Below are 228,797 nucleotides of genomic sequence, written 5' to 3' on the forward strand. Positions count from 1 at the left end.
CGTACGTCATCTTAGCGCATTGGCGGCGGACGGTCGCGAGCGGGCCACAAAAAAACCTCACGCGGGGACCGGGCGGAGAGCGGAGGAGCTGCCCGAGACGTCGCCAAGACCCTACGGCTCGCCGCGCCCTTGATCCGATCGCAAAATATTTCAAGTGTGCGCACGTATGCGCTCGGACGGCCGGGGTGTACAGTAGTGCAATTGAAAAAAATGTTTCGCGGCGTCCTGGGAAAAACCTGCGGAACCTCGTCTGCCGTACGAGAGGTGGACTTTTCAAACGGCCCGTCCGAGGACGCTTTCCTGTTTTTTCTTCCATTTTGCACCGAGGCTCCTTTGGCTTCATCCCCCAGCTAACGTTTCCCCCAATGACTTTTCTCCGCGGCTTAACTTTCTTCTCTCTTTCTCTCTTCAGCTTTGTCTAACCCCGCCCCCTCCCTTGCGTCCTCCTTCAGATGGACGTGGTGTACACCTTCCAGACGGGCCAGGCGGCGGTGCCCGGCGCCCTGCGCCGCCAGCCCTCGGTGGTCAGCCAGCACAACGACGCCGCCGCCAAAACGCTCTCTAGTCCCACTCACTTAGGCCTTAGCGCCTCCTCCTCTCTCGGCAACTCGGCCGGGGCGGCCGCCGCCCCCGCCGCTTCTTCCTCCTGCGCCGCAGGCAGTGAGTCGGCCCGAGCCCAGCTCGGCTCTCGCTCGTCTTTCCCGGCGCCGCCGGCGGGTTGTCTGCGCGTGGCGTCGCCCTGACCGCTAAACCGGCCGCCCGCCAAACGCGGGCTCCGGAAAAAGGGACCCGTATCTATGCGCGATCCACGTCTCGGATCGTATCGGCGGGATAAACACATGGATGGCAGTTAGCGTGCGAACTAGCGAGCTAGACGTTAGCTACGTCCTTAACTAGTGGCCATATTGGCAGACGCCGTGAATGCGGTAGCTAGCTCGGGAACTAGCAAGCTAGACATCGGCTACCTGGTTAACTAGTGGCTTCGTGGACGTACTGTAAATACGCAAGCTAGACTCTAGCCACGTAGTTATTTAGTGGCTTTGTAGACAGCTACTGTAAATACCCTAGCTCTGGCTAGCGAGACGCTAGCTACGAATAGAACAAGAAGTCATCCACAAGGTTAAAAAAAAAAAAAAAAATCCGCTGCACGCATGGATTCACGTGCACAAGTTACGATGTTAGCCATGATATTTGTGACCAGCGTCACGTCGCGCAGTAGAAGTCGTGGGAAATAAATCCTCTACGACACGAGTGGAAAGCAAGCTGGTCGCGCAAAGGCAAGGCTGCGTATGCCTTGTAGAAATAATACAGCGGCGCCTCTCGCCACTTATTGTCCAGAACGACGGTCTTGCGTAATAGGACCGACTAAACGCCAACTAGAAAGAATCTGTCAGCCACCAATGCTTGCCATAGCCCTCGGTGAGCGCGATGGGAAACAAACTGGAAAATTCCACCCAATACCGTGCAGACAGCCCGCTGCTTGAAGCCTGTTTGCATGTCGTGCTGCTTTCCGCTTTCTTTGCCCTTCATCTTGTCACTCAGCGTCATCATCCTTTTTCAGCCATTTTTCATGGATTCTTGCTAACTTTGGAGGTTGGAGTAACAAAGCCGCAAAAAAGTTGTTTGCACCGCTGCCAGTTTGTGATTGTCACGTGTGTGGTGCACTTCATCCTTTTTCTACAAATGTCTAGTAGATGAAGCTGACAGCTAGCTTTGATTTCAAGGCGCCGTGGCGCTAGTGCAAAAGTTCATCCCGCACCACCGTGTCTTAGCTTTAACTGTTGTGGTGTAGCATTTTGAAGTTTAGCATGTTAGCTTTTGGTTTTACGTGCTAGAGTGTTAGCATTAAGTTGCGCACATTAGCATCTTTGCGCATTAGCTTGAAAGTAAACACGTTAACTTTATTCATGTATGTTTACCCGTCCAATCAAAGAAAGAGAAAGTCAAAAGGTATGCGCTAGCTTTAAATGAAACGTGCGCAAAAGTTGGGTTGAAAGCCATCCGTCGTCTTAGCGTCTTAGCTTTAGGTGTTACGGTGTAGCACTTTGAAGTTTAGCATGTTGGCTTTTAGTTTTACGTGCCAGAGTGTTAGCATTAAGTTGCGCACATTAGCATCTTTGCGCATTAGCTTGAAAGTAAACACGGTAACTTTATTCATGTATGTTTACCCGTCCAATCAAAGAAAGAGAACGTCAAAGCGTCTGCGCTAGCTTTAATTGAAACGTGCGCAAAAGTTGGGTTGAATGTCATCCGTCGTCTTAGCGTCTTAGCTTTAGGGCGTTTAGCATGTTCGTTCCGACAGCGTTAGCAATAGGTTGAGCGCATTAGCATCTTAGCAAGAAGTTGGCCATCTTAGCGCATCAGCTTGAAAGGAAGCACGTTAGCGTCCACCGCGTACCGGAAACTATTTCAAATTTCATCCGACGGGAAATAAAGGCACGCAAAAGAGTCTTGTAAATAATCGTCCGGCGTTCCGTCGCGCGACATTGCGCCATTTTGTTTGCGGCTATTTTGTCACATATGGCCACGCCTCGCGTTTCCCGTCGGCCCGTCCCCTCCATCCGTCGGCGCAAGCCTTTGTTCTCCGTAAAGAGCAAAGCAAAGCACCCGCTGACATCCCGCGCCGCGGGCTGACGTTGGATTGATTGTTTTCTTTCCTCCCCCCTTTCCCCGTTCAGATTAAGGTGGTGAAGGCGTTCCGGAGCTCGCTGTACGAAGGCCTGCAGAGTCCCGAGTCGCGCAGCTCCATCCACAGCTTCATGGCCCATCCCGAATTCGTCCCGCTGTCCGAGGAGGAGGCTCGCGTCCCGCCCATCCGGGAGTCGGGAGACGAGATCCAGACCCTCCCGGGAACCTCGTCGTCGTCCGTCGCCACCTCGTCCGCTTAGGCTTCCTCCTCGTCACCGCGCTCTTTCTTTTCCCGCTCTCGCTCGGCGGCGGGATCCCCTTCCGCATTTCGCGCACCTTTCCGTTGTTTGCTTTTGCTTTTGGTTCGTGGAAATTTGTCATGCCGTTAGCAGCGTGTGGCTAACGGCGACGAGTCACAAAATGCTCATTTTTTTAGCAGCGGAAATGCTTCGTGGCTGGGTTTTTGTGTTTCCGCGCGGGTCGTCAACACGCGGCTAGAAACGAGCGCTTGTTAGCATGCGGCTAACAACGAGACGAATACTCTTTTTTTCCCTCCCGCGCATTCCTCGTCCCCATGTTTTGCAACAAAAATTCCGCATCATCAGGTTATTGATGTTACTGGTGTTGTTAGCATGTGGCTAAAATAGCAAAAAAAAAACATGTTAGCTTGCGGCCAGCAAAATTGCGTATCATTCCGCGACACCCGCCCACGCAAGAATTCATTGTAGTCTAACACTCATTCCTGACATTCCGCACTTGGTTTCAATGTTGTTGTTTTTTTTTTGTTTTCAATTTTAGCAGTTTGTTAGCGCGTGGCTAAAAACAAACAAAAAAACAAGGTGTTAGCATGTGCCCGAAACAAAAAGTCAAGAAAATTCCTCGTCGTCCCGTAACGTGTACGGAAGAATTCCTCCTTGTTGTTTGTAAGATAGTCCAAAGCTCCAAATTCCCACTTTTGTGGTTTGTTTTTCTTCATTACTAAGTTGTTAGCATGTGGCGAAAAACAACAACAAAAAAAGTCAAAACACTAATTCCGCGCCTCAGAATTGCCGCCACTGTTTTTTTTTTTTTTTTCGTCTTTAGCAATGAAAATTCCTAGCGGTCAGTTAGCAGCATGTGGCTATTAAGACCAACACAGAGCGTGGGGAATGCAATGTTGTGACCATTAAAAAAAAAAAAAACTGCGGCAATTGCGAACGTACGCTTTTGCCGTAAGCTGAAATTTTTCGTTTTAGTTTTCAACTTGATTTTTCTTTGTCTTTGTCCATCGTGGAAGGAATGTTTTTTGCTGCGTCAGCATTCTCCAGTCTTCAAAGAAAGCCTTTTTCCCTTCTTAGCGTTCCTGTTTCTTTTGCTGTTTGCATGCGGAAAGATGGCGGTAGGCCATCCGATTGGAAAACGGCAGCAGGGACGGGGTAACGGGGGGGAGGGGCACGACGCGTTGAATCGGTGTCACTCGGCATGCTAACTCGGGAATGAATACTTGCGAATTGTGTTCCGGTGCTCCCTGACACGTCCGCTGCCTGTCTGCAAGTGTTGCAACTGGAAGCAACTGTTGATGACGGCTAGCGAGCTAGCGTGGCTGGTGCTAATTTTGCTAGGATGGAACGGAATGTCAACAATGAGCTAAGCGTTACCCATCAAACTAATTACGGCGATAGTCCAGCATGCGAGAGCGCTTGTTTGAACTCCTACATATTAGCATGCGAGCTAAACGTTTCGGCGTCTCACTTTAAAGTCGGCAAACGTTTTAGCGTACTGGCTTAGGCTTGCGCGGTAGTAAAGTCAGAGACGTTAGCATGCTAGTTACTGTCAGTCAGGCACTTTTAGTTACGTTGCGCTCGTTTGAACTCGGACACGTTAGCCGCACCGAGCCGTTTCGGAGTCAAAGCACGACAGCATGCTCATTGAGCCTCACTTAGTTCAAGGCGGACATTTTAGCACGTTTGCGTCCTTAAACAGGACCGCCTTAATTGAAGTCAAACTAAATACATTGCGCAGGTTTCGCGTCGGACATTTAAGAATGCTGGTTTCAAATCAAATGTTAGCATCGTAGCAAAATAAAGTTAGCCTGGCGTTTTCGGTCATTAGATATTTTAACTGCTCAAGTCATGTATCTGCTGTCAACATTTATGACAGTTAGCTAACATTTTTTTTTTGTTAGCCACATCACATTCGGAAAAGTTCATCAAACGTAACGCAATTCGATTGGTCCACTTAGTCGGTTCAAAAGTCTTAGCCACACCACGCTAGTTTAAAGCCTTTAAAGGTGCCGGCGCGCGACTTTTAAGTCAAGCGTTTGCTTGACCCTAACCCTATGACATGTTTAGCTAACATTTTTTTTTTTGTCCCTTTGCAACGTCACAATTTGATTGGTAGTTTAAGGTCATCAAACATAACACGCGTCGATTGGTCCTGTTCTTTTAGTTCAAAGTCTTAGCCACACCACGCCAGTTGAAATCCACGACGCACGTTGACACGCGGGTTTTACGAGAAGCGCGTTAAGCGACGACGCTCCAGCTTCCCATCCAACCACCTTAGCAACCGCGTTCAAGGGTTTAGGTCACCAAAACGGCTCGTCCGTTACTTTTGATTCAAAAACAGACTCGTTCAAAAGTCAGACAGCCACTTGTCAAATACGTTAGCATGCTCGTCTTACGTGAAACGTGCTCCACGCGGTGCCGCTTTTAAGTCATACGTGTTAGCATTGATACGCTAGTTCAAACTTGGATGTTGTAGCTTACTCCTTTGAAGTAACATTGGCAACATCGCGCCGGTTCCAAGTCAAACGCTCACAATGGTAGAAAGCCACGAAACAAGTTTCAAGTCGGCGGAATTGTGACGCCGGTTGGAAGCCATCGGGCGCGCCGGCTAGCGCGCCGCTCAGTCAAATGGCGTGGCGTCAGAGTTTCCCGCCTTCTAACGGGAAGCTGACGGGAACGCGGTCGGCCGTTGTTGCGCGCCGGCGGACAAAGTGTCCCGTGTGGTCTCGGTGATTTGATTTGTCAAACCGGGCGGACGCCAAGTCTAGTCCGGCGCGGAGAGAAGGACTCGTGCCGTGTTTGCGTCTTAAGTCGGATAGCTCTGCTTTTCTATGTGATACAGAGGAGCCATATTCATCAGAGCCAGGTGCCCCCCCCCCCCCCCCACCACCACCCCACCCCCGGACTTTCAGCCCATAATAAGCAAAAGAAAAAAAACAACTCCCGGTCTTCACTGCCGCCAGCGTCTTCAAGGACCTGTACTATGTTTACATGAAGAGATTCCCACTCACCCCCCCCCCCCCCCCCCCTCCCGACGGCAACGGGGGGCCTCTCTTTGCATGCGTTTCATATCAAGATGTGTTGCTCATTTTTTTACGACTCTTGTGTATTTTTATATTCGCGACTTTTGAATATTTTGGAGGACATGTAAGTCATCAGTGATGCTCCATCCATGGCATCTTTGTCTCTTTGATGTTGACGCCACGTGTGTCGCCATGGTTACCGCACTCACACACGCGGCCGTAGAGCGACTCGGTCAGAAGGCCCGCGTCGCGTTCCGGCGTCTGTCCGCTTCCCGCTTCAGGAGCCGACTTCAGTGTCGCCGCTGCGACCGGCGCGTTCTATACGTCGCCTTGACGACAGCACCCCGAAGATGTGCGCGCGCCATCGCAGTGGCCGCGACATCTCCCCGGTATACAAACTTTGTTCCGCATTGCCGTGGCAACAAGAAGAGTCACTGGGAACCGGCGCCAGCTTCGCCGTGGCAACCGAAGCGTCTCAAAGCAGCGCTGCCGTCTCCGAATTCCGAACAGCATCGCTACGGCGCCCCCGAGCATCTTCCGGACAGCATCGCTACGGCGACCCCGAGCATCTTCCGGACAGCATCGCTACGGCGACCCCGAGCATCTTGTACGGCATCGCTATGGCAACAGGAGCGTCTCGCCAAACGACGCCGCCGTCACCTTGTTGTTCGCGACGGCGCGCGGGCGTCTTGCCGAGCTGACGGCAACTTGAGGGGCGCCAAAGACCGTTGCCGTGGCAACAGAAGCATCTTGCCAAACAGCTTCTACGCGCCAGTAAGCATCTTTAATCATCTATCTGATCTCCAAACACATCGCCGTGGTGACCACATCTCGCGTCAAAGGGGTTGGATCCTGTGGCGGGAAAACCCGTTCGGCGGGCGGGGACTCCCGTGTGTTTTTTTTTTTTTTTTTTTTTTTTTTTGCCAAACCCCGCAGGGGGTACCATGTAAATAACACATTACATTAATCATCAAGACCTGGCATAGCTTTATAAAAAGAAAAAAAGTCCAGATTAACCCAGACCCGCCCACCTGGCCCTGCCCCGCCCCGCCCACCTGCCATACCAATCAAGGGCACCCCTCCCTCGTGTTGGACTTGCTTGCCTCTTCAAAAAAAAAAAAAAAAAAAACATCCGGATGAGACTGGAAAATTCCATGAACACTATCGATCCACATCCGGCACAGCAAAGAAACCTGCCTTTTCTCCAAAAAAAAAAAACTTTTCTATGTCACATCCATATATTTATATCTAGTATGTGTGTCTATACATATAAATATACATATATATATATATATATATATATTAGATGTAAATATATAGATACATACTCAGTTGATGGAAAAAAAGACTTGTTTTCCGTGCTAATGATGCTAACAATGCTAACAATGATGCGTGATGGTAGATTTTTTTTTTTTTTTTTTTTAATATGCGGCATAATCATCTGTGTGGCATGCATGACATGATATTACCTACCCACAATTTCTCCGTGGTTTTAAAAAGCAATATGTCCGACCTGGCGCACTTGGTCGAGTCGTGTTCCGTGTCGCTCCCAACCAACCTTTACTTCCCGCCCCCCCTCCCGACACACACGCACACATACACAAGGAAAAAAACAAAAACAAAAAAAACGCAAGCGCATTTGGGTCCAATTAAGTGTTGAATGTTCGATGTCGTGTGTTGTGCATGTTTTTCGTACGGAATGGAACGTCCCCAAAGTTGAGTGCTTTTCCCAAACGGCGAGGCCGTGTCCAAGTCCGAGGCTCAGCCAATGGCGTCGTTCCGCCAAAAGCCCCACGTGTCGCGCTCACTTACCGCACTAATCAACATTTACTTCAAACGTCCTCGCAATCATTAAAAATCCTCTATACATAATTTTCTGTTTGTTTTTTATTGGAAAAAACCCATGATCAGAATCGAAAAACTAAATGACTCAATACGTATTGAAAGAATGTCAAAGGATGAGCGTTTGGAAAGTTCAACGCTCCCTCCAAGTACGTCTCGTAAAAATAGGAATTTTTTGTTTGTTTTTTTGTTTGTTTGTTTCTGGAATGTATGTACTATATGTGTTCAAGCCCTAAAACTGTCAAAACTTACAATTTTCAGAATAATATTAGTCATTATATTCATTTATATAATCATTTAGTAATGGAAATAATCTGCAAACAAAATTGCATCAACCACTTATGTTACATGACCAGTGCTTCTCAACTATATTTTGCCAAGCCCCCAATAGGATAAGAGAAAACGTTTCATGCCCCCCCCCCCCCACTTGACACGCCGATAATTAAGAATATTTAATTGTATACGCATACCTAAGCCTGTATCCTTTTAACATTAACAAAAGTAAAGCAATACCAATCAACTTTGAAAAACACTATCATTTTTTAGTGTTTATGAGTTACAATTTAGTCTAAAACCGAAAAAAACCCAAGTGCATCACAGTGCCTGAACGTAAAAAAAAGATCATTTTTATTTTACCGCAATTAACCTTCACATGGCAGAAATAATGGATTTTCTGATTGAGATGTATTTTCTTGAGCTCGTGTTCTTTTAACCGCAAATAAAATTCAACCGTGAGGTCAAAATAACAATTGGAATTTACTCGACTAAAATTGTAGCTTGTAGCAAAGCTCCCCATCAACAAATGATGTTTGAATGACTTTGTTTTAAATGGCAGGGGGCGATATTTTACTGGAAAAAAGTTGTTTCATTATTCTTAATAGCGCTAAGCTAGCAGCGCTGACACCACAGCGAAACCGTCGACGCAACCTTCTCCAATCCCAACGGGCTTTCTCCATCGCACTGAACCAGTAAATATTTTGGACTAGATTTTGTTGGGCCTCCATTCCGTCTGGCCGTCGTTAGCGTCCGTTGTCGTCTTCCCTTTGGAAAGTGGCCGTTTCCCGCGCTGGCTTGCTAAGCTCAATTTCCAAATTGGCCAACGTGACCGCGGAACAATTGGGCCGGCGCGTGGCCGTTAGCTCGTCGCAGGCCTCTGCGGTGGCGCGTCGCCGCGTCCAAAGTGTTTGCGCCGCGTCTATTCTAGGTAGAAACATGGTCAATAACGATGTGCTAGCGTGCTCCACGATGTGACGCACTCGACGTTGACTAGCATGCTAAAGTAGCTAACTGGCACAATCGAGGCGGCTCCGTCGACGTATCCGGCACTACGTTCAAACGGGCACGCGCAACTAACCGACGGCGACGTTTTGGCGTTTGTTTCAAACGATCTCGTCCGACGGACGCGTCGCGTTTGGCTAGCGACGCGCGTTCAATGTTGTGCGCAGTTACTCGACCTTTCCGGTCTATGTGAAACCTCTCCAAAACTTTTTGTTTGTTTTTTCGGGAAAGCTTTCGGGTCGCTAGCGTGTTTACGTAACAGGGTGGAAAGCGACAAAGGCGGCGTCGGGTTGAATTAGGCGCGATCCAAACAAGAACGAATGGACGTCACTTCCGTATTTGCTCGTTTCCCGTTCGTGTCCGGCGCGAGTCCGCGTTTGGCCACTTGTCGTTTGCTTTGATCTATGCAAGACGGCCGCGCGCGTCCCTCTCGCGCGTAGGTCCCGGCATAGGACGGCGGCGCGTCCGCTCCGGCTCCCGCGCAAGCGCGCAAGCGCGCTGGGCTTTTCTTTGCTTTTTTTCTCCCGCGTTCTTTCTTCCTCTGATGTTGTCACGTCGGTCGGACAAAAACAAGATGGCCGGGCGACCGACTTGTCCCGTACGCGTCCATGTATTATATATAAATATCTATACGAATCTATCAGCAGAAAATAAAGCCATTGGAATTTGAAGCAGAGGCGTGAGTTGTTGTTTTGTCTTTGCTCTCTCCGGCCCGGGGAAGGCGAGTCCAAACGACGACGCCTAGGAAAAAGGCGCTTCATTTCTTCCGTGCTAGTTTTTGCAGGTGTAACGCCTAAGTCGGATGACTCAAGTAAAGTTTTACAAATGTCTTTTTTTGACATTGTAGCTGGTAGTCCGTGTTATGAAGGAGGTATAAAGGCGACTGGTGTTTCCACGACGTTTTGTCTGAGAGGTATTGATCGCGAAAGTCCGAATCTCGAAAGTCCGGGGTTGAAGATGGACGAATGGATTGGGATGGCATTAGTCGCGCCCCCCCTCGTTCGTTGCCGGGAGTCAAACGCGCACCCGTTAAGTAGCGATCCACTTACGCGCGACCTCCTCCGCGTGCCATTGACGGCGCCTCCAAACCCTTTTGACACGCGCCTGCGATTACGCCCACTCGCCCCCCCCCCCCACCCCCCACCCCGAACGACGCCCCAAATGACATTCCGGCGGGAGGGCAACCCGTCCGAGCCGGAGGGCCGGGTCGTCACGGCGACCCGTCGCTCGGACTTCATTAGCCGCCGGCGTCTCCGGGCCGCAAACGCGCGGCACTTTCATCACGGCCGGACGCGCGCGCGTCCACGAATTAGTCACGTCCCTTCGCCGTCGCTTCTCTATAGATGAAGGCGCACAATAGGCAAATCGATGCGAGCTCATCCTCCTTTTTGCGCACGCAAAGCGGAGCTGGGATCTCATGCGCGCGCGCAAGGCAGCTTTATAAAAGGTCCGGAGGGGGACACGAGTCCGTCTTCGGCGGAGGGGGACACGAGTCCGTTTTGGGCAGAGGAGACGCTCTCTCTCATCGTCATGTGAGTACACTTTGACCGCACGCGCGCACACGCACCGCTGAAAAAGTAGAAGGAAAAAAAAAAACGAGATTCAAGTTCGGACGGGACTTTTTGTTTGCTTCAGTTTCGGAAATCGGGAAGGTTGACGTTTGGAAGAGTTGGGCCAGTCAACATTTTCAAGACTTTAGACAGTGGCGCACATATGAATGCCCGCGACCAATGGAAAACAACTTCAAGTGTTTTGCTCCTTATTTTTCTCTTTTAGAGTTACCAGTAACGTGTTGTTCTTTTTATTCCGCAGACAATTTGGATGTTTTTTTTTTTTTTATCCCGCATTCCCACTCTCTTCTTATCTTTGTGAAATCTATACAGCTAAAAATATGCAAAAAAATGCATTTTGTCTCCCTTTCCAAATCATGTTTTAAAGTTCAACTTTGAATGACAATGAGCTTTTATAAAACAGTTTTTTATCATCCAAAAACATATGCACATTTCTCAAATGTTTATATTATTGCAAACGTATTTTAGACACCTAAATGATTCAGAAAATGTTAAAAAATTGCGATTTATTTTTTCCATATTATTCTTATTTTTCTTTTCTTGCAAAATAACCTTTTCAATACTTCACAAAATGTTAAACAAACTTTGCATTATTTTTTCCACACATTTTTCTTATTTAATAAAACAAATGCATTTCCCTTTTAATTGAACAGAAATATTTTAAAATACAAGATTGAAGTGATAAAGTAAGCTTTAGCTGTTTCTTTTGTGTGTTTCCAGTTGAACGAGGTCGCTCATATTGACATTGACTTACTATGCTATTGAGTTATTATTTGAGTTATTATTACTTTGAGTATTACTATATAGTGATTGAAAAAGTTTGAAAATATGTCATTAATTGGGGTGCGCCTTATAGTGCGGAAAATACAGTACTCGCAGTTAGGTCAAGCATCATCGAGATAACGGGGAAAACCATGTCAATATTTGGATGTTTTCTGCCGTCAGAAGATGCATCTGCGCGAGACAGGAGTGCAGCGGCAGCTGGCGCTCTTGCTGCTCCTGCTGCTGTTCCCCGCCGGACTCTGCGATCAGAACCAGAGGTGACGCCCCCAATATCCATCTCGAGCGCCTGCGCTTTGCGAGCGGCGGGGAAAAACAACAAGTCTGAAGCGAGGGTCGGCGTTCGGGGCGGGCTGCTCGGGAGCGCCTCGTTGTCGCCTTCGCGCCCCCGTTTTTACGGAGGGGGCGCTCCGGCCTCGGCCGACGAGCGATCGGGGGCCGGCCTCGCCTCGCCGTCGGCCCCCCTCAAAATGCCGGCCCCCGCAATTCAAAACAGGCGGCTCTTCATTCGCGGAAGGAAGGGACACGAATCCGTATGCCGTCTTTAGACGAGTGTGGCTAGCTTAGGGCATTTGTTTTTTTTCGTTCTGGGAATCCAGCGGGGGGAAAACATTGAAAATAAATAACAATATTACCGCCGCACGCAAGCAAATCCCCCTTTCAGTGAATTTGACACGGGGGGAAAAATGAAAATAAATCTCGACCATAACGCTGGGGATCGCCAAATACCAAGACCCCTTTCTGTGATCGCGGCACGGAAAAAATTGGCTGGTCAGACGTAACGGGGGGGGGGCACATCCGGCGCCGCGCGTTGGCGGGGAAAGGTAAAGCGAAGTTCGGGCTTGACTTGTGCCGGCAGTCGGCGAGCGGTGGCCGAGCACCAGCTGATGCACGACCGCGGCCGCAACATCCAGAGCCTCAAGCGCCTCATCTGGCTGTCGGGCGCCATGGAGGGCCTGCACACGGCCCAGGCCCGCTCGCCGCCCCGGGAGGCCCCCGAGGGCGACCCGCGCGCCGCCTTGGCGCACCGCCTCCTGGCCAACTTCTTCGGCGACCCCTACCCGGCCCGGCCCGAGGCCTGAAGGCGCCCGGCTCCTCGCCGCCGCCGTTTGAAAAAGTCTTCACACCCCCAAGGTTTCCCTCGCCGCCGTTTGAAAAAGTCTACACACCCCCAAGGTTTCCCTCGCCGCCGTTTGAAAAAGTCTACACACCCCCAAGGTTTCCCTCGCCGCCGTTTGAAAAAGTCTACACACCCCCAAGGTTTCCCTCGCCGCCTTCATCCTGTGCCGCCCGCCCGCCCGCCCGCGAGGGAAAGGATGGATTTCGGAGAGGCTGAGCGCACTTGCGCAAGTGTGCGCACCCTCTCCGAGCGCATTCTGGAATCAGCCGGATGGAAACGGGACAGCGTGCGACTTTCCATCCGAAACCTTGGCTCCGAAGAAGAAGGGAGCGCGGGACATAACCCGCGAAGCCAAGCCGCTGGGGGTCTCCTTCTTTTGCCCTCTTTCATGTATTCGCAAACAAAAAAAGTTGGTTTTGGATCAAAATTGGGGGGGGGTTGAACTTTGGTGCCAAACCCCAAATTGCAAACCAAGCTTTTGGCTTATTTGTTTGGATTGATACAAGGCAACATTTTGGCTTCGACCCATGAGCCCAAAAGGTTCCCGTTTGAGCCCGCAATTTTAGAGATGCGGCTATTCAAACTCGCTTTATCGCTTCCGTCGTTACAAATGCGACAGGTTATTGACGAGCGATTGAACTGCGAATTACGTTGACGACGAATCCCCCCCTTTCCCACGCGAGAGCGGAGGCGCGCGCGACGTATGTGTTGAACCCAAAGCAGGACATTTGTTCCTTTTCCGGCCCAAATATAACCAATTGGTGGCGATGAAAACAAAACAAGCAAAACAAGCAAAACAAGCAAAACAAGCAAAACAAACAAAACAAACAAAACGTCACGTCGTTGGGCCGTCGCCATCAAATATTTCCTATTACGTAGCGTTGTCGGATGGTCTCTAATAACGGAAGGTGGTTTTGTATCAAGCGTGTGAAAGCGCTACTGGACTTTGAAGGTTTATGTGAATTTCCGTGTATTTTTGGTGGCGTTCCGTCTGCATGTGAACAGGAAGACCTTTTCCGTGAAAACATCCCTCGTCATTTTCACTTTACCGAGAAATTGTGTGTATATATATATATTTCTATGTAAGGTTATTATGTGTTGAAATAAAAATGAAAAAAGATTTGGATCGGCCCTCTGCATCCATAAGAGAAGCCGCCGTTGCGATTTCACGCTTTGACGGCGGTGTCAAATTGCCAAAGGCGTCTCTTTCATTCAATTGTCTGTTTTTCGAAAAAAAAACACGGGGGGACAAATGCGACGATTGCCGCCACCTTTCAGCTCCTCCGAGCGTTGATCGCGTGAGACGGTAAAGGCGCTTCGACCGAAGCAAAAAAACAAGACGCGCGAAAACCCCTTTGACGGAATGAATATGGGAAGCCCGGAAAGTGAAATATGATTTCGTGTTTTCGGCCTTCCTCCTACTTAAAACAAACGGTAACAAAACATGCTCTCTTCGCAAGCAGTTACATTTTGCCGCAAATGTATACAATCATCGAGACGCCAGCCACCCTTGAAAGTTCAATCACGTCACCGTTTGTTCGACTCCACGAACGGAGAGAAAAAAAAAAACGCAAACGGAGAAAATATTTGCCCCGCTTTCAGCACTTGCCGCATGAAATGATTCGGGGACGTAGATGACACAAGTGGAACTTTGGACGATGCGAAGGGGCGATGAGAATTCACGCGGCCGGGTTCGCGTTCGATGACTTTACATCCGAGAGGATTAAAAGGGCGGTTCATGTCGTGGCCGCCTCCTCGCAGTCTGCAAATCGGGCGCGAATTTCCGGCAACGCGAGATTTCTAACGGGATCGCGTCAACTCTCGAGCGGCGTCTATCACCGTGACGCCGAAGCAGAAGGCGATCGCCGCAGACGCGCCGCCTCGGTTCCCGCAACCCGGAGGAGGGGGAAGCTCCGCTCGGCTCGGCTCGGCTCCAGCGACCGCTGCCGGGGGCTCCCGCGTGTCGGCGCCAAGAAGCTTCCGCGGTTCTCGGTGCGGGTCCGCGCCTCCCTCCGTCCGTCCGTCCGTCCGTCCGCCAGGCTGCGGGTGCTTCGCTAGCGCGAGGCTAGCTGCGGCCGGGGCCGGCCGGCGCCCACCCGGAGAAGCCCGCTCCTTGCTCGGCTCTCCCGCAAGCGTGACACTCGCGGCGGCGTTCGGCCTTGCGTTCGGCGCGCTTAAACGACGAGGCGCGGGGCGGGGCGGGGAAGCGGGTCCGATACGGAGCGAAGTTGCTCGGTTGCTCGGGAGGCGGCGGCTAGTCGAGCTAACGCTAATGCTAATGGTCAACATCGGCGGCAGTGCTAAAGCTAAGCTAGCGGCTAGCGGTCGAGCTGCTTGTTGATACGCCGCGAGCATCGCTCCGCGATGGATTCGCGTTTTCAAGCCGGCGCCATCGCTGTGTCGCGTCGGGCTTTTCGAACCAAGCGGAGCTGTGGCGAACGCTTGTCTCGGGGTCATCCGTGCCTTAATGCGCTTCTTGCATCCCGTCGGCGCGACCGCTTCTAATGTCGGGAACGAGATTTAGTGGGGAACGATGCATTCCGAGCCGGTTCGGACATGTGCGGAGGAGAGGGGATGTACTGGGAGAAGGAGGCTGGGTTTTCAATCGGCAGGCAGGCCGAGAGGCGCTCTCAACGTGTTCTCGGTAGCGATACCTGATGGGAAACGCCCATTGGAAAAGAAGAATTCCATACACGACTTCCCGATCACCGCGTTTCCCCGCGCAATAAGGCGCCCTCGATTTCCTCAAAAGCTGACAGGGCGCCTTATAATCCGGCGCCTTATGGAGCGCGTTCGGCGGCTAAACTACCAAAGTTGAAGGGGGAGAAGTCGAAGCGCATCAATCGGAGCCGAAAAACAAGCATCTTCTCATTCCCGATCTCTCGCCTGAACAATTTTTGCCCGCCTCCGATTTCGACACCGGCTAAGTGCGCGACGGACGGGCTCCCCATTTATTTGCGTCCCACCGGCCCTGCGACGCAAACCGTCACTCGGATGTGGCCCCGGATTCCATTTTTGCCTTCCTGTCCCCTGCCCAGGAGCGGCGGGCCGTCCGGGGCTCCATGAATGCCGCGGGGCAGCAGCAAGGGGGGGGCCCGCGCTCCCGCCGGGCGCTCGTCCGGGACCGCGAGACGGCCCCGGGCGCCGGCGTGGAGGCGAGCTGCTGGCTGGCGCCCGGAGCGCTGCGCAGGTTGATCGAGCTGCCCTCGCCCCCCCTCTCCAGGCATCAGCTCAAAAGGCTGGAGGAGCACAGGTACGCTAGGATTTGCCCCTGGTTTTTTTGGCGTCTTTTGCGGTCGCTCTGGACCGTTCCGATCACAAGCGATCGTAATCAAAGTCGATCCCGTGCCAAACAATCGGGCGGCAACGACGCCGCGGTCCTTCCGGCGTCTTTGGGCGCGTTCCCAAAAGGGCGGTGAACGGGGGCGTTAACGCGGGAGTTGAAATGTCCAACGGCGTCCGGCCGCGCGCAGGTACAGCAGCGCCGGCCGCTCGCTGCTGGAGCCTCTGATGCAGCGCTACTGGGAGTGGCTGGTGGCTCGCGTCCCCGCCTGGATCGCGCCCAACCTCATCACGGTGGTGGGCCTGGCCACCAACGTCTTCACCACCCTGGTGCTGGTCTACTATTGCCCCACCGCCACCGAGCAGGTCGGGAAAGCGCCGGCGCCGGCGGGGACTTTTGCCCGACGCAAAGGCGTGTGTCGCTTTGGGCGGGCAGGCCCCGCTGTGGGCGTACCTGATGTGCGCGGCCGGCCTCTTCGTGTACCAGTCGCTGGACGCCATCGACGGGAAGCAGGCCAGGCGCACTAACAGCAGCTCGCCTCTGGGGGAGCTCTTCGACCACGGCTGCGACTCCCTCTCCACCGGTCAGTCACCCCCGAACGAAGGGCGTCCCGTAGCGCCTCGCGAGCGTTCCGGGCGAGGGAGCGGCGTTGAGCGGCGCGCGCGTCCTCCTTTGCTAGTTTTCGTGGTGCTGGGGACCAGCATCGCCGTGCAGCTGGGCACCAACCCCGACTGGATGTTCTTTTGCTGCTTCGCCGGCATGTTCATGTTCTACTGCGCCCACTGGCAGACCTACGTGTCGGGGACGCTGCGCTTCGGCACGTGAGTAGCCCGAGCCGGCCTCCCGTCTTTTGTCCCGCGCCGACGGGGGCGGTCTTCGGGATGAGCCGGCCGACGCCGCCGTCTCGTCCCTCAGCATCGACGTGACCGAAGTGCAGCTCTTCATCATCGCCGTGTACTTACTGGCCGCCCTGGGAGGCTCCGCCTTCTGGCAGTCTCTGGTAAGCCGCAGCGGCTATCCGGAAAATAGTTAGGACGTTTGGACGTTAGGAAATAGTTGGACGTTTGCAAATGTTTATTGCAGCTTGCGCAAAAACGATCCCGTAATTGCTCGATTTTTGCATTTCATGTTTTCAAGCGTAGTTTGTTTTCGTTTTAATCACGCCAACTTGTACACAAGACTTGGGTTACGCCGCGGGTTGCCGTGTCCTTCAAAACGAACTCTCCTCCCTTTCCAGATTCCCATCGTGAACGTCCAGGTGAAAATGGTTCCTGCCGTGTTCACGTTTCTGGGCGCCATCTTCTCCTGCACCAACTACTTCCGGGTCATTTTCACCGGCGGCGTCGGCAAGAACGGCTCCACCATAGCTGTGAGTGCGCGCCGCCTCACCAAAAGGCTTGGGGACGGGACCTTTGCGCGCCGCCGGGGGCGCCTCCAAACCGGTCTGGAAGGACGCGGCGGAAAAAGTGCAGGTCTGACGTTTTGCCGCCCGAAGAAAAGCGCGTCGTAGCTTTGGCCCGGGCGCGGGCGGGGATCGGCGAGGGCCGGGCGCCGCGGACCGTGGCTCCGCCCTTCTGGGAATCCGTCCGAAAACATGAAGAGCGGGGACCATCCGAAGCGGCCCTTTCGCCCTTCAAAAAAGTCAACGGGGCGGAAGCTCGGTCCGCCGTCCCGTCGGGCGAATTCGGGAGTTTGTCCGAAAGCGGAAGGTACGCCGCGCGCCGACCTTTGCTTTGCGCGTCGCCAGGGAACCAGCGTGCTGTCCCCGGTGCTGCACATCGGTTCCGTCATCGTCCCGGCCGTGATGATTTACAAGAAGTCCGCCGTGCGCCTCTTCGAGAAACACCCGTGTCTTTACATCCTGGCCTTTGGCTTCGTCTCCGCCAAAATCACCAATAAACTGGTGGTGAGTCCAAGTCGGGAGGCCGGGAGGGGGGGGGCGCTCGGCCGCGCTCTGCCGCGCTCGGCCGCGCTCGGCCGCGCTCGGCCGCGCTCGGCCGCGCTCGGCCGCTTCATCTGTGGCGCGCGTGTCCTCAGGTGGCGCACATGACCAAAAGCGAGATGCACCTGCACGACTTGGCCTTCCTGGGACCGGGACTCCTCTTCCTCAATCAGTATTTCAATAGTTTCGTCGACGAGTACCTGGTGCTGTGGATCGCGCTGGTGAGTTCCCGGCCGATGGCTTGGTTTTGTTTTTGCGAACTTGACGAAAACGCAAGTATAGGCCTCCCCTCGACTTTAGCGGTTACGTGGGTCGTGGCTGTCCGACCATAACGCGTGATGCCGAGAGGCGTTTCGTACTGTAGATCAAGTCTGCGGTTGTGGGGGCGGGGCGCAAACAAGGCAACAATTAGGTGGCAACGCAAATGCCCAAACTAATGTTGCGGCAAAATGTTATGCGGTTAGAAGTCGACCATCCCCCAACGTGTGGGTTGAAAATGAGGAGAGAAAAAAACTCGTGCTCAGAGAAATACGGCAAAATAACCTAATTACCACGTAAATGTTTCCATTTTCACCTTAAAAACGCATTTTTTTTACAATCAATTTTCACGAGACCCCGCTGTGCTCTATTTGCTCCAGTTTTGAAGCAATTTATATGGCGCAAAAACCAGGATTTTCTGTGAAAGGAATCCGGGAAGTGTTTTGGTTGCAGTTTGTTTCCAAAAATTCAGTTTGATACCGAATCGAATCATAACGATATTGTTTTAAACTCGATCGGTCTTTGCGTGAACTCTTTCGGTGCAGCGGATGAGAATTTTCATCTTCAAATGCTCATCAAATACGCTAACCCTCGAGGGCAGCGCCATCTGGTGGACGCTTAACGCAACCGCGGCCGCTCCCCGTAAACGAAAGGAGTTGTTCACCGAAGCCGCCGCGGCTTACAGAGCGGAAAAAGTCGGCCGGGAAAGAGATCCGTTGGGAAGAGGCGCGCCGTCCGTCTGGCCGAGCGCTTTTTTTCCGACGGCGGGCGCTGAGGGCGAGCGTGTGCTCGGCAGGTGCTCTCCTTGCTGGATCTGCTGCGCTACTGCGTCAGCGTGTGCAACCAGATCGCCGGCCACCTCCACATCTTCGTCTTCAAGATCAAGCCTTGCTCGCCCCGCTGACGCCCGGGCGGGCCCGCGACCCGCCGCCGCCCGGTCCCGGCCGGCAGATGAGCGTGACTCCCTCTCGGTGTTTGTTGAAAGACTCCAGGTGCTACCCCCACGCGCGCGCGCTCAAAGGAGAAATCCGCCTCACCCTCCAAAAACACATGGATTTTCAGTTTTTTTTTTGCTCTTGTAAATACCGGAAGTGGTCGCTTTTGATTTGCTCGCTTCCTCATTGACCGCAGCTTTTTTTTTCTTATTAATTCACGCACAATACAGCTGACAGAGAGTTGTGGTCGCCACTTCTTTAGGTGTACGTTTTTTGGGGGGGGTGATTTTATTTATTGTGAAGACATATGTATGGAGTTTACGTTTGTGCCAAAATTCAATAAACACAAGGCCTATTAAATAGATCTCTAAATATGAATGAGTGCGAAAATGACTGACGATATCTCACGACTTTACTGTTTCTCATCGATGGAATTCTTTATTTGCCGGGTGACGTTTTTATGTATTTATATTAAGAGTTAAAAAAGGCATTGGACAGATGCAAAGTCCATTGAGTGATTCCGCAAGAAATGACTTGCTTGATTTGATGACTAAAAATGCCATCAAATGATGAAAAATGACTTTCTTTCAAATACGTGGCCCACTAAATACGTAAAAATGTAATTCCTTCAAACAGAATGACATAGAATAGCCTTGTAAGAGCTTATGGAATGTTGAGATGATGTTTGAAAATGTAATAAATGGGACATTTAATAAATCTCGTTTGTTTCATTTGGGCTCCAGAAAAGACCCTCCGATGATCTTCACGGGTGTTGCCTTTACTGCGCGCTTGTTCGTCTCCAACCGATTTCCTCTGCTCTGCTCTGCCGGGCCTTTAGCGAGGAAAAAGTCCAAACGGCGTCTGTCACCCGCTAATGCTAACGATGTTGACCGAAACAACGGAACAAGCAACTAGCCTGATAGCAAAAGAATAAAACCGACTGACAAAGACCTAGTGTTTCTCACTTTTCTTCATTTCTTTGTACTTTTGGTTATTTCGTCCTCCGTGAGCCGGGAAGCGGCCGACATTGCCTAAGAACAATTGGGCGGAAATTCCAAACCCACTCTGAGCAGTACGCGAACCTTGTTTAGCAATGGAAAGAATGCATGATTCCAAGTAACCCGGATGCCGCGCGCACGCGCACTAAACATCCTCCGGAGACCTGAGCGCACACATGTCCAATCGTCGTTTGGCTCCCTCTGCTGGCTGCTTGCTTTACTTTTTTTTTTTCTGGCAAAAGTCACTCAAACTGCTGTACAAGAAGTGGTTTTTTTTAAAGCCTATTTCTTGGCATTTGAAAGGTGTTTGTTTTTTCCACAGTTAATCATCGTCGCATCCGCATCTTACTCATTTTTTTTTTTTGTCTCGACAAATATTCGCCTCGGGCCGGCCAATTCCCGACGGGCAATTTGAGACTTGTTGACGCGGCTCGGATGCTTAGAACGCACGCACGGCAGTAAAGCGAGAAAATGTCGGGCTGGGCAAGCTGTTGCCGTTGCCGTTGCCGTTGCCGTTGCCGTTGCCGTTGCCGAGCTGCTTGACTAATCAATGTCAGATGGGCGTCGCCGGCATTCCTCTGGATCTTAGGACAAATTGACCTTTTAATCGCAGGAAAACCAACTCAAGTCCTTCAAATTAAAAGTTAGCGGACGCTGAGTTTTTGTTTTTGTTTTTTTTAGGGGTTAAATGAAGCGACGACGCTTCCAAAAAACAACATCGATAACACAGACGTTAGCGTCGATCTGCAGTCGGGCTGGAGGCGGCAGCTTTCGAATTCATTTCCAATATATCGGGTACAATCTAAAGAGAATATATACATTTGAATTGATTAATATGTATAGTAAAAATAAGTGATGTATACTTTGTATTATAAAATACAACATTTAATAATATAATGATATAATTATTCAACAATATATGATATATATATGACTTGCTTTGGTGAACGTACTTGCAGAGCCCGGCTTTTATTTTGTAAGGCCCGTCGCGGAAGCAGCGTGCGCGATTGCCGTAAACCTCGCTGCTAGAGACTCGGCTGTGCACTCGTCGCACTCGAAGAGACTTGCAGCGTGTTCCCGGTTCGTTTGCGGTCCAATTTGGCTGGTGAGCAAGATGAACAGCGCAGGTAAGCACGCCGCCCGCCCGCCCGCCCGTCGAGGAATCCAAAGAAAAAGAACGAGCCAAAACGAGACGCCCAACCGAGCCGGCCCCGCCCGGCCCAGCCCGGCCCAGCCCGGCCCAGCCCGGCCCAGCCCAGCCCAGCTCAGTTCGGTTCATTCCTCGTCCGCGCGCAGCCCAATGAACGGCCGGGGAGGCCGATTAGTCGGCGATGATCGTTGTGAGCGCCGCCAACATCATTAGCGCTCAGATTAGTCATCCGAAACGATTTTGCCATCCTCGCCCGCTGAATTGAGCCCAATTATGTTGCGCAAGAGGCACGTCACGTGACCGGCCCCGAGTCTCCCAAGCTGCAGGAACGCCACCATGCATGTTGCAAGTCCGCCGCCGTTCGCCGCTCTTCTTGTTTTCGTTGAATCGACTCCTACATGCCATATTTGGACTTTTTTTCGTTCTTCGTGTATTCTTTTTAAATGTTCGGCGGCAGTCCGGTCTAAAAATGGACGGTGCAAGAGTTCAGCACTAAAGTAATCGATTACCTAATGAAATAGTTGACTCTGGTAATCCGGTACTTTAGGTATTCAAGTGCTAAAGTCAACGATGACTAGTTTCAATTAGTGCTAAAGTATTCCATTTCTTGATGAAATTATTTACTGAAATAATTGACGTCTCATGACAAGTACTAAAGTATCCCATTACCTCGGCCGCTTTAATGTCACCCCTTTATTTCTGAAAATTGTCGTAACAAAGGAAAAAAGGGCACGCGAGTTTGCCAATCAATTTGCTCTCAATTTGAAAATGAAGCTTCCTCCAGTCCCACGGGTGTATTTTGACACGTGTTTTTGAACAAGGCCATTTTTGTCCTTCTTTGTCCTGTTTTTGTCCCGTTTGGTGAAAGCGCGTTCTAATAATGTCCGCTGCAAGAGCCAGGGACTAAAGTCGTCGACGACGCCATGAAAATGTTTACCGAAGTCATCCGATACTCAAAGTACTAAAGTCCAACGAGCAGGCAAACGAGTACTAGAGTCATCCGCGTACTCCGGTAAGGGATCGTGGGAGGGAGGTGCTCAAAGGAATTCAAGGCCAGAATTTTGGGCCGGAAGGAGTTGAAAAGCAAGCGGGCGGTTTGCCGACAGCCGCGCTAATCTTCTTTCTGTATGCGCGCGCCTATTGCTATTGGTATGCGCGCTTGAATATTTTGGGCCGCGTGCCGGGGTGTCACGTTGCGTCACGTTGCCCCGGCAGCTGCGAGACGCGCGGCGCTCCCGTCGCGGGGGCGGATTCTCACAGCTATTGGATTTCGCCGCTTCCTTCAGTCTCCTTTGTTTACGGCGGGATTTTCACGCGGGGTTCAAATGACTTCTTTTTCACAAGCTCGACATCTTTTCCTGTTTGTGTCCCGATACTTTTGTCCGAAAAGTCGACGTCGCCTTCCCGTTGGCGTGCCAATACTTTCGTCCAAGCTTTAGATCTTCCCGTCCACGTCGCCGTACTTTTGTTTACGCCCGAAAGCTTTTTCCTACACGCGTCCGTCCCGTCACTTTCCTCGAAAGCGGAGATCTTCTTAGTGTCCGCGTCCCAATACGTTTTTTTACAAGCTGGACATCTCTTGCTGTTTCCATCCCCATACTTTTCTCTGAAGTTGAGCTCTTTTTTCCTGGGTCCAAATAGTTTTGTCTAAACTTGACATCTTCGTCCTGTTGGCGTCCCAATATTTTTGTTCAAAGTTGAGCGCATCCCGCGCACGTTCCAATTCTTTTGTCTAAAGTCGAGATCGTTTTCCCGGCGGCGTCCCGATCCTTTTGCCGCGTTTTCGCTTGTTGCGGGCGGCCAAATACTTTAGTCCAAAGTATTGGGACAGGCAAATGGATACGATGGGACCCTTGCAAAAGTTTGAGGACGCCCGGCCTCGCGTCTTTGCCTTTCAGCCGCGTTCCCGCCCGGTGCGGCGCCCGCCGACAACCCCTTCGCCAACGTGCCCGGCTACGAGGGCATGGGCCAAGGAGGAGGAGGTGAGAGGGCGTCCCGTACGAGCCCCGAAATTTGCGCCCGTCTCGCCGAACCTTGCCTTTGCGTCCTCCAGGTTTCCTGCCGCCCCCCGTGCCGGCGGAGCCCGCCGCCCCGCCCCGCCCGGGCCCCGAGCCCGAGAACTGGAGGTGAGATGCGGGGCCGTACCCCTCCTGTCGGAAAGGGCGTTTGTCGCCCGTTCTTTGAACGAAATGCCGAGCGTTGTCGTCGGAGAAGCTTAGCGAGCGAGCGCGCCGGCCCGGTCGGGGACCTTCTCCGCCTCGGGCGCTTGGCGCTTGGCGCTAGCCTCTGTCCGCCCTCCGGCGCAGCATCCCGTCGCTGCCGGAGGACGCGGCCCGCGAGGCCTTCAAGAGCTTCGCGGCGTCCAACTGCTGCTACGGCAAAGCGCCCGCCGCCGACGGAGTCATCACGCAGATGGAGCCCTTCAACACCTACAGGGTTAGCGCCCGAGGCTGAAGGCCGCGCCGGCTCGGCTTCGCGCTCCCCGCCGCCCTCCCTCCCTCCCGACCGTCCCGTCCCGTCCTGCCGCTTTGCTTTTCCGCTTCCTGTCCGCGCCCCGCCCCGCCGGTTTTCCTGCTTTCCGCTTTTGCCCTTTTCCCGCTTTTCACTTTCCCCTCTGTTGGCTTGTGGTTTGCGGCCCCCGCGTCTCTTTGCTTTTCACCGCCTTTTGGCCGCATTTCTTTCGAGGGAAAGTCCATCCCAAAAGGTTCTTTCCCGACGGGGGGAAATGAATCCAATCGATCGCTTCCGCGGCATCGTTTTCACGAAAAGGAGCGGGCGGACGGACGGAACCGAGGTCCGCGTCCGTCCCTGTTCCATAGAACTAAAAGCGAGAGGGTCGCGTCAAAGTTCCGAAAGGGACGACGGAGCGCCCGGACGGCGTTCGGCGTTACGCCGGCGAGGCGTTCGCCGACCGCTCCCGGCGCGGGAAATCCGAAAGGTTCTGAACCTGCGACAAACGAATGGCTTTTGCAAAAGACGATTTTGTTTTCTTCTAGTTTTGACATAGTTGCCGAAGAATAGAAAATAGCGGAATTGGACCCGGAGTGCCACTCATTACGCTATTTAAAACAACAACTTCAAATGTATTTTTCTTTTGATACAGTATATAAAATAGTGCAGGCACGACGTCACTATTAATCGTCCAACGTGAACGTTAGCGCCGGCCCGATTAAACTCGTTTGCGGTGGGCCGGAACCGCACCTTTGACCCCCCCGAGCTAACGCAACCGATTCCTTCGGCGCCGGCCGTTTCGAGAGCCTCCTTCAGCCGTAGGCTTGAAAAATACGAGAAAAAAAAGGGCGAAAAAGACGTTCCCGGGATTGATGGGGTTCCCTTCTTTGCTCGTATGTCCGCAATCCCGAACGTCAGTACCGACTGGAGACTTACACCGAGTCCCGCTCGACCGAGTGGGCCAGCAAACCTCACGAAGGTACGCCGTCGTACTTGCGCGGCTCGGGCCTCCCGTCGACAGCTCGCTGTATTACCGCGGAGCAGGCGAGGTGCCGGACTTCTACACCCAGACGGCCCCTCGACCCTGGGAGGTGCAGGCCGCGCCCCCCGACCTCTTCACCAATCACACGGAGCTCATCCGCGTGCCCTTCACCTCCTCGCTCAAGGTGAGCCCGCCCGCCCGCCCCTCTCGGGAGAACCCGCGTCTGACTTTGCCCGTGCGCGCAGGATTGCCACGACTGCGGCGCCACCGGCAAGAGCCCGTGCAGGCAGTGCGCCGGAAGCGGTCACGTAAGTGGGCCGGCGCCGCGCGCGTACCGTAACCGGAGAAAATTCAAGACGGGAAAGGCCGCATTGTCGTATGAGACGCGACTCGCCGGCTCCAACGAGACTTTGATATAATACGTTATGGCAAGCGGCGGCGTCTGCCGATATTCGCTACGCTTTGTGACTCGTTTTCATCATTTATTAATGGCAGGCTAGAGCATTTAATAAACAACAAACGGGAAGGAAGACAACTAGGTTGTTTTTCTCGCGAGGAGGGCGGACGGGAACCCGACCTTCCGGTCTTGCTACCGATCCTTTCCGCCCCTCATTTATTCTCATAGGATGAGTGGACGAGCGGCCGATCAGGTGCTTTTGTTGTGCGCGCGTGCGTGCTTGCGGTTGCGCCTTTCAGAAGGCGTGCTGGGTGTGCAACGGCGTAGGCACCAAAGACGATCAGAACTGCTCCCACTGCAACTCTACGGGCAAGGACAGGTACTGCGCCCGCGCCGCCTCGCACGCAAATGTAGACGCGGCATAAATCGAATGTTCTAACCCGCATAGAGCACCTCGTTTTCGTTTTCAAAGATCCCCCGCTTACAGATAAGCACCCAAACTACATTGCTAGTTTAGCCTCGGGCGATAGCTTTAAGCCAGCGGACTTTTGCGACAGCTGACGTCTATAGCCGTCGTCGGTAGCGAAGGAGTCCGTTTGCGAACGGGCGACGCCGGGTGAGCCCTCGTCGACGTCTGCGCAGGTGCAGGGAGTGTGACGGTCGCGGCTACGAAAACTGCAAGACGTGCAAGGGAAAGCGCCAGCTGCTGACCTTCATCCAGCTCAAAGTGGAATGGTGAGCGCGGCGTTCCCGCCGTCTTGAAGCGCCAGCTCAAAAACCGCCTTTGCTTTGCCTGCTCTAAGGTTGTTCTCCCTTACCGACCCCGAGGTGGGAAAAACGCGGGCTAATTTGAAATCTGACGAAACCAAGAAAAAAAAAGTCCAATAGCTCCAACGGTCTTTTCTCGCTTTGTGAAAATGACCCGAAATGACAGGCGGCCATGCCATCCGGCCAACCTGTGTGTGTGTGTGTGTGTGTGTGTGTGTGTGTGTGTGTGTGTGTGCGTGCGCGCGCTCAGGACTAACCACGTGGAGGATCACGTAGTGGAGCAGAACAGCGGCTTGAAAATGGACAACCTGCGTTCCGTGAGCGGAAAGGAACTGTTCAAGGACAACCAGTACCTGGTACGCTGGCGCACGCACTTTTCTACGGCTGTACTTGCGCGAAGGGACAGCGGTACTTCTACTTAAGAAATTGTTCCGGAAGTCATTTGCGTTCATAAAACTAGTGTCCGGTACGTCCGGTATGATAGCAATCGCAATAGGTTGCGAGAAGCTATCGCGTGAGAGTTCTGTTGTCGCCAGAGCCGCTATCTCGTTTTACATCCGCCGACAATGGGATCTTTCGGCATCTTGAACCGTCTCCAGTGACTAAAGACACGATTTTCTCCGCGTTTCGTAAGCTGAATTGTTCCTGCGTACTAAATTTCGACTCCATCTTTAAAGCAAAAGGCCCTTCTGGAGGTGCAAAGCAGGACGACAAGCGCTAGAGAAGGCTAGCTGCCGTCCCAGCGCAAAGTCTTTGCTTTGACGCCATCTTGTGGCGATTTGGGTGCCATGGGAAAAAAAAACAAAAAAAACAAGGCGCCTGAGCCAAAGCTTGCTGTGCGGCAGGCGTACCCGCTGGCGGGCTTCCCCGACGCGGGCATCACCGAAGCGTCGGCGCGCCTGGTCCGAGACCACCAGGGCAAGTTCGCCCAGACGTCCCGCATCCTGCAGCAGGTACCTGCCAAAACAGGAAGCGGGCCCTCCGAAACAGGAAGGAAGGAAGTGGAGTCAGCTTGGAATGTGTGCGTGTGTGTGTGTGTCCGTGCGCGCGCGCGCAGAGGCAGACGGTGGAGTTGATCCCCATCACCAAAGTGAGCTACAAGTGGAAAGGCGACTTTCACGTCTTCTACGTCTTCGGAAACGAGCAGCAAGTCAGCGCCGAAAATTACCCGGCCAAATGCTGCTGCGTCATCCTCTGAGCGCGCCAAGTCCCGCCCCTTCCGCTTCCTCTTTCCGTGCCCGGCGCGTCAAACTCACAGAATACATACATGCGCTCACTGTGCATCATTTTTACACTTTTTTTTTTTTAAACAAACTCGTGACACGCACCTGATTTCGAGAGGATTTTAAAAAAAAAATTGACTGTTAAAGTAAGAACATTTGGTGGAAAAAAAGTAGGGTCTCTTCGCTGGACAGTCAATATAGTGAAAAAAGAAAGAGAAGACCTGGGTTTTATTTTTTACTTCTAGATAAAAATGCAATACAGGCAAAAGAAAAAAAATTGGAGACTCGTATCAAGAAAAAAAGGAAAAGTTTAAATTAGTTTGAATAAACACAAAAAATGTTTTTATCAACCCATGTTTTATTTTAATACATGTGCAATATAATTATATTACATGAACTAAAAATACGCTAAAATAAGTATACAATAGAATCTGAGAAAGGTTTTGATTTTTTTAAATTAAAAATTCTGTATAAACAAGAAAAAAATTGGAAACCAATTAAAACCCGTTTAAAGGTTTCTGTTATAATAAACAAAAATAAATTCGTGTTTTTTTTACTTTTATTTTCATTAGAAATGCTCTAAAAATATGACAATGAAAAATAACAACTAAATTTAACAGTTTCAAGTTCTGTAAATGAACCTGCTGTCCAATTAAAAAAAAAGAGACATTTTCAGGTTCACTTTAAAGTATATTGTTAGAATAAACACAAAACGTTAATCCTTGTAAGTCATTTTGTAGGTGCCGTGAACAGGATCAAGTTGCTTTTATTTTTGCTGTCCAATAATGAATTAAATAGATAGTTCTTTAATACATGAACAAATGGCGTTCAAAACTAGAATCTAAGAATATGATGTATTAGTTATATGATTAGGCTACGTAAAAGTCCAATGGTAGAAAAACAAAACAAATACATTCAAAGAAGGAAATTCTTACAAGTATATTATAAATCGTTTTGTTTGATAAAATACAATAGTAACTTTTTTTTTTTAACAAGTTCTTCTCGGGCGCTATAAGAATGCAATATATATATATAGAGAGAGAATAGTCTTTAATAACCACTGAGCAAGTGTGCGTTACCATCCGTTTTTGACACAATTACCTCATATGGAAGTGGGTCCATCGCTTTGAATATAATGCGAGGACGCGTGGATGTTTTCAACGTGTTGCCTTCGCCAACCGGGGGGAAAAAAAAAAAAAAAGCCTTTCGAGCCAAAATATGAACGGGTACGTCGCAATTATCCGTCGGGTGTCAAACACTCGTTAATCGGGTCGTAAGCTCGCCGGCGCCCCCGACTGGCTGCCTCCAGTACGACCAGATTCAATGCCAGTTTTTTAAATTGTTTTTATCCACGACTACGTACTGTGACAATACACGTTACACTCGCTTTTCTATTAAAACTCGGTTGTATCGTTACGCTGCCTTTTCCATGTTTATCCTGTGACCGTCGCATGTTGGCGAACGTTTGGAACGTCCTGTTGTGTAATTGTGCAAGGCATATCAGAAATAAACAATGACGCTCGCCGTGCTCCGCTCTCACTGATTTATCACCTTTAGAACTAAAACTAATGGAGTTTTCGATTCGTTCGATGCAGTATTACCTGAGGTACCCCATTCGGTAGCCCATTAAGTGCTGGAATAATTCAGTACTCGATTGGCTAAAGCCATTGAGTCATTCAATCTCTTTATCTAAAGTAATCAATGACTTCTTATATCCGAAAGTTGTTGATTACTTGAGTACCTAATTGATTACTTTGGTGCTTTAAAGGGAATCATTATTTTTGGTACTATAATTTTACTATCTAAAGTAATCGTTTACTTGAGTCCCCGATTGCCTCATGTACTTTAAGACCGAAGATTTTCAATTACTCCGGTACCCTTTAGTACCGTAAGTCATCAATTCCTTGATGCAATAATGAATTACTTTGACATATTTAAAAAGGAATAAAGTACTACTTGAGTACTAGAACTTTATTTCTTGTGACTTCAAGTCATTGATTAGGTTACCTTCCACAATAATCAATTACTTTATGTACCTTTGCAGCTAATTGAGTACTACGGTAATTGATAACGTTAGTTCTTGAACGTCTATAGTCCGTTTTTAGCATTCGGAAGGTCACGAATGAGTGATTAGAGTAGCTAAGATCGATAGATATTGACTTTGGTACTTAATTCATCGATTACTCCGCCGCTTTAGCTAAACACGAGAACAAAAAAAGTGTAAAATGATCTGGAATTGAATGGCCGGACTCATTAGAAGCGTGTCAAAATACGTGTGGGATTCAATGGGTTAACTGTTAAACGGCTCTGGCATCGCTTCGTTGCTAGCTTTCTTTTTCAACATTGTTCAAAAAAAACCCAACTCCATTTGTCTGGCAAAAGCTAGCCGGCTGCTGTTCGCGAGAGACGCGTAAATAGACGCGACGAATCGAATTAGCCAAGAAAGTAGCCAAGAAAGTCCCCCCCAAGAAGTTTATCGAACAAGCCGAAACATTCAACGCGAGAAACGGGCGCGGCGCGATCAATTATGATGACGCAATCGCGCGTGACGTCGTCGGCTCCCCTCCCTGCTCCACCCCTCCCCTCGGGCTCTCCGCATCAAGATGACGCCCCCGCCCCCCTCCCTCCCCTCCCGTCGTCCTTCTCCCCCACCTCCCCCCTCCCTCCCTCCCCATCCTCGAGCGGCCCCGGCGAAGAAAGAGACGCGGCGCCCAAAGCTTCATGTGAGTTTGTCTTGCTTTTGCGCTTTCCTCTCGACGCTCGGACCGACGTCTCCAGTTTTGTGCTGTCGGGCCGCCGCGCTTGCTTTTGGACGCACTTTGGCCAACTTTGTCTGGGGCGAATCCAGCGCTGCCTTGTTGTCGTGGCGTCACGGCGAGACGGACTTTTTGCTCGGAACCGAGCTGCTAACGCCGAGGCAAAAGAAGTTCGGGGAGGGGAGGAGAGGGGAGGGGGGCCGCCCGCCCGCCGGGGCTTTCGCTCGTTTGTCCGTTAGCTCGTTAGCTTGTTTGTTCGCCGTTTTGCCCCGGCGAAGTTCCGACGGATCACTCGGGGGCACGGAACCGAGTTCCGGAGGAGCTCCGAGTACGCGCACTCTGCAACTACGAGTCGGCGGCGGAGCCCCGCGTATTCGCGGTTCGCCCGTTCGCGGTTAGGACCCCTTTTTCGAAAGCGCGTTTTTCAAGGACCCCCGCTTCAAAAAAAATGAAGCCCTTGAATTCATCAACACATTCGGTTCGACTTTTCAGCTGTGCTGAAGTTTGGAAAATAACAATTGCACGTCGCCAGTACTTCACAATTCGGGATCAAATAAAACGGAATCAACGCATGCATTTTTTCGAAATGAATAACCCAACTCAGTCCAACGCAGTCGGGCCGCGGACCCCCGGGGGTGGGCGGACCCCACTGCTTTTGCTCATTCTGAACTCAGACGCCGTATTGGACGGTGTATTGGACAATGGTCCTCAGGTGCGTGCGTCAGCCGGGATAGGATGGAAAAGGGATGGAGCGCATCCTGGGAAAACGCCGCCCGTTTCTTCCCAGAGTTTTCGGCGTCGGCCGTTATCTTGCCGTCCGCGCTGGCCTAGCGGCGATGGCCGAACGAAGCTTCGTGAGGCAACGGGGGTTCGCACGAGGTTCAAAGCTTCGTGTTGCTTCACTTGCTCTCCAGCGCCATCGAACGGCGCAGAAGCCCAAGTAGGCAACAGAAGGGAGCATTTGACCGTTATTAAAGAAAACGACTTCACACTGCCACGCGCTACGGAGTCGATACAGATGCCGTAAGCGCGATTTGTTCATGGTTTCGTGACCTCATTTGTTTGCGCGTGACTTTTTAATGCGGACTCGTGTTTCTGCCGGATGTTTTCGAGGTGCGCTCCGTGGTCTTTTTCCACATATGGCAGCTTTTATCCCGAGGGACGATCCCCTGACTGGAAAAAAGAGGGCGGAGGGGTTAAATCCACCTCCCTCCAAAAAAAGAAAGAAAAAAAAAGCTTTTACAAGAAAAAAAAAGGGAGGGGGGGTGCCGGGAAGTGGGTGCGCACAGGAAACGGCCGTTGTGCCTGTCTGCTAGAATATAGTGACTCCGCACCATGGTGTCAATGACTTTCAAACGTTGACCCGGTCCCCGCCGGTCCCCGCCGGTCCCCGCAGGTCCCCGCCGGTCCCCGCCGGTCCCCGGCTAACAAAATAACAAGCAGAGCGTCTTACAGTCTTACTTTTGGCCGCTTGTTAGAAGAGGAAATATCCACGTTTACGTACTGGCCCAGCCCGATTGAAACAGGAAGTCGTTGTTCTGCTTTCCTGTTCCTTTTGCTTTGTTGAAACTCAAGCCAAAGTCGCACAGCTTCCTTTCGAGAATAAATTCCGGTTGCTCCGAAGCCCGAGAAATGTTTGAAACGGACCCGTGGGCGAGTGCCGACACAAATCGATCCTTAAGTACGGTGAGGGCATTCGTTCCCGGATACCGGGGTGTTAAATCGATACCGAAGTACCCGGGCTTGAACGTCTCAAAACGAGGTGAAAATAGGTCCTGGCGTTTTGCCATCATTCGCGAAGGGTAAGGCGTTTGTTTGGGGAAGGGTTTGGCTCCAGCCTGCGTCTTAAGTCGGCCAAATATTCGCTTTTGGAACCGGCGCGGATCCCACTTGTTTTCTGCAGAAAACGGTCCGGATGAATCGGGGCCGGACCATCGCTAGCAGCTGCTGAACGCACAAACGCAGAAGCCGGGCGTCTCTTCAACCCTGAAGTTAGCGGCAAAGTCGGAGGAGCTTCCCAGCTAGTTTCCATGGCGGTGTCCGCAGCAGATCCCAGATGTCGGCGGGACCGAGGAGCGTGTCGCGCGCTCCTCTCGGCGTGGGGGTGACCCCGCGGGGCCCCGCCCCCTCCGGCGGACCCAAAAATAACACGGCCAGTCTGACTCGGTTGGGTCTCCCGCTCAAGGGAGAAGAAAGGGCCCCAGGGTTGGACTAGCCTCACGGAGATACGCCGGCGCTATCAGACGGACAAAAAATGGCCCCAAAAAGACCCAGAAAGTCTGCCCTTCCAAGCGGAACTGCGAACAGACTCTCCGAAAAAGTCGCAAAGGGTCGGACATTTTGCCTCAAAGCCTTTTGACGCGGGAAGCCTTCAAAAAATCTTTTTTCCGAAATTTTTAGGCCTGTCTCGTTAGCGGCCGTCGGAAAAAACAAAAAACCAAACAGAACTCAAGGCCTCGTGGCAAATAAGACTCAATTGGTCAGCCATTTTGGCGTTTTGGATTGGCCGCCAAGGTATAGAAATGTTTTGAAATTTATGCGGGCTCTTTTCTGTTTCTTTTGCACTTTTCCACTCAAACCTACGCCGGCTTTGTTGTTTTAACCTTTTGTACAAGTTTGTACAGTGGAGCCGTGCGCTAATACACTTTGCTAATCCGTGAGTTTGACTTTTTTTTATTTTTTTCTCCCTGCTGAGGAGGCCCACCTGGCAGCAGCGCAAGCCACCGTTTAGTTGCGCTCTTGCCTTTTGGCCACGTTTGGAACGACGCGGTCTTTCCATACACTCGCCTTTTGCCAATCGCACATTCGAACCGAGTACAATAACAGGGACAAGCGTGTTCGACCCGCTATTTTGGCCCATAAGCCCAGCTCGGATCCGCACGTAATAGAGGACGATTGGAAAGAAAAGTGTTCCTTCGCAGGCCCCCACCCAAACGCTCCAAAAAGCACTGGACTAGGGCCGGGCAACCAATCTAATGAAATGGGTGAATTTTGTGAAAAAAGGCCCTCGCTTGTGCACGCTACATTCTCCAGCAATACTGCACAACGGACGATCTAATAATTGATCTTAACCGTACATGTTTTTTTTCTTTGTTTCCCCCCCCCGGCGTAGCGTACAGAAAAGGAAGCGAAAGCCCCGGCGCAACGCGGGCGGAAATGGAGGCGAGGAGGACCCGGCGGACGTGCAGATGAGGCTAGCGGATTGCAGCCATGTTGCTGAAGAAGAAGCTGTGCGTGGCGCTGGCCGTCGCCGCCGTCCTCCTCCTTATGCTGGCCGGCCACGGCATCCACAGGAAGCACTTCCTGTTGCTGGCCTTGGTCCCGCCCACCCCACACAACGTCACTCGGGACACGGGTGAGAGACGCGACCGGCGCGGCGGATTAAGTGAACGGCCTACTTGAAAAGTGTTTCCAAATACAAGGCGTTGTAAGGCGCATAGAATAGAAGCAGCAGTAGTGGCCGGGCTCGCGTTACGCACCCGCTAGACGGAGCCGCGCTAAGGGAATCTCGACTGGGACGGCGCCTCCGATCGGGCTTTGGATTTAGGCCGCCAAACGAGGGTTAGCCTCCAAACGCGCTGGGTCCCAACTTTCAAATAGGGCCGGCCTTTCCAACCGAGGTCGCTCTTTGGACTCGGCCTTTCGAACGCCGAATCGGCCTTTACCGGTCCGGCTTGGGGGGCTCTGCCTTTCAAAGGCGCCGCGGGGCTTTGGGAGCGGGTCCGGCCTTTCCCGTCGCCCGGCCTCCAGATGGGGGCCGACGGGCTTTTGAGAGCAATTTGGAACGGGGACGGGAAAGTTAAGAAGCCGGCCGGCTTTCGGGGTCGGAGCGAGGATTTGTCTGACGGGGGGGTCCTGTGCGACGTGTCGCCAGCGCCTCCCGACGCCGACGGCGGCGCCGACGCCGGCGCGCTTGAAGAAGGACCGCTGGAGAAGGAGGGCGCCGGGCGAGGCGGCAGGTAAGGCGACGGGCGGGGCGTCCCCGACGTCCTCCGGCGCGGTCTGACCCGGGTCTCCCCCCCCCCCCCCCCCCCCCCCCCCCCCCCTCGGCAGGCCCTGCGCCTGCCCGGAGTCGTGCGTGTCGGACGCGGGCGCCTCCGACTGGTTCCGCCGTCGCTACGACCCCCGGCAGCGGCCCGTCCTCCGTGGCGCCGACGAGCGCTTGGAGCCGGACGCGCTGGACTGGTGGCTGGTGAGAACCGCCGTTTTTTTCAACCCGCTGACCTCGCAAGTACGGCCCCCCCGTTTTTGCCGACGTTAAACCAAAAAAGCCTCAACGTGGACGACGATTCCGCCGAGCTCAAATGTGCTTCCGTTGCCCCTGAACTAAAAACCAGCGGGCTTGAATTTGGTGAACTCCCAACGCCGCCCGTCAACCAAAAAGACTTTTTTTTGTAGATGTCAGAGTCGCTTTTAATCATCATATTCCTCCCGTTTCCATAAATGTCAAAAGACTTGAAAAGGTAGAAAATTGCCATTTTTCTTGTACGCCTGTACGATAACGACGATAACAATAACGCGCTATTCTCATGAAGGTTTTCTTTTTTTTTGTTTTTAAAGCCACCCGGGCTTTTGTAAACCTGCGTGGCCAGTGGAGAGCTTTTTTTTTTTTGTCAATGCGCCGCCTCCCAGGAAGTAGATTGCGGGCGGGGCAGCCAAGTGGAAGGATGTGATGCGAGGAGCATCCAGAAGGGACCCGCCCGCCACGGCCTATTTCTTGCTGGACGTGAAGACGCGTGAGCCATTAGGAGATGAGGGGGGGGGGGGGCAGACGATGATTTCATCTTGCTGATTGAGCGTCTGGGAGCCGCAGCGAGTGGCTGGAGGTTGCGCTCGCTGGAACGTGTCAGCGGCTGGCTACCTGCTGTTTGCTTTGTGGTAGAGCTTCAATCCAGCGGACCTGACTCCTGCAGGTGCAACAATTTGCTCTTAAGAAGTGAAAACGGGGAGATTTGTTTCGTTTTAGGTGCTGCCAATCCACATTAAAAAAATAGAGCGAGTGCGATCAATCCATATGCCCCCCCCCCAAAAAAAAAAAAAACAGCATTCGTGGCGAACTTGAAAACGGTATTTTCTTCCATTGAAGCAAGATCGATCCGTCAGCCAGTTTTCTACTCCTTCTTACTTCCTTTCCAACAGCAAATCTCACCCAACTGAATTTACAGCACACCCACAAAAGAAGCCGATAAAAGAAACGTCTTTTCTCGGCTTCTTTTGTGTCTATTTTTGTTCCGTCTTGATTATCCGTTGAATAAAAGCGGAGCCTTTCCCGCAGCACGGGCAAATAATTGCCGCCGCCTATTTTATTTTTTTTAAAATTTTTTTTATTCCCGCCGCCTATTTTCGGGCAAGAAAGCGGAGGTAACGTGCGCGCTTTCCCTCGGCAGAGTCTCCAGCGTTCGGGGAAGGAGCGTACGCTGCGGGAAGTGATGTCGGCCATGTTCCGGGTCATCTCGCCGCCTTCCGTGGACTTCGCGCCGAGCCCGCGGCGTTGCCGCACCTGCGCCGTGGTGGGAAACTCGGGCAACCTGCGCGGCTCGGGGCACGGGACACTCATCGACTCCCACGCCGCCGTCATCCGGTGGGCGCGGCGAACCCCCGGCCTTCCGTCGGTCGACGGCAATTCCCAAGGGGCAAAAGGGGACGCGATTGACGGCCCTTTCTTTGCTCAGGATGAACAAGGCGGTGACGCGGGGCTTCCGGCGCCACGTGGGCAACCGCACCACGCACCACCTGATGTACCCCGAGAGCGCCGTGGACGTGGAGCGCGGCGCGGCGCTCGTCCTGCTGCCCTTCAAGCCGCGAGACATGGAATGGCTCGCCAGCGCCCTCTCCACCGGACACGTGCAAATGTAACGCCTTCCTTTTCGCCTTTGCTTTTGGGCCGCGTGGGCAAACGGAGGCGGCGCCGTTGCTTTTGCATCGCAGCAAAGCCAAACGTTTTGAACGGGTCGTTTTTCGGGGGGGTAGGACGTACATGCGCGTGAAGGAGCGAGTGGAGGCGGACAAAGACAAGGTAGGCGGGGGCGGGGGCGGGGCCGGCCGGCGCGCGAAGGCTAAAGGCTAAAGGCGAGGCCCGCCCGCAGGTGCTGGTGGTGAGCCCGGCGTTCTTCAAGTACGTGCACGAGCGCTGGACGGAGCGCCACGGCCGCTACCCGTCCACCGGCATGCTGGCCATCGTCCTGGCGCTGCACGCCTGCGACCAGGTCTCCGCGAACGCCGCCGCCCTTCGTCTTTCCTTCCTTTCTGCCTTACTTCCTTTCTCTTTTTTTTCTTCCACCACGATGGTTCCTTCCTCTGACCTCCGTTCCTCTTTCTTTTCCGCTCCCGTTTTCTTTCCGTTCTCACCCTTTTTCCTTCCTGCCCTTTTTGCTCCGGTCCTCGCTTCCTTCCGTCCTTCCTTCGTTTGCTTGCTCCCCGCCTTTCATATGCCGCCTTTCCTTCCGCCCTTCCTTCGTTTGCTTGCTCCCCGCCTTTCATATGCCGCCCGTCCTTCATTTGGCCCCCACTTTCCGAATTCCCTTTCTCCCTTTGTGTCCTTTTTTCCATTCTTCTTTTTCTCTTCACTTTTGTCCATCCGTTGTCACTCCTCTACTTTTGCCTTCCTCGTGTTTCCTTGGCCTTCTTCCTTTTCCTGTCCTTCCTTTGCGTTTCTTGCGACTTGTTCCTTTTCCTCGCGCCGCTATCATTTCTCCTCACCTGCTTGCGACGTGTCCCTCCTTCCTTCACTCGTCCTTTTCGGTCGGTCTTTGCCGTCTTGACCCGCGGCCGGTTTCCTGGGGCGGCAGGTGTCGGTGTTTGGTTACGGCGCCGACCAGCGGGGCAACTGGCACCACTACTGGGAGGAGAACCGCTACGCCGGCGCCTTTCGCAAGACGGGCGTGCACAGCGCCGACTTTGAGATGCAAGTCATCCGCCGGCTGGCCCGGGAGGGCAAGATCCGACTGCACGCGTGAGCCCCTTTTGTGCCTTTTCCAAACAAAAAAACAAAACGAAACTTTGCTCTGAGGTGGGGAACAACCACACACACACACTTTGGGGGGGTGCGGGTGGGGGTGGGGGTGATTTTGTAGAATGACTCGAGGAATAATCCGTTTGGGGGTTTTTGTCTTTTTTCATCCGAGCACTTTGCCTTAAGGAAACGGCAGCCACCTCGTGGCATTCAAACCGAATGGTCGCCGTCCCGTAAGTATTTTTGTCCTCGTTTTTCTCACGATCCTCAATGTGTTCAATTCGTTTTTCCCTCGCGTGGCGACAAAGCGAGAAATTCATTCACGTCATTGAAAACGGCGTAGGTAACATCAAATACGGATGTTAAAATAAAAAGAAAATGTCCGAAAATTTTCAATAACAAATTGGGGGACATTTCACGTTTGTGTTCAAACCAATTCATCATGTGCTACAGTAGGCGTCATGTTTTGGGGAAACAACATTGAAGACATTTGGGTGTCGCTGAAAACGAGTGACGTCAGTCCTGGTTTGCCTTCAGAGATGTGAACGTTTGTGCGTGTCACTCTGCAATCTGCGTGTAAATGCAACCCAAAAGGTCGTGGCGCATTCGCCGTTTTTGTCAGACCAAAAGTCAGCGCCATCCGCTGGCCTTGACGTGTACTGTGAATGTAAAAGTCCTCGTCCTGCCGTGCACAATGGCGGCTTTTTTTTTTTGCAAGTGACAATGAAGGAAAAGAAGGACGCCCTGCAGTATTTATATATATATATATATATACATATATAATATATATATATATATATGTGTATGTATGAATGTATGTGACTTTCCACGTTAGTTTATGACAAACTAACGTGGAAAAACTTCTGTTTCCTCGTACTTCAGGGCTGCATGAAAAAGAAAAAGAAATGAAATGCGTATTTATGAATGAGGTTGCTTTTACATAGACAACCACTACGCCCGAGAATTCCTGTCAAACGACGCCTTGCTAACTTTGGGACTTTATTCTTCTTTTTCCGAGGTGCTCCCACTATCCATTTGTTCATGTTGTGCGTGCCAATCTTCCGATTGTCATTTTCCTAATCACTATGATCAGAAGGGCTAACAAGAGTTTATCCTCACGTTTTACGCCTTGCTTTCTTTCCTATACGTTTTTTCCAAATATTTTTGGTGTCCCAAGACTTTTGTCCATATGGTTTACTTTACGTGTGTTTGTTTGTGAATTTGGAAAGGCGCTGCTGCCACTTGGACTGAACAAATAAAAACAAATCCAAAAAGTTTTTGTATCCCACAAAAGGTCACCACTTGTCATTCTTTTTCTATGTTGCTTTTTCTTTTTTCGCAAGGTTTTTCGGTCCTGTTGTTGTTTGTGGCCAAGGGCAGGAAGTCGCCTGCATACGCCACTTCCGGTGCCGGGGGGGGGGGGGGGTTTGCTCTCGCCTTATCGTGTTGTAAAACGTTCGAATTTAATTGACGTGGGCTGCTCGAGGGAAGCCGGGAGTCTCGAAAAGCAAAGCTCGCTGCTCAAGTTCTTCCGAGACCTTCGAAAAAAAAAAAATCGTCCGCATTGAAATGAATGGAATGATTGCCGTACCTCGCGTCCCCGGCAGAGGGCGCGCTCCGTTGAATCGTTGGGGCAGTTTTTTTATGGCGTTCGTTTACAAATAAAACAGCCGCATGGATGAAGTCACGTCAAATTTGCGCCTCAAATTGCACGCTGCAGTCACCGCTTGCTTGAGAAATTCTTACAAATGAACTGAAAAATATTCACCAGTATCACCGTTTTCCATAAGTTTGTACTGAAAATCGGGAGAAAAGTAAACAAAACATCGAGTCTTCTTCATATTTTTCAAAGCTGTAATTGACACATCAAATCACCCGCAATCGGCAATAGTTTGTTAAAAAGTCACAAATTTGAAAAAGTGTAGTTTCGTCATTTTAGTCACTGAAAACTACAATTACAAAAACGACGAAGAAGACAAAGAAAATGACGCGACTTTTAGTCTTTTAAAGAAATGGATACATGTGAGTCCAAGTGTAAAGAAAACATTTCAGACAATGGCCGCTCCGCTCTGCTCTCAAGTGTCAGCCTTTCCTCGCTACGAAATGTAATATCAAAAGCGGCCAGAGGCGGCGCCAAAAAAACTAAGATCGAACCAGACAAAGCTCGACTTAAGGATAAACGATACGAGTTTCAAAACATCGTTTGTGGTGCGGCCCGGTACCGGTTGGTCCACGGACCGGAGTTTGGGGACCTCTGCTTTAAAAGACTTCATATTCTCAACCGCACGTTGAGCTAGGGCCCTTTGCAACGTTTGGATTGAATTTTCATGTGCGCGCGAGCGCCGAGATGATTTTGGGGGGGGTTCGGCGCCGACAACGAAAAACCGGCGGAAGAGGGCGGGCGTCACCCGGCGACCAGCAGGCCGCTGATGTGCTGCGGCAGCGTGTACACCAGCAGGCCCAAGAAGAGCGCCAGCGTCGCCAGAAGCAGCAAGGTGAGCAGGAACTTCTTGAACTTCCTCCACACCACGAAGACCAAAGTCTTCATGGGGTTGACCAACCACGTGAAGCTGCTGCTGGGCCGGCTGCAAAAGAAGGCCAAGGCCGCGCTTCTTTTTACGCTCGGAAAGAAGGCGGGAGCGCCTTTGCCTTGCCCCACCCCTCCGGCAAGCTTTTCGCGCGTCCGCGCGCGCGTGCCTCACTCGGGTTTGTCCAGAGGTTCCGGTTCCTTGCGGCCCCGTCCCACCGGATTGGCCTGGGCTTGCTCCAACGTCACCAATTGGAGTTCCGCTTCCACCTTGCCCTGCGCGCACGCAGTTTTGTATACTTGTTTTGTTTTTTTTTAATGATTTTTGTTGCTTTTTTGAAAATGTGGATTCTCTGTGGGGGTGCGCGGCAGCCCTGAAGCGCAAATCACACGAACGAAAAACAAAGCAAAAAAAAAAAAAACAGCGAGCAAAAAAAAAAACAAAGACACCATAAAAGAGAGAAGCGCACAGTAAAAAAGAAGCGCGCAATATAAAAAGCGCCAACGAAAAAAGAAGCAAACAAGAAAATGTTCAATTGGACGAGAGCAACGCTGGACATTATTTCCGTGTTTCGCTCGCGTGCGTCTATTTTTTCGATTGTTTCACGTGTTTTGATTTTTTTTTTGTGATGACCTTTTTGGTTTGTATAGTTTTTTCGTTGGTGTGATTCGCACTTGAGGGCCACCGGAGGGTTTTTGTTGAATATAACCGAAACGCATCTGGAAGAGGGCAAAAAGAAAAGAGGAGGCAGCGAGCGCCTCGCCGACCGTGATCAAGTGCACGTTGCCGTCGGCGTCGGTGAACTGGACGTCCTCCGGCTTGGCGTTTTTCTTGCGCGTCTGATCGCGCCGCAGGTCGTCGGGCGTCCGCCGGCGGGTGAGCGGCCACCAGCCCTTCAGCTTCTTGCTGCGGAAAATGGAGGCCCGCGGGCCGGCGCGCTCCCGGGCCATGCGGGCCGTGCAGCGGGCGGCCGTCTTGGCGCCGCGCACCGCGTCGTCCAGGCGCAGCTCCAACGAGCCTGGCCGCGCACGCCCAGGTCAGCGAAGGTCGGCGGGCGGGCGGGCGGGCGGGCGGGGCGGCGACGGCGGCGCGAGGGCGGCGGGTCGAGCCGGACTCACCGAGGAAGTCGCTGGCGGACACGCGGTCGTAGTCCCAAATCTGCAGCGCCAGCACGGCCGGCTGGCGAAACTCCGACTCCTCCACAGAGAAGAAGGACTCCTTGCGCTTGCACACCACCTCTTTCTTCGCACACAAAGCGGAACCGGACAGAAGTCGGCCCGTATTTAGCCGGCGCCCGAAGGGGCCCGAGACGGGCGCCAAAGTTTGTGCTCTTGTTTGTGCTGCATTTTGTGCTCCAAACTTTGGGATAGACGATCCGCATCCCGTGTTTTGCAAATGACTCACTGGAGCGTTCAAGGCCCGGGGGCCGCATCCGGCTGGCCGCGTCATTGTATTTCAAATTTTCAAGTCGTCTTCAACTCGCGCCTTTTTTTTTTTTTGTTCTCACTACCCCTTTTGAACCGTTTTCAGCCGCCTCCGATTTCACCATGCGTAAGGTTTGTACCATAAATACGATGCGGCCCGTGATAAAAATGAGTTTGACGCCCCTGCGCCGGAGCAGAAGCGAGCGCCGCGTGCCTTCGCGTTCCGATTGGCGTTCCGATTCGCGTTCCGATTCGCGTGCTCTTTGTTTGAAAAGACCAACGCGCGGGTCAAAAAGCATTTCGCTAGCTTCGCTCATAGCTGCGGGACCTCCGTTGAAATCTGACATACTTTCAAGTATTTGATCATATTCATCATCGGGAATGACGGGAAAGTCGTTATGTTCAATAAATAATAAAACTGGTCAAATCCTTTTTTGAATGGAGGATGGCTGACACCAACGACGACCGATCTCATACGAAGCCATCGCGCACCGCAGTAATAACCGTGACCGTCGGAGGGCGCCGTTTCCACACATACGACACAAAGATGATACAGTATTTCCTTTCGACGCGAAACAATCTTTTCATACAGACGGCAAGAGGACCGACCTCGGTGGGCAGGTAGTCGAAGCGGAAGACAAATCTCCAGTTGAAGTTTCCCTCCCCGGTCAGCGAGTTGAAGTGGACGTCCGTCTCCTGCCTGTCGCCTTCCAGGCCCCGAATCCAACTGGGCCGGCGCGGCCCGGAAGAGAAAGAGCCCATCAGCGGCCCGCTTGGCCCGAGCGGACCGGAGCGCGCGGCGCCCACCCTTTGACGTAGATGTCGGACGAGGCGTCGCCCGTGAAGGGGTTGACGTCGTCCAGGACCACGTCGTCCGTGTTCCAGATGATCACGCGCAGCTCGTACCTGGGAGCCGCAAAAAAAAAAAAAAAAGCCCGGTGCCGGATAGGTGAAAAAAAACAAACGCAGCAAAAAAACAAGCAGATGGATGGAGGAAAAAAAAACACGTGCCGAATGTATGCAAAATGTCAGCAAGGAAGCTCGGAATACAGGAGAAAAACCAGCAAACGAATGAATAAGTGCGTGGCGCTGGATGAGGAAAAACAAAGCAGAGAAAAGAACGGTGCAATCGGAGGCAAAAAAGATGAGGCGCCGGCATGCCCAACGCAGAAGAAAAAGACATGCGGAAGAAGAAGAGATGTAGGAGAAGAAGAGTGGGTTCAAAAGGCCCAACGGCGAGCTCCGACGGCGGCGGCGCGCCGGACGGAGGGAAAGCGGCCCGGCTCCGACGTACGGTACGGGCAGCCGGGGCTTGATGTCCACGGGCGGCGGTGCCGGAACGTCGGCCGGGAACATGTCCACCCACATGTGGAGGTAGCCCTGCGTCCGCGCGCGCGCGCGCGCGCAAGAAGGTTTTAGGAGCGTAGCGGCATCGACAAAATCCATCTGCCGGCCGTCGGCGGGCCGCCACCTGCGGAAGGCCGGGCTTGTCGCGGCTGAGGAGGGGGCGGATCTCCACGTGCTCGGGGACCAGCGCCACGGCGCCCGGGATCCACTCTCTCATTTGCTCCCAACGCCGCAGCACGCTGACGGCGGCGCGCTCCTCCGCGGCCGCCTCCTCCTCGGCCGAACGCTCGCTCTTCTGCGGCCAATCTGAGAAGGGCGCGCGGCCCGAGCACGCCGGCTTTGGTTTTGAGGGCTATTTGCCGGCATCGTTGCGACGCCGACCCCTTTCGCTTTTTGGCTTGGAAAGGAAAACTCGGATTTTGATTTCAAAGACCACCTTCCGGGACGGCGTCCGTCGGGATCTTGAAGATCTTGTTGAGGACTTTGACCTCCGAACGCCGATACTCGGGCGGCGGGACGCCGTGGCTCTCGCAGAGCTCCGACAGGATGACGGACGGCTTTTTGGCATCCCGCCAGGCGTTGTAACCCTCGCTGCGGGCGGGCAAAGGAGCGCGGGTTAGGGTTAGGGCCGACCGCGGCCACCGGGCGCGACGGCCGCGCCTACGCCTCGTAGTAGAGGGCCAGGCCGCAAGTGGCGCGGTGCCGGCTGTAGAATCGGTTTTCCAGGTCCACCCGCGTCTCCCCGATCACGTCGTCGGCGCCCACCATGTCGTGGTCCATCACTCGGATCAGCAGCTCCGTCTCCGCGGGGAAGGACGCCGTCATTTCAAACACCCTGCCGGATTGGGAAAAAAATACAACAGTGGGGAAATCATATTTCAAAGAGATACACGTCTATATTTGCACAGTACAGTGTCGGACGGAGACAATCAAATATCGCCGTGCCTGACGTTAGTCCATTTTTTGAAAACAAAGCTTCGGACAATCGGCTGTAAAAAAAAGACAAATAAATCACGCGGTCTCGGATGTAGCGAAAAAAATATCGGTGTGCTGGATGGAATAAAAAATTGCGCTGGTTTATCCGAAGTGGAAAAGCAAGGTGCGGAGCGCAGGATACAAATAAAAATGGAGAATTGGGTGGGCGACCTTCCGCGACGGAGCCGATCAGAAGGAAAGGCAAAGCCAAAAAGAGCAACGGGAGGACGGGCACTCACTCTCCGAAGACGGGGTCGAGTTGTTTGGGGACGTAGCGGTCCTTGGTGTCCCGGGTCTGCCGCCCCACGCGCAGCAGCAGGTAGGGGTCGGCTTTGCCGTTGGGGTCGGTGGGAGCCAGGCCGCCGGCCTGCCGCCGAGGGGGGAGGGGCCGGCTGCCTTCCGTTCTGCGCCGCGCCGCGCCGCGCCGGGCCGCCGCTCACCTTGACCACGTAGACGCGAAGCAGCACCTTGACCGCCGGGTTCCGGGGGATCCCCCTGCCGAGGCGACACTCCGCTTGCCCTTCGTCGTCCGAATCCGTGGGGTAGACCAGGAAGGAACCCTGAGGAGCGGCGGAGGAAATCAGGCGGGGGGCCGGGCCGGGCCGGGCCGGGCCGGGCGCGGGACCACCTTGAACTTCCCCGTCAGTCGCTCGTCCTCGTCTTCGTCGGCGTCCTCGCCGACCGTCCGCCCTTTGAAGAGCGGGAAGGTCTTCAGCCAGTCCTGGAACTGACCGAACTCCGACTCCAAGTCGCCCGCGTACAGCTGAGGGCGGAAGAAACAGAAGAGGGCGGAGGACCTTCTTCATCCGTCCTCATTTGCTCCTACCTGCAGCGTGGCTATCTTCTTGCGCTCGGGCGCCTCGGCGGGCACGGCGCCCGCGTCCGCCCCGCCTTCCTCCCCGTTCCCTCCTAAAGGGGATCGTCGGAGCTGACGCGGCGATGCTCGAGCGGCCTTCGGGGACGCGCGCGGACACACCTGCGGCCTCGTCTTCTTCCTCTTCCTGCCGCGGCTCCTCGGCGGCCTGCGGCGGAAAACGAGGTTACGGCTTAGTCTAAATCGGAAAAAAAACCCAAACGAATCAAGCGCGTCCAAGGGCCTGGGAAAAAAATGATGCCGATCCGATTGCAGGTACACTTGGCGTCGCAAAGACAAAGTCTTTCCCCCCGGGGTACAAGAAAAGCTTTGCATGGCTATCTTTTGATGAAAAGTATCGCTTCCGTTTCACAATACATTTCATATCTTTACAGCCATTTGCTTGAATTGGATTTGTACCTTGCTTCGGTGAAGAATTTCCCAAACAATGCGAAAAAAATAGACTTGAATTGTGTTTTCTGGGCATGACAAATTCTTACGCCGTCGGCAGATTTTTTTTCGCGTGCCATTTTTTGATCAAACGTATTCTTGTTTTTCGTCCGAAACCTTTTGCGGTGCAACTTTACATCGAGACCAAGTACTGACACCGCTCGTACTTTTCTATCCTAAATGAAAAAACTGGCAATGCTCCAGGAGTTTTGGTTTTGAATCCCGGTTTGAGGGCACGGTGTGAGCGGACTGCAAATATCTGGCCTGTTTCTCCAACTCCTCCAGGGAGGCGTAGTACTTGGACCACCAGTCCAGCTCCTCGTTTTCCGGCACGTCCTCCTCCAGCTCGTCGTCGCGCTCCCCCAGCAGCTTCTTTAGAGGAGCCTGGGACCAAAATAAAAAAGCTTCTGACGACAAAGAGGAGGTGAGCTAGCTTGACGTGAAGCCGGCTGCCCGAGACTCCCGTACGTGGATGAGCTTGACGGGGACCTTTGGAATCTTGGACTCTTTGATGGACAGGTTGCCCAGTTTGATCCTGCTCAGTGACCCGAGGGTGCCGGTCTTGGCCGGAGCGCTCGTCTTCTTCGCTGAAGGCACACCAACAAAACGTAGTACCAACAAAACGAAAAACCTGCCTTTGCTATGTGGAGGTACGCCCAGAGAAAGGCGGCGGACGGCCAAACGGCGAAAAGATTTTTAAAAGGACAAAGGAGAAAAGGAGCACAGATTTGGACGCTTTCCGGACAAGTCCCATCTAGGAGGGAGAGTCCGGGTAACGGTCGTTTCGGAGCAACGCCGTCGGCCGAGACTCCGAAAGGGGGCTTCAATCTGCCGACGACTTTGAGGCAAAACGCCAACTCCTCGGCGAGGACGGCCGGTCCGTCCTACAAGCGGCTCCAAATCACGGGATCGATTTGATTTGGCTCGGTCCTTCTTCCGTCCCGCCAAACCATACCGTTCGGAGCTTTCAGCGGCCGGGACCTTTCCGGTCAGCGGCGCGTACCTCGGGCTCGGGCTTTTTCCTCTCCCTCCCGGTCTCGGTCTCCGTCATCCGGCGGGTCCCGGAGCTCGGGCGCGGCGAAATCCAGGAGGCTGCGGACCACGTTGGTCCCCACCAGGACCTGGCGTCCGAAAGCCCTGCGCTCCACCGCCAGCAGCGTCAGGGGGGGGTGCAGGTAGGTCAGCTCCGGCAGCTTCTGATTGCGCCGCCACAGCACGCCCGCGCCTCAGCGCGCCCCCTTTCTTCTCTTTGCTTTTTCTTTGCCGTCGGCAACTGACCACGAGGAGGAAGCGCACGGGCTCCTTGAAGTTAGCGTGGCTGCGGTAGCTCTGCAGCTCCTCCGACTCCAGCCGCCGTCCGGCGCATTCCACTATCACCAGGGGGCGCTCCACCTCGAACAGCTGCACGCGCTTCAGCTCGCGCAAGCCCCAGAAAAGCACCTGGCCCAAACCGTCCCCGTAGCGCGCCGGGGTTTATGCCGTGGCGCCTCAAACGCGGCGCGGTTTGGCGGGGGGATGGACGTTTGCGTAGGCTCCTCGCGTCACCTCTATCCTGAATTTCCTGAGGACGGGGCGGACCCCCTGCGGGATGTCGTAGCAGCGGCGCTCCGGCAGGTAGCTCGGCTCCCGAGGCTCCACGTCGGCCGGGAGGGACGGCTGTCCGAGGGGAGGGCGCGCGAGTCAAGGCTCCGCCCTTTAGGCCCGCCCGCCCGCCCTCACCTCGCCCAAGGACGCGTAGTCCAGCTCGATGAGCTCGAAGGCGGCCAGCAGCTCGCCGGCCGGCGCCCTCCCCGCCACCACGTCGAAGAAACGCAGCCGGGGCTTGCGGTACGGCGCCTCGGCGCGTTTCAGCTCGGGCTCGGCGTACGCTCGGCCCAGCGGCTTGGGGCCGCCCTGGAAGCGCGGGGGCGGGCGGCCGAGCGTCACCGCGGCGGCCGAGCGTCACGCGGCGGCCGAGCGTCACGCGGCGGCCGAGCGTCACGCGGCGGCGGCGGGCCAACCTTACCACGGCGTCGTGGTCCAGGATGCTGACGACGACCAGCGGGGGGTCGGCCAGGAGCTCCTCCATGCTTCCCTCCAGCAGCACGCGCTCAAACAGCAAACACTCGCACCACGCCGGGGACAGCGTGTCCGGGGACACCTTACGGAGGTTCCCGGCGACAAATAAACTGGTTTTTGCTCACGGGCCAACATCGTCGGTTACAAGTGACGGGACTAGCGTATTTTCTGCAAGTCTAACTTGTTGACGGGTGTCTCCCCCAACCCTTCGGGGGCGGCGATGGCTCGGGTACGGTACCTAGGGCCAACCCAAACCGATAAATGAGGAGCGCGACGGATGTGCGATCGGAGCGGAAGGACATCCCGGAAGGCGGGCTTCCCGATCGCTCTCCTCGCGAGAAACGGAACCTAGTCGTCTTCCTTCCCGTTTGCCGTTGATTGAACCTTCGAGGTTGCTTGAAGCTAGTAAAAAGGACTTAACCGTCATGTCAATTCTTCCATTTTCAACTCTGCGTTTCAGTCCCAACGGTGCTTTTTCCAATTCACGTTTTGAAATTTGGACGCGCTACAGTGTACGCGCTCCGATTTTGAAGCGACTTCTATTTCTCCGTTTGTCATATTGTCGGGCGGTCAAGACGTCGATCCCGATCGCTCGTTTTAGTTTTCCCGGCCGAGTCTGCTCATCGAACGCACCGTTTCGAGCCCGCGATTTTTAAAGCGAGAACTTTTGCGGCGCCGCTCTGTCCAGCCGCGCTCCGCCGTCACACTTGGAAGGTAACGGCGCCGCGATATCCTTCCTATACCACGCATCTTTTTCCATCTCGATATCCTGATCCCCCAGGCGTACAAACGCCGCCGCGGAAAGCTCGGGCTGCGGTCGTGGCTTTGAGCGCCGGCGATGTAAAAATCTTCGGTTTTCACCTTGGTCACCTGACACTGCGTGGAGAAGAGCACCTTGGCGAAGGGATCCGACAGGCCGTTGTCGTCGGCCGCCATTAGACCGCGCGCCTGGTACAGGTGGCAACGCAGCTGGAAGTAACGGCTGTCTGCAAACGCAACGTGCGGCGCCAAGGAAAAAAAAACAATCATAAGTAGCGGATGCACTTGCTTGATATGGGTCCAATCAAATAGAGTGATAGTTCTTATTTTAGTTTTCGCTCAACCGGTTTATTAGAAAAGACAATTGTACACGATCCCCAATACAGGAATAGGATTGCAGTTGCGTACGTTTGAATATATTTATACATTTCATTGTTTGAAAACCCCGATGAATTTTCATAATACTTTTTTTCTATTGGAATCAAATAGCGTGATGTTTCTTATTTCAAAAAGTGACCGATTTTCATTCGGCTTGTTTGCGTTTTCAAATCGACAAAGTCTTCCAACCGGTTTAGGCGGCCGATAGACTTGTACAATTGAACTTACTTCCACATCTGACTAAAAAAAAATATAATCATAACTTTTTCAAGGTGAGATATTGTCCTTTTCAAACAGCTTTAAAATGTCTCTTTTTTTCATGATCATAACTGTGATACAGTGAGAGTTTTTTCAAAAGTTTCTCCGAAAATCGATCAAGGTTTTGATTTAACTTTTGAACATTTGCAAAAAGATAAGAACACAAGACAATACGAAGACTTTCGCAGCGGATGATGTTGCTGTGCGACTCACCCTGGCAGCGCAGGCTACGGGGAATCCCGCCGGCGGCGGCGGCGGCGGCGGCGTCCGTCTCCCCGGGCCCCCCGTAGTCGGGCAGGAACTCGGCCGGGAGCGAGGCCGCGGCCTCCTTGCTGTGCTTGGCCCGGCCCAGCCACAGGTAGGCCTCCAGCTTGGCGAAGATCTCGCCGGCGGAAGCGCCCGGAGACTGCGGAGGCGGCGGAAAAGCGGCTGGCTGGGCGCTTTCTCGGACGGGCCCCGGGAGCCCACCGGACGCGCGGCTCGGGGCCCGCCGGGCCGAAGCTTTTGAAAGCGCGGCTTCGCGTTCCGCCAAAAAACAAGCGCTCCCGTCACGACGTCAGAGAGCGACGCGTTAGATTGCCGTCGGTGACTCCCGCCGTTTCGAGCCGTCCTTCCATAGAAAGTCAAACTCCGCCCCCTAACCTAAACTCACATTTTTTTGGATATACGTGTAGAATTCATTACCGTATGTAATATTTAGAGAATTATACCCCATATAATATATAGCAGTAGAAAAATAGCATTTATAATTCGTATAAAAATATACCATTGATATAGCTTATCATTTATGAGAGCTCGAGGTTGCGAGAAGAAGAAAGAAGCCGACGACTTTGAGAGGCAGACCTTCATGTAGAAGGTGGCGAGGCGACCGCAGTCCCGCCCCCTCTGGTCCTCCACCAATGAGAAGATGATGGTGTGGGCGGGGATCCTGACGTAGGCCAACCGCTTGCTTCCGCTCAGCAACCACAGGAAGGCGTCCGGGATGGTGTTCTGGGGCTGAGGGCGGCCCGCGGGTCAAAGGTCGCGCTTCACGGTCGCCGCGGGAGGCTGGCGGCGGACCCACCTCTTTGGCCAGCTGTCGAAGTTTGCTCAGGAGTTTTTCCGCCTCCGCCAGTTGTTGTTTGAGCGCGCGCCTGGACAACTTCCGCCTGATCTTGGCGGCCCTTCGGCCCACGAAAATCTGGACCGGCGCATTGGGAGGAATTAGCTTCTTTCCCTCCTGTTTTGATTCGGATGTTGTTGTCGCGCCCGGATCAATTTGACAGAATAATCACGGTGAATTTCTATTTGAACGGCGCTGTTTTGCGCCTCAGACGCAACACGGAAAACGCTGTTGTAGATCATCATAAGCGGGAACGTTGACAAATGCCAGATCGTCATGAATATTCATTTGAGGAAGACGCATACATGTATATGTGCATGTATAATTTTGACCTTCTTCATCGTCGAAATTGTCGGTTTTCGTTTTTTGTTTGTTTTGTTCAATAAGGTTGAAGGTATGACTTTCCCCAAATTTCTGTCCACGCGAAAAAATAAGGAAATAAAAGTGTCTCACCAAATTCTTCTCGATGAAGTCCTTCCTGCGCACATCCAGATTGTTGGGCCGAAAGTGAGCGTGCCGGTCCGAGAACAGTCGATACTGTCTTTATTTCGACCCCCCCCCCCCAAAAAAAAACAAAAAAAAACAAGGGCGCGTGAGACAAAGCTAAAGCTCCTTTTGAATTGCGGGCGGCGCCCCACCTGCAGGAAGTCATCAGCTCCAGAAGCACGTGCACCAGACGCTCCTCGACGCCGGCGCCGGGCCGCCGCGAGAGACGCCCCACCTCGTCCAGACCCAGCTCCTGAAGCCCGCCCGGAATCGCGGGTCACTCGAAGCCATTGGCGCGTCATGCCGCTCGTGTCCCCTCACCAGCCTGTCCGCCATCTTGCTCAGCCAGTTGGCCCGGTACAGACGAAAGCTGTGCTCTTCCAATCGACTCCAGACGAACAGGCAGGGCTTGCTCTTCTCCCAGGGGGCCTGCAGCGGGACGCACAGGAACGACCTGCCGCGCGCGCGGCACATACTGTGGTCCGCCCGCGGCCGGGATGCCACGCGGCCGCCAGAGGGGTGACGTGTACGAGACCGGAGACGGGACGAGCGCGTTGCGCGCAAACGAGACGCGGGGGAGACGCGGGAGGGACTACAAATGAGACTCGGGTCAGACACGGGTGTGAAAAATGGCTACGCATCGGCGAGAAAGAGCTTGTGTGACATACACGGGAGACAAAAATGAGTCTGGGGACGGTGGCCAAGAATGCGCCGCAGGGACTGCGCGAGACTCGGGCAAGACGCGGGTCGGATCACGACGCGGGCGAGACGCAGGCGACCTTTAGATGAGACGCGGGTGAGGCTCGAGTCGTAGGAGATAGGTGAGCCCAAAACGGGATAGGAGCGGGACGCGGCAGGGACGCAGTTAACAAGCGGCACGGTTGGCTCGCGTGCCCTGCGCACTTTTCCGGGGCGGACGGGAAGCGAGCGCGAGGCCCTCACCCGTCGTACTCGGTGGGCCGCGGCCTCATGGCTCGGGAGACGGATCCGTTGTCGGGCTCGGGCTCGGGCTCGGGCTCGGGACTCGGCGCCGCCTCCCCGTCCGGTTCCTCGTCGGACTCCAGGAGCCCGAGTTCCTCCTCGCCGAGATCCCCCGGCCCGGGCCCCGGCCCCTCCCGCCTCGGGCTCTTCCGGGATCTCCCGGCTTTCGTGGCCTTACCGCGATCGCCTGCCGGGAGCGCGGCCGTTTACCCTCGGGGCTCTCCTCGATAGCGCTGTCGCGTCCGCCTACCTATGGAGAGTTCAAAGGTCACGGGTCTGCCGCCCACAGACGGATCCATCATGGTGACCTCAAACAAGGACGCAAACAGCAGAAAGTCTTCCCTCTCGCCCAGAAAACCCTAAGCGAGAAGAACGTCCGTCGGGGGGGAACCCGCGGCGGCTCTTTCCTCAGTCCCCTTCACAAGCAACGCCTCGATCTCGGCACTGACTTCGGGCAGCGGGTGAATCTCCTCCACGTCCACCGTCACCGCCTCCGGCACCTCCGCTCCCGCCTCCTCCAACTCCTCGCCCGACCGGCCGGAAGCTACGGGCCACAAATTCTCTTTCAGCGCTCTTTTAGCGCCACGGTTGAGAATTTTCCGCATGTAAAAGGAAAGATCAGATTCAAACCTTCAATCATAAAACCGTATGCCTCGTTCTTTAGTAATGGCCGTTTGAACATGTGTGCACTATTTTTCAGATTTATTTCTCATGATGTGAGCCCTGCGGCTCCTCTGCAGGTTTTTTTTTTTTTTTTTTGCTTTTTTTTGCCAGCCACCGGGAGACAAACCGCAAGTATAGAAAATACGTGTATCCGTTCAAAATGTCCATTTATGGAACAGCTATGAAATAGAACTGAAAGACGTCCGGAAGATGACTGTGCTCAAAAACTTTGATAAATATCGTATTAAAAATATGTCAGTACATACATATACAGACATGGATATTTTCTGCTGGAGCCGTTGGTGAAGAACGCGTGAGGAGACGGCACGCCTCCGAGGGCAGAAAAGCATAGGGTCGGACTTTGTGCTCCCGAATAAGCAGATCACGGCATGGACTCGCACCCACACCCCCTACGGTCACAAACTAATTGTTAGCATTGTTTCCGTACGATCCCCGATCCTTAGGCGCGAGAACGGTTTTGTACCCAGGGCCGACCCAAATGAACGAACGAGGAACGGAAAGGATCTGTAACCAGACTGGAAGGAGATCCGAGAAGGTCAGGTTCCTGTCCGCTCTCCTCGTAAGAAAAAAAAACGAGTTGTCTTCCTTCCTGTCGTTTATTAAATGTTCTAGCTTGCCTGAAGCTAACATGTTGTATCAATGGGCCTCCTCACCTTCCTTTGTCTTGTCCTCCTCCTTCTCGCCGCCTCGCTTCTTCCTCAGTCCCAACCTGCCCAGTGTCCCTTTAACCTTCAACAGAGTCATAGCGAACCGACGTTCGGAGGAGCCCCCGACGGATCACGGCGGACTCCGCGCGACGGGGTCTGATACCATCGCGAGAGGGGAGGAACCGGAGTCGGTGACCACGGCGGACGGCGAAGAGTAAATCTCCACAGAGAGCGCCAGGAGGATTCGTCCGCGGTAGAAGATTCCCTCGCCGAGGCCCTGGTTCAAAGCCTGAGGAAGGGCGACCGCGGCCAGCCCGGATCGGCTGTGTTCGGATGGAAATCTCGGAGCCCGCGGTAAGATCCGTCAAGACGGTTACCTGGTGGACGTCTCCGAGGGTGGAGTTCCGAGGAGAGCCGTACAGATTGACCCAGCAGGGTCCAAAGGTGGGGTTAAAACCTGGGGGCGGATGCAGTCCCGCGCTGAAGAGCGCGAGGACAGCAACGGAGACGCTTTCAGGCCGTACCGTTTCTCGTGGGGTCTGAAATTTGCTCCAGGTCCAGGAAGTGCGTGGCCAGAGCCACGGCCCCCATCTTGGCGTCGTCAAGGACCTGGACTCTGATCCGCTGGGCTAGAGGCGGAAACTGCTCGATGAAGGAGATTTCCTCATTCCAAACCGGACAGCTGGCGGCGCCGGCCACGGAGGTCTCTCCCTGAGAGGGGGCGGTCCGATTTGAAGCTCGGGCCGTGGAGCCGAACGGCCGGGCCGGCGCCGGCCTACCCGCTGTCCGGCAAAGGTGACTCGCACGTAAGGATCTATGAAGACCCTTCGGTCTGTGACTTTGGACATCTTGGCCATCAAGCCCGCGTCCATGCTGGGCAGGCCCTCCGCCTTGTACACCCGAAGCCTAAACCGGGCCCACGGGCGCTCGGGAGGCATTCCGCGAGGAAGCATCAGATTCCTGTCGGGAAAACCAAACGCCCGCGGAAAGATGAGGCTTCCCCTCCGCCCGGGTTCTCCGGCCCGTTTGTAAACGATGTAGCAACTTGGCGAGAGCCCCTGACAAAGTAGCGGCGTCGTGCCCGACAGACACGTAGTTCCAGACGGCCGGGTGCTAAGCCAAACCGCTTGAGTTTACAAAAGAACCCTAACCCCAGAGCGCCCGAACTGACTTGTGGATGTCCTCGCCGGCGGGCGGCACGGCGGGCGCGCTCAGAGCTTCGCCCTTCATCAGCACGCTGACGGTGGCCTTGACGTAGCCCTTGGACCCCGATCGGGTGTCGGCCGGGTCTGTCAGCGGGGCCCACTTCTGGTAGAAGCGATGGTCTGCCGAACAGTCCCGCGGTCGGTCGGTCGGTCGCTCGGCGGGGAGCGTGCGGCCGGCGCGCCGCCGCCACGCGACGGACGGTACCCGGCTGGCGGAACACGGTGCCGACGTCGATCTTGAAGGTTCCCACGTGGCTGGTGAGGAAGGCCAGGGTCCGCCGGTGGTACACCTGCCGAGGCCCGGCGCCGGGGAGAGATTAGGCGTCCCGTCGCCACGGAAACCGGGCGGCGGTCGCGCCGGGCCCGCCCACCTTGATCTCGATGACCTTGTCGAAGAGCACCTCCGGAGTCTCGCGGAACTCAAACTGGAAGTTCTGCAGCGGGAGTTTAACAGCACACTTGTTGCAGGCTGTCTTTCGCGACAAGTATTCGGGTCTTGCAATACGCATGCTGCAAAAAGTCCATTTCAAGAAAGTAAAACAGGCTCGTAATAAGAAATAGTTTTTCGTCTAAAGGGGGGGCCGCGTCCGAAACGCCCATGTTTTGGAACCGATTGACTTGATCCTTTGACGGTTCGTTCGTTTGAGCTTTGTTTGGCCCGAGCTTTGTTTTTGGCGCCGCCTCTGGCCGCTGTTGATATGACATTTTGTGGTGAGGAAGGACGCTGTCACCGTCTCTCTGGGAAACGCGGCCCACCAACATCTGGGAGTTGTACTTTCTTGGAAAGAACGTTGTGATTACGATCACGTGGCCCAAACGGGTCTGTTTGTTGATCCGACAACTTGCGACTGCGGACAACACGTGGCGTACTTCGTTGTAGAAGGGACAGTTGGTGGACTTCTGCGTGGCTGTGCGTTTCTCGTGCTCCCCCACTCGCACGAAGACGGCCGGGTTGATGTTGACGCCCGCCAGTTTCTGAGCTTCCAGGACGTTGACGTTCACCTGCAATCAACCAAAGGGATAAGGGACAAAACTCCGCCCGAGCCGGTTCTGCCTTCGGCCCTTTCGTACTTTGGTCCCTGAGGTTCCCCCGGCTTAAGCGATTCAGATTCCATCCTATCTACCGGACTGGCCGGACACGCTGCTAAGCGGGTTCTTCTTTCGGCCCTCGGCAAGCGCCGAGGAACCCGTTGAAAGCTTCAAGCAAACAATGAAGCGGCAACCGAGTCCCGGCTAAGCGAACGCTGACCCGATTCGACAAACCCAGCGCTAGTACCGGGCCCGCCCCGATTAACTAGCAAAACGGCAGAGAAATTCAAAGCCGCGCGCCAAAGGTTTTGTATTGTTCTTACCTGAAAACTTTGCACTTTGGGCGCGGCTGCAGCGGCGTGCCTGGACAGCGGCCTGCAACGACTACACGCACGCAAACAAACATGCTTCCTTCCGACAAATAAGGGCTCTTTTTTTCATTCGTCCGTGTTAGTGGCGCATAGCCGCGGGCATGGTTTCTGCGCTAGGTGGCAGTAGGGGGACCACAAACCTGTTGGCCCACTTCAAAAAAGAAAAAGAAGCGACATAAAGGAAAGCGGAAGCGAGCCGACCTCATCAAAGGGGTGAAGACCATGTCGGAGGCCTCCAAATCCAGCAGCTCGTCTTCATCCGGGTCCGAGTCGTAGAAGTCGCCGGCGGCGTCGCCGATCAGGCCGCGGCCCAGCCGCCGGGCCTCCCGCTCCAGCTCCCTCTCCGCGCGGCTGGAGGCCTGAGGGCTTCACGCATCCGTTTTGCCCGACCGGCGCGTGAGCCGGGGGCGGCCAGGGGCGGCCGGCGGCTCCCCCTCACCTCTCGTGGTCTTCGAAAGCCTCGTTCCTCCGGCCCGACCGCCGTCTGACGGGCGCGCGCGTTCGCAGAGGTCAAAATCCGAGGGCGGCCCGTTTGACGGAGGGCAGCCCAACTGACTAAAGGGCTAAACTAAGCCAGACTTTCAAAAAAGAAGAAACAAACAAACTATAAAACGCCCGACCTAGACCCAAACTAATTAACGGCCGCTCAATAAATGGGTGACCGATAGACAACTAAACATACAAAAGAATAAAAGGTAATTGATGTGGAAAAATAACCCATTGACAAAGCAACAAATTCAACAACCAACTCACTGGCGAATTCGTCAAGGAAAGAAACGCGTCTACAAACTAGCTAACAAAGCAGAATTTGTGTCAAAAAAATAACGGACAACAAATTCAAACACAAACTGACCAGAGAAAATAAAAATACGACTCGAGTTTTATTGTCATACGCGTAGCAATAGCACACGATGAAATTGTTATTCTGTCCACTTCCCCAAATAATGAATTAGGCAGTTTAAAAACAAAAAAAAAGCAGTAAGAGCAATACGGGAAGGAATAATCATCCATGAATAAATGAACAGACTTCCATTCTGGTGTAGATGGAGTGGAAGAAAGTGTACGCGCAAAATATGACGTATTCAGCAGCGTTCCTGCACCGCGCGGGGTTTGTACGGCGCATGTGCGCATGCGGTAACTAATGAAATCATGAAATTGTGGAGGAAGAAACTTCTCGTCAAACTAGCCAACCGGGAGAAGAAACCATCGAGCGCCTGGCCACTTTCGAAAAATAACGAGCAAACTAAAAAGGAGAGCGCGACGTTGAAATAGCGGCTGACCGAGCGAACGCCGTATCGGCCCGGTAACAAGTGAGCTCACGCACGTGCTGCCCTTTTGCCCTCTGATATGTTTGTGTGTGTGTGTGTTTTTTTTTGTATGACGTCTTACTCATCTTGGTGGTCCGCTCTGATGAAGTCCCGGCCGTCCCAGCCTCCCGCGGCGCCCTCCACCGGATCGTAGCGCACGTCCAGCTCCACGAAGATCTACTCGACGCGCAACGCGATTGGCGCGATTGGCGCGATTGGCGGGCGGGCGGGCAAACTCACGCACGTCAGTCAGGAGACGGTTGCCGTCCGTCAGCGGTTCCCGAAGCAGCAGCCTCCCTGACGTAACGAGGTGCTGGAGGCCCACCTCCAGCTTGCCCAGGAGTCTGCGCGTGCACGTGACAAAAACCACACCAGTAACTTCCGATTGCCGTTTGTTTGAGTTGTCGGCCGCTTCACGAAATCATTTCTGCCTGAGATTCTCTGTCAGCAAATCTTAATGAGAGCCATTTCATGCATTCCTTTCAAATGGAAAGCAAATCGATCGGAACATGAAGCTTGTTTACGTTTCGCGCAGACACGCGTGGTGATTAGCGATGCCGTTTGTGCGTGTGCGTTACCTGTTGGAAAAGACTTTACTGATGTTATAAACGCTGACGGTCAACACTTCATGTCGGATGATTTTGCCGTAGTGAGGCCAGCGGAAAGACTGCGGGCGCACAAACGAGGTCACACCCTGAGTTTGAACTCAAAATACTCGAACGACCGTTAGACTGTACGTATGCGATATACATTCGCGTATATAATCGATCAATTTTAAAAGGAATAATAAATCGACCCTCGTGCGATGCCCTTCGATCTTTGATCGAGGGCACGTCACATCAAAGGGAGAGCGTTGAGCGTTAGACTGGAGGGAGCTGAAATTTCACCCAGACGGCGACGCCGCGGACTAGCGGGAGTCGGGCCGTCCGTCCGTCCGTCCGTCCCTTGGCTAAAATGCCGCCGGAGTAATGTGGAAGAAAATGACCCAAAAGGGATTCAAATACTGCGTGAGGATTCAATTAAATATACAATTTGAAAAGAAATACTTAGGATTCATTTCTAAAACGTAGGTAGCGCGAAAGACACCGACATTAGGTAACGAGGTCAACTCGGGCCGTGCGTGTGTGTCGAAGGAGTGTTGTGTGCGCGTGTGCGCCGACGGACTCGCCTCGTCGAAGAAGGCCACGCCCTCGCTGTGCGCCACGCGCGTCTTCTGGGTGAAGCCTGGTGGAGGGATGGCAAAACCGGTCACCGTGGCAACAGCAAAAATTGCGCACGAATAATCAAAAAGAAGAAAAAAAACATTTAGTGCCCCCCGCCCAAAAAAAACAAAAAAAAAATCATGAGCTACGTCTTTTTTCCCCTTCATTATTATCATATATACTGCATATACACTGTATAGTTTTGAAAAAGTTACACACTTAATTTTCAGAGAATATAATATATTATAATATAATATATATAATAGAGAATAAAATATTCTTTTTAAAAAAGCCGTTTTCAAGGCAATTTGAAGTATATTGAAAAGCGGCCAAACCAAAGAGCCGAACGCCGACGCGCCCGCCGCCACGCCCGCCGCCACGCCCGCCGCCACGCCCGCCGCCACGCCCGCCGCCACGCCCGCCGCCACGCTGGCTTTGAAAGACCAAGTGAGGAGGAGGATTTGAAGCAATTATACTCCATCGACTTTTTCTCCTTTTGTCAAGCGGACATCGACGGGCGGAGCTACCTGCTGGTCGGGGGAGGCCGTGGTTGCCCCTTGTGGCCCCTTGTTGCCCCTTGTGGCCCCTTGTTGCCCCTTGTGGCCCCTTGTCACTTTCTGACCACCCCATACTTAAAGGGGGCGAAGTTCCGGAGCTTCGAGGTTCCGGAGTTTCGACGTTGACTTCCCTAAGCAGTCCCAAACGTATTCTTTCTCTTCACGGGCGCGTTTGGAAGCGTCCCTCGCTTATTGGGCCCCGCCCGCCCGCCCGCCCGCCCGCGCGGGCCAAAACGTCTCCGAGCGCGCTCGTGACGATATGAGCAATGGGTAGCTCACCCCTACCGCCCGGGCTAGAGAATCCACAGCGACCTCATCCGCGTCTCGAAGTCTCGTTTGGGTTCCGGAGCCGAGGAGGGGAGATTTCGCACCCGGTAGACGGCAACCTTTCACGCATCAGCTACGAGGCTTTACCGGAGAAATGCCCCAACGCGTGTTTGGGAGCACGCGGTCGGACGACCGGCGTCGGGAGCGGATCGTCCGCCCGCCCGCCCGCGGCCAGGATTACCGGGTTCCGGCGGGGACCGATCCCATCGGCGCATCGACGGCCTTTCGCATCGGAAGGTCGGCGGAACGCCCGTTTTTGGTCCCGTTTTTCACGCCGTCTGAGTGGTCTTAGGCCGGTGAGGACGAGCGCTCGGGACGAAGGAAGGACTCGCGCCGCGCGGCCCGCCGGCGCGGAGCGGCACGGGGCCTCCGCGCGCGCGGTAAGAGCAACGGAGCTACGAAGGGAGAAATTGGGCCCGCGCGGCGACCGACCGACCGACCGACCGACCTCTGAAAGAGAGCTCCACCCTCCGGCGGGATCCCCCGGGCAGGTTGGACACCTTCCTCACGTTGACGCTGACCGACATGACGAAGGAGCGAGAGCGCGGCGCCGACCTCGCCGGGCTCGCTTTGGGTCGCTCCCAAAGTCGCCTCGGAGCGGGCAAAGATACTCGGCCGGCTCGACTAGTTTCCTCCTTTGACTATGCACACACGCGGGCGGGCGCGCACCGCAAACATGCGGCGGCGGGGGGCAGTGCCGTCCGCCATCTTGACGATTTTGGCTCAAATGTGAAAATGCATCGTTTCCCTCGGGAAACGGGCTCGTCGAATGGTAATCAACAAATAGGGGAAGAGTTCGAAGTGAAATCTCGAAACTATTTCACAACAGCAACGCCACGTTTGTCCTGAGGGACAATTTTGATCTCGCGCTTACGTTTCATTGCACGAAGAAAAGGGAAAGGTACAAATGAAGCACGAATGGTCTAAATAAATAGCAGTTGTTTTTTTTGAAAGTGTCGGGGAGTTTTTTTTCACAATTTTTGTTCACAAGAGGAATCTTGTTCGTTTCAGATGGAAAAAGTACATTTTCAAGACGGGGTCGAGGTTGTAAATGTACTATTGAACGCAAACTATTTTTGAGCGGTTTATTAGAGCAGAGGTGCGATGACATAATATCGGCCCGGAAGATTTTGTCAAGAACAACAAATCAAACGAATGAGTCGCGGCTTGGATAAACGGATCAAATAAAATGTTGAAAAAATCGAAAAAAAGGAGCAACGAAACGATACGTCACGGTCCGGGGCGGTTGCCATGACGGCCCTGACGTCATAGCCCCTGCCGAGATGCCGGGAAACCCCTCGGCGGGGTCGCCATGGATACTGGCGGGGGGAGGGGTGGGGCTCGGAGGAAGCGGAAGTGTCAGCGCAGGCGGAAGTGGTACTGCCCTGAATCCCCTGAGCAGCGAGAGCAGCGAGAGGACGGCGGCTCGATAAAGCCTCATCGGTCACAGCAGCAGAAAATCGCGAAGTCTCCTACGTGACAAACGTGAGTCTCGCGGACGGCCTTCGCCCTCGCTCGCCCGGAAGCGACCCCCGAGCGCGGAAGCCGCCGGCCCATTGTGCTTTGCGGCCGGCCGCCTGCGAGGATTTAGGCCGAGATCCGCCGATGAGCCGGCGGCGCCCCGGTACCGCCCGATCGCGACGGATCGGCGGCCGCGCCGCGCCGCGCGACTTCGCCTCGCCTCGCCTCGCCTCGCCTCGACGTCGTGCGGGGAGGGGTTCGCCGGCGATTCCTTGACAGCTGAGCCGCCTCGGCTCGGCCCGCGAGTTTTCCCGCGGGCTGCGCTGCGCGCGTCTGCCGAAGCGCGCGTCGGGCTCGCTCGGTGGAATCCGGTGCTCGTCGATCCGCCATGGCGTGGGCTAACGCGCGCGCGCGAGAGACAGAGAGGGCGCGCGCACACACACACACACACACACACACACCCTCATTTCCCGGGAGTTCCCCTCCCCCGCCGCTTCGCCCCCTTCCTCCCCCCGCGAATCGCCGATTCGATCGGGCTCGATCGGACCGCGTTTCCGGCCAAAAGTCGCTTTCGGACTGCCCGAGGGCGCGGCGCCGTCGCTTCGCAGGTTCCGTCGAATTCCGACTAGCGCGCCAGGCTAGCCTCCATCTTAAAATTCCACAAGGGAGTGCGGCGGCGGCGACTAGGAGGAGGAGGGCGAGGGCGGAACCGCGAGCGGGCCCCGCGCACAAAATCGCAGCCTGCGGCGACACTCTTCGCCTGCAACGATTTCACGGCCGGCGGCGACGGCGAACGGAGCCTATTTAGTCACGGTCTCGCCTGGGACGAGGGAAGCCTGCTCGCTTGTTAGCACGCTGGCTAACCGCGAGTTGTGTGTGTGTGTGGGGTGTGGGGTGTGGGGGGGGCGACGGCTCTAGAAAGTGAACGTTCGTTGTCAAAGGAGACTGGTAACGCTTCGGGAGATCGACTGAAGCAATCGTCAGTCGGTGTGTGTGTGTGAGTGAGTGAGACTGACGCCACACGATTCGGCCGATAGAGCTCAGTTTCACACGCGCGGACGAAGGAGGCGTCAAGGGGATGTCGACCCATCCATCGAACACTCCAATAACATGCATCGCCTCCTCGCGTCTAAACACCCTATAATGAGCCAGATCGTGTTTGCGGAATATGAAAGAAGCAGCAAAATTCACCTGCTTTTAATCCATCTCAGGGGGCGGCCATTTTGCCTCTTCCCGTCCATTGAAAATGACATAGCAGTTGCTCGGAATGTCACAACCAATCGCGGCTTAGCCTGGGAACACATGAATAAATGCAGAAAAGAAGTGAGCTGCGGTTGGTTTGGCACAATTTCATAGGTGTCCTAGTGGGCCGGTATCCCGCACGTTTTGCGGTTTTCTCTCCGACCCGCCTGATTCAAATGATCAGCTCGTGGGCGAGCTCCGCGGGAGCCTGAAAATGATTCTCATTGTTTGAGTCGGGTGTGTTTAGGGGTGTTAGGGTTGTTTGGAAATATGCAGGATACCGGCCCTCCGGGACTGGAGTTCCACACCTATGGGCTATTCCTACGCGATGAGCGCATAACCAATCAAGTTGTTGTTTTTTTTGGGGGGGGCGGGCCTGTTAATTAGCTCCGGCGATCCGGGGGTGTGGATGTTTGGCGACGAGGCGGTTGCAAAAGTGGGCCGGAGTAGCTACCGCTCAAGTTTTCTAAAATTGACTCTGGGTCGGCCCGCGCGACCTACTTTACGTGACGGAAAGGAGGCGGCGGCCGTCGCGGCGAGAAGCCGGGACGTTCCCCGGCGTGCCGTTGGCCCGCTCTCCCAAGCCATGACGCGCTGGTTGCGGTCCTCGGCAGCCGCAAGATGGACAGGAGCGACCTGGTGCAGAAAGCCAAGCTGGCCGAGCAGGCCGAGCGCTACGACGACATGGCGGCCGCCATGAAGCAGGTGACGGAGCAAAACAAGGACCTGACCAACGAGGAGCGCAACCTGCTGTCGGTGGCCTACAAGAACGTGGTACGTACGGCTCGGCCCGCCGCCGCCTCGCGCCGCCCGCCGCCGCCTCGCGCCGCCTCGCGCCGCCGCCTCACGCCGGGCTCGCCGGCAGGTGGGGGCTCGCCGCTCGTCCTGGCGCGTCATCTCCAGCATCGAGCAGAAGACGGAGGGCAACGAGAAGAAGCAGCAGATGGCTCGCGACTACCGCACCAAGATCGAGGCCGAGCTGAAAGACATCTGCAATGACGTCTTGGTACGCCCCGGGTGCGGAACTCCGGTCTCGCGGGGCCGGTACCCGGCATCTTTTCAAACCTTCTCTCTCAAAGGCGCCCGATTCAAATGATGAGGATCGTTTTTTTTTTTTTTTTTAAAGCTAATTTGAATCGGGTGTGTCGGGGAGAGAAAACCGGAATACACGCGGGATAGATACCTCATGAAATTTCAAAGTACATGTTGGGAATCGTGCCAAACAAGACTTGGTTTAGACGCATGGAAATGTCTAAAAAAAAACAAAAAAACCTTAGTCCCTTTAGTAAATCTAAACGTGCGGAACTCACATTGGCCGCCGCAGAGGTCCCCGACCTTTTTCTAACGGCCGTCCGGCGGCTTAAGATTTTTATCGCGGGCGACCGAACGGGAGCCCCAGCTTGCTCGCGTCCCCAAAATACTTTTTCGACTACCGCCTCAAAATGTAGAAAAACGACATCGATGAAGTGGATCATTTAACTTGAGTTACGAAGGCTATCATTTCAATACGAAACGCGAATTAGACGCAAACCGGTACTTATCCATGCAAAAGCATATGCCAAGGGGGGGGGGGGGGGGGGGGGGGGGGGGGGTACGGGATACAAAGAAAGTATAACACATCGCTCGTGCGTATCCGACGGCATCGGGCCGAAGGCGCGCTAGTCACATTTTGCTTTCCCGTGGCGGCTCTCGACATCTTTCAGAACCTTCTGGACAATTTTCTCATCGTCAACGCCAAGCCGGCAGAGAGCAAAGTTTTCTACCTCAAAATGAAAGGAGACTACTTCAGATACCTGTCTGAGGTGGCGGTCGGCGAGGACAAGAAGGGTGAGCTTCGTTCGGCGCGGAGAAGCGCGCGCGCCAGCCTCTTGTCGGAACGGCTAAGAAGGGGTTCCCCTCGCGTTGTCTTTAAAGATACGGTGACCAACTCCCAGGAAGCGTACCAGCTGGCGTTTGACATCAGCAAGACGGACATGCAGTCCACACATCCCATCCGACTGGGCCTGGCCCTCAACTTCTCCGTCTTCTTCTACGAGATCCTCAACTCGCCCGAACAGGCCTGTTCTCTGGCCAAGCAGGTACGACGGCGGCGGCGGCGGCGGCGCTCCCGCCGGCCCCCCGACCCTGACCCGCTCCTTCCCGGGCAGGCTTTCGACGAGGCCATCGCCGAGCTCGACAGCTTGAACGAGGAATCGTACAAAGACAGCACGCTGATCATGCAGCTACTAAGGGACAACCTGACTGTGAGTCGTCGCGTCAAACTCCTTTTTATCGTGAGCCGCATTAGATATGGCGGGATGTCAAGATTGAAAAGTCCAATTCATTTCAAGTATGACTGTTTTACACATTTTGAACTCGAGGGCCACTAAAAAGCGTTCAGGAGCGGTAGTGATGAACGCGTCCTGTTTGGACATATTGAAAAGCCCGCGCCTTTCCCCCGATTTCGCTTGAATCAACGGCAAGTCGCGAGCGGTGCGCAAGAGCGATGTTTGCGTCGACACCCCAAAAGCACCGGGTGGCGCTCGCCGACGACCTATGACGCTGGAAAGCCTTTCCGTGACTCGGACGTTCGGCTTAGCCCGGACTCATGCAAGTCTTGTTCATAATACTCCGATTACGACGTAGAAAATATTCATAATTATTCAAGTATACGGCGTAGTTACTTTTGTAATGATTGCATTTTTACTCTTATCGTACATGAAGAGGGCGTAGGTTCAGCCCAAGTCGGGTGGTGATCGGTGAAAAATCTCGGGGGGGGTTAAAGATTCAGATCAAACACGGCCCACGAAAGCATTAAAAGGCGAAAAGCCGAGACTGGGAACGGATGACGACGGCGCGTATATAGCGTTTGACGGCGGGTTAAGTGAACGGTATGAGGAAAGCGTACGGAGCGCCACTGACGGCCGACTTGCTGTGTGTCGTCCTCAGCTGTGGACATCAGAAAACCAGGGTGACGAGGTGGAGGCCGGCGAGGGCGAGAACTAGCACAACGCACCCAGACATCCCCCACCCCACCCCACCCCACCCCCCTTCTTTTCTCCTCCGCCTTCTCTTCCCGTCTTCATGCACACAAGCGTTCATTCCTCCCTCTTGGTCTTCTGCATAAGCAGCAGCAGCAGCATGAGCCCCCCCCCCCCCCCCCAGCTCAACCTGGCACTCCACACGCTCCTTTAGAACCTCTGGCCCGTCCCGTCTCACTAGGAGGTTTTTATTTTTTCTTCTTTCTTTTAAGGCTCTCACTATTTCCTTCTTCCCCCGCCTAACTTCTAGTCGGCTTGTTAGTCCTGCCCACTGGCTGCTTTTATTCCACTTTAATCCAAACAAGAAGACAAAAAAAGGTTATTAAACTGTGTGTTTATTTTCAACAACAACGCTCACGATTCCTTTCGTCTTCGTCCCATTTGGGCTCCAGAGGCTCCTGTCTGACTATTGGGGGGGGGGGGGGTGTTGCATGGACCCCAAGTTAGAAATTTTAGCGACCAAAACATTGCCAGGAATGAGAAGGCGGAAGGTTCCGGGAGCTAAAAGATCAAACCCCACAACCTTAAGCAGGGGTTCTCAAAGAGTTTTGGAGTCGGGGACCCCTTTTTGGAAATCCGCAAGGACCCGCCCTTGCAGCTCTTTGCGGTTACTTGCCCTTACTATTCAGCAACGTATTCCATTTGACAACAAGTATATGCCTTACTTTTCTGAAGTAGTGAAGTTGAGAAAATTGCACACCTCCATTATCCAATCAGATGCTCCTGCTTTAGCTTTGCCGGCTTCATCGCCTTGATAGCGAGCAACCGCGGACGCAAGATGCATCCGGACAAATTTGCGAATAACAACATCGTTTCAAATATATGAAGCCGGTCGAAACGACTACATTCCAACCGAGACTCACTCGTGGGCCGGATCTCGCCGAGGGAAGGACATCGACGGCGGCTCCACCAAACAAGGCGTAAAGCTAACTGTTAAAAAAATCACTTCCAAAACACCCAAATGATTTCGCGGACCCCCTGCGGTCAAGCCACGGACGCCTGGGGGTCCGCGGACCCCGCTTTGAGAGCCGCCGCTTCTAAAAATGTAAGAAGAAAAAGATCAGAGCCCCAAATCAAATAACATGGCCACCGCTGACCTGTGGTTTACAAACATCTTTAACGTGAAGCCTTTGCGGCTTCAATTGCGGTATCTAGTGTTTCCACAGTAGGTATTTCCAAAGTAGTCACAGCACACATTTGACCTAGTCTGTTCTAGTACAGAGTTATTCTCAGAGGTTGTCTTTTTTTTTTTTTCTCTCTCACCTCAACACCCACGACACGGAGAAAGAAATGGCATATATGCTCTACAGCTCCATTGTAATGTTACTTTTTTATTGATAACACACTTAACCTTTGAAGAACGAATATCCCAAGTGCACAATACAGCAGACGAATAACTGAAAAAGGAGTCTGTTGGCTTGATTGGACATTATTTGGAAACGGATTTAATCGCCTTTGGCACTAACCAAGGAAAAAAAGAACGCTTCACCCGCTGGCAAGAAAAGGGTGGCTGATTTGTCACCCTAAAAGTGCTACATTGTCAAATGTGCATGTCGGTTTCCGTAGCGACCAGAAAAGCTAGCGGGCCACCGTTTGATGAAAATTGCATCCGAATCCCCGTGGACAAGATGCGTGCCGTTCGCTTTCCGAAGAAACGGTCCAATGATGATAGTGGATATTGCGCGTTGCTGAGGACAAATATTTGGAGAAAAAAAAAAACGTACGAATGCCTACGCAAACTTGAGTTCAACTTTTCAACCGCTATTCTACTTCAAATCGCATCAAGAAATACACTTAACTTCGCTTGTATGACGGTTTTATTGCTTAACGTGCGCACATGCTTACGACCGTTTTGACTTTGCTTGAATAAAACTGCCAAAAAAAAAGGTCAAAACTGCCACTTCCCCGCCCGATGATTGCGGCGGTTCCCAAAGATCGCCGCACACCCTTTAATCACAAAAGTGAGCCCTAAGTGAGAAGGTTTCGCACGCTTCTGCGGCCCAATCCCGAGGCTGCTTTTTCATGGCGCGGAGCGCAAAAGGCAACGAAACCCCAACGCGCCAAATTTCCGCTCCCGTCGAGAGCTCAAAGACCCGCCGCGACCTTCGGGAGAAGGAAGGAGATAAAGTGAGGTGAGATGAAAAGTTTCATTTAAGATCGAGGACGCGCTGAAATGAGACGTCAAGCTGAGGGACGCGGACGGCCAGGCGCCAACCAAGAGCTCGGGTGACAAAAAAAAAAAAAAGATCGGTGATGAGAGGTGACAAATTTGAATTACCGGACGATTCGAGAAGAAAATGAAAGAAGCGGATAAACGGCGGTCCGTGACCGCTGATGACGAGATCAAAAAAACATTCAAGGTGACAAAAAAAGGAAAAGGAGCTGAAAGACAAGAGGACGGCACCAATGAAGATGGGGGAGACGCCCATAGCAGAGCGGCAAAGACGACGAGACGGAACGCCTCAAAAGGCAGTTTATGGAAGAGCTCAAGGACGATTTCAGGCACTTGGCTCGGGTCGGAAAAGCGGGCGGCATGGCAGCGGGGGCCGTATGGGCGGGTCCTCAACACACAGGCTCCTAAACACCGACGTCTTGAAAACTAAAGCGGACTCCATGGCGTCACCGGGCCCAAAACAAAGGTCGGCCGTCTTGTGTCGCGAGAACACTTCTTATCCAAAGGAGGACGGCGACGGACGTGCTGGATTCGCTATCCGGTGTATCTCAGACACCTGACTTTGTTGGGGTTTTTTTCCCTGATGGGCTTTGCGTTCGTTTGAATATGTTGCAGACACAGCACCTTACCCCAAAAAATTTATGAAGGCATTCTTACCCACGCACCGCGTATGTAGCGCTCCTCCCAGATTTTAGTGGCGCGACCGCCTCATGCCACCCACTGCTGCTTTTTTTTTTTTTTTTGTCATGAAAATTGAAAATAAAAGGCTGCGGAGAAACGAGCAGGGTGAAAACTAATGCGCGCGAAGCGAACGGCGACGCAAGATGGCCGCTGATGACTTCACACCTCGCGAGGGAATCGGCGCTCCAAGTTCTTAAGATGTGCGCGCGGTCTCCGCCGGTCACTTCTTCTTGTTTTTGCTCTTCTTCTTCTTCTCCTGCGGCGGTTGTTGCTGTTGATGCAGCTGCTGCACTTCCTGTAGCAGTTTGAGGGCGGCCGTGTTGTTTGGTTCCAACTCCAAGAGCTTGTTCAGGTCTCGGACGCAACTGTTCCCATCCTGAGGAAGAGAAACAAGGATGGAAACCGGCTAATACGCGCATTCGCAATTTCTTCCACATATCTGTGTCATTCAAATGTGAAGTGAGTCATCTGTCATCTACCTAAACTTTAGATAGACTTATATTTGCGTTTTTGGTCAAATTCACCCAAATTCAAGTAAAAAAAAAAAAAAAAAAGGCGGAGGGGGTTTTGGAGAAATGCGGTAGGTCAGTAAGGAGTAAGGTAGGCAAATCGGCCCCTTGAAGCGCATCTGTCGTTTGACGGGACAGCAAAGTTCCAGTTCCGGGAAAAGAGCTAATAGGGGCTAACGGACCAACGCTCGAGAATACGGGTCGGCGCGCGGGTCACCTTGAGCTCCTTGTATGCCTGCGCCCGTCGGTAGAGCGCCTTGATGTTGACGCCGTCGATGGCGAGCGCCGCGCCGCAGTCGCCGACCGCGTCCCGGTAGCGCTTGAGCGCCAGGTAGCACAACGCCCTGAGCGCAGGCGCGCAAGGTTAGCACCGAAGTCCCGCTAAGGCGGCGGTCTTTGCTTACCTACCGGTTGGTGAAGGCCGCGGCCTCTTTGTCGTGGTGGAGGATGCTCTGCGTGTACTTTTCCACAGCCTGGGCGTGCGCCCCTTTCTTGACCAGCGCGTTTCCCTCCTCCTTAAGCGACTTGGCTCGTTGCACGTCCTCCTCGCGGGTTAAGTCGGGCTTCCGCGCCGCGCCGTCGCATCGGGGCGCTCGGGCGACCTTCTCTCGGACCGCCAGGGGCACGACGGGGATGGCGGGGAGCTTCTCCCGCCATGACGGACCGTCAACCTCCGTCAAGGCTTTTGTCATCCTACAAAAGGTAAGGTAGGTAGAAGCAGACCGCTTGGAAATAGGCTCGGTTGTGTGACCGGCCAAGTAAAAAGCAGGTAAGTAGCTAATCCAGTCTGGGCTAGGTAGCTTTCTCGCTAAATAAATAATTAAACTGGTAAGATAGGCAGCCTCTCTGGTTTGAATTTGCGACAAGGACAGCGGTCCCCGACCTACGGCCCGCTTCCGCATTTTGCCCGGCCCCCGAAACGATTCGACAAGCGCATTATTTTTGTTATCTTTCTGACCGCGCCATCGAGATTTACAAGTTCATCCGTTGTGACGTTCAATCACACCTGTCTGCTCTGTCCCGTCTGAAAACTACACCCCCTCCAAAGGGGGGAAAAAAATAAATAAATAAATGCCGGACACGCCCCGAAAACAAACGATGCCAAAAAGGTTAGGTAAAAGAAAGGTTGATTCAGAATGCGGGGTTTTTAACCTGCCTGATTATTTTTTTCGTGTGCGTACAATGCAAAGAAAAGGCAGGTTGTCTCACGAGCCAAGAAACGGCGGCTGGCAGTATTCAAACAACACGATCCGTGCCACCGCTATTAATATTCGGTTAAGTGCAGCAATAATATTGCTATTTATTTTTTCCTCCTCTCAAGGCGTACAAACACTTGGTTAAGCGCGGCATTCTGGAACGCTTTAAACGTTCACGTCGTGACATCTCTGCGACGGTGGCACGCCTCGTTACAAAGAGACCCGGCCGCCCATCTGAGATGAGTCACGTGAGCCTCGGAGTTTGGGAAGCCGCGCCAAAGTGAAACGATATTGACATGAGGCTCATCCGCGGCATCAGCGGTTAGGACGAATATGTCGAGTACTGTATGCGGCTTTCACCTGTTTGCTCCGTCGTGCGCGGCCACTAGATTTGCATCCAGCTGCAGCACAGTCTTGTAGTCCACGTAGGCCTGGCGGTAACGCTCCCGGGCCTCCGAGGCGGCGGCTCGGCGCAGCAAAGACTTCGCGTTGAACGGTACCAAGCCCAGAGAACTGCCGGAGGAGAGGGGGGAAGCGCTAAATCCCAAGGTAGGTTGCTAAGTATGCGGCTAACGACGAAGGGTCCGACCTGAGCGAACCGGGTGGGAAAAGGCGGAGTGCGCGATCAGTGGCATACTTAGCAATATTACAGAGAACCTTCACCATCTGCCGAGCGGTTATTTGTCCGTCGCCGTCGTCGCGCACTTTGTTATCCCGAGCGGCGCTGTGCCGTTAGCGCTCCGGGTTTAGGTAAAAAACAGGGAGCCCGGCTGTTATCCTGGCTCTCGGCCTCACCTCGCCGTCCGGAGACCGGTCGCGGGCTCCCTTGCAACGGGCTACTTAGCGCATCTCGCGCTGGCTAGAGCACATACGGCCGCAGTCAAAAGGCTACATTGGGTCGGGCTTGAAAACGATCCTCAGAAGTGGAAGCGCGAGTCGCCGGCCGGAGGTCCACGGAGACCTTTTCTGACCCTATTTACTGCGCGGCAATTGTAGCGATCGAGATCGTATTTGTGGTGTGTTCACGGCTTCGACTATTTATACAGGCTACGAAACCTTTGTCGGAGATTTCACTTTTAGGGAGCATCCAATGAGACGTCGAACACGCAAGTTTGCTAATCACGGCTCGACTTGATCCCTATCCCCTTCAAATAGCGGCTGCGATCTACTCACATGTTGCAGTCCTTCAAACATTCGGCGCAGTTTCCTTCTTTGAGGTAGCTGGCGGCGCGGTTGGAGTGCAGCACGCTCAAATCCTCCACGTTCTTCGCATCTGCAAAAGCAAACGTGACCACGCATCAGAATTCGCACGTCATCAGCATAATACACCAGTTAAGTCTTTCAGTGCCAAGCGGCCGGCAGCCCGTGCCGGACGACTTTGAGCGTTTTTACTCATCGTTCGAGGCCGACAAAATTTTGGGTGCCATGTCCGTACAAACGTGCTCGGTGCAATAGGGAAGAATAGATTCTACTCTTCCATCAGAAAAAAAGGTGACCACAACAAGCAATCCAATTGGAGACCGAGCAATCAATGGACTTTTACTAGCGCTGAGCGGCCGGCTTTGTGGCACATTTGTAATCCGCGTGCCAAACTGGGCGCGCGGAGAACACGACTCTAGCCGGCGTAGAGCTAGATGTTTAGCGAGGAACGGAGGGCCGTCGTGAGCGAGCGATGAGAGATTTTGAGTGAGAAAAATGTTTTTCTGTGCTCAAACCCGAAAACTCGCAGTCTATGCCTAGTATTAGGCGCACCGAACTATAAGAGAAAATTGAAGGCTTTTCGGTGGACCCTATACAGCGCAGAATACGGGGTGCCAATGGGAATTCTGCCCAGCAACAAGTATGTTGCCTTCATGGGAGTGGGAAAAAGAAAAATTTTGTCAAGTAGCGTGAAAGGCCAAACCGCTGCCTTAAAACGCTAAGGGACATCTTTATTAGGTGTTAATGAAGTGGAAGTGACGATATGGAAGTGGACTTACTGGTCTTGTGTAGCTCGCCGATGGCCAGGCTGTACAAGCGGGTGGCCTCTCCGTACTGGCCCGCTTTGAAGCACTCATTGCCGGCCTGCTTCAGCTCGGCCCACGCTCCACCTTTCGTTTTCGAAGTCATTCCGGGTGTTCTGTTTTCGGGGAATTCCAAACTCAGCGCGCATGGCAACTGACTTGTATGGGATCTTCCTCAAAACGTACGCCTAACACAACCTTGTCAACGCTGAGCATGCACGGAAACTGATAGTTTCATATTTACAGCCAAACATCATTAATGCTTGTTAGGCGCAAAAAAACGGAACTGAATACTCACGGGAATGTAATAGTTTGCGTAGGAAAAAATACTTTTTATTACAGCAAGTGTAAATAAAACCATACGACACTTGAGAAAAAATTGTGGTTATGTCATGCTAGCCAATACCGGCCGGCGTTGTAGCTAAGCTAACAAAACCATGTAAACGGACGCCGGAAGCTAAGCTAAGCGGGTGGGCGGTACACTTCCGGTTGCTACGCTAAGCTAAAAGCTAACACCAGGACGGGAGGCTCGTTTCGCTTACTGCTTTTCTGACGCCAGGTGGCGGATTCGGCTCCGGCTCCGGCTCCGGCTCCAAAAGTGGCTTACTCGACTCGGCTTTAAATCGTCGGAAAACGTCCAGAACTCGCGGGCGCCAGTGACACAGTCATTCCTTCTCCAACCCGTTTCCCTTCAATCCTTTTGGTTGTTGGTCTGGTTCAGGTCGTGCCGGAATCGCTCGTGCTAAATGCGGTAAAGGGGGGGAAGGGAGGCGGCGGGTCGGGAACTTTCCGGCCCGCGGCGCTCACTTGTCAGTCGGGTGGACGACGACGGGAATGACTGCCGGCCGCAAGGTGGTGAGATGGCTTATCAAAAGCTGCGTTCAAGAACCCTAGGAAATAGGGACGCTAGCTCATGCCACAGTGTTGTGCGTCAAAAGGGGAGCAAATCGCGAACATTAACTTTTTAATATTTGGATGTAAGAAAATATTTTCTGTTTATTATTGACAATAGGCACCACAACATGACTTGACATGCATTTGAGTTGGTGTCTTTACAATAACATATGAGTGCTTCTCAATTATTATTTTAGGAACAAGAAAACACTTCGAACCTCCCACTCGCTGCGGCGAGTATAAATATGATCATTTATCTATAAAAAAGTGGATTTTTTGGACATTAGCACAAGAAAAGAGCACCATAAATAAACATGCAACTAATGTCAACATGACTTCTGCAGTTTAGTCTGAATCTGTAAGAAATAAAAAAACAAAACAAAACAAAAAAACAACTTGGTGCATAAACGTGTCTGAAATGAAAACAAATCCTTATTTAAACCAGAAATCTTTCTGACTGTTAAGATGCTAAAAAAGAAACACGAAATCTGAATAATACATGTAATTTGATTTGGAACATGACCACGGGAACACTGATATCTTAACCATTTCAACCCGAAGAAAAAGGTATAATGACATTGAGCTGTTTGTTTTTAAATCGAATTGTTCACGCGATTTTGAAAAAAAAAAAAATACATTATTGACAGCGCCACAGCACTGTCTAGTGCCGTGGAGGTGCCACGACACAGAAAAAGCAAAGCCCCCACATTTTTATTTGAGGGCGTAACTTCTTATGGATCCTGAAAAAAAGAACCTGCAAATGAAATTGACAAATACATTTGGCTTAGTGGCAAAATGCCTCATTCTCACTTGTTATTACGCTGTCGTAGATTTTTATGTAAGAACAAAAAAAAAAAAAAATCAGGTTCTCATGAAATACACTTTTCTAAAGTTATTAGGAGACAAGCTAATATTTTTATGTCACTCGCTTAGTGAGCAAGTCAACCATCAAATGACATCAAATCAAGTGTGCATGTATGTATTTTTGGTCAATATTGCCTCATAAAAAGGCCTAATAATGTGCGATGATCCTTTGATTTTATGCAAGCTAACAGAGGCACACGCTAACCTGCGCCACTTACACTACTTGATGTCGCTTGTTAATTTCTGTAATGTTTCCCACCGAAAAGGACGGAGCAAAAGGCAATGGATAATCAAAGCAAAGCTTCTCCTCCGGCAAGGTTTCCACAGGAAATCACGTCAAGCGGAAAATGATTTCAATTCATGGTCATGGTGATCTTCAACACTTTATTCAAGGTGCAGCCTCGGGACATTCTTGATTGTCGTACAAGTGCAAAAGAAAAAGGACAGCACTCAGTAGTAGGAGTAAAATAATGGCAAATGACAGCCCTTTTTTTAATAACTAAAACGATTCCAAGCCATTGCCTGGAGTACGATGGCTGTCAAAAAAGCAAAAAAAAAAAAAAAAAAAAAAGACGTATGCGTGTTTAAGCTTTGGACGAATCTTTCTAGGAAAATGGTGTCAATTTGGAGAGCTTGTGACAGCTAGTGACCTCTGCTGGCAGAAACAAGCACTGCAGTTGATTTGGAAAACCCCTTCCCTTCGAATTGCACATACAAACGCTCAAGCGGAATCCTATTACCACTACTATTTGCCTTCCTTATGCGGCAACAAGTTGCATTTGCTTTTCTATGGTGCTACCGTTTTACGGTGACATTATTCTAAACAAGCTTCCAAAAGAGCACGTAAAACCTGGACCCAAAGCACGGAATGTTACATAAAAGCACCAACACTACATCCAATGGGAAAAAAAGTGCACATAAGCCTGATTGCAGCAAGATTTTTATTTTTTTTTTTTTTTTGGGGGGGGGGGGGTCTTCACGGTCTGACATTGACTGCACAGCTGCCCTTGAAATCTTTAAAAATGGACGAGTGGACGTCGGCCACCAGCATCTTGGTCCCCGTCCTGTACGGGAGAAACTCAAACTGGACGCGGATGCGGTTGTTGCGAGACAAGTCGGGAAGTCTGAGGGGGATCAAACAATAACGCTGTTAGCATTTGTTTTCCTGCGTGACATGCGAAAAATTCCGTATCGATTGGAGAAACTGCAGTGGGGATTTGTCCCTGGCACTGAATGAGTTAAGTATCTGGGATCGAATGTCTAGACTCTTTAAAAAAAAAAAAAGCATGAAAATACGTCCCTGGCATTGAATGAGTTAAGTATTGTATCTGGGACTGAATGTCCGGACTGTTGAAAAAAAAAAAAAAAAGTGAAAACATGTCCCTGGCATGGAATGAGTTAAGTATCTCAATGTCTGGACTCATAAAAAAAAAAAAAAAAAAAAAAAAAAAAACAATAAATTACATCCCTGGCATTGAGAGGGGTAATGTCCTGGGACGAACTGTTCGCTTATCTTTTCAAATTAAGAACAAACCAACTGTAACATGGAGCAACTTACGAGGGGGCTGCTTCAAAACAAAATGGCTGACTTCCTGTCCGATTTGGGACACGGATCTTTGCGACCGATGTAGTTACGAACGACACGCCGACCCAATTTGGCGTCCTTTTTTTTTTCCTCTTTCCTTTGAGGTTGCGTTACCTGTATTCCAACTCCCTTCGCAGGAGTCCGCTTCCCGACACGGTCAGCGTCAAGCCCGTCAGGGTCTCCTGGAGGGGGTTCATGAAGACCACCTCTGCCGACGTCCACCGGAACTGACGGACAAAACCCGAAACCTGCCCGATGCGGAAAATTCATTTCTCCAATAAATGATAGGCGAGCATTTTTTTTGTCGAGAGAAAATATAGACAGAAAGCATTCTTTTCACGTTAAAACAAAACATATGTGACCAATCAAATAACAGCTGCACATGAGATCAAGATCTACCTACACCAAGGCATGGCGACTTCACCAAACTTGTAGTTCCAACTAAGGCCCGAGGAGGACGCTGTTTAGCGAGAACCTAACTTCCGTGGTGAGAGCGAGGGCGTTCATACTCGGCCAGTACGTCAAACGGAAATTGTTCTCTCCTTTCCTCGGTGTCGGAACACAAATTGACAGATAGCGAACGGTCTCCGAGAGAAATCAAGAGTAAATTTGAGCCGTTTACTGCGATCTCGGAAGATCTTGTAAAACTGAAACGTACAGCATGAAATGTAGAGTACTAACACGTTTTATGCTGCGTGGCAATTTATGGCTATACACTTTGAAGACCCCACAAGCAGCACTACGTTGGAACACGGCTAAAAGTTGACTTTTCATTTTTCGGCCCCTTTAAGAGTCCTCAAGCGTCAAACTCCAGCGCAAGACGGTGGATGTTTTCTTGGCCGCGCACCTGATTTCAATGACGGGGATCATTACGAATCTCCTGCGGGGCCCGCGGGCGAGCTACTCGTTTCAATGGCTGCGGAGAAAAACGTTGAAAAACGTGCGGGTGGCGGGCCCTCGAGGACTGGACTGACACGGTTCGAGACCGAGTTGAAAACAAAAGAAAAAACGACTGGACCGAACGTCCGGACTTACACTGACAGCGACGGCGGGGTCGCGCAATACGACGTCGTCCTCCGCCAGGTACTTTTTGTCGGGATGCCGCTTGTCCGTCACCACGGCCGACACCTTCAAGCTGTCGGCGCGCATCATGTGCCTGACGTACGAACTCGCGGGGATGATGATGGGCAATGACAACTCTGCAAAAAAAACAACAAAAAAACAAAGCGCTTTGTGCTCAATGCGACACTTTCCGTGTTGTCTGGCCTTGTTGTCACCCGACGTCAAACAAAATAGCCAAATGTCCCAAAACGCTCAGTGCCATCAGCCCTATCCATACATAAAAAAAAAAAAAAAAATAGGGGAGGAGACCTACACCCCCGTATGTACAAAAAATGTAAAAAAAATGCGATAATAAAATCCCGAAATTGAAATACGATTCAACGTATAATTTATTATGTTCTAATTTGACGACTTTTGCACGCTGGGAGTCCGGGCTAAGCCAATCCTCGAAAGGCTTGCAAAAGTTGGCCGCGAGCGACCACGGCGGTTTCCGACGTGTCCATTTGCGCCATCCCGAATCCTGCGTTCTGAGCCACGCCCCCCCCCCCCCCCCAAAAAAAAACAAACAAAAAAAAACAAGAAGAAGAAAACCTCGGTCGGGCCGCAGCGTCTCGTCCAGGACCTGAGACTGGACGGTGGCCACAAAGGTGCCGTTGTAGCGCATGGCCTCCACGGCCACGCGGATGCCGAGCTCCCTTTCCGCTCCGCTCTCGCTGCTCATCGCCAGCTTCAGTCGCACGTCCTTGCCGTACTCCGGCACCGACACCTGCCGCAACCAAAGGAAATAACCCGGAGCGCCGTTTGGTTTTTCCCGCCCCGATCGCAGCTCGCCGCGTCGACAGTACGCGACAGGGATGAACGCAGAAGCCCCCTTTACGCCTCGGGTAGCCGGCCTGAAGCGCCACACGGTCCGTCGCGTTTTCAAGAAGAAAGGCAAACCTCGTCAAAGCGAATGATCAGCTGCGGCGGGGGACGCGGGGGGCCGTCGGGCGAGCCCTCTTTGTCGTCGCCGACGGCGTAGCGGAACACGGCGCGCTCCTCTTCCGAGCCTGAAAGGCGCCGACAAATCCGGGCGTCAACAGCGCGCGCGGCAGAGCCGCGCCGTGACCGGCGCTCGGTCCAAACCGCCGCCAGCTACTGAGCGCTAGCGGCTTCAAAAATGGTCAAAAAGTGCCGGACCCAACGCAGGAGTACGATGTGATTTTTTTTCTTTAACTAGGCAAATGCTTTGAGCAAAAAAAAAAAAAAAAAAAAAAAATCGGACAACTGGGTTCTTTCTAGTCAAAGGATAAATGCATACCGAATTCCAGCAATCAGAAGTTGCCAATTATATTTCAGCAAATTCCGGAGTCGTATCAATAATCGTATTACGTTAACGTTGTCGTTGTAAAACAACCCCCAAAGCATTTCTAGTGAGTTTGCAGTTGATTTAAGACAACAAAGCGGTTTGAACTTCAATGACAGGAAAGTAAGTCAGTTCTTATACTGTGATTTGGATTTTCAAACGTGAAAAAATGGCTTTTCATCTCGTTAGGAGAAAAAGACGGGACTATTTTCAGCAAAAAAGCCGCAGATCTAGCGTAGGGTTGTGCGTGTCGTCTTTGGGGACGCTCACCCTCCCTGTGCTTGTAGTTCCTGGTGATGTCCACCCGCTTGTCGTAGCCCACCGCCTTGGTGGAGACGCTCTTCCCGACCCGCTTGGTGTCCGAGGATAACTTCTCGTCGGTGCCGTCGGCCTTAGTCTGAGACGAAGAAAGCGCGCGGCCGCCGGCCGGGGCCGTCACGCGGGAGGGAGACTTTGGGAATAGGGGCGGAGGCTCGCCCTCACCAGCCAGTCCACGCAGTCGGCGTTGACCTCGGCGAAGACGAAGGGGACGTCGTACGGGAGCTCCGTCTCGCCCTTAAAGACGGCCGCCACCGAGGCCGGGCCGCACTGGAACAAGCCTGAGCCGGACGGGACGCGAGGGCGGGCGGGGGGGTCCGAAGGTCCGCGTCAAGGCAGGGACGGAAAGGAAAGCGAGCGCTTTGACGGGTTTTTCGCAAATTCGCTCGGGCGCTTCTCGCGACTCGAGGACCCGAGGACCGACCGTCGCTGGGCTCCTGCGGCGTGGCGTCCAGAACCTGCCAGCCGTCGTATTTGCCGCCGGCCCTCAGGTCGGGTCGCTTCATCCACGACTCCACCCACACGTGATAGTTCCTGAAACCGCCGCGCGCGTTTACAAGGCGGGCGCAAACGGGAAGCGCTCGCGCTCACCCACCAGATGCTGTCGGCCGACTCCTTGCGCGCGGCCCCCTCCTCGGCGTGGTAGACGTCGATGGTGAGGCTGGCGTCGGTGTCGTGCGCCGACACGAAGTTGGAGACCACGCGGGTGGGAACGCCCAGCAGACGCATGACTGCGGCGAAGACCGAGCGCGTCAAAAAGTCCCTCAAATAGCTTGACGGGTCAAACGGATTTGTGAAAAGCGGGCAATAATTCATTCGACGGATGGGTCGTTTTACAAATACCGCATTTAGTTCAATAACCGCGCATTTGATCAAACATCGATTTGATCAAAGATATTTAGTGGTCGTTTCTTGAATTTTGCTCGCATTGTTGAAATGCTGCACCGACGCAACAGTAACGCGCCTTGCACTTACCCCCCGGTGGAGGGTAAAATACCGGTTCAAAATCAAGCCTGAGATATTAGTGAATCGTGCCAGCTTGACGGTAGATTTTCTCGGCACCAAGAAAATACTTACTCCATTTTTTTTTCTTAAAACAAGAAAATGTGGCAGCGCGGGAGGGAGGTCGCCAGGGTGGCCGGAAGCGGCCCGGCCTCACCTGAACACATGACGCCGGCAAAGACCCAGCACTGGCCGTACTTGACGGGCCGGTGGCCGTTGTCGTTCCAGGCGGCGAGGATGTCGTGGCTGCCGCTCCAGTGGGAGGGCGACAGGCCGCCGGCGAAGGAATCGGACCAGTTGCCCATCACCACGCCGGGGTCGTCCGGGCTGTTGATCTAGCCGGGGCCGGACCGGACCAAACCGGAGCAGGTGAGACGGCGGCGGCGGCGCCGAGGCCGCGGCCCGGGGGAGACCTACCATGGCGCTGACCACGCGGCCCACGTAGGCCGGGTCGCCGCGGGAGGCCACGTCGCCGCCGGGGTCTTTCTGGTGCTTGCGATTCTTGTCCAGGACTCGCAGGCAAATATCCACCATGTCCTCTTCGAACTGCAAGGAAAACTAAAGTCCCGTCCGCATCCCAAACAGAAGCAAAGGTCCGCTCTGGCCGTAGCTCGTCATGATCGGCCTTTTCCCGCGACGGAATAGAATAGAATAGAATAGAATAGAATAGAATAGAATAGAATAGAATAGAAGGAAAGCTTGTATACGAGTTTTTCTTTCTTTCCCCAGAATAGAAAAGAATAGAATGGCTTTTTTGTCATCGTGCACAGGTATACGCAGTCCAACCAAATTGGAAGCGCTGTTTCAATTGGTGCGCGTGAATAAAATGAACAACAAATAGAATAAAGGATACGTCAATAAATACAGCGCGGTGAAAAGAAAAACAATACAAAGAATAAACCGAACGGGATCAAAATAACCTCGGGCCAAATTTCGGACTTCGATTGGATCTCGATCTCGAGCGTTGAGCTGTCCGTGGCGGTGGGTAAAAAGGTTGGGGAAGGATGCAGATGGACGACTGAATCCTTTCAAATGGACAAACTTATTCTAGGACGTACGTGCCCAAAGTCCCAGTTGAGAGGCGAGATGTAATCATAACTTCCTCTGTAGATGATTCCTTGTTCATTCAGCACGTATTCTCGTCTCTCCTGCTCGTCCGGCATGAACACCGAGTCTCCTGCGTGGGCCGCAAAAAAGAAACCAAAAAACATGAAACAGACAAAACGGAGCGGCTTTTTCTTTTGGGACCACAGATGTTGTTACGTCCAAAGGAAATCCAGCCAAATATTCGCTTACAGCAACTAATACTCGCGTAAAACATTTTTTTCTTCCAGAACCCAGACGTTCAATCTCATGCGCGCTTAGATGCGCATTTTTATACCATTGCTGCGCGTGCGTAGTTTGTTTGAAGGCGTGTGCGGCGAGGCGACTTGAGCCGGAGCTTACCCGAGAACCAGGGGTTGAAGAGCACCACCAGCGTGGCCAGCACCTGGTCCTGGCCCCACAGGGAGCCCTTCAGAGTGTACTTGCCGACGGGGGCGTCGGCCGGCGGCGTGATCAGCAGCTCCAGGCTTTGGACCGCGAAGCCGGGGTCCAGCCGGGCCGTCCACGCCCCCTCGGGCGAAGCCCCGCGCGCCATCACGTCCGGCGGGCCGAAGCGACACGCCGTGCCCTTCTCCTCGGAGGCGTGAATTCCTGCGGGAAGGGAAGGAGGCGTCCAGCCTTCGCCGCATTCGACGCCGAAGGCGCGGCCGGCCCGCGGGGAGCTCCGGATTTGGCCCGCGAGGGCCTGGCGCCGGACCGATCCTTCCATCGGCTTTGGCGGCGATAAAAGACTTTGTCCAGTCATTTCAAGCAATTTGAGGAAAAAAATCTTATGTTACACGGGGGGAGTTCGTTTACTTTATCTTTTCTATATATTTTTTTTCCCGACGATATATTTACAGTTGCCCGCCTACTGGAAGCAGGCTGGAGCGAGCAACAAAAATCTACATTCAGTTGGACTTGCATTTTTGGAAGTCATTTCAGCTTTCATAAAGTAGAGCCACTTTTTACATGTAAATAGTTTAATCCCTTCCAAGCTGCCCAAAATGCCCCTGAACCCTTTAAATATCATGAAATAATATAAATGCATCAAAAACAGTAACAAATACATCTTAGAATGACATAATAATCCAAATGTATCCCGAGGTTGACAATATGACTGCAGTTCGCTTGTTTGCCCTGAGATGGTGCTGGTGAGTTGGCGATGAGTGCGGCGAGACACACCTTTAGGACATTTAATTTGTACCTTTTTACTTGACATATCCAGTGATCCGGGAATCAAGTCCACAGGAGCAATAACATTTATTTGGGGGATATTTTGAACATGTGAGTCGACTTGAGTTTCATTTGGGGTCAGGCCAAGTGCTTCCTGTGTGATGTCATTGCTAAAGTGCAAACGACGCGCTACCAACGCCCAAAGCGGTCTGTTACATACGCGGTTTTATGAATCTTGAATTTTGTCCCGTTACCAGAGACAATATTTTTCCGCCGGGGCGCTCCATAAGCTGAAATTGTTCCGAACGAGGCGTTCTCAAGTAGTGGTACAAACGCTGGAAATTGGGGCCGGCTTTGTGGCGAGCGCTTACCCCCGGTGGAGGCGTCCAGGACCAGGGAATCCAGGCCCTGCTTGAAAGGCCTGCTCAAGGTCAAGGTGAGCCTGAAGGCCTGCCCCCTGCGGACGGTCAGCCGGTCTTCAGGAAGCTCGTCGGTGTGATGCTCACTGTGGTTGCGCTTGGCGTGCACGTCCACGCCCTGGAACACTGACGCGCACAACAGCAACACAAACAAGTCTTATGTCTTGGAACTTGCAAATTCTCGCGGAAAGGGGAAAGTGCTTGCGGAACTTTGGAACAGATTCAGCAAGGGGTCTTTGTTGTTTATTTGCAGGAAGACGGTGACTGGACCAGGCAAAAATAATTTTCAAAAAACCTTGACACCCCAATGCCACAAGGTGGTGCCAAAGGACTGCATGTCTAAAAAAAGATCTTTGGTAGAGTTCTTCGGCACTGAGAGGCTACAAATCGGGGAGTTAAGACTACTTTTGTCTCAAGGAAGCTTTTCAACTCACTTCCTTGATAACAAGATAACGGAGCCGAGCCTGCGTTTGTCACGCGATACCCAAAAGATTGGCGTGTGCGTGCGTGAGCCCCTGCTTTTTGATTCACGGTAGGGACCAAACTCGGGTTTTACTGTTTTTGTGGCGCCCATTCTGTCGGACCCCACAGTCCCACCTCTTTTTTGAAGGTCAAGACATGCTTTTAGCAGGGGGGGCAAACAAACGACCCGCGGGGGGGGGGGGCAAACAAACGGCCCGCGGGCCCACAAAAAAGGTTGAATCCGGCCCGAGAGATGATTTGCTCAAGTATAAAAATCAGCTGATTTTTTTTCAATCAATGGAAAGCCCCGAATGTTTCATGATTAATAGTAAAGTTCATGTTTTATTATTAGCAGTGACGTTATGCTCGTACTATTTTGAACAGTATTCAACTAATAATAAATGGTAAGCTGTTGTTCTGAAATGATTAGTATACAGCGTGTTTTTAATGGCATGGCCCACTTTCAGTTGGCGAGCGCTGTTTTAGATGATCGCTTGCAAGCGGTTCCGACTGAGGTCAGGGTCGAAGGCTAGAAAATGCATGACGCCAATGCGATGGCCCGTTACGATAAAAAAATCCCCCTTTGACTTATCAGGACGAGTCACCTTGCCTTCGGGTCGACTCCGCCTCTTCACTGAGATAAATTGCTATCTACATAGCTCGGAGCACATCCCGCCATAAAATGGAAACGATAGTGCAGCGTTGATGTAAAGAAAAGCAACGGGCAAGGAATTCCGGACAAACGGTATTGATGTTCCTTCAGAGGTAACGTTTAAAAACCGAACACAGGTTGCAGTAAGACCACAAGAAACGCCGCCTGCCCCCACAGTTGCGCGGGTCTGTAAACTGGATGGCAGACAGCGACTGCAAAGTTGCGCAACATTCGCAGGTGCATTCAACTCGCGACCCCACTTTTAGCGAAACGCTTGAGCGGAAGCGAAAGGCGCCAGACTCTTTCGGACTCACCCGAACCGTCGGCCAGCGAGCTCATGTTTGCGCTGCGCGGGGGTGTCCTGCGTCTCTCGCCGCCGACCGCGGAGGAGAGCTGGGAAGATCTGCAATGAGCGGCGAGCCCGCCGGCGTTTTATCAAGCGGCGGGAAGCCGGTTCGTCAGGTTTGGGAGGCATTCCGCTGCTCCAGATGTCCAAAGGTCACGCCCCGTAGCGTTGACGTCCTGTTGGATCGCTTACAGATTGCCGCGGCGCTCCGAAGAGCGCATCGCGCGCAACTCAGTCGCGGACGCTCAGACAACTTTCACGCAGGCGGGCGGCGACTCAAAAGGAACGTTGCCAGCAATTGGCCATCTTCTCCGTTTCCTTTTCGCGGCCATTGAAGAAGAGGCCAACTCCCGCAGACTCTGACGAGAGCGCCGCCCGGTGCCGCGGAAGCGCTATCGCGCTTCACGCGGCAAAAGCCCAGCCCGTTCCCCGCCCGGGGTCGGAGCGGGCGCCTTTTCGGGCGCGGCGTCCCTTCCAATAGTTGCGCGTGGGTTATCCCGGATTTGTTATGCAATCGCTTAGGCTGCTATCAAAATCAAATCAAGTTTATTTGTTTAGCCCTGAATCGGCCATCTTAAAGGGCTTCACTGGTGACTTCTTTTGCAACAAAGAAGAGGCACAGAGACTAAGCACACAACGGCGTCCGTGCGTGAGAAAGAAAAAATGCCTTCTCGCCTTCTTTGTGTCTAGTTCCTCACAAATGTCTCATGCCAGGTGAAGGTGAAATCATCGCGCCCCCGCCCCACTATTTGAGTAGGCCTGATCAAACAGGACGGCGTATACTGCACTTGTCCATACGGGGGCGGAGCTACATAGTGGCCTCGGGGAAAATTGCATTTGATTGATAGTGCATGCAGGCCAAATTTTTAGATCATACATAAAGTGGCTATTAAAATATAAGTGCAAGATTTGCTGGCTTCTGTCTGTGAAAATGAAAGTGAGGTATTGATGCATTCTAATTCTGAACCGGATTAACTTGAACTCTTTCAGTGCCAAGCGGAAAAGTCAACTTCTGTTGAACATTTTCACTCATCCTTCAAGGCGAACAGAATATTGCGTGCCACGCCTGTGTAAAAATGGCCGCTATCGTATGAAAGCTCGACTTCTATTCCTTACTTAGAATTGCAAGTATGTAATACAACAATGCCATCCAGCGGTCACAGTTATCGCTACGGTGCTCAATCGGCCTATTAGATAAACGCCAGTCAAGGGTGTCGGCTACCCTCCATAAAAAAAAAAATTAAAAATTGGAATTGCATCTTTTTTTCGTGTTTCTTCCAGTATGTTTAAATGCGAGGTTTTTTTTTTTTTGCATTTGTTTCGTTGTAAGTTTGCTTCCATATGGTTTTTGTGATTGCATTTTTCGATGCACCTTTTTAAAGGTATGGCTCTTCGTCAAACTTTATTCTATTTATTGTTCATATTGATTTCACGTGCAAATATTTGAGCCAATTTCATTGTACACTTGCTATGAAATTGCACGACAAACGTTTTTTGGTTTGTTTTGAGCGGTCAGGGGTTATTTTATTTATAAGTAGCTCGATGGCTAAATTCCACGTTTGATTATATACAATTGTTTTTAAAAAGATATTTTTTTTCACATGCGCCGAGGGCTCAGGTAACATTTTAAAGATATTATTTGTAAATAAAAAAATTCTCTATATGAATTTTATTATCGACAACATGAACTTTTGACTGCTGAAAAATGGGCCGAGAAACGGGATCTTGAGACTTTTTGCCGATAAAAATAGCGGGGATATTTGACGTCGCCGCGGCGATATGGATTCGAGGGCCGCGGACTTCGAGCAGACTAGAATTTCCGCAATCGGCGGAGCTTTGCCACTCAATTTATTTTACTGACAAACTAACAGGAGGCCCGAAAACCCCCGAAGACGTCGAGTAGACGACTCACAGGAAAAAAAAAACCAAAAACCTCAGACACGCACAGGCATATTAGCTGTCCGGCCGAAGGAGATCTTGGACTTTTTGCAGGTTGTGGTCCACGGCTCCGTCCAAGAAGCGGAGCCAGGTCAGCTGGGCTTGGCCGCAGATGTGACTGGACCTGCTTCCCGGGACGCAAGGTGACAGACACAAAGATCGCGGCGTAAATCCCTCGGCGTGGAACGGTCACCAAGCGGGAAGGGGGCGGGAGGGGGGCGGTCGGGGGGCGCCCGAATGTTCCGCTTCCTCAGCAAAAAGGCGGCTCGCCTGCCTGACCCGACTCGAATTGTCGAAGGAGTGCCACTCCAAGCGCCGTTTCAAACAGGTTCCGCTCAACTCTTGTAGCTTAAGCATTTTTTTCCTCGTTTGAGTCAAAGATTTAAGCAAATGCTGCCAATACAGTGTCAAATGGAAGCCATATTTTCTCATTCATTTCAAATTATGGGGCCGATTTGTTAGATTCAAGCCAATTTTACCATGAGGCATTTTCTTAAATGAATCATTAATCGTAATTATCTTGTTGAAAATGACACCCGTGCAAAATTGTCATTTTAAATCAATCCCCAAATCATTTTCTACTTCCTTTAAGAAGTACAACGCGGTGGATTGAAGTAAAGGTAATTCTACCGCGTAATGTACCGGTAGGAAAACGTCGGCGTCTTGCTGTAAATGTTTCAAACGACGCTTATGAGTAAGTCCGTTGGCGGAATAGGATTCGGTTTCCGCTATCGTTTCCTAAATGAAGGAAAAAATGGTCTGGAGATCATTCAAAAGCATCTTTTTAGCGCAACGAAACCTCAATCGGAAAACGCCAGATTTGGCCTTTTTCCAGTAACGGTAAGAATATATTTCTTATTTCCCGGACGGGAAAACCACCCCAAACGATCACCCGATCAGAAAGTGACGCTCACCTGACCGTGGCCAGAAGCTGCTTCAGAAGAGACGCCAATTTCGACACCTGCAAAGGAAACGCACCATTGGCATTTTTGAAAATGAGCGTCGGTGGTAGTATTCCGGTAACAGTCGCTCCACGGACCGGCGGTTGGGGATCTCCGCCCTACATGATATACGGTTCGCCCGAGTGCTGACCGAAGACCGATTTTGATTATCGGGCTTCGGGTTGGCCAAAAATGCGCCTTTTAAAATCATTTCCTGCGAGGACGTAAAGTTCACATTGTGAATCAGTGAGTACGTGATGACTTCGAGCGATGTGATTCGCTTGTCGACAGCGGCAGTTAGATGAACTCTGTGCGTGTCATCTGGCATTTCTGGGAGCGTCCTGACATGACCCGCACGCAACCGGTTGCCGCCGCGCTTGAAATTTTCCCCGCTCGGGCCAGATTTCTCGGCCCGTTGAATTTATGAGACGGGGGAGTGTCGACATTCCGCAGTCCTCGCGTTAACACCATCGTTATGAATTCACCCTTCGACGAATGAATAATCGGGCGGCGCGGCCGCAAGACTGCTCAGCGCGTCCGCAAGACTGCTCAGCGCGTCCGCCGCGCTCGCGCGAGGGGGTCGCGGGTCGGATTCTGACTCCGGCCTTCCTTTGTGGAGTTTGCGTGCTCTCCCGTGCCCCCGTACTCCCGTTTCCTCCCGCATTCCCCAAAACACGCACGCTTGGGATATTTGGACACTCCGAATTGCCCCGGAGTGTGTTTGCGAGGGCGAATTCTCATTTGTCTCTGCGTGCCGTGCGATCGGCGGGCAACCGGTCGAGGGCGTGCATCGTCCGCAGCCCGAAGACGGCCGGGATAGGCGCCGGTAAGCCCGCGACTCGCGTGAGGGCAAGTACTTAAGAAAATGGACGGATGGATGAATTCGAAAAAAAAAGGGCCTCGGGTTCAAGTTTCCAACGCTGTGAAAACTTCCGCCTGGATTGTCTGTCATATGCAGAACACTTTTAAAACCGTTTTGCCTATTTCTTAAGACAAAATGTAGAAAAAAAAAAAAAGTCTTGCACAATACAATTTTCATTTTTATATAATCGAGGTTTGTGTAATTTAATCACCCGTGCGATCGCTCGCACAAGAATCCACGGGCGAGCCACCTGAATGCCTGCCGGGCGTGGATGCGTGCCTGAGATAATTGTGGATGTTTGTTTGTTTGTCTGTGTGGGATCATTTTGCGCGTTTGTTTGCGACCGGGTGTGAATGTGTGTGTTTTCTACACGGCGGGCCTCGTATTCCAGGTTAGTGGGGACGTCTTGTCCTTGCAGCGCCAAGGGAAGCACATGGATACGTTCCAAACTAAATAGGCAATAAGGAACACCTGGACAAGAGACAATCGGAGCAGGGAGCTGCCTGGTTAACACACGGGAGCGGGCAGACAAGGACGCGTCGACAAAATCAAACTAACACGAAACACGAACAAGGAAGAGCAACGAAAACCCAAACCGAACAAAGAACACTAACATAAGATTCGGAGGCGTTTTGGACGCTTCCCTAGGGTCCAGATTTGAGATAGGAAGAAAAAGCTGCATTTATGTCTGTTTGGACTCATTCGTGTACGTGTATAGGCTTGGCTTTGTGAGTGTGCTTTTTATACTCGTGAGGACCAATATGGAGTTTTTTTTTGTTTTTTTTAACCGACATGGCGAGGACATTTTGGAGAAGTGAGGACATTTACGCTGTCCCTGACAAGTTCAGATGTCTTTTTGAAGCCGCTTGTAGAGCGGCGGTCCCCAACCGCCGGTCCGCGGCCCGGAACCAGTCCGTGGATGGACTGGTACCCGGCCTAACCCCAAATGATGATGTTTTGGAATCCTTTAAGAGTTCATTGGGTTGTGCTTTGTTTGGCCTGATCTCTGTTTTTGGGCGCCACCTCTGGCCACTGTCGATAATGCATTTTGTAGTGGGGAAAAACAGTGTGGCTTCTCTGGTTGTGTCAAACAAAACAAAATCAATGTCATTTGTCTACATCAGGGGTGTCCAAAGTCGGTCCTCGAGGGCCGCTGTCCTACATAGTTTCCAGGTTTCTTTTCCTGACACACCTGATTCAAATGATCAGCTCATCAGCAGGCTCAGCAGAAACCTGATAACGATCCTGATCATTTGAATCAGGTGTGTCAGGAAAAGAAAGCTGGAAAACATGCAGGACATGTTTGTACATTTTCAAAAATATTTTCAAGACTCAAGCAAGCTGAGGGCTCCAAAGAATTTGGCGAAAATGGTGAGCTCATTTTATACTTTTTTATACTTTTTATACTTCCGGTTTGCTATCGACCCCACGGGCTAAAAAGAAGTCTGCGGGATCAAGGGCATTTTCCATTCGCGCGCCAGTACTATGGAATGCCCTACCTATGGAAGTTCGCGCAGCCACCTCGGTAGAAATCTTTAAATCCCGACTAAAAACACATCTATACTCAAAAGCATTTAGTTAAATTAGCCTGTCTGCAGCCTTCTTCTTTTTCTTCTTTTTTCCTGCCCCCCTCTTCCGGCCGGGAGAGGGGGCTAGCTAGATGGTGAGGGTTGACTTGACCGCCTCCATTGGGTCCTGCGCTGGTCGACCATCACGGGTTAGGAGTCTAGCCGTCTGCGGTCCACCTGGCTGGAATGCGGGATGGTTCCTGCCCAATGGCTTTGCCTGCTGTCAAGACATCGCTGCACTATATAGCACAATATGTTTTCTGTAATTTATATTGTTTCTGTGTTCGGTACATGCAGCATCCACTTCAACCTGTGGGCCTGGAAGGGGGCTCCTCCCACCTGTGGTCCCTTCTGGAGGTTTCTGATTTTCCCCAAATTGGGGTTTTTGAGTTTTTCCTTCCCCTTCTGGGAGCTTTGACAGGGGATGCTGTTGTGTACCTTACATTGAAAAGATGTCTCTGTATGACCTCTTTTCATTCTGTGAAGCCCTTTGAGACTTCGGTGATTTAGGGCTATATAAATAAAATTTGATTGATTGATTGATTGATACTTCCCCGAAAAAAAAGGTGGGGACCCCTTTTGTAATGTATAGCTTTGAATTGGATTGTGCTTGAGCTTAGGGTCGTGACGGTTATAAGGTTAGGGCCTAGGAAATTCATTCTTGTTAATAGATGTCCTCACAAGTATAGCCGCACAAACGTGTGTGTATTGCCTAAGGTGTATTTCGTCGCGTGCGTATTTGTTTGAGTTGTAGGCTTACGTGACTGTCCACGCCGCTGTAGTCCACTGGCGGATACAGACACAATGCTAGGTCATCAACTCTGTTAACAAGTAAAAATAACATGACAAGCATATTTGTGAGTGTTTTGTGGTCTTTTTTTTTTTTTAATAACAGCGGGCGTGTGGAAACAACGCTCTTTATTGAGCAGCATTTTTGTCAGCTGCAAAGCGCTGTTACTGGTTTACACATGGCACACAGTACTACAAGGCAATGCGCCAAAAAATGTGCGTGGGAGTAGCTGAGGTACTTTTACGCGTAGATGGATAAGTAGGTGAGTGGGTAGAAAAGAAAAAAAAAGAAACAGCTAGTGAAGTTGGCAGCAAGCAAAGTAGTTGAGCAGGTACTGTGTGTGGGCGTGCTGGTGATGCAACGGATGAGAAAAGTCCGTTTCAATCGGATCAAAGTCACGTAACTAATCATTTTTGGGGAAAAAATCAAAACGCAATAGAACATTGTCTTTGGTCGTGACTTTTGAAAACACTTTTGCACAATAAATAAAATACCTTCTTGTAGTATATGCATGGACTACAAATGAAAAGAGCTGCATATTTGAGAATTAGTTCATAAAGGCAGGGTTTATTCTTTCTTTTGATTCATTGACATCCTGAACACGATAACGGTGGACAGAAGCAGAATTATTTGATTAAAGTACTGTAAATCTACAGTATGGACGTGACTAGCTAGGTCACTGATGGTAATTACCGTAGATAAAATAGCAAAGTGATTTCACACCATCATTCATTTTGACATGCCGGCTTTTATAGATTGACAGAAAGCCCCGCATTGTTTCGACATTTGCGGTTATTAACGGTGAACGCGTCGAGGCTTTTTTTTTCTGTCCGAGGCGGCATTGTCCAACAGGATTTGAATGCAGCGCGTGGTCCGTCGGAGAGTTGAGGCGCATCATACGACGACGAGCCATTTTTTTTAATGTCCTGGACCAGAATTTGAAGGTGATTTTGTGCGTGCGAGACGTCGGTATGCGATGTGACGCGAAGGCATTGAAAAGTGGCGTCGCGATGACGAAGCGAGTCAACCGCTACGCTAGCGGCGTTGAACGTTTGCGAGTTGCTTTGCACGCGTTTACCCTGGGCTAATTTCCTTGACGGCGTCGACCAGGTCGTCCAGCTGCGCCACCCTCTGCGGAGCGCCGGCGTCCCCGCGGGTCCTGACGGCCGCCGCGGTTTTCCTCAGGGAGGCGGCGGCCGCCTTCATCATCCCCTGGCAGGCGGCGACCGCGAGGCGGTCCCGCTCCGACCAGTACGTGTCCCGGTTGCCTCTAGCCCCCTCGCCGTCTTCCTCGCCGTCGAGAAGGTCGGCGAACGGGTCGTGCGCCTGGGACAGCGCCTGCAAGACGAACGTCGTGGTCGGGTCGGAGGCGGGGCGCGCCGAGTGACCGCCGCGCAGCGGATCGGGACGCACCTGCTCTAACTCCTCGATGGCGTCTTTCACGATGGCGCTCTGACCGGTTAGGAACAGCGCCGCCGCATCCTTATTGTCTGGAACGGAAACGCGAATACCAGACGAGCTCCGTGAGTCGGAAGCTAGGTACGCGAGTAGATGCCGAGTGTGTTCCCGGAACGGTATCCAGGCGGTAAGGAAGGCGGGCTTGACTTTTTGGTCGCCGGTAGACGCGGGAAAGAAAGCGGCTCGGTAAGAAGCCGGCTTAGTAGATAGGTGGCTGGCAGTCCGTATCCGGGTAGGAATGTGGGCGCGACGCGCTGGTCGGTGGGTAAGCCGGTGGGCGGCAGGGTCACTCACCCCGAGGTAGGCGAGCGAAGCGGTCGCACGCTGACCACACGCCTCCGGTGGACGTCAGCTGCTCCTGAGTCAGACTAGAAGGAGAAAAGCCATTCCCTCGGCGCCCCGAAGTCGTGGGGCCTTCGCTGCGGGGCCTTCGCTGCGGGGCCTTCGCCGCGCGTACCTCTGGAGCGGCGAAGTGAGTATGACCTCCAGGAGCTGCGTCAACCCCTCCAGCACCTGCACGGCGGCGTCTCGGACTTGCTGGCGCAGACAGACGCCTAAGATGCGGGCGGTCCGAGAAACAAGGTCGAGCGGCAATATTTCCTGTCATTTTCCCGCAAGCTTTCTCGGAGAACAAGTTGACCGGGCAACATTTCATCTTCCGAGCTGGTGGCGCCCCATTCAAATACGAAGGGAAATGCGGCACCCCTTGCTGTCCGTAATGAAAAACGGCCTAAGTCTTACACACCATCCCTTCAAAAGGGACACGTGCAAGATTGAGACTGTTTTTCATTCAAAAGGAATACGTTACATGATTATAGATTTCAAAAACTTGCAAATAAATGTGTATGTTTGAAATATAATGGTAGGTCTAGTTATCTTGAAATAATATTCCATGGGGGGGGGCGCCACTTCTCCGGAGGGGGCCGTGTTTGTCAGCGCTACGGACGATAGTAAATGCGGCACCTCCTGCTGTCCGTAATGAAAAAGGGTTTAAATCTTACGCGGTGTCCCTTTTAACCTCCAATTTGATTTCTTAATGCGTATTATACCGATTTGTCTTCGCGGCCACTTGATAGCGCCGCATACCGAATGACGCAACGTGAAGCCTCCACCCAGGTGCAGGTGGCTTGACTGGAAATATTGAATGGTCAAGAAGCTTCATTTGTTATTGGTAAGAAGCTGACGCGTTCCACCTCGCGCAAGGTAAAAAGTGGATGACGCCCACGTGAGCGAGTTTTCCACAGTACTGGAGCAGGGCTAGCGGCGATGGCGTCTTTTGAGCCGTCCGACTAATTCTGCCTTTTCCTTCTCCCATTTGTATAAACGGCAGCAACACCAAACCGGGGGTAAACGGAGGTTATGGATGGAAGTGGGATTTTTCTGCCCCGCGGGTTAGGGTTGCGCGCATTACCTCGGCTCTTGGGAAGCCAGTAATAAACGGTGGAGAGACTAAGGACGCTCTTGAGGACCGAGTCGGCCAACTGCTCTCCATCCTGCGGGTCAGAAAACGACGAGATGAAGATGCTCGCAGGCTGCGCTGCTGGAACAGTGGCCAAATGTCCCGCCAATCGACTAACTTGCTGCGATGGGAGCGGGGGCTTGGAGAAGGCCAGGCTGACTTTGGTGGCTTCCTGAGATAGCACTTTCACCGCCTGGTCTGGAACACACGAGTTAGCAACAGCGTTAGAGTTGGACGTTAGCCTTGGATTGGTATGATTGCTTCCGATGAAGTACCCAACTCAAAGTGTCCCAAAAGTTAGAGAGGTCGAAGGCTCCGTCCGACGTATTGGACTCGCCATCTGAGACAAAAGCACAACTTGTTCTGTCACTCGCTCGTTCGGGTTTTCAAATTAATGGCGCGCACTACGTCTTGGACGTCATCGCGAAAGGGAGCGTCCCGCTAAAACTCGAGCGGCTAGCGCCTTAGCGTTCTTGGCTCCGTTTTCACGTCCCTACTTTCGATGTCATGTGTTGAACAACACTGAATGTGACGTCGGAGGTTTAGCTCCGCGTTCCACCAGCGAGCCCGACAATGCTAACAACGCTAATGTTGGCATTTTTAGTTCGGCCAAACTGACCTCGAACCCGAGCCGCGACGCACTGAATGGAGTTGAGCAGGTTACGGAAAGGCAAGCGAACGTTTTGCGCCGCGTTGTCTTCCGCGTCCATGTCGGTCCGGCTTCCCCAAAAAGTTCCCAGCGGACGCGTGTTGTTGTGGAACTGAAATTTGCCAGCACTTTTGCTCGTGGGACGCCGGAAGCCACCACTCGCGACCGGAAGTTGGTGGTAAACACGAAACGTTAGCTTTGGCGACATCTCGAGGTCGCTTGTCAAAGTAAACGTTTGCACGTGCCGTATTTATTGTCTATCATTGCCAATAGTCTATGCGGCAATTAAGTTCATGTCTATTGTAAACACGTCTTGTCACAATCTAGATCATTTTCGAATCGCCTCTTTGAAAAATGACTAATTCATGGAATTGATTGGATTTATCGCCCAGCCCTAGTTTGTATGTAACATATAGAATATTTCATGAATACATGACGTGCATATGGGAGACCGCATCTGAATCGCATTTGATTTCAATGACATGTCCCCACTATGATAGCAGTGCTGTGATATTGCCAAGCGTGCTTTACACGATGTCACCCATGACCCCCTCGCTCATTCTCACACACTATGTCGTCATCATTGTCACCCTTAATGCTTCCCGCAATCACCACTCACATCATCGTTTCCCGTATGTAGGGGGTACACGCTGGACACCAAGAGGGGGCAGCAGAGGACTTCGACTTTTGCTGGCGTCGTTAAACAGTACCAGTCGGAAGCTTCGGTTTTTTCACCGTTCAAACATTTCCTGGATGATAGACATACATGGCAAGGGCGTCCGAACTATTTGCGGTCCGCCGTCCACATTTTTGCTTACTTTTGCTAAAAAAAAAAACAACCAAAAAAAAGTTTTGACTTGGCCCGCAATGCTATTTGGAAAGTGAAATGAAAAGGTTTGATGGTACGCCCAAATTTACCTCATCACCTTTAACAGAAAGCCTTGACATAGCAATTTGACAAAGACAATGTGTAATTGTCTGAGATTTTATTACCATGTTTGATAAGTTTAATTAGAGAAACATGTTGCCTTTATTGTCTTTCTTTCCTGTATGTAATGTTGATTGTAATTTTGATCGGACTGAATAATTGTAACGAATAATTATTAAGAATACGGAATAATAATAAAAAAAACATCAGTGAAAAGCTTTTTTAAATATAAAACTAAGAATGTTCCGCTCCGCTGACGTCACTACATGCTGCCGTCACTACAGTTGCCGTCACGACACGACAAATCCAATCGACATTTTCCGTCATACAAAACGTGAAAAGGGTCAGCAAAGGCGGGGCGCCCAGTCGCGCCTGCGCGACGAAGCCGGGGCAGAGAGAGAGAGAGAGAGAGAGAGAGAGAGAGAGAGAGAGAGAGAGCGAGAGAGTGAGAGAGTGAGCGTGAGAGAGAAAGAGCGAGAAAGAGAGAGAAAGAGAGAGAGAGAGGGAGAGAGACGCCCACATTCGGCGGAGTCGCCGGAACCGCGGAGGAAATGGTACCGAGCCCCAAACAGTTTTAAGGATGGAAAGATAAAAAGAAGAGATGACAGTTTAATTGAATGTTCTAACTTTTCATGGGCGTCCTGAACGCAACGGTCGCCAATGTCTCATGCGCGTGCGGTTGCGCGCGCCTCAGCTCCGTCATGGACATCAGTGAGTACACGCTTACTTCATGCGACCGTTTTTCGGTGCTGAGTAGAAAAGTTCCGGACTGGCAACTTGAGCAGTCGTCTCGTGCGTACAAGTGGACTGGGTCGGACTTTTTGCTGCTCGGGGACGTCAGCTTTGACGTTGTGCGTTCTCGCGAGGTTTTATCTGCGGCGCTGCTTACACGTGAAACGTTGTGAAAAGGCGAAAGGTGAAAAGCTGCGTGGAAAACGAAATGGGGTGGCAAAAGTGTGTTTTTGGGGCGGGATCGTTCTTGTTGCTTCGTCATCCGGAAGCAGACGTCTAGTCGGAGTGGGGTCACCGTGGCTCTTTCTTCGCTCTGTCAGAGCTCCCTCGCTACATCGCGGTTGGATTACCGCGTCTTTATTATTATAAACAATAACACCCTCTACATTCATTCATGACCTTTTTTGTTGCTGTTTTACATTGTGTTTTTCAACGCTAACGTCAGCTAGCATGTTACCACAGGCACAAGATGTCGGATAAGCAAACAAACTCCTTTTAGGCCTATTATCATCAATGACAACATTAAACTGACAAAGAAAGTGCAACTCACATTTCACAGAGACAACAATCACCGACAGTGACGTCATCTCTCCTCGCTACAAAATGTAACGTCAACAGTGGCCAGAGGTAGCGCTAAAAACGAAGAAACAAAGCACAAATGAATGGACGTTAAAGCGGGGGTGTCCTCAAGGCCCGGAATCCTGCATGTTTTCCGTTTTCTTTCCCTGACACACCTGATTCAAATGATCAGCTCATCAGAAGACCGATTAGCACGCCGATCATTTGAACGGTCTCCAACCTTTTGACTCTTCCTCACACGGTCCCGATCCGGAAGCTTTCTGATGCCGTTTTCTTTTCGAACGGAGAGCAAATGAATCGGAACGTTACATGCCTTTATTTACCGTAATCCCTCAAGTATAAGACACACAACCTGGGATACTTACGGCCAAATTAACGCGAGTCGCGAGAAAACAACCGCTTTGCGCATTCAACCTTGCGCCGGCGAGGCGTTCACTGACCGCTCACAACGTGGGAAATTTGATACACACTTACACACAACAAATATATGACTTACTGATACGAACGCAAGAAAATATGAAGACTTTTGCAAAAGATTCTTTTGTTTTGCTATTTTTCTTATATCGTTCACTCTTCTTTGCTACTCAATATAATAATGGTACTACCACGTAATGTTAACTTTTTACTAGCGAGGCAGATCGTGGTAACAAAAATCATGCAGTGCGTGACAAACCGGATAACATTACAGCTCAAAATACATCAAATACACCACATTTCCATTATTTTGCTTTGCTATAATTTAGACTTTGTCGCTAAATTCTTGGTGCGTCTTGTACACGTTAAATGTAGTTCCAAAATTGAATACAGTAACTCAAACATGAATGGCGTAGTATCCCCCCCCCCCTCCCCCATCGTATATTTGACTGAAAAAAAAAAATCGCAGAGGGTGCCGCACTCCAAAACGGCACAAAACCATCCAGCCGAAGTCGGTGACACCCTCAGCTGTTTTTTTTGTCGTCGTTGCCCCGTCTAGACGGCGGCGACAAAAGCGGCGCGCCACGTATGCAAATGAAGGACGATCCGCGTTTGGACGGCGGTCGGGCCTCTCCTTTGTTGCCGCTCGCCAGTCCAACAATTTGCGTGGTCTTTCTTGAGCCGGGGAATACATTAGCCCCGACCCGACGAGCACAAGGTCATCCAAATATATCCGCTCCAGTCAAAGCGGACTAAAAAGCAAACCTTCTCTGTTGTTCAACCGAGGAAATCCTGGAAAGATTTTGTCATCCCCGAGTGTAGTTTTTTGCATTTTTTTGTCATGAGCGAATATGAAAAACATCATTCGAATATCCCCTTGAAAGTAAAAGCAGCAACAAAAAAAAAACGTTTTACAACCTAATTCATGCGAAAGAGAGAAACGCGCTTCTCCCCGGTTTGAGCTTATTTATGCCAACTTTCCCCTTAAATCAGTGCTTCTCATTGATATTTTGTCAAGCCCCCCAGGAAAGAGAAAGCTTTTGGGGCTGGACCCGCTGACTACAAATTAGATAATTGTCTGTAACAATTGTATGAGTGTACCTAAACGTGTATCCTTTTTAACATTAACAAAAGAAATAAGCAAGATAAATCAACGTTCAACAGCCGTTGATTATTTTGACAGTGGGTCAAAACAACGGGTTACAGCTCAGTCTAAAACTGAAAAAAATGAACGAGTGCGTGAAAGAAAGGCAAAAATTCCTATTTTATTGCAACAATATTTCGCATGACAAAAACAAAGCCTTTTCCCTGGTGTCATCCCACACATTTTGAAATGGGGGCCCCGGGCCTGGACTTTGACGCCGGTGCGCTAGCGTGAAGGCAATGTAGCGTTGCGGTCCCGGCGCCGCGTGCAAATCCGCCGAAACCTTTCCGACGCTCCAGCTTACTGAGCGCCTCTCGCGCTGGCGTCATTTGAATTTGAAAGGCCGCCGAGTCAGACGGGCCGAGCGCGACCGGCTCGCGCCGTGTGTGTGTGCGCGCGCACAGACGGCAGTGTCTGAAACGTATGAAAATCAAAGCTCATTATGATCAGCTGCTTGTCTGGCTCCCACACTGTGTGTGTGTGTGTGTGTGTGTGTGTGTGTGTGTGTGTGTGTGTGTGTTGACAGACGTTTGTGAGCGTTTTGTTTCTTCAAGCGTTCCAAGCCCGCAAATGATATTTATGAGCTCGCCTTGGCCCTTTCCCACCATGCGCTTCTCAATCCCGTTTTGCCGAGCCCCCCCGGAAAGAGAAAACTTTTGGTACCTTGAAAAATTGTGTACGTCTACCTGATCCTTTTTAACACGGACAAAAGGAAAGCGCGAAATAGATCGACTCTCAGCAACCGTTCGTGATTTTTGACAGCGTTTATACGAGTCGCAGCTCGGCCGAAAGCTGAAAAAAATAAACCGGTGCATCAAAGTGCGGCGGCGGTAACGGTGGCGTTCTTACGTACGATAATTAAGGGGGCGGGCCAGAGGGCGAACGTCAGTGCCCGTCGCAGCTAACGGCGGCCGGCCTTTGATCAAAGGAGCCAGCGTAGCGAAGCCACGCCTTGGGAAAAAAGGCTACCGACTCCACGGTCCCTTCCCCGAGCGCAAAGTTGAGTTTCTCATTGTACGACGTCTAGCCCCCACCCCACTTGAAACTTTGCCCCCCGCCTCCGGACCCCTCCCCGTCGACGGTGGCCCCCTTTTGTCGGTCCGAAGCGGGCCGGGGAGGGGGGGGCGCTCGGCCCTTTGGGTTTTGTGCAGGCGACAAAGTTTGCTCGCGGTCAGTGAGTGCGTGGCGGCCGGCCGGCGAGGACGCGCACCCCCCGCTCTCACCCTTTTTTTATCCTTCTTCTTGCGCGGGAATACTACCGAGGTGCGGAAGGGAGACGGGCCGGTATGCATCCTGCGGCGGGGACGCACGACCGTGAGCAGTGCGTACCGGCGCAACTGTGCGGTGAGTCGGTTGTTGAAACGGCGCCAAACCGGAATACCTTTCATCTGACTTTGGTAAAAGTCACGGGTCCCGGCGGAAAAGCCAAAAATGGCGCGATAAAAAGCGGAAAGCAAGTCTAAGATTCAAAGCGCACGAACGAGACGTGAGCAAAAACCAACGACGGATTTGAACAAACGGCGCGGGAAAATGTATTGAAACCATAGAATGCATTTGTATGCGGCGTCCATCATCATCGCCCCCATACTTCGACCGGTGAGATGACTTAGTCCATTGTGCTAGAAAAGTCCGCTTTTTACCTCGAGCCCCGGTTTGTTTATCTTCAACGTGTCTGTTCGGTTCTTCTTCCTGAACTTCCCAAGCGCTTCGCTTTTTACGAGACGTGGGAAAACAACAACGGCTGGTAACGGACGAAAACGCACTCAAATAACAGAACGCCCTCACGCGTCGCACCCATCGTCATCTTCCTCATATTGCAACCGCGGATGTCCCTTTTGGTGGAAAAGCTGGCTTTACTTTGAGTCAGTTTAGCTTCAACGTATCTCTTTTGTTCCTCCTCTCGGTCTTCCAAAAAGTTTCCTTTTCACTTTTTACAATCTGGCTCATTGTTATTTGATGGTGCATTACTTGACTTGCCACCGAGTTGATGTTTTTCCGGGACTAAAGATAGCACTTTCAGGAAGCTTTTTTGCCACGACGAGATCACGCACCAATCGACGCGACAAAACTGCTCTATTGGGACGGGGCGCTGGAATTTCCCCCATTGTTGGTTATTGTTGATAAGAAAGTATGCGTGTCCAGCAAAAATGAGGCGTCCGGGACGCAGGGGCGCACCAGAGCGCCGACCTTTAGAAGAAACTTGCCGCCACATCAAAACAATGCAGCCAGTTGACATCAAAAATAACTTTTCTTGCATATTTCATTTACCTGTAAAAATCAGCAAACTCGGCACAGTAGTTAACTACTTCATTCCGCCATAATGAATCTATTCAAACCGATTTTGAGTATGCATGCATTATTATTGTCTGAATAATTTGACAATTCAAACCTTCAGGTAAATGTTCGTGGGTGTATTCCTTTGATTAAAACTGCCCAGACTGACTCAGAAAACAGCGAGATTTTATTTTTGGGCCATGCGTTTGGGCCAAATTTGGCAAATCATAAACTCACAACAAAGGGGAAGATATACTTGCTTATGCGGTACTTCTCCAAAAAACAAAAATTCCATTTTTTTAGTCATTGTTAAAAACACCCGAAAACAGGAAACGCGAGCAAATCGATGAATCGTCTTGCAAAAATGTAAATGGCGTGATTTACGATGCCAACGTTGGCAGCATGTGACAAATCCCTTTTACGGAAGAAAAGCCGCCGCCGGAAAGCAAATCTCGCAAACGTTTCCGAGACCTGAGTCGAAAATTGCCATACGCTAATATTGGAATATTTTTATTCACGGTCATTTCACAATCGGGCGTAAATCGTGTGTGTGTGTTAGCGGGACATTTACAGCACTGGGTGTGCTGTCTAGACAGCTTTGTGTGCTGTGTGTGACCTCTTAGTGCACCTTGTTAAAAAAAAGTGTGAGAAAAGCACTGTGTGTGCAGTTTGTGTGTGTGTGTGCGCGGGGGGGGGGGGGGGGGCATTTAGAGCAGACTGCTGCGAAACAAAGCCCGCCCTGTCTGTCTGGTCTGCAGCGTGCGCGCGTGCGTGCGCGCCACACTAAAGCCGCCGCATCTCATGGTGAGCCAATCGTTTGCCTGCAACGTCGGCAGACTCGCTCAATGTGTCCGTTTTGAGACTTTTCTTTTCTTTTTCTTTGTTGGTCTCCTCATCACACACGACAAGCAAGTTTGATTTTGCAAGTTGAGCTGGAATTTTCAAGACATCAAAGTCCCGCACACAAACGCTGATCGCCTTTGCAAGCGATTCTTAAATGTATTTCGGTATGAACTGAAAGTATAAGATACGGGGATCGGCCGAAATATGCGACAATGAAATTAACGGTAAATTACATCAACAAACGACAACCGACGATTGACAATTTTATCTTCGGCGATGTGGGGGGGGGGGGCAATTTCCAGCGCGCGTAAACGTGAACTCTCCATTAGTGAAGTTGTAGGCTCGTCACCTGTCTCTTGACTGGGCCTTCTCTCCTTCCCGTCTGTTTATTGCTCATTTCAGTCATTTGTGAGTCCCTGCGATATGTGAAATACCGCAAAGTAGCGTCCGCCCCCCCACCCGACAGAATTTTCAGGCCTGTGCATGTGTGCGTGTGCGCAGCCCAGCTGGAGTTGGTTGAGACGGCGGTGATCGTGCTGGTGCTGATGGTGATGGTGGTGGTGGTCACGTGCGTGCTCAACCGCTACCGGCCGCCGTCGCCGCTCTCCAGACGCTCCGCGGGGGCGGAGCCGGGCCCAGGCATCGCCACGGTGAGGTGCCATCTTGAAAAGCGTGTGTCGGCGCGTGTGCTTGCACGTGTTTATATGTCTGATCTTCTTTTAACCTTTTACCGATGGGGAAAAAAAAACGGTATTTTGCTCGCGTTTTAGGTGGAAAAAAAGCATTTGAGGAGTCTTTTTCTCGACCAATACAAATGTATCGTTTTAGGATTACACGGCAAATCGATTGATCTGAGTTCCGATCGCGACTCGCGCGCCGCCGCTTATTCCGGCCGTCGTCGACGTTTTCGTCCTCCTTTCAGGAAGCGGGCGCGCGGTGCTCCCAGGGTCCGAGCGGCGCGTGGTTGGAGGTAAGGCGGGCGGGCTTCCCGCGATGACGTGTCAGTCGGGTGACCCTCCCGTCCCCCCGAGCAGGGGTCGGCGGCGGCGGCGGCGCGCTGGCCGCAGGGGTGCCCCGCCTCCGCCTTCCGGCCCACGTTCCCTTTCCTCCGGCGGGACTTGATGATGGACCTGCCGCCCAGCATCTCGCTGTCGGACGGCGAGGAGCCGCCGCCCTACCGCGGCCCGTGCGCCCTGCAGCTGCGGGACCCCGAGCAGCAGATGGAGCTGAACCGGGAGTCGGTGCGGCCGCCGCCCAATCGCACCGTCTTCGACTGGCGTCCCCGGGACCCGCCCCCGTCCTGCCAACGTGCCAGGTAAACCGTCAGAGGCGGCTTCCAAGAAGTTGCGGAGACAAGGCTGAGGCGCCGTCTTTGGCGGGCGGAAGACTGATGGTTAGCGCGGACTGTTGGGGGTCTCGTAGGCTCAGAATCACTTTGAGGGTCGGATTCAGACATGGGGTCGGGAGGATTCGTGAAATGGTTCGTGGAAGCAAAGAGTCGCGGGAACGAGCTACCGCATAGGTCTGGAAGGGCAGTCCTGGAGGGCCGCAATCCTGCAGGTTTTTCCCTGCATGTTTTCCTGCATGCTTCTTCTCATGATTGGGATCCTTGCCGACGAGCTAATCATTCGAATCGGGTGACTTCAAGACAGGGGCGTCGAAAGCGTGCAGGGTTGCGGCCCTCCGGGACTACGGTTCCAGACCGATGACCTAACGGGACTCAGGATCGGGGTTAGTTTTTGTAAGTCCCTCTTAACGTGCGTAATTTCTCCGCAGCCTCAAACAGGAAGTGACGCTCCCGACCTACACCGAGATCCTTGGGCAGCTCTACCGAGCGCCGCAGTGACCCGGCGCCCCGAACGCCGGGAGCGCAAAGGACACGACGTGACTCCGCGCGAGCCGGCTCGCGACTCGCGAGCTAGCTCGGTAGCCCCTGGCCGCGAGCCTGCGCTCTGATTGGTCGGCGGTACCGGACGCGTCCGGGCGGGGGCCTCGCATCCCTTTGCGCTCTTCGAACCTTTGTTACATATTTCCCCGTTTGTTCGTCCTCTTCCAGTTTCTTGGTCTTTTTCCGTTTCCGAGCCGCTCCGACGGCAAATGATTGTATCTTGAAAAAGTCCACCTCCGGTCCAAGTCGGCTTCCGTTGCGGGAAGGGCCAGGGCCTTTGAAAATTCCCGAAAGCGCCTCTCGGCCTTTTGTTCATCCGAGCACAAAATGGCTTCTCCTTTGCCTCTCTGGACCTTTGGGCTAACTTTGCGCGTGCTAAGAGCTCCGCCTTAATGTTCTCCACCGGACGGAGGAGTCGGCGCCAATTGCTGCCGAGATTCTCGACGAAACCTTTCCACGGGAGCTTTGCACAGGTCGACTCCAAAACGTCCGCGATGAGCAACGTCATTTCTAAAAGATCTATTTTTGTGTGTGTATTATTTGAAGGTTTTAGGAACAGGGGAAAAAAATGGCTGACATCCGCCCGAACAATTTTATTTATATGAAAACGATTGCACTATTGCTGTACAGTAAAGAGGCTTTTTTTAGTCAAAGGAACTCTGTCCGTTGGACTCATATGCAGCACACTTGTGCGCATAGGTGGACATGCCCCTTCAAACTTACACACATTTCGTCTCACCGTGCAAATTTTCCCATTTTCTCCCCCTCTCCCGCCGGAAGGAAGGTTGGGCCCTCTTTAAAAACGGTAGATATCCCAAGCGCAGTTTTTCACTCGTGATGTCGAAACGTGACACTCTTTCGTGTCTTTGGCGTAAAGCGGAACAACCAGCAAAAAAAAAAAAACATGCAACGTGCAACGTGAGGAATAAACGCAGTATCATTTTGGTGAGAGCACTTTACCGCGTCAGACAAGAAAATCAAATCAGCCAGCATCCAATCAGACAACAGAGATCATCCAATCCTCCATCTTTTTTTTTTTTTTTTTATATGCGCCGGCATGCGACCGGTCGCCGCAGTGCAGACACACGAACGTGTTAACAAAGGACACGAGTGTCGGCGGCGAGCTGTCTGCCACCGGGGACCCGACAAATCCGGCACCCAACCCAGCGGGGTCCGGTCTTTATGCAACAGCGCCCTCCGCAGGGAAGCGGCCGCACCGCAGGCGTCAAAGTTAGCGCGCTCGCTAAAATGAGCTTGGCGCCGCTGCGGTTGCCCCGCCTGGGAGGGTCGCGGCGGGTAAAGCGAGACCGGACGGGTTCCGATCGAGGGTCCCGCGGGCTCCATCGTCTTGATTTTTTTAAAAAAATTTTTTGCTGGCTAGCGATCGGGTGAGAGGGTTAGAGGGGGCGGGGCTTTTGAAATGTCACCTGCAGCGATTGCTTTCAGAGAGCGTGAGGGTGTGCTAGTTTTTGTCCTTCCGTCTTCCCGGGGCTCCTTGAGTGAGAATACTTTTTTTTGGGGGGGGGGTTCTATCGCAGTGGGGACATTTGATTGACACGATGCATTGACTGGCCTTGAACCTAACGCGTCACGACAGATTGCCAAACGCTAACCTCAATCAAAATCCAATCTAAACCGATGACCCAAAAGCAACTAAGGTCTCACGCGCGCACACATTCTTGATTCCGCTGCAAAGCGCGTTTCCTGGGAGTCTAAACCAAGCACACCAAAATGAGCGCGCACCTTCACACCTGGTGGGCCCGCCTCTTAAGTAGCCCCTCCCCTTCTCTACTTCCTGTCAGAGCGAGCCCTTCCTTCTCCCTGAGTCCAATGACAGAGGTCCTCGCACACAGGCCTCACGTTTTGTTTGAGAATGGCCAGTTAGGCCTGTCAATCATCCTGGGACGCGCCTCCCCCGTGCCCTCAAAGGTGATTGGATTCGGTCTGACACACGATGATGATGATTTTGTTGTTGTTGTTGTTGCAATACGTCCACTGTTTGCCTTCTTTCCTGCCACTTTAGCTTAGTGTTGATGTTGTTCTAGTTGTTTTATTTTTTCTTTTCAATATTTTGCTCCGCGTATTTTTTTGCATCATTCCGCGCGTTTTGGTGTCCAATCATCCTCAAGCGTGAAACTCATGTCAAAGTGTCTTCTTTGCGCTAAACGTGGCGTCTACACACGTGTGCCTTCTACGTTTTGATCTTATTCCGCATGTTGCTAGCACTTCAGAACGCCGCTGGCGTTTTGTTTTTTTTAAGACTCTTCATTTTGTTGTCGGGATGCTGCCTTTGAAGACAGCTGGGAATCTGGAAAGCTTAACGTGTACAAAAATGTAAAGGGCGAGCTTTTGAAAGCTTGAATGTCCGCCACGTCCGCTTGGGGCCTCCAAAATGGAGCACAATCTGTTCAGGGAAGTTATTCTGGTTTCCAATATTTGGCAGAATGGAATTCAGATAACTGATCAATCAGCTAAGTGGATTTTATAAGCACTGCGATTCCCCAAATACGAGACACACTTTTCTTCCCAAAATTGAAGTTTTGATTTTTTTTTCCTCTTCTTTTCTCGACACCATTCGAGTTAGATCGACCCCGAGGTCGATACGGCATTATTTTCCATCAAAGAAGCGAGCGGACTGAACCGACGTCCGAGGCCATCCTTATTCACCCACGGGAATATTACTAAAACCGAGAGGTTACGACGTGTCCGGCCGATTCGATTCAGAGTGCGCCGGTTAGAGAACACTCCTCTATTTGACCGGTTTATTACTTTACGCGCAGCGAATGTATAACTTACAGAAAATATGAAGACTCTTGCAAAAGATTATTTTGTGTTGCTATAGTTTTGACGTTGCCAAAACGGTAACACAGAAAAGCCCAGAATTTGAGCCCCAAATGAAGGGTGTGTCTCATACACAGGTGCGTCTTAACTGGTTTTTGGGTCCCTTAACTCTCGGCGGGCTTGATTGTCACTATACCTGACTTACGTTTGAACAAAAGTCATTCAAAAACGGTCTGATTCCAGCTCATCTGGGTGGGGCCCAAATGGGTTGGCGGATTCTGACGGGAGTTCGATTTTGCACCCGGCGCGCGCACTTGCGCCACCGATGTTCGCGACGAAAAGGAAGACGCTCCCCAATTGTTGTTGTTGTTGTCGTCGTCGGAATCATTTCCGTTTGGTATCTCGCCCAAATAAATTTCTTTTGTACAAACATCGATGTGACTTTTGATATTTGACTTTACATATCCTGGAACGCCGGCTCCTCATACATGCACGGCACCGCACTGCCCCGAAGTGGCCGAAGCGTGCACTGCAGGAAGTTATTGCCTATGTTTGGATTTTTCGTTTTTGTTTAATTTATTATTTGACTGGTTGTTCTTTTTACATCACAGTTATATATATAGTTTGTTAATCTACGTCGTTTGAATTCGTCATTCGACTCGTTATTCCTTTACAAATTGTGATTTCAATTCTGTGGAGAAAAAAAAAAAGTGATTATTGTTGCCCAGCCCTAATGTGGAGTGAAGACAATACGGGGTAAATGTGGGGGGTTGTTTTGTTCTAGCGTGTCAAAATGTTTGTGCAATGGCTGCTTGCATCCTGCAGGGGGCAGCCTTGAACGCATAATATCGGACCGCTTCAGAAAGCGCCATCTCCGAACCTTTCCCTCGCATGTGTTGGATGACGTCATCGACCCGCGAGCTGAAAAATTATTCGCTTTGCGACACCAATGACATCATAGCGCGACCACGTGAGTCATTCTTCATCCGCTGTTGTGTCCTTTGTCCACTTTGTCCACGATTACGCCACCGGTACACGTTCCCCACTTTCGCGACGATTACGTCACCGGTATACGTTCCCCACTTTCGCGACGATTACGTCACCGGTACACGTTCGCGTTCCGAATTTTGAACGTAGAGTATTCGCAAAGCCCGCAGAAAAAAAAGAAAAAAAACTTGACGATTGCAGCTGGGGGAAAAAAAAGACAAATTCCAAGCAGCGACCTTGTTTTGTAGAAGATGAATTGTTTTTGTTTTTCTGTTTAAGTTGGTGACACGTTAACAGAAAAAGCGCCCTCGCTGCTCTTCTCCCCCGGAAAAGAAGACAACAAGGGCTGTCCGCAGAACACTGGACGCCAGCCGGCCAGCGAGCGAGCGAGCGAGCGAGCGAGGGTGAAAAGAACCAAAAAAATCATGTGATTCCGACCATTTGATAGACAGGTTTTCATTCGATTCCAATTCGGAGAAAAAAACCCAACAACAATGAAGGGACGACGCGTTAGCAAAAAGTTGCCCGTCTTCTTCATTCCTAACGCTTGCATGCAGTGCTTCCCAAAGTGGGGGTAGGAATTTGGGTTATTAATGCCTGGGGATGTTTTGGATGTTTTTTAAGCGCAATATCGAGGGAAAAGCATACAAAAACACTCGAATGTTGTCACGACGCGCGCACTTTCAATATGTCGTCCCTTCCAAATGCTTGCAAACGGGAGCTGGAGAGCAAGCGATTCAGCCCGTGTCGCGCTCATTTACTGACATTCAAAATGAGGAACACTCTCACTTTTGGACACGTTGACATTTTGACATGAATCCTTTCGATGGCAACTCGCAAACGGGGCGCGGTTGGAATTTTGGAGTCGGGATCCCCCAAAAAGCAGGACGGCTCTTATTCTGCGGCAGGGAAGCGCTCTACTTCAGGCAACACATAACATCATATCCGCAAAGCATCCAATAGCTGTCAAGGTTTTTTTGTCCTCCTCGTTTTTCACCGAATGAAAACTCTTGGAAAGGATGCAGCCTCGGCAGCAATCTGTTTGTTATGAGGAGGCTTGCAATTTGCCATTTGTATTTTTCCTACTTCAGTACGGCTGAAAAGTAAGAACCAGACTCGCCGTCAAATTGAATTTGAAAAGGCGGGGCACTCACGTCTGACTTGGATTCTTTTTTGGGTCTGTTTTTGCCAACGTTAGCAATGGGGTCCTCGGAAAATTTGCCATCACACATATTTGAGAACCCTCGCAACCCATTTTGTGTATCTATGTTATATATTTTATGTATCTATTTTGTTTAGTGCCAAACCTTGGCGGCGGATTTCCCTTGTTTTTTATTTCTTGGCCTTTTAGGTGCGCCTTACAGAGCGCAAAATACACTAGCGGCGTCCCGCGGCGATTCACTCGCGCCTCCGCGCAATTTCAACACGCGCTAGGCACTTATCAACGTGTTGACGTGACATTTTGTAAAACGTGGACCTTGTTCCGGTTGTTTTTTTATTTTTGCGGTGACCAACCCAAGACGGGGAAAACAAGCTAGCGATGATTAACTTCCCCCCTCGGCATTATCTTTACGTCTTACACAACGCCGGGGAGACTTTCGCCGCTCGCCGCTTGCGCCTGAAGGCCAAGGCCGCCACCATTTCCCCCGCCCCCCCCCTTCCTTTCCACCTTCGCTGTCGGATACATACGTCCCTTCATCGATCGTTTTTCCGAAAGGACTTGAAAATCTTTTTTGCTAACATCGCTACCGAACGAATGTTCGGTATTGCTACCGAACGAAGGGTGTCAAACATACGGCCCGCGGGCCGCTTCTATACGATACCGTGGAGCAGGCCGGTCTAAGAAAGCAACCGACGCAAGCGGTCGAATTTTTCATTTGTTTACGTCGGTTCGGTCTGCTCGCTTCTTTTCTTGAAAAGCTGTTATCTGCGACGGGCACTTGCTGCCAACAGCCGACTGCCGTCTGCCGTCTAGCTCAGCCTGTTATAGTAAATATTGTAAGCAAGGATATGGCCGGTAAAAAAATGCACTTATTATTTTGAAATTTGTCAACATGCGTTTTGCTTCAACAATGGCTTGCCGACGAGCCAACGCAGCCGGTAAAGCTAATGCTGTTTTTTGACTAAACAATTGACCTTTTGGGGGTAAATTGAGCCAGTTTGTAATAAAGGAGGCGTGCTATTTGCAATTTTGATTTTCTAAACTTCAGTATAGCTGAAAAGGAACAAATACACTTTACAAATGAAATATGTCGCTGAATAAAAAGGCCACTTATGTTTGGCTTAATTTCGTTTTTGTTTCTGCGAACATTAGCGATGAGGGTCCTTTCTTTCTCTGGAAAAAGGGGCCCTGACTTCAAAAAGTTGGAGAACCCTTGCCTTAGTTAGAAAACGCGGACGGGTATTCCCTTCCACTCATTTGTTGATTGCGGTCTTTTGGCATCCACGCATAATCGCAAACTTGGTGAAACGCGAATGCTGCGCAACTTTGGGTAGTTCTGGTCAAAAGTACTTCAGCTGCGTTGCGAGGAAAAGGAAAAACAAGTGCTAGGAGCGCATTCAACGTTGCATTGCCACACATTCACAACGTGGGAAATCTGAAAGGACACCTAATAACGCGCAACAAATATATAACTCAGACATAAACACCAGAAAATATGAAGACTTTTGCAAAAGATTGGTTTGCCTAAAAATTAAGTGTTCATGCTGTGCACAGGTGCGTCTTACGTTTGGAAAATTACTTATACTCGTCTTCATTTATTTATTTATTTTTGTCTTGTTTTAGATTGTGATTTAATATTTGGTTAGCAACAACCAACAAACCACAAACGTTGGGTCAAATGCTCTCAAAGTCTGTGTGTGTGTGTGTGTGTGGGGGGGGGGGGGGGGGGGGTGCTTGTGCAGGGCCCTCTACATACAGCGTAGTTGTCATTTGAAACGATTTTCATGATTTAATGACAGGTATAAAACGGATCGCCTTGCTTGCAATCACTTTGGTGCCATTCGTTTGTCAGCAAAATGATGATGATTGCCGTCGTAAACTTAGATGGCTCCTTTTTATCTTCCACCTTTGGGAAAAAAAAAAGTCGTCTTTCAACTCGGCTCACGCGCATGAAAGGTCGCCCGAAAAACTGCAATCAAACGTTGGGTGTTTTGTCACTGTTTATTGTGGACATTTCACATCAAGATTTCCGGAAAATGTCAGCACAAAGGATTTCCGGTGTATAAAAATTAAATCAGAACTAAAACAAGAAACGTGAAAACTAAAGGGATGCTTTTCAAGTGTAAATTAGCATGAAAGCAGTTACTGGAGGAATTTTCCCCGGCGACGTTCCTTTGACGTTCTCCATGCCGTTTTTTTATATCTGGTTGACCCTCTGCCGAAGGAGTTCCAGCTGCCTCCCCAGCTCGTCGGGAAGGTCCTCGTTCACCTGCGTGGTAAAGTACCTCTCGATCTCGTCCGCCTCCTTCCGCCAAAATTCCTGGTCCAGAGCAAAGAGCTGGTCCAGGTCCACCGGCTCCCTCAGACCCTCCAGGTTCAAGGAACCGCGGCAGGGTAGGTATCCCACGGCGGAGGGCGTAGCGCCGGCCTCGCCGTTCAGCCGGCGGAACATCCAGTCCAGCACGCGGATGTTCTCGCCGAAACCGGGCCAGAGGAAACCGGCGGCGGGGCTTTTGCGGAACCAGTTGACGTGGAAGATTTTGGGCAGCTTGGCGTCGGGGCGCTCTGCCATGCTCAGCCAATGCGACAGGTAGTGACCAAAGTTGTAGCCGAAGAAGGGGCGCATGGCGAACGGGTCGTGCATGATCTCCTTGCCTGCCGTCGGGAATGAAACCGAGTCGGTCGTCGCGCTTCGCGCTTCGCGCTTCGCGTGGCTTGTCAGCCTCCGGCGGGCGGGCGGGCGGGCGGGCGAGTCGCCGGTACGTCCCGCGTCTTCCGCCATACGTACCTTTGTGCTCGGCGGCGGCGGTGGCCTCCGAACGCATGGCGGCTCCGACAAAGACGCCGTGCTGCCAGCTGAACGCTTCGTAGACCAACGGGATGCCTGAAAGTCAGGAGGGAAGCTTTTGTCACGGGCGGCGCAGACTCTCAGAGGGTCCTTTATGCCGAGCGCGCCGTCGTTTGCGGTCTCTCGTGCGGATATGTCGGCGATCGCCGAACTTGATCAATTTCCTGCAGGGGCTGCCGCTCCGATCGTTAACACCGCGAAGGAACTGACCCGAGAGCCCGGAGCAGAACCGGCGCGCGCCGGAAGGAGTGCGAGAGGAGACAAAAGAAGTCATGGCTTCCATACGGAGACTGAAGCCGCCGCAACCCGGTTGATCGGAAAAAGACGGTTGCGGCCAGGGTACCAAGAATGCAAAGGGGTAAAAGCTGACATCGTGTCGCGGACGTAAGTTTTGCAGTTCGTTTGGAAGCGTACCGACATTTCCGCAACGCGCCCGGGACATGCTACGCCCAAGTAGGTTTAACGTAGAAGAGGGGACGGGGGGGAACAGGGAAGCTCGGCTTCCGTTTGGACGGCTGGCTAAGTAGCCGCCAAAAGTGCAGGCAATCTTGTCCCAAAGCTCGAGTGTTCCCGCTCACCTTCGGGTCGGCGTCCCCCAAAGATGATGGCCTCGATGGGGACGCCTTCGGGGGATTCCCACTGCGGGTCGATGATAGGGCACTGATCAGCCGGAGTGCAGAAGCGGGAGTTGGGGTGGGCGCAAGGTTCTCCTAAACGGGCAAGACGGGTTGGGTCGACTCGTCTCGACCGATCGCCCCGCTCCTTATTCGCCCCCCTCTCCGAATCTCACCGTCTTCCGGGCTCCAGGGTCTGTTCTTCCACGAAGTCACGGTGACGTCCTCGGGCAGCGCCTGGTCCATGCCGTCCCAGAGCACGCCTCCGTCGCTGGTCTCCGCCACGTTGGTAAAGATGGTATTCTTGGCGATGGTGGCCATGGCGTTGGGGTTGGTCTTGGCGGAGGTGCCCGGAGCGACTCCGAAGAAACCGTTCTCCGGGTTGATGGCTCGCAAGTGACCTGGCGAGAAGAAAACAAAGGGAGCGATAGGGACAGCCGACGTCGGAAAAGAAGCGCGCGCGCGCGCCTAACCTTGCCGGTCAAACTTCATCCAGGCAATGTCGTCTCCCACGCACTCCACCTTCCAACCGGGCAGCGTGGGGCTCAGCATGGCCAGGTTGGTCTTGCCGCAGGCGCTGGGGAAGGCCGCCGCCATGTACTTCTTCTGGCCCGCGGGGTTGGTGACGCCCAGGATCTGAGCGCGGCAAGAGTCGGCCGCAATTCCCCGGGGCGGGTTTCGGCCGACCGGTCCGCGGGCCTTACCAGCATGTGCTCCGCCAGCCAACCTTCCTCCTTGGCCAGGCGAGAGGCGATGCGCAGGGCGAAGCACTTCTTGCCCAGCAGGGAGTTGCCACCGTAGCCGCTCCCGAAAGAGATGATCTGCCGCCGTTCGGGGACGTGGGCGATCAGGGTCAACTCCGGGTTGCAAGGCCACTTGTTCACCAGAGGCCCTGAAGACAGGAAAGATGCGCTCCGGCATCCTGGGAGGGCGACCCGAGCCGAGCGCCGAGAGGGTTGCGCGTACTTTGAAGCGGCAGCGGGCAGCCGACGGAGTGCAGGCAGCGGACAAAGTCGCCGCCGCCGCCGCCGCCGCCCAGGGCGGCCAGAACCGCCTTCCCCATCCGGGTCATCACCCTCATGCTGGCCACCACGTAGGGCGAGTCTGTCAGCTCCACGCCGATCTTGGACAGCGGCGACCCAACCGGTCCCATGCTGAAAGGGATCACGTACATGGTGCGACCCTTCATGCAGCCCGGGAAGCGTTGGCTCACGGCTCTGTCCAGCTCCTCGGGCGACATCCAGCGGCCCAGTTGGCTGACGCCGCCTTCCAGAGGAGTGGGCACCGTGTCGCGGCGGTTTTGGGTCACGATCACCGTCCGGCTCTCCACGCGGGCCACGTCCCGGGGATCCGTCCTGGCTAGCCAGCTGCGGGCGGGCGGGCGGGGAGGCGGGCAGGGTGTGAGCGATTATGGATGGGGGTACCGGTAAAACGGGTAGGGACCGGGACGCCGACCGGATGCGGACTACGGAGTTTGGACAAAAACTATCGGGGCGCCTTCACCAAGCGAAAAGTCGCGACGACGACTGAGATGTATGGGGACGCCTGCGGGGAGCGAAAATGCGCACCCTCGGACAAGAGCACCTGGGCACGAGCGGCAAGTGAAAAACGAAGAAAACCTGGCGGCTCCGACAGAATGGTCGGGACCTAAAAGTTCAGAGGAGATTGAAGTCGGACAAAACTATCGGGAGAATTCAAAACGCGCGAAAAATGTGGAACTCGGGCAAAAGTAATGGGACACCTTGCACAAGTCAAAACTGTCGGGGCATTCTAAGCAAGGGAAAAGTGAAGGAAAGGCGGCGGTCGGGACGCAATCGATCATCCGGATCGCCCGACGTTTGGCGCGCGAGGGGATGCGCCCGACTGGTTTGACTGGTTTCTTTCAACTCGGGAGCAAAAAAAAAACAACCCCGGCAGCGTTTCAGATTGCCGGCGGGTTTTGACGCCTACCAGTTGTGGTACTTGGGCAACTTCTTGATCATGCCCTGCTCCTCCAGCTGGGCCAGGATGGCCCGGTTCTCCTCGTCGGAGCCGTCGCAGATGTGAAGGGCGTCCGGCTGGCAGAGCGCCGCGTTGACCTCCACGAAGTCGCGGACGGCCGGGCCGAGGGCGGCGAGCTCGCCCCGCAGCACCCGAGGCCCGTCCCGCTTTTGAGACTGCAGCTGAGGAGGCATGACGATCGCCGACAGCGACTCTGAGGGACACCGACAAGGCGGGCGCGTCGATGACCAGCACAAAACAACCAAAAAGCCAAGTATTGTTGTTCCAACTAACAGACTGAACACAGAGTTAACAAATAAAACGAAGAGACCTCCAAAGCATCACTAACTAACTCGGAAGTGACGCGTCAGAGTGACGATTTTACCCGGAAGCCAGGATTCCCCTCGTTACAAATAGACCTCGGGCGCTAACTGACAAGATCTATATGCATGTTCCGTATACACACGCTAACATATTTGCAGCCGAACTAGCCAGGCAAGTCGAGTCGACGACATTGGGAAAACAACAAACAAAATCATCGACGAGGTCATCGCGGAAGGCGCGGAACCGGAGGCCCCGCGGGAGGCGCGGAACCGGAGGCCCAGGGGGGAGGCGTGGAACCGGAGGCCCCGCGGGAGGCCCGGCCCGCGCCCACCCAGACCGGAGGAAGGCCGGCGACGCCAAGCCCCGAGGGGAAGCGCGGCCACCGACCTGACTTGTTATGGCGGTGATGTCATCCGCAGCGTGCGCGCAGCTCACCCAGGCGCTCCCTTTTTATCCTCTGGGACGTCCCGGCGGAGGGCGGGGCCCGACCCGGCCCGGGGGCCCTCGTGCGCGTCCGGGCCGGCCGTTCTCTTCTAGGTGAATCATTCATTCCGGATCCGTTCCGGCCGCTGACCCGAGTGGTCTGATGAAGTCTTTACGGCCTATTGATTATTGATCATCTTATCTGCGGCCGGCACGCAAATAAAACATTCCACAATGGGGCTGGCGGCACTTGCCTTTGAACTCTGACCCGCGTTGACGCAAGTGGACGGCCCGTTATCGGATGACCCCGGGGGTCCCGTCGCCTGGGCGCCCCCATGACTTCCGAGCGTACGCGCGTCTGCTACGTCCCTTACGTCTGCCGTTTCGGGGAAGAGAAACAAAAGTTAGTTACTTGGAAACGCTTGTTGTTTTGACGTTTTGGGGTTGTGGTGGTTTTTGTTCGCCCTGTGTTCAGTCGGTCGGTAAGTCACTTAGTCAGTCAGTCAGTCGGTTAGTTGGTCGGTTAGATTGCTTGTTTGTGCGGTCGTTAGTCGGATTTGTTCGGTCTGTGTTTAGCTAGCTCGGGTTAGCTTATTCTCTTTGAATTATGAAATGATTTGGTCTTTCGGCTTTACTGAAACGTGGACAAGCCTCGCGCTGTGTGGCGGTTGCCCCCCACTTTCTTCACGCGCATCAGCAGCACGGTCGACAGGTGTTAGCGGTGAACGGACTTGGCCCTCTACATCTTATTTACAAGCAGACGGCAAGGAACGCAGCACGATCACACCAAGGTCACGGCACATACAGTGCGCAACAGTTACGTAATATCCTCCGGGCCGCCTTTATGGACTACGCGCTCAAGCGCGTCAAGCCGTAAAAACCCAGCAAACATCTTGTGAATCCGCTGATTCAAAGACTTTGGCGACATGGCCGACGCTTACTTCAGCATGCCACACGCTTCGCCCACAAAGGCCGTCACCTCAACGACACTAAACGTTGGGAAATGTTTCGAAATCCGAGCGATTCTGAAACCCGGCCGCTTTCGACCTGAATGATAAATGCCGGGTGCTATTTTTGAAAAAAAAAAAATCTTGATTTTGAACAATAGCGATCGTTAGATGTAAACATAAGTTTGTTAACTAGATAGTTGTTAGTTCATTTGTATCTTTAGTTAGCTCTTTCCATCATTTGTTCGATTTCTTCGCTTTATTTTTTATGGGGTGGTTTGTTCAGTAACTTGTTAGCTAGTTGGTTCTGTTACTTTTTGTTTAACTGTGTTCTATGCGTTGGCTTGTTACATCATTTTTGGGGTAGGTTTATTAGTTGCTCATTTTGTTCAGCTGCTGCGTCAGTTGGTTGGCCAGTCTGTCTACTGTTGCTTTGTACGCTACTTAATCCTTTTGCGAATGCGTTTGCGAGTTGATCTGCCCCTTACTTAATAGTTTGTGCAGTACACGTCGGTCGACAACTGGAGTGTTGGCAAGTGTCAGTCAAAAGCTAAGCTAAGTGCTAATTAGCTAGCATGTTGCCACATTCAGCCCCTTGACATCAGCATCATAGCATGCACGTCAAACAATGATGCAACGCAAACACACGTCAATGGCGCACGAGCACATTGTTGCTGATGTCAAGTGCAGTATTTGGTTCAAACATACATGTTGCTCGTGCGTGAATGTTTTCTGTCCACAAATATCATGTCTCCAGTTGCTCCATCAATCATGTCATCTTGTCTCGATGGTTTGCTACGAGTTGGAGGACTTCTGTCTGAATTCCGCTTGAATTTTAATAGCTAAGGCGTCCCCCAAATTCTGTTCAAATTCTCATATTCGTGCCCTATTTTTAGGCGCCTCACACTTTCCCTTCTTTTGCCCAATATGTTGACTTCCTGCAGGCGTCCCAATACATCTGAGCAAACTCCACATTGACGGTTTCACTTCTCGTTCGACAGGAGCGCCGCCCCGAGTTCATCCGGCGGAAGTGCATTTATCTCTTCCTGAGCGACAGCTCAAAGTTGACTTGGGTGAGTCGCTCGAGATCACCTTGGCGACGTAGTCTGCCGTCTCCGAGGCAACGGCAAACAGGTCAGTCAATGTGTCACTTACACGCACGTGCAACGTGAGCCCGGACCGGAGGCGCCACACCACCGCTCGCGCGCATACAGGATGGCGGAGGAGGAGGCTCGCCGTGAGCTCGTTAACTCGGTGCATCGGGATGAAATATGGTCAAAAGAAACATCCGTATTTCGTTGTGACCGTGTTGGGACGTGCGCTAACATTTGCTTGCCTGTGCAGGAAAGCGCACGTGAATGCCGAAAAGGACTTGGCCGATTTGTGGCCTAACAAGTGGGGTTTCCTCAGCAAAATTTACAAGGAGGTACTCATCTGGGTGTGTGTCTTGGCGTGCGTGAGAGAGAGAGAGAGAGAGAGAGAGAGAGAGAGAGAGAGAGAGAGAGAGAGAGAGAGAGAGAGACCTTCAAATTGTTTCTTTCAGTATGTGGCGGAAAGCGTCAATTTGAAGAAGGCATCTTCAGCAGGACCCCCCAAAAGACCTCCCGATCCCAGTCCCCCGCTGGAGGTAAGAACGTCCCGCTGGCACGGGGGCGGGATATGGAGAAAACGTGTTTGGCTTGAATCTCCCCTTTGGATTTGTGGATCCGATGCTTTGGATCGGAGTTGAATAGGCAGATAAATTGCGAGGACGTGGCGCCCAGCTACCAGACAAAGAAAGCCCATCCGCGCCCGCCGTTACCGACTCGTTCGTCATTTACGAGAATGACTCTCAAACGATATGTGGATTGGGAGTCACGGGCGTAGCTTGCGAGCTGTACAATTATCCTATGATCTTATGACCTTTCGTAACATCGGGCTTATGACCGCATAGCTTGCGAGCCGGTGACCCGTGACTTCCAATGCGTATAGTGTCTGAAAATCATTTGTGCGAAATACAAATTGGTCCGTCGCCGCGTTTTTGTTTAAAACCGCAAGAATAAATGAGTAAACAGTAATATAAAATCTTTGTAGTGCATTCATATTTACGATGGAATCAACGAAATGATATAAACACATTGCTAGCACGCCTATTGGCGCGCACACACACACACACACACAAAGACATGTAAACAATTCCTCACCTGGTATTACTGTGATTGTTTTATTTATAAGAGGAGAGCCCTTGGTGCGCCCTCCCTCTTTTGCAAAAGATTGTTTTTGACCGGAGTCTTGCCTTTTCTCCTGTCTCTTATCGATAACTCAATATTCAAGAGATTTATTGTCAATGAGATTCTTATTACGTTCACTTTTCTGAGCGGCAGACTGCATTCCATAATGGAGCAAAAAAGAAATAGCGATAAACGACAGAGACGATGGTACTAATCATGCGGTGCAGAATATCACGTGGTGCGCAAATGCTAATAAGATGCTAAAAGTTTTTTCCGACTCGCAGAGCTGTTTTCCAAAAAATGGGCCGGCCCTAAATGGCCACGCATAGCCCACGAAAGCTTCATTTGAGCGTGACCGGAAATGCGCGTACGTCGTCCTGAAGATTGACGGCCGACGAGCTATGGAAAGCTTCCGTTTGGCGTTCGGTCGGCCTCCAATTTGCCCACTTTCACCTCTACGCGGCGCAAATGACTCTCAGACTTTGCCCGCCGGCGTGGCGCGACGTCATCTCAATTGGCGTTGGCAACTCAAATCCAAAGGATCGGATCCGCAAATCCAAAGGAGAATTTGAGGCAAAGCGCTGTCTCTCGCGGTCGTGGTCGCGCGGGCCGCGGTTGTGGTCAAAGCTCGCACTCGCACGTTTTCAATCGGTAACCTCGTCGCAGTGCCGAGTGGAAAGACGCGGACGTCTTTTCGACCGCCGTCTTACTCCGCACCCGCGGGCCTGGACTTTGGACACCCGTGTCCTCTCGTACGGAAACTCCCGAGCGCTTAGCGACGGTGCCGTCCTACTGGCTACCATTCTGGCCGCGGCCTTTTGCGTGCGCTCAGGTCGGCGCGTCTCCTCCGGTGCCGCGGACCAGTCAGGCTGTGATTGGCTGGCGCTCCGCTCATGCCCGTTTGGCTCTGGAACGGTCCGGCGCGCCGCAACGCGGTCGGCGTACTTTTCTCAAGGAGCTGGGCTGGCCTCGACACCGCTGAGTGGGGGCGCATTCACTGGCTTTGGTTATGTCTTCAACTTCAACTTAATTTAACTCTTTTTTTTTGCATCTTATACCGCTGGGGTGTCAAACACAATTTTTTTTTTTAATTAGCACTTGTAGTTTCTGTCGGAGAGCAGTTATGGCTAAAAGTCCAATTTTGAGTGTGATCGTCACACATTTACCTAATTTTGAAATGTGAGGCCAATGAAAACAGTTCACAAGGGGGATTGGTAACGCAAAATGTTTGTTGTTTCTTAAAAAAAAAAACAATTTGCAAAGTTGATGTTTTAGTCAGAAATCTGAAGTCATCATTAGCAGTTCGCGGGCCCCATAAAATGATGCGCTGGTCCAAATTTGGCCCCCGGGCCCTGAGTTTGACACCCGTGTTTTTAAGGAGGAAGCTCTTAATGAAAATCAGTTCTGGTCAGTGGTACAGAACTTCTGAACATGTTATCTGTCTTGAACAGTGATACCTTCTGTTTTTTTGTTTTCTCCATTTCTATTGTACGGAATTCGCGATCTGTTTATATGTTTGATGTCAATAAAAATAAAAATGCAATAATCAACACTGTTTTATGTTTGTTATATAATTTCCGTTCTATGCTTTATGTTTACCCTCCAATTCGATTTTGTGTCCAATCCACTGCGGACCACAATCAACTACCATTCAAAGTAAGACACAAATAGTACACGTGATCACTTGTTCAAGATGTTTCCACTTGATTGATCGGTGTGCAATTATTCATTACTCATGGATCAAATGAATTTCCGCTTCTTATTCTGCGGCATGTTAGCGGTGACGTGTCGACACCTGGCCCACTTTAAGCGGGAAACTTCCCGGGTCAGTCAGGGCTCGTCGCTGACGTCACGAGTCCCGTATGTCAAAGGCGGAAGTAGACGCAAAACAACATCAGCGCCAGGCACACGGATTTGACTCAGCCGGCCGCGGCGGCCACATTCACCCACGAAGAAAAGCAAAACAAACGCGAAACAAGTCAGGAAGACAGGAAAGGCTTCGTCTTCGGTTCGTCCCGAACGCAACGTACAAGCATGTCCGTGTTCGGAAGGTGGTTCGGCACCGGCGGCGGGGGCAAAAGCGGCAAGGCGCCCACACCCCAGGAGGCTGTCCAGAAACTCCGAGAGACCGAAGACATGTTGGCCAAAAAACAGGAATTCCTCGAGAAGAAGATCGAGCAGGAGATCGCGACGGCCAAGAAGCACGGCACCAAGAACCAGCGAGGTGAGGCGCGAACTGCCAAGGGCTGGCGAGACGCTTTCCTTTTCTTTTTCTTTTTTTTTTTTTGCTTTATCGCGACCTTAGCGGCGCGGCTAACTTGGGAATCCATGTTTAAAGCACCCGGACAGGAAAACAAAACGCCTTCGCAAAGTACTCTCGATGTACGCGCTCATTACGTGAGTAGTTTAGACACTGATTTGAAAGAAAAAATCCTATGGTTTTCCCTCGCTACATGGCGGTTTTAGGTTTTGCGGCTCGAAGTCGTAAATGAAAATCCGCGAAGCCGCTTCACTCTATCGCGGATGTGACTACATTTTCCTATTGCGGGCATACTTCGTTAATTTCTTATAAGTCAGACCAGTCAAAAAAAAAAAGCATTTCATTCATATTTACGATCATCCGTCCGAAAACAATTAAGAATGCTGACCGTTGTCCTCCCAAGTCAAAGCAAATGTTTCCAAATATCTTCATTCGTCTCTTTCTTGGTAGACATCAGATAATATTTTTCGGCCGACCGTTTTGACAAGATATGAAGTTTGGGTCTCTAAACCAGTGGTTCTCAGATGGCCCCTGAAGGGACCCCGGGGGGTACGTGAGATTTTAGTTCAACAAACACAAGGCAAAAATCATTTCGAAATAAAGACGTTCGATAAAACTAATGGTATGTTCACTCGGTTAGTCAATCATTATTCAAATAATAATAACACCGTTTGTCGAACTAATTTGCCGTCAAACGGAAAGGTTTGCATTCAAATATTTCAGAGAGCTCGTATTGTACGGTGCCGGTCAAAAGTTTCGAAAGATCCTCAAATTCAGAGTTTTTCTTTTCATTGTTTAAACGGTTCCTGGGTTCGTGGACATTACGAAGAATACTTTTTATCGATATAATGATTGGGGGAATATAAAAAATGGTCATATAAGCAGAATACCGTGGATACTTGGGGATGTGAACAGTAAACGGGCACAATTAGCACGATTGGGGCGCGTCCATTTCCCGGCCCGGCGCCTAAATCTGGAAAGCCAATCTCGTAAGCGAGCGTCGTTTGCCAGCATTTTGTCCGATACGGAGGTGCGCACATCCTCCCGAGTCAAGCGCTCACGGCAAAAGTCCGGTGCGCTACTTCCGTCAAGCTATTCAGACGAACCCGGCGCAAAACTTGAATTTCGACATAGCTGGACGGACACGCTTGTTTGAAAATCCACGTCAGAGCGACGAAATGACTCCTCGCACAACGTCCGTTTGACAAACACAAACGCGCGGTGGAGCCGCAGAATGGAATCGCCCCCAAAATTCACACACTCCATCACTTACACAAATATGACATTATTCTCTCAAAGATTTGCTGGTTATTTTTGCCCCCTCTCGGATTTGCCAGTTTTAGTCAGATACCGCACAAGTTTGAAAACGTTTATTTCCCCCGAGCAATAACTTCCACGGACCGGACGTGCCGCTTTATTACACTTTACAAATGATGTCAGAGTGCTCCGTCTGGGCAAAAAAGACGTATACAGCGTGGCGGTTGGATATCGCGGGCCACATTGTAGTTCCGGTTTCTGTGAGGGCCGTTGTGAGTCGAGTCAATTTCAAGTATGATCGTCACACATTTGCACACTTTGAAATCAGAGGCTGCCAAAAACTCTTCGCAAGGGGTACTGATAACAACAACAACAAAAAAACAAAATGGTAAAGATGAAAGGTAACTTGGAAATTTCATCTTTAAGCCAGAAACTCGGAAGTCATAATTAGCATTTTGCGGGCCACGTAAAATGATGTGGCGGGTGGATCCGGCCCCCGGCCGGGCCTCGAGTTTGACACCCGTTTGTACATGCAAACTTGCGCTCGGACACCGAATAAAACTACTCCAATACTGGGGCACAATGCGATTTTACCGTCCTAAAATATCGTTGCGTATATCGCATTTACAAACTCTGAATGGAATAGTCGTGAATTTTACGGCGGTAAATTTGGTGCAAAACTTCCTTGAACTCGTACAATGGAAATGTTGTGAAATGCAGTTATGAAAAAAAGCTTCTCGGCGTAGAAAATATTGTCGCTCCAATTTTTCTTACACCAGATGTTTGATGCTTTTTTTTCCAGACTGAAGTGAACAGTAGTAACAGTAAGAAGTAAGCCATGACGGCGCCGTCGGCCATGACTTGGCGTTATTTTCATTTGACAAGAAGTGACTCACCGTCGCGGCGCGGCGCGGCGCGGCGCGGCGTCCGTAGGCGCCCTCAAGAAGAAGCCGCGCAACAAACCCTTTCAAATCATCTGAAGAGGCAGACGCAGTCGAATTTCCATTAGTCGCTCCCGATGGTCGCCGCGGCCACAAAACAAAGCCGCGGCGGGCCGTGTCATCTTTTGATGATGTTCCCTTTGTAGCATCATAACTTCAAAACGATCACATTTACATTTTCGGGCGTCGTCCTTCTCCCTTTTGGGAGTTGTGCGCCGTCTTTACTTTTAGTCTTGCGTCAACTACGCTTTAGTTGTTTTAGTTTTCACTACCGATATGAGATGCTCATCAACTGGAAATTTCAATGCATTTTTGAGAGTCACTCCGCTCCAGCGTCAAAGGTCAAACTTGAAAGACAACCTCAATGACGCACGTTTTCCAGTAGATGGCATCCATCCCTCCCATTTTTAACGTAAGATCCGCAGTGAGCCCGCAGACGAAAACGGCTGCATTTTGTACAACCTCCCTTTGTTCTACCGCTGGTCATAAAGGAACAAAAAAAGAAAGGGATACACTTTCCTTTTTCTAAGGAGAGAAGACTGTATACACAAAATAACACCGAAACGTTATATGCCATAGCTGCCATAGCTGCCATAGCTCATGTGAACTTTTTTGGACACCGTTTCTGTCCCTGTGTCATCTCTTCTTCTATTCAAGCATTAGGAACATTGAAAGTTTGCCAAAATGGCTTGAGGAGAAGTCTCAAAGATGGAAAAGAACTCTCGGTCACCAGAATCGGCGCGAAACCCCGCGGCTTCCCTGGCGAAAGAGATAACATCTCCAGGGAAGCTTGGGATAAGGACTAACGACGTTACCCGGCCGCAAACTCATCCCGCGCCTTTCGTCTCATCCAATTTTGCGAGCGTCGCGGGGCCTTTTAGGGATGGATAGATGACATACTGTGGCTCAGCGTGGCTCGGACTCCCGCGTACGGGTCTCTTTCACGTCGTTTCGTGACGGCCTGACCGTACGGACGCTTTGCCACGGGTTTAAAAGACTCGAAGTGATTAGGGGCTAATAGCAAATATGGGGCTGGGCAATAAATGAAATGGGTTTGATCCGTATTTTCCATTTAAAACTTAGCTATGGACACTCGGCGTCCGGCCCCATTCGTCTTCGGTCTTTACCGCGCGGCGGACCAGAGAAACCTTTCCCAAAGTCGCCCCGCTCGCCGAGGCTAAAAGCTGCCGCCGTTCGTTTTAATCGGATGGGATTTCATCGGATTAAAAAAAAAAAAAAAAGACTTGCAGATTGCACAGCGCCATCTCTGCCAAGTATCCGCCGTTGGCATTTTGGAATAAAGCGCTGCATTTTGACCGCAGTCAAGTTGATGCTTAATCCCCATTTACCGCGATCCCCCAAATATAGGACGCACTTTTCTTTCCCCCAAAATGATAGATGCATCCTATCAACGCCAACTTAAATATGAGATGTTTTTGTTTTCTTCTTCTTCTTCTTCCACGCCGTTCGAGGAAGATGCATCCGTCGGCCGCACGAGCCGACTTTTCAGGCGCGGCGGATATGGGCCGCGTTGAACGGCGTGAGCTGGAGGGCGCTCTTCAGTTTGCCGTTAGCAGCGAGCGCCCGTCGCAGCTAACGGCGGCCGACGTTAGCCGAGATTGTCCCGGCATTATTTTCCAGAGAAGATGCGGGCGGACCGAACCCACGTCCGAGTCCATCCTTTTTCACATTACCTACACCATAGGTGTGGAACTCCAGTCCTCGAGGGCCGGCATCCTGCATGTTTTCCGGTTTTCTTTCCCCAACACACCTGATTCAAATGATTAGCTCATTAGCAAGCTCTGCAGGAGCTTCAAAATGATCCCAATCATTCGAATCAGGTGTTTTTGAGGGAAAAGGTTCGAAAACATGTAGGATATCGGCCCTCGAGGCCCGGAGTTCGACACCCGTGACCTAAATCGAGAGGATCGTGTCAATGAAGAGCGGCAAGGTACGCGGCCCAGTTCTCCGGTTAAAGAGGGAAAGTTATTCCGTTGGACTCGTTGATCAATTGCGGTCTTCGTGGGACGCGGATGACGCGCCGGGCGTTTACGTCCAAATGAACTGGAGATGCGTCGCCAGGGAAACAAAAATGCCTTCAATGTCACGCTGCGTTCGCCGACCGCCCGCAACGCGGGAAATCTGATACACCCCGCAACAAATATGTAACTGATTGATATGAACACGAGAAAATACGGATCATGTAGTGAGTTGAGATTTCAATCCATTTTCGAAACGCGGTAAGTTGAGACTCGGTCCGTTTGACATTGTTGCCGAAGTGTCAACGTAGAAAATAGCAGAATTGGACCCCCGAACGAGGGGGCGGAAGCCGGCTCGCGGAACAATCTTTCCCGCTCGTTTGACTCTTTTGCATGGCCCTTCCCGCCGCAGCGGCACTGCAGGCCCTGAAGAGGAAAAAACGCTACACCAAGCAGCTGGAGCAGATCGACGGCACCCTCTCCACCATCGAGTTCCAGAGGGAGGCGCTGGAGAACGCCAACACCAACACGGAAGTTCTGAAGAACATGGGCTTCGCCGCCAAGGCCATGAAGGCCGCGCACAAAGAGCTGTGAGGACAAATCAATATTCGGTTATTTTTCCCGGACGAACAAAGCCGCGCTTCGGTAGCGGGAACGTTTTTCGGTCCGTCGGCTACAATCGATCACGCTACGCCCATAAACCGAACCAAACAAAAGCAGGAAGGCGTGAGAACGTTCGGCTTGGATAAAATGACTCCTTTGAAGAGGTCAATTATTTCCGCGCCTTTTAAAATGGCATTTGTCACGATGGTTCGGTTGAGTCGTGACGTCGTCCGATTTTAAACGTCGTCGTTGGGTTTTTTCATGACGGTGAATTGAATAAGCAATGATTTCATGGCGAACAAAAGAAAGGATGAACAGATACGTTTCAGTCAAAAGATTGGAGCAGAAACCGCCGCTTTCATCCAAACTGGATCGGAGCGAACCGGTCGTTCTCAACCTTAGTCGAGCGACCTTTGGCTTCACGTTCCGATCGACTCACTCTTGATTTGAAAATGGAAAGCGGCGCCGATGGCGTGCTTGCTGAAACCCTGTTAGAATGTGACGTCGTCACGCTCTGTTTCAGGGATTTCTTTGTGTTGGATTTACAATCACTGAGCAAACGATTTCCTAAAAGTCAAACCTAGAAATGCGCACGCAAATTTGTCGGCTTCACGTTTTTTGAGGCGAAACCACCGATTTGACGAGACGAACGAATTTTGCAGATTGTCCGCCGAGATTGATTTTTTTTGGAATGTTATTTTTTCCCCAAGGGGGCCTGTTAAAGAGTTGATTAGCGGTGGGCTCTCTCTTATTTTGACAAGCAAAAAGCGCCCCGAAAGGAGGCGCGAGCGCTAACCTTGCGACTCGCCGGCGCAGGAACGTGGACGGCGTGGACGACCTGATGTCGGACATCATGGAGCAGCAGGAGCTGGCGCAGGAAATCACGGACGTCATTTCCAATCCCGTTAGCTTCGGCGAGCAAGTGGACGAGGTACCGCGCCCGCCCGCCCGCCGGCCCGCCCGCCGGCCCGCCAGCCCGCCCTTTGTTTTGCTCCTTTGACCGGTCCGCCCCTCAGGACGAACTGATGGCCGAGCTGGAGGAGCTGGAACAGGAAGAGCTGGACCGCAGCCTCCTGGACGTGGAAGGAACGCCCGACGTCCCGCTGCCCAGCGTCCCGGCCACGTCGCTGCCGTCCGGACCGGGTGCGTGGTCCGCTACGGCCGAGCGACGCGGCCCGCTTCCCCAAACCAACGCCCGAACGATTGAAAGAAACCCAAAACATTCTCGACGATTGCACTTGACGAAAACAAAGCCTTTTCCCCGGGTTCATCCGCGCCCCGTTTGGCATCACCCGTTTTGGCCTTTCCGACGGCTTCTTGCCACTTTTTGTTCTTTTCTTTTTCGTCGCTCCACTCGCCCGTCAACCGCATTTCAGGTCGCTCGATCGAGCGTTTTTGGTTGCTCCGCTTTCAATCGAACATTTTCGGTCTCTCCGCTTTCAACGGAACGGCGCCGATCGGCGTTAGGGGTCGGAGCCCCGCGATAACGCGCTGTTTTTTTTTTTGCCTTTCAGCCAAGAGGAAGGAGGAGGAAGACGACCCGGACATGGCCGACCTGCAGGCGTGGGCCACCAACTGACCTCCGGCGAGCGAGCGGGCACGCCCCCCCCCCCCCGCCCTCCCGACGCATACTTTGCGGTTGGAAACGTCAATGTGAACAATCGACGCGTGCGCGTGCACGGGCGGTCGCGTCCACAACCGCAAACATCACATGACAGCACTCTCAATATTTATCCTCCTTATATTCTTAAAAAGAAAAAAAAAGAAGAGACGTTTAGGTGAGGACGGAAGGACGCGGCATCCCGTGTTCCCTCCTTTCCACCGTTACGCTTGAAGCCGGCCTGCCCAATAAACGAAAGCTGCCAGACTTGATCCGAATGCTTCCGTGGGCGAGCGTTTCCATCTCCGCGCGCACGCCGACTCTCTCTTGTGGGCTAGCGCTTGTGTGTGCAAATGCCGTTTTGTGAATTGAGTTGTTTTTTTTGATAGGCTGCGTTTGACTGTTTGGATCGTGTCTTGGTCAGCGTCTGACTTTGCGTACGTGTGTGAGTTTGTTTTTTGGCCTGCGTGTGTGAAAATTATGTTTGTGATTGCGTGTGCTTGTGTTTTCTTTCTTAATGCGCAACTGTGTGTTTGACTGTTTTGAATATGTGATTGTCAGTGTGTATGAGTGTGTTTTGCAAGCTATGTGTATTTGTGTACGAATGCTGTTTTTGAGATTGCATCTTTGTTTTTAAATGAGTGACTGCAAGTTTGCGTGTCTTTGAACGTTTTGGACGTGTCTTGTCAGTATGCGTGTGTGTAAATAAGCGTGTTTTTTTTTTTTTTTTTGGGGGGGGGGGTGTACACGTGCACACCCTGAGCGCGGTTGAGTTTGTAAGTGGTCTAAACCGGTCGCCGTTCTGTCTTTCCCACGGGTGTCTGTCAATCAATAATAGATCCGAAGGGAAACATCGGCCACTTTGCGATTGCATATTTGCATAAACAAGTTCAAGGGCCATTTGCATTTCATCAGCAATCCACTAAAACGTTGGTGGCGCCAGTGGCAACATATTACGATTTTCCTTTTAACATGCTTTTGTTTTTTTTTAATGCTTATACTGTATATTTAAAAAAAAACAACATAATTTTAATTAAGAAAAGGAAAATGCATTTCGTCCAAAGATGATTCGTTTTGTTAAGACTTCATTCTTATTTTAAACGGTGCTATTTCTAAATAATTTTAGGTGTGTCCTGATTCGATCCCGATAATGGATATCGGTCCAATAGTATGGGATAATGTCAGTTTACATCCCAAACCTCCCATACAGGCAGTCCGTTCCTGCTCTTCTATCATGCTGTGATTTTTTTTCTTCATAGCACCAGTTGCTGACTTACTAAGTATCACTTGTCTTTTCGCGCGGTGTGAAACTAAATAACAAAATAAAGCATGTATCGTTCCTGCGGATATCGTAACTGAACGATTATGGTATCTGACATCACTTAAGACTGCAATAGCGGTATCGTACCGGAGGTGAAAAAGTCATATCTGGACGGGGGTATTTTTTTTTTCATACTTAATTTAACCCGACGAGAAGTTATCTTAAACGCGTGTGATGCGTTTGCGTGGTGAATATACGCTGGAGCGCCGGCAGGCCGGCCGGTTCGTGTGTTTATTCTTGTGATTTAAAGAGCGTCACTTCGCCCGCCTAATTTGGTGCAAGTATCTGTGTAGCGTGTTGGAAGTTTGTATGCGTGCGCGGGACTGTTTCTTTTCGCTTACGCATGTGTCGGCGTGTTGGCATTGATCTGTGCGAATGCGTAGAGAGTTTGGGTGCGTCTGAGCGAGTGAGTGGCGTTTATTTTGCTTCGCCTTCTTGTGTTGGTGCCTTCTGTCGCACACGTTTACTCGTTCAATAAGGAAGTTGGCAGAAGGGGACGTTAAATAAGACGCGTCGCAAGAAGCGGTTACGTGAGCTCGGGCTGCCGGTCCCCAAGCCAAACGCATCCGCGATCCTCACGCCGCACCTGAACGCACCAATCCCGGAGGCGTTTCTGCTCCGCTCACCAGACGAATGGCGTCGCGTATATTCGGGGCGATGTGATCCCCGGCCAACGGGAAGCCAGAATTCGCCCTCCAAGCACCGCCCCCAACCCCCGGGAGCTCAGCGGGAGCGTCTGCCCGTATAAAATGTCCCGCGACATGTTGGGGGTCCTCCTCTCCGCCTCTTCTCATCGGCCGGGCCGTTAGCATTTCGCCCAGCAGAGCTTCCTCCAGCGCGCCTACTTGCGACAATGTCCGAGAAACTCCCATTCAAAGTCGGTCAGTGTCTGTCGTTAGTTGAACTTTGTCCAGCCCTCCTCTTGGAATCCACTTTTGATCGCGTGTACCGTGTGCGGCTGCGCCGGCCGGCTAGTTAGCTCGCTAGCAGATGCGAGCGCCACGGAAGATGTTTTGGCTTCGAAACCGGATTTATTCGTCGTCACATTCTCGTTCTTCTCTCCGCGAAAACGTTAAGGTGGCGTGCGTGAGTTGAGCTCGTTTTAGAGTCTTTGCTTATTTTATCTTTAACGAAAGGCTACTTGGACCGTTTCGCAGCGTGAAAATAATTTTGACAAAAAAAGGTCAAGTTGAAGCGACGAGCTGCGTTGGGATTCGGATGTTGTAGTTTGCAAAGACGGCTAAGACCCGCAAAGACCCGCAAAGACCCGCGCGTCGAATAATCGTGAACGTCACTTCCCACAATGCAAAGTGGAACGCTCGTGGCGGCGTGATTGACAGCGGCAGATCTTGTGCCACACGTGCACAGTACGAAATACGTATGATGTACGGCAAAGTAAAAAAGTGTAAACCATAGTTTAACGAATGTATCCATTGCTAAAAGTTAAATTTCCCCCAAAATAAATGTAACAATCGCAACATATGTTATGTTAATACATTCGATTCGAGCGATTTGTAAACGAGTGGAGAGTTTTCTTTACTGTCCTTTCATTGGCATGAATCGAAATCTGATTAGATTTGCAGCTTCTGGGCTTTTTTTCCCACCTCCATTCACATCTAGTGTCATCCAAAATTGTGTCAAGTAAGGTAAAAGGCGCATATTGCCTAACAGCATGCGGTCAGATAAGCGCATTGGGGCCAAAGTCTGAAAAATTGTCAAAAGTCAACTTTATTCCGCGGGTCCGTCCGTCCGGCTCGTGATTGATTTACCTCTGGTCAATCTGTCACTTGATGTTCTCTAGACCTTGAGAAATGGTCTTGACTAACAGAATAATCATTGACTTACTGGTGACGCAGCATCAGCAACTCGGGCTTCTGTATTTTTATTTTATTTATTTTTTTCCTCAAGAACGTGCTCTCACTGGCCAGGGGTTGAACTGTTAGGTTCAAGCGGCCGAGAACGTTCAATAAACAACAGAAGGAAGACAAGGGCCTTTTACTCGCGAGGAGAGGGGACGGGAACCTTCGCTTTCCGAAAGGTCCTTCCAGTCTGTTTACAGATCCTTTCCGCTCCTTTTTTCATTTGGGTCGGCCGTAGGAATGAAAGTCATTGCTGTCGTTGTTTTTGTTTTTTTAAGAATCACACTTTGTTTTTGTTTTTTGCACCCGTGTAGAATCACACTTTTTTTTTGCACCCGTGTCAGAACGGTGTTTATGGGAAATTCATTTTACTGTATTGTTTTGACATTTACAATTTTAAGGTATAGAAAAGTACACAGAGATCTTTTTTTTTTTTTTTTCTTTTATCCTTAGCTGACATCAGCCTGGCCGAGTGGGGGCGCAAGGCCATCGACATCGCCGAGAACGAAATGCCGGGCCTGATGAAGATGAGGGAGCTGTACGGCCCCAGCAAGCCCCTGAAGGGCGCCCGCATCGCCGGATGTCTGCACATGACGCTGCAGACGGCCGTGCTCATCGAGACGCTGACCGCGCTCGGCGCCGAGGTCGGCGCTCGCCCGGGAACCGCGCTCAAGTGTTTGCGCGCGCGCTCCCGGCGGCCCGGTCCTCGGGCCGGGGTGTCCGCTTCGAGTCGCCCCTCGAGGCGTTGCGGTCATAAGGCGGCGCGCGGCGAAGGCGCTCGCTCGTCGACCGCGCGATGACGGCTCGGCGTTTTCTCGAGCGCCGGCGTACGCCTCGCGGCCTGTACACGCTTCCTTTTGGGTTTATTTTCTTCTACTCCTGCTTGCTATTTTTTTCATCGAAGCGCTCGGGGAAAGTCAGTCCTCACAATGGGAACGTCACGATGATTTTTTTTCTTCTCCCAACAGGTTCAGTGGTCCAGCTGCAACATTTTTTCCACTCAGGACCACGCCGCAGCTGCCATCGCCAAATCCGGCGTCCCGGGTAACCTCGAAAACCTTTCCTACTTTTCCCCCCGCTCGATGGGGGATTTGCGAGACAAGAGACTGTTGAGCGTAACCTCCAGATAAATGCGGCTTTTCCACCACCGCCGCTGACCCCCGCTCCTTTGGCAGTGTACGCGTGGAAGGGCGAGACGGACGAGGAATACATGTGGTGCATCGAGCAGACCATCTACTTCAAAGACGGACAGGCGCTCAACATGATCCTGGATGACGGCGGGGACCTCACCAACCTGGTCCACAGCAAATACCCCAAGCTGCTCCAAGGTGAGTGCGCATCCTACTCCTCGACATCGGCATGACGCCATTCCTGGCCCTGATTTCGGCCCCGCTCGATTTCCAGATGCTCGCTCCCTATCTTGTCATCGGTATCGAATGGTTCGAAGCCTTGTGAAAGACGTTGCTTAGTTCACATTCAAATTTGTTATTCAAACAAACAAAAAAAAAAGGGTCCGCTTTGAGCCGGGCGCTTCTTAGTCCGTGCCCTAAAACGAGGAGGGGAAACTCGACTTGTTCTTGGAGCGATACGCCCTTTCTTCACCAGTAAAACTCCTCGACGAGAAAACCTAAGCCCATCCTCTTTCTTACCTCCCCCCGTTGCATCATGACATTTTTTTCCTCCGCGTTTGCCGAGCATTCGGATTCACTATAGGGAAAAGAAGCCTGCCGGTCTAGCTCGGTTCACGCCCCAAGCGTTTTTTGCCACCGTATTGAAAAGCGGCGCGCTTTTTCCCATCCGCGGCGCCGGCGTTTGTGGGTGGCTCGCGGGGCTCAATACGACAGTAGCCGGACGGAACGGAACGTTCTTCTGCGGCGCCCTTTCCATTTGTGCGTCGCGGAGAAGCGGATGCCCCCCGGGGCGGCGGCGTCACGAGACCGGGCCGTCCGCCCGCCCGCCGATCCCCGCTTGGCTCGCTCCGGTCTCGGCGCACCGAAGCCCTCCGGCGCTCGTCCCTCAGGCATCCGCGGCGTCTCGGAGGAGACCACCACGGGCGTCCACAACCTGTACAAGATGATGAAGAAGGGAGAGCTCAAAGTGCCCGCCATCAACGTCAACGACTCGGTCACCAAGGTGGCGGCGACCGCCGGCGACGCCCCTTCCTCGGGAAGGGCCGCCAAAAGTAACAGCCGGGCCGGCGCTCTCGCCCCAGAGCAAGTTTGACAACCTGTACGGCTGCCGCGAGAGCCTCATCGACGGCATCAAGCGGGCCACCGACGTGATGATCGCCGGCAAGGTGGCGGTGGTGGCGGGCTACGGCGACGTGGGCAAAGGCTGCGTGCAGGCGCTGCGGGCCTTCGGCGCCCGCGTCATCGTCACGGAGATCGACCCCATCAACGCCCTGCAGGCCGCCATGGAGGGTGAGCGCCTTCCCTTCCGGCCCCGCCCGGCCCGGCCCGGCCCGGCCCGGCCGGCCGGCGCTCCTCTCGGGAAAGCGCAAAGTTTTCGTGCCCGCCAGGCTACGAGGTGACCACCATGGACGAAGCCTGCCGGGAAGGCAACATCTTCGTCACCACCACCGGCTGCGAGGACATCATCCAGGGACGGTACGTGGCTCCCCTTTACCCCGTTAAATCGAGGCGGCGAAGGAGCCGCGACCTCCAGGCCGCGGGAGCCTTCGCCGCTATCCGTTTGGCCGGCCGACCCGGCGACACCAAAAACGTCCGCGTACCGAATTGCCTAAACGGCATGGATTAAAGAAACGCGCGACATCCGCCGTTTGGTTTTGTTTTCTTCTTTTTCCGTCCTTCCCGCCGCGACCGCAGCCGCGTTTTTGCTGATTTCTATCTTTTGGGCGCAGCCACTTCGAGAGCATGAAGGACGACGCCATCGTGTGCAACATCGGACATTTCGACTGCGAGATCGACATGAGCTGGCTCAACGACAACGCCGCCGAGAAGATCAACATCAAGCCGCAGGTCCGGCGCCACGTATTCTTTATCCCGAGTCCGGCGCTCCGCTAGCCGGGGCTCCGCTTCCCGCTTCGCCCCGGCTAACGTACCGACGCCGCTTTCGCGAGGCGGTCCAGGTGGGACGCCGGCGGCCTGGCGGAGTCGAGTCAAACGCGGTCAGGTCACGACGGGCCGGAAAGTCGAAAAGGAAACGCTTCGGGAGACGGCGAGCGGGAACTAAACAAACGCGCTTGACCATTGAACCTCAGACTTACTCCGCCGAGACCCGCGCTCGTTTAGCGTCGAGCGCCGGGAAGGGGCCCACGCCCTTTGAGTCGAAGCCCTAAAGTTGAGCCCGCCACTTTTGGTCATCGCTGTGAGGATTTTTCGTAGCGTTTGTTTTCAAGTGGGGGGGGCCCGGTCTCGACTTTTTCCTTTCTTTTTTTGGGCGCCGCAGGTGGACCGTTACCGGATGAAAAGCGGGCGGCACATCATCGTCCTGGCCGAGGGAAGGCTGGTGAATTTGGGCTGCGCCATGGGGCACCCCTCCTTCGTCATGAGCAACTCCTTCACCAATCAGGTGCGTCCGTCCCGCAACGTTCCTAGCACCCCGCAACAAGAGATTCAAAGATTATTCATTCGAATCCGTGGTAATATCAATTTCTAGCGCAGCGAAAACTCAAAGGTCAAATGTTGAGAAAAAGATTTTTAAAAAAAAAACAAGGTTTCACTGCCTCCGCTTTGCACAAATCTCCCCTTTGGATTTGAGCGGAACGGGCCGATAAGTTGACGACACGCCCTTTTCGGAAATGAGACGTTTGTGGTTTTTGCGCGCTAAGGTTCTGGCCCAGATGGAACTTTGGACCAACACCGCCAAGTACCCCGTGGGCGTCTACTTCCTGCCCAAAAAGGTTACGCCGCACCTCTCAGTCCGGCCTTCCTTCTTTCCTTTCCCCCGTGACCGCTTCGGTTTGTGTGCGTGGCAGTTGGACGAGCAGGTGGCGGCGGCCCACTTGGACAAGCTGGGCGTCAAGCTGACCAAGCTGACGGCCAAACAGGCCAAGTATTTGGGCCTCCCCGCCGAAGGACCCTTCAAGCCCGACCACTACCGCTACTGAACCCCGGGCCGTCCCGGACCCCGGGGCCGTCCCGGACCCCGGGGGCGTCCCGCCCTCACCTTGCCTTCCCCAAGCGGCGTTCCCCATCGAAATGACCGGGACGCTTTTCTCGGGGACCCCCGCTCGTCTTAAAGCTCATTTAACTCTGCCGGGCGCCTCCCGCTCAACAATGTGTCTGACTGCCGACTTTTTGTCAAGTTCTGCATCGGATTAAAAAAAACGTGTTGAGCGGTGTGTGTCTGTGCACTCGATCCTTTTGCAATGGCCTCGAAACACAAGGGCGAGCCCAAAGCGATGACGGCGCCTCCTCTGCCGACAGGTAGCGCTTGCGCGGAAGTGTAACTTGCATACGTTCGGGAAGTTACTTCTCCCCGCGACGCCCCCCTCCTTCCCCGCGCGCGGCCCTCTCAAACGTGGCTCTCTTCCTCCCGGTTTGGAATCGTCCTCAACAAATCGACTCGATGTTTGTTTAGCGGCCTCCGTGCAACGGTAGACTCGACGCAACGCGGACGATATCCGCTCGCTTTTGATCGCCGACCGTTCACAATGTAGGAAATGTGAACGGCGTTGTCTAACGCGCAACAAATATTAGCATTTGCGAACACGAGAAAAAAAAAACGCTCGGCCTCACGGACGCGCCTTGGTCCGCGTGGCGCCAACGCGTCACGGCGCCTTGGTCCGCGTGGCGCAAATCGCTATACATTATCAGAATGTTTCGCTACGTGTTTTTTTTTTTCTTTTTCATACACGCATTAGTTTCTCACCGAGCTGTGGACCGTTGTCTGGCCGGGAGCGCCCCCCGGCGGCGAGAAAGTAGTTCCGTACCTTTTGGACCTGTCCCATCCCATCTTTCGATTCTGTAGCCGTAAACGGAGTTGGTTCCCCGGTGCGATTGAACCCGTTTCCCATCTCGGCAGCTGTTTATCTTGTTACCCTCAGACCGGCGTTACAGAGCCCCCAAAGCCGGACAAGCAGATTTAGAGACAGTTTTAATCCTAGAGCTATTACTGCAATAAGTAATCACGGAATATAATCAAGTACTGCATTTTAAACCATACTCACTTTCCTCACTTGTGCAATAATGAGCATGATCTGAGCCATTCATCCATGTGCCAAACGTGTACTGCGTGCGAAAAAAAGCCTCAGACCACACTACCACTACATATGCTGCTGTTGTGTGTTGTTTGAAACATTGTATTTATAAAACCGTTATTTTACTCTTTTTGTTCTGTTTTTTAACGAAATGCACTAAGGAGTAGCACCCAAATTTCGTCGTATGCTATACAATGACAATAAAGGCGATTCTGATTCTGATTCTGATTCTGATTCTGATTCTGACAAGCGGCCGGGGGGCAGTAGCGTCGCCAAATTCCGTCCCATCGGGAAGAAGGTCCGCCCGTCCAACCTCCGGATGAAGCCGCGTACGCCAAAGCGGAGGCTCGGGCGTATCGCCGCTTTGGCCGGAGGTTTTGGAAGATTGGCTTTTGATGGCGAGCGGGGCAAACCGGAGACGTTCACCGGCGAGAACCTCGAGGGCCTGCGTCGCAGACGTTTTGGAAAGAAAAAAAGGAGAAAGGGCGGGAGAAAGGACGGGAGGAGAGGATTCCACCGTCCCCTTCCAGCGCTCCGGCATCTTTACGGCAACGATGGAGCGCTGGCGGGACGGCGTCGTGGTGCTCGGAGACTTTGTCGGCGGGAGCTTTTTCCCTCCCTCGCATTTTCCGAGAACGTCCGTCAGAGTTCTGGCAAATTTGCAGCTTTGAATCTCGGCCTCTCGCCGGGCTTCGTTTGAATCATTTTTTCGGGGAGCTTTCTCTTTTCCAAATCTCGACCGACCTCTGTGGATTGCTGCACTTTTTGCTGTTATCCTCGAGAAGTTTCCCTTTTTGCTTGCGAATGTTAGGTGCGCCCCGCAGGCGTCAAATTTGAGCCCGTGTCGGGCTCATTTACTGCCATTCAAAATAGCGAGTATTGTCATTTTCGGACGTATTGAAAACCCGTGTTTTATCATGCAAAATTTGCACGATGTTTTTTTTAACGGCAACGTCATGCAGGCGGGTCGTCTGCTCCTGCTCCTCCGCACCCCGCTGCTCGAGACACTTTCACTTGCGGTTCATCCTTCAGGGCCGTTACGAAATATGAAAAACACAACATAGGACATACATTTGCCCTGTTTGTTCTTTGGAAAGAAAACTTTGCATGTCGTGGCCGTTACCCCATTTCCTTCTACTGTGCTTAAACAGGTTTTGACGGTAGCAGGGTTGCGTGAAGGTTGCGAACAATTATTTGAAAGGGGGCAGTGAAAGACCAACATCTTTTGCGAGGGACCTTTCTATCCCCCCCAATCTAGAACCCCGAAAGTCAAACTTTATTTGTCGGCGCCTCACCTTCCTTTTGTAACGTTGTTACCGAACCGACTTGTTATCAAACCGAGATGACTTCCGGTCTAACCGTCGCAGCGATCTTCAAAATAAACCTAAGTCGCCTGCTCAAGCGTCCCAGTCGCTCCGCTTCCCTCCATTGCGGACGTTTATACCGGAAACGCCGCAAGGAAACACAAGTGACAACTTTTCGCCAACCAAACGAGAGAGGGAAGATGGCGGCGTTACGAGTCGCGGTGCTCTCGGGCGCCGAGAGAACGCTCCTGTGCTCGCGGAAAACCATCACGACGCCTAAGGTAGATTAGCCGGACGCGGAGCATTTCGTTACCCAATGTCGCCTCGCCGGTTCGGACGCCGCGGCCGGCCACGAGCTAATGCTAACGCTAACGCGGATAGCAGCCGGCTGCTTGAGACAAGGTCATCCGCGTCACGACGTCGCATGCGTACTTCCAGCAAACCGGTTGTTTTGGCCCAGTGGCGTGATTGCCACAACGTTTTAAACATCTGCCAAAGTCCAACGCTTTGAAAACGCGTGCTTCCACGCCGACGCCACACCGGCGTTGCGCTTCCGCTGGCTCCCGATTCCAGACTCGGGTCGTTTGCTTCCCGGCAGCAGATTCGTCACAAGCCACATGCCAATGTTGTTGCGGACGCTTTACAAGAAGTTCTTAGAACAAGAGTCGTCGTAAATCTAAACTATGGGTGCAAAACATAGGGCCCGCGGGCCGGGTCTGCCCCGAAACGGGTTTAATTCGATCCGCGAGATGATCTTGTCAACAAATAAAGTGGAAAAATGGACCTCGCTTCGATAGGGGTACGCTTGAGAGCGGAGCCCGTTAGCTGCGACCAAGTCAATGGCTTCCACTTTTTCTTCCACGTCTTCTTGGGTTAGCGGGCACTTGAATTTGATCATTTATCTAAAAGGGAAGCTCTTAAAAGCCAAACCTCTCCGCCAAATTGGCGGCTCGACACTCGAATAGTTTGGGGGCCGACGGGTCGGGCCCCGATCGTGAAATGAAATGAGCGCGCGCGCGCGCTTTCGTAAGCTAGCGGCCTGACGTAGCGCCGGCCGGTTTTCCCTGCAGGCCAACATGTCCTTGGGCGGTCTGCCTCGCGGCCAGAAAGCGGCACTGAGCACGCTGGGCGTGGTTGGCGCGGGCGCCGCCGCCCTGGCCCTGGCGCTGCACCGTTCAGTCAAAGCCTCGGACCTGGAGCTCCACCCGCCCGCCTACCCCTGGAGTCACGGCGGGCCGCTGTCGTCCCTGGACCACGCCAGGTGGGGCCGCCCTCCTCTCACTTGCGATTGTTGTCTGAACATTTGGCAAATCTAAAAAAGATCCGACCAAGCGCCAAACTTTTTGCCTTTTTTCTATATCAACAATAACCCATGTATAAAAGGTGAAAGTGTTTGACTTATTTTTCCCATACATATATATATATATTCCAAGGCGTTTTTTTTTTTTTCTTTTTTGGTGTTCAAAAAACAAAAAACAAACAGCTTTTCAGTGCTGCAGATTTTGCAGCCAGGAATATGCCGATATGATCCGCGTTGCATGAAATCAAACGCTCCCCTGATGCAAAATAAATGCTCTCCTGCTGCATTTAGGTCTTGGGTCGAGGCCTTTCGTCAACTACGAGCGTCACAACGCGTAGCGAGAACCTTGCATTATGGGAGTCAGGCTAAGCCGCTCAAAGTCATTGAAAGGCTCGGTGCTTTTGGTGTCTCAACGCAAAAAGTTCTGTTGCGCCTTGTTCTCCAGTCGCCTGCCGTCGAAAGGATTCATGCAAAAATCGGGGGAAACGCATGATATAAAACACCAGGTCCTCAATCTGTCCAAATGGACCATATTTCCAATTTTGAATGGCAGTAACTGAGCCCAACGTGGGCTGAATTTGACATCCGCAGGGTGTCCCTCTTCACCCCTCCTTTGCAAGGGACGGCATATTCAAAGTCAACACGTTTTGCCAATCTATGGAATGTTTTGCTCTTCTTCAGTGGACCTAAAATTCGTCAACATTTTTAGCTCACAATGTTAAATATTTAAGAGTTATTAAAGTATTGCTCACCAATTGTCCAGTCAAATGGAAAAAAAAAAGGTGTTTTTTTTCAATGTATACGTCTTGCAGCCTATTTTGCTAAACTCCTTTGTCACCAAAAGAACACAAATGCATTTGGGTGGGAAATATCGAAAGGCGTCGCCGAAATATGATTGTGGACATGTCCCTCGCCGTCTTGTCAGCGTCCGGCGCGGCTACCAGGTGTACAAGCAGGTGTGCTCGGCCTGCCACAGCATGGAGTACCTGGCCTTCCGCAACCTGGTGGGAGTGTCGCACACCGAGGACGAGGTCAAGGCCATCGCGGAGGAGGTCAGACGCCGCGCTTTCGGCTCGCGTTCTCACCCTTTACCGCTGGATGGCCTTGGGCTGCCCCCGCCCGCTTTCCGCTGCGCAAACGTAGCTCCTCAACCGTACCGAGGTTTTCGGTCGGCCCGTTTGTAGTTTTGTTTTTCAGCCCCGAAAACGCTCCCGATGTTGTTGGTTAGCGCGGGGGCGTCAGTCATTTTAGCTCGGGGGCCGCATAGAGAAAACGCTGTTCTCGGGCGGGCCGGTCAGCTCAAATTCACGCTATAGAACTTCAAAACGGTCAGTGGCAAGTATATGTAGATTTTGACTTTGCCTGGTAGGAATTCGTGGCAAAAAGCGGGGCGGACCAAATAGGTTTTTCCCGACGCGGATGCGCTCGCCGCCGTAGCCGTTTCCGCACTCCCGCCCCCCAGGTGGAGGTGGTGGACGGGCCCGACGAGACGGGCGAGATGTTCACCCGGCCCGGCAAGCTGTCCGACTACTTCCCCAAGCCCTACGCCAACCCGGAGGCGGCCCGCGCGGCCAACAACGGAGCCCTGCCGCCCGACCTCAGTTACATCGTCAACGCCAGGTACGCTCCATGGAGGGAGAGCTTCCACGCGCGTCGACGGGCGGCCAAAGAACCGACGGGAACGACGGTCGCCCGAGCCCCCGTCGTTGCTCCCATCGAGCTCCCATCCCCCCCCCCCCCCCCCCCCTTTTTTTCTCATTCCACCAAGTCAAAACACTTTTGCATAGCTTTTATGTTTTTGCACGACGCAGAAAGGCAGTAGAAACACTAGCCCGTTTACGTAGGCGTGGCCCCGAGCCGACGCGAGCGCTTTGGTTTTGCTCGGCGGCGACCCGCTCAAACAACAAATAGCGTTCTTTTGCCAACTCTCGCAGGCACGGCGGCGAGGACTACGTCTTCAGCCTGCTGACGGGCTACTGCGAGCCCCCCGCCGGCGTGGCTGTGAGGGAGGGGCTCTACTACAACCCCTACTTCCCCGGACAGGCCATCGGCATGGCGCCGCCCATCTACAACGAGATTCTGGAGTACGACGACGGTAAGGGCGGCGCGAGGCCGGCTCGGGAGGGAGGGGGGAAAAAGCAAGGTCGGCAAACGAGGAGCGCGCCTTTCCGCAGGGACCCCCGCCACCATGAGCCAGGTGGCCAAGGACGTGTGCACCTTCCTGAGATGGGCGGCCGAGCCCGAGCACGACCAGCGCAAGCGCATGGGACTCAAGGTCAAAGGCGCCGACGGCGCGCGGCGCGGCGCGGCGCGGACGAGCCGCAATTTGCAACCTTTGTCCTTTGCCCCGCAGCTGCTGATGGGCTCGGCCATCCTGGTGCCGCTCCTCTACTACTTGAAACGACACCGCTGGTCCGTACTCAAGAGCAGGAAGATCGCTTACAGGCCGCCCAAATAAGGGCGGGGCGTCTTTACATGTTTATTAGCAAACACAACAGGTAACACATTTGGTGCCCGGTCAACAACGTCTGATGGTTATTTTTTTCTTTGGAGGATCGTGACTTGCTCTACTGTACAAAATAAATTATACGCGTCCCGTAAAATGTTCTGGTCCCCCTCGTCCAGTTCGGATTCGTTCGCGCGGTCGATACATTTTCTACAGCTGCGTGGTGCGTGAGCTCTCGCAAAGGAGTGGGCGTGCCGCACTCAAAAGGGGGCAAATAAACACGCTCACGGAAACGGATCGTTTGTGACCAAACGGTCCGCGGAAATTGTAGCGTGACTCGTAAAAAAAACAAACCAAAAAAACTTCGTTGCCAGAACACCACAGTAGCAAAAGGAATCCCGGCGGCCTTAATGTTCCTTCTCGTTCCGAGAAGGGGAAAGACCGCCGGTCACGTCCTCCCCCACCCGCCCAAATTGTTTATTTGAGCACCAGCGTGGCCTCGGAACCGTCTTTCCTCTTGGGGTAGAGCCCGTGGACCAGGTGGTGCTCTCGCCTCAAGAAGGCGTAGAAGTAGTCCGACACCATCAGGATCTGAAGGGACCGGAGGAAAAAGATCAGCCGAGAGGAAGCGAGGACCGCCCGTTTGGGGAGCCGCGCCATTTCCGTCCGCGAGGCCCCAGCGCCGACGGCGGGTGGCGCGAGGAGCAAAAACAAAGACCTGAGCGATGTTGAAGAGCACGGTGTTGGCATAGTAGAAGTTGGCGTTGGCGCTGCCCGCGTAAATCCACAAGTGCCACAGGACCGGGAAGAGCGCCGAGCACGTCAGGAGCGCGCAGGACGTGGCGAAGGTGCTGCGAAGGACTGCAAAGCGCAACGGGCCGTAAGTCGGGATCGGGGACGGGGGCGGCCCGGACTCACATCTGCCGAGGTGACTCCAAACGGGGAGGAAGGCCATGTAGAGCGCCGCGTCCCCCACCGTGGGGTACGACTTGAAGATGGAGATGACGGCCAGCTGCAGGAAGATGAGGAAGACGGGATGGTCCCTGGAACACACGAGACGCTCGGCGGTCCGTCGCCCCGCCCGATTCCCGCCGGCGACGCCCACTCACTTGAGCTTGACGGACATGGGGACGGCGTAGATGAAGACGTTGGTCTGGAAGACGTAGAGGAAGAAGAGGCGGAAGTGTTTGAACATCTCGGCGAAGAAGTACCAGAAGATGCCGACGTTGGGCGTCAGGTCGGGAACCGAGAGGCTGAAGGCGAAAAGCGGAGGGGCCTCCGATACGGGCCGGCGCTCCCTCGAGATCCCGGGCGCGGGAAGGTGTGGCGGCGGCTCACATGAAGCCGTAGACGGACGGCAGGAAGTCCCAGGAGCCCAGCAGGAAGAAGGACAGGCCCACCGTGACCAAGAGGCTGCCCAGGTACATGAAGGCGTACTGGGCCACGAACCACCAGAAACTCGGCCGGCGGGCGTTGACCGGGACGAACTGGCGCTGCGCACGCACACGCGGAGGCCCTATATCCGGCGCCTAGGCGCAAAGCGCGGGCGTGTCGGACGTTCCCGACCGTCCTCGGGCGCCTACCTGCATGAGGTAGAGCAAAGCGCCGGCGCAGAGGGCCAGGGGGTAGAAGCTCTGGTAGGTGGCCAGGGCCAAGAAGATGGCGCTCAGCAAGACGTTTCCTGCACGCGAGCCGAGGGGTGAGGCCTGCCGGCCGGGGGGCCGGGGTCGGGGTCGGGGTCGCCGCCGCTCACCTTTGACCGTGGCCAGGATGAAGAGCGCCACCAGCGCGTTGTTCAGGACGCAGGTGGACTTGGCCACGCAGGACAGCACGCTAAAGGGATTCAGGAGGTAGCTGCCAGACACGGGGGCGCGCCCGTCAGGGAGGCTCACGGGACCCGGCGCCCTGACAGTTTCAAACTCGGGGCCGTTCCAAAGTCACGCTAAACGGCGAAAATCGCCGCCCGCCCGCCCGCCCGAGGCCTCCGCGACGGTTCCAAAGGTGCGCTCGGCCCGGGTCGCGACTACCCGTTGATCCCGGGCTACTCCAACGCGGTGACGCGCCGAGGTTCCCGAGCGCCCGCCGCCGGTCCCCCGCCTCGGCGAGTAACCCTTTTCGGAACGGGCGGGATCCAATCGAGCCGACGGCTAGCCCGACCCGTCTTTGTAATCGAGGCGACCCGCGGCGAGGAACTGGCTCGGGCGGTACCGGCGTGGCGGCTTTAGTTGCTGGCGGGCGGGCGCCCGAACAATCGAGCGCGTTCGAGATCGAGCGACGGAAATCGAGCTCGGGTCGGATTTGACGGAACGAAGCAAAGGTTGCCGCGGCACGGGTTCAAAATAACAAAGCCAACCGTCAAAAGTGAGATCCCGTCCGTCCACAATGGCGTGTAAAGTTTCAAATGGGTCATCCTCCTCGGAATGATTCCCGGTAAATCTTCAAAACGCCAGGCGTCCAGATGGACCGTTTATTTTCGGCCGCGCGGTCCAGCTCTATCGGATTTTCTTTTTGCGCCGGCTACTCACAACATGGCCACCTTGAGCGGGACGTAGTGCATCTCTTTGGGGCTCCGCACCAGCCGGTGGCAGTCGGCGGGGTAGCGCTCGGCTTCCAGGGCGTATTTCTGCTTCCTGAACTGCAAAGGGTGCGGGGGGGGGGGGGGACAGGACGGGACGGCGGTCAGCGAGCGCCGCGGGCGGGCGGGAGGCTCGGGCTGCCTCACCACTTGCTTGTTGTAGTCCTGCACGGCGTAGTAGAGCGCCGCCGCCGCCATCACGTCGGCCAGCTGCGGAGCGGAGGCAGAGACGGCATTGGCGCCGGCCCGCTTGCGGCGGGCTCCTTCCGCCGCAAGTGACCTTCACCCGCTGACGGGGGCGGAGCCACGCCGACCGAACCCCCCAAATTTTTGGTGGCGTTTTCTCTGGGCACGACCCCCCCAAACTAGCCGGATGGGCAATTGAGAGCGGAATTTGTTGAGAGCGTCCCCGCGAGCCCGCTTGAGAACAAGCGCTTAAGAAAAGGGACGGACGGCCCCTTCCCCAGATGGTAGCCGCGCCCTTTTTGTCCGGGTTCCACAAAGCCCCGCCGCAAACGAGAGCAAACTGATTTTGCGTTGCGCGGCATTTCGATATCGCCGCTACGATAACGGCGAGGCGGAGCCATGCGCAAGGTGTCGTCGCCGCCTGGGTGAAATCTCAGCTCCCCGACGCTTTCCCTTTCACGATTTTAGGATCCAAAGACCAGACAATATACCGCACGCGGGTTAAGAAGGCTCGACTTACAACGAAAGTCAGTTCTGCGTAGTCCACCAGGAAGTGGAAAAGGTAGATGATGAGAGGGGTCTAAAAAGGACAGAAAAAGACAGGTATCCAGAAAAGCCGCCGCCGCGCAGCGTGCGCGGGTGCCCTCTCACCCCGTGGAACACATCTCCCGCGTACGGCGACACTCCCAAATCCAGCAGCGCCAAACTTTCAATCACTGCAAGCCGACAAACAAACGCAGCATTGTAGATTCTTTTCGATCGACGCGTGCACAAATGTTCCGTTTTTCTTTCAAAGAGAAACCTTTTCCCTTTGGACTACTTATAGTTTTAGCTCCCGACTTTGGAAGCGCCGCCCTTTATTGGCCGTTTCTATCGTCTACTTCATTCATTGCTCTATTGCGCAGGTGTCGAACTGCAGTCCTCGAGGGCCGGTATGTTTTCAAACCTTTTCCCTCAAAAACACCCGATTCAAACGATTGGGATCATTTTGAAGCTGCCGCGGCGCTTCCTGAGAAGCTTGTCGTTTGAAAACCGGAAGACACGCCGGAGACCGGCCCTGGAGGACAGGACTTCAACAGCTACGCTCGATTGGATGGGATCTACGTCTGCTCGGAATCAGAATTTCATTGTGTCCTATTGCGACGACAAAACGTTGGAATCTGGCAAATGCGGATTCGTGACATGACGGTGGACAGAAATGGCCAGCGTTGAGCCCGGACGGCTTCAAAACCCGTCGCCGTCGCCGCCGCCCCGGTGCTCGAAACAAGGCATTCTTCTTTCTTTCAACTCGGAAATGACTAATTGTCCGTCCGAGCAAAATGAAATTTGGGGTTTCAAATTCCACGAAGCTGCTTACATGGGGGGGTTTAGTGAAGACGGGCTATTTTGCCACAAGGCGTAAGCGGAAAATGAAAATGAAAGTTAACACTTCAACGCCGCTTTACGAAGTCTCCTTTTCATGCCAGTTTTGGTCGGCTTTGGGGGCGAGCTGCTTTTCAAAGCCAGTAGCCTACGGCCGGGGCTTCAATCTGACATCTCGGCCCCGAAAACAGGTCCGAGAGGCCGCCGCACTCACCTCTTTTCCAGGCGGTTAACGGGGACGCCACCTCCACCCTCTCGGCGATCGAATGTGCCAAATCGGAGTTAAAAAGAGCCGCGCGGATCGTGACGGCCACGATCAGCAGCAGAGTCAACGGAGCCGCCATCTTGACAGTTCAGCCTAAACGCGGGGCACGCTGGGAAACGAAGTCTCCCGGCCGACAATCCGGCCAAATACTAATTGAAAACATTCACGACGAAGACGCGTTTTTACCTTTACATTTACCTTAAAAGACCAATTTTATTTCCCAAAGTATTTTTAATTGAACTTAAGGACACATAAACCGCTGGCGAAATGTCGGAACCAATGCGCGAGCGCAGCCATCGGTTTCCGGGGGACATTTTATGCGCATGATCAAAACACAAGCAAAGAGTAAAGTCGCAACTATTACGGCGCGTACGAAGTCCGTATAACGCCCCAAAGCGATCAATATTAATCGTAGTGCGCAACGTAAAATCCTGAATAAAGTCACAAATAGTTATCGTTAGTATAATAACGCCGGGGAACTCGGACGAAAGGAAAAGTAACACAGACTCGTAAAGTAGGGCGCAAATAGTTGCAGTTAGTATAGTAACGCCGGGTTCGTTTCTTCTCTTCGACAGTAGATACATTACAAAAGTGTTGCATTTGGCCAAACGAGTCATTCAAATAATCGCAATAGCGCCGCTCGTCCCGCCTCGCGTTTTACGCTGAAGAGGCCAAACAGGAAGTTCCCCCGTCTCCCGAGCGCGAGAGTGTCAACTTTGATTTTCGACTGTCAACATTTGTTTGCGTCGGTGCCATGGCGGGCTTGGAGTTGTTGTATTCGTGTTGCGGCGAAGCCATCTCGTGCCCGCAGGACGCCGTCGTGTGTTTCGTCCACTGGGAAGTTGTCAAAAGCGGATACAAGTGCCTCGGCTCCGGAGATGAGGTCAACAAAGTCGCCTGTTCCCCCCCCTTGCCTCCTGTCCTGCGCGTTTGCTTCTCCGCTAAGTCGCTCGAACGATGGGCGCTAGTGCTAAGCGTTAGCAAGCGGCAACGTTGCGAGGGGACGTTTTAGCCACGGCTTTCTTTCTTTCTTTCTTTCTTTCTTTCTTTCTTTCTTTCTTTCTTTCTTTCTTTCTTTCTTTCTTTCAAGCGTATCCTCCTCAGCTTGCTCAAGATGCGGGAGGCCCCCCCCCCCCCCCCCCCCCCCCCCCGCGATTAAACACAGCATGAAACGCTTCTTCTCGTACCGCGGTCCCCGATTCTTATTCGTTCAAGTTCGGGCTCGGGTCAACGGCGATTCTCGGAGAGGGCAAGACATCCTTCACAATCTCGAGTTTCCAAATCCTTGGAAATACAACCTTCACTTCAAGAACCTTCTCCGCTAGATATTCACCAAGAATAGGCGAACAATATAATATCAAAGGCTCGGTTTACAGATCGATGGTAGAATTGTCATCGCGTGGATTCATTCCTGACGAACGTTCGCTTCTTCTCAGGGGTCAAAAGCTTTTCGCTAGCTGCTACCCCTGACCAAGAGGACCGCATTTTGTAGATCAGAAGGAAAAAGTCAAAACACCATTGTCGTAGTCGGGTTCTGTGCAAAACAGGCTTGCGCGAGGTAGAGGCACGTTCAAGTACAACACAGTTGCCCTTTTCCACGTTTTTCACTGCTCTCTTCTCCCTCCCACCATGCTAAAAGAGTTGTGGTTGCGTGAGTTTTGTGGGAAAGGTCGTTTTTTATTTGAAATGTTACGCTTCTCAAAACCAACGTTCCCACCGTTACAGTAAGCCTGACCCAGTAATGAATCAGATATCAAATCAAACAGTGCGCAAAAATCCTCAAATGAAAGATAAACATCTCAACAAATAGATATGAAATCATGCAAAAAGAGTCCATTTTATTTGAACTTTTTTCTTTTTTTTTTCTTTTACCGTGGCGATCAGTGAGCGGGGCTTGTTCGAAAGGAAACCCAACAAAATCAATAAACCTCTTCGACGTTAGGGTCGCTTGAGCCCCCTTAACGACGGACCGGAAACTCCGCGCCTCGCCTCATCTTTTATTTTTTGGGGGCGGTCAGGCTCGGAGCGGCGACAAGAAGTCGGAACTGCTGCCTTCGGACTGGAGCGGCGACAAAGCGGAATACGCCCTGAGGTACGCCGCGGACTCGGGAGACGCCCAGCTGCTGCTCAAAGCGCTTCTGGTCGACTCTGCGCTGGTCTTCAACCTCATGGTAGGACGTCCTCTCTCTGACCTTTTTTTTTTTTGAATCCAAATGTGTGCGGCGTCGCACGCAGCATCGGCGGCGTGACGATTTGTTGAGGCGTCGACGACAAATCAACTCACGAATCCGTTCCAATCGGTCGTATGACGGGCAATGCAAAGCGAATGCGTTTACGACGTAAGAACGTCAAAATTGCGCATACGTATTCTTAACTGGTACCGAAATAGGAAGCGCTACGTATACATGATATACACGTATACCGTCCGAAAACGTCATGGATTAAAAATATAGAAATCCGTTACCTTTGAGCGGCGCATTTCCTCCGGCGCGGTTTCCATCCAAATCGTCTTCCCACTTGTCTCTTTAACGTCACCGGCCATCTGGGGACCCGCGGCCACCCCTCTCAACTTTCCGTCAAGCGGTCAAAGGCGCTCCCGATGCGCTTTCCTACCCGCTCGCCGTCCGACTAAGCTCGGGCTCGGTTCCGCCGTCGCCAAGCGGGCGAGGCCGACCCGAAGCGGAGACGCCGACCCGTGGCGGACCGGCGTTGTAGTCGCGCGTCGCGTACAAGCGGTCGGGCGGCAATGGCCAATAGGTGCAATCGCCTCAAAACGGAGGCCAAACAACGCAAATGCGGCCGAGCCCCCGGCGTCACGACGGTTGGGGGGAAGGTCATCGAAAAACCTCGGCGTTCCAGGTGCCATCACGAAAACAAGGACAATCGGGGACGTCGTAACGCGGGGCCCCGCCGTATTTTGGAGGAATCCTTTAAAACGGGGGTCGCCGCCCTTTTGATGACCGGCAAATACCCATGTCAAATAGAAGCTGGCCGGTAAGCGCAGACCGGGCTGCGGGCGTCTCTCTCGGGTATCGAACGTGGCTATCAGATGCGCAAGAAAGATACGTCTCGCAAAAATGGACGCGGATGACACGGATCCGTTCGGGGCCGCGGGCGCGATTCCCGGACGGAGGTTCACCGAACGTCGTGATAGTTGAGTCTCGGTCCGTTCGGAAAGGTTTCCCTTCTCGCCGTTCTTAAAGGAAGGACGGGAAAGGACTTTTTTCGGATCGGTTCGCGGAGTCGACTCAAACGAAACCAAAAAAGACCAAGGGATTATCGCGGCGGCGGAGGTTTGCCTCCGAAAGCGCGCCCCGAAGCCGACGGGGGACCCTTTCCCCGCCCACACGTCGGGCGCTAAAAAGGGAACGGAAAAGTAATCCCGCCCGCTTGTGCGTCGGCCAAGAACCGCGGCACCCGGCAGAGCTCGGACATGATCGTCAACCTCAACCAACACGTGGACGCCGAGCACCTGCGCGCCTTCGACAGGTGAGGAACGCCCAAACCTTTCCCCGAAATCCCGCCCCTACCTCCATCGCTCCCTCCCTCCCTCCCTCCCTCGCCTTTGCTCTTTGCGTGTGTTCAGAGCGTTCAAAGACGCCGGCGGCCTGGCGGCGGCCGTTCGTTCTCAGCTGCTGCCGTCGCGGAACAAACGCACGCAAGCGGAGCAGCGCGAGCGCGCGCGGAGGTCGGACGACGACCCCGACGACGCCCCCCCGGCTTCCCGACAGGCACCCGCGACACGCCGCGCAGCCGCACTGGTACGGGCGGGGAGAGCTTCCGCCCTTTGCCTCGAGGCGGGAAAACCGGGACGGAAAGCGCTCGGTTTGAGCGGCTTGTATGCTTTTCAGGCCCGATCCCATGGGGCCGCCCTTTTCGGTGGGAGGAGCCGACCTGGACCCCTTGGGGTGAGTCGCGAGACGGAGCGTTCCCTCGCCCCGTTTCCTTTTTGGATCGCTTTCGCGGCGTTTCGTCGGCGCGGCAAAGTAAGCTCCCCGGAGTTGGGTCGGCAGGTCGGGCGGCGGCATGATCGCCGACCCTTTGCGGATGGGCTACCCCCGCTCGGGCCTGGACCCGTCGGCCGGCGTCCCGGACATCCTGCCCCCCGGCGCGGTGCCGCCCGGCGCCCGCTTCGACCCCATCGGGCCCGTGGGCCGCATTCGACCCAGGTGAGGCGCGGCGCCGGCCGGCGCGCCCCCGCCTTTGTCTGACCAAGCCCGGCCGGCGTTCCTTCCCTCAGGCCCGACCCGGACCACCTGCCCCCGCCCGGCTACGACGACATGTTCATGTAGCCGCCGCCCGGGCGAGCCGGCCGACTCTCCGTTTTCCTGCGCCGCGGCAGCCCCGCGAGGATTTTTTTTTTTTTACCTTCGGAACAATAAACGGGCCAATCGCGGGCGGAGCGTTTGACTGTTTCCCCCCTCGGATCCATCGGCGATGACCGTCGGCGTATTGGACTTCTCTCCCCAAATGATCTTGCCGCGCCCTTTTCAAGCGGGACCGTCCGCTCGCCGCATCGGCGCCCCTCCCCGCCCGTGTCGTCCGAGTGACGCTAGCACATTTGCCCGCGCTTTTTTCTCCCCCTTCTTATGTCCGACCCCGTCTCAGCTTTTTCCTCGCTTTTCGCCTCCCGTTTGGTTTGTCCCAACGAGTAATCTTTCTATCTCCAAGCTTCCATTTGCCTCCCCGACCATGTGGTTTTCTTCTTCTTCTCAAATTGTCTTCAGCGGGTTCCGCAAAATTCAAATGATGGCTACGTCTTTGCCTTTTCTTTCCCGAATCCTTTTTTTGGCCCCATACATTTTCCCAGAACGCACCTTTCTTCATTTGCCTCGAACTACACACGACGTAGAATCGAATCGGGGATCTTTCAGTCCCAATTCTCACATCCAAATTTTGCACCCAATTTTTTTTTGTTTTTTCCCCCGATATCTGCTGCAAAAGCGCGGAGCCGCCGACGCGGGGCGGCCGCTTTTAACCGGCCGCTTTTAACCGGCCACGTTTCAACCTACTTGTACTTTATTGACGTTTTCAGAACTCTGAATTCCGAGAACTTCCGAAAACTTTGAATTCCGGGTACGCGCGGTACGTACGTGGACGCTGCCGTCTGACGGCGCGGCGCTCGGTCGGCGCCAGTCCGGGGCGTCGGCTACCCTCCTTCAACAAAAATTGAGCCAAATCTTATTTTTATTCGGGTTTTGGCGGCGGCCGTCAGCGGACCGGCGCGGCGGGTCCCGAGCCGTCGGCCCCGAGCGGCGGGTCCTCCTCCTCGCCCCCCCCCTCGGCGGCCAGCCGCTTCATCCTCAGGTGGACGGAGCCGTAGGTCCTCCCGGACGGGGCGAAGGCGGGGCGGCGGCGGCCGCGCGGGGCGGGGCCGCCCCGGCACAGGGAGGCCAGCAGGAGCAGGGAGAGGAAGGTCCCGCCCAGGGTGAGCAGCCCCAGGCCGGCGACGATGCAGCCGTCCAGGCGCGAGCCCAGCCGGGCGTAGTACAGCTCCAGCCGCTCCATCTGTCGGGCCGGCAGGGCGTCCCGGTCCACGCCGGCCTCCCTGGGGACGGCGTAGGCCACCAGGACCAGCGCCGCGCCGCTCAGCAGCAGCGCCAGGGCCGCCGCCAGGCCCGGGTCCAACGGGCGCCGGCCGCCGTCGGGCCCGGCCCCGCCGGAGTCCCGGAAAGCTTCGTCGTCGCCCGAGCCGTCCTGGAAGGAGACCGCGAAATCAACCTTCCGGCGCCGTTTTTTTGGCCTGAAAGTCGGATGCGGCGACGCACCTCGCGGCCCTCCGAGGCCTCCCGGCGCTCGGGCCGGTAGCAGGCGTCGCGGAGGCCCGCGTCGCCGGCCTCATCGCCGTCGGCCGCCCGGCGCGGCTCCAGCGCGTCCGCCGAGCGCTCCATGGGAAAGCGAAGGCGATGGCGGCGCGGCGCTCGCTCGCTCCAATCGGCATCTTCCTCGCTGGACAGCATGGGCGCGTTAGCGCTCTCCGTCCCTCTCCTTTGGCGCCCTCGCCCTCGGCTTGACAAGGCCGCTCGACCCAAAGTTTCATCCCGTTTTTGAGCGGCTAACTTCTTCTTACACTTTTACATTTGCAGAGAACCGTGACTTTTTAGACTTGGGTTTGCTCGAAACGAGTGAAGCCTCGAAGCCGGATCCGACGGTTGCATGAACGCCGTCTTGTGGCGCAGAGGAAGACGAAGGCGTTTGTACGCGATGGGATGACGTCACGGTGCGGTGGACGGGCCTCAGCCCCGCGCACGCTCGGCGCTCGCTTCCGTCTCATTGACTCTGCGTGCAATTTCTCCAAAACCGTTGGCTACGTGAAGACGTTTTTGCCCGAAAAAAGAAACGACGCTGCCTTTCACCGAACGCGAAGTTCAAGACGCCGCTTCTACGAGCGCCGTGCGAACCGGAGGGCGCATGCGCGCGAGGCGAGTGGCGCGCGAGGCGAGTGGCGCGCTCGACCTTGCGTCGACGTCCACCGCACCGGACTGCGCGTTTGTTTGTTAAAAGGGCGTCCGATTCGGACGTGATCGGTCACGCGCCGACATTGGCGTCGCGCGCGGTGAATGAAAACGCCAAAAGGGAGCGGGCGAGCGAGCGGGCGGGCGAGCGAGCGGGCGGGCGGGCGGGCGGGCGGGCGGGCGGGCGGGCGGGCGAGCTTACCTGGCGGCGGGCGAGGAGGGGACGACTGATGGACGACGACGCCGGGAGGATGGGGAGGATGGGGACGGAGCATGCGCAAAGGACGGTGACACGGGCGGCCGCCGCCAGGGGGCGCGCTCGCGCCGCCGCTCGAGGCATCTGCTTCCGAGATCGAGCCAAAACTAACGTGAGTTTCCACATTCGTTTGGAGTACGGTATTTTCTTTTGATACCGCCATACTTGAGCACGCTCCTCCGCCAATGTTTTCGGATGGGAAGAAACGCCGTTTTTGCATTTTGATAGAGTAACAAAGCGTTCAAGCGAACGCTCGAAAATGCACGAGGTTCACAAAAACAATGGCGTTCATACATTTGGCTTTTTTTTTTTTCCAATTTGGTATGAAGGCTTCTCCAGAAAAACCGATAGGGTCGCCGAGCTTGCGCGTGCCTCACGAGCGTCCTCTATTGAGCGCGCATGACAAGTTCTTTCCCAAAAGGAGCCTGCAAAATTGGGCCCGCGTGTACTTATACGGTGCAGGGGTCCTCGACTTACGACGTCGATCCGTTCTCAAGACGCCTTTCGAAACGTCGTAACCCGAGACCGTTGTAACCCGTCTTAATATTGGAGGGGCCGATGCCTAATCACCCGATTTCAGAAGTTTTCTTCTTTTTTTTCCCCTGAATATCACGAACTCCAAGTGCAATCGCCGGAACGACGACTCGACAGTCATTGTTAGAGAGTGAACGGATTCAAGTTTCAAAACTTTATTGGACACGTTCCAGGCTGACAAACGAGAGCGAGACGCGACGCTTCGATCGGGTCGCGATGTTTTCTCACTTGTGCTAGCATTAGCACTGCTAACAAATGCAAACATTGCCAAGCAGGAGGCGTTTACAAACACATTTGTTCATGATCTGGCTGCGGCAGTAAAGCAGGACCCCCCCCCCACCCCCACCCCCACGTTCTAATGGCTAAAACGGGCAAAACACGTTTCAACTTTGCACGTTCTCTATTGAGATCTTTGATTTGTTTGCGCAGCACCAGCTAGCATATTTAGCATAGCACAAGCTTAGCGAGTTCGTGCCGCAGGTGTGGCCCGCGGGCCATTTGGGGCCCGTCGCCAGTTTTTAAGCGGCCCGCAGCATACACTAAATATGACATTTAAAAATTGAAAAAGCAATTTAAAAAGCAAATATATAAATAGGCAAGGGCTTGATTTTGGTGTGATGAGCAAATTAAAAAAAAAGGAGCAAAAAAAGTGGCCCTTGCACCCTTTGATACTTCTCTATGTGGCCCTCGGAGAAAAACGTTAGGACACCCCTGGCTTATGGTGAGAAACTAGTTGTTAGCATGTAGCAGTTAGCATGCTATCTGTCAGTATTGTTTGCATTTTTCAGAGAGTTTGAAGTGCGCACTTTGCTAAGTTGAAGGCAAATTGGGATTTTTATGCCAGAAAGCAGATGAGTATTTGGCGGGCCTCCAGTTTGACACCCGTGCACTCGGGCGCTCAAGCGGCATTGACAGGCGAGGAAACGGTTGCTGGGCGCACCGCCAACGCGACAAAGCAGCAAAAACAAGCGGGCTCCGAGCGAAGGGTGAAAATGTCCCTTTGCAAACGACGCCCTTTAAGGTGCAAAGGATGCGAACGGCGGCGGCAAACGGGTAGCGCGGCGCCGATGCCACCTCCTCCCTGGCCCGCCATGCTCTTTGTTGTCGCGGCGCCCCATCAAAGGTGTGTGTCCTCCTCTCCCTCTTCGTCCTCCTCCTCAGCCGCCGCTCGATTGACAAACACCTAGAGGGGCAACGAAACCTTTGTTGTCCAAAGGGCCCGAAGCTTCCCTCGGGACCGGAAGCTCCTCTTTGAGCGAGAGCCTTTTTTGGGCGGGACTAAAATCTTTGCTCGGGACTGGGACCTTCTCCTGGGCCTCGCAACCATCTTATCGCGGGAGAACAATCTTCTCCCGGCCGTAGAAGAAGCCTCCCTAGACCAGAACCTTCTCACGGGACCGCATGCTCCTCTTTAAGATTCTTTTGTCGCGGCGCCGCTAGCCAGGCGGGGTTCGAGACGTAGTCGCACCTGCCAGCGAGGGTCGTCGTCCCCGCCGACGACCTCGTCTCCCCCCGCCAGTCCGTTGGCGCTGGGCCCCTTGGCCTTTTCCGTCTCCCGCCGGTCTTCTCGGCGGCGCTCGCGGGGCCGGTTTTCGGGCCGGCTGTCGCCCGCCACGTCCAGGGTGGGGTTGTCGTGGCAACCGTTCTCCACGAAGCGAAGCTCCTCGCCGCGGAACTATAAACGAGAGCGGCGGACGGCGGCGCCCGGGCCGGGGGCCTACTGTTCGGTCCCGATGCGACGGGGGAACCCCGCCCCCGGCCGCGGACGGGCCCGCCCGACCGGCGAGATCTTTTGCGGGGCTTACCGTGGTCTTGGCGGCGGGGGGGCGCCTCCGCCAGCAGATGTAGGCGAAGCCCGACGCGATGATGGCCAGGCAGACGGAGCCGATGACCACCAGGACCACAAAGAGCTTGCTGTAGTCGCTGCGCCGGGACGGGCCGCGGCGGGGCGGGCACGCCGAGGGCGCGCCGTAGTCTCGGACGCCCGCCTGAGCGCGGGAGGTGCCGGGTTAGGGCAGAGACACCGCCAGGTCGGGTCAAAGTTCTGCAAAGGTCACCTTGTTTAAACTTAGACGCAGTTCTCCCAGCAAATTCAGAAGGTCCTTGGTGGACACGGCGCCTGGAAGATACACGCATCCGTCGAAGAGGGAGACGCCCGACAGCGGAAAGACTTGATGGAAAGCCCCCCCCCCCACCCCCACCCCCCGTCGCCAGCGCGCACTTTAGCCCCGTCCGAAGTTCCCGCGCGGTAGCGACGAGACAAAGATGCGGCCCCGCAATTCGGCCCGACCCGTAGCAGGGAGATTGGCTCTCGAGTGGCCCCGCGTCGCGGCTCCGACACGGCAGAGGCGACGGTTCATCGCTTTTTATGCCATTCGATTTTACGCGTGGCTCCAACGCGCTCCGCTCGTCCACACGCGCGCCTCGCCCCTAACAATCGCCAAGGGGCCAAATTGTTCGAGCGGCGCCTAACTTGCGGCCGGACGAGCTCGAGTATTAACGGGCCGCCGGGTTCAAGTGAGCGCGGGAGTGCCATGGCAGCGCGTTTATCGGAGACGGGTAGCGGTACCTTCTTGCCGCAGTGGCGCGCGCGTACCGTGCTCAGACGCCACGTGCATCAGCATCTGCGCTTGTTGGTGCGTGGGCTTGCTGAGGTAAATGACCCACGATCCCTCGGGGACGTTCGCGCGCCGCGCAAAGCGCCGCTCCATCGTCTTGAATAGGCGCGCCCCGCCGTCACTGCGGAACTCCTCCTGCGCCACACACACAAATGCAGTGCGCGTCGGTGTTTGCGATCGACGCCCAGGTGTCAAACGCGCGCCGTCGGCCGCAACCAGCGCCCGTGCCCGATGGCCACACTTTCAGCGACTTGTAAGCGAAAGCGAGCGTCAGCCACGCTTGCGCCAAACAGCTTCCGCCAAACAGCTTCCGCCGGCGTTCTCTTTGGCGCCGGCATCAGCATCCGGGCTCGCTCGCGCCACCGCCCGGCGCAAGTCAAATTCTTTGACGGCCCCGAAGATGACTTCTTTTTAAATGCAGCTTATTTTTATTCTCTTCAATTAGTTGCATCTTGCAGCACTTCCTCGTATTGATTTATATTTTTAGCGCTCGTTTGACTCGTTTGTCTCATTCGACACAGGCGCGCGGGGTAGTCCCAAAGGTCACGAAAGGAAGGTCCCCGACCGGTTGGGGAGAAGGGTCAACATCCCGAAGACAAATAGCAGAGTCGCAAAAGTTTAGAAGGGAATTTGGAAAAGGCGGACGAGGGACGCGCCCGTCGCGAGGCTTCGGCGTTGGCTCGCACTCACGCAGTTGAGATTGCGCGTCATGTTGAGGACGACGTAGCCGCGTCCTCCGGGCCGGGTCCAGTCCACGCACACCACCTGCCGTCGGAAAACAACGTGAGCGCCAGATAGCCGCTCCGGACTTCCGGGTCTATCTGGCAAATGTCAGAGGTGGGCGTTTGACTTTTTTTCCTCCCGCCGGCCGTCGTCGCTCGGCGCCCCGACCCCCTCCTCTGCCACGGTAGGCCCGCCGTTTTTCAAGCTGACCCAAACTGTCCCCGTGACTGCGTTAATTCCTCGCATCTCTGCTTTCAAGCCGGTCAAAATCAGCCCTCATACTTCCCGTAGTGGTCCCGTAGAGCCTAATTGTGTACCTGTATGTTTGCATGGAAGTTATGAAAAGGGGAGGCCCCGGGACGGCGCCCCGGGACGGAGCCCCGGGACGGCGCCCCGGGACGGAGCCCCGGGACGGCGCCCCGGGACGGAGCCCCGGGACGGCGCCCCGGGACGGAGCCCCGGGACGGAGCCCCGGGACGGAGCCCCGGGACGGAGCCCCGGGACGGAGCCCCGGGACGGAGCCCCGGAAGTCACCCGGGAGGGTTTCCAAGCGGCCCGACTTTGGAACGGGCGCTGGAGAAACGTACGCCCAGGGGGCGCGCTCACCCGGTCCCGGCCGGTCTCATCCGCGGCCCGGCTTTCCCCTCCTTCCCCTTCCTCCTCCGGGGCACGCCAAGGCCACCTGCCGGCGCCGCCGGTTGCGTTGCCGGTCCGGTCTGCGGGAAGGGCTCCACAGTCACAAGAAAAAAAGGGGACCGAGACGGACGAGCTCTCGCTTTACCCTCGACCCCCGGCGGTCCCAAGTCGCTGCCGGTACCCGTCTCGGGGATGGCCGTCGCCGCGTCGGAAGACGTCGCCGCCGAAGAGCGAAGGGCGCCGAAACCGCTGAAGTGAGCGCCCGCATCGAGCTCCGCCTCCAAAATCTCCCAAAAGACAAGTCCGCGTTAGGAGCGCAGCCATTCAAAAGGATCCCCCCCGAAAACGGGGGCGAGACCGGCGCCGCCGCCTCGGTCTCATCCGCTCCAGTCGTACGCTCGGGCGCGGCCTTTCTTTTCTGCCGGTTGGCGACCACGAAATAGTCTCGCGTCGGCTAGCGCCGCCAGAATTGACCTGGCCCGAATATTTCTCGTAGCGCGCGCGCATTCCTAGATATTGGCTCGGAAGGGTTTGCCCGGATATTCGCTCGGAACGGCCGGCCGGGTGAAAAGTCGGTCGCCCGCGCTTCCAAAGCAAACGCTTTTGGGCTATTCCCGAGCGCCGGCTTATTTTGCTCGGGGTCGCCCGACGAAGGATCACCTGCCGAGGCCCCGTTTCCGGGCCGGGGTCCGGGGGCGCCGAGGGAGGCGCGTACCCTGTCAACGGCACACGGTCCCCATGTCATATCGCCAGACGGTCCGGGAGGTGCGCCTCGTCGTCCGTCGCGAGGGACGTCCCTCCCGCGGATCTGGCACCGGCGCGGCGGCGCGGGCTCGCGAACTCCTTCGTCACGTGCGGCGTATCGAGTTTGGGCTCGGCCCGCCGCGTGGCACGCCAGCGCGCGTGCCATCATGAATCGTACGCAGGAGGTCCGGTGAAATGGTCGCGGCGTTTGTGGCTTGCGGCTTTTTTTTTTTTTTGTGGGTGGGTGGGGGAGCGAGCGCGTCTGCACCGACCGATCATGGCGTCCAGACTGAGCGCGGCGTGCGTCCTCTTGACCACGCCGCGCCTCTCCGGCCGCCCGAAGAAACCCGAGGCCTCCTCCGGGGAGGACTCGCCGTCCCCGCCGAGCGGCGCCCCCCCGAGGTCCTCCTGAGGACGAACGGGAGCGAGCCGATGACCGCCGGCGGCGGGGCTTCCCCTCCTCACCGGGCTCAAGGAATCCCGGGGCGCCGGCGCTAGGAAAGCAAAACAACTTGAACGTCGGACCTTCGCCGCGGCCCGACGATGCCCCACGTTTTCTGGGTTTCGTGTAAGAGGTCAGGGCGGAAAAAGATCGCCACCCGAGGGCCCGATGTCAACAAATGGGGTGGCTGCGGGATACTGATGGGAGTGCGCCGCCCTCGCAGGGTTGCGCGTGAAAAGCAAGAGCGACAACCACCGCGCTGTCCATCGCGGCGCGTGCGGCGGCGCGTGCGGCGGCGCTCGAGGCTCTCAAGACAAATCGCCAGCATCGTCATGCGAACGAGCATCGGGACGACGTCGGCGAGTCCGCCGCACTGCGGCGCGCCTCCCACGCGCACGTGCATGCATGTGTGCGCGCGCGTGTAGACTGACCAATCAGCGTGACGAAGGTGAGGAGCAACAGGCCGGCCATGTCCGCCGCGCTGCGCCTCATCGCGATCTCGCTCGTTATCGTCTTCTTGAGTGAACGCGGCTCAGCTTGCTTGAGCCGCGCGTGCGCAGAGCGCGAGTGCGAGGAGAGAAAGTCGACATGTAGTTTACGCTGGTGGCCGCTAGAGCACGCCGTTACTCAACTCGCACTTCGGCACGCGTGCTACTTTCACCTTCTGTCGCGTTAAAGAAACAATATGACAAAAAACATTTGCTATACGATTAAAAAAAAGGTCGGCGAGCTATTCAAGTTTTACGGCGCTCCATTGGCACCATCGAGAAACACGAGGATAGAAAAACCAATCATCAAAAACAAAAGATAGCTCGAAATGTATTGATATTGCCGCGAATACATGTCAGGACCCCAGATTAGCTTTTTTTTGTTTGTTTGTTTGTTTATGGCGAGAGCCAAAGGGGATCCAATAAGCAATGAATGGTTATTTTTAACACTCCGGAAGTGACAAAAAAGCGGAAGAAATCAAATTCTGTGATTACGTCACCGACCGTAAAATTTCCGAGCATATAATAAAAGGGGTCTTCTACGTACGATTCTTTAGAAAAAAAAAAGTATTGCGAAACGCCGAAAGTATTTTATAGCCGTTTGTTTTAATCTCGGCCGGAAGCAGTGAGACAAGAGCAGCACGGGTTGGGTGACTACCTCACGTGACAGACACGCCGCTCGCCTTCGATTGGGTCTCTCTCGGCAGTTTTGGCGCCACTCGCTAGCGGAAGTTGAGCTAGGTCGACGTATAGGCGGCCCGCGGAGCGTTGCGTTTTTTGTTTGGGTTCGCTTCGTTTTGGGGGAGGGGCTGGCCCACATTTGTGTTTTGGTTTGTTTGTTTGTTTGTTTGGTTGCCCGCCTCTGCCGCCCCTCAGCCCGGCCCCGCCGCGGTCACCACAAGTTTGCCGAGTTCGATAGCCGGCCTGCCGAGCGCGATGCGGGGCGACGAGTCGTCCGATTCCGAGTCGGGCCGCGCGGAGGAGAGCGTCGCGCGGAGGAGTTTGGAGACTCTGTGTCAAGAGCTCAACATGGACGAGCGCACGGCCACCGAGGCCATGGACAACTTCGCGGCCATCTGGAACACGTACACGCTGGAGGTAAGCGCAGGCCGGCCGGCCGGCCGACAAACGACGAGGGCGACCGACGCTGAGAAATGACGTCGGAATTTGGGCGTCGCTCCCTCCGCGGCCTTTTCAACGTCACCGAGCCATCGGAGCTCATCTGGAACGTATTGCCGAAGTTTTTGCGTGGCGCGTGTCGTTTTAAGATTGCTAAACCTATGAAGAAGTTATTGCGGGCATGACCGGGATTCAAATCCAACTCAATTTTATTTGCATAGCCCTAAATCACCGAAGTCTCAAAGGGCTTCACAGATGAAAAGAGGTCATATGGAGACCTCCCTCGAAAAACAGAGACATCTTTTCAGTGTAAGGCACTGTCTGCCAAGGCAACACCTGAGGTCACCCACATTAGGCGGCGACAGCTTCCTCTTGGCTGCTGATTAAAGCGTACTTGTGGCGCTCACAAGGACAAATCTATACGTTTATGAAGTAAAACAGCCTCCGAACGTTTTTTTTTTTTTTTTTTTTAACTAACGCATGTCCACGACAGCTGCAGAAAAAAATATTTGCCGGGACAACATGTGCACTGCCAGGACGTTGACAGCCGGATTTCCTTGCGTTCTATTTCTTGCTTTGGTTGTAACAACGTCACTATTTGCAGTACCGTTAAATTTACATCCAAAACGAACCCAGAAAATGGCACGCCTTGAATAGATGTCAGTAAACGATGCGAGTAAATGGGGGGGGGGGGGGGGGGGTCCTAATTTTGTTGCCTTGTTAGTCGCGGGTAAATAAAACACATAAATGAAACGCACATAAATAAAACGTACAGTATGAAATGTATGTGTGAAACGGATGCGGCGTCGTTGCGTGTGTGTGCGCTCAACAGGGCGAGGTGGTGCACTGGCTGGCGTGCTCGCTGTACGCCGCCTGCAGGAAAGGAAGCACGCCCACCGTGGGCAAAGGCACGATGGAGGGAAACTGCGTGTCGCTCACCAGGATCCTGCGCTGCGCCAAACTCAGGTGCGGGCGCCGACTCGCAGCGGAAAAGCTGAAAAAAACAAACCCCGAAACAACTGAAAGAGACTACATTCTCTGGGATAAAATGTCTTTTTCCCCCCCCGCAGCCTGATGGAGTTCTTCTCCAAGATGCGCAAGTGGTCGGACATGTCCAACCTGTGCGAGAACTTCCGGCTGCGCGTGGAGCGGCTGGAGCGCAACTTTGAGGTGTCCACCGTCATCTTCCGCAAGTTCCAGCCCATCTTCTCCGCCATGTTCCGCCAGGCCCCGCCCCCTCCGCCGCGCCAGCCCCGCGGCCGCAAGCACCGCCGCCTCCCCTGTCACGCCCAAGACGTCTTCAAGTTCTGCTGGACGCTCTTCGTCTACACCAAAGGTGACCCGGGCGGCCGCTCTCGGACCTCGAAAAAGACGACGTCGCTCTGAAACCCCCCCCCCCCCCCAGGCAACTTCCACATGATCGGCGACGACCTGGTGAACTCGTACCACCTGCTGCTGTGCTGCCTGGACCTGGTCTTCGGAAACGCGCTCATGTGCGCCAACAGGAAGGAGCTCATCAACCCCGCCTTCATCGGTCAGTTTCTCGAAACGCGTCTGGAAAGGATGGCCTCTCGTCCTCGGCAAAAAACAAATAGCGACCGCGAGAAACTGAAAAAACGGCAACTCGGACCGCAAGCAAAGGAACTTGTTTGTTGTTTATTTTGTATCGTTTTTAATCGGCGATGGGCTTGTATGACCACAAGTAATCAGTTATCATTGCCGATATTTGGAGCGGAGTAAAAGAAAAGAAACAACAAATACTCCCTGTCTCATAAATTGATTGAAATGTCCCTTCAAATTGATCTTCTGCGCAAAGTTCAATTTGAGAACACATTGGAAAGTTCCAGTAGCCCCCGGCGTTAGCGACGCGTCTTAAAAATTCAATGATATACAGTAAGTGGCGCAGCACCCGCCGTACGAAAGGCCGCTCCGTACTTCTTTGCATACGCGCCGCCATTTCCAAACTGCGTCGAGGCCGGGACGGGCTCGGTTTGCCGAGGGTTTTTTTTTTTTGCGGCAGGTACGTCGGGGGACGAAGTCCAGGCGTGCGCCGACGAGGCGCCTCCGTGCGCGCTGGAGAGATTGTGCGAGCTTCACGACGGCCTGGTGGCGGAAGCCAAAGGCATCAAGCAGCACTACTTCAGGCCGTACATACGCAAGCTCTTCCGCAAGCAGGTACGCCAAGCTACCCCAACCCTGCCTCATGACCTTTGACTCCTATTAAGAAGTTCCAGTTTTCATCGCTCAAACTGCATAGGATTACCACAAAAGTCTAACGTTGAGGCGTCGAGACATCCCCGCGAGCACTACCGACACCTTATCTTTAACCTCCATCCGACCGCGCCTCGTTTCCACCCGTGTCCGCCGCGAGGCGCGCCGGAGCCTGAAAAATATCCTTTCCAAAACATCCCGAGAGATTTTTAAAATAGGCGTCATCATTTGTAAGCGTTCCGCAGAGAGCGAGCCGGTATGACAAAGAATCTGACCTCGTGCCGTTCCCGCTCAGATCCTGAAGGGCAACGAGGATCTTCTCACCGAACTTTTGGATCCTCACAACTTTATTGACAACAGGTAAGTGGCGACTGATTTTTCACGTCGCGCCGGCCTGACGGCGTACGGCGGTTTCGCTTTCAGCAAATCGCTCAACCGCGAGTACGAGGAGTACGTGTTGACGGCGGGGGACTTCGACGAGCGCATCTTCCTGGACGCCGACGCCGAGGAGGAAATCGGAACCCCCGGGAAAGGTTTCCAGCGGCCCGCCGCCTCGGGCGCCGGACGGACCGCCGGCGCGCAGCTGCAGCGTCACGTGGAGAAGGTCGAACACGGCTCGCCGGCCGCCCGCTAACTCAAACGGCGCGTGCTAACGGGAAGACGCTAACGCCGGCTGGAACGGGGGCGCGCGGGTGCAAACGCGTAGCCGCTGGCATCGAGGGAACCACGCGTCACGCGCCGACAAAAGCGCGCCGCCTCCCGCGAGAACAAATACGAACAGAGAGGCGCCGGGGCTAGCCCGGAACGGGTGCCGACGATCGCCGGCGGCGACGTAGGACCGCGCCCGCGGAAATGACGAGTTAGCGACCGACCGAAAAAAGAACGCGCTAATGCTATCGAAGACGTATGGAGAGTCGCCGGAAGCGGGGCCCCGCCAACGCTAAGGAAAAGGCGCCGACTAAACCGGAGCCGGAACTCGCTAACGCTAACGAAGCCGCGCCGACGGTTGCGCAAACGCACCGGTGTCCGAAGGAGCGCGGGCCCTCGGGGGCGCCGATGCCGAAAGAGTCTCGCCCGCGCCACTCGAAACGGGACCCGGCCGACCGGAGCCGGAACTCGCTAACGGAAAACTTCCGTTCCGACTAACGGGAAGAGGCTAACGAACGCGAGGCCGAGACGCTCGGGCGGAGGGGCCGCGACGTGCGCGACCAAGCGGCGCGAAGGGAAAAAGGCGCGAGCGCTGACGGGGAGCCGCGCTGTACTGTGTGCAGTCGGCCTCCCTGGCGCCCTCCACGCCGCTGACGGGTCGCGCGTACCTGAAGGAGAAGGACGCGGCGGCGACGCCGGTGTCGTCGGCCACGCAGGGCGTCAGCCGTCTTCAGAGCATGGTGGCCGGGCTCAGGAGCGCGCCCGGCGAGCAGCTGCTGCGCGTCTTCAAGTAACCCGGCCTTTTTTCATTCCTCTCCTCGGATTTTCGCCGTCCGGCAGCCGCGCTGAGGAAGCGAATGTGCTCGGGCCTTCAGGTCGTGTTCCAGAGACCCCACGGAGTTCATCGCGAACCGGGTCAAGGCGCTGGGCCAGAGCTTCAAAGAACGTTACACCGAAGACTCGGACGACTCGGCCGGCTCGCACATCGGTACGCCGCCGTTTTCCATCCGTCCGTACATCATCCGCCTGTGTGGCCACCTAACCCTCTTTGCGCGGGACGCTAAACGGCAGAATGCTCTCCTTTTCAGATTTCGCAGAGAGTCGTCTGAAGCTGGCCGAGATCCTCTTCTACAAAGTTCTGGAGAGCGTTTTGATGCAGGAGACCAAGAGGCTCCAGGGAAAAGACATGAGCGTACGCGTGAGACCTCCCGTCGCGCCCGCCGTTCCGGAGCGCTCGGTCCAGGGCTGTCAAACTCCTTGTTGTTGGACTCGTGGTTTGTGTCGGAGGTTCCCATAAGTCCGGCCACCGAAAGAGTTCCGCTTGAAGACGGCTCGCGATCCGAAACTCGAAGTTCCAATTGGAACTCGTTCCGTGCTCCGCCGGCGCCGGGCTTCCGCGCGCGCTGACGTCCTCGGCCTTTGTCGCGCGCGCCGCAGGCTCTGCTGGAGCAGGACATCTTCCACCGCTCCCTTCTGGCGTGTTGCTTGGAGGTGGTGCTCTTCTCGTACAGCTCGCGGCGGACTTTCCCGTGGATCATCAAGGCCTTCCAGCTGGCCCCCTTCTACTTCTTCAAGGTGCGCGCAGGCCGGCCGGCCGGCCGGCGACCGGGCGCGGCGCCTGACGGCTCGGGCGTCCCGGCAGGTGATCGAGGTGTTCATCCGCGCCGAGGAAGGCCTGTCCCGAGACGTGGTCAAGCATCTGAACCAGGTGGAGGAGCAGGTGCTGGAGAGCCGGGCCTGGAGCTCCGACTCGGCCCTGTGGAGCGCCTTGAGCGCCGCCGGCGACAGGGTGCCCACCGTGGAGGAGGTGGGTGTTTTCCGGACCGAAACGGAACGTCGGGTCCCGGGTTTGTCCTCGGCCCTCGACTCTCGGGGGCTTTTTCTCCCCTCGCCTTGCCAGGTGAACTTTCCGTCCAGCCTGGACTCCGCCGGCGGCGCCCAGTCCCACCTGCCCCTGGTGGCGCTGTCGCCCATCGTGCATCCTCGCCTCAGGGAGGTGCGCTCCAGCGTGCGAAAAGGTGAGCTGCGCGACGCCGCGTCGGAAGAAGAAACGCAGGTTACGCCCCCGGCTTAAGGCTTTGGTGTACCATACGTCCGCGATGGGGGGGCGGGACGCCCTCGCTACTGTAATTCCCCGTCTATAAGACGCACCTGTGGAAGAAAACCCCTTAATTTTGGTGTCAGATTATGGTATTTTCTACGTTGGTTTGTATAAAACGCACCGACGCTCATATTTTATACGAGTGAATATTTTTTATACATCCGTATCCGTTAGTGCCGCAAGTGAAGCGTGTTTCAAATTTCCCACATTGCGAGCGGTCGGTAAACGCCTCGCCGGCGTAACGTGGAATGCGCTCCGAGCAGTTTTGCCTTTTCCTCGCGACGCGCTTGGGCTTTCTTTTACCGAAGGTACCCGAAGTCGACGGGCATCCACGTTTGGGCAAGTTAACGATTTTGCGTATTTGCCAAAAGGCCGCCATTAATAACGGCCGACTGACGTCGCCCTCCTCCGGCTCGTCCCGTGAGGGTAATAATGTGCGTATTGTATGAAAATGCACATCCGCGCGTCGAAACTCGCCTTATGCGACCGGGGAAAACTTGCGGTTCGGCCCCTGATACGGGGACCTCGTGGAGGTTTTCGTTTTTTTTGGGCTAGCCGCCGTACGTCGGGAGGTTTTCAGCGCACCGTTGCCGCTTTCCGCTTCCCCGCAGAGGTTCCGGCGTCCCCGCCGTCGCTCCACGAGCGCTACGGCTCTCCGGCCGCCGGCAGCGCCAAGCGCCGTCTGTTCGGCGACGACCCGCCGGCGCCCGCGGCCTCTCCCGCCAAACGCCTGACCATCAGCTCCGCCGGCACCCTCAAGATCGGCCCCCAGGCGGGCCAGGCCACCGTGCTCAGCATTCCGCTGCAAGGTGGGAGTCGCCGCTTACGCCTCTTGCCTTTGGCCGCTTAGCTGTCTGCTTCGGGGTCCCTTGCGCCTTCCTTCCTCTCACGCTTTCAAAGTCTTTCGGGTTCGCATCTAGAGCTCGCGAGTCTTTTCGTTCTTAGCCGTTGCCCGCCGGCGACTTTTCCTTTTTTTTCCTCGTTTGACGAGGCCGGTGGCTCCTCTCGATTATTGAGCGCTGCGGTAGTCAGGCGTGACCGTTCGAATGGAGCCTCGATGAAATCGATCACATAAGTGAAATAGGAACGCAATTCATTTCCATACGAAACCTTAATTAGGTGCAAATGACTTCTCATCAACGCAAAACGTTTGCATATGCTGACATTTACCGAAAGGAAATAACAAAAAGGCTAAACGCACGCGAGGCGGCGCTATGTTCCGCGCTAACGTCACCTAGCACGTCATCCACAAACTCATTTTGGGCACGTGATTACAAATGAGGGCATTCTTCCAAAGAAAGTACAGACGCCGGCGGGCCACATTTCACAGAGACGGACAGCCTTCCTCGCTAATGTCATAGCAAGAGCGTCCGGCGGCGGCGCCGTAAAACAAAGCTCCAGCCAAAGCGCAAATGAATCAACCGTTAACGAATAAAGTGAATCGGGTCGGAAAAAAGACAAAAACCTCATGATTGGGGCTGCGCTGCCAGGGGGGGCGGGTGTTGGCAATGTATGACATCATGTTGAAGCCTTCCCAATCGGAGTCCCTTTCGGTCTGGCTTTGAGGCGGCGGCGGCGAGCACACCATCACGCTGATCCCCGTCCAGCCGTGCGACCCGTCGGCCGGCGGCCCCGCCCAGTTCCTGCTGACCGCCTCGCCCGGCCGCCCCCTCCCCGCGCCTGCCGCCGGCCGGCCGCAACGCACCGGGTCCTTGGCGCTCTTCTTCCGGAAGGTGCGGCGGCGCGGGCCCGCGCGGGCCTCCCGGCCTCTGACCGGCCTCTGACCGGCCTCTGGCCGGCCTCTGGCCGGCCTCTGACCGGCCTCTGACCGGCGCGTGCGCGCCGCAGGTGTACCACCTGGCCAGCGTGCGCCTTCGCGACCTGTGCGCCAGACTGGACATCTCGTCGGAGCTGCGCGCCAAGATCTGGACGGCTTTCGAGCACGCCCTGCTTCACGCCACCGAGCTCATGAAGGACAGACACCTGGACCAGATGCTCCTCTGCACCGTCTACATCATCGCTAAGGTTGCACGCCGCTCACACACGCGCGCACTCTCCATCACGACCGTTATTTTTGATTGGCGCCCGGCGCAGATCTCCAAGGAGGCGTACACGTTCCAGGACATCATGAGGTGCTACCGCAGCCAGCCGCAGGCCGGCAGCCACGTGAGGACCCGCCCGCCCGGAGTCGCAACCGGTCTGTTGCCGCGGTAACACGGCGCAATGTGCGCAGGTGTACCGCAGCGTCCTCCTGCATCGCACCCCTAGACGGCAGGCGGCGCCGTCAGACGAGAACATGGAGGTCGATCCCGCACTGGGCGCCGAACGTACGTAAGCCAGCCTCCCGTAGCTAACGCCGACCCGACCGCCAAGCCTTTTCCTTTGGGCAGCTACCGAGAAGACGCGCGGCGGCGGCGGCGGCGGCGGCGACGGGCAGTCGGTCGAGGAGGAGCGCGGCGACCTGATCCAGTTTTACAACAACGTCTACGTGCTGAAGATGAAAAGTTTCGCCGTCCGATACGCCTCGCGCCACAACGGGGTGCGCGCCCACGTCCGCGCGCACGCGCGCGCTTCCTTCCCACGGCTGGAGATTGACTTGCCGTTTGCGTGCGCGCGGCAGGCGGACGCCCCGCCCGCCTCGCCGTTCCCGTCTGTGCGGTGCCACCCGCCGTCTCCTCGCAGAGTGTCTCAGCGTCATTGCGTTTACGTGTCGCCCCACAAAGCGTCCGCGGGCGGCCTGACGCCAAACTCCTTCACCTTCCGCATCAACAGCAGCCCGTCCAAGGTAAGTCCCCTGATCTCGCTGCGTCGCTAGCCCCAAACAGTCCTAATTGGCTCCACTTTTACCAAAAAGCCTTGACGTAGCACTTTTTACTTCTTCAAATTACTCGGGTATAAAATGCTTCCGTTTGACCAAGTGAGCGATTGCTAATTGGAATGATTGAATTCCCAGCCGAATTGATGACTTTAATGCTTGTTATTACTTCCTATTTCACGGAAGAAAACCTCAACTCGTTCGCCGCCGGTGACGGCCGTGGATGTCAAAGATCCATTTTTACTTGGCCGGCGGCGCAGGAGTTGATTCCCGACGCACTTGCGCCGCCGCCAGGTTTGCGAGAAGTCATTTCGCGGGCCGACTTTGTTTTGTCGACGGTCGGCCGCTCCTCGAATGCGATCCGCGCGATGAGATGGCGGCCTATCTTGAATTGTTGACGAGGAAATAATAGCGCCCGAGCCGAATCGCTAAGGCCGCCTCCTTCCCGCGTCAGGATCTTTCGGATATCAACCGCATGTTGCGTCAAGGCTGCAACGGCCGCAAGAGAGCCCTCGGCATGGAGGGCGAACCGATGATGTCGTCAACCTGCGACTCCCCCAGCAAGCGGGCGTGTCCCGAGAACAGCGGCGGCCCCGACATTTTGCTCAAGAGGCTCCAGGACGTCGTGTCGGAGAGGCAGAGCCACTGACGGGCCGGCGAGAATTCGTCAACTCCCTAACGCCCGTTCGCTTTAGCAACTGCGGAGCTAACGCTTGCTTACCGGCGTTAACGCCCTCGCGGGACCGTCGGCGCGGTAGCGCGAGCCGTTCAACCGGCTTGACGAGGAATCGGCACGCTGACCGTCACGTGGCGGGTCGCTGTGAAGCAAATGCTAGCACGCCAACAGGTCCCCTCAGGACAGAGCCAATGCTAACACGGCTGCTCAATGTGACGCGCTAAATGTTTCTTAGCTGATTGCGTCGCGTCGCGTCACCAGTGGCCGCGGAGCTTCGCTGGCGAAACCCGCCAAAAGACTTAAAATAAACGCGTATGCTTGTGCCGTTTGCCCCACTCAAGTCCAGAACTAGAACCGGCTATGCTAACTGTTAATATGTTACGAACGTCCATCAAAATGATGACGAAAATGTTTTTGATGGATTTTTAGTGTTTCAGTTGGAATCTACTACACGTGTGTGTGTGTGTGTGTGTGTGTGTGTGTGTGTGTGTGTGTGTGTGTGTGTGTGTGTGTGTGTGTGTAGCATCTTCAGATGTGTTGGACCGATTCATAATCGTTTGTTACTTAGTAGGTTGACTTACTGAAGTGAAATCCATTGGGGGAAAAAAAAAGCAGTGTGTTTTTGAAGTGATTGTACCACTTTCTATTGACTGCGTGATGCCTAATATTGTGCAAACAAACATTAAAATGACAGCAAACTTTCGGCACCTCTTTTTGCCCTCGATGAATTTGTCCCGTTTTATTTCTAGGAGACTACACACCTTTCTAAAATCCACCAGGTGATTTAAAATGGCGTATTTTATTTTACTTTTTCTCCTTTTTAGTGTGTGTATCCTCCCCATTTACTGAGAGAGAAAAGCAGGAGCCGCGCCGGCCTGAAACGTGTTTGTTGTGGAGAAAATTTAAAGCTGCGACGAAAGTTTGAACAGTAGTGTATCCTGTGTGTTCCACTTTATGCAAATTGCCACCTCTTTGAGCAGGGCTGGGCAACTCCAGCCCTGGAGGGCCGGTGTCCTGCATGTTTTCCAGTTTTCTCTCCCTAACACACCTGATTTAAACCATTAGCTCATCAACAAGCTCTGCTGGATCTTGAGAATAATCCTAATCATTTGAATCAGGTGTGTTTGATAGAGAAAACAGGAAAACATGCAGGACACCGGCCCCCGAGGCCTGGAATTGCCCACCCCTGTCTTTGAGGGTCAAGACTTGCCTTTCGAGCAGGCGTGGCAGGCCAGATGTGGCCCCTTCGGATTTTTACTCCGGCCGCCAAACACGAACAAATGATCAGTCGGCAGAAGAGCCGGTCATTTTATTATTATTTGTATTATTAATAATTTATTATTATTTATTTGATTTGATTGAATTTTCGATCGTTTAAAGCAGGTATCTCAAACCTTTGTCAGGGACCCCATTTAGGAAGCAAATTTTCCAATTGCAAAGCTTCGCGGAGACAAAAACGAACCGTCTATTTTAAAACTATGAAAAAACCGTTTGAATGGATTGAATTATTGGAGAGTCGTGGATACCTTCACGTTTTAATAGCGGATTAAATGAAACGAACACATACGTATTTCCAAAAGGCCACATTATTTTACGGAACCCCTCGAGAACCACTGGGTTAAACAACAAGTTGGGGACTTGAAATGCGACCGCTGTAAATCTTTTGTTGATTTCCTATTGAAATTCAAGCGCACGTTTTCTAGCGATCTTGCATTTTTTTTCTCTCTCTCTCTCTCTTTTGACGTGGATTATCATACCACTCCAAGCGAGCGTCTGCTCTGAACAGGCGGCCCTTCTGTCGAATTTTAAAAGCCTTTGTGTCAGAATGTTTGCCCACCTGTAGTGTTTTGGAGTATAGCTTTGAATCGGCTTTTTTTTTTTTAGGTCGGGGTTTGGCAGTGTCTTGACAAAGTTGGGGATAGGTGCTCGACAATGCACTATGATACGATCGAAACAAGTCAGCGACGGCGGCAACGCAAGATGGCTGCCTCTGCGGGCGGGCGGGACTTTTGTTTTCAGGCAGCTCGGCGGACACCTCTGCCAGCTGCCCGCCGGGGTCTTCGTAGCCGCTTAGCCGAGTTGCTCCATTGGCTATCAAACACGTACGCAGTCGCTCGGCGAAACGGAACAAAGGCGTTTTGAGCACACTTTACGGCCACGATGATGCACAAAAGTGTCAGGTCAGTCCGCTCCTTGTTCTCCCCGAGTGCGTGACTTTGGTGACCGTTTGCGTGTCCGCCTCGTTTTGTGCGGCCCCAGTGAATGGCGAGCGGCGCTTCGCGGCTCGTTCGCTGGCTCGGGCGGTCGGTCGGTCGGTCGGTCGGGGCCGGCCTTCGCGACCTTGCTCCGACGCCGAATTGCATGAGTGCAGACGCCGCGCTTTCGTTTGGGGGTGACGGGGGCGGCCCCGAGGCGCCTTCCCTCCGCGCGCGATGACGTCGCTCCGGCGTCTGGAAAAAGAAAAGGAGACGAATGCGGCTCCGGCCAAGTGTCGGAACGTCGCCTGGCCGCATAGGATGCGCGCGCTTGGTTTAATTGTGAAAAGCCGCCCTGGTGTTGTTGCTGTTTTGGCCTCGATAAGGTTTGCGTCGTCCTTCTCTTTCGCGGAAGCTTTGAGCCGAACAGGAAAGTGTGGTCGTCGTCACTCGTTAGCTCCCCTTTTCGATATAGAACGACTTCCCGACAAACGCAAGTGGTCGATGTATCTGTATCTTTTTTTTTTTTTTTTTTTTTTCTTAATGCACACTCTAGGTTTATTGGTTGACGCGGAGTCCGCTCCGACGACTTGACAAACTCGCACTCCGTGGTAATTTAGACATTACATAAACTTTCGGGTGACCAGACGGGGCAGTTGCGATTTTAAGCCTCGCGTACCGCGACGCGGCCCCATTTTTGGTCCCGTTTTAACGCACGTCACGGGCCGTTTTATCATCGCTATTATGATTATTAGTTCGCCGTGCGTATGTCATCCTCAGTCGTCACACTGGTCTATACGCCACAATCGGTTTAAAGGGATTGGAAACGGTTTACTTAAACGTTGACGGCATACCGGAACTAGAATCGCTTCCTGCTTCCGTGTCGACGGAAGCTGTCAAATTAAGGTAGACGATAGCGAGTCGAGCTCTCGAGCGCGAGCTCTGTTGGGCCAGTAGATTTTCAAATTTCCCAACAAAGTTAAATAGTTCATATATATATATATATATATATATATATATATATATATATATATATATATGAACTAACTGCCTTCCAAGGATAGCGTTTAGCATAAGCTAAAGTCTAACACAACCAGCTGTCACCACATTGACCTGCGGTTACATTTGTTGGCAATATTTCCTGGTGATGCTTCACCGCATATTTCCTTTTTAGCGCAGTCGTTTTGTTGCTTTTTTTTAAATCTTGGTAATCCGTTACGCAACAAAGCCGGCCTAGCGGCTAACTGAAATGAAGCTGACTTTTTTTGTTGACGTTTTTGCTAGACTGCAGCATGTGAAAATTGATTTGACTGCATTATGATGTGGATTAGATTCGGATCGTTTGTTCTGCCCTCCGGTTAATGCGTTGCTTCCTCTTGTCTTGTTTTCAAATGGGAGTTTGGGCAAAGGCATAGTTCTAAATGTCATTGTGATTGTTGTTTTTCACATCCATTTTAATCATCGATTAAGCCATCAAATAGGTTCTCAATCAATTGAGCGGGGAAAAAGTTTGTTTCCCCAATCAAAAAACAACAAACTCCTGGTTTGGTCCGTACCAAGTCAGAAAAAAAGACCAAATTGTTGATTATTTTCCAAAGTACAAGCAAATATATGAAGAAAGTGGAGAGTTTTCTAGGGATAACGTTTCCAAGCTGATACCAGCATGAGTTCTCAAATTCTGAGTAATCAAGGATAGTTAAAAAAAACTGTTTTCAAGAACTCATGAAAAAAAAAAACCAATCCAGTTTATTTAAAAGGACCCCACGCCAGATACTGGTATCTATCGGCTGTTGTCGCCAGCGGCAAAGTGCCGAAATAAGGCCCGGCACAGAATTGCGGTTAGTTGTTGATTGATTGTTTTCACGGTTATTTTGGGTTCCCGGTTAGGGTTAGGGTCCCTAACCGTTTTATGGCCGCGGACCGGCCGACGCTTGAGAGTTTTAATTGCGCCCTTAAAATACGCGCCCCAGTTACTCAGGTAAGTCTCATACGCAAGAATGATAGATGGAACTTTCCAAACGCAATTCATTTCAACACCGTGTCGGTGAGACGCAAATGAGTCCTGATGGATGCGAAACGGAAACAAACTCCGTTGGGGCGTACCGTCGTAAACGACGACGTTCTTGCCCAGAAAGTACAACTCGCGGACACCGCGGTGCGGGCCACCTTTCCCAGAGGGACGGAGCAATCGCCGTCCTCCCTGGCTCCAAAATGTCCGACGTGAACCGACGGCTTGGGAAACGCGCTCACCGCGGGCGGCGAGTGACGGCCCAATTGTGTTGCGCGCGCAGGGACGAGCCCGCCTCCGCGCCGTTTGCCGTGGTCCCGCGCTTCCCGGCCGGCCGACGCTGAGACGGTCCCGCCAGCCCGCCCCGAGTCCGGCCTTGGCCCGGCCCCGGCCCCGGCCCCGGCCCCCAGCATGTACTGCCTGCAGTGGCTGCTGCCGGTGCTGCTGATCCCCAAGCCGCTCAACCCGGCGCTGTGGTTCAACCACTCCATGTTCATGGGCTTCTACCTGCTCAGCTTCCTGCTGGAGAGGAAGCCGTGCACCATCTGTGCCTTGGTCTTCCTCGCCGCCCTCTTCCTCATCTGCTACAGCTGCTGGGGGAACTGCTTCCTCTACCACTGCCAGGTAGCGCGCTCGCGACCCTGCACCCGCCGCCTAAAGCTCGCTTTAAAGGGGCCCGAACCCCAAATGTCAACTTTTCCGCTTTGGTCGGAGCCGAGTAAACGCCACCTCTCATTTATTAGCTGCGGCGCTTCACCGCGGCAACGTTTGTTGGTTTTGGGCCGAAATTGACTGAAATTCACCCGGAGTGAATTTCATTTCAACAGCAAGCAAAATAAAAGTTTGAAAAGCACGGTCTCTTGACTTGGGCCCTTTAGCCAAGCTAACGCCGAGGTCTTTGCTTTCAGGATGGAGCCCTGCCGCACGCCGCCCACGATCCCGCCATCGTGGGCACCTAAGAGCCCCTCCCCCCAAGCGCCCGGCCTGGACGCCAAAAGGAGAGGGCGCCGGACGTTTTGCCTTTACCGGCAATCTCGGACACGGCGGACAATCGATGTGGCCCCGCCCTCCCTCCTTTTCCTCCCGCCGTCCGTGTTCTTCGATGTGATTGTCAGTATTTTCGGCACACGCAAAAGAAGCAATACACGCGCCCGCGCGCACGTTTAAGTTGGATGGCGAGATGACTTTGTGCTTTTTTAAATTCTCATGTTGCTTCACAAACTTGTTGTTTTGGGCTTTTAAGTGGAATAAAAGGTCTCGTTTTTCTGCCTGTACCTTACGTACATGGTTGTCGTCGATTTTTGTTTTGTTTTTTTGCCAGCCGGCGGCGACGAAAACATCTTCCTTGCCGCTTCCCCGGGCGTCTCGGGCCCCCTCGACCCGTTGCCGGCCCGTGGCCCGCGGGGAGCAAGCGCCGTCCGCTTGGGCAAAGGGCGCCGGCCCCTTTTGGGCATTTTCACGCATCGTTCGAGGCCTCCGCGATACTGTTGTGCCCGCGCGGACTTTGGCGCGTCCTTCAGCAGGAAAAAGACTTGGACCTGATTGTGCGCTTTAGCGAGCGCTGTTGGAAAAGAAGGAAGCTATTTTGGACGTGGGAACATATACGCCTTGACGTATTTTTTTTCAGCGGCGCCCGAAACGTCTGGGTTGTCCTTCGACAAAACGGTGAAAACGTGTCTTTGCCTGTCAAAATCTCGCCATCGGTCGCTCCCCACCTCCCGTTTGCAAGCCTTCGGAAGGGACGGCGGCGGCGCATATTGAACAATCTATGCGACGTTAGTCTTTGGATCTCGCTACGCTTTTCCCGTGCCGAAAAAGCCCGAGGAGTCAGTCCAAATTCCCCCCGGCGGTCGAGACCATTGAGGCGCCTTTATTATTTCTAAATCTGTACAAAAGGTTGGGCGCACAAAGCCAAATTTAAAGGAAAGTGATCTCCGTCTCCAAATTGTGAAAAAAGTCCTCTTGCAGCTCCAAGTCCAGCTGCTCCATCCTCCAGAAGGCCGCGAGGCCTTTCTGACCTGACGAGAGAAGCGAGAAGCGAGGGAGGACCCCGTGGCGGCGCCGGCACAAGAGAGCGCGCTCGGCGACCGGAGGCGCAAGTACCGAAAGAGAGGACGGCCTCCTCGGCGGCGTTGCGAACGTCTTCGTCGGGGCACCTGCGAAGTTGCGCCATGTGCTCCGCGCTCTCGGCGGCCTGCGAACGAGGCAAAAGGAAGCCATGCCGTGCGACGGACGGGAGGGCCGATGCGCCGCCGCCCGCTCACCGCCAGGCATTTGAGCGCGAGGCAAGAGTCGCGCTGGATGACCACGTCGCTGCTCCTCAAACTCTCCGTGTAGTAGACCAGGGCCTGCGCACACGTTGGGTTGGAGGCGCGCGTTAGAGGGGGGCCGGCCGCGGATCCGGGGACCCTCCGATTTGCTATGAAGACGCGGAGGGAGAAAGACCAAAAAGGAGAGGGGCCGCATATTTCAACGTGGCCGGATGATCTCCGGGCTCCCAGAGCGACGTCGACGTCGACGTAGCGGGCAGAATGGATGGAATGCGTTGTCATCGCCTCGCTTCCCCGCCGCGCCGAGGCCTTTGCCGAGGCCTTTGCCGAGGCCTTTGCCGAGGCTTTTGCCGAGGCCTTTGCCGAGGCCTTTGCGAGATCGAGGTCGTCTCGGGCCGCGGGACGGGCGCTCGCGAGACGCGGAGTAAGGCGCCGTCGGCCTCGTCGGCCTCGTCGGCCTCGCCGCCGACTACGCGGTGAAGGCGAGGCGCGTTTATTGGGCCGCGGTGCTTTGGCGTTTGCCCTTTTCCTGCTTTTGATTCAATTCGGTTCTGGCCGGCTGCTCTAATGGTTGTTTGTCACACGCGAGCCACCGTACCCTGGGACGCGTTCGCTGTCGCTAAAGCTAACCGCCGGGATTCGCGTTTGCGCAGCGTTCTTCCCCGCGCGGCTATTTGGGCGAAACAAGTGCCCCGCCCATCCAGTGTCATCCTGGACTCGCGCAGAGAAAACAAGCGCGTCTCTACAGCCGACGAGAACTTCTTTTGCTGCTGCTTCTCCTCGTCCGGCTGTCAAACTGGTTTGAGCTCGGCCGCTATTAGCAGATTCGATTTGTGCCTTTGTATCGTTTTCAATGTTTTCCTTTGAGACTCCAGTCCATCCGGCACTGCGGTCTCTGCTATCACAACACCTCATTCAAACTGCTGATTAGCCATCAGCAAAGAGCTTGAAAAGGATCCTAATCATTTGGACGGGGCGTGTTTGAGAGAGAAGCTTCTATCACGTGGAGGACTGCAGTCGCGCACCTGCGCGTGAGCTCACAGGTGTCAAACTGCAGTCCTCGACAGCGGCAGCCTTCTCTTCTCGTCAGGTGCTTAGAATCATTAGAAGCCTTTTTTTTGAGGAACCGAATCATTTCATTTTTGTATAAAAATTGCCGGTAAATGACTACATCTGCAGCCTCGCCGCATGCCAATGGGGGCGGGGGGCGGCGGGGGGGGCGTACCCGGGCTCTGAAGGCGGCGCAAGCGGAAGCCCTTTTCAGGCAGCAGGCGGCGGCCCGGCACACCCTGCGGTCGGCGTCGGCCAGGAGGGCCGCCATGGCCTGCAGCGTGCGGCCCAGCGGGAGGAGGCGGGCCACGTCCCGCGACCTCATCTTGCTCAGCGCGGCCCCGCGTTTGGGACCCTTCACGGCCGACAGGAAGCGCTCTGAAAGGTGAGGGCGCCGGTCGGTCCGTTGCCGGTTTGGCGGGGCGGGCGGGCGGGACGCACCTTCCTTGGAGAGGCGGCTCACGTGCTGGCCCGGCGCCGAAATCTCCCATCGGCTCAGGTAAACCGACAGCTGGAAGACGCTGACTCGTTCGGCGGCGCACGGAGGCTGCGGGGGCCACAGCGCCGCCCCGCTGGCCGCCTGCACCTGCCGCAAGACTGCGCGGAACACTGTACACACATCAAAGACGCCTTGCCTTACACCTTGACGAGCGTCAGACACGCGGCGGCGTGAAGCGCGCGGGCGCTTTTAGGGACCCTCGTTCATCTCGACCTTTTTCCGGGAGCTCGGGCTGCTTGGCTTTGGCTTTAGCTTTAATTTTGCGCGAGTAGTGTCTCCGGAGCGCGTCGACAAAGTTGTCCGAGGGGCAGCAGAACGGAGACGAAGCGGCGCCTCGCACGCACTCGGCCCAGAACGGCAAAACCTCTCCGCTCCTCTGATCTTCAGGAAGCACTGGACACCACAACAAGGCGATTGACGGAGCGTCCATCCATCCATCCGGCCCATCCGTCCACCGGACCAACCGACAAAGCATCCATCCCAACACTGGCAAAACCTCGGGATCCGCACGCCTGTCCGACCGACAGAGCGGTCCAACAGCCAAACCTTTGTCCCGCCCACCCAAAAACAAGCAAGCGAGCCAGCTAGCAAGCGACCGTTAAGATCCATCCGCTCAGCAGACCAACCCAAAGCATCCCGGCAACGCCACGAGCGGTCGCGCGGCCCGACAAGCGAGCGTCCGGGCCGCCCGCCCGCCCGCTCGCTCGGACGAGCGGCGGCTTATCGCGTCGCGCGGCCGTCCGGTGCACTGACGCTCTCGGACGGAGATGTCGTCCGTCCCCTCCAGCAGCAAGCGGCCGATTCTGTCCAGGACGTCCGCTTGTCGAGAGACGTCCTCCAGGAGATGGGCGCGACTTAAACCGAAGTGGGTCCTCTGCAGCATCTGACGGGAAGCGGCAGCGCGTCACTGGAACGTCCGTCCCGAGCCGCGAGCCGTCGCTACCTCCAGTAGGATGCAGCATGCGTCCAGGTGTGTCTCCAGAGCCTGGTCCAGGCCCGGGTGGCCGCAGGTCAGCGCCGCCGGCTCCTCCCGCCAGAGCGGGCCGGCTTTCCCCGCGCTGTCGTCGGCACCGAGGTCAGGCGCGGCGACGGCCCCGCGAGACGCGCGGCGTCCAAACTCACCCGTCCAGACGGCAAGCGTCGTCATCGCCGTCGTGCGACAGGAAGTCAAAGCTGCAGAGAACCTCCTCCACGGCCGAGGCCTCGTCCCACCGCGGCGTTCTCATCAGGGACAAGTCGTTCTGAGGCGAGGCGTGGAAGGCCGGCCGTTTTCGAACCCGGGCCACTCTCGCCAGTTGGAGCCGGCCTCACCTTGAGGATGGTCTTGAGGCGGTCCACCCTCTGCTTCAGCGCCCCAAGCGGGCTCTGGCAATTCGGCGCCGTCCGCAGGTTTCTCTCAAGCTCGGCCAGAAGCGCGGCCAGACGCGGGCTCCGTGCCCGCCGCCCTCCGCCTTCCTCATCGGAGGCGTCCCCGGGGACGCGCTGTCCTTGAGGGAAGGCGTTCGCCAAAGCTCCCGTTTCCCGGCCCTTGAACGGGACGCCGCTGTTAAGGCGCGCAAAATTCAAAGCCAATTCCAGTCGGGGTGGCAAACGAAAAAGGGAGGTCGACAAACTTTGCGCTCGTCGGCCTCCTCGGAAGCTCCTGCGCCGTTGTCCTGGTTGTCTTTGAGTAGGTCGGGGGTACTGGACCTGCATTTGACAAATATTAGTATCGTTATTATTATTACCTTGTGCACATCGGGCGGGCAATCCATTGTTTGCCCCATTCAGAGTCTCTGGACTCTGGCTAGTGCAGTTTACAGTGGGCGGAGGGAGCTTTTCATTCAAAGGAAACTGCGAACTCCTCCAAAGTCACATTCAGAAGCCTTTTGGGAACCGAGGGAAGTAGGCAGAAAGGGCCAGAGCGCTTGGTATGGAAGTTGTCACCTGCGAAGATCCACGCGCGAGGAAGGAGGCGCAAAGGTTGCTCCCCAGGCCTCCCGCTCCTCGTCCTCTTCCTCGGGGCCCAGCTTCCTCATTCCGCCGACTTTGTCCTCCGCGTCCTCCCCCAGGGAAAGTTGAGGGTGACTCCCCGCCACGCTACTGCTGCGTGGACGGAAGGCTCACTCGAAGGACGGACGCACGAAAGGGTAGAAGGCAATCGTTGCTCGATAGGCCCAAAAGAAGCATGAGGGGCGGATGAGACAAGGCAGATTGGATGAACGATAGACAAGGAGCGACCGGAGGGATGAGAGGGCGAGCTGGGAGATTTGGATGAAAATGGGTGGGGAGACAGGAGCGAAGCGAGGCAGGATCATGGGATAAAAAGTGCGGCCGGGCAGGCCGATGATGAAAGGGTGGCAAAAGAGGCGGATGGCCCGCGAGAAAGGACGGCGCCGGAGACGGTCGCAAGCGCTTTACCCGGGTGACGTCTTGGCCTGCGACGTGACGGACGAGCGCGACGGGTAGCTCGACAGAGACGCGCCCCTGTCTCGCCCGCTTTTCGTCATCCGGAGAGGGACCGAGGCTCCGCCCCCCCCGCCGTCCTGCGGCTCTCGAACCATCGACTAGAGGGCAATAATCCAAATTGAAGCCCGTCCTCAAGATCTCTCGACAGTCAAGCCTAGCTACGTCCAGCTAACTACTTATTCACGGAATGGAGCTTCTGGCTTCCAAGCTACCCGCCCGGCCGCCTAAAAGGCGACTGAGCAACCCGGCCGGCTATCGGGCTAGCCGCTGTACCTACCTCGTCGTTCCCTTCCTCCTCGACGGCCAATTTTCCTACCTCTCGCTTTGAGGCAACCGATCCGCGTCTACATCTGCTCGGTGTCCCTCACGCTCACCAGGAAGTATTTTTCCGAGAAAGACGGCGTACTGGGTGCGGTCCAACTTTGCACTGACGTCTTTCTGCTCCACCCTGATGCTCTGCTGCTGGACAAAAGTCCCAACTTGTCACCGCTGTCCAACGGACTAGACACACAAAGGCACAAAACGGGATTCAGACTTGTTGTTTTGATGGCGGCGGCGGCGGCGGCGGCGCCGTGTCCCGCTCACTTCCAGGTAACCTCCAGCTGTAGCTTGATGGTCCCCAGCTGGGTGATGTCCACCACCAGGAGTTGGGGGGTTGCCGCAAAGAAGTGTGCACTAGCACAGGTCACCGTGCCCACCAGCTGCCAGCCCAGACCCTTGGCCTCCGACACCTGAGCGAGAAAGGACTCCACTTCGGCGCCGGCCGTCGGCCTTCTCCAAACTTGGCCGTCCGTCAAGTGTAAGGTTTTTGTTCTTAGTTTTTGCGAGGTCAGACGCGGTCACTGCATATTTCTGTCTGACGACTTGTTTCGAGATCGGCGCGGATCTTCGTGCGCGCGCCCGGGGTTCCGTGCGAGATTATCGGAGCGCGTCGACCGAAACGCTTGATTGCCGAGAGTTTGCGGCAGGTCCCGTTTGAAAATGTGTGCCCGCTGTCCTGCCTTTGTTGAATTCCGCACACCGGCGGGAGAAGGTGGGGCGAGAGCAAACGAGCGGCATTTGAAACGATGTCGACGGGGAAGAGTCGATTGATTTGAAGCGCGGGTTTTGTGTCGCGACCGCGGTAACGGAAGGACTCCATTTTTAGAGTGAGACCCGGGCGGCCAAAGGCGGGAGGACTCGTCGGCTAAGTTGTGACAAGTCCTGCCGTCAACACTCTCCGCCAAGCGGGGGACCCCACCTTGATCTCAAAGTTGTGCTTGATGTGCGGGAGAAAAAGCATCTCCTCTTGGTCCCAGGACTGGACGTCGTCGCTCTGGATGCGGCCTCGGATCCTCCAGCGCTGACGGCCCAGCTGCAGAACAACCTTAGCCCGCAAGTGAAGGTGATCGCGCAACAATTACACGGAGTCAACGACCAGGCGGGACGAGAACAGGCTGGAAAGTGGGCAAAGTTAGTCGTCGGGGAAACGAGTAGCGTTTAGGCGGGTAGGCGCGCCGGGGAAGCTCACCTCGTACTGGTCTCCGGGACATAGCCGGGCAAAGCCGATGAGACCTCGGGAGAGGAAAAAGGTTGCCAATGATCCCGGCCGCCGTCCGGTGTCAAACGCTGCCGGCGTCCGCCCTCCCCCGCGCCTACCTTTCATCTTGACGTGAAGTTCTCCCAGAAGTCCCTCCAGCTCTCCCTCCATGGCTGACATGTCCTGCGGAGAGAAGGCGAGCCGTGTCAGCCGGGAAGGGCACCTAATTAAACGGCAGGAGCGGTCCTTTGATCGCGCGGCGCAGCGGATGCTCAGACGGACTAACCGCGGGACGTCCCGACAAATACGCGTGCCGGGAAACTCTTCAGAAGAGTCCCCGGCGTGTTTGCAAAGGAGACGAAGGATCGCTTGGCGCTAAGAACCTGCGCGCTGTGCCTGTGGCTGCGTCCCAGTTCCAGGAGGCTCTCCCTGGACTCTCTGGTGGAGGGCGCCAGCGAGAAGGCTCTCTTCATGTTGACGGCTCCCTGGCAGAGTCGCCACTGGACGCAGTAGTTCTCGTAGAGCTCGTCCACCTGCCGTCAAGGTTATCGGGGTGGGGCTCCAGAGGGCTCGCCGGCCCGGCGTCCGACCGGACCGCCGTATTCGCGAGCGACCGAGCGCGCGTGCCTTGAAAGGGCGGGCCGGACCGGACCTGCCGACGGAGCGCTCCGGCTCGACATCGAGCAGCGGCGAACGGAGCATTTGCTCCCGAAAGCTTTGGCGAGCTCAACGCCGGCAGTCTTTATCGGGACTTGGAAGCGGGACCGTTGCCCACAGAGCCGCGCTGCACTACTGTTTTGTTGCCACGCCATTCTAATTTCCAATGTATACCGCGCGCTCCTTTTATTGGCGGGCGGGGCGTCCAACGGACGCCCGTCGCGCCTCCGTTTGCTCTCGGAAGACGGTCGTCCTCTCACGGGCGCAGACGTCGTCGTCAAGCCGCGATGATTGCGCCCGACTCGACTGCGGCCGCGGAGATGACGTATGCCTGCGAGCATCGTTGCAGGTGCTCTTTTTATGCGTTACGCGTTGCCGTTCTGCGCGGGTCCAAGTCGTGACTTTATTCCATTGACGATTGTCTGACTCGGAAATAACTTTTTTTTTTTTTTTTTTTTAGAAAATCGCCACATCCGACCCACGCTTGCGATCACCTTGCTGATTTGGAATTCCAACTTTCGGATAAACCTCTCCTGAACTCGAATCTCCTGCAGGAGCAAAGAATGAAATGGGCTTTTCGCTTTGTTCCCAGAGGCATGAAGCGCGGCGTGGCTCACCTTGTCAAGGTCGTACTGGAAGCCCTGAAAAGGCAGAAAAGGCCGAGTGTTAGGTTCTCTTCATTCAACAACCTTCTGCACCGCTGAGCTGAAGTGAAATTTCCTTCTCGCCTTCGGGCAGCCCCGGTACAGAACCCAAACTCGTTTTGTCAAATACCAAAGGACGCGCGGGGTCATCTTGGCCACGTCTCATTTCCCGAACCCTCCGCCCAACGATGTATAGCGTTGTTGTGAGCTCACCAGTCTAGAGTTTCTTTTCGTTTCTCGCTGGCGCGAGGACAGGAAGTCCATCTCCGTCTGGTGGCGCTGCACGTGCTCCCTGCGCGCACATGCAGTACACACACGCACACGCGCAGCACACTAAGGGTATGTATTTTCACACTTCGGATGTCCAAGCTCAGTTTCCAGATATCCGATTTCAGACATTAAATGTCTGACCCGAGAGCATTTGCGTCCTTGACCATCAAACCTTACATCTCAGAGTTCGGTTTTCACATCTCTGACTTTGGACAGCAGGCCTTAGACTTCACATTTCAGTTCAGATCACGAGACCTCGGAACCCGGGCCTCGGTCGTCGCATCTGAGATAACGGAGCTCACGTTTTACACGTGGACTTCGGTCCTCAGTCATCTGTTCCTCAAATGTTAGATGTAGACCGAAATCTTCCGTCCTTCCACTGTACCGCCGATGTCGCACTTTAACCGATAGAGCGGACGCGTACGAAGCCGGTCCCGCAGTCCCGAGAATTTGAGCTAACCGTCGAGGAGAAAGAAAGCCGGGACACGTGCAGGATACGGGCTCTCGAGGACAGGGTTTGGACACCCCCGCAATAGAGCTTTGTCATGGAATTTTCGAGCTCAGAATTCAGATATCAATCCTCGGGATTATCTGTTATATCTGTTTTCCGACATCACACTCTCTGAGCTTGCATTTCAAGGCCGAGGCCCCGAAGATCAACCTTCGGACCCCGAAGATCTCAGGACTCGATTCTCAGACAAACTTCAGAAAATGGAACGCGACCAGGGTTGAAGCTACCTAAGGCCTTTGCGTAGCGCCCCGAAGACGCCATCCACGTCTTCTGGCTGCAGGGACCACAATGATCCAAATCCTCTCCTGGAAGACAAAGGCGCCCTCGGAGTTGTTCTTTCCGATACGGCGTTGGCCCGCAAAGAGTTCCGAGCGGAAGAGGGCCTGGAACGACAGGAAAAGTATTCGTTTCCATTTTGTCCGAAGAAAAGCTGACAGTGCGCCTGATACAGCGCATCATCCGCCATTTTTCATTTTTGGAAAAAAAAATCATTGCAAAGAAAAAAATCGACAAACCGTTTTCAAATGGACAGAACAGTATGTTTGAAGAAAATTCTATTCTTTGAAACTTTGTATTGGTCTTGGCATTGATCTAAACAGTCTTTTAACGTCATCGAGAGGTACGGTATTTTTTTCCAATTCCTCAACTAGCACTTTCCACATAGCATCTTTACTATTCATTTCTGATCGCCTACGAAGAAAGTTGAACATACTTATCCGATTGTTTAGTTTTGAATCCCTCTAGCGCAACTCCATTTAGTGGATGCATGTCGCAAGCCCAGCCGCTACTGTGGCTTCTATTCTTTGCGCCTTCGAAACGGTTTTCAAACAGACCGTTGGTTGACGGAGCGCGGAAAATACGGTACCCGAAGATTCAAGGAGGGTTCAGTAACCAAGCGTTTGTACTCTCCTTTTATTTTTTTGCCGTCGGCCTGGCGCTTACGGTCGCGGCACTCACCTCCGTCGTCCCGTCAGAGAGCCGAAAGCGGTGAAGGAGCGACTCCGACGGACGGGATTCCCATCGGAGGGCGAGTGGAATCGCAGCTTGACCGACATCCTGAAAGCAGGAATCGTGGATGTCAGGCGTCCTGTTTCCTGTTTCCCCATCCCTCGGCGCGCATGCCTGACCCTAAAAGGACTATCGGCGACCTAGCCGTACTGGACCTAGACTAGACCCAGACCGTACTCACTCAAGCCGCCGCCGATCAAACGCACGAATGCAAAATGAGACCGCTTGCGCGGCTTCAAAGGCCACGCCCCTTACAGTCACACAGAAACAGTTCAGCCCTTTGTATTCTCTTTTATGATGTTTCACGTGTTGCGGGGGGAATCGTCATCAACTTGACACACAAGAATGTGGGAAGAAAGAACGGACGGCTCCGCTTTTGGGCCCCTCGCTCAAATATAAGTTGAAGAAGAAAGATGCCGGGGGAAAAAAGGTGTCGACGAAAGAGGCGGAAATGATTTTGCCTTTTGACTGACTGCGGCTTTAATGGTCCGGTCCACGCCCGCAATCGACAATGGATGACCTCAGATCTGAGGATAAAATCCTCAGACTTAGTCCGCCTACGTCAGAACCGCCGCAGAACTTAGGCTTCAAATATTAGACCCCGATTCTCTGACTTCACTCAGACATTCCCCCTTAGACCCGAGAGTGGGAATTAAAAATGCACCCACCCAAGTCAGATCTCAGATCACAAACTTGGGGCCTCTGACCCTTGACTTTGGACTTCAGAGTTGGGACTTCCAGTCTCATACTCCCGAAAACAGATTAGACCAGACCTCAGATACCCAGTCTGGGATCAGGCTCCACATCCTAGACTTGGGCTGTCGTACTTCAGACGTAGATTTCACACCCCAGACCTTAAATTTCACGTATCAGACTTCACAATGTCAGACTTTGTCTCGGACCTCAGACATTCTTCTCGAGACGTTGGGATTCAAGTAGTTAATGCCAGATATCACCCCCAACACATCAGACGCCTCGGATTGCAAAGTTCGCCCGTCAAAGTCAGGTTTCGGCTCTGGGGTCACAAACCTCGGGCTCTCCGACCTTTGACTTTGGACTTCAGGCTGACAGTCACGAGACTGTCAGCCTGAAGTCCCGCGACTACAGATGTTAGACTCGGGGCCTCAGACGGCAGCTGCTTTTTTACCTCCAAATATCCCACCTCGCCTCCGGAGCTCAACTCTCCCAGATATACGTAGTTTCGAAGGCGTAGCTGACCTCGTTTCTATATTTTTCTCTTCTGTTGAATGACTCGCCTCCGTCTCTCTCACACATACCACTGAGTCATCTTCGAGCGCGTTTCCTCCTTTTGTTGTCCCGCTGCGGACTTCCCTCTCGCTTCCACTCCTAAGTGGAGATGTTGCTCCAAATACGTGTTGAGGATTTCTCCGCGTTCTTTCGGGATCCGCGCCAGCCGGACTCCCTGAAGGCTGCCCGGAGGTTAGAAATGACTCACGCTCCCCGGGGGCGCCAACTATGCCACGCGCACACACACAAAAAGGCAGGCAAATGTGGATTTGTTCAGGAAATGTATTTTCTGACCTTCCAAGCTACACGTTGCCATCCAAATCATTCCTTGTGCTGAATTGGCATTTTGATGACAAAAAGGAAATGTCACTGCAGCCTCGCAGCATTACTTGGCCTTGCCACGACATCGTACGCCGCCGTTGAAACCACTGGTGCGGATGGAGTATTGCGGCGAGAACTCATTCGCTGCCATTGACGGAGATAGACGCGAAAGGTTTCTTTTCACTGGCTTGGAGTTAAAAAGCTTCTATTTGATCCCGGCGTGAGTGCGACAACGCTTGCGGCGGCGCGGGTTACATGTCGCTGCACGCGCCGCCCGTTATCTTAACTCAGCTATCTGTGGCCGACAGACGCGCCGCGCACGCCCGCCCGCCCGCCCACCAGAAAAAGACGCACGCGCACGGCGCGCTGCAAGGCGGCTTTGCCCAAGCGTACGCAAACACATCCGGTGTACGTGCATCCCATTCCTATTACAGTGTAGCTTTCCATCCAAAGTGGCAACGCAAAGCGTGGAAAATTGCTGACGCCACCCTTGGGCTCTAATCACAACAAACGATTTTGGAGGGACGGGGATGCCGGAGATGCGCTACGTGCTATCTATCCACCATGAGGTCAACCCCCAAAAGTTCAAGTGGTAGATGGCTGGCACGGAGAAAGTTGAAGATGATTCGATACAAGCGCAGTTGGAGCGAGGTCGGAGTCTTGAGAGCGCAGGTGTCAAACTCAAAGCCCGGGCGCCGAATCCGGCCCGCCGCACCGTTTCGCGCGGCCCGCCAGATGCCGATGACCACTTCAAGTTTCTGACTACGTTTTCTTCAACTTCAAAAAGTTTCTTTTGGGCGAGACAACAAGCTGGTTGTCGTCACCTTTGGAAGACTTTTTACTGGCTTCTGATGTGAAAATGAGGTGACCATCACCCTTCAAATGCATTCATTGAATCGAATTCCTCCGTCCAACAACACACGATGATTTGTATTCATATGAAAAGCGCGGAAAGACTTACTTGGGTTTTGCTTCAAGTAGAATTTAGCAAGAAGCGACTCGGTCCCGGGTCCAAGCTGGCTTAATTCCCTAGCCGAGAGGTTCCATGCAGGGGGGGACTATTGGGGCGCTCCTCCGCCTGTGTGGCGTCCGCATGCCGCGCGCGTTTTTGCACGCGTGCGGGTGTGCGAGCTGCTGATAGCGCCTTTGGGAGCAGGACGTCACTTGCGTCTCTCGCCTCGGCAAGTCCCGCTCTGCTTGTCCCCCTCCTCGCGCCCTAACTGTCTTCGACCCTTCGCCTCGGTTTTCTGCGCCTCTTTTTGCCAACTTGTCGTCCGACTGTTGCCGGCCCTCCTGCCCGCCTGCCTGCCTGCCTCACTTTGGATTTTTTTTTTTTTTTGCGGCCTCAGCGCTGCTCCTTTTCCTGCCTCCTTTGTTTACTTTTCCTTTGCTTCAACTTCCCCTCCTCTCTCCCTTCCTCTGCCTGCCCTCTGCCCCCCCCCCATACTACATCTGGACTTGTGCAAAATTGTATACACACCCCTACACACGTAAGCGTTGACATACACGACCGTGACACATGTGCGTCTAAATACCGAGCATACCAGTACAAAGTACAGACAACGCATGTATATTGCATACGAAATGCACAATATGCACCCAGAGTACTAGCTGGAGTCCAAATGGCTTTTTGGTGTTATTTCTGGAATGTTCTGTGCAGGCTTAATTGGATCCATATGTGTGTTTTGCCTCTTTTCCTGCAAATTGTTGGATCAACAATTATACGGAGGGGGACAGCTTATATTTTTTGCTGGTCCGACATTCGTCAGTGCCCCGCCCCTTTCTGTCCTCGGCGGTATTAGCAAAATACAAAAGATTAGATCGAAACTGAGTACGATCTTGTGGAAAAGTGGACGAGTTACATGTGAAAAATAAGAAATATTGTATGTATATGCATCCGTGTGCCTATGAATATATAGGAATTACTGTACGTTGGGAGTTTATATTATGCCGACATCTAAAAAGAGGAGTGTGACTCGTTCTGTTTTGTGATGTGAAACAATATCTGAGTAAATAGAACACAAGTAGGACTAGATACGTTTTACACTCCTTCCTACTTCCTTTTGAACATTTAAACCGCTGAACGCAATGCGTTTATTTGCTGTTTCCTGTTTTTCGTTCTCAAAATCGAAGATGTAAACAAACATTAGAATGAATTCATTACAAATTTTCTCTGAAATTGCTCGTTACTTTGGCATTGTTCCAAGACACAATGCATCATAAACGTCTGTAAAAACGTCGTCATCTTATAAGTTGAGGCGCAGCGTTGACAGACAGCAAATGGAAACGGTTGAACACATTTCAAAATGAAGTCAAAAGTATGTCGAAGTCTCGATACATGGCGCGGTTGGTCACGTTGAACGAACTCATCGTCACAGTTGTTGTGCTATGACGCCCCCTATTGGTATTTGGGGCCTGAAGGAGAAGGGAAACATGCGCGTAAATCATTTCGAAATACGATCAAAAATACGACCGGACAAAATGGGGGGACAAACAGGATGCCTTGGAAAAAAAAAGACAAATCCTCCCATCATCAGATGACAACTGCCAAATATGCCAAATAAAAGTAGGCTTAGTTATGTTTAAAGCGGAATCAAAAATGGACAGATAACACGCCACACTTAGTACCAGTGCAGCTAATCAGGTGCTTTGTGGGTTTTTTTTTTTTTTATGAGGCGCGACAAAGGAGTTCAGCATCGGTTGCCATGGCAACTGCATCAGACCGGCTCGCCTGAGCCAACATGGCTGTCCAAGGTGACATGTGTGTATGTGTATGCGCTTTCATGCGTGTGTTGGCCACGTCTTCATTTTTCGGATTTCCGCCCGCAAAAACGAGGCTTTGGTGGTACTTCAACTTTTTCATATAACTTGTTTCTTGTGCCGCTACACGAGTACGCGATGGGATTCTCACAATACATTTGTGAGTGATGGAGATGACCTTGGGGTCAAAGGTAAACTAAAAACTAACGCCAAGGTGCGCGCCTACCTGCGGCAGCTGGCCAACCGGGCGCGCTTTTTGGGAGCTGGGGCGCGGGGCGGGGCAGGGGCATTTTGGTCCCTCCGCCGCCTCAGACATCCTGCCGACCGGAGTCAACTTTTCTTTTTTTTTGGGTGGATGTGGATCCCACCAGTGATGCACTCCTCTTCCTCCTCCCCCACTTTTCGTGCTGCCCTCCTCCTCCTCCTCCTCCTCCTCCCCATCACTCCCTCCCTCCCCGCCCGCCCGCTCATTTTTTATGCATTTTTCCTAACTGTCATGGCGATTTTGTGTCCTTGGAAATAAGCAGCGGCGGCGGCGGCGGTTTTTGGCGTTCGCGGGGCCGAGGGACGCGGACGCGTCGCCGGACTGAGCCGAGTGAGGGAGCGTGGCTTCGGCCGTCGGAGCAGGTGAGCGCCGTCGCCGTGCTGGCCGGCCGGCCGGCCGACCGACCGGCCGGTGAGCCGGCCGGGCTTCGTTCGTCGACGTCGCCGCCCCGGGCGGACACTTTGTTTTTTTTTTTCTCCCTCGGAGTTCCACACGTGTATGGGGGAGGAGGCGGCGGCGGCGCGGCGGCGGCGCAGGCTGCATTCAGCGCCGCGCTGCGGGGACTCGACGGGGCTAGCAAAGCCGCCGAGCTAGGCGGCTAACGCGGCAGAAGCTAAACACAAGCGGGCGAGGGTCTCGTCTTTCCGCGCCCGCCTCGCTCTCATTTTCCGCCTAAATGCCCGGCGCCTCCTCGCCCAGCTCCTTCCACCGGGGACCGGCGCCCCACCGGCGGCGTAGTCGCACGCCGAGGCGGGCGAGCCGAGCGTTAGCCGCCGCGTCGGCTAACATCCCCTCCGAGCCCCCCCGAGCGATGTGGAAACTAGCTAGCTAGCTCGCTAGCCTCCTAGCGAGCGAGCGAGCGAGCGAGCGAACGAGCTTCTTATCAGGCGAATACGTTCGCGTTTGCTGGCTGTGGAGATCGACTAAAAGCGTTGACCTGGCCGGGTGGGGGGGGACCAAGATGCCGGCGGTCGAGCGCAGCCCCCAAATGTTCACAAATCGCTTCCCGAAGACTTTTCATGTGAGACAAATCCACGGAAAAAGCCCACGATAGGAAGGAAAACAATCGCGGATAGCTGGCAAGGCGCCCCTTAGCCCAAGCCTCTAAAATCACATTTTACAACTGGGGAAAGGTACTGCGAAAGGTCGACTTCCCACTCACTGGCACCTTTGAGGGGGATATCCGTCCGAGCCATGCCCCGATGGGGCTGCGAAGAGCCGCGGCCAAGAATCTTTTGGTCCTTTAAGCCGCCCTAAACTTCCAGCCCTTATCCATTTTTTGCGTTTTTGATACCCCCCGGCCAACGATTGACCCCTTGACCTCCCAAATGCCCTACCGGCACTGAGCGTTTAGTGGATAGCCACTAGAAGTAGCCAGGTCAGAAAAGGTCTCCCAAATGGCAGGGTCCGCCGCGCGCGGCCACTTCGGCCGATGGACCAAAAATGGACAACTTTTCAAGTTGTTCCGAGGGCCGCGCACCCTTGGAAGGTTCCTCCGCCCGGACCGTCCCGTCCCGTCCCGTCCCGTCCCGTCCCGTCCCGTCCCGTCCATCCGTATCCATGTGTATCGCGCTCAATGGAAGGCTATGTGGCGGCTGCTGTATAAGCGTCCCTAGCTTTTGCTGCTTGGATTCTTTGAGGCGCAACTCTTTGGATGAGTGGTTAGCCCGACTGCCTCGCGCTGTTCAACATCCAAAGATGTCCCGTATATTTGCGCTTTATTAAAACATGTCAGAAGGTATTGTTACGGATAATTTCCCATTTAAATCTCAGGCAGCTATTTATTTACATTTTCATCCGTGCCAAAAGATGCCGCAGAACCAGCAACTTTCTGCATCCTTTGTTTTTGCTCGAAATTCAAATAAAGGCACCAAAAGTGCCTTTAGTGGAAGTTTTGGGAAAAAAAAAAAAATTCTACTGTTGAAACATATAGCTGACACTGGTTCCCGAATTTCTTGTTGGAATTTCAAAACTAAGATGTCTGTTGTCCAAAACTTCCACCCATCCGTTTTTTTAGCCGCTTATCCTCACCAGGGTTAAAAAAAAAACAAACAAAAAACACACATGTGAAATTTTGCAAGTCTGGGATTTTTTTTCGATAAACCAACGCTCCAAGACTTTTCAGCAACAGCAAATTACGTACGGCCTTTTGAAACCAAAATATGTGACCTTTGTGAATCACAGAAAAGAAAATGCTTTCGAGAGTAAAACCACCTATTTGATGTATTTAAAAACTTGAGTCTTTCACACCGTGCGGTGACTGCTCAGTTTTATTTGCCCTTCTTCCATGGGCTGACAAGTTTCAGTTTGAATATATCCACCAATGAGCTAGTTAGTGCGGGTGTGTCGACGCCAGCGTTTCCTCCCCTAGTTTTAATTTTTGGGAGGTGAAAACCATAACTGTCGGCATGTCAATTCTTTCATTTTTACCTCTGCATTTCAGTTGTAAATGCATTGCGGTTGTTTCTGAATCTTGGGGCGTCGCAGGGACGCTTCCACTCTCCACCGCTAAGGCTACCGGAGATGACGACGTAATGGGCAGAGAGTCGATATACTCCGATTTCCCGCGCGCCATCGCCATAGGCGCAACCGGAGCGTTCAAGAAAAACCTTTTGATCTTCGCTCCCTGACCCTTGAGCGCAGCACAAGCGCGTGGCAAACTAACGATGACGCCGCGCGGGGCGCTGGTGCGTTTCGACAAGTCGGTCGGCGCGATCGGAATCGGCCTAATTCACGGCGGAAGAATCTGAATGGGCATTAGCGGCGAGAAGCCGTTGCCCCGCACGCGTCCCGTCAGCGAGTGGAGCGTAATTGCGTTTGTGTGTTTTTGTGCCTGGCAGATGCAGTGACGACGAAGATGAAAATCCACAAGAAGGACAAGCAGCAGCAGGTTGGTTTTCTGCATGCGAGGAGAACATCGACTCCTCCCTCCTTCCGGTGAATCGAAATACTTTGAATCCCTTCCCGCCTCCGCCGAAGAAGCGTGCGCGTGCGCGAGAGAGAACACGTTTGACCGATTGTCCGAGCCCTCGCTGTCTCGACCTCTGTACGCTGAGATTTCTCTCGTCTTTGGTGTCGAATTCAGCGACGATGTCTACTCGCGCGCGCTCTCGCCTCGGATAGCGCCGATCGACGCTTTTGCCCATTTTCAGACTTTTTCTTCGATACCCAATCATCATCCACGCTTATGCCTTTTCCGCATCGTCAGATTGCAATAAGCTCCCGTTTGTCGAGTCGAGGGAAACGATTTATTAGTATATATTTTTGAAAAAAGTCCCCTTCATCAATGACCAAAACAATTCTTGGCTCAGCCCTCGTTGCGAGACTGGAATCAAAGGATCTGGGTGCTTTGAAGTCAAGCGATAAGCTCAGAGCAATTCGGCGATGCGCAAAAAAAGTTGTTGATCCTTTCGATGATTTCCGTGGCTGCGGATGAACGATGACGCCTCCGAGTACTCGGACGTTTCAAAAGCCGACCCCGAGGCAGAGGAAGGGAATACGAATAGTATTGGGATAGCTTAGCACGTATGCTAAGCACATCCCGGCTGCCGCAGTAGCGCCGCTGAAAGTGCGGAGCCAGGCGCTCTACTTTAGTGTGTGTTATTGATTGGTGGGCTGTGCGACTGCAAGCGGCAGCTGTGCCGCGCTCGCAGACGCCACCGCGCTGCAGCGTCGTGCTGCGTGCGCCTGCGCGTCAATCGCGTTGTGTCTGTGCGCTGCTGGCAATGTGACGTCATCCGCGTAGGCGCAGTGAGCCGCGATACCGCTCCTTGTGCGGCTATCTGTGCGCACGTGCGCGCCTTTCTGCTTATTGCGCCTGCGTTGGTGTAGCAGCTCATGTAAGCCCATTTTAACAATAACCTCGGATTTACGTGTATAGCTTCTTTCAATGTCTTAAGAACGCACGCAAGTGTGTGTGTGTGTGTGTGTGTGTGTGTGTATACATACGCACGCGCATATAAACCTATATAATCAAAAAATGAAATTGTACAAATATAGGACTGCAAAACGGATACAATAGGCAACGGATACGATAGCAAAACAACGTTGATCATTGTTTTTCCAAAAATGTTTTTTTTTTTTTTTTGATTCAACACAAAGATAAGCCGTCAGCGTTCCTGGAGGATGACAATAAGAATCGCAATCGTGGTACGCCGGTCAGCACGAGCGGCGAAACGTAACATGGCGTCACACATTTAATGATCATTATTGTGACAAAACAAGCATTATTGTTGAGTCTGATCTCACATGATAAAGGCAAGTTTATTTGTATGGCCCTGAATCACAAAGGGCTTCACAGGTGAAAAAGAAGTCATACAGAACATCATAAATACACAACAGCATCCCCTGAACAAAGAAGGGAAAGGTAAAACTCAAAAACCCCAGCTGGGAAAAATAAGAAACCTTCAGAAGGGCCCGCAGGCGGGAGGAGACCTCTTCCTGGCTCAGCAGGTTTCACGAGATGCCGTGCATTAAAAATAGCACATGGTGCAATATTAGGCAGCAAGCGTCTAGTGCAAAGATGCCTTGACAGCTGGCCAGGCCGTCGGGAACGATCCTTCTCACGGTCTGGCCTAGTGGGTCCATCCTAACCAAAGCACCGCAGAGGAGCTGGTCCATCTCAAATCCCGCATCGGTCGATCAGCGCTGGCCCGCATGGCAGCGTTCGATTGGTCTCGGTTCAGATTTCAAAAGTATTTTTCTTTTTTTTTTTTTACACTAAATGCCAAAATGTTGTTAAAAGGTTTGTTGGCGAAGCTTTTTCATCAGAATTTCTGTTGATGGCAGCGATTCCGTCTATTAACATTCAAGCTTGAGTGATGGATGGACCATTGGCGAAACTTATACTCGACAAGAATCCTCACAAGAATCACGGCGTTTCATTTAGGACCTATAGCAGTAAAGACATTTGGCGTCAACTGTAAAAAAAGAAGTGCTTTGAAATTTTAGTATCGTTGTAAATCCGTTTACCAAAGCCGGAAGAATTTCCAATCCGGATGCCAACGTTGTTGTCGACGATGGCGTCACAAACGCGTCCGTCCAAGGCGCAGGATGCACGGCAAGCAACAAAAGGGTGCCGTCATGGCAACCGCGTGTTTACGTCTGCCTTTCCACACTAAGTTGCTGGAAGGAGACAGTTTCCATGGCGACGGCCCAGATGCCCCTCCTTGTAGTGTCTGCGCGCGTGTGACATTGATTGAAATGTCGTCTCGGTGCATGTTTATTATCTACCAAACGGCACAGAAACCTCCCTGACACCCAAAGAGAGCTCAACCGCAAAACAAAACAACCGGCAAATTTGCTAAAGGTGTACTCCTGAGGTGTTGCCATGGAAACAACCACAGTAAAGTCTTTTGGATGTGCAAGCCCGGCGCTTACGTGATGTGTTTTCCGTTGGCTCTTTTTGTTTGTCCGGTGGGCGCTGTGTTTATATTTCTCATATTTATGCCAATAAGCAGCAAATCGCAATGAATTAGTCTGTGCCTCGGGATCGCAAACACAACAAACAAATGCACTTCCTGTAATCAGCTGCACCCAATCGTTTATAGACGAGACATGTTTTACCAAGAAAAGAAAAAAAAAAAGACAGACATACAACTGGTAGCTTTACTTTAAAGCGGTTGAATCGCTGCTGTGGTTTTTCAGATGTTGGGCGGCCCCCCCAAGCACACGCCGCCGCCTTCGACCACATCTGCTGCGTCGCCGGAGCAGAAGAGCGGCACGCAGACTTTGCTGCCCTCCGTCCCCCGGGGCCACCTCCTGGTGGGCTCCAAGGACCAGCTCCGGCTCTTGGCCCCCGTCGGCGGCCTGTCCAACCACTGCAAGGCCCCTGCCCTGCTGGTGACGGCGGCCCCGCCGGCCCCGCCGGCCCCGCCGGCCCCGCTCCCCCTAAGCGAGGAGGACGAAGGCGGCGGCGGCGGCGGCAGAGTGAGGAAGAAACACAAGAAGAAGGACAAACGGGAGCGGGCCGAGGGTGACGACAGGGCCTCGGTCAAGAAGCGCAGGCAGGATAGGGAGGTGCCCTTGGTCGCCGCGCTTCCAAATCAGGTTGGATTGCATTTGCCTCCGTTGCTTCTCACGTTCACGCTTTACAGCGGGCTTGCTTATCCGTTCACTCGTCATCACTTCGTTTTGTACACAGACATGCGGCGTCAGCCATTGGGTTTGGTTTGGTTTGATTTGGTTTGTCTTCATTCAGACAAAAGAAACATTTGCCCTATTTTCCTGAACGCTAATTATGAGTCTTGGTCCCCAAGCAGCGGAAAGATCGCCGCACCAAGGGCAGGCGGGATGCCGCACCGGACCCTCGGGCCGAGCTCAAGCATGGCATCAGGCGGAAAAGCTTCTGTGCCCCCGCCGCCGCGCCGGTTCCCTCAGAAGTGCCTGTTAAGGTGCCTGGAAAACGAGGGAGGAAACCCAAGATCAAAATCCTGCCCCCTATTCCTCCTCATCAAGGTGTGTGTGTGTGTGTGTGTGTGTGTGTGTGTGTGTGTGTGTCTGTGCAAAATACAGCGCAAGAAAAATCCCTTGCACCGTCACAATTGCACTAAAGGAAATTTGTCCTTTGGCCTGTGCACAGTGACTATGTATGTTTGCAGATAAAAACCGATCGCTTACCGTTACGGATGCTCATTACCGCTTTTTTCACGTCAATCGATACCATCAATATTAAGAAACCAATACCACTAGTACTTTTCATACACAAACGTTCCCAAAAGCAATGGCAGATCATTTTAACAAAAATCCTTACTATTCCAACATACGGTAGCATTTTACTCGAAATGTCAAGAAATGATTTTTTTCTATTCTTTTATATTTTTTGATCATTTCAAGTCTATGGTCGTAACACTCGTCCAAGAGACTGTCCGATACTAGTGCCCGCTGGCGTTGCCGGTCCCCATTCCTTGAAATTTGCCCGATAACAAGCCCGTCCCTAGTTCCCCCTTAAAAATACAATTCGATCAATTAAAAATGCCGCCCCACGAATGAGGACGCTTTGATGGTTTTATTCACGTAGTACGCCATAAGAAATGCAATCCTTAGGAACTCATAAGACAGACCTCTTCAAAATAAGCCAAAACGTGAAGCGTAAGTACGTCTTTCCCTAGAAATGAGGGAAATTCAACGTTAGAAATTCAAGGCGTTCAAGTCAGAAAGGACTTTAAAACAGTCCGAGATAAATTCAAAAGAAATTCATCTTAATAATATAAAAAATGTTGCATAAACTCCTTTGCAGAAGCAGTGGAAAAACGCAGAGGAAAAAATGACTTTACTTTAAATGACTTACTACGCCGCAGTACATTGTACAAAGAGATTAAAAAAAAAAAAAAATCCCCTTTCACAACATCAAGCATAATGCAGGGTAGGTGTCGTTCGATATCAAGTTCTACTCCTTTCCTGACCTACAGCCGCAGCCAATCCCGCCTCGGGCCCGCCCCCGAAGAACTACAATCAAGCGGGCCTAAAGCAGAGGGGCCGCAAGCCCAGGTAAGGCCGTCGGAGCGAAGGAGGCGGCGCAGAGCCAAATGCCCACGCGCCCGTTCTTCGTCCCTCCCCAGAGATGCGGGCGCCGCCCCGGTGGAGAGGAAGAAGAAGGCAAAGAGGAGAAAGCAGACGCCGTCGCTTCCCGAGGTGGCCGACAGCGACGACGCCGCCTCGCCGTCGCTCAACACGGGCGGAGAGGACAGTCAGGACCCCCTGGACAACGCGGTGAGGCGTCCTACGGGAAAACGTTTCCAAAACGGCGGTGCTCGCGGACTCCGTGATCGTGAACGCCGCATCGCTTCAAATTGAGGTTCCGAACAAAAGCCACTGGCATCCCTCAGAAAATCTGGGAAAATGTTAAGGCTCGCTTCTCCAACACGAACCTTGATGTTTGCAAAGCTCTTGTCTCTGCGTGCAAATATGTTCAGCCTTGATGAAGGGCTATTAAAGTGGGTTGGTATTCGCCGGCGAGAGGCCGGAATGCCGCCGGGCTTTGGACCAAGCATAGTCGCTAAAACAAGCTCTCCAAATGTTTCATCATCAACCAAACTACTTGTCAATCAATTTTGTTTAGGCTGAGTCTGTCTCTTCCAGCTCCTTAGTTAGTAGCGCTCAAATTCTCTTTGGGCCGCCGCGGAGCGGAGTAATCCATAAGTCCCCGTGCACTCCGGCATATGTACGCGATTGCTTACGAGCCTTGTCTGACATGGAGGTTTTTTTCGCGTGCGCTGCGTTCAGAAGCGACGCTCGGGCCGCCAAGTCAAGCGCAGGAAGTACAACGAGGACTTGGACCTGAAGGTGGTGGATGACGACGGGGAGACCATCGCCGTCCTGGGAGCGGGACGCATCGCCGCGCTCAATGCCACGGCGCTGGCCTGGCAAGCCGAGGTACGAAAAATCTTGGCGCTGCATTTGAATAAAAACAACAACAAAAAACTTAGCAATCAGTCAATCAAATTTTATTTGTATAGCCCTAAATCACCCAAGTCTCAAAGGGCTTGACAGATGAAAAGAGGTCATGTGGAGACCTCTTTGGAAAAAAGAAGTGGTACGGAGACATCTTTTCAGTGTAAGGCGCGCAACAGCATCCGCTGTCAAAGAAGGGGAAGGAAAAAGTCCAAATTAGGGGAAAATCAGAAACCTCCAGAAGGGACCGTAGGTGGGAGGAGCCCCCTTTCGGGCCCGCCGCTTCAGGTGGATGCTGCGTGTACCAAATACAGACTTAAGGATGACTTAAGGAACTTCAGGATGAACTTAAGGATGAAGGGGGGCACAGTCAAAATCGGAAAAATGAATGTTCTCATCATTGATTTCATGTTTTGGGTTAAAAAGAAAACTATACATTTGGCAATCGGTACCTTTTTTTCAAGTTTTCTTTGGGTAACCGTCTATAAAAAAACAAATAGGCGATACTCTTCCTTTTGACGATATGTCTTTGCTGTTTCATTTGTATTTTATTTGAAGTGGTGGGAGACTCCCATCCAAGCCAAAGTCAGAGCGTTTTTTTTGAATTGATGCGGAAAAGTTGAGGCAGTTGCACGCCTTCTTCACAGGAGCCCCCCGAGGACGAGGCCAACATCATCGAGAAAATCCTATCGGTGCGGCCGGTCAAGAAGGAGGTAAAGGCCATTGAATTTGACGTGATTTCGCTTCTTCCGATGACCGTCACCGACTTGGGGCCTCCTCCTCCTCCTCCGCAGACGTCGTCATCGTCGGAGGAGCGAGGAGAAGAGACCGAAGAGTTTTACGTCAAGTACCGAAACTTGTAAGGCGACTTCAAGGCGCCGTCACTGTCATTCTTTTTTCTTTTTAATTTGGTTTGTCCGCTTGCTTTGCGTGCCAGTTCCTATCTGCACTGCAAATGGGCCACTCTGGGCGAGCTGGAGAAAGATCCCAGAATCCACCAGAAGATCAAGCGCTTCAGGACCAAACGGGCGCAGATGAAGCACCTCTTCAGTGAGGTAAATGCCAGTGGCGCTCGCCGCAACCTCGTGATTTCCTTTTGAAAACCGCCGGTCAAGACCCTTTGTTTGTCATGAGTGGAGCCACGAAATCGTCTCAAAAATGACACCGTACCGCAAAAGACATTTGACTGTTTTCAGCTAACAGCTAAACAATCTAGAACTTTACCAATTCTCCTTTGAAGCTGACGTCTTTTTCTTGCTTTTTGGCCATTTTTGAGGGTGCATAAGCGAATCTTGGTCACGTCCCTGGCTCTTCATTTTCAGAACTTCAGAAGCCAGTTTGGTTTAGCAACTTGAAACTTGGTTGAAACGTCTAGCGGAAATACTCATCCGCTCATTTGTTTTCTAATTGTCGTTTTTTTACCTCCTCTTTCAGCCTGACGAGGATTTATTTAATCCCGACTACGTGGAGGTGGACAGGGTGCTGGAGGTGGCCGTTACGACGGACACGGAGACCGGGGAGGTACGGCGCCTCTGAGACGCGCGCGCAGGCGGGCAGGCGGGCAGTCAACGCGCTCTCGTCATTCGTACGCCACATTCGATTGCGCGTTCAGGAGGTGACGCACTACCTGGTGAAGTGGTGCAGCCTGTCCTACGAGGAGGCCACTTGGGAGCTTCAGGAGGACCTAGACCCGGAGAAGATCAAAGAGTTTGAGGAGATTCAAAAGCTGCCAGCAGACCTGCGCCACGTGGTGAGGAAACGCTTTCGACAATGTAGGACGGTGCCCGAGCCATGCTTTGATTTTGGAAGCCTTGTCTTTGACCTGAGCCCCGACCAGCCAGGGCATACTGGCTTTTGAGGTCAATAACAATAGCAAATTCGCAAACAGACCACCACAATGGCACCGTGTAACGTTTTAGTGCAGAAATACAGGCGTGTGATTTCTCTGCGCTTAGGAGCGTCCTCCTCCCGACAAGTGGCAGAAGTTAGAGCGCTCGCGAGAATATCGCAATGGCAACCGGCTGAGAGAGTACCAGCTGGAAGGCATGAACTGGTTGCTCTTCAACTGGTACAACAGGTTAGCGCGCGCGCACGCACGCAGACAGTTGCACTCAGAGATGCACTCAGAGATCCACAAGAAGTTTGTTGAGGTGTTCCTCCCTCCCGCCGACCCGCGGCAGGAAGAACTGCATCCTGGCGGATGAGATGGGCCTGGGCAAGACCATCCAGTCCATCACCTTCCTCTACGAGATGTTCAGCATGGGCATCCGGGGGCCCTTCCTGATCATCGCGCCCCTCTCCACCATCACCAACTGGGAGCGCGAGTTCCGCACCTGGACGCGCATGAACGTCATCGTGTACCACGGCTCGCAGATCAGCCGCCAGATGATCCTGCAGTATGAGATGTTCCATCGCCACGTGCAGGTCTCGTTCCGACTACGGCTCGTTAGCCCGTCCTCGTTTGCGCTAAAAGGGTTAGGTGGCGAAATACAAACAAGTCTTTGCCTCGTTGAAACGAATGCCTTGAATGCGTGTATGGATACCAGAAAATTTCCAAAAGTATCGGTACTCACAACCAGTAAAGATCGGCGTCCCGCGGGATTCTCTCTCTTTTTCTGTTTTTCATACGAACAAGCTGGAATCAAGACGGAAACTTGCCCTTATTGCGTCAGGGCTAAAAGCACTGCGCCGAACGCATTAGCATGGAGCGAATGTTCTCGTTTGACTTACGTCAGGGCAACGCGGCGGCGAACGTTCTGAAGTTCCACGGGCTGATCACCACCTTCGAGATGGTGATGGCCGACTGCCCCGAGCTGAAGAAGCTGCAGTGGCGCTGCGTGGTCATCGACGAGGCGCACCGCCTCAAGAACAGGAACTGCAAGCTGCTAGAGGGACTCAAACTCATGAACTTGGTCAGTCCAAAGACGAGTCGAAACCGACGTACGATTTGTGTGCGACTTCCTCCCGTGGAACTGGTACCGCTCGTGTCGCGTTCTGGCCGCCGGATACAGGAGCACAAGGTTCTTCTGACGGGGACGCCTCTGCAGAACTCTGTGGAGGAGTTGTTCAGTCTGCTCAACTTCCTGGAGCCGCTGCAGTTCCCCTCGGAGAGCGCCTTCCTCGATGAGTTTGGGGACCTGAAAACCGAGGAGCAGGTAAGGTCTTTTGACTCTTTCGCTGCCGGCGCGGCCGGCCAGTCATCCGTGTGGTCCCCGGAATCTTTTTTTGTCGGTTTTTCCGTTCCCAGGTGAAGAAGCTTCAGGCCATCTTGAAGCCCATGATGCTGAGGAGGCTGAAGGACGACGTGGAGAAGAACCTGGCCCCCAAAGAGGAGACCATCATAGAGGTACTGCTTTCTTCTCTCGGCTTCTCCCCTCCCCTCCCCTCCCGTTCGAAGAGATCTCAACCTGGCTGCAGGTGGAGCTGACCAACATACAGAAGAAGTACTACCGGGCCATCCTGGAGAAGAACTTTTCCTTCCTGTCCAAAGGAGCCAACCAGCACAACATGCCGAACCTCATCAACACCATGATGGAGCTGCGGAAGTGCTGCAACCACCCCTACCTGATCACCGGTGAGGCCTCACGCTCCTCCCGAAGTCTTGACGTTACGTGCTGTGAGGCGCCCGCCTCCCCTCCTCGTTTTGCAGCGGTGTCAAGAATGCGAAGAGTAGACTTGCTTTAGCAGACTCCAAGCGGGAGGCAAAGTGTGCTTGCTTCAATTCCGAGCAAGCTTATCTTAACGCTAACATATTTTGCCGAAATCCATCGACTGCCGACAGAAGGTGGCGTCACTGTTCAAGTTATTAGCCCCGGTGGATGTGAGACATCGATATGAAATGTCACCCACTCGGGCGGTCCAATGCCTTTCCAACGGCTTCCATGTACCGCTCAGCTTAACGCTCGTAGCGTCAGGTTCCAGAAATCCGTGGGCCTGATATATTCGAAGGCCGAAACGTTTCGTCGATTTAACGCATTTACTCTACTGTCGGCAAGAAGTTGTTGACCCGTCGAGAATCGAGATTCCCTTTCCGCCGGCTTCGAGTAGTCGGCCGCCTCGCTACGCTTAGCGTCGGGTCGGTGTGGCCTGTTTGTGGCGGCAGGAGCAGAGGAGAAGATCCTGGAGAGCTTCCGGAAGAGTCACGGGGCGGACGCGGCCGACCTGCAGCTGCAGGCCATGATCCAGGCGGCCGGCAAGCTGGTGCTCATCGACAAGCTGCTGCCCAAACTGCTGAGCGGCGGACACAAGGTCCTGGTCTTCTCGCAGATGGTCCGCTGCCTCGACATCCTCGAGGACTACCTCATCCAGAGGCGGTGGGTGCACGCTGCCACGTCCTTGCTCACACGCTTACCAACGGGACGGAGTCGTCTTTTGCTCGCTCTTTGCCGCTTCGAGGCATTTGCCAACCGGTTCCAGTCGTCGGTCGCTCTTAGTCACTCTCCGACGGCTTTGAACCCTCCCTCGCTCGCTCGCTCGAAACGCGCTTCCTCGCTGCTTTGGCCCATCGCTTTCTGGAATACAGTGACTTACGGGTCTGAGTCATTGTTTGCTTGAATCCACCGACTGACGATTTTGGGTTAGGTTTAATACCGCTGCAAACGGGCTCCTTTCAGTGGTCGGTCCTGGGTCAGGTGTTTGACCACCCGATGACTTGAGTTTGCGAGTCCCTTTTTGTTACCTGTTACTTGTTAGTTGCGTCACATCGGCAAGAAACACATTTAGTCAGTAAGACCTTCTGATCATTGATCAGCCCATTGCACCAATCAGTCATCGGTCATGCTAATACACATTAACTAACAGGTCGTGAAGTTATCGGTCGGTCCTAAACACTCAGTAAACTTCAACATTTAACAACCGACACGTATACCACATTTGGTCGCACCGGTCCACTTTCTATCAAGAGTTTGCGTGTGTGCTCAGCTACACATACGAGCGCATCGACGGGCGCGTTCGCGGCAACCTGCGGCAGGCGGCCATCGACCGCTTCTGCAAGCCGGATTCGGACCGCTTCGTTTTCCTGCTGTGCACGCGGGCCGGCGGCCTGGGCATCAACCTGACGGCCGCCGACACCTGCATCATCTTTGACTCGGACTGGAACCCGCAGAACGACCTGCAGGTAAGCGCGCGGCCGACGCGCCCCCAGGAAATCCGGAGCTCGTATTTTGAAAAGGGCGTCCCGCCCCCTTCCCTCCAGGCTCAGGCGCGCTGCCACCGCATCGGCCAGAGCAAGGCCGTCAAGGTCTACCGCCTCATCACCAGGAACTCGTACGAGAGGGAGATGTTTGACAAGGCCAGCCTCAAGCTGGGCCTGGACAAGGCCGTCCTCCAGGACATCAACCGCAAGGGCGGCCTCAACGGGGTGAGACGCTTACAAAACGTGGAAGGCAGAATACGTGCCTTTGGGTATTTTGTCCTTTTGTGTTCCGCCGGCGTCTTGTGTTTGAACGGGTTAGTTTTTCCGAAAAGCATCTCTCCCCGAGGTCCGTGCTAATCTTCTCGATGTGGTCTTCACATCGTTGATGGGTTAGGGTTAGGACAATATTCCGTGCGTACGGTTCGTTTTGGATGTCTCCAATTGTGTGTATTTCACCTGCTTCCCTTCGGGAGTCGTAACCCGTCTGAAGTGGGTGTGGCTTTGCCTCCGATGCCTTTTCAGGTGCAGCAGCTGTCAAAGCTGGAGCTGGAGGACTTGCTGAAGAAAGGCGCCTACGGCGCCCTGATGGACGAAGAGGATGAAGGCTCCAAGTTCTGCGAGGAGGACATCGACCAGATCTTGCAGAGACGCACGCAGACTATCACCATACAGTCTGAGGGCAAAGGCTCCACCTTTGCTAAGGTACGCGCAACGCCATCTTCAAGTCTTTGCTCGCTCCGATGCACTCGCAAAGAGTCAGTGCTCGGCCCAGTACGCTTAGGTATTGATGGCTCCCATCCCAGTTATTGGTTGCTCTAGGATGTGGTTATTGGTCAGTCTTTATGCTGTTACGGAGGGTTCCTGCTTGGTTGACTAACGCGGTCCGTTACAGGCCACAGTTATCGGTCGCTTGAAAAGGCTCGCCGCCGGATCCGACCTAATGCTTTCTTGAGGTTTGATTCCCTGGTCAGTCTAATTCCGGCACTCTGTCATCGGGCGGTCCGGCGCACTCATCAATGCCTTCGAGTTACCCTTATGTCATCCTTATGCAGTTTTCGGGAGGCGTTGCTGGGGCTAGTACTGTCAGTTACAGACCCCCTTTTTTTTCCCCCACCAGGCCAGCTTCATCTCATCGGGCAACCGCACCGACATCTCTCTGGACGACCCCAACTTCTGGCAGAAGTGGGCCAAAATTGCCGAAGTGGAGATCGACTCCAAATCGGAGAAGGTACGAAAGGGACAAAGGGCTTTGACTGGGCTTTTTGATGAAAGAATGATGGGCGAATGGACGGCTGGGCGGATTTTTGCATTATTATTGAATTCTAAACGCTTGGTTGGATCATGAATGAATTATGTTTGAGTGATGAGTCGCGCACTTGCTAAGCGCCCCCATCGGGCCGTCACGCGCGCAGGAGTCGCTGGTGATCGACACGCCCCGCGTTCGAAAGCAGACGCGCCACTACAACTCCTTCGAGGACGACGAGCTGATGGAATTCTCCGAGCTGGACAGCGACTCGGAGGAGAAGCCGTGCCGCAGCCGACGCCCGGGAGAGCGCAGCCGCCGCTACCTGCGTGCCGAGTGCTTCCGCGTGGAGAAAAACCTGCTCATCTTCGGGTACCGTTTTGGCTTGTGTTAACGGCCGTTGTCGCTTAGGTTTCAAAGAGACAAACGCATGTGGATTACATTTGGTAGGATGTATTGAACATTGCAGACTTTTTTTTCTGGGGGCGGGGGGGGCACTGCGCGCAGGTGGGGCCGCTGGAAAGACATCCTCAACCACGGTCGCTTCAAGTGGCACCTGAGCGAGAGGGACATGGAGGCCATCTGCAGGTCAGCCGAGAAGGAATTAATGGACGGATTAGGAAGTCTTACGTGTTGGACGGATTGCGAATGCGTGATTTAGGGAACGATTTCAGGTGCTTGGTGGAATAACAGGCGTGCAAAGCCTCCATGGCTTTGACTGGGCTTTTTGATGAAAGAATGATGGGCGAATGGACGGCTGGGCGGATTTTTGCATTATTATTGAATTATAAACGCTTGGTTGGATCATGAATGAATTATGTTGGAGTGATGAGTGAATGCGTGCAGGCGTCTTGGTTGGCCCATGAATGAATTCTGCTTGAGTGATGAGCGAATGCGTGCAGGCGTCTTGGTTGGCCTATGAACGGCAATTCATTCATGTTTGGCTGGTAAAGTGACCGGTGGTGAGGCGTGAGGGATTTTATGGGGCATTTGTAAGATTGTTGCCTTTATTATCCACAGGGCTCTGCTAGTTTACTGTCTGAAGCACTACAAAGGTGACGACAAGATCAAGAGCTTCATCTGGGACCTCATCTCCCCCAGCAAGGAGGGTCAGGACCAGGACCAGGAGCTGCTCAACCACTCCGGTCGGTACCTCAACTTTTGCAGCTCCGTCCGTTGCCAACAAACATCCCTTTTGACCCCCCCCTGACGTGTGCCCCTCAGGTCTTTCGGCCCCTGTTCCTCGCGGACGTAAGGGCAACAAACTCAAGAGTCCGCTGAGCGCTCCCGAGTTGAAAAACGCCGACTGGCTGGCCCACTGCAACCCCGAAGTGGTTCTGCAGGACGACAGCTACAAGAAACACCTCAAGCAACACTGCAACAAGTCAGCGCAAGCCTGCTTTTAAACGTTATTCACAAAAAAACCATTGGGAAAAATTCTGCCTCCGAATTGACTTTGCTTTGGCAGGAAAAGCATGCTAATGGTAGACTTTAATCACGATCGGACCCACCAAATAGTCCAAAAGACGCTATTGTGTGGGCCACATTGTCGTGTCGGCTCTTTCCAAACAAATGAGTTTGTGTAAATCGTCCGGATAACTGTGTTCGTGCTCGGTGTATGTTGTCGATGCTTTGCGATCCTCTCCTTTGCTGCCGTCGTCGCTCACTCGCTCCTCGGTGATCTCGCCTTGAGTCGTATTTGTGTGTTTATATGCAGGGTTCTGCTGAGGGTAAGAATGTTGTACTACTTGAAGGTGGAGGTTCTGGGTGAAGCAGCCAATCAGGCTCTGGAGGGCACGCCTGCCAGGTAGGAGGCATCATCCCAATCAGAAAATCAAACTGTAAATAATGGATGCGGTGCTGCCACTAGCCCCCCTCCGTTATGAAAATTTTGGAATTGCCATCCCTCCTTCGTCTCTAGCAAACTGGACGTACCGCTGCCCGACATCGACTACATCGAGATTCCGGCCTCGTGGTGGGACGCCGAGGCGGACAAGTCTCTGCTCATCGGCGTCCACAAGCACGGTGAGCTCTCGGACATCGCGTTTGATGCGCAAACAAAAGAAGAAAGCCTGTTTGAAATGCGTGTGCCCCAACAGGCTACGAGCGCTACAATGCCATGCGCGCCGACGCCGACTTGTGCTTCCTGGAGAGGGTCGGCATGCCCGACGTCACCGCGCTCTCGGCAGAGCAGGGGGGTGGAGAGGCAGCGGCCGATGTCCCCGACGGGTACTGCCACGAACACAATGACGCAAAGAAAGAAGGGATGGCAAAAAAAGAGACTTGGACAATAACTCTTTAAACAACAACAATAACAAAAAAAAGCAACACCAAAGACAAAAACGGCCTTAAATGAGGACTCTTGATACGCGCGGAGTGGAGACGTCACATAAGCGAGAAGAGAGGCACACTAAAAGACACCAAAAATCAACAAACGGCGACAAACGGAGCACAAAGGCTAAAACCAGACGGCCTTTCCAATTTATTAGTGAAAAAAGCCTTCTGATTCATAGTTTCGGGACAATGCGTGAGAGGACTACAAAAAGTCAACAAAACAATAACAAAAGCTAGTAGCGGGAACTAAACGATCTCACTTAGTGTGCGAAAGAGGCAAAGGCAAAATGCGATGTAACGGACAACTCAAAAAGACGTCAAGAGCAAAGATAAAGTATAAAGCTATCAACGAACGACAGCAATCGCGATTTTGTTGGAGGAAATGACAACTTAAATGCAGGAAACAAAAAAAGCAATAAGAAACGATAAGAAAGAACGATTGTGTGTTTTCTTTTCAAATCAGCGTTGCCAAAGCGGACGACGTCAGCGAGAACACAAACGCTAAAAGCGAAGGAGGGGACGACCCGGACGACGGCAGCAAGGTACGTGGCGCGCATGTCCTCCTTTCCCACGTCCTGGTCCGCTCTGTGACTTTTGCTCGTTTGCGCTCCTTCTTAAGGGAGACGAGAACTGCTTGGGCACCGACGCCGCCGACAAGTTGGACGGCGGCGCCGTGCCAGGTAAGTCCCCGCTCTCATTCGTGTAAACTTTAAGACCAAACGAAGCATCAGACATCTGGAACATGCGGTTGCCTCTTTTCACCGTGTGTAATAAGGGACATGCAAAAAAAACACTACCGAATGTGTGACTAGCACCAGCAAAAGAAGAAAAAAAACTCTCCAAATGATCAAGTCTGTACGAAAGTAAACATGAAAAATCTATCTTTCTATACCAGCATAGACAGGAAGATGAAAAAAAAGACTTTTGTAGGTTATCTGTACAACAAGCACCTGCAGAGCTCTTTGTAAATGCACTTTGACTTCCAGCGCTGGGTACTCAAAGCGCTTTACGCTAGCTAACGAGTCATTTAGCTACTGATGACGCAGCATCGGGAGCGATTGGGGGTTCGGTGTCTTGCTCGAGGACGCTTGGACGTGGTCTTGACGGTCGGGGGATCCAACCCGCAGCCTCTCGGCTGATGGACCACCGCTCTACCGCCTAGCCCCGAAAGGGACAGGGCCAAATAAAAAATCAACTCTTTAGGAAGATATCCGTCTGCGATAGGTTGCTTAAAATAAAGCGGGATCTCCGTTGGAAAGCACGGCTAGATAAAAAGTTGAATTCCCTCGCAGATGTCAGTCAATTGAAAATCATCCGTAGGTTAGAAACGGTAACGTTTGAAAAACTGCGAAATGTGCGGGGACATTTTTTGCATTTGACATTTTAGCAGCTCTCCGCACGTCTTTAAGAGCGGTCTAACGGTGACCTCATTTACCTTTGTCGCCGGGCAGACTCGTACGCCTCGACCGGCGACTTGCGCGCCCAGGACGCCACGCTGGTGACGACCACGTTTGGCGGGGGGACGGGCGGCGGCACGGGGGTGGCATCCCTGCACGTGGTCCACGCGCGCCCCCTTTGGCCCGCCGGCCCGGCGCTGACGGCTCGCCTGCGCCGCCTCATCACCGCCTACCAGCGCTTCACGCTGAGGCGCGAAGCCCTCCTGCGCCCCGACTTCCTGCTCCATGACGGCCTGGCGGGCCTGGGGGTGGCGGGCGGCGCGAGGGGCGCGCCTCTCGGGCACCGTGCCGGGGGAGCTCTGGCCTGGCAGCTGGGCGAGGAGTTGAGACGCTGCTCCGTTGCCCACGCCGACTCTGACGCCGTCTTTCTGGAGTGGCAGAGAAGGTGAGAGCGCGAGCCGGCGACTTTCAGGGGGATGAAATGAATTTAGCGGAGTCCCGCCTTAAAGGCTCGGTCAATTGGACCTTTAGTGTTGCTTATAGAATAGGTTTTGCGCGTTTCTGTGTCCAAATGTCAGGCAAAAATGGAAACTTTGAAAATGTGTTTGTGAACCAACAGTTTGGCCGTTTTTCTGCGCGAAAGGCACAGGAGGTTTAACGCCTTGACTCCCGTCGGGACAACGCGTCCCGCAGCTTTTCGAAAAATGACAGTGGGCACACAGTAGCGATAAGATGATATCAAAGTCAATTTTAAATGGCATCCCGGCGCTTCATGCACACCTACTGTATCTCCAGATTCTATTGGCAGTTAGCAACTTTTCCTTACGCAGCGAGCCAGTGCCGGGCCCACTGTCGACAATGTAGGTTGCGTTGCGCAATTTCTCGTGGATTAACCATCTAGTAGCGCTACTGTCGATTACACTGATTACTATGCGTCGTAGGCATTTGGTGATGACTTTCACTTCTGTGGCGCGTTTTTCGTACAAGTAGCGTGGTCCCGGTGGTATTTCTTGGCAGAAATAGCAAAAACTATTTTTACAGGTATCCTAGACTTATAGTCCAGTAATATATGCCATAAAAAAGAGGAATGGGTAGTGAAAGCGTTCCACAAGGTAGCAGGTTGTTTTCGTCCAGTAGATGTACGTGAAAGGCCCTCTGTTTGTCAGATGGACGCGGCGCGAGCAGATGGACTTCTATCGCACGGTGTCGTCCTTCGGCGTGGCCTTCGATCCCGAGAGGAAAGCCTTCGACTGGTCGCAGTTTCGCGTGCTGGCGCGACTGGAGAGGAAGACTGACGACAGCCTGGAGAGATACTTCAACTCCTTCGTGGACATGTGCCGCGCCGCCTGCAAGCTCCCGCCCAGGAAGGAAGAAGGTGACCACCGCCTCGCGGCTAGTGTTTCTCATGTCCGTCTTTCGCCACGGTCTCCCCGTCTCCGCTGTCTTCTCTCGGAAGTGGCCCGTCTGGCACGGGCGGCAGTCTTTTGCCTATGAGCTCTCGGCGCTTTCTTCTCCGTACTTCGTCCGCCCGGCTCCGGTCTCGCGTCTGTCTTCTCTGAGACGATATCTCCTCTCGTGTCCGGTGGGCCTCTTCCCCGCGTGGGTCTTTTGGTCTCACCGCCCTCTCTCCGGCGCAGGCTCGGCGGAGGCCGCCATTCCAGTGGAACCCCTGACGGAAGAACGAGCCGCTCGGACTTTGTACCGCATCGAGCTTCTCCGCAAGATTCGCGAGCAGGTGAGTGAGCAGCCGACGGCGGCACCGAGTCAGCTGTCCGACGGCGGCGTCCCGCGGGCCCTCAGGTCCTCCGCCACCCGTTGCTGTCGGCGCGCCTGCAGCTGTGCCGGCCGTCGCTCTACCTCCCCGTGTGGTGGGAGCCGGGAAAGCACGACCGCGACCTCCTGGTGGGAGCGGCGCGACACGGCCTGAGCCGCACCGACTTCTACATCCTCAACGACCCGCAGCTCGGCTTCCTGGAGGCCCACCGCAACTACGTGAGGGGGCACCACGCCTCGCATCTGCACAGGGTACGTGGGGGTCGAAATGATTTCGCGGCACGACGCGAGAAAATCGAAAGAGGATCGAGCGCCACTCGTAGGAAAGCGCTGTCTGTTTTCAGCCGTACCGTGCCTCAACGGCCTCAAAAGGCAAAGCGGCCGGCCTCTTAGGCAGCAGTCGCTCCATCGAAAAGGTTTCGGAGCACCTCGCCGCTCCCTCTCTTGCGACGATTTGGAACGGTTTCGCCACGAAGCCGTTGGTACTGTAGAGTAGTTTGGGAGAAAAGAAGCTTTTGCCATAACTTTGAATACAAGTCAAACGCTATGCAGACGGGTGGCTTTAGTGATGGAATATGGACGCCAAAGCCAGACTCTAAGCTTTAATCCGGCCGTCGTCCTCCTTCAGCTGCCGCCGCCCCACTGCTGCCTGTACGACGCATCCCAGCAGGCGGCGGCTCCCTCCTCTCCGTCCCCCTCCTCTTCTCACCTCCACGCTTCAGCCCCGCCTCCCCCGGAGGAGGCCGCCTCTCCGGCCCTGGGAATGGCGCCCGCCTCTCGGGGGGACTTCCTGGACTGCCCCTCGCTGGACGAGAGCCTGGCCGACCTGGACCCCATGTCTGCGGAGGCGCTGCACGGGGGCAAGGACGCCAAGGACGCCCTGAACGGCTTCCCCTTCAACTCGGCGGCGGGCGGTCAGAGCATGCTCAACTCGTACGGCCGGCTGGGCGGGCCCGACCTGCGCGCCGAGCTCAGGAGCGACCTCCTGGTGGGCGAGCAGGCATCGTCCGAGGAGAATGGGCTGATGGTGCCGTCCGTGGAGCTGGATCAGCTGCAGGTGGGGTATTTTTCGCTCCCTTTCCGTCACTCGCGCGGCCCACCGAACGGAAACGCGCCGCGGGCGCGCGGGAGCTTCTGTCTAGGATCCCCAGCTGACAAGGCACTCGCGCTCAAATGCCGCGTTCACGCGAGGTTCTTATCGACAAAGTCTTCCAGATTTCCGGCAGTGAGGGAAGTGAGAAAGCGTAAGAGTAGCATGCAATGCGGAAAGCGTAAAAAGCAGCACAGAGAGAAGTGAGAGAAGTGACAAAGCGTGAGCTCAGTGTGCCACAGCGCGAGAAGACAAAAGCCTGAAGAAGGCGGCGGAGGGTGAGCACAAGGAAGACAGCCCGGAGTCACGTGCCGGAGTCTGACCCCGCGTTGCTCGCAGGCGCCCTGGGACGGCACCGACCACTCCAGCCCGGCTCACCACATGTTCAACGAGTCCGACCCCATCCTGGGTCCGACGGCTTTCTTGGAGGAGGAGGACGAGGAGGCGCCGCGGGGGGGCGGCGGCGGGGCCGGCGCCGACGGCACTCTGGAGGACTGCCTGGGCCTCCCTCCCTCATCCTCGCCCTCTCACCCCTCGGCCGCCGACTCTGTGGAGTCGTCCAGCTTCATGCTTTTCAAGGTTTGCGCCTCTCACTCTGACTTTTCTTTTCCCTCCTCAATTTAGCGTCGGTCATCCAGCTACTGTATTAGTGTCAGTCTTTGAAGATACAGTATTTTCTAGCCAACCGTCGCGCTGCAGCCAACTAATAGTCAGTGGTTAGTTACAGTCCCGGTTTAGCGTTGTTTTTTTCTCGTCCTCGAAAGGTCGGTCAAAATGTCAGAGCACAGGCAGAAGTCAGCGTAAATGAAAATGGCTTATTTGCTTCGAGTGTTTGCCAAAATGTCAGCAACGGCCAAATATGTCGAGAAGTCTGTTCATTTGCCCCTTTTCCATCAGGACATCGGCGTGAGCGAGGATCAGAGTGACCTGGCGGCGAGCCCCCTGCCCCCCTACATCCCCCCGCACCCCCAGCTCTCTCCCACCGACATCACGGGGCAACAGGAGGACGGCGGGCCTCGGGACCCTGCTGGCGCCGGCTTCAAGTTTGACGTCAAGGCCCGGGGGGGCGTCAGCGCAGAAAAAGACGACCTTCTACTCCGAGGCCGATGCGATGCGGGCGAAGGTATCGGCCTGCGCTATTTCGTCGGAGTGCGAGCGTTTGTCCGCGAAAGGGGGGCGGGGCCACGCGATCGGCGGCCGACGTCATGACGTCTGCTCGTCTTCGGGTTCCAAATCTGCTTGCCGGGGAAGGTCTCGGGGCTTCAAATGAGTTCTTTAGCTTCAAGTTTAAGTGACGTTTAGTATTTCGAGTTTGAGATTTGGGTTTCAAGCCCATCTCACTGTTGAATTTTCACGTCTGTTCCACGGCAGCCGTTCTTCCGGGTTTGCGCCTGCCTTTGGACTTGGCGCGCATGGGCGCCGGCGAGCCTCCGTCCACAGCGTTGAGGGAAGCGGAGGACGGTATAGAGGTCCCCAACCAGCTGTGTCCCGACCTCATGTGTCCCATGGAGGAGGTGGACACCTTGATGTTTGCGGAGGAAGAGGAAGATGACGACGAAGAGCGGACGGCCGTGACCGACTTGATGGCCGGGGCTCCGGGAGAGCTCCTCCCAGAAGACGGACGCCGCAGCGGAGAGCCCGTCGCGGGCCGCCTCTGTCTTCTGGAGGACCGCCCGGACGAGCCGCCGGCTCCGCCCTCGGAGGAGAAACCGGAGCTCCGGGACAAGACCGAAGACCGGGACCCGGAGATGGGCTCCGTCCGGCGCGGGGACGTCGCCCGCCAATCGGAAGGGGCCGATTCCAAAGGCCAATCGGTCGAGGCGGAGAACCGGCGCGTCAAACGGGAAGTCCTCCGGCCCACGGTCGAGGACACCAAGCCGGAGGGTCTGGACTTGACTAGCGTCAAGGGCGAGAGCGGGCAAGACCTTTTGGAGGTCAAGACGGAGCGGGTGAACCTCAACGTTGAGCCCGGCGCTCAGCTCAAGGACAAGGACGGAGCCTCCTCGCCAGGTAAGGCCCCCCCCACGCGCACGCGAGGCTCATCCGGAAAGATTTGCTCGTACTCTGACAAACGGCATCAACTTCCAAGGGTAGAGAAAAGCAGCTCAGGTTGTCCTCGATGCTATCGCTGTACGCCCATTTTCTTGATGGCACCGACCATTCGCACGAGTCGTCACGCCGCTGTGGACGAGCCCGATCGGAATTAGCGTACCGATTTTGTTTCGAAACAGCATCGGGAACTAAGTCGACGGAATTTTCATTTCAAATTGTTCCCCAGTGGAAAGATCTGTGGTTTATTTTCAGACCCACAAGCACATCAACAATTGAACAATGGATTATACTAGGATAGGATGTCCTAAAAGATGTGAAAATACGTCCCCGGTGTTGAATGAGTTCATCTCAGCCGGGATAAGGAGCGGTCGCCGCGCCCGCTCCGCTCCTCGCTCAGACGCGGATTCCGCCGTGCGTTTCAGCGGCGGCGGCGGAGGACTATCCCGGAAGCCCCGGCTTCGCGGCTCCCTTTTCCGTGTGCGAGCCCCCCGAAATCCACGACGCCCGCGAGCCCACCATCGCTCAGCTGCTCCAGGAGAAAGCGCTCTACTCCTACTCCGACTGGCCCAAGGTACTTTGTCGGATTTTCATTGTTGTGCCACACCTACTCGCTCTGTTGCAATGGCTCGCATTTATTAACCACAATGTCGAGATTTGCGTTTTAGGGTTAGGGGCAGGCAACCCAGAACATTTCATAAACAACAAACAGAAAGGAAGACAACTAGGTTTGTTTTCTCGCGAGGACCGAGGACAGGGAGCCGACATCCTCAGAGTCTCGTTACAGATCGTTTCCGCCCCTCACGAGTTCGTTTGAGTCGGTCCTCGGTACGAAAGCCGTCGCTGTGGCGCCGTCGCCGTGGCGCCGTCGCTGTGGCGCCGTCGCTGTGGCTTTGTGCTTACGAATGAGGTTCTCACGAGAGGGGGAAAGGTTAAGGCCGGGCTTTCAAGAAGCGAGGTTTCAGACTCCCGGCCCCCGTTTCAAATCGGGCTTTAAAGTTGCCGTCGGGGTTTCAACTTAGAGATTTGCAAGAGGCCGGCGGCAAGGCTTCAAGTGCAGATTTGACTCGAAGCTTTCAAAGTGGGGATTTAAGCCTCGTTTCCAACCCGCGCGGGAAGGCGGGAGCCAGCCGGATTGGAACTCGTGTCGCTGTAACTGTGAGCGGCCCGAAGCCCGGTTTGAGAGTCACGCCTTTTTGCTCGAAATGAAGGCCGGCTCGTGTTTTGAAATTGCCTTTTGAGAGCTTTCGAGAAGAAACTCGGCTCAGGTTCTCCATTCGAGGTTGGGCCTTGCCAATCAGGTTTTCAAATTGAACCTTGAAATTTGTATCTCAAGTGGGCTTGAGCTTGTTTGGCGCTCTGGTGCCGGCAGGACCGCGTGATCATCAATCGTCTGGACAGCGTCTGCCACGCCGTCCTGAAGGGGAAGTGGCCTTCGTCCGGCGATCAGTATGACGCGCCGGCCTCCGCCGGCGCCCACCACTTGGCCCAGCAACACCTTCGGCGGACGGTCTTCATCCCCGGCGCGGCCGCCGCCTGCTCTTCCTCTTCCTCCTCGTCCTCCTCGTGCTCGTCCTCCGGCCGGGCCGGGATCCGGCAGACCAACCCGGGCCCGGCCTTCCCCATCATACCGCCGCCTCTCACCCGGCTGCCCAAGGTGAGCCGAGGCCCTCCGGCTTTTCTGCTTTCTGACGCGTGCGTGTTGGAAATTGAAATTCACGCTGTCGTTGGAAGACCTACTTTTGAGCCTGCTGGGAGAAGCGGGATTTTTTTTTTTTCTCGCCCGCTTTCGTTCTTCAGAACCGACTAGGCCTAAGTCTGCTTCGGACAAAACGGTCGTCGGGGCCATTGCTCGGCAGGGCTTCGGTAGCGCCCGGCTGCCGTTTTGCCTTTTAACGGCTTGTCCTTCTTGTGTGTGTCTGTCCACCCGACGGCAGGCGGGGCGAGGGGGCGGCCGAGGGGCTTGGCGCCTCACCTCCCTCCCTCTCTTGCAGGAGAGACTGGTGGCGCCGGCCTTCCTCCCCGAACTCAAGCGCCCGGCGGGGCGCCGTTCCTTTGACTGCGACGCCAAGGCCCCGGCGGGAAAGACGGCCCCCGCGGGGGACGCGCCGGGCGATCCGCGGTCGGGCGCCCTGTTGATGAACGGCTGGCAGGAGGCGGCCATGGACCTCAGCAAGTCGCCGGGCGACTCGGCGACCTCCGGCGACGCCGGCCGCGAGCCGCCCCCGGCCGGCCCGACGGCAATAGACATGGCGGGCATCTTGCAGGCCGGACTCATCCACCCGGTGACGGGACAGATCGTCAACGGCGGCCCGAGGGCGGACGACTCCCTGAGGAGGAGACGGGGCCGAAGGAGAAACGTGGAGGCGCTCTACTCGGAATTCGCCAAGGCTCAGGCCGACGCCGCGCAGGTGATTGGAACCCCGCTATCCCGCGTCTTTTCCGGTAGGGAGGAGGTTAGAAAGCGTGCGCTTCGACCCCTGCGGGAGGCTTCCACCTATAAGGTGCCGCTCGGGGCCGACTGCCACAACCTCTTTGTTGGGCTGTTTTAGAAGGCTTTTCCCGTCATGTAAAAGTGTACCCCTCTCCGTTCAAATGCCGGCTTCTTTTCTGATATGAAAATTTAGGCCAATTTTGCCCACCTAGCCTATGACCCCTAACCTCAGTAGAATGGAAACAGACAGACCTTTCGCCCTCTTAAACCCATCACGTTTAATGGCCAGCGCCCGTCGCCATTCAAAAGAGCCATCCCAAACCAAGGACGGACCTTTTAGTAGGCTCTTTCACAACTCCCGGCTGAACCCCGAGCGCGCTTTCGACTGACAGTCGGATTTGTTTCTTATTCCCCGTGGGAATTTGACAGGGCTGCGTATTTCTATCTCCGCCGGCGTGGAGAGGTAAGCCTTCATTTATCCCGGAGAGCAAAACATTGCGCGCCCTGAGGTCCGGGTCCGTTTGCGCCGAGCCTGAAAGAAAAAAACAAAAACCAACAGGTTTTCGGCTGCAGAAAACGGGCAGGCTTCAGCCACTGGTCCGGTCTACGAAACGGGCCAAAACGTCGGCGCCGCGAGCGTCTTCCGAAAAGAAATGCAGACGTTTGTGTCGATGGGGACTTTTTCCCGTGCCTTCAGGTTCGCGCGGAGGCACAGAGCCGGTCGTCGGCGTCGTCCTCCACGTCGTCCCCGTCGCCCTCGTCCTCGGAGCGTCCGGCCGCCCCGCCCGCGCCCTCGACGGCGCCGCCGCACCCCGAGGCGGCGGCCGGCAAAGGTTTAATGGAGTGGCTGCGGCTTAAACCGGGATACAGCTTGGACCTTCCCTTCGCTCACGTACGTTGCTTCGCCCTTTTCTAAAAGCGGCGCGCCAGCGGCTGTCGGTCTCGCGCCCCGCCCAAGCCGGCGTCCGCGTTCATGCCAGCGGATGGCGATTTGTGCCTTTTCCAGGTGGGCGCGGGGGTCTTGCACGGTTTGGTGGAGCGACCCAAGCAGCGGCGCCACCGCTGCAAAGATCCCACCAAGCTGGACGTCAACTCCCTGACGGGCGAGGAGCGCGTGCCCGTCGTGCACCGCGGGACCGGACGCAGGGTACGTCCGCGCCGCTCCCGCCGCTCCCGCCGCTCCCGCCGCTTGATTATTCGGGGCCTATTCGGCACGTGACGCTTTCCGCCTCGTCCCTCCCTCGCGCCTTGCAGCTGGGTGGCGCTATGGCTCCGGCCATCAAGGAGCTGTCCCGCTGGTTGGACGCCAACTCCGAATACTTTGTGGCTCCGGACTGGGCGGATGTGGTCAAACATTCCGTGAGTAGCTAGCGCCGTCGGACCATAGAAAAAAGGCGGTCGGTCGGGATTGAGGGACGCCAAAACGGAAACCGGGATTTGGAATTCGAATCGTGGTCCGGACCGCTTGGGGCACCCGTCGCCATCTTGCCTGACGGTCGGGCCTTCCGTCCCGCAGGGCTACCTCCCGGAGGGAAAATTCTCCCGCATCTTGACGGAACCGGTCAACAGAGACCCCTCGGCGCGCCGTCGCGGGCGCCGCCCGCGCAGCGAGATGCCGAAGCCCCCGCCGACGGACGTTTCGGGGCCGCCGCCGCCCATCTTCATGAACGGCGCCCTGATGGGCGGCGTGGACTCGGTGGTGGCCATGCAGAACCTCCGGGGCGGAATCCCGGGCATCCCCATCATGGCGGCGGGATTCCCCCACGTTTTCCCGTCGGGCGGGGCCTCGGCGCAGGACGCCAAGAACGGCTTGAGCATGCTACCCATGATGCTGCACGGCATGCCGCCGCCCCCCCACGGGCCCGCCGTCCCGCAGCACGCCCTGTTCAGCGTCATGCCGCTGCACGCCGCCGCCGCCGCCTCCTCCTCCTCCTCCTCGGCGCCGCCCTCGCCGGCCGCCAAGGTCGCCGCCGACGAAGTGTCTGAGGAGGCGCCGGCCGCCGCCCCTTCCGGGAGCCGGAAGAAGGGCGACCCGCCCCCCGCCGGCCATCTGACGTTCAACCCCTTCCTGATACCCGGCGTGTCGCACGGCCTCCTCTACCCGCACATGTTTCTGCCGCACGGCGGCATCGTGGCGCTGCCCGCCGCGCCGCCGGCCGACGGCCCCCCGGGGAGCCCCAAGAGGAAGCGGCGGCGAGAACGGGACGAGTCGGACCGGGCGCCCGAACGTCCGGGGTCGGACTCGCGCCGCAAACGGCCCGAGTCGGAAAGGGAACGCCGCCGGGACCCCGATCCTTCCGAGGAGCCCCCCGATCCTTCCGAGGAGCCCCCCGATCCTTCCGAGGAGCCCCCCGATCCCTCCGAGGAGCCCCCCGATCGGGAGCCTGAGCCTGAGGCGGAGGCCGAGCGGAGCCCAAATACGGCGGACCCCGATGTTTCGCCGGCCGCCTCGCGGGAAGCCGACCGCCGTCCGCGAAGCGCGGGACCCCGAGGGGAGGAGGGCGACCTGTAGAGCTGGACCGCTGAGTGTAAAGTTTGTGCCGTGTCTGTCTGTCTGTCTGTCTGTCTGTCGGTCGTCCCGCTCCACGAGGACGATCAATTGACTTGTTTGTATGACGGGGTGCCCCCCCCCCCCCCCCCCCCCCCCCCCCAAACATTCCACGCCTCACACTTCCGCTTCAACTTTTCAACCCTCGCCACACAGGCTACGCAGAGAACAATCGTGACGCACACCTTCCTCTCCTCCCTCGGAGACATTTGGACCGAGAGCATCACGGAGCGAGTTTGCATTCTTTTCAAAACGCGCGCGCGCACGCACTTTCATACTGCCGAGCGGTAGAGCCACAATCCAAAGAAAAGTAGAAACACTACCACCCCAAGTTTCGTGGACGGGAGGGTGATTGTTTTGGGGGGCATTTCCAACCGTAACCTAATCCGCATAGTACGGCGGGCTAACCCTAAACCACGCACCAATATCAGGATATAACCTTTTTTTTTTTTTTAAAGGAGTGTGTAAGATTGAGAAGGTTTTTAGGAGGCGCCGCATCTAGCATTGTCCGCAGCTAGAACGAACATCATGAGAGCTAGATTTCAAACGTACCGCTGCTCGTTAAGAACTCGTTCATTTGCAAGTTTTTGAAATCGATTCCATTTGAATGAAAAACGATCGAAAGCATATTCGCTGTGCCTTTTAAATGAGGAGAAAAAAACCCCTCCGATATTTGAATACAATTTTAACAAGTGAGCCTTAAGAAAAGAGGTTCAACCTGATAGCTGTCATCTCGGAATAAAGCACCAAAGATTTCCCGACTTGCATTTGTGATCTCGCAACTTACTTTGGAGGCCGGCCGAAATGCTCAGACGCTTTTCCCGTTCTTCGCCTTTGAAAATATCTTTGCAGAAAGGTCAAAACTTGCCTTCGTTCAATCGTTTCTTTTCGGGGATTCTTTTTACTAGATTTGTTTTTCTTCTTTGAAAACTGATGTCATGATCGGGTGGGAAGATCTTCAAAAACGTTCATGGAAAATGTCGAATGACACTTCTTGGGGGGGGGGGGGTATATATTTTCTTAAATGGACAGCGGAACTTCGAATAATAGACCCCCCCCCGATCTCACCCACTCGAGGGTCGGACTTTATTGTGGTAGTATCAATTCTTTATCTCGATTGTGTTTGTGGCTCTCTCGCGCACTTTGGACTTTTACAGTTGGGCCAGCAGGGGGCAGCAGCACATTCCTCAACGCATTGCTAGGTTTACTGCGTACACTCGCATCACTTTTCACCAACCAAACGTGAATTTGAAGAGCGCGAGCGTGTTGGGGATGTGAGAAGGATGTGTGCCTTAACAAAAGCTTGTGGCTTAAGGCTTAAACATTGGCGAGACAGGCGTACCCCGGGGCCTCTTGTTTTCGCGCTTAAAGTGTGCTTGCTAGCAATTTCAAAGTATTTTTTAAGGCACCCCTGGAATTGGTCCCCCCCAAAACACTCCAAATGTTAGCTCGTCAGAGAGGGAAACTTGTTGGGGAGTAATGTTGCAGCCCTCGCCGGAAAAAGCCGAAGTCCCGAATAAGCTTTCGTAAAAGGCTTAGCATTTCCTAATCGTGTCCAGGAGATGGCGCCAAAACACTGCTTTCCCGGGTACTGTTCTTTTCGGGGGGGGGCTTGCATCTCATTGGCTGACTGGCATGTGCGTGCGCCTGCGTGTTGACAAAGTGTTGAACATCTAACAGGGTCACTTTTTTTTTTTCAATGACATGAGAAAAAAAAGACATTTTTGCACAAAGTCCGTGTCGTCTTCGCACTTGTGTGGGAAAAAGAAAACACAAGAAAAAGAAGACTTGGTAGATGTTGCCTTGCCACAACTTGCTCTTGTGGCACCATATAATTTATTATGATACTTTTTTTTCCTTTGGCCAAATATTCTTTTGTCTTAATGCAAGTAAAAAAAAAAGCAAAGAAAGCCTTTGCCTTTTTTTCAAATCCAATATTGTTTATGAAGGCACTCATCAAAGCACAAAATGGAGTTTTGAGTGCCTGTGATTTGGGGTAAGACCTGGATTCTGCACGAAACGCCCCCCCCCCCCCCCCCCCCCCCCCCTCACACACACACAGCCCTTCAAGGGTTGATTGACTTCGAGCTCACTCATTTCATGCTTTGACTTTAATGGGGCAATTCTACTTTCAAATATACAAAAATGGTAAATAAAAAAATACAACTTCATTCTTTTCAAAAAATGTTTTTTTTTTCATGCAAATATTTTAATCGATTATATTCATGTGATTACTTTCCGGGAGCTTTTTTCCCTCCCCAGGAGAAAAGATGTGACTTGTCATAAGATTTGTCTATTCTAAAGAAAAAAAGCTCTGTTGTGCCACACAAAATTTGACTTGCCTTTGACGATGGAATTTTTTTGTTTTTGTTTTGCTTTTTACTTAAGGGGGGGGGGGGGGTTGCTGTTGCGCCGTTGTATTAATTTGTAATTGCACTGCTGCATTCATGTGAACGGGGAGTTTGAAAGGCCTCCTTCAAGCAAGCGCCAGTCGTTTTTTAGAAATCCAAGTGATGGGCCGGCGTGAGGCCAAAGTTGTTTTTTTCTTCTTGCAATATTGTCGTGGCGCCGCGTGATCTTATTTATGGACAATAGTTGAATTTGTCGCCTTAACAAAAAGAAGATGGCACATAAACACTTTTTTAGTTGTGGCCAATCAATGATGGAAAACATCATGCGCCCCAACGTCCCCGGGCCTTCCCCTCGAATTGGCCCAGCGACTTCCTGTGCTTTTCTGGAAAAGAGGGAAAAAAAAAAAGAAAAGCTGCAGATGGCCTACAGCCGTCCCATCTCGACACTTTTACTGACAATCTTATTATTAACGCCGTAACCCCCCCCCCCCCCCCCCCCCCCCCCCCGAAAGGGTTGCACAAAAGCCTCTTATGTCACCGCAATCAAAAGCAATCACTTATTGTTTCCTTTTTTTTGGCTGCTTGCATTTTCAACACGCGCGTGCTCTCAACGCACGCACGCGCGCGCGCGCGAAGGCTTGTTGCATTCAAACCGGATCGCGTGCATGGCACCGAAAGATTTGCGTCTCGCTCGACAAGTAATACTTGGGTAAACGAGGGCGGAAGTGACGCGACGAGGTGAGCGCACAGTACCGCCCATGCGGTCGCATACTCCATGTGCGATCCCTCCGTTGCACCTCCGCCGCACCAGGTGGCGCCTCTCATTGCCAAAGTCCGTTAATGATGGTTGTGATTTGCCAAACAATCAGCGCGGCTAATCGTTCTTCAGGTCTAACGTCGACGTTTCCATGTTCTAGATCAATTTAAACGTACGGCGGACCCCGTGTAACAACGTCCCTGATTTACGTCAATTTCGCGTCGAGGCGTGGAATACCAGTTTTTTCATCCCCTTCGTGACATTTTCCCCAACCGTCGTGACTCTCGGGGCTTGGCTGTATTTGTGTTGTTTCGTCTCCATCTGCAGGCTTATTTAGGTAAGTGCACTTATTTCCGGTTGCCGTCCCTGTAACGCTGACTACGATGCCGGTCCGCTTATGGAGACGCCGGTCTGCAATCGGTCGGTCTCACTCGTTTCAAAATGGCGGAAGGGTGAAGCGTCGTTCGCTCGCAAAAGCGTATTTAAAGTGCGTTTTACGGCTTGATTCAAAGTTGAAAGCGTCAGAGAAGTAAGGGGAGGATTTCTGCGGAAACCACGCTGGACGTAACGGGAATATGGGCATAACAAGCGCCACTCAAAGGTAAACAAATCCTGTCTATATTTGTTTATTTCTGATGTTTTCCGATCGTATACATGTCTATACCATTATGTCCAATGTTGCTGTTTTTCCCCGGGGTCGTAAACGCTATCTAACGCAGGTTTGGATCGGCCTCGCGACCCCGAGCGCCCGACGGTTTCGTCCCGCGACGCGGGGGCCCGCCGTATCGCTATTTATTGTTCTTTTCGGCTTCAAACGCTCGGCTTGCTCAGAGTTTCTGGTTCCAATAAGGATTGACAAGGTTTTTTTGCGCAGGAAGCCACAGGCTTTGCCTTTATGAAGGCAATGATGTTTATTGGCTACAAAAGGCATTTGATCATAATATTAAATAAGTCGGCATGCTGGATTGCAGCGAGACAGACAAGGCACGTGCGCGCCGATGCACCTTGGGCCTCGCCGCTCTCTGCCCCCCCCCCCCCCCCACCCCCAGGTGTGGGCCCAACATAGTGCCCGGGTTGCGGTAGCGAGCGCCCGGTCGGGCCCCGTACCGGAAAAGGAAACAGTAACGCTTCCGTACCCGGAACGGATATCCGGCGGGTATCAGTCAGGTATTTCCTGTTAGTATCGGACGAATGTCGGTATCGCCCGGGCAACGATAGGGGTAAGGATAGGGGCCGCGTTCGGTATCGGGACGATACGGGCGTCCTCCTCGGTCATCCTCCAATTGTGAGCGCGGCTTCAAAACGCCGCTCTTAAAGTTCCGCTTCGGGAGGGGCGGGAAAGCCGAAGTCGGCCCGCTTGGAGAAGGGGCGTCGCGCGGGCCTTCCCCGGGCCCCGGGCCCGGCGGGGGGGGGGGGGGGGGGGGGCAGATGGGGTGAGCGCCGCGGCTCAGAAAATGTGGCGCGCGTTGCTGGCGTTGGCGGTGGCCAACGCCCAAAGCGGTTTGCGCCGTCCCCGGCCGTCTCGCCCCGGCGTCCCGCGGCCTGCCAAAGCACAAAACCGTCGGATGAGCGGCGCGCGGCGCCCCAACCAAGGGCCCGGTCCGGCCCCGAGCTTTCGGGAAAACGGCCACGGTGCGCTCGTGCCAAATCACGGGCAAAAAGCCTGACAGCTTGCGGCCGGGGAGCCGCGCAATCAGAAACAACATCCGCTTTCCGCTCGCGTCATCGTGGTTGGCGGCGTGACGGCGAGGCGCTTCCGACCTGCGGGGCACCTCCTCTTCATCCTGCACCTCCTGCTCTGGCTGCGCCAGGGGCAGGCGGCGGGCGCGTCGCTCCCCCGCCGGCGGCTCTGCCGTCCCCACCTGAAGCCGCAGGGGGCGCCGTCTCGGAGGCACGCGCCCCACCCGCTCCACTCGGACGCGCACTCGTCTGCGCAAGAGAGGCGGCCGTGAAAGCCGAGGGCCGGGGTTGGCTTTCGGCGGGCAAACGGGCGGGCGGGCAAACGGGCGGGCAAACGGGCGGGCGGCGCTCACCTTGGCAGCGGGCCTCGCGCGCCGAGGTCCCGGCGGGACACGCGGCGAGGCAGCGGCCGGCGTACAGCCGGAAGCCCGGCTCGCACTGCGTGCAAAAGTCCCGGCTGAAGCAGCGCTCGCAGTTGGCCGAGCGACACTCTGCGCGGCGCGGGGGCACAAGGTCAGCGTTTGGCTGAAGCCGTTGGACGCCGGCCCGATACGGAAGTGGCCCTCTGAGCGTCCGCAAATCCGCGCCGTCGGAACGACCGATCCGCGCGAGTAGCCGGGATTCCCGACTCTTCGAAAAAGTACGTCCCGGGCGTCGGAGGGGTTCGGAGGCGCGCGTTAACCTGATCTTTGTGCGTTCCTTTTGCCCGAAGGCATTTCGCATCAAGCGTGGAAAGGAGACGCGGGGGAGCCCAAGTTTCACCCCGATCCCTCGGCTCAGATCGGAAGGATTTTCACCCTTTTCGGCCAGGTTTCTCGTCGCCGCAAGGGTGCCGACTGAGCTAGGTGAAATTTCAGCTCCCCCGCGCCGTCGTCAACGCCGCGCCTTTAAAGCGGCGGTCTCTATGACAACAAAGCCGAAGTGCGCGCTTTTGAAATCGGAGGCCGGCAAAAACCGTTTGAAAAGTTCTTCACCCGAAATGTTTCAAAACGGAAGGCGACCCAACCAAAAATGATGCGTTTTAAGGATGCAACGAAAAGACGTCGCCTACCGGCCGGTGTCAAACGCGGGGCCCGGGGGCCGGATGGGGTCCCCCGCATCTTTTCTTGCGGCCCGTTGGTAACCGCAAGTTTCTTACTAAAATACCAAATTTGCAAGCTGTCTTGACTTGAAAAAACCCAAGAGGAAAACAGTAAGCGTTTTTCTGTAAGCCGTCCGTCCCCCTTTGGAATAGTTTTTCCGGCCTCCGACATGAAGGGCCGCGCGAGAAAAATGCAGGGCCGCGCGAGAAAAATCAAGGGAAGGCGAGCGAGCGAGCGTACTCAGGCAGCGGTTGAGGTGGCGCCCCCTCTGTCCGAAGTATCCCTCGGGGCAGGCGGGCAGGCAGGTGCCGCGCTGGGCCGCCCCGCGCCGCCGCAGCAGCAGGAAGAGGCGCTCGGCGCAGCGCACGCAGCCGTTGTCGCGGGAACACTCCTTGCAGTTGCCGCAGCTCTCTCGCCAATCTCGCCGGGCTGCCGACAAAACGGAACCGCGCCGTTTGAAATCCCCGGGATTCGGGGGACGCGGCTCCACACCCGTTTCCCATCGAGCGCGCGGCGGAACGCTCGTAAACCAACTCCGGCGGCCCGTTCCGAAGGAGACGCCCGTACCCGCCGTCGCTTTTCTCCGCTTTTTCTTCCCGACCCCGACCCCGGACCGCCGGCCGGTCCGTCTCTTTTTCGACGAAGCAAACTAGCGAATGATCTCGACGGGAGCAAACGCTCGATCTCGTGGCGGATTTCGGCGAGGGCGGGAATCTCTGGGAACGGGACCCCCGCGGCAAACGGCGAAGGAAAAAAAAACCCATCGGCGTACTCTAACGCCGCGCTCGGTTTCCTTTGTTAGGGTATCAAATCGGCAGGGGCGCGCGTTGCAGCGGGCGGGAGACGGCCCGGCCCGGCCCGGAGCGCCACTTCCAAGACAAAACGCCTTTGGAGTTTTGCTCCGTTCCCGCTTCTTTTCACGGATTCCCATGTGCACCCACGTGTCCGGGAAATCCCCGTTCTGTGGAGGCCGGTCGTCCCGGTGACGCGAGCCCGCCTCGGTCCCAACGCGTCCCGCGGCGGCCCCGTTTCCTCGCCGGTTGTCTTTGACAGGAAAAGAATCCCATTTAAAGATCAGAGCTGTTCCGAAGACGGCTTGGAAAATGCCATCGGTTCGCCCGACAAATTCGTCGCGTGACTTCAGTGGCGGCGACGCTTAACGCCACATCTGCGCGACTTTTCATCTCATGCGGGGACTAAAAGACACCAGCTGCGCATGCTTTATTTGCTTGTTTTTTTTCCCCGATTGTCGTTGAAGCGACAACGTGCGCGCGGAGCGGATATTTCGCAATCCTATCCCTCGGCCCATTTAAGAAGGACGGCTCCTTGAGGAGCGTTTTGAGCGCGGCGACTTTCCGCCGGCGCCGCGGCGAGCCGGATCGTCGGACGGCCCGGCCGCCGCACGAGTTGCGCTCTTTTAAATCCACCGTGGACTAAACCGCCGCCGTCGGAAGGGTCGGTCGGCGGTATGGCGCATTTTCCCCGCTATGCGGCGCGGCCGATGACGGGGCGCGCTGCTCTCGGAGTTTCGAGGCGGCGGGCGTCCGAGATCCGTTTGGACCGCGCCGGCGGCGGATGAGCTTGCGCCGGGCGGGATCTCGCGAAAGAGGGCGAACTCCGCCGGGTTTTCCGCGTTTCACGGCCGGGCCCCCAAAGAATTTCCAGGCGCTCGGCCGGAGCGGGACGGGCGCCGCGCGCGCGCCGCGGACGGGGAAGCGGGCGAGGTTGCGGGAGGCCGGGGCGGGCGCCGGGTACTCACCGTCGGGCCGGCTCTGGCCCCCGATGGCGTCGCACAGCAAAGACACGGCCATGGCCACCAGTGGCAAACGCATCTGTGCTCCCGGCCGGCCGGAAGGCCCTCACCCGCGGGGGACGTCCGTCGCCATCCGCCGACGGGAAGGAGAAGGGGGGGCCGCCGGGCCCCGGGGAGCGCGCGGAAGGACCCTGGCTCCTGCTCGCCGCTCTCCCGCCGCTCTCCCGCCGCTCTCCCGCCGCTCTGGCGATCAACAAGCCCCCTCTCGTCCTCCCGTCCTTTTTAAGTGCTTCCATATTTGCGGCGTGATCTCTGGCCGCCGCCTCCTCCTACGCCTCCTCCTCCGAGTCTCCCCCTCCCCCCGCCGCATTTTCCCCAAATTCCTCTCCCCAGTGACATCACGGTCTGCTACCGGCGCACGCTCGCGCCGTCTTCGCGCCGTCTTCGCGCCGTCTTCGCGCCTTTTCCCATCTCTCCAATCTCCCGCCCCGCCGGCGATCGGAGGACGGCGGGTCCGTTCGCGGGTCCGTTCGCGGGTCCGTTCGCGGGACGCGCCGACAAATCGCCGAGGGTCGGCCTTTCCGAAGCTTTTTTTTTTCACCCTTTTGCCAGATGTCTTTTTTTTTTTTCTTGGAGCAGCTGTCAAACATTTTGGCGTCGGGGACGGCTTTCGGAGGGCCGATTTGACCCCCGTTGCAAAACAACAACAAAAAGAACGGACGACCTTTTCAGTCTTCCTCCATCGCCTTGTTTGTAAGCAGTTGGAGAGGCAAAGCGCATTTGAACGAATCCCAAAATGATGGCCTTTTTAGAGATCTGTTTGAAGGGACTGCTTTATTGACACCGTCCGCAATTTAACATCAAATAAAAGCAAATACGTTTTTTTTTTTTTTTTTTTGACGAATAACCCAAATTCTTTCATGGAGGCCCTGCAGGCAAGCCACGGATTTGGCCTCGGAAGCACGGCCGTTTGGGGGAAAATGCTACGGGAGCGTGGCGAAAACCTCTGGCTTTCTTTGGCGGTGGCCGCCGAGCACGTCGGGGCGCAGTCGCGCCGCGGCCGCTCTCTTCCACATGTGCCCATACGTTTAGCAAGTAGACGTTTTGTGTGTTTACGACGCGCTTTCCCAAACTTTTAAGGGGAAAGTTTGGTTTCCGCAGCTCGTAAAGCGACCCCGCCGCGTTTTTAAAACATTTTCCGCGATCAATTTGCGGTCCGGCGAAGCGAGCGAAAGCGCCCGAGGCCAGTCAAGTTTCAAACGCCGTCTCTTTTCCCAGCCGTAGCGCCCGGAGCGCGGCAAATGTCTAACCCCCCGCCTAGGCGAGGAAAGAGCCGCTCGGGGGCGGGGAAAGGCAAGCCCGCGCCCCGCATCCCGTCGCGTCGCGTCGCGTCGCGTCGCGTCGCGTCGCGTCGCCGGCCCGGCCCGGCCGCGCTTGCGCCAACGTCTCGGGCGTTATCCTGGTTCCCGACGGTCGCGCCGACGCACACGTACGGACGGACGGGAACAAACCCGGGGAAAAGCTTAACTTGGAAAAGGCCGCACGAGAAACCGCAGCCTTCGTAAAGTTCTGTTTTTAGACGGGTCACGCGGTGGATCCGAAACGCAGGGAAGCGGGAAGGCTGGTTCCACTCAGAAAAAAACAAACAAAAAACGCAAAGAGAACGAAAAAGAAAACAAGGTCGACACCGCGTACAAAGTAGCAAACGGAAACTCGGAAATACACTTACTAAGTACTTGAACGCGGAAGTCATCAACAGAACGATCCCGCCGTCGACAACAAAGCGAAAGGAACCCACACGGGGCACCCGGACAAGAAACGCTCGCAGCGGCGATCTGATTGGCCGGGACGAGGGGAGCGGGTTAACGCGGACGAGGGCGGGGAGCAAAAACATGAACTTCAACGCATCCGCGAAACCCGCCACCGGAAAACGCAATTGAAAACGGCCCCGAGACCCGCGTCTGAACGGGACCGTAGCTCGGGTGAGCGGACGCTCCCGCCGGGAGCCGTCGCCGCCCAACTTTCCCACAGAGGCGGTTTTCGCCGTTATCGGCATATTGGCATTTCCCCCCTTGACAAATGGGGCCGAGAGCGCGTATTATGGCGGGGGATTTTGCCCCAGTCGTTTTCCTTTCGCTCTTATCGGCACATCGACCAAGCGGCGGAAGGGAAACGGGGCAGAGGAGCAAAACAAAGTGGAAACCGGGGAAGGTTTGCGGCGCGGGCCCTAAAAATGGCGAGGCCTTCCCATCCTCAATGGCGGCCGCTGTCACGTCCCGCCTACAAATCAGCAAAACGGAATACTGATGATTATCTACAGGGTTATATTTGTTTATTCGGATTTTTTTTTTTTTTTGCGCTGTTACGTATCCAGAAACATCTCGGACGTTGTAGAAACCAGGTCACCCCCCTCCCTTTTCTTTTTCCTCAGGAAACCCTCCAAACCGGAACCAAATGCAGATTGCTGATGATATTTATAAATCGTCTTCTTTTGGGGTTAAAGGTGAGGCACAAATAGACGTGAGCCAATAGGAAGGCCCGCCCATAAAAGGACTGACCAAGACGAGCGGGGGGGGGGGGGCAGTCTACGAAGGTCGGTCTACGAGGGTCGGGTCGATCCGCCGCGCGGCTCGGGTTCGGCGCTCGTCGTCGACGGCCAGAACTCCTTTGTCCTCGCTCCTTTTCTCGGTCCTGCTTTGGTCTCATCTTCCTCCAAGAGCATTCGGGGATGCGTTTCGTGCAACCGACGAATCGAGAGCAAATTTGCATTCTTTCTCCCATTGGCTCTCGGCCAGGAAACGCAAGATAGAAGATTCGCAATCGGTCGATGAAAGCCGATTTTGAGCGGATTCGTCGTCGTGCGCGTGAGCCGTCAAATTGTGGACAAACGCTCATTTAAATACCGTCCTCTATAGCTGTTGGGCAGGCGGTTAGAAACGAGGACCGCCGTCCGCCAAGCAATGACGCCGCCGTCCGGCCGGCGCGATTGTTAACCGCGCTCTTGTCCCCCGCAGTTTGGGAATGCGGGGTAGTCAACACGATGGCGTATCGTAGCCTAGCCGGCTTTCTTTTCATGTTACGCTTGTGGTACGGCGGCGTGCTTCGGTCGCGCCGTGACCGTAGAACAACACGCGACTTTAAGCCTGAGCGCCAAAACGGAAAAAAGGATCAGTGCGGCGCCCGACGAGTGACGGAGCAGAAAAAAGAAAAGGGGAGACGTCGCCCTCTAGCGGCGGCGGAGGTTTGGCCAAAAATACCCGATCGCAGTTTGGTCCGGCTTGAAAATCGCCGATGACGGAAAGGGGGCGGGGCTCCGACCGACCGACGTCGGCCCGGCGACGAAACGGAAGCCGGCCGCGCCGGCTTATTGGGACGGAGGGAGGGCGAGCGGTGACGTGTTGTTTTTTTCTTTGTAGGAGGTGGTCATGCCTTCGCAGTGACTCAGCTCAGCGAAAGCCGCCAAGGCTTTGAACTCAAACGATGTGAAAGTTTGCATTTTTTTTTTCTCCTTCGTTCAAAGGTTTGCCTTTGTCCCGTCCGGCGCGCTCCCCCGAATCCAGGCTCCGACCGCGCTGCGGCGGGCACCCGGGAAGGAGGCCAAAGTCCGAAAGCCTTTTTAGCATCTGATGCGCGTTCAAAAAGAGGCCGCCCCTTTAAGACCTAAGGCCGCTTTTCAAGTCCGCTACCCCCAAAACAGACGGATCGCTGGAAATCATGTAACTGCGAAATAGTTGAAATCGTTGCGAGGCGGTTGTCGCGTGCGTACGCTCTGGCCTCTTTTTTTGTTTTTTTTTATTTGCTCATCTTCGTTTTAAAACAGACGCATCTTTGTCAAACGAGGGATGTAATCGCTGTTCCGTTTCGGGTCACGCCGCAAGCAAGCCCGCTTTATTTGTAACGATATCTGTTTATCGCGAAATGCGAATTCCGCCACCCCCCCCCAAATTAGACACGCTTTTTTTTGCCCCAAAACGAAGGGCAAAAGTATGAAACCCGAACTCAACAATCGCTCTCTTTTTTTCTCTTCCTTTCTACCTTTCGGCCGGCTTCATCGCCGGATCGTAAGCGAGCGTCGGAGGAAAGTGCGATGGGATGTCCCCACTAGAATAGGAACTAGCCGCGCATCGCCTTTGTGTTTGTTCGAGCGCCACAGAGCGTTAGCACGTGTGCGTAGATCTCCGAGCGCGCGTGTGTTTGTACCGCTGCCGGCGCAACGGCGGCCCCCCGCCGCGGAACAGACGCGCACACTCACTCCCGGCGCGATCCAAGCCTCGGCGTTTACGGCCACATGTGCGCGGCGTGCCGCGCTTCGTGCATAAAAAAGATAATGACGCAATTACCGGCCACTGTCCCGCGGAGATTTTGATGTTGTTGTTCCTTTGCGGCAACATTAAGCCTTACGAGAAGTTAAGGGTAGGTTCCCGGCCTCGTTAGCGCCTTGATGGCGCAGCGAACGCCTCTCGCCTTCGCGCCCCAAAGTCGCCTTACGAGAAGTTAAGGGTAGGTTCCCGGCCTCGTTAGCGCCTTGATGGCGCAGCGAACGCCTCTCGCCTCTCGCCTCTCGCCTTCGCGCCCCAAAGTCTGGATGGATTGGGGGCGGATGAAGATCTTTGTCGGATGGGCTCGGACCGACAGCCTTTCCATTGCAAATCGACATTCGGGAGTTTTATTGGCATATGCGGGGTGGTTCTTCTTTCGTTCCGGGCGAGGCGATTAAACGCGGTCATTGAGCAACGAGGCCGGTAAACAACTCTTTTAGCGCGAACCCTTTCCTGGCCGGCCGGCGACGAGAATTCTCCCCGTCTGCCAGCGACCACGTTTTTTTTTTTTTTTTCCCTCCCGTTTACGACGAGTGACGACGCTCTTCATTTGAAGCTTATTGAGCGCCGCAGTAATCGAGCGCGACCACAAGGTGGCAGTGTTGCTCTCCGTAGCTACCGAAGACGCGATCGGCAGCTCGACTTTTGAAAACCGCACGACGCAAAGAGCCCGTTTAAGGCGGGAGGGAGGAGGCCGACGTGGCCGACGTGGCCGACGTGGCCGAGGGAGCCGTTTATCCCTGGAGGGAGCCGTTTATCCCTCTCCCTCTCGATGCGCGCACCCCTTTGGGGGATTACCCGCTGCCTCCCGCGGGAGCTAATCTTCGAGCGGGCAAGAAAGGAAATGAGCAACTCGGCAGTTGAACGAAACCGGGCTGAGGAATGGCGAGGAGGAGAACGTCAGCATAAAATAATAAAACATCTGAATCGGAGTGTCATTTTTAAAGGGAGCGTTTTTCTCACATCAGCAGTCACTTAACGTATATTTACAAACGGTGAACAGCGGCTTTCCCGCTTTGCGTCTTAGGCGACCAACAGGGGGCGCCGGCGCGCCGTCGAGCCGCTTCGGCTCCCTCCCGCTCGCTTGAAACGCGCGCGCTCATCGTCTTCGTCAACGCCGTCCGTCACCACCTTTGCGATTAGGAGCAAGAACTAAAAACGGGTCGACGGGCACAATTTGCCATCTGTGCGGACGCGTCACGAAAGGCGCCTCTCTCCGCCGCAACGGAAGGGTCCAACGCTCGCCCTTTATAATCACGCTGGTCGCACGCAAAGGATTCTCGGCGAGGAATCGTATTCGACGCGAATTTCCTAACGACGGTACGCGTGCACGTACGCTAACAAAATAAGTGTAACGACACAAGCGACGCGGCGCGAAAACATGGTGTCCGGAAGCCCTTTGCCAAACCTGAACCGCAGCGTTCGGAACGCCGACTGGAAAATGCAAAAACGAAGCGAAACGATACCGCACAGTCCCGCACTAAACTACGGCATCGTGTAGCGGGCCGTCTTTTGAACGCTTTGTCCGTCTCGGGAACAAACGGGTCTGTTCTGCCTCGTCGCGTCGGCCGAAAAGGTTTGCCCGCGGTCGCCGACGGCAAGCGACTCATGGCCGAGTCGGTCCCGCTCGGAGATAGCGGATCGCCGAGGATTGTTGTCGCGCGTGCGGCGCGAAACCGCCAGGCGAAAAAATACAAATAGAAAAATAACCGGCAAGGATTTTTGACGCCATCTCCGCGGCTTCCTTGCCGGGCCGCCGCGTTGGATCGGAAGTTCGACCGCATGGGCGCGTCATCTTCTTCCTCTCTCCGGGACGGGAAACTTCCCGCGTTTGCGGGCGGCAACTTCCCGCGTTTGCGGGCGGAAACTTCCCGCGTTTGCCGGCTTCCGCGGGTTCCGTCGCAAGCGATCGATCGACGGTCCTATAAACGTGGAAAAGGCTTTTTCTGGGTTCGGGACTTTCCGTTTGCCCGAGGTCCGCGATTGGCAATCCTTACCGCACGCTATCTGGCTAAGTGAGCGTGTATTGGAGCGGCAAACGGCAGCCTGCCTTCAAATGCCGCGGCGCTGCAGTCAGTCAATCGTATGTGTGGAAAATGCCCGCAGCGCCTGAAAGCGCGCGTGCGCGCGCCGGCCGGGGCGCCGACCGCACCGTCATTCTCGGCACGCGCGCGGGTCAACGCGTCGAAGCGAGACGGACCGGAGGCTTCGCGTGGTCCCGCCGACCCGAGGTTCGCGTTTTGCCGGGCCGGGAGAAGACAAAAAGCGAAAGGACAGGAAGGGGAGCGCCAAAGATGCAGAAAAATAGCAGGAAAAGGAAGAACTCCCCAAGGAAGTCCGAATCGGGCGTCTTATATTCGGGGAATTATCGGCCGATGAGACGCCCCCTCCGGGGACCGGGACTTGGCAAAGGCAAAAGGCGGCGCAGGGCTTTCCCGGGAGACCTTGCGCGCGCGCGAAGGGGAAGGGAACAAGCTGCTGATGCTGCTTCCAAAGGATTTGCCCTGTCTTTTCAAAGCCTGAATAATAAGCGCCATGTCGATATTCAAACGATTCGGGGCCGAGGCGCCCAATGAATATTTGATACCGCGCCACGCGAGGGCGAATACGGCAAAGTCACGCGCGGGAAAGCCGAGCCGGCGGAAGAAGGCAGGGATCCGTGGCCCTAGGGACCCTATGGCGGCGCGCCCGAGGTCCGGGGCGACAAACGCCGAAGGAAATGGCCGCAGCTCGGCCCCTTCCGAAAAGGCCTCGGGAAAAACCAACCCTAACCCTAAGCCGGCTTCCTGCGCCCCCTCGGGCTTTTTGCCGTCGTTTTGGTTTGCCCCGTGGCGAGCGCGCCTGACGCTTTCCACCCTTTAAAAACACACTTTGCTTTTGAAGGAAACAGATGGGGCGGAGCCAAACGCCCGACTTCCCGCCCCTTTGAGGGAAAGGCGTCTTGACCTTCCGCGCTGGGACTTTACGGCCAAAGTTTGAGCCCTTCGGCAAACTTTGAAAGCGCCAGAGGAGAGCGATTCCGTCATAGATAGCGAAGTTCCGCCCTCTCGCGCGCATCCGCCCCCTCTTAAACGTCCCGTCGTAAATGTCGGAGGGAAACGGCCAGGACGGCGGGGAGCCCGGAGCGCCGGCCGTCCTCGTTCCGGCGCGTCAAAGGTTTCCCCGGTTGAGTCGGGCGGGGTCCGGCCAACCAGCCCAAGTCAATTGAGACCAAGCGGTCCGTTTACTCCGGCCGCTAGCGCCTATTCCTCGCCGGCGCCTTTGTCGTCCCTGCCGCCGTCCTCCCGGACGCCGCTCTTCACTCTCAGCAGATTCAAATAATTAGAGCCGTGGAAACGATCCAATTAAGCGGTCGATCAGCGGCGGGCGGGACCGCTTTATTAATGGCGCCCGAGCCGGAAAACGCGGGGCCGGGGCGCGGAGGCGCCGCCGTCAAGACCCGTCCGCTCCCGGCTGGCCAAAATCCGGGCCGGGGCCCAGGCCGACTCCATTCGGCTATTCCGATTCAGGCGACGCGGCGCGGTCACCGTCTCGTCGGGCTACTTTTCCCTCACTAACCCTGACCCTAACCCTAACCCGCCCTAAAGGTGCGGCAACCGTCACTCAATGGTGCTCGCTTCCTGCGCGCGTGTCCAGCAGTTTGCGCAGTTGCCTCTTTTTCAAGAAAACGTTGCGTGCTGCGGTGAGGTCACGATGCCTCCCTTCTTAACGCCGTCACGTATCGTCTCGCGCTTTAGTCCTTCCGCAGACAACGTGAGGCGCGCGAGGCCCGACTTTGCCCGCCGCTTCCGCCCGCGCAAACGCCAACGAGGGTGTCCGCCGCCCGGCCCCTTTTCCACAACGGTCGCCGTCCTCGTTCGCATCCGGCCGAATGTCATCGGCGGAAGCCGTCCCCCTTTGGCGCCCTGGAATTGCGGAACGGAGCCGGCTCCTTCCCCACCCCTTCAAATATGCGCCTCGCCGCTCAAGCGCTTTGGGACCCGCCCCGCTCGGCGAACGTACGGTTTCCGCGTCGCCGGGCGCGCCTTCAACGAACGGTTTCACGAGTTTTCGCGAAGAGGGCGCTCTGCCTCGGTCGCGCTCGGCATCCGCCGCGCGCCGAGGGGAACGTCAACAAAACGCTCGGCGAACTTTATTCGCAGACGATGGGAAATGAAGAACGGAGGAGGTTTACGGAAAGTTCTCGCCACTAATCGCGGAGAAGCCGGCGAGTTGAACAAAGGGGTCGGCTCGGTTTGGCGCTGGCTCATCTTCTTAAAAGCGCAAAAGAAAAGGGAGGGCTTTGCGCCCGGACGGCGGCCTTTGGATTATTGTAATGGAGCGGGGCTCGCGCGATTAGCCGTCTTTTGGCCCGACCCCCGCTCGCCGGGGGCCGCGGAGAAAGTTAATCCGGGGGAAAAAGGCGGCGGCCCCTGATCCGCCGCGGCGGCGTTTCCGAGCGGCTAATTGATGTCGCCGGCAAATGGCACGGGGAGGCGCCCGCTCCAAAGTTACGCCGACGGCCGCGCAAAACGACGCGCCCGGTCGAGGCCGGGTTAAGGGTTGGGCTTTGGGATTCGGAGGTAGCTCTTCGAGCCGTTGGGGTCGGGGTGGAAAAGTCGTCTCACTTTGGCTTGGGGGCCCCGGATTCCAGCTCCGGATCGGATGTCGAATGGGGACTCGGAGCGGGGCTTAAGATTTCGGGCCGGCCGGCGCTTTGAACCGGGCTTCCGAATTCGCGGCGGGGCTCTTTGCCGGAGTCTTTGCCGGCGCGCCCGCCGCCGGCAAAGACTCCGGCAAACCGGCGCCCGTCTGGGGCCGGGTTTTCCCACGGGCGGCCCTCCGGGCGGCCCCGCGGGGTCCGGGGGCCCGCCGCCTCACGGCCAAGCCGAGGCCCGAAAAACAAGAGGAGCGCTCGACCTTTGTCCCTTGCTGTTTTTGCCGCGTTTTGCGGCTGAGCGGGGGCCAGGAGGCCAGCGCCGCTAATGGCCTAATCTCTTTTGTTGCTCGCTAAGCCCGTAATTCCCTGCCCTGTTTAAATGTACACGCTACGCTCCAGCATCTGGAATGGCTTTTTTTTTTTTTTTTCTTTCTCCAATTTTTGCGCAGGGAGAAAGACGGCAGATAAACAACGCTGAAGCCCGCGGCTACGCTCGCTTTTTCATTGTTTTTGTCCCACCGCGGCCTCGAGTCGTGGCCTCTTCCGCTTGTCGTTTTGACCAAATGTCTGTTTTGAGTTGTTCCCAAATCGCGCTTTCGGTCCTATCGTGGCTTTGTCTCTTCTCAAACGTTTTTCCTTTCCTTTCATTTTGCCGCGGTCTTTTTCCTTTGATCCGTCGGGTTATGGTATTGGCGGGCGATTTTTTACCTCTGCGTTCCAGTTGTAAATATCTCTTCCAAGCGAACCAACTCCCCGACGCTCGCCGGGGAACGACGGCGGCCGCTGACATCGGCGCCCACGCGCCATCCCCGCGCGACCTTAGCTTAGCGCCGATAACAAAGCGGCGGCGGCGGCGGCGACAGCCGCACGCGGCCGAAAGCCGAACGTGTTTAGCGCGCCATTGTTGGCGAGCGGCGGCACAAAGGCGCTTATTTACAGACCCGCTTACTTCCTAAGAGCTTAAGCCGCCGCCTCCGCTAATGTAGACGCTAAGTGAAGCGTCTGAACGCAGGCGTGACCCCCGAGCGCGGAGGCCGAGCGCTAAGCTACGCTACACTACGCTACGCTAAGCCGCCTTTTACCCGACGCTCGCTCGCTCGGACGAGCCTCGTCCGCCTCGTCTTTCGGACCCTCGGGTTGCAGCCGGGAACGGGCCATCACGCGCGCAAGTTTGTTTTGGGGAAAAAAAACAAAAAAGCTTCCCATTTTTGGTCTTAAAAAAACCTGATTATCCTTTATTTAAAAAAACCATAACAAAAAAATCCTAAGCCATTCTAAACAAAATAAATACTACTTTTTTTTAACATAAAAAAGCTATGCATGGACTTTTTTTTAAACAAAATAAAAATCCTTTTTGGCCTTTATTTGAACAGAAAAGCCTTTCTATTGATGTTACTTTTTTTTAAACAAAAAAGCCTCACTTGACATGGTTTTATTTTCAACGAAACCAAAAGTCTCTTTTTTTAAACAAAAAAGCCTTCGTCTACACCACCCTTTAAAA

General features: G+C 54.0%; 25 protein-coding genes across 57 annotated transcripts in view; 15 read left to right on the forward strand and 10 right to left on the reverse strand.

The window, feature by feature from the left end:
* The window catches only part of LOC148419595 (plasma membrane calcium-transporting ATPase 1-like), a 48,679-nt gene extending 38,974 nt beyond the window's left edge, over positions 1–9,705 (forward strand). For 4 of the 5 annotated variants that reach the window (XM_088424120.1, XM_088424124.1, XM_088424121.1 and 1 more), the window contains 2 exons: positions 453–660; positions 2,679–2,819. In XM_088424120.1, the coding sequence (XP_088280246.1) occupies positions 453–660; positions 2,679–2,683 (213 nt within the window). In that variant the 3' untranslated portion in view covers positions 2,684–2,819. Of the gene's footprint in view, positions 1–452; positions 661–2,678 lie in introns of all 5 variants that reach the window. The other variant, XM_088424123.1, reaches the window with a different exon arrangement.
* A 514-nt stretch (positions 9,706–10,219) lies between these two features.
* On the forward strand, positions 10,220–13,557 carry pth4 (parathyroid hormone 4). 2 transcript variants are annotated; one of them, XR_015866636.1, is made up of 4 exons: positions 10,220–10,566; positions 11,551–11,645; positions 12,245–12,519; positions 12,604–13,557. XR_015866636.1 is itself a non-coding variant. In XM_088423903.1 (3 exons), exons 1-3 carry the CDS (start codon positions 10,378–10,380, stop codon positions 12,465–12,467), a joined length of 507 nt encoding a protein of 168 aa, XP_088280029.1. In that variant the 5' UTR covers positions 10,220–10,377; the 3' UTR covers positions 12,468–13,557. The 2 variants fall into 2 exon arrangements, 1 of the variants encoding a protein (XP_088280029.1); XM_088423903.1 differs by having other exon boundaries at positions 12,245–13,557.
* A 767-nt stretch (positions 13,558–14,324) lies between these two features.
* LOC148419597 (choline/ethanolaminephosphotransferase 1-like) lies at positions 14,325–19,640 on the forward strand. 2 transcript variants are annotated; one of them, XR_015866693.1, is made up of 10 exons: positions 14,325–14,497; positions 15,544–15,758; positions 15,979–16,153; positions 16,224–16,371; positions 16,468–16,609; positions 16,704–16,788; positions 17,026–17,260; positions 17,536–17,694; positions 17,826–17,951; positions 18,785–18,807. XR_015866693.1 is itself a non-coding variant. In XM_088424354.1 (10 exons), exons 2-10 carry the CDS (start codon positions 15,568–15,570, stop codon positions 18,890–18,892), a joined length of 1,266 nt encoding a protein of 421 aa, XP_088280480.1. In that variant the 5' UTR covers positions 14,326–14,497; positions 15,544–15,567; the 3' UTR covers positions 18,893–19,640. The 2 variants fall into 2 exon arrangements, 1 of the variants encoding a protein (XP_088280480.1); XM_088424354.1 differs by having other exon boundaries at positions 14,326–14,497; positions 17,026–17,157; positions 18,785–19,640.
* Positions 19,641–20,917: 1,277 nt separating this feature from the next.
* LOC148419598 (protein SSUH2 homolog) lies at positions 20,918–28,420 on the forward strand. Of its 2 annotated transcripts, none has more exons than XM_088423792.1 (12): positions 20,918–21,048; positions 22,970–23,053; positions 23,125–23,197; positions 23,378–23,507; positions 24,441–24,501; positions 24,567–24,688; positions 24,750–24,812; positions 25,201–25,280; positions 25,544–25,636; positions 25,920–26,025; positions 26,515–26,622; positions 26,727–28,420. In XM_088423792.1, exons 1-12 carry the CDS (start codon positions 21,036–21,038, stop codon positions 26,865–26,867), a joined length of 1,074 nt encoding a protein of 357 aa, XP_088279918.1. In that variant the 5' UTR covers positions 20,918–21,035; the 3' UTR covers positions 26,868–28,420. The 2 variants fall into 2 exon arrangements, with proteins under 2 accessions (XP_088279918.1, XP_088279919.1); XM_088423793.1 differs by lacking the exon at positions 20,918–21,048 and adding an exon at positions 21,209–22,083.
* A 1,130-nt stretch (positions 28,421–29,550) lies between these two features.
* On the forward strand, positions 29,551–37,893 carry st3gal8 (ST3 beta-galactoside alpha-2,3-sialyltransferase 8). The gene is made up of 9 exons (XM_088424104.1): positions 29,551–29,615; positions 32,761–33,003; positions 33,523–33,607; positions 33,702–33,840; positions 35,036–35,229; positions 35,321–35,500; positions 35,619–35,664; positions 35,735–35,854; positions 36,437–37,893. The coding sequence occupies exons 2-9, from the start codon at positions 32,859–32,861 to the stop codon at positions 36,602–36,604; spliced, it is 1,077 nt and encodes a 358-aa protein (XP_088280230.1). The 5' UTR covers positions 29,551–29,615; positions 32,761–32,858; the 3' UTR covers positions 36,605–37,893.
* A 966-nt stretch (positions 37,894–38,859) lies between these two features.
* Positions 38,860–58,384, reverse strand: fer1l4 (fer-1 like family member 4). The gene is made up of 49 exons (XM_088423280.1): positions 57,977–58,384; positions 56,611–56,666; positions 56,021–56,109; positions 55,687–55,786; positions 55,525–55,619; positions 54,575–54,619; positions 54,337–54,501; positions 54,088–54,148; positions 53,606–53,737; positions 53,107–53,169; positions 52,941–53,025; positions 52,702–52,855; positions 52,310–52,490; positions 52,055–52,241; positions 51,908–51,987; positions 51,694–51,819; positions 51,537–51,612; positions 50,649–50,743; positions 50,450–50,558; positions 50,161–50,386; positions 49,540–49,672; positions 49,371–49,471; positions 49,186–49,273; positions 48,694–48,810; positions 48,474–48,626; positions 47,844–48,036; positions 47,097–47,221; positions 46,183–46,317; positions 45,897–46,070; positions 45,723–45,833; positions 45,456–45,617; positions 45,181–45,373; positions 44,646–44,764; positions 44,442–44,561; positions 43,851–43,896; positions 43,701–43,783; positions 43,503–43,637; positions 43,315–43,434; positions 43,114–43,241; positions 42,564–42,734; positions 42,336–42,490; positions 42,024–42,205; positions 41,847–41,932; positions 41,360–41,458; positions 41,162–41,279; positions 40,247–40,370; positions 39,896–40,146; positions 39,303–39,403; positions 38,860–39,185 (listed from the first exon to the last, which is right to left on the reverse strand). Exons 1-49 carry the CDS (start codon positions 58,053–58,055, stop codon positions 39,005–39,007), a joined length of 6,108 nt encoding a protein of 2,035 aa, XP_088279406.1. The 5' UTR covers positions 58,056–58,384; the 3' UTR covers positions 38,860–39,004.
* Positions 58,385–58,855: 471 nt separating this feature from the next.
* LOC148419601 (14-3-3 protein beta/alpha-1-like) lies at positions 58,856–64,700 on the forward strand. The gene is made up of 7 exons (XM_088423279.1): positions 58,856–59,013; positions 60,846–61,005; positions 61,097–61,237; positions 61,935–62,058; positions 62,146–62,309; positions 62,379–62,474; positions 63,160–64,700. Exons 2-7 carry the CDS (start codon positions 60,853–60,855, stop codon positions 63,214–63,216), a joined length of 735 nt encoding a protein of 244 aa, XP_088279405.1. The 5' UTR covers positions 58,856–59,013; positions 60,846–60,852; the 3' UTR covers positions 63,217–64,700.
* On the reverse strand, positions 63,566–70,685 carry tomm34 (translocase of outer mitochondrial membrane 34). 3 transcript variants are annotated; one of them, XR_015866587.1, is made up of 8 exons: positions 70,356–70,685; positions 69,790–69,929; positions 68,984–69,083; positions 68,171–68,323; positions 67,023–67,307; positions 66,832–66,958; positions 66,271–66,481; positions 63,566–66,191 (listed from the first exon to the last, which is right to left on the reverse strand). XR_015866587.1 is itself a non-coding variant. In XM_088423277.1 (7 exons), exons 2-7 carry the CDS (start codon positions 69,917–69,919, stop codon positions 66,326–66,328), a joined length of 951 nt encoding a protein of 316 aa, XP_088279403.1. In that variant the 5' UTR covers positions 69,920–69,929; positions 70,356–70,685; the 3' UTR covers positions 63,566–66,325. The 3 variants fall into 3 exon arrangements, 2 of the variants coding, with proteins under 2 accessions (XP_088279403.1, XP_088279404.1); XM_088423277.1 differs by having other exon boundaries at positions 63,566–66,481; XM_088423278.1 differs by lacking the exon at positions 70,356–70,685 and adding an exon at positions 70,112–70,241 and having other exon boundaries at positions 63,566–66,481.
* A 1,256-nt stretch (positions 70,686–71,941) lies between these two features.
* tgm8 (transglutaminase 8) lies at positions 71,942–81,135 on the reverse strand. Its single transcript, XM_088423026.1, has 15 exons — positions 80,990–81,135; positions 79,514–79,687; positions 78,330–78,578; positions 77,942–78,060; positions 77,301–77,429; positions 77,041–77,218; positions 76,477–76,612; positions 76,306–76,415; positions 76,047–76,162; positions 75,834–75,960; positions 75,158–75,267; positions 74,810–74,984; positions 74,192–74,355; positions 73,271–73,404; positions 71,942–72,695 (listed from the first exon to the last, which is right to left on the reverse strand). Exons 1-15 carry the CDS (start codon positions 81,012–81,014, stop codon positions 72,548–72,550), a joined length of 2,094 nt encoding a protein of 697 aa, XP_088279152.1. The 5' UTR covers positions 81,015–81,135; the 3' UTR covers positions 71,942–72,547.
* On the reverse strand, positions 81,064–90,825 carry ccndbp1 (cyclin D-type binding-protein 1). Of its 4 annotated transcripts, none has more exons than XM_088423028.1 (12): positions 90,657–90,825; positions 90,318–90,377; positions 90,156–90,235; positions 89,990–90,071; positions 89,036–89,132; positions 88,873–88,946; positions 88,534–88,610; positions 88,199–88,458; positions 87,091–87,151; positions 83,874–83,920; positions 82,968–83,086; positions 81,064–81,197 (listed from the first exon to the last, which is right to left on the reverse strand). In XM_088423028.1, the coding sequence occupies exons 1-11, from the start codon at positions 90,745–90,747 to the stop codon at positions 82,975–82,977; spliced, it is 1,041 nt and encodes a 346-aa protein (XP_088279154.1). In that variant the 5' UTR covers positions 90,748–90,825; the 3' UTR covers positions 81,064–81,197; positions 82,968–82,974. The 4 variants fall into 4 exon arrangements, with proteins under 4 accessions (XP_088279154.1, XP_088279156.1, XP_088279153.1 ...); XM_088423030.1 differs by having other exon boundaries at positions 82,968–83,083; positions 90,657–90,823; XM_088423027.1 differs by lacking the exon at positions 81,064–81,197 and having other exon boundaries at positions 82,853–83,086; positions 90,657–90,824.
* A 1,208-nt stretch (positions 90,826–92,033) lies between these two features.
* LOC148419605 (protein TMEPAI-like) lies at positions 92,034–102,703 on the forward strand. Its single transcript, XM_088422359.1, has 6 exons — positions 92,034–92,168; positions 92,309–92,325; positions 98,102–98,250; positions 98,523–98,570; positions 98,635–98,915; positions 99,377–102,703. Exons 2-6 carry the CDS (start codon positions 92,316–92,318, stop codon positions 99,444–99,446), a joined length of 558 nt encoding a protein of 185 aa, XP_088278485.1. The 5' UTR covers positions 92,034–92,168; positions 92,309–92,315; the 3' UTR covers positions 99,447–102,703.
* Positions 102,704–106,400: 3,697 nt separating this feature from the next.
* pck1 (phosphoenolpyruvate carboxykinase 1 (soluble)) lies at positions 106,401–118,202 on the reverse strand. Its single transcript, XM_088422577.1, has 11 exons — positions 118,178–118,202; positions 110,862–110,983; positions 110,620–110,786; positions 109,831–110,074; positions 108,847–109,247; positions 108,585–108,772; positions 108,354–108,516; positions 108,057–108,281; positions 107,845–107,976; positions 107,207–107,302; positions 106,401–107,073 (listed from the first exon to the last, which is right to left on the reverse strand). Exons 3-11 carry the CDS (start codon positions 110,732–110,734, stop codon positions 106,616–106,618), a joined length of 2,022 nt encoding a protein of 673 aa, XP_088278703.1. The 5' UTR covers positions 110,735–110,786; positions 110,862–110,983; positions 118,178–118,202; the 3' UTR covers positions 106,401–106,615.
* Positions 110,881–115,314, forward strand: LOC148419607 (ciliary microtubule inner protein 1-like). Of its 2 annotated transcripts, XM_088422586.1 has the most exons (6): positions 110,881–111,423; positions 112,556–112,627; positions 112,728–112,828; positions 112,899–112,980; positions 113,098–113,181; positions 114,597–115,314. In XM_088422586.1, the coding sequence occupies exons 1-6, from the start codon at positions 111,220–111,222 to the stop codon at positions 114,744–114,746; spliced, it is 693 nt and encodes a 230-aa protein (XP_088278712.1). In that variant the 5' UTR covers positions 110,881–111,219; the 3' UTR covers positions 114,747–115,314. The 2 variants fall into 2 exon arrangements, with proteins under 2 accessions (XP_088278712.1, XP_088278713.1); XM_088422587.1 differs by having other exon boundaries at positions 112,556–112,828; positions 112,899–112,992.
* On the forward strand, positions 115,628–122,676 carry LOC148419608 (charged multivesicular body protein 4b-like). Its single transcript, XM_088422588.1, has 5 exons — positions 115,628–115,988; positions 120,614–120,791; positions 121,621–121,735; positions 121,821–121,947; positions 122,319–122,676. The coding sequence occupies exons 1-5, from the start codon at positions 115,799–115,801 to the stop codon at positions 122,381–122,383; spliced, it is 675 nt and encodes a 224-aa protein (XP_088278714.1). The 5' UTR covers positions 115,628–115,798; the 3' UTR covers positions 122,384–122,676.
* A 1,761-nt stretch (positions 122,677–124,437) lies between these two features.
* ahcy (adenosylhomocysteinase) lies at positions 124,438–129,887 on the forward strand. Its single transcript, XM_088422583.1, has 11 exons — positions 124,438–124,606; positions 126,038–126,228; positions 126,553–126,628; positions 126,760–126,912; positions 127,605–127,717; positions 127,797–128,004; positions 128,103–128,190; positions 128,445–128,562; positions 128,993–129,115; positions 129,375–129,446; positions 129,522–129,887. Exons 1-11 carry the CDS (start codon positions 124,579–124,581, stop codon positions 129,651–129,653), a joined length of 1,302 nt encoding a protein of 433 aa, XP_088278709.1. The 5' UTR covers positions 124,438–124,578; the 3' UTR covers positions 129,654–129,887.
* A 2,282-nt stretch (positions 129,888–132,169) lies between these two features.
* On the forward strand, positions 132,170–135,952 carry cyc1 (cytochrome c-1). The gene is made up of 7 exons (XM_088422584.1): positions 132,170–132,330; positions 133,120–133,310; positions 134,275–134,401; positions 134,812–134,969; positions 135,284–135,444; positions 135,524–135,624; positions 135,703–135,952. Exons 1-7 carry the CDS (start codon positions 132,250–132,252, stop codon positions 135,805–135,807), a joined length of 924 nt encoding a protein of 307 aa, XP_088278710.1. The 5' UTR covers positions 132,170–132,249; the 3' UTR covers positions 135,808–135,952.
* Positions 135,789–140,296, reverse strand: pigu (phosphatidylinositol glycan anchor biosynthesis, class U). Of its 3 annotated transcripts, none has more exons than XM_088422581.1 (12): positions 140,133–140,296; positions 139,208–139,272; positions 139,077–139,136; positions 138,518–138,580; positions 138,321–138,430; positions 137,549–137,649; positions 137,379–137,476; positions 137,134–137,288; positions 136,905–136,948; positions 136,714–136,807; positions 136,514–136,656; positions 135,789–136,386 (listed from the first exon to the last, which is right to left on the reverse strand). In XM_088422581.1, exons 1-12 carry the CDS (start codon positions 140,260–140,262, stop codon positions 136,244–136,246), a joined length of 1,206 nt encoding a protein of 401 aa, XP_088278707.1. In that variant the 5' UTR covers positions 140,263–140,296; the 3' UTR covers positions 135,789–136,243. The 3 variants fall into 3 exon arrangements, 2 of the variants coding, with proteins under 2 accessions (XP_088278707.1, XP_088278706.1); XM_088422580.1 differs by having other exon boundaries at positions 136,714–136,838; positions 136,905–137,048; XR_015866532.1 differs by having other exon boundaries at positions 136,240–136,386; positions 136,905–137,048.
* Positions 140,297–140,547: 251 nt separating this feature from the next.
* Positions 140,548–144,590, forward strand: psmf1 (proteasome inhibitor subunit 1). Its single transcript, XM_088422585.1, is given in 8 exon segments — positions 140,548–141,066; positions 142,202–142,354; positions 143,590–143,672; positions 143,770–143,892; positions 143,894–143,944; positions 144,035–144,091; positions 144,197–144,352; positions 144,424–144,590. Coding segments are annotated over 8 exon segments (804 nt in total). The 5' UTR covers positions 140,548–140,937; the 3' UTR covers positions 144,476–144,590.
* Positions 144,591–145,352: 762 nt separating this feature from the next.
* Positions 145,353–146,959, reverse strand: tmem74b (transmembrane protein 74B). The gene is made up of 3 exons (XM_088422589.1): positions 146,841–146,959; positions 145,952–146,132; positions 145,353–145,880 (listed from the first exon to the last, which is right to left on the reverse strand). Exons 2-3 carry the CDS (start codon positions 146,072–146,074, stop codon positions 145,395–145,397), a joined length of 609 nt encoding a protein of 202 aa, XP_088278715.1. The 5' UTR covers positions 146,075–146,132; positions 146,841–146,959; the 3' UTR covers positions 145,353–145,394.
* Positions 146,960–147,567: 608 nt separating this feature from the next.
* podxl2 (podocalyxin-like 2) lies at positions 147,568–153,272 on the reverse strand. 2 transcript variants are annotated; one of them, XM_088422579.1, is made up of 11 exons: positions 153,023–153,272; positions 152,422–152,643; positions 152,066–152,121; positions 151,551–151,692; positions 151,376–151,485; positions 150,737–150,811; positions 149,998–150,181; positions 149,486–149,547; positions 149,234–149,416; positions 148,897–149,103; positions 147,568–148,611 (listed from the first exon to the last, which is right to left on the reverse strand). In XM_088422579.1, the coding sequence occupies exons 1-11, from the start codon at positions 153,081–153,083 to the stop codon at positions 148,546–148,548; spliced, it is 1,368 nt and encodes a 455-aa protein (XP_088278705.1). In that variant the 5' UTR covers positions 153,084–153,272; the 3' UTR covers positions 147,568–148,545. The 2 variants fall into 2 exon arrangements, with proteins under 2 accessions (XP_088278705.1, XP_088278704.1); XM_088422578.1 differs by having other exon boundaries at positions 150,025–150,181; positions 153,023–153,131.
* A 278-nt stretch (positions 153,273–153,550) lies between these two features.
* rbl1 (retinoblastoma-like 1 (p107)) lies at positions 153,551–163,356 on the forward strand. 3 transcript variants are annotated; one of them, XR_015866531.1, is made up of 22 exons: positions 153,551–154,177; positions 155,031–155,164; positions 155,269–155,534; positions 155,604–155,732; positions 156,219–156,373; positions 156,705–156,769; positions 156,833–157,013; positions 157,681–157,847; positions 157,933–158,045; positions 158,146–158,249; positions 158,495–158,632; positions 158,700–158,864; positions 158,958–159,075; positions 159,770–159,967; positions 160,725–160,891; positions 161,007–161,183; positions 161,253–161,324; positions 161,392–161,485; positions 161,549–161,697; positions 161,779–161,943; positions 162,428–163,134; positions 163,173–163,356. XR_015866531.1 is itself a non-coding variant. In XM_088422575.1 (21 exons), the coding sequence occupies exons 1-21, from the start codon at positions 154,016–154,018 to the stop codon at positions 162,620–162,622; spliced, it is 3,114 nt and encodes a 1,037-aa protein (XP_088278701.1). In that variant the 5' UTR covers positions 153,551–154,015; the 3' UTR covers positions 162,623–163,356. The 3 variants fall into 3 exon arrangements, 2 of the variants coding, with proteins under 2 accessions (XP_088278701.1, XP_088278702.1); XM_088422575.1 differs by having other exon boundaries at positions 162,428–163,356; XM_088422576.1 differs by lacking the exon at positions 153,551–154,177 and adding an exon at positions 154,281–154,507 and having other exon boundaries at positions 162,428–163,356.
* Positions 163,357–164,661: 1,305 nt separating this feature from the next.
* blcap (bladder cancer associated protein) lies at positions 164,662–168,131 on the forward strand. Of its 2 annotated transcripts, none has more exons than XM_088422652.1 (3): positions 164,662–164,829; positions 167,136–167,476; positions 167,761–168,131. In XM_088422652.1, the coding sequence occupies exons 2-3, from the start codon at positions 167,264–167,266 to the stop codon at positions 167,809–167,811; spliced, it is 264 nt and encodes an 87-aa protein (XP_088278778.1). In that variant the 5' UTR covers positions 164,662–164,829; positions 167,136–167,263; the 3' UTR covers positions 167,812–168,131. The 2 variants fall into 2 exon arrangements, with proteins under 2 accessions (XP_088278778.1, XP_088278780.1); XM_088422654.1 differs by lacking the exon at positions 164,662–164,829 and adding an exon at positions 164,887–165,230.
* A 548-nt stretch (positions 168,132–168,679) lies between these two features.
* On the reverse strand, positions 168,680–180,589 carry ripor3 (RIPOR family member 3). 12 transcript variants are annotated; one of them, XM_088422640.1, is made up of 25 exons: positions 180,259–180,589; positions 179,006–179,202; positions 177,678–177,776; positions 176,948–177,103; positions 176,153–176,231; positions 175,913–175,936; positions 175,790–175,843; positions 175,022–175,171; positions 174,758–174,821; positions 174,630–174,673; positions 174,360–174,485; positions 173,705–173,850; positions 173,494–173,620; positions 173,072–173,217; positions 172,598–172,756; positions 172,285–172,360; positions 171,983–172,198; positions 171,794–171,912; positions 171,615–171,729; positions 171,425–171,554; positions 170,885–171,064; positions 170,614–170,781; positions 170,348–170,550; positions 168,956–169,200; positions 168,680–168,870 (listed from the first exon to the last, which is right to left on the reverse strand). In XM_088422640.1, exons 2-25 carry the CDS (start codon positions 179,014–179,016, stop codon positions 168,732–168,734), a joined length of 2,976 nt encoding a protein of 991 aa, XP_088278766.1. In that variant the 5' UTR covers positions 179,017–179,202; positions 180,259–180,589; the 3' UTR covers positions 168,680–168,731. The 12 variants fall into 12 exon arrangements, with proteins under 12 accessions (XP_088278766.1, XP_088278768.1, XP_088278767.1 ...); XM_088422642.1 differs by lacking the exon at positions 180,259–180,589 and adding an exon at positions 179,271–179,609 and having other exon boundaries at positions 179,006–179,151; XM_088422641.1 differs by lacking the exon at positions 180,259–180,589 and adding an exon at positions 179,271–179,609 and having other exon boundaries at positions 179,006–179,158.
* Positions 180,590–182,487: 1,898 nt separating this feature from the next.
* Positions 182,488–210,800, forward strand: chd6 (chromodomain helicase DNA binding protein 6). Of its 3 annotated transcripts, none has more exons than XM_088422700.1 (47): positions 182,488–182,684; positions 185,163–185,212; positions 187,969–188,370; positions 188,580–188,778; positions 189,732–189,810; positions 189,882–190,032; positions 190,546–190,695; positions 191,361–191,426; positions 191,508–191,572; positions 191,651–191,768; positions 192,148–192,234; positions 192,326–192,463; positions 192,669–192,790; positions 192,894–193,137; positions 193,449–193,625; positions 193,725–193,868; positions 193,961–194,059; positions 194,131–194,287; positions 194,816–195,026; positions 195,634–195,829; positions 195,908–196,072; positions 196,370–196,549; positions 196,965–197,075; positions 197,260–197,462; positions 197,598–197,678; positions 198,111–198,235; positions 198,315–198,474; positions 198,808–198,897; positions 199,012–199,115; positions 199,190–199,319; positions 199,888–199,966; positions 200,044–200,104; positions 200,876–201,266; positions 201,988–202,196; positions 202,459–202,556; positions 202,622–202,846; positions 203,223–203,651; positions 204,024–204,263; positions 204,582–204,807; positions 205,056–205,694; positions 206,159–206,307; positions 207,106–207,390; positions 207,671–208,144; positions 208,865–209,059; positions 209,174–209,314; positions 209,422–209,526; positions 209,684–210,800. In XM_088422700.1, the coding sequence occupies exons 2-47, from the start codon at positions 185,180–185,182 to the stop codon at positions 210,677–210,679; spliced, it is 9,129 nt and encodes a 3,042-aa protein (XP_088278826.1). In that variant the 5' UTR covers positions 182,488–182,684; positions 185,163–185,179; the 3' UTR covers positions 210,680–210,800. The 3 variants fall into 3 exon arrangements, with proteins under 3 accessions (XP_088278826.1, XP_088278828.1, XP_088278827.1); XM_088422702.1 differs by having other exon boundaries at positions 207,728–208,144; XM_088422701.1 differs by having other exon boundaries at positions 188,583–188,778.
* A 4,454-nt stretch (positions 210,801–215,254) lies between these two features.
* On the reverse strand, positions 215,255–218,561 carry rspo4 (R-spondin 4). The gene is made up of 5 exons (XM_088423370.1): positions 218,345–218,561; positions 216,826–217,014; positions 215,857–215,994; positions 215,585–215,752; positions 215,255–215,365 (listed from the first exon to the last, which is right to left on the reverse strand). The coding sequence occupies exons 1-5, from the start codon at positions 218,415–218,417 to the stop codon at positions 215,271–215,273; spliced, it is 663 nt and encodes a 220-aa protein (XP_088279496.1). The 5' UTR covers positions 218,418–218,561; the 3' UTR covers positions 215,255–215,270.
* Between the last annotated feature and the right edge of the window lie 10,236 nt (positions 218,562–228,797).

The sequence above is a fragment of the Hippichthys cyanospilos genome, chromosome 9, assembly GCF_059441005.1.
Source record: "Hippichthys cyanospilos isolate Australia breed blue-spotted pipefish chromosome 9, RoL_Hcya_1.0, whole genome shotgun sequence".
Taxonomy (NCBI): domain Eukaryota; kingdom Metazoa; phylum Chordata; class Actinopteri; order Syngnathiformes; family Syngnathidae; genus Hippichthys; species Hippichthys cyanospilos.

Excerpts from the sequence above, each read along its gene's own strand:
- pth4 (XM_088423903.1), top strand. The coding sequence starts at position 10,378 with ATGAAGGCGCACAATAGGCAAATCGATGCGAGCTCATCCTCCTTTTTG. Across the intron at positions 10,567-11,550 it reads ACGCTCTCTCTCATCGTCAT|AAGATGCATCTGCGCGAGAC; the intron begins GTGAGTACACTT and ends TTCTGCCGTCAG. Across the intron at positions 11,646-12,244 it reads CTCTGCGATCAGAACCAGAG|TCGGCGAGCGGTGGCCGAGC; the intron begins GTGACGCCCCCA and ends TTGTGCCGGCAG.
- LOC148419597 (XM_088424354.1), top strand. The coding sequence starts at position 15,568 with ATGAATGCCGCGGGGCAGCAGCAAGGGGGGGGCCCGCGCTCCCGCCGG. Across the intron at positions 16,789-17,025 it reads CCGCCTTCTGGCAGTCTCTG|ATTCCCATCGTGAACGTCCA; the intron begins GTAAGCCGCAGC and ends CTCCCTTTCCAG. Across the intron at positions 17,695-17,825 it reads AAATCACCAATAAACTGGTG|GTGGCGCACATGACCAAAAG; the intron begins GTGAGTCCAAGT and ends GCGTGTCCTCAG.
- LOC148419598 (XM_088423792.1), top strand. Across the intron at positions 24,502-24,566 it reads GGCCAGCAAACCTCACGAAG|GCGAGGTGCCGGACTTCTAC; the intron begins GTACGCCGTCGT and ends ACCGCGGAGCAG. Across the intron at positions 26,623-26,726 it reads CGTCCCGCATCCTGCAGCAG|AGGCAGACGGTGGAGTTGAT; the intron begins GTACCTGCCAAA and ends GCGCGCGCGCAG.
- st3gal8 (XM_088424104.1), top strand. The coding sequence starts at position 32,859 with ATGTTGCTGAAGAAGAAGCTGTGCGTGGCGCTGGCCGTCGCCGCCGTC. Across the intron at positions 33,608-33,701 it reads GGCGCCGGGCGAGGCGGCAG|GCCCTGCGCCTGCCCGGAGT; the intron begins GTAAGGCGACGG and ends CCCCCTCGGCAG. Across the intron at positions 35,501-35,618 it reads TCCACCGGACACGTGCAAAT|GACGTACATGCGCGTGAAGG; the intron begins GTAACGCCTTCC and ends TCGGGGGGGTAG.
- fer1l4 (XM_088423280.1), bottom strand. The coding sequence starts at position 58,055 with ATGTCGGTCAGCGTCAACGTGAGGAAGGTGTCCAACCTGCCCGGGGGA. Across the intron at positions 49,274-49,370 it reads GAGCTGATGACTTCCTGCAG|ACAGTATCGACTGTTCTCGG; the intron begins GTGGGGCGCCGC and ends GTCGAAATAAAG. Across the intron at positions 41,459-41,846 it reads AAGCCCCGGCTGCCCGTACC|GTACGAGCTGCGCGTGATCA; the intron begins GTACGTCGGAGC and ends TGCGGCTCCCAG.
- LOC148419601 (XM_088423279.1), top strand. The coding sequence starts at position 60,853 with ATGGACAGGAGCGACCTGGTGCAGAAAGCCAAGCTGGCCGAGCAGGCC. Across the intron at positions 61,006-61,096 it reads CGGTGGCCTACAAGAACGTG|GTGGGGGCTCGCCGCTCGTC; the intron begins GTACGTACGGCT and ends GCTCGCCGGCAG. Across the intron at positions 62,059-62,145 it reads GGTCGGCGAGGACAAGAAGG|ATACGGTGACCAACTCCCAG; the intron begins GTGAGCTTCGTT and ends TTGTCTTTAAAG.
- tomm34 (XM_088423277.1), bottom strand. The coding sequence starts at position 69,919 with ATGACTTCGAAAACGAAAGGTGGAGCGTGGGCCGAGCTGAAGCAGGCC. Across the intron at positions 66,959-67,022 it reads GCCGCGGCCTTCACCAACCG|GGCGTTGTGCTACCTGGCGC; the intron begins GTAGGTAAGCAA and ends GCCTGCGCTCAG. Across the intron at positions 66,482-66,831 it reads AGGCATACAAGGAGCTCAAG|GATGGGAACAGTTGCGTCCG; the intron begins GTGACCCGCGCG and ends TCTCTTCCTCAG.
- tgm8 (XM_088423026.1), bottom strand. The coding sequence starts at position 81,014 with ATGAGCTCGCTGGCCGACGGTTCGG. Across the intron at positions 74,985-75,157 it reads TGATCATTCGCTTTGACGAG|GTGTCGGTGCCGGAGTACGG; the intron begins GTTTGCCTTTCT and ends TGGTTGCGGCAG. Across the intron at positions 72,696-73,270 it reads CGAAGGGAGTTGGAATACAG|ACTTCCCGACTTGTCTCGCA; the intron begins GTAACGCAACCT and ends GATCCCCCTCAG.
- ccndbp1 (XM_088423028.1), bottom strand. The coding sequence starts at position 90,747 with ATGGACGCGGAAGACAACGCGGCGCAAAACGTTCGCTTGCCTTTCCGT. Across the intron at positions 90,236-90,317 it reads TAACTTTTGGGACACTTTGA|ACCAGGCGGTGAAAGTGCTA; the intron begins GTTGGGTACTTC and ends CGTGTGTTCCAG. Across the intron at positions 87,152-88,198 it reads GTCAAGGAAATTAGCCCAGG|AGTTGATGACCTAGCATTGT; the intron begins GTAAACGCGTGC and ends ACTTGTTAACAG.
- LOC148419605 (XM_088422359.1), top strand. Across the intron at positions 98,251-98,522 it reads CGGGCCCAGGCATCGCCACG|GAAGCGGGCGCGCGGTGCTC; the intron begins GTGAGGTGCCAT and ends TCCTCCTTTCAG. Across the intron at positions 98,571-98,634 it reads CGAGCGGCGCGTGGTTGGAG|GGGTCGGCGGCGGCGGCGGC; the intron begins GTAAGGCGGGCG and ends CCCCCCGAGCAG.
- pck1 (XM_088422577.1), bottom strand. The coding sequence starts at position 110,734 with ATGAATGATTCACCTAGAAGAGAACGGCCGGCCCGGACGCGCACGAGG. Across the intron at positions 107,977-108,056 it reads ACCCTGGAGCCCGGAAGACG|GAGAACCTTGCGCCCACCCC; the intron begins GTGAGATTCGGA and ends TTGCCCGTTTAG. Across the intron at positions 107,303-107,844 it reads TGGGGGACGCCGACCCGAAG|GCATCCCGTTGGTCTACGAA; the intron begins GTGAGCGGGAAC and ends CCTGACTTTCAG.
- LOC148419607 (XM_088422586.1), top strand. The coding sequence starts at position 111,220 with ATGATTTGGTCTTTCGGCTTTACTGAAACGTGGACAAGCCTCGCGCTG. Across the intron at positions 111,424-112,555 it reads GGCACATACAGTGCGCAACA|GAGCGCCGCCCCGAGTTCAT; the intron begins GTTACGTAATAT and ends CTCGTTCGACAG. Across the intron at positions 113,182-114,596 it reads ATCCCAGTCCCCCGCTGGAG|GTCGGCGCGTCTCCTCCGGT; the intron begins GTAAGAACGTCC and ends GCGTGCGCTCAG.
- LOC148419608 (XM_088422588.1), top strand. The coding sequence starts at position 115,799 with ATGTCCGTGTTCGGAAGGTGGTTCGGCACCGGCGGCGGGGGCAAAAGC. Across the intron at positions 115,989-120,613 it reads CGGCACCAAGAACCAGCGAG|CGGCACTGCAGGCCCTGAAG; the intron begins GTGAGGCGCGAA and ends TTCCCGCCGCAG. Across the intron at positions 120,792-121,620 it reads AAGGCCGCGCACAAAGAGCT|GAACGTGGACGGCGTGGACG; the intron begins GTGAGGACAAAT and ends TCGCCGGCGCAG.
- ahcy (XM_088422583.1), top strand. The coding sequence starts at position 124,579 with ATGTCCGAGAAACTCCCATTCAAAGTCG. Across the intron at positions 126,229-126,552 it reads TGACCGCGCTCGGCGCCGAG|GTTCAGTGGTCCAGCTGCAA; the intron begins GTCGGCGCTCGC and ends TTCTCCCAACAG. Across the intron at positions 128,191-128,444 it reads GAGGACATCATCCAGGGACG|CCACTTCGAGAGCATGAAGG; the intron begins GTACGTGGCTCC and ends TTTTGGGCGCAG.
- cyc1 (XM_088422584.1), top strand. The coding sequence starts at position 132,250 with ATGGCGGCGTTACGAGTCGCGGTGCTCTCGGGCGCCGAGAGAACGCTC. Across the intron at positions 134,402-134,811 it reads TCAAGGCCATCGCGGAGGAG|GTGGAGGTGGTGGACGGGCC; the intron begins GTCAGACGCCGC and ends CCCGCCCCCCAG. Across the intron at positions 134,970-135,283 it reads AGTTACATCGTCAACGCCAG|GCACGGCGGCGAGGACTACG; the intron begins GTACGCTCCATG and ends CAACTCTCGCAG.
- pigu (XM_088422580.1), bottom strand. The coding sequence starts at position 140,262 with ATGGCGGCTCCGTTGACTCTGCTGCTGATCGTGGCCGTCACGATCCGC. Across the intron at positions 138,581-139,076 it reads ACGCAGAACTGACTTTCGTT|CTGGCCGACGTGATGGCGGC; the intron begins GTAAGTCGAGCC and ends TCCGCTCCGCAG. Across the intron at positions 136,657-136,713 it reads TTGGAGTCACCTCGGCAGAT|TCCTTCGCAGCACCTTCGCC; the intron begins GTGAGTCCGGGC and ends TGCGCTTTGCAG.
- tmem74b (XM_088422589.1), bottom strand. The coding sequence starts at position 146,074 with ATGGAGCGCTCGGCGGACGCGCTGGAGCCGCGCCGGGCGGCCGACGGC. Across the intron at positions 145,881-145,951 it reads AGGCCTCGGAGGGCCGCGAG|GACGGCTCGGGCGACGACGA; the intron begins GTGCGTCGCCGC and ends GTCTCCTTCCAG.
- podxl2 (XM_088422579.1), bottom strand. The coding sequence starts at position 153,083 with ATGAGGCGCAGCGCGGCGGACATGGCCGGCCTGTTGCTCCTCACCTTC. Across the intron at positions 151,486-151,550 it reads GGGACCGCCGGGGGTCGAGG|ACCGGACCGGCAACGCAACC; the intron begins GTAAAGCGAGAG and ends CCCTTCCCGCAG. Across the intron at positions 149,548-149,997 it reads CGCGCCACTGCGGCAAGAAG|GCGCCGTGTCCACCAAGGAC; the intron begins GTACCGCTACCC and ends TGTATCTTCCAG.
- rbl1 (XM_088422575.1), top strand. The coding sequence starts at position 154,016 with ATGCGGGGCGACGAGTCGTCCGATTCCGAGTCGGGCCGCGCGGAGGAG. Across the intron at positions 156,770-156,832 it reads CACAACTTTATTGACAACAG|CAAATCGCTCAACCGCGAGT; the intron begins GTAAGTGGCGAC and ends TTTCGCTTTCAG. Across the intron at positions 159,076-159,769 it reads GCGCTCCAGCGTGCGAAAAG|AGGTTCCGGCGTCCCCGCCG; the intron begins GTGAGCTGCGCG and ends GCTTCCCCGCAG.
- blcap (XM_088422652.1), top strand. The coding sequence starts at position 167,264 with ATGTACTGCCTGCAGTGGCTGCTGCCGGTGCTGCTGATCCCCAAGCCG. Across the intron at positions 167,477-167,760 it reads GCTTCCTCTACCACTGCCAG|GATGGAGCCCTGCCGCACGC; the intron begins GTAGCGCGCTCG and ends CTTTGCTTTCAG.
- ripor3 (XM_088422639.1), bottom strand. The coding sequence starts at position 177,826 with ATGGGGAAACAGGAAACAGGACGCCTGACATCCACGATTCCTGCTTTC. Across the intron at positions 173,621-173,704 it reads CAGCTGGAGGTTACCTGGAA|TCCGTTGGACAGCGGTGACA; the intron begins GTGAGCGGGACA and ends TTGTGTGTCTAG. Across the intron at positions 172,199-172,284 it reads AGGAGGCCGACGAGCGCAAA|GGCCGGGAAACGGGAGCTTT; the intron begins GTTTGTCGACCT and ends GTCCCGTTCAAG.
- chd6 (XM_088422700.1), top strand. The coding sequence starts at position 185,180 with ATGAAAATCCACAAGAAGGACAAGCAGCAGCAG. Across the intron at positions 193,869-193,960 it reads ACCTGAAAACCGAGGAGCAG|GTGAAGAAGCTTCAGGCCAT; the intron begins GTAAGGTCTTTT and ends TTCCGTTCCCAG. Across the intron at positions 194,288-194,815 it reads CCACCCCTACCTGATCACCG|GAGCAGAGGAGAAGATCCTG; the intron begins GTGAGGCCTCAC and ends TTGTGGCGGCAG.
- rspo4 (XM_088423370.1), bottom strand. The coding sequence starts at position 218,417 with ATGCGTTTGCCACTGGTGGCCATGGCCGTGTCTTTGCTGTGCGACGCC. Across the intron at positions 215,995-216,825 it reads CCACCTCAACCGCTGCCTGA|AGTGTCGCTCGGCCAACTGC; the intron begins GTACGCTCGCTC and ends CGCGCCGCGCAG. Across the intron at positions 215,366-215,584 it reads GAAGAGGAGGTGCCCCGCAG|GCCGCGGGACGCCGGGGCGA; the intron begins GTCGGAAGCGCC and ends GTGCTTTGGCAG.